At 46.6% G+C, this 210825-nt stretch overlaps 1 protein-coding gene and 1 non-coding gene across 2 annotated transcripts; one reads left to right on the forward strand and one right to left on the reverse strand.

The window, feature by feature from the left end:
- Positions 1 to 1735: 1735 nt before the first annotated feature.
- Positions 1736 to 176651, reverse strand: RET (ret proto-oncogene). The gene is made up of 22 exons (XM_056850532.1): positions 176632 to 176651; positions 156975 to 157397; positions 156581 to 156801; positions 80799 to 81047; positions 78384 to 78713; positions 77172 to 77413; positions 72024 to 72225; positions 68748 to 68947; positions 66020 to 66278; positions 64827 to 64952; positions 60859 to 60969; positions 56695 to 56808; positions 52891 to 53144; positions 46524 to 46671; positions 37382 to 37489; positions 28471 to 28685; positions 27561 to 27683; positions 25497 to 25567; positions 11491 to 11628; positions 8580 to 8679; positions 4233 to 4380; positions 1736 to 2018 (listed from the first exon to the last, which is right to left on the reverse strand). The coding sequence occupies exons 1-22, from the start codon at positions 176649 to 176651 to the stop codon at positions 1861 to 1863; spliced, it is 3960 nt and encodes a 1319-aa protein (XP_056706510.1). The 3' UTR covers positions 1736 to 1860.
- A 14804-nt stretch (positions 176652 to 191455) lies between these two features.
- Positions 191456 to 191527, forward strand: TRNAG-GCC (transfer RNA glycine (anticodon GCC)). The gene has a single exon. It is a non-coding gene; the product is annotated as a tRNA-Gly (tRNA).
- Positions 191528 to 210825: the final 19298 nt, after the last annotated feature.

The raw sequence follows: 210825 nt of genomic DNA on the forward strand, positions 1-210825 counted from the left end.
GCTTTCAAACCAGTTCTTTTAAAATCCTAATGAGGTGTTCGGACCTCTTTCGTGAAGAGAACAGTTACAACGTTTGGCAATCTGACTCATGGATTTCTGGAATAATGGAAACAGGTAATGGAGACACACAGAACCACACAACAGAAACCGAAGAGACAGAAGCGATACTCTGGTATAATATTCGACTACGCAAGATTACCCAAAAAGAACACTGAGAGACAGTTCCGGCATTCTTTAGAAAAACAAGCTTAAAAAAAAAACCCTCTCTCCTTAACATTATGAAATTACAAATGCGATGCCAGTCATATGATGCCCTGTCTGTGAAACCGTCTCATAAAAACTCCCCTAAGAAATCATCTTCCAGAACACCACATCAAAGTTGAACATAATATCCATTATTAGCTTTTAAAAACAACAACACTCAAGACACGTTTTCCATACTTGCAGAGAAATGTGAACATGTTTTTTTTTTTTAAAAGGAACAGAGATTTAACAATAGTGAATGAAAAGTTTGTCTGCAAATGATTCGCAAGAGAAAATTATTTGGAGTTGTGTCAATTGCATGTTCTCTGGAGGCTGCCGCAAATAAAACGCTGTTGCCTTTGAACCAATCAGGAACCAGCCTTGAGAACACATGCTTCCTACTGTGCACTTTCTCCCCTTCCATGTTCACCATGATTAAGTTAGGATAATGGTGGTTTCTGTTTATCCGGGATCTGAAACTGCAGTTATTAAACCAAGTTTCTGATCTCTGGCTACAGGAAAACCTATTTAACCTTAATTGTTGTTAAGACTATTGTCAATAAGCTACGATTAAGGAAAGGACTCACAGGGACATTCGCTGTAAGGAAACGTGCTTTCTCGAGGCCGACTCTCGGCTTGTTGATCACATTTTAACCGGCAGCCAGCTTTACACCAGCGTCAGCCCTTTGGCTGTGCGGTGGATGGTAGAAATGAAGAATCTGAGTGGAGAGGACTAAAACCCACGGGGCGCAACCCCACGCCAGGTTCCCTTCACTTTAGCTCATTTCAAAACATCCTGAGGAGATTTGGAGACATCTCTAAAACGAACGCGAGTGAAAATAAAAGCTATGTGGTCAAGTCTCTAATACATCAAATCTGGTATCAAAGTTTTCCATTGTGCTAAAGGTTAGAACAGTTTAACCCTGATTTAGAAACAAAAAACCCACTCTTTTTTGCATTAAGACAGAACAATATATTTTTCTACAGGTTTCTGAGATTTCTACTGTTGAATCTCAACACCGACCTGAATCGCTCAAAGCTCTTAAACTCAGAACTTGTTAACTTCCAACAACACAGTAACACTTAAGTCTAGAGCAATCCCAGGAATTTTTTTTTTTTTTGGAGCAAATTGTTCCCATCATATAATTTGTGCTTCATGCTTCGCTCAGTTTGCCTTTTCCTTCTCATCGAACACCGAAGTAGCAGTTTTGTGAAGCGACAACAGGGTTTCTTTCGCCACTCCCTTCCCGACAGTTCCAGTACTGGGCTGTTGCCCGAAACACCGTCAGCGTGAAGTCCGCCAGCCACCAAGTAACACACAGGTACCAAACCAGACTACCCGGAGACCGGCGTGAACCAAAACCACACTGGAACTGTCGCGTGACCCAGTTTGATATGCCTTTAACAGGGGAGAGAGTCAGTTACAGTATTCACCACAACAGAGAGGGGTGGGGGAAGCCACGGTAGGAAACTACCCAAAAGTAGGGGGAAGGTTTCCCGTTCGAGAAACTCCTGTTGCCATAACCAGTTATTATACAAAGAATGTGCCGAGGGGAGGGCCACTCTTTGGAGATCTACTTCCCCTCCTGAGTCCATTTACCTTTCACCAAGACACTGTTAACTATCAAACTTGTCCATAAATTTTGCCGCTGAGGGTGAAACCATCCAGTTAGCATATACACTATCATTTGCATATCTTGAAAACACAGACATAGGGCCATCGCATCTCGTGAGTGGGACGGGGCTCTCCTCAGGCCAGTTCGGGTATGACATGCCTAAAAATGAAAACAGATAATTTTTTCTGCACTGAAGAACCCAAAACTTCACGTGCAGACAGTAAGGCCCTTGGCAAAACTCCCTTCGACAACGGCGAGGCAAATTTGCAAAATGGGTGTGTGTGTGTGGTTGTTTTTCCCTCCTTCCCCCCCCACCAAAAAAAGAACAAATAAGAGAACTGTGTTTCAAAGGCACTAAAAAGAGCAAAGGTTGCCATGCAGGTCCAAAAAAAGAATGGAGAGAAAAATAAATAAATAAAGTGCTTTTTGGAGATATCCCAGGTCAAGATGAACACATCTGCACCTGATAAGTCTTTGGATAGTTTCATGGGAATACAATGGCAGGTTGGTTATTGCGGTGGAGTATTCCTGTGATAAATAAAGTGCTCAAAGTAGTAATAGGCCTATGTGATCCTGAAAACACTTACTCGTCCCATTGAAAACAACGGGACTGCGAGTACACAAGGGGTTGTTTTTCTGTTATCTTGGGGCTTGGGAACAGTTTCCCTTGGGCCTACTGACTTCTATGCAGCCCAGCTCAGCTCTAGTTTCCCCATCTTCCTAAGTGGCTTAGTTGTTTCTGCTTCGTTTGGGGGAAAACTTAGGACTTCTCATCGGCAAGGGTCCCATTAAGGCTCTCGGAATTAAAAAACCCAATTCAAAGGTCTCTTTCGGAACCTGACCCTAATAGTGATAGCTAGGGTTGCCACGTCCCTTCTGGCAACCATCAGGAGCTTTCTGGTACTGGGGTGATGCAACCCAGAAGTGATGCAGACGCTCTAGCAATCTTTTCCAAAAACTCTATGGTAAAGCAGGAAGCGATGAGGACAATATAGTAATCTCCTCTGAAAACTCTACAGAAACCACAGAGTTTTGGGGGAGAGTGCTAGAGCGTCCACGTCACTTCTGGGTTTTCCCAGAAGTGATGATTGCTCCCCCCCTTCAGCTGGCCCTCTTTTGCCCACGACCAGCTGAGGGTCGGCAAGCAGCCCGATCGATTGGTGGCCAATAACGGGCAATTGGCCAGTTTAGCGATAGCCCAAGACCATTCAAAGGGGCATTCAAAATAACTGCCTGACTTCTAGCCTAGCATTATTTTTTTAAGGACCTTTAATTTGGGAACCAACGTCTGAATCTGGGCTTCAGAATTAAGCCCTGAATCAGTACCTAGATTTTGACAAATTAAAAAAAAAGTGGGGCGAAGGTGGGGGGAACTATACAGCTTGAATTAAAATAATTCCCATGAGTTAAACGGGCGCATATTTGATTTTGCGACAACCAAAAAAAAAAAATTGTAGGAGTTTTGGCAAGAAGCGTGTTTACTGTCCATCTCACCACCACAATATTCAAGCACATTCTTTTAAAGACACGACAACATTTATAACATGGCTTATTAGATGCTGACATTGTCATGAGAAACCAAAAAAAAAAAAAAAGGAAAAGGAAAAGAAAAGCATGTGAAAACAGCAGAGGTTGTTCTGTTGTGGTCCTCGCCAGTTCGGCTTCCCAGAGAGCTCTACGGCTGCACCTGCTCTGCTCTGACTTCCCTGTATCATAAGCTTTCTCTCTCCGTTTCTCTAACCCCCCTCTGAAATTCCACTGCTTACTACAGTGGCCACGGCTGACGGAAAACTTAAAATATACAGAGGACGGTTGGGATTTGGGAATCCGTCTGAATAAAAACAAGAAGACTGTGCAATGGATTCTAACAGCGAAACATGGGAGAAAACCCCAAACGCCAAGCAGATATCGTTAATTAAAGGGAAACCTCTACCGCTTTAAAATTTGAGATGCAAATGTAAGCCTTCCCGCCCCATAGATAAACAAAAGTATAGTTTGAATTGAATATCTGCTAGCATCTTTTTCAAAACTCCCCCTGAGTGTACTTCCCTGATCTGGGATTTTTTTTTTTAATCATACAATATATATCTAGTAAATGTTGCGTGTTTTCACATCCTTTGAAATTTCGTTTTTTAAACACAGCTGCAAAAAACGGCTAAAGGAAGAACCCAATGCAGAGTTGGACAGTGACAAATGAAACGAACGAACAAACGGACAAAGAAAAGACCTTGCCAAGCAAATTTTGGTTGGTTTCATTCAGACAAACGACACTCTAAAAGGGTGTTACAGAGAGTGTGAGGACAGTGCAGAAGAAAATCACTTTGGGGGTGTGTGCGCGCTGCTAGAATCTAGTAAATGCATGTGAAATTCTACCATAGAGTTTGTTTTCAATCCATGTGGAAGGGAGGGTTCGAGGGAGGGGAGCATGATTACAATCCACGAGGGGTGTCTCCTCTTCGGAGAGTCCGTCATCGTAAAGCAAGGAGTCCGAAGGGGTAGAAGCTGCAAGATCTAAATAGTCCTAAGCAGATAAAGAGAAGGACACGGTTAGGGGCTGGTTAGGTCTTCAGTAGGGTTGCCAACCTCCAGGTGGGAGAAATATGCACTAGTACTAACAAGTCTGGCTGAGGAAACAATAGTACAAGGCTCAATCAATCATTTGCAAAAACATGTATTAGACAATTACAATAGTGAAAGTGCAGAAAGTGCTAAAAAGGAAACTTATCTAAAACTCTAACAACGATGATCTTAAGAGTTGATAAATATAATTCATTGAAAGGTCATTTAGACTCTACAAAAGTTCATAATAAAAATATTCTTTGCTTGTTTCGGAAAAACGGAAGTCGGGAGGAGACGGAACGCGGTCCGGATGCCTTGCGTTTTCGCCGCCCCCACGGGCGGCTTCTTCAGCTCTCCGTTCGAAATGGAAACAAATCTCCTGTAAAAATAAATATATACTATACTACAAGCTTTTCTAGTCTTCTGCTTTTTTAGATTTCTGCAATGTGTCTCAGGACTCTATTTTTTTAAAAAACTTTATTTTTAAACAGTATTTTTAAAAAAGTATTTTAAACAATATTTTTAAACAATATTAAACAGCAACATAGATACAACTTTCCTACCTTTAATATATATTCAGAAATTTCTTACAAGCATGCTTCTCAAGCAGACTCTCCTTGCTCCCAACAGGGTTGCTCAATGAAAGTGCATGTTAGCAATAGCACAGGTGTTACTAATTTAACAGCTCAACTGGTAAAGGTTCTTTTTGGTCGCAGCTGTGATGAATTATTTTATAAACCCAAATCTGCTGTTTAAAGGAAACACGAAAAATCTAATTCACTGTTTAGACCATAAGGGTGATAAGATTTAAATAAATAAATAAAGCGTAATTCTTGCCTAAGTACAATCTTTTGAACATTGTCAGCATCAAAGGGGTTCCCTTTGTAGACCCAAATGGCAAAAAACCTAAGGTCGTTCTCATCATGTTTCTGATTGACAAAATGGTGAGTAAGTGGGGCTTCAAAATTCCGTAGCCTGATTCTAGATTTATGCTCCCCTATTCTTATTTTTAGAGGGCGACAGGTGCTACCCACGTACAATTTGCCACACTTGCAAGTGATGCAATAAACGCATCTGCTCGTGGAGCAGTTAGAAAATTGGTTAAGCTTAAACCTGAAGTTAGAACTAGTGGAGCTGAACTCTTTGAGTGGTAGACTGAGTGGGCAGAAGGAGCAAGAGCCACAGGGGAAATGGCCGATGACAGAAGGGGTGGCTCGCTGTGGGAAAATATCCGAATGGATCAGCTTGTCCCTAAGAGAAATATTCCTCCTCAAGCCGAAAGTAGGGGGAATGGCACAGCCCGGTATACTGGAAAGTATGTGCCAATGATTTCTAATAATTCTGTTAAGAAAGCAGACTTAAGAACTCGAGAGTCTATGCTCATTACGTCTAAGTCCAACTCTAGAGGTGGTATTTTTTGTTCTCTCACACACAGTCGCCATTCTCAGTCTATCCAGCGAATTATCTTGAGACACATTGCAGAAATCTAAAAAAGCAGAAGACTAGAAAAGCTTGTAGTATAGTATATATTTATTTTTACAGGAGATTTGTTTCCATTTCGAACGGAGAGCTGAAGAAGCCGCCCGTGGGGGCGACGAAAACGCAAGGCATTCGGACCGCGTTCCGTCTCCTCCCGACTTCCGTTTTTCCGAAACAAGCAAAGAATATTTTTATTATGAACTTTTGTAGAGTCTAAATGACCTTTCAATGAATTATATTTATCAACTCTTAAGATCATCGTTGTTAGAGTTTTAGATAAGTTTCCTTTTTAGCACTTTCTGCACTTTCACTATTGTAATTGTCTAATACATGTTTTTGCAAATGATTGATTGAGGCTTGTACTATTGTTTCCTCAACCTCCAGGTGGGGTCTGGCGATCTCCCGGAATTACAACTGATCTCCAGACAGCGGAGATCAGTTCCCCCGGAGAGAACGGCTGCTTTGGAGGATCAACTCCTCCAGTATTATAACCAGTTTATTTTACTTAACACATATTTGCCACCTTTCTGCCTTACAGAGCTCAACACAGTTTACAAACATTAAGGTTGCCAACCTCCAGGTACTACCTGGAGATCTCCTGCTATTACAACTGATCTCCAGCCGACAGAGATCAGTTCACCTGGAGAAAATGGCTGCTTTGGCAATTGGACTCTATGGCACTGAAGTCCCTCCCCTCCCCAAACCCCACCCTCCTCAGGCTTCGCCCCAAAAACCTACTGCTGGTAGCGAAGAGGGACCTGGCAACCCTAACAAACCCTAACAACCATAGATATAACCCATAAAATACAATACATTAAAAACAAAAACATTAAAAACATACATTTAAAATCGCAACTCAAAGGCCCTCCCCCAACCCAGGCTCTGCTCCCAAATTTCCCAACTCAGAGTTGGCAACCCAACAAGTTGCTACGGTTGGCGTACCGCTTCCATGCTTCTTTCTCATCCCTGAAACTGAACAACCAAAAGGCTTGCAGAGATGAGATCACTTCTGCTTCCCGTGAGCGTGGTATCCTTGGCGACGCGTTTATTTGGAGTAACACTCGCCACGCTCCCTCGGACATATGCTCAATTACGGCTCCCTGCCAGCAGGGCTCCTTGCCAGAGAGTTAACACAGGCAGGTCTGGCAGGCGGACTTGGAAACTCTCAACCCCCCCCTGCCCCGCCTTCCCCCAATCTTGTGCCTCCTCCAGGGTAGCGGAAGGGTAATGAGTAAGATGATCAGCCAGGCACAGAAGCCCCCTTAAGTAATTTATGTCCCGAGATCTTTTTATTCTGCTTCAGGGAGTCTGGATTTCTGGGATGAATCTGGTACATTAGCAGATGGCCAGCTGGAGTCAGAAAGACCCCCACCAGGGCTGCAACCTCCAGGTGGTGGCTGGAGATCTCTCGCTATTACAACCCCAGGCGACAGGGATGGGTTCATCCGGAGGAAAGGACCGCTGTGGAAGGAGGACTCTATGGCATTAAACCGCACTGAAGTCCCTCCCCTCCCCAAATCCCTCCCTCCTCAGGTCTCCCAGGTCCCGGCCTGGCACTCTAACCACTACACCATGCTGGCTCTCACGTAAAGCCCCTGATCAGGCTTTTCGTCTCGCTGCTCACAGCCGTTTCCCTTGAGTCTGTAGCGATCCACAGCCTGCCTACATCACTTTCTGACTGGGACTGGTGTTCGTAGGAGGCTGGAGAAAAACTGGCGAGCCACTTAATTGTGATTTCAATAGAATCATAGAGTTGGAAGGGACCTCCAGGGTCATCTAGTCCAACCCCCTGCTCAATGCAAGATCAGCCTCGAGCATCCCTGACAAGTGCTTGTCCAGCCTCTGCTTAAAGACTGCCAGTGAGGGGGAGTTCACCCCAGGTAGCCGATTCCACTGTTGAACACTGCTCCACGATTTGATTCTCCTTTAAAGGTACAGAATGTCGGCATATAAAACCAACACCAGCATGGTGTAGTGGTTAACAGCGGTGGTTTGGACTCGTGGACTCTGATCTGGAGAACCAGGTTGGTTTCCCCACTCCTACACATGAAGCTAGCTGGGTGACCTTGGGCTAGTCACACTCTCTCAGCCCCACCTACCTCACAGGGTGTCTGTTGTGGTGAGGGGAAGGGAAAGAGACTGTAAGCCAATCTGATTCTCCTTAAGAGGTAGAGAAAGTCAGCATATAAAAACCAACTCTTCTTATTCTTCTTATACTGGATCAAACCACTGGTCTATCAAGGTGAGAACTGTCTATTCAGACTGGTAGCAGCTCTCCAGGGTCTCAGGCACAGGTCTTTCACATCACCTATTTCCCGATCCTTTTTAGCTGGAGATTCCAGAATCATAGAGTTGGAGATGCCAGGGATTGAACCCGGGACCTTCTGCGTGTCAAGTAGATCCTCTCCCACTGCGCCATTCCGTTCTCTACTCCCTCTAACCAAACACCAGAAAATGGCATTGTGTGATAAGCCCCTCTTTCAAGTGTGACTTCTGTTATTGATCTTTTAAGGCTCTTTGTCCTCATTCAAGTTCATTCTTTTCACATACAAATGGTGAGAAACAGGCAACGTCTCCAGAACAAAGTCTTACTGATGAATTGCCTATAAATCCTCAAATTGAGGGGAAAAAGTATTTCCAGCTACTTTTCATGAGGAGTGCGAAAGCACAGAAAACACTTACCCTACTTTTTACCATCATTTTCTCTAATTCTTTACTGATCTCTGCAAATGTCGGCCTTTTATCCGGTTCCTGTTTCCAGCAGCGGAGCATCAGATTGTACCTGCGGGGAGAAATCACAGAAGAAAAGCCTATGTGTTAAACAAAGGCGTCTGGTTTTACCTGTTTGGCCAAACGTCTTCTAACCAGGGGCACATTCTAGTCCTCTGACCATGCAGGAAAAACATCCAGGCCCGGATGTCGGCATGTGCACAAACGGAAAGGGAAACGCAGTGCCAACCGCACCTGAGTCCAGCCTCCACCGGCTACTCATGTGTGATGCCTTCCCACTGTGCCAGAGTCCAGAAGCCCCGCACCTTCATCCCTGCAAAGGCACGGCTCACCCAGAATGTGTGAAAATTGAGGGGATCCTGTCAATCAAGGGCCATTTTTACATTTTACATTTTTACATTTTTACAATTTTGATGCTCGCTCAAAGCTCTTTTTAAAAATGCAACTTTAAAAATGCCTTTTCACAGTCCCGACACAAAAGGAGAAGTTCCACTCCCCCCGCTCGCCTGCTCCTTTGTTCCTGTTTGTGTAGCTATTAGCATATGCCTAGCTAACGAGCCTCTGTTGTTTTGCATTGTTCCTTGAGGGTGATTCTTCCCAGCAAACACCAAAGGTCGCGTTAAATGGGCTCTTTACTTATGCGAAACAGGTATGCACCGGCTTCGCAGTCACTTCCGGATTGTCGCTTCAGTGTGCAAAATTCAAAAAAATATGTGGGGCAATTCAGCCTGGAACGCGCTGCTAATTACCATGCAAAAATGGCCAGAGAGTGCTGCACAAGACTCAGTTTCTGTCACTTGCTGAGCGCATAATGCAGCGTCCTCAGAGTATATCAGGGTCTTCTACTAATAGGGTTGCCAACCTCCAGGGGGTGGCTGGAGATCTCGGGATCTTACAACTGATCTCCAGGCGACAGAGATCAGTTCCCAGGGAGAAAATGGCTGCTTTGGCAATTGGACTCTAGGGCATTGAAGTCTCTCCCCTCCCCAAACCCCGCCCGCCTCAGGCTCCACCCCCAAACCCAGAGCTGGCAAACGTAGTGATAAGCTACGTGTGTATGGATGAGCTACACATAAGTTTCCCCAACTAATGGCTCCTTATACCCTCTTCAGGTCAACAAAACAACTAGGAACAGATCAGTCAACTGTCTTATAGTGGTCTTAACCTCGGCCTAGGGTTGTCAACCTCCAGGTACTAGTTGGAGATCTCCTGCTATTACAACTGATCTCCAGCAGATAGAGATCAGTTCACCTGGAGAAAACGGCTGCTCTGGCAATTGGACTCTATGGCAATGAAATCCCTCCCCAAACCCTGCCCTCTTCAGGCTCCACCCACAAAATCTCCAAGTATTTCCCAACCCAGAGCTGGCAACCCTATCTATTAACCGCGCCGTCTTCCTGCTCGTGCCCTCATTCCATTTCTATGTCAGTTATATGTCTGAGCTCATTGCTTCTACAATCTGGAGCTGATTAAGAGTGGCAAGGGAAGCCCTCTCCACTTTCAATTAAAAAAAATAAACTCATTCCAGCCTGATTCTATTAATTGCAATTCAATGCACTGCAGCGACGAGCAATTAAAATTAGACCGTAATCGGGGAAGAACAAAGACACCGGATAATTCCAGTAGACTCTGACTAATGATCCAATATGTGGAAATTGCCCGGCTGCTGAATCCGTCTATTTCCCACAGAAAGGTCTTTTTCTGGTGCTACCCTGACCTGGATGGCCCCGGGTAGCTGGATCTCCCCAGATCTTGAAATCTAAGCAGGGTTAGTACTGTTTAGTACTTGGATGGGAGACCAACAAGGAATTGCAAGGTTGCTATGCAAAGGCAGGCAATGGCATAAGAACATCAGAAAAGCCCTGCTGGATCAGACCAAGGCCCATCAAGTCCAGCAGTCTGTTCACACAGTGGCCAACCAGGTGCCTCTAGGAAGCCCACAAGCAAGACGACTGCAGCAGCACCATCCTGCCTGTGTTCCACAGCACCTAATATAACAGGCATGCTCCTCTGATCCTGGAGAGGATATGTATGTATCATGACTAGTATCAGTTTTGACTAGTAGCCATGGATAGCCCTCTCCTCCACAAATATGTCCACTGCCTTCCAAGTTGGCAGACATCACATCATGGGGCAGGGAGTTCCACAATGTAACTATGCACTGTGTGAAGCCAGCATGGTGTAGTGGTTAAAAGCGGTGGTTTGGAGCGATGGACTCTAATCTGGAGAACTGGGTTCGATTCCCCACTCCTACAGATGAAGCCAGCTGGGTGACCTTGAGCTAGCCACAGCTCTCTTAGAGCTCTCTCAGCCCCACCTACCTCACAAGGTGTCAGTTGTAGGGAGGGGAAGGGAAGGTGATTGTCAGCCGGTTTGATTCTTCCTTAAGTGGTGGAGAAAGTCGGCATATAAAAACAAACTCCTCCTCCTCATCTACCTCCTCCAGCGTAGATTGTTAGTGGCGCAGGCCTCGATTGGATGATGGCACGACATGTGACCCAAACCATCACAGATGGGTGGGATTAGCATGTTTGCAGAGACCTGTGAGGCAGAGCGTCACACGACCCCACAAACATTCTAATCCCACCCCCTTTTTTCTCGTTAGAAGTCATGAGCTAGCTCTTTGCACGGCTCTAATGATATCCCCCCCCCAATACTCACAAAGTTAGCCCAACCTCAGGTGAAGAAAAGAATGTCTCTCCAGATACTTAATACAGCGCTAGCCACTGTTGCCAGTGCAGGATAAGACCCCCTGCTTGGCAAACCCCTAAGACGGTGCTGCTGATCATAATGTTATCATCAACGAAGGGAATTTTGGCAGGGTCTCTGTATCAACAACACCTCACAGCTTGACGCGACTTACATTTCTTCACTGCAGTTCTCCGGCTTCTCCATTCTATAGCCTGTTTTCAAGAGGTTAAACAGTCTCTCCGGAGCAATACCCGGATAAGGGTTACCACCCAGGGTGACAATCTCCCAAAGAAGAACTCCAAAGGACCATCTGAGGAGAAGAGAAAAGTGCATTTACTAGAAGCATCAGGGTTTAATGGGTTTGCATGAAAGGTCACGGCTGTTCCCGTTAATGGCATATGAATAAGGAGGGGTGAAAGTAAGGTCACAAATGTAAAACTGGATGAAGCTGTGTGATTTCTATACATTGAAGCACACAGTGGCGAATGGAATGAACATCTCTTTTATCTCTTTTATCTCAAAAATGGAATGAACATCTCTTTTATCTCAAAACAGATAAAAGGAAGTATTTTTTCACACAACGCATAGTTAAATTGTGGAACTCCCTGCCCCAGGATGTGGTGATGGCTGCCAGCTTGGAGGGCTTTAAGAGGGGAGTGGACATATTCATGGAGGAGAGGGGTATTCATGGCTGTTAGTTAGAATGGATACTAGTCATGCTGCTTACCTATTCTCTCTAGTATCAGAGGAGCATGCCTATTATTTTGGGTGCTGTGGAACACAGGCAGGATGGTGCTGCTGCACTCGTCTTGTTAGTGGCTTCCTAGAGGCACCTGGTTGGCCACTGTGTGAACAGACTGCTGGACTTGATGGCCCTTGGTCTGATCCAGCAGGGCCGTTCCTATGTTCTTAACATATGAACATAAGAAAAGCCCTGCTGGATCAGACCAAAGGCCATCAAGTCCAGCAGTCTGTTCCCACAGCGGCCAACCAGGTGCCCCCAGGAAGCCCACAAACAAGACCACTGCAGCAGCACCATCCTGCCTGTGTTCCACAGCACCTCATATAACAGGCCTGCTCCTCTGATCCTGGAGAGAATAGGGCTGCATCATGACTAGTATTCATTTAGACTAGTAGCCTTCTCCTCCATGAACATGTCCACTCCCCTCTTTAAGCCTTCCAAATTGGCAGCCATCACCACATCCTGGGGCAGGGAGTTCCACAATTTCACTACACATTGTATGAAGAAATACTTCCTTTTGTCTGTTTTGAATCTCTCACCCTCCAGCTTCAGCAGATGACCCCATGTTCTGGTATTATGAGAGAGGGAGAAAAGCTTCTCCGTCTACTATCTCCAAACAATGCATACTTTTATAGACCTCTATCGTGTCTCCCCTTAACCGCCTTCTTTCCAAGCTAAACAGCCCTAAGAGTTGCACCTGCTTCCAATAGGGAAGTTGCTCTGCCCCCCTGATCATTTTGGTTGCTCTTTTCTGCATTGATTTTGAAGTTTAGGATGTGCAATTCGGTTTCAGGGCAAGATAAGAAATTTGACCACACTGCCAACAAAGCCTGTGATTTTTTTTTAAAATGCAGACTGAAACTTTTTTAAAAAAGAGATTTCTTTGCTCATAAATAAGCAAGGACTAATAATTGGTCACAAAACACACTCCATAGAAAGATGCTGCCCCGCGACAAACAGCAGCTCCAAAGTGCTTAGCTGTGCTTTTCCTGATTGATTTGCGGGAGGCTCCAAACCGAACAGTCCTGGCTGGCCGACGTGGCAGGGATCGAGTCATTAGGATTTGCATCTCCCACACTGGCCTTAGCTTCCCCGCAACCCTCAGAAAACCACACCGAAACTTTCTTGGCAGCCATCACTTTCCCCTCCTCCATAGCCGCATTCGCTCCGCTTCACAGGTTCTTCTGAGCAACTGACTTCAGTAAGAAACGGCTGCCCTGAAAACCCCTCGCCTCGCTTGGCCATGCAATGCTTTATCTCTAATAAACCATGATTAGCATAAACCAAAAACCCAAATCCCAAATCCCTGGCACAGCTTCCTTGGCGCCTGGAATCGTTGCGATAACCTTTCAAAATACTTTTTTAAAGTCCATCTGTTCTCCCTTCATGCCTCCTCCTCCGCGCCGTGTTCTAGTTCTCTCTTATGGTGATGCCAAACAGGTTTTACACTGATTTGGGATTTATTTCTAAGGACCACACTTGTTTAAGTAAAACACTGGTTTTGTTTTTGCTGTGAGCTTCCTTTAAGGCCCTGCCCCTAAATTTGTCCTCAAAACCAGGGTCTGCAGACACAACTGGAATTTTGGCTGGTGCCATCCCAATATGGCTGCCACAGGAGGTGGAGCCAAACCCAAAATGGCCGAATGGCAGAGCTGAAATGGAACACCTCCCTCCTCACGCCTCCCGAGAAAAAGGAACCCAGGAAGGGGAAACGGAACCACACACTGGCTAAGGGAAGCCTTGTTGCTTATTGTCCTCTTGATCCTCCAAGGGGGAAATCCTTTTCTTTGAATGAGAAGAAGAAGAAGAGCTGGTTTTTATATGCTGACTTTCTCTACCTCTTAAGGGAGACTCAAACCGGCTTACAATCTCCTTCCCTTCCCCTCCTCACAACAGACACCCTATGAGGTGAGTGGGGCTGAGAGAGTGCGACTTGCCCAAGGTCACCCAGCTGGCGTCGTGTGTAGGAGCAGGGAACCAAATCCAGTTCACCAGATTAGCCTCCGCCGCTCATGTGGAGTAGTGGGGGAATCAAACCCAGTTTTCCAGATCAGCATCCACCGCTCCAAACCACCGCTCTTAACCACTACACCACGCTGGCAGCCAATCACAAGTCCTGCCTTACAATGGCCCCGCCCACTTTCTGAAAAACTCAGTAGTCACCAAGGGAAGTGCTGGCAGGTGCCCTGGTGCCCAGAAATGCCATGTTGGGGAACCGTACCCCAAACAATCTTTTGAACCCGGAGACGAGAACTGGGTTAATATCACACAGTCAGCTTCATGGGTGAGCAGAGATGTGAATCCTGGTCTCCCCAGTCAGACCCAGTCTACCACACTTGCCCTCAGTTTTAATTTTCCTGTAAAAGGCAGGAGAGAGAGCTGGCGTGGTGTAGGGGTTAAGAGCGGTGGTTTGGAGTGGTGGACTCCGATCTGGAGGACTGGGTTTGATTCCCCCACTCCTCCACATGAGTGGCGGAGGCTAATCTGGTGAACCGGGTTGGTTTCCCCACTCCTCCACACGAAGCCAGCTGGGTGACCTTGGGCTAGTCACAGTTCTCTCTGAACTCTCTCAGCCACTCTAACCTCACAATGATGTGGGGAGAGGCAGGGAAGGTGATTGTAAGCCGGTTTGATTCTCCTTAAAGGTATAGAAAATTGGCATATATAAACCAACTCTCCTTCTTCTAGTCACATTTCTCTCCAAACTCTCTCAGCCCCACCTACCTCACAGAGTGTCTGTTGTGGGGAGGGGAAGGGAAGGTGATTGTAAGCCAGTTTGATTCTTCCTTAAGTGGCAGAGAAAGTCGACATATAAATACCAACTCTTCTTTTTTTTTCCCTGCTACATTCACACACTAGTATATTAACACCAACGGCTCTCTCTCAATGCATTTGTAGTTTGGTTAATCCCGAAACCAAACCGTGCCAGTGATAGAGGTGGTGGGAGAGCATCTAAGTATTTTAGGAGCATCACAGATGAATAAATTACCCCGAGAACAGAAGCATGTGGGCTGGCTCCGCAGTATTGTGTGCCTGAGTTACAGGAAAGTAAAGCTGGGGTGTTTTCTGAGCCAGATTGGAAAACACAGCAGCTTGCAATAAATCCAAGCCAGCTATGTAGAAGTGGCCTTAGAAGACTTGGGTGGGGGTGGGGGTGGGGAGATCAAACTTCTGGAGAAGGAGGAAAGAAAAGATGGGAAGTTATAGCTGTGTTCACAACAAGCGTAATATCTTGTGGAAGCCCCCATTAAATTTGGCAAAAAATAGTAAAATGCCTCTATTTTTTGGCCATCAAGTCACAACTGACTTATGGCGGCCCTGTAGGGTTTTTTCAAGATAAGAGAAGTTCAGAGGTGTTTTGCCATTGCCTGTCTCCGCATCCCGCTCCTGGTATTCCTTGGAGGTCTCCCATCCAAATGTTCACCAGGGTGACTGGCTCACCCAGCAAATTCCTGTGGCAGAGTGGGGATTCGAACCTGGGTTTTCCCAGATCCGAGTCCGACACCTTAACCACTAATCCACGCCAGCTCTCATGCTTGGAAAAATGCTTACCAAATGGAAAATATGTATGGAAAGGCAGATGTCCAATGCAGCCTTCAGCTGAATGGCTGGGTGGGTGCTGGTTGATTCTCACCTCCATATGCTACATTCTTTCTGGACCCTTGGCTCCCAAGACCGTGGGGCAGGGCAGTCTTTGCCAGTTGGTTGCTAACCATGCAAACAGGGCTGAGATGGAAGGGGATAGTGAGATGGCTGATGTGGGTATCACAAAAGCTCTGCTGGCTCCCTAAAGCAGTGATATTTCCCTGTAGGGAAAGGCCATCTTCGAAAAGGGTCACCTTACTCTAAGGCAGGGGCATGCTCTAACGGATGAAACATTGTAGGCCTCTAGTCTCTTACGTTACACTCCCTCTCAGCTTTCCCCAGTGTTTTTTTTCCTGCTCGGGCAGGAAAAAGACACCAGAATGGAAACTGGATGCCACCATACACTGTGTGTGCCTCAGTCCTATTCACCGTTATAATTTAAACCTCAGGTATCAAGTATAGACATGCGAGTATGCCCTTGCCGTTTTAGACGAAAGGTCCATCTAGCCTAGCCTTTGGTTTCGAAGAGTGGCCTGCCAAATGTCTCGGGCGGGGGGGGGGCTCACAAACAGAAAACAAGAAGGGAGAGAAACCTCTGATAGGAGATAGAGAGAGAAAATGTGCAAAGCACCAGAGGTTACAAGGAGTTTATCTAATCACTTGCAGCTACTCCCAAGTTTTACAAAACAGTAGTAACAATGAAGGTTCAATTAAATTGCAAAACGGGTATTGTATTATATAACAGTCATGCTAGGAAAAGATGAGGGCAGCAGGAAAAGAGGAAGACCCAACAAGAGATGGATTGACTCAATAAAGGAAGCCACAGCCTTCCATTTGCAGGAGCTGAGCAAGGTTGTCAAAGATAGGACATTTTGGAGGACTTTCATTCATAGGGTCGCCATGAGTCAGAAGCGACTTGACTGCACTTAACACACACACATACATTATATAACATGGAAAAATTACTGTTACAAAGGGAGGCCCATTGGATTTTCACTTTAAATTCATTGGCTCCATATGGCCTTAATGATCGCTGGGACCTATCTCCTTTGTTTTAAACTTTGCTCATGTTTGAGGTTTACACATGGAATGTCTCTCTCAGTTTGCTCCCAGTCCCTTTAAGGATGTATTTCCCCACATGCATATAAGCCTGGATGACACAATGTACTCCACTTCAGCCCACAGCCGTCTACACTGCATGCGTTAACTGAACTTATGGCTTCATTGTCTCATATTGTAAGTTTTCAAATTGGGTTTGGGAGACTTTCCATTTTATCTTTATGAGCCTTTGTTTACTAATTGTTATGTGTTTTATTTTACTCATTACAGACCTATGTGCCATAACCGGATAATTACCTCACTTCTGATGATAGCTACAGTAAGTCCCATGTAACCTGTTGTAAATAAGTTATACGTAATTATTGTGTGATATCTGTATTAGTTATACTTGTTTGTTGTTGAATTTCACAGTCCGAAGAAGGATATCGAAACGAGATACTAGCTGGCAAACCTGTCACTGCTGTGGTTTTATGTTATATTATCAACACTTTTGCTTTTTGCTTTTGCTCATTATTTGTATGCTGTAATACATGTTTTAAAAGGAGCCCTGTGGGGCAGAGTGGTAAGCTGCAGTACTGCAGTCCAAGCTCTGCTCACAACCTGAGTTTGATCCCAACCGAAGTCGGTTTCAAGTAGCCGGCTCAAGGTCGACTCAGCCTTCCAGCCTTCCAAGGTCGGTAAAATGAGTACCCAGCTTGCTGGGGGTAAAGGGAAGATGACTGGGGAAGGCACTGGCAAACCACCCCATATACAAAGTCTGCCTAGTAAGCGTCGGGATGTGACATCACCCCATGGGTCAGGAATGACCCGGTGCTTGCACAGGGGACCTTTACCTTTTAATACATGTTTTGCAATTTAATTGAGCCTTTGTTATTACTACTATTTTGTAAAACTTTAGAGTCACTACAAGTGATTAGGATAAACACCTTGTAACCTCTGGGCTCACAAACAGGTCAAGAAGGTGATACAGCGATCACTCCCATTTGCTCTCAGGAACAGGTACTCACAGGTACTAAAAGGACGATTTATGATCCAGCGGTAGAGCCTGTGTTTTGCTCATGGGAAGTCACGCTTCCATTAAAGGATCTTGGCTAACAGATACAGGCAAAGACCTTTCTCTCCTTGGGGGGCCACTGCCAGTTATGGGAGAGAAAAACAGAGTTTCACTTACCTGTAACTGTTGTTCATCTGGTGGATCCTCTATGCAGGCACACATTGGGGGACTACGCAGGCGCAGGCCAGCCACGGATAAGATTTGTCAGCTTCTAGCAAAATCTAAGAGAGTGCTCCCCCTCCCCTTGGGGCATGCAATCTTCCCACCCCTCGGTCACATGACCCAAGGGGGAGGGAGCACTCTTCCCTCCAGTTCTCCAACCTGCCGCCACGGAATCGACCACTGAATTAGTGGAGAGGTCCCACAGCGGGGAAGGAGGGAGGGATGTGTGCCTGCATATGAACAACCAGATGAACAACAGTTACAGGTAAGTGAAACTCTGTTTTTCATCTGCGTGGCTTCTATGCAGTCCCATATTGGGAGAGTAGCGAGCTCGCTTATCAGGACGGTGGGTGTGGGACAGTCACCGAAATAAAGACTGCAGTACGGCACATCCCACAGCTGCATCTCTCGCAGAGTCCACATCCACAGCTTAGTGTTTCATAAACGTGGAGGGTGTGGACTGGGTGGCAGTCTTACAGATGTCCCAGAGATCTATCTTTGAAGAAAAGGAGATAGAAGCCGCATACGCTCTGGTAGAGTGTGCTTTAATCATAGGAGGGCATTCTTGGTAAGCAAGGTCGTAGGCCAATTTGATGGTAGACGTGATCCACCTCGAGAAAGTCTGAGGAGAAGCACGACGACCTTTACGGTGTCCCCTGAAGCAAACAAAAAGGTTATCATCCTTACGAAAGCTCTGAGACCTCTTAATGTAAAAAAGGAGGGCTCTTTGGACATCGAGGGAGTGTAATGCCCTATCAGCATCTGAGGATGGGTGAGGGGGAAAAACCGGGAGGACAATGTCCTGGTAAAGGCTGATACTACCTTAGGTAAAAAAGAGATCTTTGGCTTCAGTACCACCCTATCCGAGTGGAACTTAGTATAAGGAGGGGAGTGTGAGAGTGCTGGTAAGTCACTCACCCTCCTTGCTGAGGTAACTGCGACCAAAAAGGCCGCCTTGAACGATAGCAGGGCCATTTCACAGTTGGCCAATGGCTCAAAGGGAGGTCTCATGAGTTGAGAAAGTACTAAGGAAAGACTCCACTGAGGAACGGGTGGAGTGACAGGAGGATACAAATTAGTGAGACCTCTCAAAAACCTTTTGGAAGGGGGATGAAAAAAGACTGAAAAGGAGTCGATATCTGGGTGAAAAGCCGAAATTGCAGCTAAATAAACTTTAATAGATGAATTAGATAAACCATCATCTTTGAGAGTTAACAGATAATCAAACACAACAGATAGTGGGCAAGTTATTGGCGAAACATCTTTGACTTTAGCCCAATCAGAAAAATGTCTCCATTTTGCGTCATAAGATTGTCTCGTGGAGGACTTTAAAGAGTGCAAAAGACCTTAGCTACCCTGTCAGACCACTGCCCTGGGGCCGCACCCTCCAGGCAGCGAGTTGTAGATCTGGGGGGAAGTGGAAGGGATCCTCCGGGAGAAGGATGTAGTTCCCTTGCGCAAGCGACATGAGCACTGCGAACCACGACCTCCTGGGCCAAAAGGGAGTGACAATGATGGCATCTGTCTAGTCATGGTTCAACTTGCCTAGGACCTTGTGAAGTTTAAGGTGAGTTCGTGTGTTTGATTGGGAAGGCGACTCAGAGCGTCCGCTAACGTGTTGCTCTTGCCTGTGGTGTGAATTGCTACGAGAGTAGCATGATGAGCTATGGCCCATTCCCAAATGTCGCTGGCCTCTTTGGAGAGCGAAACGGACCCTGTGCCGCCCTGCTTGTTTATATAATACTGGGCGGTGGAGCTGTCTGTAGCGATCTGAATGTGATGTCCATCCAGGTGCCCTCCAAATGAAGACAGAGTGAGACGGATGGCACAAAGCTCTAATAAATTTATGTGCAACCGGGATTCTAAATGTGACCATGTACCCCGTGATGTCAGGTTACCACAATGAGCACCCCATCCAGAAAGGGAAGCATCTGTGAACAGGTACCTCTCAGGGGAAGGACAATGAAAGGGGACGCCTGAGAGGATGTTGATGTCATACGCCCACCACTGCAGGGAAGCAATGACATATCTGGGGATGGATAGGCGTTTGTACTGGGAGTCGACATTGAGCCAGAACGCCCAGAGGAACCAATTTTTGAGCGGGCGCATACGAAGTCGTGCAAACTCCACCACAGCCGTGGTGGAAGCCATGAGGCCTAACAACTGCTGAATGTGGTAGGCTGTCTGAAAGCGTTTCTTAGTGAACTTGGACACCAATTTCTGGATGGTGCAACCTCTTTGAACAGGGAGGAAGGCCCTGGCTTGTTTGGCATCCAAGCGCGCTCCAATGAAGGTCTGTGTCTGTGCAGGGACAAGTTTGGACTTGGAAAAATTAACTAAAAGACACAGATTATGAAGGACTGCAAGGACTAAATCCACTTGCGTGGCCAACTGTGATTGAGAAGGACCCAAAATTAACCAATCGTCGAGCTAAGGAAATATTACACAACCCTTTAGGGCAAGGTGAGCTACCATGACCGCAAGGCACTTTGTGAAGGTCCTGGGGGCCGTAGATAACCCGAAGGGTAACACATTGTACTGGTAACATTTTCCGTTACATTCAAACCTCAGGTATTGGCGACACTCTGTGTGAATCGTGATGTGGAAGTAAGCATCACGGAGATCTAGCACCGCGAACCACATGTGCCTGTCCAGGAGGGGAAGCACTTCTGGGAGCGAGAACATTCGAAATTTTCTGGTCTTAATAAAGGCATTGTGGTCCTGCAGATCCAGGATAGGGCGCTTCCCCCCTTTTTATCCACAAGAAAAAAGCGGGAGTAAAACCCGCGGTTCTGGTCGGCAGATGGAACCTCTGAAATAGCCCCCTTAGAGAGGAGATTGTCAACCTCTTGTACAAGCAGGTCAGGGGCCAGTGACAGAGAGCGGGCCAAGGATCTATGTGGAGGTAACGTAAGAAACTCTATGAAGTAACCGACATTTATTATTTTCAGAACCCATACATCACTGGTAATTGCAAACCACGCATGGAAGAAATCAGACAGGCGATCATGAAAAACAACGGACACGTCTAGTCATGCCTGTTTGATTTGTTGAAACAGCTCGGAGACCCTCTGGGGCCTTTGTGGACTCTAGGTTTGTTTTGGAACTTCCTTTCGTTTTGAAGGTGAGGAAAGGAAGGGCGGAATGAAGGTTGTGTGAAAGACCCTTGAAAACGGTATGGGCGGGAAGGTTGGTTGGTTTGTCAGCCAAAATAACGCTCTTTGAAATCAGGCGCCTGAGGGGCAATCCCTAGAGACTTTGCATTTGTCTTATTCTTTTTCAAGCGATCCAGGAAGGTATCTGTTTGGTCGCTAAATAGGGCGTCCCTTCAAACGGAAGGTCTTCAATACGTGCCCTAATATTATAGGGGAGCGCAGATTGACGCAACCAAGTGTGCCTGCGGATGACTATGGTGGAAGCAATGGCTTTACTGGATGAGTCCACCACATGGCATGCTGCCGTGAGCTGCTGCCTTGCTAAAGACATACCCTCGAACTGAATGGCTATCGCTGAAGGGCGTTGGTCGTCAGGAAGGAGGGAAATTTGAGGGGATACACGATCCCAAAGGGAGTACTGATATCTGGTCATGACCGTAAGGAAGTTGGAAATGCGGAGGCCTACCACACTAGAGGTATAATTTTTTCTAGCAAGAAGATCCAACTTGTGACCCTTTCTATCCTGTGGAGAGGAATGTGCTCCTGACCTATATTTACCAGGCAAAGCCTCCACTATAACGGAATTAGGAGGGGGATGCTGGTAGAGGAATTCTCCACCTTCTCTGCGAATCTTATATAGATTCTCTACTCTTTTGGTGGAAGAGGGGACTGAGGCAGGCTTAGCCCAGTTAGTATGGACCACTTCGAGAATGCCTTTTATCATAGGGAGGGCCACAGGGCCTACATCAGGGTTATGGAGAATATCCATTATATCATCAATAGGACCGGAATCCTCCAGTTTAAAATCAATTTTAAGAGCTTTCGCCATGCGGATTAGTTGTTCCGTGTATAAGCGAACGTCCCCCGTAGGAGAAACTGGTTTAGAGTCCCCAACAGTATCCTAAGGGGAGGGAACTGAAGCGCGGGATTCCTCATCCTCATCAGGGGAGAAGGAGGTGTCATACTCGGATGGATTAGTGTCCCTTGACATAGAAGGAGACCTGGATAGAGGAAGCTTGCGAAGCGACGCTTGCCTTGGACAGACGAAATCCTTGGAATGATCATCAGGATGGTGAGACGGCGTGTGTCGACGCCGACAAGAGCCTCCAGAAGGCGAACATGAACGGGAGCGCTGGTGACGATGACGGTCAGTCGAAGAGCCTGAGTAGATGGAAGGAATAGGATATCGGCGTTGAGAAACATCTCAGTGCCGAAGAGAGGGAGACCGGCTCCTAGAGGAGTAATGGCGCCTCTGGATGGTCAGACTGCGTGAACGAAGTGAACGGCTATGTCCGGTGTTTGGCTGTTTGGATAAAGAACGGCGAGGTTGAACATCTGGACCATGTGAACGAAGTGAACGGCTATGTCCGGTGACTGACTGTTTAGATGATGAATGGTGTTGCTGAACGGCTGGAGTACGTGAGCAGGATGAACAGCTATGATCGGAAGAAGACTGTCTGGATGAAGACCAGTGAGATTGGGAGTGGCGAGAGGTAGATCTGTGCTGACGAATGGATCGGCTCCGACGAATGGATCGGCTCCGACGAGAGGAACGGCTCTGACGAGAGGATGACCGGCGTCTGCGGGAAGCGGATCGACTTCGACGATCGGCTCGACATTGAGAAGAGGATCGGCTCCAACAGGTAGAGCAGCGACGGCACGAGTTCGACCAACGCCGACTGGATCTGGACGAAGCCGGAGTTCGAGAGTGGCCGAGGTTTGAGATGGGATGAACCTTTCGGAGACTCCACTTGGTTCTTTTCGACAGACTGCTGGGAGTCTTGTTGAGCACTCACAGGAGGAGGTGGTTGATCAGCACCGACCTGGAGCTCTGTAGGTTCTGCCCGAGGTCCTTTATCATCAGGCCGTGGGGACTTTGTAAGCACCGGAGGCACATCTTTATAGAGGTGAAGGAGGTGCTGTTTGAACTCAGCCGAGTCTTCCTGTGCCCTGCTTGGACACGGAACTGAGGGGGTAGCCAGGGAATGAGGAGGCGAATCCTCGATGGTAATGGGCTGCTGCACAGCTACTTCGGAGGCGAGCGACGCCGATGGTTGAGACGGTTTGGTTTGAGATTGGCGTCGAAGAGACTTCGGCGAATGCGAAGGTGATCGGCGCAGAGGCGATCTGGAGTGGGACGTATGGTGCGAAGAGCCACGGCCATCTTGCGAACCCGGAGCAATAAACTTTGCCGGACGAACAACGACCGACGAGGGCTTCTTAGAAGGGCCACCCCGCTTGGATTTTTTTGTTGGGGGACCCGGTTCGGATTGCGGCTTACCGGTCGAAGGACCAGGCTCAGCAGTTTGACCTCGTGGGCGAAGAGACTCCTTATAAAGATGAGAGAGCAGGCGAGTCAACCGAACCCTCAAGGCCTTGTTGGTGAGTTTGGAGCAACTTTTACAAGTTGCAGGAATATGGCCTTCCCCCAAACAAAGGAGGCATTCAAGGTGAGGATCATTCTTCGCCATCTTGGTACCACAGGAGGTACATTTCTTGAAAAGTGGAGCTTTCTTGGACTCCATGGCTAGAGACAAAGCTAACACGTTCTCTCTCCGTGGCGGCAGAAAGAGAACCGGAGGGAAGAGTGCTCCCTCCCCCTTGGGTCATGTGACTGAGGGGCGGGAAGATGGCATGCCCCAAGGAGAGGGGGAGCACTTTCTTAGATTTTGCTAGAAGCTGACAAATCTTATCCGTGGCTGGCCTGTGCCTGCGCAGTCCCCCAATGTGGGACTGCATAGAAGCCACACCGATGAACTGTGAGTGAGATGGACCAATGGGTTCAACTCACATTGATTGGTTATGCATGGGAGTTTTACCTGGGGTTCGATGCTTGCTTGACCCACACCTTTCCATCATGAATCCAACATTTGCTATGCACCAGCAAAGTCACCGAGCTCAAATCCAGAAGCGTCTCCCCGCCCATTGAATACGCTGCTTTGTAACTGGCTGTAGTGTTTTCTGACAGAAAAAACATCCAGCTTCCCTCTCCCCCGGCAGAAACCCAAGTGCTGTTTTACAGAACAATTTAAAAAAACAGTGTGCTTTAAAAGGAACCGGGGGGGGGGGGGAGAGAGACCCAAGTGTCCTTTTATAACCTTTGCTTATGTGAATGTCTGCTTAGAAAGAACTCAGGGTGGAGAATAAAAAACCCCAATAAGCATTTGTCTCCCTGCACCCTGAAAAGCTGCACTGTAATTGACTGTAGTTCTCACTGTGAGAAAAACGTCACCATCACCCCCAACTTCCCTGTCGCGCACTTTGGTTTGTGCATGGAGATTTCACCCGGGCTGATCTCAGGGGAGATTGAAGAATCGGATTATTCCAGGGACGGGAAGACCTGAGCTTTGTAAGGCCTGGGCGCGAGGTCATCTCTAATGGACGGAAAACTCATGCATAACTCCAAGGAACAACTGAGTCAGACTGGGAACGAACTTGAATGAACGTACCCATTCATAAACGACCGTTGTGAAGTATACTATACTGCAAGGGTCCTCGAACATTTTGAGTCTCTAGGCACGTTTGAAATTCTGACATAGGGTGGTAGGCACAAACAGACAATGGACACCATGGGAGGTGGAGCCATACACATACACACACACAAGAATTTTTAGAAGGAATAAAACCAACACCGTAGTGGCAGGCTGCCACCAAAACAATGTGATTTTCATCTGCACGGCCAATGAGATCTTAAGTGGCCAATGAGAAGCCCTGCTGGCAGCAGCCCCACCTGGCCCCACCCACTTCCTAAAAACCCTTTGACAAGGTAAGGTGTTGGTGTGCACCACAGCGCCCATGGGCACCATGTTGGGGACCCTCTTCACACACGGAAGTTGGATAAAAGGCCACAACCAGATAGGTCTTTAACACATGGCTGTTTCACTTGCTGTCGCCCCTCCAACAACTTTAGGCCTTTGTTTGGATTATGCATGCCGTTTCCGACCATCAGAGGTCACCTTGCTCTCCCCCTGCATTTCCCTGCGTATTGCCCGCGTTTTCAAATTTGAGATAAAACAAGTCTCTGAAAACGCGGGCAAAACGCGGGGAAAGGCAGGGGGAGAGCGAGGCGACCTCCGACAGTCAGAAATGGCATGCAAAATCAACACAAAAGACTCGAAGTTATCAGAGGGGTGACGGCAAGGGCAACAGCCACGCATAAAAGACCATAAACTCAAGTTGATTGATGAGCCCAGGTCGTCTGCAGGGCTTTAAAGCAAATGCTCACCAACAGCAGTTCAAAACATTTGTTCAGTGCCCCATAACGTGTCACTGCCAATCAGCTGTGCAGCATTCCTCACCTTAGAGGCATGGAGCAGAACAACACTGGAGCTAAAGCAGGACAAAGTTGGCCAAAGCATTATCTCCTGGTGAGCACAAGGGTTTGGTACCTCTTTGTTTAAAAGCAAATGCACAGGACTTACACATCACTTTGCGTCGTATAGATATGATCGAAAAGAGATTCAATTGCCATCCACTTGACAGGTATCCGGCCCTGGAGGAACAAGCAAGAAAATTACTGCCTGTGAGGGAGCTTAACATGACTTCTCACGTCACATTCGACAGGGACACTTCACATTTATCTTGTACGTATTGGCAGCCTCTCTCATAGAATCATAGGGTTGGAAGGGACCACCACAGTCATCTAGTCCAACCCCCTGCACAATGCAGGGAATTCACAACTACCTCCCCCCTTCCCCCCCACCAGTGACCCCTACACACCCAGAAGATGGCCAAGATGCCCTCCCTCTCATAATCTACCTAAGGTCATCGAATCAGCATTGCTGACACATGGCCATCTAGCCTCTTCTTAAAAACCTCCAGGGAAGGAGAGCCCACCAACTCCCAAGGAAGCCTCTTCCGCTGAGGAACTGCTGTTAGAAAATTCTTCCTAATGTCTAGAAGGAAACTCTTTTGTTTTAAAACCATGATACTTCTCAGAAAATAAGTGCCTTTCCCCTCACATGAATATCAGAAATACCTATTTTGAAATAAAATTAAGCATGAATAGCCCTGACTAGCTCGATCTTGTCAGAGCTTGGTAGCTAAGTAGGGTCAGCCCTGGTTAGTTCTTAGATGGGAGACCACCAAGGAAGTCCAGGGTTGCCAAGCAGAGGAAAGCAGCGGCAAACCATCTCTGGTCATCCCTTGCCCTGAAAACTCCATGGTCCCGGGGTTGCCCAGCGCTGGTTGAAATAAATAGGGCTGCACTGTAGTTAATTCTAACACTGCAGGCAATAGATCATGATGGGTAGCTGTGGTAGTCTGTCAACAGCAGTAGAAAAGAGCAAGAGTCCAGTAGCATCTGAAAGACTAACAACATTTGTAGCCCTATGGGGGGGGAGTGGTGGGGGCCCTTGTTACTCCCCAGGGGAAAACCCATACCCTGGTGACTGGTCCGCATTGTTCTATCCAATAATGACTAGTACACCATAGCTGGAGTGAAAAAGGCCACAACTTTATTGATTACAGCGTTAGGCATTGGCAAGCATGAAGGGCGAGATCCAGGGATCAGCTGACCTGTCTGTCAGCTGATAGCACCCTGCGCCCAACCCGTCTGCTGGGCGCAGCCTGAGATGGCAGTATGCCGGGCCCCCACGCGGGCGGAAGCCAACTGTGTGGTCCACTGCCACTTGGGAGGAGGCCAAACCGCAGCCCCAGAGCCAGGCTTCACCAATCCTGGCCTCCCCCCAAAACCCCTTATTAGGGTCCCCAGAGTGGGAAGTGGGGCACACAGGGCATCTTTCCCCCAAACTGGATCCGGCCCCATGCCCAAACCGCCAACCCTCAGTTGCGACAGATGACCCACCCAAACCCCTAGAAACCAAGGGGAGGGCGGGCGGGACAAGCAGCGTGGTGGGGAAGAATGGCCGAGGCCAGGGGCGGGGCTGAGTTTTATCCCCCCCCCCCGACGTGCCGGCCGGCCCCGATCTCATTGGAGCCGGCCCGGCCCCATGACACCCTGAAAGGGCCCAACAGGTCCACCCGGGGGGGGGGGGGCGACAGCTGCGGGGGCGGCCGGGAGCAGGCTGCCGCCATTGCTCCCCCGGCCACCCCATGTAGAACACGGGCTCACCCCCCACCCCCAAAAAGGGGGGGCGCCATCGCCCCGCCGACTCCGAACAGCTGCGGCAGCCAGTAAGCCAGCCTCCTGCCCCCCCCCCCATTCCTGCCCCCGCGGGTCCGCAAACCCGGATCCCCCCAAAGGGATCCGATGCTTCTGGCAGGGTGTGAGCTTTCGTGAGCCACAGCTCACTTCTTCAGATACCTGATACTTCTTCAGATAGCTCAAACCCTGCTAGAAATTTTGTTAGTCTTTAAGGTGCTACTGGACTCCTGCTTTTTTTTGCTCCCTCAGGCAATGTTTTAAAAATCAGTCTGTCGGCTGAAAACAGATGTCGCCACATGCTGAGGCTGGCAGTTTTCTTGGACACCTGTCAAACATCCTGAGTGACAAAATCACAGACATCAGTGATTCTGTGTTCTACCTTGCTCCGCTTGACATAGGAATCCTCCTCGTAAACGTCCCGTGACAGCCCAAAATCAGAAATCTTCATCTTACGTCCCTCTGCCACCAACACATTTCTGGCTGCTAAATCTCGATGTACAAGCTTTGGAGGAAAGGGAAATTTAAAATTTAAATTTTTTTAAAATTTTGTAATAATAATAATAAGGACTCAAGCCATAATCTCCTTTACAAATAAAACAGTAAACATATGCCCAAGAAAAGGAAAAAAAGTATCTCAACAATAAGTATAAGGAATAGGTAATAAGATAATATGGAGCACTAATTAACGATTATCTCAATATTTTGTCTAAAACCTTAAAATTCTTTAATTAACCACAATATTTATATTCATCAGTTTATTAAAATGACTTCTAACATAACATGACTAAATAGACATGATGTTAACTGTTCGATTGTTTCTACTACAAATGCATTTTAAAATTCTACTAATTGTTCCCAATATTAAAAAATTGAGTCCCTCCCCACATCTTATTTGAACTATATTCAATATAGTATACAAATAAATGTTTTCAAGAATTTCTAATCACATCATTGTACTCTTTTCTGTTCCTTCTCCCCCCCCCCCTTTTTTAGGAACAATATATATAATATGCTTTCTATTTATCATGGAACTCTTTGCTTGATCTTTTGTTCATACAGCTAGTCGGTTTTGCTGTTACTGCATATTCTGCTAATTTGCTCTTCCATTCCTCTCCATCTGGGCAGTTCTACTTTCCATTTCATTGCAAATGCTACTCAAAGCTGCTATTGCAACCAAATGGATGGTAGGAGAGTTTCGTTGCAAACGTTGTTCTAGGACTGAAGAAATTAGATATCGTGCCAGCGTCTCTTTAAGGGCTACAAACGTTGCAGAGGGAAGGACATCGTACCTTCATTTCAGCCAGATACTGCATCCCACGAGATATCTGCCAGGCGAAAGAGATGAGGTCCCCCATGGTTAAGGCCCGCTCATCTGGATTATCCAGGTAGCTGGAATTCCTATTGGCATCACTGCCCACATAACTGGGCCCCACCTTCCGGCTTTCCCTCAGGAAACTGCGCAAGGAGCCATATTTGGCATATTCGACTATTAAATATAAAGGCCCTGCAGTAAAATGAAAGACAAAATCCATCAGCAGAGTTGGATCAACTTGCTTGCCAAAAATCAGATGACACAATCACATATTTACCACCAGGGATGTGTCTACTTAAAAAAAAAAATATTCCCCATTAGTTGTGTGATCTGCATACATTATTCAAATCAAGGAAATTTGAATATACTGTTTATTGTACGAAACAGAGGGGGTAATGATCCAACCTTAAAACAAAGTTGGGTACCCAAAAGATTGGGTGAAATAAAATAAAATTAAACAATGAAATCTACCTTAGGCAGATCATGAGAGGGAGGGCACGTTGGCCATCTTCTGGGCATGGAGTAGGGGTCACTGGGTGTGTGTGCGGGGGGAGGTAGTGTGAATTTCCTGCATTGTGCAAGGGGTTGGACTAGATGACCCTGGTGGTCCCTTCCGAGTCTATGATTCTATATTACCCATAAAATCTTCTTTTTGAATTATGATATTTTTAGATACAAAATTGTTCTATTTGTTAATTTCTGTTTATGTGTGCATAATACGTTTTACTAGACCACTGAAGAAGGTCTGGGGGCCGAAACGTATTAGGTGCGTGGTTTTAGAATATCAACCCTGTATTTGTTGCCACAAGGGCTTGTTTTTAATATATGCGTGAGTGCTTTGTAATAAGTATATTTCATTGTTTTCACCCAACCGTTTGGGTGCTATACTGGTTATTGTGCAACATTTTCTCCTGGAAAAGGGGTGGAGAAAGGAGCTTATACAGCCGTAAAGTTCCACCCCTTGACTTTCTCTGTTTTGTCTCATTCTGCCACTAGAGATTTCGTCAGCCGTAGGGTGGATCTTTTCAACTCTTTCTTCACAGTCTGAAGAGATATGCAGCATGCTGAATTCTGTGCCCAATACCTCATTCTAAAGATTTTGCAAGAGCACAGAATAAATACCACCCTGCTTACCTTGTCTGTCAAAGTTTAGGTTTTGACATAATACCAGAGACACCACATTTTTATTACATGGTTTTTCATTTTTATATCCCTACACCTCCTTTTGTTTCCTACACAGGAGGCGACCTAAAGGGGAATTGTTTTCAGGTTTTAAAAGAACAGAATTCAGAGATGTAGGGTGGGGATTTGCATGCTGACAAGTTACGTGGGCTGGACAGTGACCTCCCAGAAAGGCAAACACATGAAAAGAGAGGAAATGTGCTTATTTCTGGAAACATGCCTTGGGGTGAAACGCTAATTAACAGAGCAACGCAGCCTTTCTTCCAAAGACAAAATGAAAAACTTGCGGCATTTTTAGTTTTTTATAGGACACTTAATGCAGATCTTCATGCAAACTGGTTTGAACGGGGGGGGGGGGGACACCAACGTAAAGAGTTCAGTTTAAAATGAGCACATTACATTTGGCAGCCCGTGGTAATTCTCACAGTATCTTCATTCTTCCCGCACGATAATTAGGTACAGCTTTTTAAAGCTTTCAAGCGCAGGCTTTCACAAAAAGGGTCCTGACATTTCAGTCCATTAGCGGAGCTCTTCCTCCCAGCCACCCACATGAATCACCTCGGGCAGCTCGACAATGTGGAATTCGCAAAGCCCTCACTGCTCAAAAGAGATCGGGGAAGATCCGATGGAATCCCAGATGGAAGAAGATCATGGAATGGATCTCTTCCCCTGCCCCCTATGGCTTCCTGGAGCCCTTGAATGTGCTCTTGGGGGGAGGACCTGGGACTAGGGTTGCCACCCTCCAGGTACTATCTATAATAAATGGCAACATGTGGCTTCAAAGGTAATATAATATGAAATATATCAACTGGAAAAGAAAACAACATTATAGAATATAATAATTCTATTTTTTGGAAAATCCAAAACACAACATATATTCATAAACACTGTGTTGAAAGCCACACAGAAACCTCATTGGGTCTGAAATAACAAAAAATGTATATATATAGATTGCTTTTAACAACAATACATGAACAACATAAATTCAATAATTATTTCTGTGGCCGTAACAAAGGCTCATGTATACTCAAGAATTATAAAGTAAAGTAAAGGTCCCCTGTGCAAGCACCGGGTCATTCCTGACCCATGGGGTGACGTCACATCCCGACGTTCCCAAGGCAGACTTTGTTTGCGGGGTGGTTTGCCAGTGCCTTCCCCAGTCATCTTCCCTTTACCCCCAGCAAGCTGGGTACTCATTGAGCCGGCTACCTGAAACCGACTTCCGTCGGAATCGAACTCAGGTCGTGAGCAGAGCTTCTGACTGCAGTACTGCAGCTTAACACTCTGCGCCACGGGGCTCCTAAGAATTATAGTCCATGAAAAATCATGAAGAGACGAAGAAAGGTCCAAGGTGGGTCTATCACAAGTACGCATTTCGGAATCCAATCCTTCCTCAGCTTGGCGACCACAACGATGTTTAAAGAAACCAATAATAATGGCTTCTAAAAATAATGATAATCATAATAATAATAAGGCTTATCAAAATGGCTACAGTGACAACTTATGAGTCTTGAGAATACATTTGTAACAACATGAATGCAATTTCAAAAATAAGACTGCTTACCACTGCTTTTCAAAAAGTCCAAAGAACCTTCAAAAGGAAATTCATGGGAACATTTTTTTCCTATGGTACAATGAAGCTAATCAATAAGGCTAATGTTAAAAATGAGCCAAAGATTGAACAACTCTCCATAAAAAGCAATCTGTATATATACATTTTTTGTTATTTCAGACCCAGTGAGGTTTCTGTGTGGCTTTCAACACAGTGTTTATGAATATATGTTGTGTTTTGGATTTTCCAAAAAATAGAATTATTATATTCTATAATGTTGTTTTCTTTTCCAGTTGGTATATTTCACATTATATTATCTTTGAAGCCACGTGCTGCCATTTATTATGGTTTCTACTATTTCCAGCATAGGTATTTTCTTCTTCCACCCTCCAGGAACTAGCTGGAGATCTCCTGCTACTACAACTGATATCCAGCCGATAGAGATCAGTTTACCTGGAGAAAAGGGCCCCTTTGGCAGTTGGACTCTTTGGCATTGAAGTCCCTCCCCTCCCCAAACCCCGCCCTCCTCAGGCTCCACCGCAAAAACTCCAAAAACCTCCCGCCAGTGGCGAAGAGGGACCTGGCAAACAGACACCTTGTGAGGTAGGTGGGACTGAGAGTTCGGAGAGAACTGTAACTGGCCCAAGGTCACCCAGCAGGCTTCGTGTGGAGGAGTGGGGAAACCAACCCGGTTCTCCAGATTACAGTCCACCGCTCTTGACCACTATACCACACTGATACATATAGGAACAAATAGTTGACTATGGTGAAGTAGAAATCCCAGATAACAAAGAGATTATCTTGCGCTGGGCGTTCCACTGAAAGTATTGCTGCACGATCCACTATGGCAGAATTATAAATTATGGATCAACTCCTTCTGGCAAGATTTCCTTAAAATGTGAACAGTTGCTATGCAACAACCATTACTATCCAAGCCATTCCAATAAATAGTATGCTACTAGTATATGCCCATCTAACTGAATCTTGCCTTTCCCTGCACCTTTAACATGAAGTGTAACTACAAGTTACACCGGGGTCCACAGTGTGGTGCCTGTGGGTCACACAGCACAAGCCAACACCTTTCTTTGTGCCCACCAAGTGATTTCAGAAGGTCGGTGGGGCCAGGTGGGATTCTTGTGCAATAAGGCATCTGATTGGCCATTGAATACCCAGTTATTATAATGTTGTTTTGGTGGCAGCTGCCACCGTAGTGTTCATTTTATTGAATGCATGAACACATGAAATTGCCTTATACACATGAAGTTGCCTTATACTGGGGAAGGCACTGGCAAACCACCTGTATCCAAACCCTGCCTAGAAAATGTTGGGATGTGACATCAACCCATGGGTCAAGAATGACCCAGTGCTTGCACAGGGGACCTTTACCTTTTTACTTGCCTAGTGCCTTTAATTGGAGATGCTGGGGACTGAACCTGGGACCTTCTGCATGCCAAGCAGAATCTCTACCACTGAGCCACGGCCCCTTCTTCTCACTCCTCTTTCCCAGTGCATTTTTAAAATCACCCTCTTCTCCACTGCACTTGGGCTTCTGCTATGTGTTGTCTCCACCTCCCGTGGCAGCCATTTTGGGGTTGTACATAGGGTTCCCAGCTGCCTGCTGTTACTCAGTTGGTCAGCGGGCAGAAGCAAGCCAGCGAAAGGGGGGAGTGATCTGCGTCCCCGGTGCAACGATGTAACTTCCGGCTTGAGGCAGAAGCGCTGGCATCGCACCGGGGGTGGGGGCTCTCCTGTAGTACTCTCCCAAAAACCACATGCTAGAGTGTTTCCCTGGTGTGAGATAAAATTAGAGATAACATTAGAAATAAATAAAATTAGTAAGAAAAATAAGCTTCAGCTACTCAGTAAGATTACCATAAGAGTAGGTAAAGGTAAGTCCCTGTTCAAGCACCGGGTCATTCCTGACCCATGGGGTGACGTCACATCCTGACGTTTACTAGGCAGACTGTGTTTGCGGGGTGGCTTGCCAGTGCCTTCCCCAGTCGTCTTCCCTTTACCCCCCAGCAGGCTGGGTACTCATTTTACCGACCTCGGAAGGATGGAAGGCTGAGTCAACCTTGAGTCGTCTACCTGAAACCGACTTCCATCGGGATCGAACTCAGGTTGTGAGCAGAGCTTTTGACTGCAGTGCTGCAGCTGACCACTCTGCGCGACAGGGGTCCTACCATAAAATTACCATGGAGTTTTTAGTGATTGCGAGAACTACACTCATCGCTTCCGGGTAGCTCTAGGAATAGTCAGGAACTCTATGGTCAGAAATTCATATAAGTACCTGAGGCCTTATTTTTCTTTTCAGTTTTTCTCCCTGGGATGATTCTGGCCTCCCCTTTGGCTCCAGTTTCCACCCGTCGATCAGCGGAGTGTTGGCCAGCAAGGGCAGCAATCGGCCAGAGGTTTCTCACCATAACCGGACGAATGGGTGTCCTTTCTTGAGTGGCCCCTCACTCAGTCTTAACTTAACTCAAAGGGCCCTTGTGAAGATCAAACAGGAGGAAAGACACAACACAACCCTGATTTATAAAAGAGAGATGGCTAGACAATCAGATGAACTAGGGTTGCCAGCTCCGGGTTGGGAAATACCTGGAGATTTTGGGAGCGGAGCCTGAGGAGGGCAGAGTTTGGAGAGGAGAGGGACTTCAATCTCATAGAGTCCAATGGCCAAAGCAGCTATTTTCTGCAGAGGAACTGATCTCTGTCGCCTGGAGATCAGTTGTAATAATGGGAGATCTTCAGCCACCATCCGGAGGTTGCCAGCCCTAAGCTGAACAGACACCCATTCCTTTATACTGACTATTCTCATAGCCCAGGGGTGGGGAACCTTTCTCATGCCAAGGGCCAATTGCATATTTATAAAATCATCAGGGGCCATCCGGCCATAAATCTCCGGGGGGGCGGGGGGGCGCTAGGGTTGTCAGGTATTCTTTGTCAACACTGGGAGGTTTTGGGGGTGGAGCCTGAGGGAGGGACTTCAATGCCATAGAGCCCAATGGCCCAAGGGGCCATTTCCCCCAGGGGAACTAATCTCTATTGGCTGGAGATCACTTGTAAAGGCAGGAGATCTCCAGCCAGTACCTGGAGGTTGTCAACCTTAGGAGAGGGAGGGAAAGAGGGAAGGAAGGAAAAAAGGAAAGGGAGGGAGGGAGGGAGGGAGGAAGGGAAGGAAGGAAGGAAGGGAAGAGAGAAAGAAAAGTAGGGAAAGAAAAAAAGGACAGAGGGAAACAAAGAAAGACAGAGACAGAAAAAGATGGAGAAAGAGGGAGACAAAGAAAAGGAGAGAGTGACAGAAAAAGAAGAAGAGAGAAAACCCTTCCCCCACAGACACTCACCCGGCCTCACACCCGAATGGAATGAAGCCTTCCCGCTTCCCCTCCCCCCCACGGCCCCACCTCCGCCCTCGGCCCGCAATGGAGAAGTCGGGGGGTGCACAGAACAGCCCACAGCGAACAGGGCGCCGGGAGACCCCCCTCCCACGGAGGCTCGGCGTCCTGCCCCATTGACAGCTGCCCCCACCCAGCCGAGCCCAACGCCTGATGCATCCGGAACTTGAAGAGCAGCTCTTCTATTGGGGGGGGGGGGAGAAGGATGTCAGACCCTCTCAGAGAGAGGAATTAGAACTGTAACCCCCCTCCCCAGGGATTCCCAGCGGAGGCTGCAGAGCGGCAGGAAGGGGCCCTTTGCAAGGGCAGCTGAAGGGTGCACTGCATCAGCCACCGGTTCAGGCTGCCTGGAGGAGGGGACAGGAGCGGCGGGTTGCCCCAATGGCGCCGAGCCACACTCCCTGGCCAGCGGCGCCCCGCGGGGATGGCACTCCGGACAAGCTGGCTGTGCTCCAGCAACAGCAGTGCCCAGGGCCACATCCTGCCTGCCTGTCTGGAGGGACTCGACGGCGTGGCGAAGGCCACAGGCTCTGCCTGGCCAGGGGGAAGGGAGCGGCGTGGCGCAGCAGATCACAGGAGTGGGTGTGCTGGGGCGGAGTCGGACACTCCCATAGAGCTCCTGGCAGGGATCTCGGCGAACCTGCGAGCCGGGCTGGGCCCCGCTGCCTCCCACGTGCCCGGGGCAAGCAGGAAGAGGAGGAGGATCACCCGCCCGCCCGCCCGGGCCTCACCGCCACCTCCCCCACACACCCCCTTCAGACGGGCTATACAGGGGCCCACCGAGCTGGCGGGGCGGGCAGCGCGCAGGCCAGTGAGGCCCGGCGGCACGAGTCTCGGCCGCCCCAGCAGTATTAGTCCGCGGCACAGGGGTGCAGCCGGGGGATTGCCCCGTCACACAGGCAAGCTGGGAAGGGGAGGGGGAGGGGGGTTCAGGGCTGGCATGCACTCCTGCCTCCCAGCAAAGCCTGAGAGGAGGCCCTGGCTTGCGGCAGCTAGCTCCGTGGAGCTCCCGGCCTCGGCAGGCGGGCCAGGGGCCGTTTAAAATGAGCTTGCGGGCCAGAGGTTCCCCACCCCTGTCATAGCTGATTTCAGCTATTTTATTTATTGAATTTTTTTTCTTGTTTTTAAAATGAAGGCTGCTTTGCAGTTACCTACATAAAAGGGGGGGGTACAAAAAGAAAAGATGAGCACAAAATAAAACAATACCCGAGGACTTGGTTTTAAGCAGCATAAGGAAGCCTGTGAAATAATTAGCCACTGTAGCATTTGTCATTTTTTTTGACAGCTGCTGCATACTTTTTTCTAAGTCAAAACTGGGAGCATCCCAAAAGTGTTACTGTAAGAATAAAAGTGTTTGTAAGAATTAGAACTGCCTACTTCTCGTTTCTACGTGAGTCATGTTTCTGATTTCAATGGGGTAAGAAAACAAAAGGTTGTGGTGGGAGGGGGTGGTGGAAGTTTAATGTGCTGTTTGGGGACTTCCTGTGACATAAAAGATGACTTCGTTTTAAAAAAAGGGTGAGGACATTTGAAACTCATAACTGTCTAATAGAACGCCAAGCTGCATTTTATTCTGAAGGGCCAACTTGGGGAAATGTACAACTAACAAAATCAAACCGTGCCTGAGTTGAAGGCCTAAGTTTAACGGGTCAGAACTGAAATGCATTGGAGCTGTTAATGCTTCATGTGATGTCGATTTTTGTTGTTGTTGCGACTCTATTCCCTGCCTTAACCCTTTCATAATGTTTTTGCATTTCTCAGTTAACACAGGTAATAGCTCTTGCTTTCATATGTTTTTAACTGCTTAGGTCTTTCTGGATGTAAGAGTAAAAATTCATTTGGACAGACTTGCATATAATTAAAGGCCCACTGGCTAGAGAATGTGTGTTCAACAATCCTTATTCCGTGTAATAAACTGGTGACAATTTAACCGAGTCCCTCTTCTTGGCACACCTTCTCTGAGACCTGGTAACTTCCCTGGTCAAAGATGCGGCAGAATCACTACATCAGGGTCCCCGATGCGGTGCTCACCAAACGTTTTAGAAAGCGGGTGGGATCAGGTGGGGCTCTTGGCCAGAAAGGCTTCTAATTGGCCACTGGACATCTGATTGGCTGTACAGATTAAAATAACATTGTTTTACTGGCAGCTGCCACCACAGTGTTGGTTTTATTCTCCCTCATTCCTCTTTCCAAATGTATGTTTAAATTTACTTCTCTTCTCCTCTGAACATGAGCTTCCTTTCCGTACATGGCTCTGTCCCTGTGGCAGCCATTTTGTGGTTGGCTCCACCTCCGGCAGCAGCCTTTCTGTGGTTAGCACCACCTCCTGCGGCAGCCATTTTATGTTGGCTCCATCTCCAGTGGCAGCCATTTTGTGGTTAGCCCCACCTCCAGCGGCAGCCATTTTGTGGTTAGCTCCACCTCCTGTGGCAGCCATTTTATGTTGGCACCCACCACCCTGTCAGAATTCCAAAATTGCTCTCAGGGTCAGAGAGGTTAGGGACCCCTGTACTACATCCTACCTGTCGCAAAGATGTGGCTAAATTATTTGCCCCAATGACGGAGGGGATGACGACGCAAAAACAAAGCAATAAACCATGCAGAGACGCATGCCCTCCTCTGTTGGCGTATCCTTTGATGGCCTAGTTTCTTTCTTTATCAAGGCATGTTAGCATTATTCTTGCGGCACATAGGTTTCACTGAATTACTGACCCACCTTTTTGCTCCCAACACCAAGTGCATTAGTCCCTAGCACTTACCATCCTGGCTGCAAGCTCCATATAGCTTGATGACATGTGGATGGTTGACCTGCTTCAAAAGGTTGAACTCCGAAAGCAGGTCTCTCAGCTCGCTTTGAGAGGCATTTTCTGCAGAACAGGGCGAGAAAGGAGATGCAGTTAGTTAAGTCCCTCCCAGGATTGCCGGGTAACCCCTGGCAACTGGCAGGGGGTGGGGTGGGAGGGACTTACTGTAGGGTTGCCAAGTGCCAGGTGGTGGTGGATAAAATCCCGCCAATCTACCGGGCTGCCTGCCAGCCAGCTGATGGCCGGTGGGCACTGCAGGTAAACCCAAAAGTGACGTGGATGCTCTGGGAATCTTGGAGAAAACTCTTTGGAAACCATAGAGTTTTGCTGAGATCACTAGATTATCCACGTCGCTTCTGGGTAAATCCGGAAGTGATGTGGGTGCGTCGCACTACAGCCACGGCCCCAGAAAGCTCCCGCCAGTGGAGCTATGGGGCCTGGCAAGCTTAACTTACTGGCAGGAAAACTAGGCCTAGCCCTTCATCGCTGGTGACATCACTTCCTGCATGCATGGGCAGTGGCGTCATTGCATCGCCAGGGGTGCAGGGATTCTCTGGTATTTGGGCAAAAGCTGTACGGCAGAAGTCAATTTTACCATAGAGTTCTTTCTCCAATACCAGAGCACACCCCTATGTCGCCGGCAAAATGATGACATCACTTCTGGTGTGCGTCAGAAGTGAAGTTGCTACATTGTCAGCTATGCAGGCCTAGGCATGGTTTTCTAGCCGGGGGGCTATATTTGCACCGGGGGGAGGGGCCTACTGTATAGAGAGTAGGTTTTTTTCGTAACCTTATTATGTATTTTTTACGTTTTGCATTTTATATTTATTTTTGTATCTTTTTTCCGTTTTTTTGTCTCCATTATTATGTATTAAAAATAAAACAATTAAAAATGTGTGCTGGAATCCATTCTTCACATTTTTTGGAATCTGATCCTGATTGACTAACTTCCAATACTTGGCCTCACTAGATTCCTCAACTAGCCTGCCCCGTTGGCATATTAAAAAAAATTGGTTAGTCTTTCAGTGCTACCGGACTCTTGCTCTTTTCTACTGCTACAGACAGACTAACACGGCTTCCCATTGTGATCGATCTGCTAGCAGTTGGTTGCCAAAAAACCTTTGAAGTTTCAACCCCATCCTTCTTCTACAGAAAAAGCTGTACAGTCCAAGCGTCGCTACCTGTCCTCCAAACTAGGTGAAGTATTTGACAGTTTTGAACATTTCGTTTGGACGGTCTGATCTGGCAAAAGGAAATGGACGGAACGAGTGAACAGATCTGAGGAACTCAAATAGTAACTCCGAAGCAACCCAACTGAAAGCACTTTGATTATTATTGGCATTATTTCATTATTATTAGCATTATTTATTATTATTTATCTATTTTATTTATTTGATTCAACTTATACCCCGTTCTCTTTCCCTGCTAAGGCCGGGCTCAGAGTGGCTAACGGTCATTAACACAAACCAGAACATACAATTCAGCAGCACTATACACTAAAATAAATTAAAAATTATAACAATAAACCATTAAAACCTAATTATACTAACTGGTGCCCATTAACAGGAATTAATTAATAAGGAAATGGATGGAGCAAGTGAGCAGATTTAAGGTACTCAAATAGTAACTCTGAAGCGACCCAACTGAAAGCATATTGATTACTATTAGCATTATTTCATTATTATTAGCATTATTTTTTTTATTTAATTTATTTTATTCACCGTATACCCCACTCTCTTTCCCGGCTAAGGCCAGGCTCAGAGCGGCTAACGGTCGTTAAAACATAAAATTCAGTACATAAAATTCAGTAGCACTAAAATCAATAAAAATTATAACAATAAGCCATTAAAACCTAATTATACTAATTGGTGCCCATTAATAGGACATGGACCACAGAGAGTTGGGGGGGGCAATCAGGACCCCCACCATAATCAATAAGATGGAAAAAAGACAAGAAAGGGGGGAGGGAGGGAGGCCTCTCTTATTCCCCCCCCCCAAAAAAAAAGATTTATCACCCTAAGAGGGATATTAATTATTCAGATAACTGTTCACACAAGAAAACACACACACAAGCACATAAGAAAAACACGGCTATATATTCAAACAAAACCCACGGACAGACCTTGAGAAGTGGCTAGAAGTTATGACTTGCCCCACACGGATGATAACGGCACTATTGTTGAGTAGAAAACTGGCAACAGTACAATTTGGATTATTATACAAACTAATCCCTGAAGAGTACTTAGAGTTTAGAGGATTCTACTAGTGCAGAGAGCTTGGCTACGTGACCTTCAGCTTCTTTCGAGCCCTACAAGAATTATAACATGAAATTATTTCCCCAGCTCTGTGGAAAAACGATGTAGAAAAATGAAGTCTTCTGAAAAGCTCTTGAGATGCCGTTGATAAATGACAATTTAAATGAGTCGGATGGGCCAAACCAAGATGCTGCCTGTGAGGGCCATCTGGTTCTGGCTCCTATCTGTTTCTATCTCTCCCTCTTTGAACTCGTACAAGCAGTTCGCACCTCTGTGTATCTTCCTGAGTCCCCCGCCTCGTCCTTCTTGCCCAGGTGCCACCTCTCCTCCCCTGCTGTGCCTTCTGCCTTCACTCCCTCGGGCTGACTCCGGCCTTGAAATGCAGATAGCCCTCACTGTCTCTCTAGGACTGTTTGATGTTTTATGTTGCACCGGTTTGCCTTGTAACCTCCCATGTCTCCCATGCGTGTGAACCTTCATGCCCTGTAGTAGATAAATACTGTAACCCCGATAAGCGAGTCACTCGCAACTTTGAATCCATGAGCCTGTCTTCTCTATCTGAAGCCTTCAATAAATCTTTTGTTTCTGCATCCAAGTCTGAGCAATTGATTTGGCGAAGTTTGCCCAGCTAGGTTGGGGACTCTCACATTAAGTTGCGAGTCCTTGCCTCTTCGTTCTGCATCTGTACCCTACGGGACAGCTATGTCAGCCGACGAGGAAAAAACGACCCCTCCGGCCTCCCCGGATGGAAGCGGTGCCCCGGACAAGCCGGCCCCGAAAGACAAACCGGACCAGAAGGTGCCAGGTGCGCCCCGACCGGGCCCAGGACCGGGCACGCGTCCCAAGACCACCTTTAACACTTGGCTGGACTCGCCGAAAGGTTGGTCGCTTTCCCGGACTGAGGCAAAGCACCGCCGCTTGGCCTTAACGGGTACGGGGTTCGAGGACGACCCCGCTCGTCGGGACGCTCTGATGGATGAGGAGCGGAGACAGTGGCAGGAGGAGCGCCAGGCGATGGTGGAGCGCATAGATGCCATGCAGCTTGTGATGGAGGAGATGGCCGCTGCCATGGACGCGCTGAAGGTACAGCCCCCGCCGGGTAACCCTCCGGATGGGACACCGGCGGCTCCCCCCGCGCCTCCTCCCAGCACCCCGGCCCGCCGGGACTTGAAAATCACGTATGATGGGTCGGGGGACCAGTTGACCTTTTTCATGGTCCAAGTGGACATTTTCATGCGGGAGCAGGGCAGGACCTTTACCTCCGAGGAGTCCCAGGTCCAGTATGTGGCCTCCCTCCTACAAGGCGAAGCGGCCGCGTGGATGGTGTTACAGTACGAGCTCCGCTCCCCTGTGCTACGGAGTTTGGATGACTTTATGATCGCACTCCGTAACCGGTTCGAGGACCCGAACCTGGGGGAGCGGGCCAAAGCCGCTCTGATGCAACTACGCCAAGGGGCCAAGTCAGTGGCGCAGTATGCGAGCGAGTTCCAGTCCCTGTCGAGTCGGATTCTGGACTGGAGTGAGGCTACCCGGGTGCAGTTGTTCAGGGAGGGCCTAAACCCGGACCTGCAGCATTGGGCCTTTATGCAAGGTAACCCCCCTGACGTGGAAGGTTGGGTACGCCACGCTGCCGATATCGAAAATCGGAAGCAGCTCCTGAACCTGTCCAAGCAACGTTCCGGCCGCGACTTCAAACCAAGAGGAGACAAGGCAAGTGGGATCCGGGACCCTCGCACCCCAGGCGGGGGCGGCCCCACGCCGGCTGAGCGCCGCAAGCGCTTCGAGGCAGGGGTGTGCCTGGTCTGTGGAGGAAAGGGTCACTTCGCCTCCCAATGCCCATCCCGCTCCGGACGCCCGGCTTCCATTCGCCCCGTCCCGAGCGAACCAGAGAAAGCCCCCGCAGAGGGTCCACCGCGACGCCGAAGCAACGCTCCAGGACGTCGGAGCACCCCCTCGGCACTGCACGCCCACGCCCTGGATGAGTTCGCCAGTTCGACCGGTCCATCGGGACCCCGGATTGCCAGTGCAACCTCTGACTCTGCCGAGTCACGGATTACAAATACCACGTCCCCCTCGTCCAGCGAGGGGGAAGAGTGGGATGTGCCGGCAAAAAACGCCGTCGGTCTGCTGTAAGGGGGGCTCCTCAGCAGACCGCACCGACCCTCGCGCAAGGAGCTCCACCGATGGTAAGCGCCCAGGAAGATAATGTTTATATTCGGGTTCACCTCTCACTACCCACGGGGGGCCCAGTTTTAGAATTCCCCGCGCTCGTGGACTCGGGGTGCGCCCGCACATTGATTAGCGAGGAGGCGGCCCGGAAATTGCAGGTCCGCCGCAAGCGCCTCCCGGGTCCCCTTCGCTTCTCCCAGATGGACGGGAGTGACTTTAAAAAGGGGCCTGTCGCTCACCGGACTACCGCGATAGACATGACTGTAGGGGAGCATTGGGAACGGCTGTACTTTACCATTGCTCCCATAGTTGCCCCTGTAGTACTGGGAATGAATTGGCTACGGGGCCACAACCCTTCTATTGATTGGGTCAAGAGGATCCCTGAGGATCCCTGCGCCATGCATGACAGGGACCGCATGACCGGGACCCCGGCAGCCGCCCTAGTGGGTTCCCCAGGACCCGTTTCCAATACCCCCAACCTACCCTCGGAATACTCCCAATATTCGGATGTGATGTGCGGGAGTGTGACGAACTGCCACCACACCGGGAGACCGACTGTGCGATTGAAATAGTTGGGGACGGCAAGTTGTCCAAGGGAAAGGTGTACCCCATGAGCCCCAGTGAAAAGACTATTTGGACACTAACTTGGCGAGGGGCTTCATCCGCCCCTCCAAAGCTCCGTACTCCGCCCCCGCCTTTTTTGTCAAAAAGAAAACGGGAGACTTGAGACTGTGTATTGACTTTCGGAGGCTCAACGCTGTCACGCAGTCTAACGCTTACCCCCTCCCTCATTCCAGACCTGCTAGCACAATTGAAGGAGGGCCGGATTTTCACCAAACTGGACTTAGTAGAAGCCTACCACCGCATTCGCATAAAAGAGGGGGACGAACCAAAAACGGCTTTTTCGAGCTGTTTTGGCATGTTTGAGTATTTAGTCATGCCGTTCGGACTTTCTGGGGCTCCGAGTGTGTTCATGCAGTTAATCAATGAAGTGTTACATGATTTGTTGTTTCGGGGGGTGGTGGTATTTTTGGATGATATTCTCATTTATTCTGAAACCATGGAAGAGCATGTCCGACTAGTGCGGGAGGTCCTCCAGCGGTTACGGGACCACAAGTTATATGCCAAGGTGTCTAAGTGTGAATTCCACCAGCCTTCCATTACCTTTCTAGGCTATGTAATCTCCCACCAGGGGTTGGAAATGGACCCCGGAAAGGTTCAGGCTGTGCGAGATTGGGAACCCCCTACCACGCGCAAGCAACTGCAGCAGTTCTTGGGGTTCGCCAATTTCTACCGCAATTTCATTCCCAACTTTGCGCAAGTGGCTCTTCCTCTCACTTCCCTTCTGCGTACGAAGGGAAAGGGTGCCAGTGCCGCCTTGCCTTCGGCCCGACTGCAGTGGTCCCCTCCCTGCCAACAGGCTTTTGAGGACTTGAAGCTACTCTTCTCGTCCGAACCGGTCCTGGCCCACCCGGACTGCACCAAACCGTTTGTGGTCCAGGTGGACGCATCCGATGTAGCTATGGGAGGGGCCCTCCTGCAGCGGGACGAAAGTGGTGCTTTAAAGCCATGCGCCTATTTCTCCAAGAAGTTTACCCAGTCCGAAATCAACTGGGCCATCTGGGAGAAAGAAGCCGCGGCAGTTAAGCACGCCCTCACTGTGTGGAGGCATTTTCTAGAAGGGGCAGAATTCCCGTTTGAAGTGTGTACTGATCACAAGAATCTGGAGGCTCTCAAAGGGGCTAGAAAACTCAACGCCAAGCAAATACGTTGGGCCCAATTCTTTGCCAAATTTCGGTTCACCCTCAAACACGTACCCGGCAAGGAAAACGCCCTAGCAGATGCCCTATCCCGACTGCCCCAGTACCGCAACGATTTTGACCGTCCTGTGGACTCTCTTTTCACTCCTGAGCAAAGGGGAGAGATCCCGGGTTTGGCAGTCTCCACCCGGTCTCAAACCCGCCACCCCAGTGGTCCCTCGCTCAAGGGAATCCCGGAGGCTTTCCAGCAGCGCCTCCGGGACGCATCCCTACAGGAAGCAGAGCAGCAGACGCTCCCTTCCGGTATGGAGCAGCGAGAGTCCTGGTGGGTGCAGGAAGGGAAACTCTATGTCCCAGCCTCTCTTCGCAGGGAGGTTTTGGGACTGGTCCACGGGGCCAAACTGGCCGGTCACTTTGGGTTTGTCAAGACGTTGCATTTGGTACGGCGGCAATTCTGGTGGCCGGGCATGAGAGGGGATGTGGAATTGTACGTTCGCAGTTGTCCCACATGCGCCACCGCCAAAAACAGGGGGGGAAAAACCCCAGGGCTTCTGAAACCTCTGGAGATCCCCACCCGGCCATGGGAGGTGATCGCCATGGATTTCATCACCGATCTACCCCCCAGCAGGGGCAAAACCGTACTGTGGGTTGTTACAGACCTCTTCTCCAAGCAGGTCCACTTTGTCCCCTGCGCTGGGCTCCCGTCGGCGCAGGGGTTGGCCAAAATGTTTGTCACCCATGTCCTCAGGCTTCACTCGATTCCTAGGAAGGTCCTCTCCGACAGAGGGGCCCAGTTCGTTGCCAAATTCTGGCGGGCCTTCCTGAAGCTTATGGGGGTGGGGGAACAGGGGCTCTCGTCGGCCTACCACCCGCAAACTGATGGCCAAACCGAACGGGTGAATGCCGTGGTCGAGTGCTACCTCCGATGTTATGTAAATTACCATCAGGATGACTGGGTGGACCTGTTACCCTTCGCCGAATACGCATACAACAACGCCCCTCACTCCTCCACGGGATTTAGTCCGTTCCGTGTAGTATACGGAACCGATTTTGGCCCTTTCGGTGCCGCCCCCGTCTCCCCCGAACTCGAGGCAGTGCCCGAGATGCAGGAATGGGTGCAGGCGGTCAGTTCCACTTGGCCCTGGCTACAGAAGAACCTTGAACGGGCCAAGCGGAAATACAAAGAACAGGCTGACAAACACCGGTCACAGGGTTGGGAACTCCGGGTGGGGGAACAGGTTTATCTTTCCACGAAGAATCTGCGTTCCCTCCGACCCTGTAAAAAACTCAGCGACCGATATGTGGGCCCCTTCCCCATTACTCGGGTCATTAACGAGGTAACTGCGGAGCTGGATCTTCCCAAAACCCTTCGCGGGGTACACCCCGTTTTCCACATCAGTCTGCTCAAGCCGTTCGTCTCCGCTCCCCAGTTCCACCCCCCTTCTAAGCCAGAAGTGCCCACGGTTGTAGGAGGGGATACCCACATGGAAGTATCCAAAGTCTTGGATTCCAAGTGGAAAAAGGGAAAGCTATTTTACTTTGTTCGGTGGAAACATCTAGGCGCCGCGCACGATGAATGGGTTGCAGCCCCCCACATGGCCGCCCCCCGGCTCGTGCATGAATTCCATTGCGCTTATCCCGAGAAGCCTCGACCTCCCGAACTCGCGGGAGGGGGGCCTTAAGGGGGGCAGAATGTGAGGGCCATCTGGTTCTGGCTCCTATCTGTTTCTATCTCTCCCTCTTTGAACTCGTACAAGCAGTTCGCACCTCTGTGTATCTTCCTGAGTCCCCCGCCTCGTCCTTCTTGCCCAGGTGCCACCTCTCCTCCCCTGCTGTGCCTTCTGCCTTCACTCCCTCGGGCTGACTCCGGCCTTGAAATGCAGATAGCCCTCACTGTCTCTCTAGGACTGTTTGATGTTTTATGTTGCACCGGTTTGCCTTGTAACCTCCCATGTCTCCCATGCGTGTGAACCTTCATGCCCTGTAGTAGATAAATACTGTAACCCCGATAAGCGAGTCACTCGCAACTTTGAATCCATGAGCCTGTCTTCTCTATCTGAAGCCTTCAATAAATCTTTTGTTTCTGCATCCAAGTCTGAGCAATTGATTTGGCGAAGTTTGCCCAGCTAGGTTGGGGACTCTCACACTGCCCTCGTACAAATGGCTGAACTCATTGGCATAGTACAAGAAAATGGAAGCCGTATTATGAATATGCAAATATGTAACCCATACAATTGGCAGGCCTTGTTTTTCTTAATATTTCTGTGGATAAGTAGTAGCTATAGCAGTTAAGTTTGATTCTAGAAAAACCTTATTTAGTATGCTAAAGATAGATTAAACACCTATAACATATTAAATAATAAGGAATATAGGTTAAAATATAGGTGTAATATCTTGGAGAAACAATACTGACAGTTTCACATAGACATTTAAGAAAATAGGCATGCTATAATAAAAAAATTGTTTTCACTTTAATGCAGATTTAAATATTAGTTTAATGGTGAATCTTAAACGTTCATATAGAAGAATATAAGAAATAATAGTGAATAGATGGTAGAAAATAAAATTGTTTGAATAGATGGTCAATATAACATTTGGTGTTATGTTATGTGTTATGTAGTTAGGATGTATGTTTTGTCTCATTTTGTAGGTCTTGTATTTGTAATTGTAAGTTTAAAATAATAATAAAATGTTATTTAAAAAAAAAGAAAATGCCATATAGAAATATAAACAGAATACTTCTAGACACATGAATATAATGTGTGGGTGGGTGGGTGGGGGAATGGACTGCCCCTGGACAGCTTTTTGCTTACAAGCTAGACCCCTCCCCACACACACACACACCCCGAAATATGTCTGCAGAAGTTGTCCAATCATCTGCAGATCTTTCCGGGCAACCGAGAGAGACTGTACCTTTGAGCATTTTCACAGCCACCGTTGTATAGCCAGCTTTCCCTTTGAGGCGGAACGCGGTCGCCTTGACGACTTTCCCGAATTCCCCTTCTCCAAGCGTCTTGCCGAGTACCAGATTCTTCCGAGGAAATTCCCACTTCGGATCCTCCTGTGGACAAGATGGAGGAGAGCAACGGGATGAGTCACAAGTCCACCTACATTGGAATGTAGTGGTTGAAATGTCATAATAAGATCTGGGAGACCTGGGTTTGAAGGCCTGGAGGAGCTTGGGCCAGTCACTTTCTCTGCCTAAGCTACCTTGCAGGGTTATTGTGAGGATAAAAAGGAGGGGGGAGAAAGCTGTAACGATTTGCTTTGGGTGTCCGTTGGGAAAGAAAAGTGGGGTATAAGAAGAAGAGCTGGTTTTTATATGTTGACTTTCTCTACCTTTAAGGGATCTCAAAGCGGCTGACAGTTACCTTCCCTTCCTCTCCCCACAACAGACACCTTGTGAGGTAGGTGGGGCTGAGAGAGTTCGGAGAGAATTATGACTAGCCCAAGGTCACCCAGCTGGCTTCATGTGTAGGAGTGGGGAAACCAATCCAGTTCACCAGATTAGTGTCCTCTGCTCATGTGGAGGAGTGGGGAAACCAACCCGGTTCTCCAAATCAGAGTCCACCGCTCCTAACCAAGGGTGGTCACTCACCTTTCCGTCTAGACAATAGGAAGAATTTTCTAACAGTGGAACAGGCTTCCTTGGGAGGTGGTGAGCTCTCCTTCCCTGGAGGTTTTTAAGCAGAGGCTAGATGGCCATCTGTCAGCAATGCTGATTCTATGACCTTCGGCAGATCATGAGAGGGAGGGCATCTTGGGCATCTTCTGGGCATGGAGTAGGGGTCACAGGGGGAGGTAGTTGTGAGTTTACTGCAGGGGGTTGTACTAGGTGACCCTGGAGGTCCCTTCCAACTCTATGATTCACATGAACACTAGAAGCTGCCTTATACTGAATCAGATCCTTGGTCCATAAAGTCAGTATTGTCTACTCAGACTGGCAGCGGCTCTTCAGGGTCTCAGGCAGAAGTCCTTCACATCACCTACTTGCCTAGTCCCTTTAACTGGAGATGCCAGGGATTGAACCTGGGACCTTCTGCATGCCAAGCAGATGCTCTACCACTGAGCCACGGCCCCTTCCCTATGATTCTATGTGCCTAAAGACACCTTCCCCTACCTAAGCCAAGTTCAGCTGAACCTGTCTCCGTAGTGTTTTTGGTAATCTTTGTGATCTGCAAGATTTCTGAGCCAGTCTCAGCCGATCTGCATCTGTAGAGACCTCCTCTGTTTAAGGTGTCTGGAAACTGGAACTTGACAAATATTGGAATTTTCCATTAGGCAACCGCAGGAGGTGTGTGTGTGTGTGTGGGGGAACTAGGTGCAGGCTGCAACACAATCCTGTGCACAGCCCTGGAATTCATAAACACATGAGCTAAATGAGGACCAGTGGAATATATAACTCACTAGCTGGCCAACGAGCTGGCCAACACTGCAGACCTTGCCAAATATTGGAATTCTAGAAAAACCCAAATGCTGGAACGTGCAAAGGGGAGGGAGGAATCCTCCTGGGCTTTGCAAATTCATTCTCTGTACAGAACTCTGAATTTTGGGAGCGTGAGTATGATACAGAAACGCCTTCCCTGTGATAGACAAGATCAGAGCTCGCATATTTTATCTTCATTTTCAGGGTTAGGCTCCAGATGTGCGGGGCTAAGCCCAAATTCAGAACTGGAGGTAGGGTTGCCAACCTCCAGGGGGCCAAGCAAATATAGACACTTCTGTGTACAATGAAGTTACAATCCAAAAAAAACAGAGTCTGGTTTAAAAAATAAACCCTAATATATAAGGTAACAACTATATTGTTACAATCTCCACATATGTAGAAAAAACATGTAGAAAAACACCAACAATAATGAGACTACTATTTCCTATAACAGGTAAGTATAGTGTAACATACAATATTTCAACAAAGTAATGATCTTAAATATGTCCAAAGTATGTCTTTTGTTTTCTTTCAGATGTCAGGCGGAAGAGGATCGTTTCAGAAGAGGAAGAGGATCATTTCAGTTCTTCTTCAGTTCCTCCTCTGACACCTGTCATATACAATAACACCATCACCCATCTGCCCATTAGCCTAAAATTAAAGTATCCTGAAGGGGAACCCTAAACTCTCATGAAATCTGACTAGCCGGTGGAAGGCAGATAAGATGTGAGTGTTATTCCCAATTAATAAAATGTAATCAGGTAATATGAATAGGCAATAGAAATTGATTAATGAATAGTTGTGAATCTTTTATATTATAGGTAACTGTTACTACCCATAGGGAGTTCATGAAAATTATACTATTAAGAAATAATACCAACGGAACTTTGAAGGTACTTTTATTAAAAGACTTTTACTATAAAGACTTAATAAATATAAAAGCAGAACTGAAACGATCGTCTTCCTCTTCTGCCTGACATCTGAAAGAAAACAAAAGACATACTTTGGACATATTTAAGATCATTACTTTGTTGAAATATTGTATGGTACACTATACGTACCTGCTATAGGAAATAGTAGTCTCTCATTATTGTTGGTGTTTTTCTACACGTTTTTTCTTCATGTGTGGAGATTGTAACAATATAGTTGTTACCTTGTATATTGGGGTTTATATTTAAACCAGACTCTGTGTTTTTTTGGGTTGTAACCTCCAAGGGGTGGCTGGAGATCTCCCGCAATTACAACCCATCTCCCAGATGATAGAGATCAGTTCCCCTGGAGAAAATAGCTATTTGGAGGGTGGACTCTATGGCATTGTACCCTGCTGAGGTCCCTCCTCTCTCCAAACCCCACCCTCCTCAGGCTCCACTTCCAAAATATCCAGCTTCAGAGGATGGGCTCTGTGTAGAGTTGCCAGCTCCATGTTGGGAAATACCTGGAGATTTTGGGGATGGAGCCTGAGGAAGACAGGGTTTGGGGAGGGGAGGGCCTTCAGTGGGGTATAGTGCCACAAAGCCCACCTCCCAAAGCGGCCATTTTCTCCAGGTGAACGGATCTCTGTTGCACCTCTCTTATGGGGGGAAAAAAAGAAACAGCAGCAGCAACGGACCTCACGCTCCCAATCTGGCAGGGGAAGGGTGGCAAATGAGTGAGGAAAAGCCAAGATGGTGGCCAAATGGCTGCCAGTTGACCACCTTTTCCTAGTGGGTAGAGCGTATCTGTAGCGAAATTTGTGGTCGCGCGTGACAAAGAAAACATCAGGATAATAAGATTCAACAACACTGGAAACACAAATGCCCACCTCCATGGACTGAGGGAGGAGGAAAGGAGGAGGAGAAGGAGTTGGTTTTTATATGCTGAGGAGTGGGGAATGAAACCCGGTTTTTCAGATTAGAGTCCGCCGCTCCAAACCACCAATCTTAACCACTACACCACACACACTCTCTTATCAACCTTATCAACATTTGAATGTACTGCATAGAGATGTCAATTGCATGTGGATATATTTTTAGATATTTGGAAACCTTTTATATCTGTACACCTGCCCTCACTATTCTTGTATCTTTTTTCCTGTTTGGGGGTTTGATTTATAATATAAAAATTCAAAATTTATAAAAAAGGATAAAAGGATCAACAAAGAACTTTCATGCTAATGTTAAACATGTTTTTTAAGGAAGCAACTGTTTGTATACATTTTTAAAAGGGATACTTAAATGCAGATGAAAAGATGACAATTTCTCAAGCACACAAATGAACTTTATATTGTTTTGCTAGTACAGTTCATACAGCTGCAATGGGGAATACCCATGTAATGGGGTTGCTAGGAAACATTCAAATAATTAGTTGCAGGCTTTCCGGAGGACAGTTTACTGTAATCTAATTGTTCATTCCAGTAGAACAAGTGATCGTTTATGGTTCCATACTGAAGGACATATAACTTAACAAACAAGCTATTGTATTAGATGGAACAGCCACAGAATTGAACAGAACATTTTCTACTAATATGGGTCTAATCTTTAGGCAGATAACACACTGCAGGTTGTTTTCAAAATTCTCAAAACATATAAAAGGAAGGAAACTGAGCAAATACTAACAATACTTATCACACACACAAACAGAGTTCAAGATGTTTCCTATAATGTGTTTGCGGTACTACAGGTTGAGTATCCCTTATCCGAAATGCTTGGGACCAGAAGTGATTCAGATTTCGGATCATTTTGGATTTTGGAATATTTGCATATACATGATGAGATATCTTGGGGAACGGGCCCCAAGTCTAAACACAAAATTCATTTATGTTTTTTATACACATAGCCTGAAGGTAATTTTAAAATACTTTTGTGCATGTGGGGCATCGTGGGGAACCTGTTGTTGGCATGACCCGCCTGCACACATGCCATTTTATTATCATAAGATTGTAAGAATATAAGAACGGCCCTGCTGGATCAGACCAAGGCCCATCAAATCCAGCAGTCTGTTCACACAGCTGCCAACCAGGTGCCTCTAGGAAGCCCACAAACAAGACGACTGCAGCAGCATTCTCCTGCCTGTGTTCCATGACACCTAATATAATAGGCATGCTCATCTGATACTAGAGATAATACGTATGCATCATTAGTAGTATCCATTTTGACTAGTAGCCACGGATAGCCCTCTCCGCCATGAACATGTCCACTCCCCTCTTGAAGCCTTCCAAGTTGGCAGCCATCACCACTTCCTGGGGCAGGGAGTTCCACAATTTAACTGCGTTGTGTGAAGAAATACTTCCTTTTATCTGTTTTGAATCCATGATGACTTCCTTCCTCATTTACTATTACCCATATCAAAAAAACCTCTCTCAAAACTACTCAGGTATTTTACCAAACTCTCAGATTTACTTGACATTTGGCTTTGGGTGACGTTCTGGCCCTAACTCGACCGTTGTACCTCTACATTCATCCAGAAGGCATCCATTTAGCAAGGGTGTTGTCACATTTGAATGTCAGAGTTGTGTAAACAAGCCATCTCAGACCATATCATTCTCCTCAGAGGTTTGCCAGAGCAAGCCATCAGAATGTCAACAATTAAGTATTATTTATTTTAAAACGTACTGTTAATATTTTAGATATAAACTTGTCTGGGGATGGAGAGGATGAGGTTTTTCTCCCCTTGGATTTCTGTCCATGTACAGAAAAAAAATCTGCTTGTGACTTATTCATGTCTCAACAATTTAACCCATAAACAGAAATAACTTTAATGAACCAATCGAACAATTTCCTATGGAATTTGTAGGTGGTAAGAACCAGTAGAGTCGAACTGCAAAACTATCCATCCTTTCTTGGCCACATCCGACTGACTTCAATAGGATTTACTTCCAGGTAAAAATGTTGTGAGCGTTTATCAAAAATAGTTTTGGTGAAGTGAATATTTCTCAGTGTGAAGATGCCAAGTTACATGACCCTTGGGTACCTGCTATGGAACTAAGGTCACTGTCGTTTGAATATTTGTTAAATTCATCTGTGAACTTAATTCTGATATCAGCAGATTACATTAAGAGGTGTGCTGAGTATATAGTGTGACACAATTTTAGCAACTGAGAGATCAAAAAAAAAAACACACATGAAAAGTTTGATCTTTTCACATTTATTAACTATTTCATTCCCAATTGATGAGCTGGGTGCGATTTCTCGGAGACCAGTCAGAGACTGTAGAAAATTGAGTTCAAATTGATGTATGATACCTATTGGTGACTCATAAGGCCCTCACCAGCAAACTAGATTTCTTGCTTTTGAATGATCACAGCTTAGGGTTGCCAGCTCCCAGGTTGAGAAATATCTGGAGATTTTGGGGGTGGAGCCTGAGGAGGGTGGGATTTGAGGAGGGACTTCAATGGGGTATCATGCCATAGAGTCCACCCTCCCAAGCAGACATTTTCTCCAGGGGAACTGATCTCTGTCGCCTGGAGATCAGTTGTAATAGCGGGAGTTCTCCAGCTATAGGGTTGCCAGGTCTCTTTGCCACCGGTGGGAGGTTTTTGGGGCAGAGCCTGAGGTGGGGAGGGGAGGGACTTCAATACCATAGAGTCCAATTGCCAAAGCGGTCATTCTCTCCAGGGGAACTGATCTCTATCGGTTGGAGATCAGTTGTAATAGCAGGAGAGGTACCTACTATTATCTGGAGGTTGGCAACCCTATTCAGCTACCACCTGGAGGTTGGCAACCCTATCCCAGCTCCCAATCACGATTGATTATTAAGTTCCTCCTGCTCATGCTAAATGCTTCTTTTGCAACTCAACAATGGGCCAACTAAAGCACTGATTAGATTCCTTCCATATTAAGCAACTATAAACTATAATGATTTTTTTTTTTTACTTACAGGTATTTTGAAAGCATCTACCGACCCTTGGTTCTCAGAGTCCATTGATGGTCGTCGGACATTAGTTGATGAGTAGCTTATAGGGTAGGACTGGGCCGGGCGCCGGAAGGTCATCTCTGCTGAGGCGATAGGCGGCTTTGGAGAGTTTTTGTGATAGCGATGGATGAAGTAGGAGGAAAGGAGCACTGAAATGATGAAGGAGAGCAGGACGCCCCCGGCGATCACGGTTTTGCACATATCGTCGCACAATGGCTCTGTTGACAAAGGGATTTGTGAGGCCACAGAGTTCAGTTTCTCACCTCCCGTGCCACTTAATGTTGACTTTTACAACATATCCGTAAGAGTCCGAGACTAACAGCAAAACAACATATTGGGAGATTTACAGTACTATCCTAAGAAGCATTACACCCTCCTAAGTCCGCTTGAGTCAATGGGCTTAGAAGAATGTAACAGTGCATTCCTCTCAGGAATGCACTGTTACACTCTTCTAAGCCCATTGACTTGTATCAGGAAAAATTCCAGCCCGAAAGGATTGTGGAGGCGGCCTAACGGCGGCTCCTCCCCCAGCCTGGCACCGGAATACCCTGGGAACGCCTCCCGGGACGCCGGCACGGCCTTTGACGGCGTTGGGATGCTGACAGAATGTCCGTTGGCATCCCGGGGTGGCACTGCCATGGCAGCGACCGGCATCCGGGCCTTCCTGCTAGCGTTGGGGCCACTAACGCCAGTGTAAGTAGCCGGGACGCTGGCGCTGGGGCCCCAAATACCATCACAGCACCTTCCTGGCCTCCTAAGGGCTTTCATTCTTAGAGCTCAGGAACGCACTGTAACTCTACTTAAGATGACACTCTCAGTAGGGGAACATTTGCTTCAGTTACCTCAGGAAAACTATCCCTCAGATATCGAAGTTTTCCAAACTGCTCCCTCAGATCACGAGGCTGCCATTTTCTATGCCAGGTGTCCCCAACATTTTTGAGGTTGTGGGCACCTCTAGAATTCAGACATAGCATGGTGGGCACAGTCACACAATGGCTGCCACAAAATGGCTGCCCACTCTCACAATACCAGACCTGGCAAATTGGCAACCCTATGCAAGTTGCAACTGGTGAAGACTGGGGCCGAATAACTCATCATGCAATGACTCCCCCCCCCAACTCATGTGGTGGGTTGGCCCATGTGGTTGCTGATCACGTATATATTAGTTCTAATTCTTAGGTGCATGGAGACCCAGTGTAGTGTAGTGGTTAAGAGTGTCAGACAAGGATCCGGGAGACACAGGTTCAAATCCCTGCTCTGCCACGGACGTTTGCTGGGTGCCCCTGAGCCAGCCATAGACACTTAGCCTAACCTACCTCACAAGGTTGTTGTTAGGATAAAATGGAGCAGAGGAGAACGATGAAATGCTGTTTTGGGTCCCCACTGGGGTGGGGGGAAAGCAGTGTATAAATGAATAAATAAAAATGAATAATTCGGAACTCACAGCAAGCATGTGTTGACCTTAAAACAAATTGAAGAACATGGAGTTAATGGGGGAGGGAATGTTTAAAATGTCTCAGGATTTGTTATCCATGTAAACCAAATGTTATACTGTAAACATGGACCATCAGACTTGAGGCTTATTGAACTGAAATGGTGCAGATTTCTGCTTATCGGCCAGTTGCCACGGAGCTGGCATTATTGAGATGTGAGTCATTTTGGATATATGCATTGAAGATTATGACCCCTTGGGGACTTAACCATAAAATAGATTTGCACTGAAGAAGAAGAGTTTATTTTTATATGCTGACTTTCTCTACCGCTTAAGGAAAAATCTTCCCTTCCCACAACAGACGACACTCTGTGAGGTAGGTGGGGCTGAGAGAGGGTGACTAGCCCAAGGTCACCCAGCTGGCTTCGTGTGTAGTAGTGGGGAAACAAATCCAGTTCACCAGATTATCATCTGCCGCTCACGAGGAGGAGTGGGGAATCCAACCTGGTTCTCCAGATCAGAGTCCACCGCTCCAAAGCACTGCTCTTAACCACTACACCACGCTGGCTCTCTGGATTGACCAGGGAAATCCATTTGTCTTATATGTTAGGGTATTGCGTCGCAGACGATTTGCGAGGAATTGGCAAACTGTTTTTAATTCTGATCTTGCTATGTAAGATGTTCCAAGGGCCAAAGCCAACAACACCATGTCCCCAAGTCTGCCGTGGAAACATGCTGCCCTTTTAAAGCCATTTTTTAATTTTTAAAATGATGGCCAGGGACCGATCCTGTTGGGGATCACAGTGTGCGGGGATGAGCCCCCCCCCCCAATGAAGGGCTTCCCCCCCAATCTAGTTTGGCTTTCTGGGAACATTTAGAAGTGGACTCATGACATTCTTGGATTTGTTCTTTGTAAAGGAAGACTGCAGGATGGAGGTCTTACATTGAGAAACACTGAGACCAGTCTGATTACATGTCTGAAGTGGAAACGACTAGTACAAGGAAAAAGCATAGAAACAGTTGGAAGGGACCACCAGGGTCATCTTGTGAATTTCCTGCATTGTGCAGGGAGCTGGACAACTACCTCCCCCACACACCCCCAGTGACCCCTACTCCATGCCCAGAAGATGGCCAAGTTGCCCTCCCTCTCATGATCTGCCTAAGGTTATAGAATCAGCATTGCTGACAGATGGCCTTCTAGCCTCTGCTTAAAAACCTCCAGGGAAAGAGAGCTCACCACCTCCCAAGGAAGCCTGTTCCACTGAGGAACCGCTCTAACTGTTAGAAAATTCTTCCTAATCTCTAGACGGAAACTCTTTTGATTTAATTTCAACCCTCTGGTTCTGGTCCGACCTTCTGGGGCAATAGAAAACAACTCTGCACCATCCTCTTTATGACAGCCCTTCAAGTACTTGAAGATGGTTATCATATCACCTCTCAATCGTCTCCTCTCTAGGCTAAACATACCCAGCTCCTTCAACCTTTCCTCCTAGGACTTGGTCTCTAGACCTCTCACCATCTTTGTTGCCCTCCTCTGGACACGTTCCAGCTTGTCTGCATCATTGAGTGATGTTATCAGAAGACGTTACTCGTACGATATCAGAAGAAGTTACTCGTACGAAACAGGTCAACAGCCTGGGGAACTCATTGGTTATATTTACTGTTCAGCATATTTAGATACATTGTTCAGCATGACAGGTTAATTTGCTCTTCTACAATGTACTATTTGCACTGCTACGACTATGTTAATAATCACAGTCCAGGAGGACATGTTCTTTCGTTCTGTATGTTATTTGTTGTATTGTTGTAATTGTTGACATTGTTACATTGCTGTTTCTTTGCTTTTTCTTGGACCCCTTCATGGTGTAGTGGTTAAGCGCGGTGGTTTGGAGTGGTGGAATCTGATCTGGATAACTGGGTTTGATTCCCCACTCCTTCACTCTGGTGAACTGGATTTGTTTCCCCACTCCACATGAAGCCCAGCTGGGTGAGCTTGGGCTAGTCACACTCTCTCAGCCTCACCTACCTGTGTCTGCTGTGGGGAGGGGAAGGTGATTGTAAGCCAGTTTGATTCTTCCTTAAGTGGTAGAGAAAGTCAGCATGTAAAACCACCACATCCACCACCTCCTCCCTCCTCCGTCTGATCCAGCATGGGTTTTCTTATGTTCTTATCTCCTTTAGCTCATTACATAACATGTACTTCCAGCCACACTCTTTGCATTTGAAAAATACAAGAATATAAAAGGTTTCATCAGCCCAAGATGAGAATGTTATAAAAGCACAGGAGCCTTCAGTACTACTGTTGTAAAAACGAGTCAAATAATCTTCAGACTCACCTTTGATATCGTCCTTCTCGCAATAACAATTTTCGTCCGGGAAGCAGTAACAAATTCCATTTCCTGCCTTGATTCCGGTAGGACCTTTCTCATGGCCACCAACGATGTTGGTTCCTAAATGAAATACAGATGTAAGCAAGCTCCGTTCCACAGACAGGCCACAACAGTTCATGTCAATATGCTCTGCAGGCTTATTCTGACGAGGATTTGAAGCAAGGCAAATAACCACAGGTGAGAAAATTGGCAAAACATCTCTGGGGCTTAGTGTTTTAGGATGGTACGAGAGCTCATTTTGTGCGATCAGCAAGATGATTAACATTTGCTGCCAAAGAACAGCCTGCCTGAAATATGGTATCACAGAATGCTGTAAACATGTGTAGTAGAATTCACACTGGCTTATAAATTTGCTTTGTGTATGCAAAATGAGCTGTGCCGTTGCTAGCTTCATGCTTCCCAGAGCTATGGATGAGGGAGAAGAAGAAGAAGAGTTGGTTTTTATATGTCGACTTTCTCTACCACTTAAGGAAAAATCAAACTGGCTTACAATCACCTTCCCTTCCCACAACAGACACCTTGTGAGGTAGGTGGGGCTGAGAGAGCTCTAAGAGAACTATAACTAGAAGAAGGTTGGTTTTTATATGCCAATTTTCTCTACCTTTAACGAGAATCAAACTGGCTTAAAATCACCTTCCCTGCCTCTCCCCACAAAAGGCACCTTGTGAGGTAGGAGCGGCTGAGAGAGTTTGGCAAGAACTGTGACTAGCCCCAGGTCACCCAGCAGGCTTCATGTGGAGGAGTGGGAAACCAACCCGGTTCTCCAGATTAGAGTCCACCACTCCTAACCACTACACCATGCTGGCTTTTAACCACTACATCACACTGATTAGCCCGAGGTCACCCAGCTGGCTTCATGTGTAAATGCTGGCAACATTTATGGGACAGCCACATACAACTTGGCAGAATGGTGAGATGGAAAAAAGAACTCGTAAATAAAAACCAAAAATTTAGACTTATAACATAATGAACCAGACAGACCAAGGATACAATGTCTAATTGTGAGTGCGGCACATGGTGTGGGCTTGGGGGGGATGTTGACTGGGACACTTTCACACATTTACCCACAGTGCAGTTCTGATCTCTGGGACTAGGTCCCTTGCTTTTTCAGCCCTGAACATCAGCACTCTAGCGAAATAGCACCATTGTCCAACAACACACTGAGGTTCAAGGCCAGGTGAATGAGCAGAAGAGGGGTGGGGGCTCATCTGTGGTGGAGCATCTGCTTGGCATGCAGAAGGTCCTGGGTCCAATCCCCGACATCTTCAAGTTTAAAGGATGATGTCATGAGTCAGCCTGCAGAGACCTCCTCTGATGAAGAGGAAGTAGAGGCCAGAATAGAGGATCAGCCAAAGTCAGGAGATGACTCGCCATGCCTGCAGCCTGCCAGCTCAAGGATTCCAGTTGGACCTGACACCTTGCAACATGCAGTGTCTCCAGAGGCCTCACCAAGGCCACTGGAGCAGAAAAGAAAACAGGTTCGTCTGGCAATGCAGCAGAGATGGCAGAGTGCTAGACTGAAGGCTTTACACAGGAACCTCCCCAGTAGCAGTGATGAGGAAGAGCAGGGCTGAAGCACCACCTGTGAACTCAGCCTCATCAGCATCAGCTGGCTCTGCTACAGCAGCAGAGGAAGGGATTTAAGCCATCAGTTAGGCTTGGCTGTTGTGCAAGCAACTTGTCACCAACCTCCTGGTGTACTGGCCTTGTTTCCCTGCTATCCTTTGAATTCCTGGTATCCTGACTTCTTGGACTGGCTCTGACTAACACCTTGGACTTCCCTTGCCTGTATTGATATCTCGGACTCTGCCTTCACTGTGAATGACCTTGGACTGTTCCCAGACTACGCTTACAGCCCTCGCTCCTCGCCTGCACCACGACAGATGAGGTAGTAGATTATGTGAAAGGCCCCAACCGGAGAGCTGCTGCTGGTCTGAGTACACAATACTGACTTTGATGGACCAAAGGTCTGATTAAGTAGAAGGCAGCTTCTTGTGTTGATGTGGCTCACTTTAAATCTGAGTAGTATGGCACATGTATTTTTCCTTCCCCCACCATATCCTGAGTGGGAGCACTGAAGAGGGGAGGAAACTGAGGTCAGGTAAAAATGAAGAAGAGTTGGTTTTTATATGCCGATTTTCTCTAAGGAGTATCAAACTGACTTACCATCTCCTTCCCTTCCTCTTCCCACAATAGACACCTTGTGAGGTAGGCGAGGCTGAGAGAGAACTGTGACTAGCCCAAGGCCACCCAGCAGGCTTCATGTGGAGGAGTGGGGAAACCAACCCAGATCTCCAGATTAGAGTCTGCCGCTCATGTGGAGGAGTGGGGAATCAAACCTTGTTCTCCAGATTAGAGTCCACCACCCCTAATTACTACACCACACTGGCTCTCTCCCAAAAGATATTTGCAATTATCTGGATGGAAGAGGCAGGGAATCTCCAGTATCCTGCCCTGAGCAACTTGGCAGAATGGTGAGATGGAAAAAAGAACTCATAAATAAAAACCAAAAATTTAGACTTATAACACAATGAACCAGACAGACAAAGAATACAATGTCTAAGGGGGGAAATCTTAGACATTGTATCTTAGACATTGCATGAGGGGGGAAATCTCATGTCTTGGATGAATACGTTAGCCTTATTGCTATTGAATTTCCCTACCTTAAAATTGCAATAATATACCTAACAACTTTTGCCGAGCGCTTGGAGACACTCAGAAGCAAGGCACTCAGAGCAAGTGCCGAGCATAACTGCATTATATTATCCTTAAGCATTAAACTCATAAGGCAGGATATGGTATTATTTAATATAACCATGCTTTTTTCCAGAACTAAAACTCACAGACACAGGTTAGCTGTAACGTCAGCGCCTAATCTAATAATGGCTACTAAGAAAACCACTTCTCTCAAGATACAATCTTTATTATTGTATCCCTTTGCGTCTACATTAATCCCAACCCTGGAAAACTGAGAAATGGCCTCCACAGGAGAAGAGAGGTAGCTTGATAACTCCCATGGTGGGGGAAAGGGCCATCAAGTCACAGCCAACTAATGGCGGCCCCAGAGGGGTTTTCAAGGCAAGACAGCTACAGAGGTGGTTTGCCATTGCCCACCTCTGCGTTGCAACCCTGGACTTCCTTGGTGGTCACCCATCCAAGTAATAACCAGAGTCGATTTCGCTTCGCTTCTGACAAGATCAGGCTAGCCTGGGCTAACCAGGACAGGGCTGGATAATCCCTCTATCTCCCCAAAAAACAAGGAAATTCAAGGGATAAAATCTCTTTCGCCCACCTGAAGGAGTTTTATAAATATATAATACTAATAGCATATTATACCTCTCAATCAGTATATTTATGTATAACTCTGCAAACTTATTATAGTTAATTCTTATAACATATGCTTTTGCCGTTTGCCTGTTCGCATAATATCATATAGAAATAATATCTTGTAATGCGTAAAATATTTAATTATCCAAGCTGGGAGAGAAATCTATTCTCCTTAGTCTGTGCATGTTAATTTGCTTATCATCACTATTTACTATCTACAATAACACTTCCTTTTACAGGCTCTGTAAAGAACCCTGTACAATCACCGGGTCATTGCCTTCCCCAGTCATCTACACTTTACTCCCATCAAGCTGGGTATTCATTTACACATACATTATTTTCTTCCTGGGATGCTTACTGAATGCACAATTCCCCAAAAGTGGGCCACTGCTCCTATTCCCCCCTCCCCATCATATCTTAATCAGAGCAGTTAAATTTATAGATAGCCCTGGCCTCTCCCTGTGTTCTTAATTCCTGAACAGGAACATAAGGGAGAAGGTGGTCCCAAGCCATGTAGGCCTTTAAAGGACAAAATCAACAACCTGATTTGTGCTTGGGAGTGAATCAATAGCCAATGCAACTGCTGTATTATGTCACATGCTCCTGATAGCTGGCCCCAACCAACTATCTAGCTGCAATATACTGAATTATCTCCAAGTGCAACCCCAAGTAGAAAGTATTGCATTAATCCAGTCTAGATGTAACAAAGGTATGGCTCACTGTAGCTAGATCTAACTGAACTGGGAATGGACAAGCGAACGGGGGAACGGCTGTCTTACATACTTGTGCAATCCTGAGGGCATATCCTCGTATCCTTTATCTCAACTGCATCACATTTCCCATCTGGGCAAGTACCGATGCTTGGACTGCAAGTGGAATAGTTTGGAGTAATTCCTAGAACAGAAAACAAGCAAAGGAAAGATCATTCCACGTCACTTCTAGCCCCTCCAGAAGCTCTACAGAGCAAGGACGATCGATTTAAACACCACCCCAAGATCTTACAATAAGGCTACATACTACTACTAATAGAATAATAATAAATTTTGGTTCTCGTAGGTTATCCGGGCTGTGTAACCGTGGTCTTGGTATTTTCTTTCCTGACGTTTCGCCAGCAGCTGTGGCCAGCATCTTCAGAGGAGTAACACTGAAGGACAGTGTCTCTCAGTGTCTGAGAGTGTCTGAGAGACACTGTCCTTCAGTGTTACTCCTCTGAAGATGCCGGCCACAGCTGCTGGCGAAACGTCAGGAAAGAAATTACCAAGACCACGGTTACACAGCCCGGATAACCTACGAGAACCAATGAACTCTGACCGTGAAAGCCTTCGACAATATAATAAATTTTGTTTGTATCCCGCCCTCTCCCAATGAACCAGGCCCAGGGCGGCTAACATCATGTAAAAACACCATAATTACAATTTCATAAAACAAAATACAATCCAGTATGACTAATTTAAAAATCAATTCAATACAATAAATACAATCCCACTCCAACGGCAGCAAAAATCTCCACATTTAGGGAGGATGTTATCCAGGGTGCATGCCTCCATACCCCACTGTTGATGGCTTATAATCCTGGGGTGGGTGGGGGTGGGATAAAGATGAAAAAAGGTGTGCTGGCAAGCTGCCAATGCTCAGGTCTCCACTTGCAGTGTCTCTGAGATACTGCTCCAGGTGGTTGGCCACAGCAGGGAGAGGGTAAAGCAGAGCCCAAAGAACAAGTCCGTTTGTCAAAGTCAGAAATCAGAGTCCAGTACTTGCCAAATCAGAGTTACAGTTCATAGTCCAGGTAGCCGGTCCAAGGTCGAGGGGCACGGAGAGTCAGAGGTCCAAACAGCCCGTCCACAGTCTAAAGGCACTGAAAGTTGTTCAGGTATGCACTGCGTTGCTTCCTTGACCCTGGGCTGTTCAGCTGAGGCTTTTCTGGCATCTGGCTTCTCTGTTAGTCCTCCTCCTGCGAGGACTCACTGTTCTGCTGCTGTTTCAGCACACGCCGGTAGGCTTCCAGCTGGGCACTATGTCTTTTAGCCACCAGTGCCTTTCTCTGCTGCTGCCTCTACCTGTCAGCCTTTGCTGCCTTAGTAGCTTGAGGGGTCACAGCTGGGCCACTGGGTCCAGGCTCTGAGCAGGACAGGGTTGGTTCTGCCGTGACTTCTGACTGCAAGTCTTGTGCCTGCTCTGGAGAGTCACCAGCTTCAGGGCTGTCAGCCTCCTCGCCAGGCTGTGCTGAATCAGGCCCCACTTCAGGCTGCTAGGTCAGAGGCCGCTCCATTGGGGCTGAATTCTCCTGGTAGAGTTCCTCCTCTGAGGAGGACCCATTCTCCAGGGACTGCCCCATGGCAAAAGGTTTAAAGGAAGGAATATTAAGAAAAGTTTAAGAACAAGGCCCAGGGAAGGAAAGGGAGAAAGAAGGAATAAGAGGAAGAGAGGCTGTTTTTGCAGATTTTTCTGTCACTGCCCTCAACCACAGGCCTGGTGGAACATCTCTGTCTTATAGGCCCTGCAGAATTGAGTCCCACAGGGTCTGGGTATAATTGGAAAGAGTTCCATGCATGAGAACTGCCAAAGAACAAGACTGCAAATATTGAAGATTAATCAGCTTGCATAGTTTTTTCTGCCACTGAAAACTCTTTGTGTACTCTTCGGGAGAGTTCCAGATGGATAACTGCGTCAGTCTGTAACAGCAAAACACCATACTGGAGCAAACTATGTTAGTCTTTCAGATGCCCTTGGTCTCCTTTTTTCTTTTGGATATATCAATCTTGTACTACCACAGGAAGATATCTAGGAACTGTACAATAAAAGGATGGGATTAATGACTGACAGGCCGTGTTTGGTTGGTGGCCCTCGACTCCCTGACGCTTACCCCTCCAAAAAAAGACAAAAGGAAAATGTTGTCCTCCTTCTCTCCATCAGGAGGATGATCCTATCACTGGTAAGAAGGCCCAATAATTGTGCTCGTACGTCTTGAGATGCTGTGCCTTTTGCACTCTTTTTGTTATAGCTCCTCCTTGCCCTTTTTCTGTCTGAAACCCTGTGTGTGTTTGTGTATAAACACACAGCATAACACTTTGTCAGATGCATAAAAGGAACTTGAGCAATATATATTTATTTGGGGAAGAACAAAAAGGTAGAGCCTACAAGCTGGATACACAGAACAGAGAAAACTAAGCTGAAACATGGTAATATTCTACGCTATCTTAGCAAGGAAACAGAGTAGAAAACCGTGGACCATCTAGGGGTGATCTGCCACCTTCCAATAAGAGATCCCAAATGTATAAGAGTACAATAAATTGGTATGATGTCAAGATCCTGCTACATTAACATAATTTACTCCTTTAAAAATAAAAGGTGGACAGAACAATCCTAAAACGGGGGAGCTGAAAGCTTGTAGGAGCTGGCGTGACCTTCCACGCTGGCATTAGTGCCACTTGCACCAACTAAAGTGGCACTAACATCGGCGCAAGGTGTAGCTGCCTCGGCAGCCTTTCCCCGATGCCAGGGCTCGCGCTGGTGCCAAAGGGGGCATCTCCAGGGGCCGGGGCTGACTTCAGTTAGCTCTTTGAGCCCTTTTGCCCCGGAAACACCTCTTTTTGCCAGCATGGATTTGTGCTGGCAAAAGGAGGGGTGTGGCCCAGTGATACCCTAAGGAGGAGTTGCACGGTGTTTTTACAAAATTATATTTCAAGCTTGTATTTATGGGCCAGCAAGCCAATCAGGAGGCGGTGCGGCGGCACCATCCCCGTACGTCCCATAACAACTCCCCCCTTAGGATTGTGCTCAAAATCTAATATGAACAAAAGTTAGCAATACCAGTAATCCATTCCTGATTATATAATTCCAGCACTAAATCCAACCAATTCTAATAAAATCCGCGATGACTGATGAAACTGGTCATCAGTCATTTAAGTCATTATTGGCTGTCAGTGCGGTCACCCATCCTGGATGTTATATATTTAATTATATTTATCTTTATTATATCATAAATCATATCATAGATGATAATGCCATAAATTACATCATAAATAACACAGGTTGCCAAAAAGTCTTCCTGCACAAAATTTCATGCAAGTTTTTTGTTGGGAGAGGTATATAAAACAGGGCTGCTGAACTCATTTGTTATTAGGGCCAGATATGACATAAATGTCACTTGATCGGGCCGGGTGTACCATAAAATTGAATGCCAGGTACTGGACATACAAACTTTATACAAGACACAGGAAAAGCCCACGAAATATATTATTTTTACTTTATTCTTTACTTAAAATATAAGCATGCTTAAAACAATAACACTCTTACAGTATTTTCTTTTATTTAACAGTATTTGATCATTGACACCTTGGGTCGGGGGGGGCGTGGCTGCCTCGGCTGGCTTGCGGGATGAATAAGAGCTCTCAAGGGGACGGATCCAGCCCGTGGGCTGTATGTTTGACACCCCGATATGAAAGATCTGTGCAATGCAATGGAAGACATCTGCAATTTCTTGCCAGCTGCAACTAGGCAAATGCCACCTTTCGAAAAACACTGAAACTGTAGTTGGAAAACGAAGAGCGGCAACGGCTCTTCACAAGGAAGTGAGAAATTATTTCCTTTGACTGCTCAGGAATAACCGGGAAACGTGGGAGATCCCCCTCTTCCCCACTTTCCTGGCATCAGAGTGAGATCCCTGTCAATGGAGATGTCCCTGAGCTGGGATGCTCTGAGCATCACAAATGTGGCTCAGTGTAGGCCGGCGGATGACTGTCCGAACATACCTGTCCCACTTCCCTTTCTCCACTCACACCTTCCCTTCAGCACTCCAAGGCCGCCGCACTCTTCGCACTCAGATCTGGACTTGCTCCTAGCACATGAGTCCAAGCAGCCTTCGTCATTATGTATAACTGCGAAGAAGCAGAAGACTGTTATCACCCTCAGACAAATCTAAAAGAAATATCCACATTTACAGATGGTCCTTTCTCAACCCAAATTAAACCCAAAAAAAGAAAAGGGAAATTCTTTCCCTTTAGGTTCAAGCTGAGGAAACTTCCTTCAATAATAGTTCACAATTGGTAGCCGTGTTACTATGTCACTAGCAGTAGAAAAGAGTAGGAGCCGTGGCACCTTAAAGTCTAACAAAATTTCTGGCTCACAAAAGCTCACACCCTGCCAGAAATTTTGTTAGTCTTTAAGGTGCTACTGGACTCCTACTCTTTCCTTCAATAATAGAATACCTCTTGGGGTGGACCACACCTAAAAAAGGTTATTGTGGAGCTTAAGAAGGTGCAGAAAAGAGCAACCAAAATGATCAGGGGGCTAGAGCAACTGCCCTGTGAGGAGTGGTTAAAACGCTTAGGGCTGTTTAGCTTGGAAAGGCGGTGGTTAAAGGGAGACATGATAGAGGTCTATAAAATTATGTATGGTGTGGGGAGAGTGGAGAGGGAAAAGCTTTTCTCCCTCTCTCATAATACCAGAACGCAGGGTCATCTGCTGAAGCTGGAGGGTGAGAGATTCAAAACAGATCAAAGGAAGTATTTCTTCACACAACGCATAGTGAAATTGTGGAACTCCCTGCACCAGGATGTGGTGATGGTTGCCAACTTGGAAGGCTTTAACAGGAGAGTGGACAGTTCATGGAGGAGGGCTATCCATGGCTATTAGTAAAAATGGATGCTAGTCATGATGCATACATATTCTCTCCAGAATCAGAGGAGCATGCCTATCATATTAGGTGCTGTGGAACGCAGGCGGGAGAATGCTGCTGTAGTTGTCTTGTTTGTGGGCTTCCTCGAGGCACCTGGTTGGCCACTGTGTGAACAGACTGCTGGACTTGATGGACCTTGGTCTGATCCAGTTAGGCCTTTCTTATGTTCTTATGAGAATAGGGAGACCTTTTGCACATTGGCCAATGGAGGTTCTCAGTTATTCAGAACCCATCCCACTAGAAGACCCAAGCCGGGCACTGACTTACGTTTTCCATCCAAGACGATCGTGAGATAGGTGTGGGCTTCTTTCTTGCTCTGTTTTTCTACAGCTAGGACCGGGTACTGGACTTCTTTGCATTCGGGCCTCCGTAGCACAGTAGAATCGTTCACATAGAGGCGTCCATACTTGTCTTCATGACTTTGGGCGATCTTCACGGTGTAGCAGCTGATGTTTGGGGGTTGTAAGCTGTATATGATATTGATGCCCCAAAACTTCATGCAATTGTTGATGCAGATTTTTCCTATCTAGGCTCAAAAAAACAAAACAAAAACAACACAAAACAACACAAAAAACATTAACAAAGCAAAGGGGAATTGTGAGTCCCTGACAAAGAAGAAGAGGAGGAGGGGGAGGAGGAGGAGGAGAAGTCCACCTTCCGAAGTGGCCATTTTCTCCAGGTGAATTTATCTCTGACACCTGGAGATCAACTGTAATCTCTGGAGATCTCCAGCCACCACCTGGAGGCTGGCAGCCCTAGAGACCACCAAGGAAGTCCAGCGTTACACAGTCAGACAATAGCAAAAAAACCCTGAGCATCTTTAGGCATGAAAACCCTAAAGCAGCACTTCCCAAACTTTTTGAGTCATGGAGCACTTTTCAGGAGATGTCACAGAGCACTCACTAATTTTCACCCAGCACCTATCTACTAAACCGAAGGAGAGTCGTATTTTTCTTTCCAATCTGTTCACAGAGCACTAGGAGATGTTTCGCGGAGCACAAAGTGCTCCATGGAGCACAGTTTGGGAACCGCTGCCCTACAGGGTAAACAAAAGTTGGCTGTCACTTGACAACACTTTCCAACACCACAAAGAAATGTAGCGCATGAGGTTGCATGCCATGAAAGAAAGAAGTACAGTGGGACACTTGTATTTCGATGCAAAGTGAACAGTTATTGTTCCAGTCTTGTATACATCAGTGTATGCACAGAAATGTCACAAGCCCTCTAGCAGCTTTATTTCGTGGTCTTTGGGTCCCATTATTTGAAGACCTTTTCTCTGTACCCCCTTGCATAATATATATCTGCTCACTATCACCTCACACATCTGGCACAGCGAGCTCGACCTGCAAAAGTTTATGCCAAAACAGTATGATGAAGATTGGAGAACTGTAATCTGGGGAACCGGGTTCGATTCCCCACTCCTCCACGTGAGGCCTGCTGGGTGATCCTGGGCCAGTCACAGTTCTCTTCGAACTCGCTCAGCCCACGTGGAGGGAGGCAATGGCAAACCACCTCTCAATGTCTCGTGCCTTGAAAATCCCACAGGGTCGCCATAAGTCAGCTGTGACTTGATGGCACTTTCCACCACCACGGGCACTTTCACACATGCCGAATAATGCACTTTCAATACACTTTCATAGAATCATACAGTTGGAAGGGACCACCAGGGTCATCTAGTCCAACCTCCTGCCCAATGCAGGAAATTCACAACTACCTCCCCCATACACACCCAGTGACCCCAACCCTCCCCCCCCCCACCATGCAGGATCCCACAATCAAAGCACTCCCGACAGATGGCCATCTAGCCTCTGCTTAAAGACCTCCAAAGACGGGGACGCCACCACCCTCCGAGGCAGCACATTCCAATTTCAATGCACTTTGAAGCTGGATTTTACTGTGTGAACTGGCAACATCCACTTGCAGACGATCATTAAAGTGTACTGAAAGTGGATTGAAAGTGCGTTATTTGTCATGTGTGAAAGGTGATGATTATTTTGTTGAACAGACAAGAAAACATAATGATGTGACTATCTCAAGTGAGTCATATACATCCCTGTGTCTATTGCCACACGAAATTACCTATGTGGGGAAAAAATCCTGTCAACTGGGAAATTCACCTCAACTTTCCCTCATTAAAATAGCAGATAATAATAGCATCTGAGCAAACGTGGACCACACCGGGCTCTCCAGGGCTGTTAGAGAGATAAATCTTATTTTTGATCCACAGAAGGCTGTTGCCAAGCCCGTGTTCCTGCTGGCTCCTTCACTTTGGCTGTCAAAAGGGAGAGATGGCATCAAGCCAAAGGTTAATTGCTTCCTCATGCTCTCAATTTTTCCTCAGGCCGAAAGGCCATTCAAGCCTTCTCTCGGGTTCCATTTTGCACTTCCCACAGCGCTGGCTAATCAAACCGAATTATGCCTCAGGTTTCAGGGGATGTGGAGCCCAGCCCTTCTCTTTATGTTGCTTTGAGTAGAGTCTACATGTTTGTTGTGTAAACGTAGATTTATGATCGTATCCTTGTCTGATTTGATAGGCTTCAGATGGTATTATGTTAGCTGCAGGTATGGCACTTTAATGGGCTGATAATTCATAAGTCGCTTGAAGTGAATGGTGAGATGGGATATAAAATAAGGGAAATAAAGAGGGTCTTGAATGAAGGTGCCTGTTGTGACCCCCCCCCCCCACTGAGCTGGGTCTAGATTCTGACTCAGAACCCTCTGAGGAGGAGGAGGAGGAAGAGGAGGAGGAGGAGAGTTGGTTTTTTTACTCTCTTGACTTCCTCCCTCTGGGCCAGACTAACATCATTAGGAGATGTCCTCTCCACCCTTCTCCCAAGGACAGAAGATATAAGCTATCCACTCTTTGAAAGTTGGAAAAGACAACAAAGGATGTTAAGTTTTGGAGGATATTTATTCATATCGATTCTCCTGCAAGATGATTCAATTCTAAAAGCTTCGCTTTCGATAGCAGAACTAAAAAGTCAGCCATCCTTACTTGTGAAAAGTTGGCAGCATTTCTGTTCACCGTGAACTGGTATGTGGTATTTGGAAACTGGATACTGACTGGAAGAATGGAGACGTTGAAGTGGAGCATGAGGGATTTGTCTGGCCCCTGGTATTCTGTGTCATTAACGACAACATCCAGCTGAAAGGAGCGGTTTTCGGTAATCGAAACAACTTTATTTAACACCAGTTCTGCAAAAGAGAAAACAGAATTCATCTGTAGTAAGCACAACTGGGAAACGGGGCTCTTTGGGGAAAGTAAAGAAGGGTCGGAGAGAGACACCTCATGGACACAGAAAGCAGGACAAATGAAGAATGGGAAATGCACATCAGCAGAGGAAGCAGCAAACAAGGAAACTCGAGCATGAGCAGTGGGATTCACAGCTGAGTATGTGTGTCAAGGAGAGACAAAATCTCTTTGCTGGCTGGTAATGGTCTGGTTCAGTCTTGGAAATATAAGGTAGTGATGCTAGGACTGAAAAATGAAGAGAGGTGTATGGTGTAGTGGTTAAGAGCGGTGGATTCTAATCTGGAGAACCAGGTTCAATTCCCCACTCCTCCACATGAGCAGCGGACTCTAATGAACACACATGAACATATGAAGCTGCCTTCTATGGAATCAGACCCTTGGTCAGTCAAAGTCAGTATTGTCTACTCAGACCGGCAGCAGCTCTCCAGGGTCTCAGGCAGAGAAAGGTCTTTCACATCACCTCCTTGCCTAGTCCCTTTAACTGGAGATGCCGGGGATTGAACCTGGGACCTTCTGCATGCCAAGCAGATGCTCTACCACCGAGCCACAGCCCCTCCAAATCTGGAGAACCAGGTTTGATTCCCCACTCCTACACATGAAGCCAGCTGGGTGACCTTGAGCTAGTCACAGTTCTTTTAGAGCTCTCTCACAAGGTGTCTCACAAGGTGTCTGTTGTGGGGACAGGAAGGGAAGGAGATTGTAAACTGGTCTTCTTCTGCTGCTGCTGCTTCTTCTCCATGTTACCTCTGCATTCCCTCCTTTGCAGCCTTCACACATTCTCCACTTTCCCTGCTTCCTTCTTCCCCCCTCCACTCCCTCCCTCCCTTGTTTCTGCTCTGTTTTTCTTTCTACTCAGCACTCTTGACTTTTCCCCCCACTCCCTATCTTACTTCTTGTCTTTCCTGCCTGCCAATTTCTCACTTCAGGTTTCAAAATGAAACTGCACCAGCCATTTTCGATTACCTAGGCAACCAACAGACTGTTACCTGTGGTTGCCTAAGCAACCCAAAATAGACGCCAAGATCTCGTGAGGTAATTGAACAAGATCTCGCCGTTTTAAAACTTTAATTTTATTCCATCATCTCTTTTATTTTTTTAAAAATAAGAATTTTCAACAAACCTGGGGTTTCCATCAGATTTGTAGAAACTTACAGAAAGAGAAGGGGGGGGGGAAGGGCTGTGGCTCAGTGGAAGAGCCGCCTGCTTTGGATGCAGAAGGTCCCAAGTTCAATCTCCAGCTAAAAAGGCCTGGTCAGTAGGGGATGTGAAAGACCTACATCCAAGGCCCTGGAGAGTCACTGCAAGTTTAAAAGTGCATTCCTGAGGGGTGGCAGCTCTTAGGAGCTGCTGTGACTCCTACGCCAGCGTCCATGCCACTCGCATGGGTGCCGGTGTTGGGGCACTTACGCCGGCCCCCCTGGACCACCAGCATTCTCCCAGTGCAAGTCCCCACACCGGCGTCCCAGGAAACATTCCCAGAGCATTCTGGGGGGTGGGGGGAGCTGCCTAATCCCTTTCATGCTGGGAAAGCCCCCTAACGCTATGGCATTGCTGTGCCACCATTTCTGGTGATGCAGCATCACTCTTTACAATGGGGCCTTCCCCCCATTTTCAGGTTTTTCTAAATTAACCCCCTGGCAGCCACAAAACCTCTGTGGAGGCGCCGCAGCAGCAGCACGGTCACACCGTCCCCGGCTGCTGCAGGTTCCAGCAGTGGGCTGCTTGTAGACAACACTGACCTTGATGGACTGTTAGTCTGATTCAGTACAAGGCAGCTTCACACGTGTACGTGGCCCTGTTGCATAGATTTTTTGATCAGCAGTTCAGGGCCAGGATCCAAATGAGATGTACATCAGGTCAGAAATATACACTAGAGCCACAATGCACCCCAAAAATGGACTCCACATTACATATCTATACTATTATTCATTAACTTCATATTTATAACATGCCTTTGATACCAGACAAGTGTGAGTTATTAAAACTTATGTCCCGAAGTGGTTTTTGGACTGAAGATATAAACCCACGATTCGGTAAAGTGTGAGCACAATGGCAGCCCATTGCTGGATGCAGAAGACAAGGAATTCAAAGCATGTTTAGTGCTTCTCATGGATGACTATTGCCTTGTGTTTGTGCACTCTTTCTTGCCTTTCACAGCAAGCCAAAAAGACTCGGATGCATGTCCTCAGCCAGACACTTTCTTTTGAAATCTATTTAGGGAATCATGTGCCACTACAGAACTGCGGATGAATACTCTTGACTCAATCCAGTGATGGACATCCGCATGAAACTCTGATGATTGGCATCTCAATATGGATAAAAATCCACACTATAAATCTTATAGGGGCCCCGTTGAACTTAATGGGTATGTTGGTGCATGCAGAAGAAGAAGAGTTGGTTTTTATAAGCCGACTTTTTCTACCACTTGAAGAATCAAACTGGCTGACCTTCCCTTCCCCTCCCCAACCTTCCCTTCCCCTCCCCACAACAGACACCTTGTGAGGTAGGTGGAGCTGAGAGAGTGTGACTAGCCCAAAGTCACCCAGCTTCATGTGTAAGAGTGGGGAAACAAATCCAGTTCTCCAGATTAGCCTCCGCTGATCATGTGAAGGAGTGGGGAATCAAACCTGGTTCTCCAGATCAGAGTCCACCGCTTCAAACCACCGCTCTAAACCACTACACCACAGTGGCTCCTCATGTCCATGTTCATCCAGGGCTACCACCAGCTGGATATGACACCTTTGATTTTTCTATACTGCCTATTATCGCCTGAAAGAAAGGGTTAGTACAACCTATAACTACTGGCAGCTCATTATTTCTCTAGTGCTGGGCACTAGATCCTTGATTATTGTCTCCGTAGACATTTCTCCCCTCATTTATCATGTCTGAAACCATAATTAATTCTCTCACTCCTCCTGCTAATGAATCAGAAGATTAATGAGGCAACTAAACACAGCAGTGATTGCTTTTAAGCGCACAACTATCCCTCTTGTAAATAAAGACGCCCACAAAACTCACTGTATTCATGTTGGGTTCCTCTCACTTGGCTGCCGTTTGGGCTGAAATAGATCTCATTGAATTTATGCTCCACACGAAACGTTTCTTTTATCCATGGATCAGATGTACTGATAGTGCCAGTGTACTTCTTCCTGCTACTCTCAAGTGGGAAAATAGGGGTGGTATCTGCATCATAGACCATCAATGTTGCTAGGATAGTGCCCTTGAAAAGAATTGGAGAACAGGCAGGTGAGAATCGCTTGTCGGTAAACTAGACATTGTTGGACTGGCACATAACATTACTATACAATCAGAAATTCTGATCAAAGGTGCTTCTGTGTAGGATGGATTTACATGACAGTGTTTCCAACAAGACGATGGAAAGATACATTAGACCCAGTTCACTTGAAGCTTCCATCATATGTTGGTTCTCCATATAAGCCTTTTCATCTCTGAGGACATAAGCAATGACTGGGAGAAAAGTTTACCATGATGAACTTGTCACTACAGGAATAAGGTACCCACTAGCCTTCTCAATCCTCTCATAGTCTGTTCTCAAGATAATCTAATTAGGGCTTTGATGAGCATCCTAAGCTCTCAAGAACATTCACCCTCTACACAGAGATCTTTGATATTAAGTAAATCAGTATAGGTAAGCCCAAGGTATTTTGGCGTCTGGAGGCAGAACACATTTTTAGACTGGAGTACTTATGTATGGACTCCTGTGGCACAGAGCAGTAAGATGCACTACTGCAGTCCAAGCTCTGCGCATGACCTGTTTTATCCCGATGCATGTTGGTTTCAGGTAGCCAGCTCAAGGTTGACTCAGCCATCCATCCTTCCGAGGTGGGTAAAATGAGTACCCAGCTTGATGGGGGTAAGGTATAGACGACTGGGGAAGGCAATGGCAAAACACCCTGTAAACACAATCTGCCTAGTAAACATTGTGATATGACATCACCCCATGGGCCAGTAATGACTCGGTGCTTGAAGCTGCCCCTGCCCTGGATGGCCCAGGCTAAACCCAACACATCAGATCTCAGAAGCTAAGTATGATCATTCTCGGTTGGTACATGGATGGGAGGCCAGTAGTTAGGTGACGGTTGGGGGTGGCACAGCTGCACCACCTCCTGAGAGCCAGCATGGTGTAGCGGTTAACAGTGGTGGTTTGGAGTGGTGTACTCTGATCTGAAGATCCGGGTTTGATTCTCCACTGCTCCATGTGAGCAGCAGACACTAATCTGGGGAACTGAATTTGTTTTCCAACTCCTATGTGAAACCTGCTGGATGACCTTGGGCTAGTAGCAGCTCTCTTAGAGCTCTCTCAGCCCCACCTACCTCACAGGGTTTCTGTTGTGGGGAGGGGAAGGGAAGGTGATTGTAAGCCGGTTTGATTCTTCCTTAAGTGGTAGAGAAAGTCGACATATAAAAACCAACTCTTCTTCTTCTTCTGAGGCTTCCCGACCCGAAAATAAAAGATAAAAAAGTTCTTTTTACAACCCCCCCCCCTCGTCAAACTCTTCCATTGGGTTTCATGGGGCTCCAGCAGGTATTTTGCAGGCATAACTTGAAGCCTGCAAAACAGCTTTCCCGGGGCGAAAGGGATTTGGAAATTGACTAACATCATGTCTGTCCCTGAGAACGCCCCCCCCCCCGATGCCGCCATGGGCACTTGCACCGGAAAAACACTGCCGAGGAGGCAGCTCTGGTGCCTGAGCCTCACGCTGTCATGCTGCTCCTTGGAGCCGGCGTGTTGGCACCTGTGGATGGAGCAAGTGGGATGGATGCCGGCACAGGGGTCACAGCTCTGCCACCCCCCTTCAGGATTTCAGGGTAAATCTGGATTAGCCAATACGACAGTCACAATTAACCTGTGATGCATGGATTATTATTTTGCTGCTTGAGTATTCAGCGGTCCTTTCCATTTCTGTCCTGGATAGCCACAAGTAAGCGACAGATAAAGTTTGGCCTGTAGGTGGCAGCAAACATCCATAAATGGCATGCTCCTTCTAATGGAAAATCTTTGGGCTTGGAAAATCCTGCAGAAGAAATGCCCCTCGCCGCCTCGAGCATAAGAGATGGTGGGATCGAAAATGTAAATAAGTACATAAATGCAACCTAAAGCTCTGCTAAAAGAAGCTGAGAGTGTCATGACAGCAGCTGAAAATTTTTAACATGATTTTTGCATAAAAGAGAGCACAGAAATAGCTGCTACTTGTTTTCGACAGGGAAATCTTTACTAAGCTGTTTTTACGGCGACATCTCCCAAGGAACCTATGTGCACCTGCCACAAAATCCTGATGGCTGGAACTCACACGTCTTAGAGATCTCACTCTGTTTATGAACTGGCAGGCATCTCCCGTGGATTTGGATGGTAGCAAAACATCAATAATAGTGAATATTGGTTCATTCAGATTTTTTTATTATTATAATATGATATTAATAAAAACAACATATGATATTAATAAAAACATAACATAAAACAAATTACAAAAAGAACTGAGATTACTATAAATGATATAGAAGGACTCTCCTTTAGAGATAACATAATAAGCATATAATAGGAAACATATCATTACTTGGAAAAAGATATTAAAAAATCAATAGTAAGTTCAAGGGTAGGCAATATATGATAAGTAATTAAATGATACAAAGTGCCACACTATTCATATTCGTACCTATATGTAGAAGAAGAAGAGTTGGTTTTTATATGCCAGCTTTCTCTACCTTTTAAGAAGAATAAAACCAGCTTACAATCTCCTTCCCTTCCTCTCCCACAACAGACACATGTGAGAGAGCTCTAAGAGAGCTGTGACTAGCCCAAGGTCACCCAGCTGGCTTCGTGTGTAGGAGCAGGGAAATCAACATGGTTCATCACATTAGAATCCGCCGCTCATGTGGAGGAGTGGGGAATCGAACCCGGTTCTCCAGATTAGAGTCCACCACTCTTAACCACTACACCATGTAGATGGTTTCTCAGATGGTTTGAGTAAATAATTATAGTATTGATTATTAATTACTGAATTATATTTCTCCTATGAGTTCAAAAATCTATTATTACTTTGCAGTGATTCAACTTGAGTTAACTCCATCATGTTTGAGATAACAGAACAATAAACAGTATTATCAATAATTATTAAGTAATTATATAATTACTTAATAATTATAATTATAATAATTATAAGTATTATAATAATTATAAGTATTATAAATAATCCATGATTTACATATCAGAACAATACGCTGCTAACTGTTCCTGCTTCCCCCCCCCCCCCCCCCGCATGTAATGGGGAATATTGGTGAAGCTTTCTTTCCAAGAAGTTCGCCTACAATTACTGATCTTCTCACTGAGAAACCCCTGATAACTTTACAAGAACCCTTGGGATTCCTGGCACAAAGTTGGAAAACCAGGGAAGTTACACACACACCACATAAGAACACGAGAAAGGCCCTGCTGGATCAGACCCAGGCCCACCAAGTCCAGCAGTCTGTTCACACAGTGGCCCACCAGGGGCCTCTAGGAAGCCCCCAAGCAAGGCGACTGCAGCAGCATTATCCTGCCTGTGTTCCACAGACCATAATATAATAGGCATGCTCCTCTCGTCCCTTCCAACTCTATGAATCTATGATTCTTTGTAAATAATAACCTGTGAAAGTCATCTCCCAGCAAAACATTGTACATTGCTGGCCCAACACTGAAATAGTTCCTTCCTACACAAGGAACCCTTTCCCTTCGATCCTTGAGTGCAACTGTGGATTTGTATCAAGTCCTCCGCCTGTATGTGGACCATTAATTAAGATCACAGGGAGAGGCCCTCCTGACTGTCCCATCAATCAAAGAGACTTGTTTGGAGGGTACATGAGAAAGGGCCTTTTCAGTGGCAGCCCCATGATTACAGAACAATCTCCCAAGGGAGGTGTGGCTGGCCCCCTCCCTCTTGATCTTAAGGAGGCAGTTGAAGACGGTTTCATTTAGGACTGCATTGGGTGAAGTTTACTAGCTGTCCTGAATTGTGATTTTAAAATTAGGTTCTCATGTATTTTATTTTAAGCATTTTATCTGTGTTGTAAGCCACATTGAGCGCCATGAGGAAGAAAGGAGGCAGTGCATATTTTAAATAAATACATGAATCCCAGAATCACATTTCCACATGATTGCACAAAAGCATTTCCAAACATAAAAAGGAGAATGCAAAACATTGTGGGAAGAGGCCACCAAAGCCTACAAGACATCTATGCTCGACAGGATTTCAAATCACCACCCAGGGGGCATTGTGTGCATGTAAAGCCCTGACCTGGATGGCCCAGGCTAGCCTGATCTCGTCAGATCTCAGAAGCTAAGCAGGGTCGGCCCTGGTTAGAATTTGGATGGGAGACCACCAAGGAAGACCAGGGTTGCTGTGCAGAGGAAGGCACTGGCAAACCACCTCTGTTGGTCTCTTGCCATGAAAACCCCAAAAGTGGTCACCATAAGTCGGCTGCGACTTGACGGCACTTTACACACACACACAAAGTGCTGTCAAGTTGCAGCTGACTTAACGGCAACCCAGTAGGGTTTTCAAGGCAAGAGACTAACAGAGGTAGTTTGGCATTGCCTGCCTCTGCATAGCAACCCTGGATTTCCTTGGTGGTCTCCCATCCAAGTGCTAACCAGGGCCGATCCTGCTTAGCTTCTGAGATCTGACGAGATCAGGCTAGCCTGGGCCATCCAGGTCAGGGCAAAAGACATTCAGAGTTGGTTTGCTATTGGCTGCCTCTGCATAGTGACCCTGGAATTCCTTGGAAGGGAAGGTGATTGTAAGCCCTCTTGACTCTTTCTTAAGTGGTAGAGAAAGTCAGCATATAAAAACCAACTCTTCTTCTTTTTCTTGGTGGTCTCCCATCCAAGTATTAACCATGGCCAACCCTGATTTGCTTCTGAAATCTGAAGAGATCAGGCTAGTCTGGACGATCCAGGTCAGGGCAAAAGACATTCAGAGTTGGTTTGCTGTTGCCTGCCTCTGCATAGAGGCCCTGAACTTCCTTGGAGGTCTCCCATCCAAATACTTGCCAGGGCTCAACCCTGCTTAGCTCCAAAGATCTGACAAGATCAGGCTAGCCTGGGCCACCCAGGTCAGGGGCCAGGCGCGTGGCACTTTCTTTCACTGTGCGGGAAAGAAAAGCAAATACCTCTTTCCTGCTGAACTCCACAACTGCCTCAGCTGTGTTAGTGCCATTGATAAGGAAAGGGGGCATGTCGTCTTCGTCCAGCACAGTTACAAGCAAGGGCACCTCTTGGAAAGTCTCTGTGGAACCCACTCTCACTGTGCACTTGGCTAGCAGCTCATACTTCTCCCGCTTCTCCCGGTCCAGGGACTGCGTCACCCTGATGCTCATGGTGTTTTCATCATAATGAAATGGCAGAGATTCGTCTGAAAGAGAAGAGCATAAAACACATCTGTTTCTCATGGATCACTAACAGGAGCTGCTTATATTTTCATTGGGAGGGGGAGGGGAGACCGGCAATTGTGCATTTTTTTTGTTTCGCCGCCAAGTAGAAGAAGAGTTGGTTTTTATACCCCGATTTTCTCTACCTTTAAGGAGTCTCAAGCTGGCTTACAATCTCCTTCCCTTCCCCTCCCCACAACAGACACCTTCCCCATACCTACGCATGAAGCCTGCTGGGTAACCTTGGGCTAGTTACACTCTCTCAGTCTCACCTACCTCACAGGGAGTCTGTTATGGGGAGGAGAAGGAAAGGTGATTGTAAGCCAGTTTGATTCTTCCTTAAGTGGTAGAGAAAGTTGGCATATAAAAACCAACTCTTCTTCCTCTTCCTCCTCCTTGGTTTTGCAGTTCTCAGACAGAAATGTGCTTCCCATTGAGATCAGTGGAAACAAAAATGAAATTTGATGAGAAAACTCAACTGGTATATGTGAGACCTTTTATTAGAACATATTCCTGATGCTCATATCTGTATGGTATCCCGAGCATTATCATCTTTATTAATATTTATTAATATTGTCGTAGACCAGTACAAATCAAAGCAAAATTGTCGTAGACCAGTACAAATCACAGCAAAACTCAAAATTCAAAACAGGGAAAAGGAATAAGTAGAATAAGGTTGTCAAAAAAGAAAGAAAACAGAAGAAGAAGACAGAAAATAGAAAACAAGAAGACGACAGAAGAAGAAAACAGATGAAGAAGAAAACCAAAGAAGAAAACAGAAGATGATGACAGAAAACAGAAGAAAACAAGAAGAAAAAAAGTAGTAGTAGTAGTAATAGTAGTAGCAGTAGCAGTAGAAGAAGTGAATATTCACAAATTGAAACAAAAATGAACCAATTTTGTTACCCACCCCTCTTTGTCTGCATTTGGGGAGTGCCAACATTTTTGCTTTACCTGCTATCACCTTGTATGAAATGCTGACGTTCTGACACGGCTGCTGTTGAGAAGGCAGCTGGAGCTGGTGGAAGGTCCCTGCCGGTTTGTTCTCCTTGATTTGGAAAGAGAGGTCCGCATCCACAAAACACAGCTGGCTCAGGGCTGTGGAACGGCAAGCGGGCATGGTGGCATTGAGGACGGAGAGTGTCACCCTGGCATAGGCCAGGTGTGGCAATCTGGCATAGAAATTATATTGAGGTGCACTCTGACATTCTTTCCCTTGGAAAGGCTGAGATGACAGGAAAACCAAGAATACCAGCTTCGATGCTGCTGCCCAGCTTCCTCCGACTACTGAACAGGGGGAAAAAAAAGACAAAAGAAGGTAGGATGACTTCTAATTTTAGCATTTCCCCCGTTATTGACTGGTATGAACCCATTACTGAAACTCGCATTTTCTCAAGATCCATGATCCTGACACTATTGCCTTCCTACCTGCAGTTCTAAATAGGTGCAGGGGTTGTTATTTTCTTGCGGTCTTGTTTAAACTTTTTCTTGTGTTCACAGAAAACAATAGAAATATTTTTAAATGCATTTTTAAAAATTCTAATCTATTTATACATCTCTGTGTGTGTGTGTGTGTGTGTTAAGTGCCATCAAGTCGCTTCCGATTCATGGCGACCCTATGAATCAAAGTCCTCCAAAATGTCCTATCTTTGACAGCCTTGCTCAGGTCTTGCAAAGTGAGGGCCGTGGCTTCCTTGATAGAGTCAATCCATCTCTTTCTGGGTGCCCTCAACTTTTCCTAGCATGACTGTCTTTTTCAGTGACTCTTGTCTTCTCATAATGTGCCCAAAATACGATCAGTTTAGTAATTTTAGCTTCTAGGGTCAGTTCAGGCTTCATTTGTTCTATAACCCACTGTTTGTTTTTCTGGCAGTCCACAGTCTTCGTAACACTTTCCTCCAACACCATATTTCAAAGGAATCTACTTTCTTCCTGTCAGCTTTCTTCAACGTCCAGCTTTCACACACATACATAGTAAGAGGGAATACGATGGCATGAATTAACTTGATCTTGGTGGCCAATGTCACATCCTTACACTTACCTATGCATCTACCCCCCAAATAAAACATCAGCCCCACAAGTAATTAACTTCCATGGCACCATGAGGATGAGTAGCTTTAAAACATTAGTGCCACAGCTATTCCAGAAGTTAAGGTTGCCATGTTATATGGTTTCTTAGCAAATCTCTTTTGCTTTTAACAATGCCCGGCATGCCAAGATTCCACAGGCAAAAGCGTATCTCGTCACTATTTCCTTTGCTCACTGTTCTACCTCAATAAGCAGCACCCCAATTTTGCTCCACCACACAACGAAGCATCTCCACAAGTTAAGCCACAAGTCAGTGGCTGACGTCATGTCTCTGCTGTATCCCCAGGTGAGGCTCCCATACAAAATCACCTCATTAAAAAGACGGTTCTCACCAAACGTTTTTAACGCATTTAAAGTGGCCTCAGCTTTTGCGGGCAAGAGTCTAGCTTGTCAGAAAATTCATCGTCCAATGTTTTTAAGTTGCAGCCAAACCCTGAGGGTGGCTATGGTTGCTGGTGATGGGAAGACAGGTGGGGGGGCATCCAGGAGGAAGGGAGCAGGGGGCTGATTGCGGGCACACGGAAGAGGGGCCCTTGGCACTCTTTGCCTGCCCCCGCCAGAATGTGAAACTGGCCCTTGTGGCGACTCTTCGTTCTTTGGCTGCGACAGACAAACCTGCCTGGTGTTCTTGAATGTTGTCTCATTGTTAATTATAAATTGTCCTAAACCCGTTTTCAGTGTAACGAAGATGCTTGTGATTACCCTGCAGCCACTGAAAAAACACTGCATCAGTCTGATATCTAACTACAGCTGGGCAAACCCCACCAGCTGAGCGGTAAGGTAAACATAGAATCACAGAGTTGGAAGGTGCCTTAGAGGCCATCTAGTCCAACCCCCTGCTTAATGCAGGATCAGCCTAGAGTATCCCTGAAAATTGTTTGTCTAGCCTCTTCTTAAAGACTGCCAGTCAGGGGGAGTTCACCACCTCCCTAGGTAGCTGATTCCACTGTTGAACAACTCTTACTGTAAAAATCTTTTCCTTCATATCCAGCTAGTACCTTTACCCCCACAATTTACACCCATTATTATGAGTCCTGTCCTCTGCTGTCAACAGGAACAGTTCCCTGCCCTCCTCTAAGCGGCAGCCCTTCAAATACTTAAAGAGAGCAACCATACCCCCCACAACTTCCTCTTCTCCAGACTGAACATTCCCAACTTCCTCAGCCTTTCCTCACTGGGCTAGGTCTCCAGGCTCCTGAACATCCTCGTTGCTCTCCTCTGCACCCACATATCATAAGCCGTTTCCACCACCATAGCAAGGACTTCAAGGGTGTGACTTACATATTTTATCCAAGTCTTTCTCCAGACTCCTGTTGAGGAAGAGAAGTCCAGTATTCTCTTGGATTTGAAACCAGAGGTTTTTATGAACTCCATCTCTTTGGATGACAAGATCGGGGCAGACTCCAAAGTGGACTTCCTCCTCCTCAGAGTCTTTCAGGGAATGGAGGCGCAGTAAGGGCGTCCCCACCGGCTGATCGATGTAGATGTTCTCATGATACTCTTTCCTGGGAAAGTAGAGTCCGAAGGCAACTGGAAAGGGAGCAGACGTTGATTAAAGTTATTTCAAGATGCATGACATCTGGGCAGACCTATCTGGAAATGCATTTGGGAAAGGACACGCGGAGTGTTTCAACAGAGGATATTTTTGTTCGGCTCACTGTTTAGATGATGCCAACTGGAACAAGTCACAATCTCTCAGCCCCACCCACCTCACAGAGTGTCTGTTGTGGGGAGGGGAAGGTGATTGTAAGCCAGTTTAAGTCTCCATTAAGTGGTAGAGAAAGTCGGCATATAAAAACCAACTCTTCTTCTTAAAGGTAAAGAAAATTGGGGTATAAAACCCAACTCTTCTTCTTCTTCTGTACAGCTCTTTTCTTACCAATGGAAATAAGTTAATGTCAAAGCTAAAGTGGAAAGCCAAAAGCACACCTGGCATGGACCAAAACAAGACTTAAGCAGGGGGTATAATCTCTCTCAAATAATTTAAAAATGGTGCAGGCACCAAACTGTCAAAACTACCAACAAAAAAAGCAGTGGATTAATAAAATATTGGTGGTGGTGGACAATATGCACATGCTAAGCTGGTATTTCAAATAAACAAAACAATGAAATATATTTATTATAAAGTGCTTATGCACATCTTAGAAATAAGCCCATATGGCAACAGATACAGAGGTCGATAATATAAAACCCCATGCCATATGCATTTCAGCCCTCAGGCCTTCTTCAGTGATCTAATACAGCATATTTTGCACACATAAAATTTCATAAATATAATCATTTTGTGTCAGCCCAGGTATGAATTACCACGGTGTGATCCAAGTGAGTGCTGTTAACTAGATTTATAAATGTATAAGCACACATGCAAGGAATGTAGTTAAAATATCTCTTTCTGGACCAGGCTGGCATTCATTCAGAGCGCGCACCTCATTATCAACCAAAAGAGACCATAAGCGCTTAATAATAAATATATTTCATTGTTTTATTTAGGTCTTGTTTCTCCCAACCTTTTGGGCACCCAACGTCACCAAGAGCAAGATCAGCTTCCGAACTTCTGGGACTGGATTCAGAAAAACAACAACAAAGGGACTTCCGGGAGGGAATGGTGGATTGCTGGACGCAATTAATTTTGCACCCATTTTGCCTTTTCCCATTTGGGGCTCTGATCATCTAAATAACAGCTGGAGGGAAGAAATGGGACTTTCTTCACCTCCCCCCCCCTCCCCAGATTTGAGGGCTGAGTCAGCTGGCAAACAGTCCAGTGGGGATCCACTGGGTTCCGATTGGATCAAACAGGAAAGTAATGGGTGAGTTAACAAGTCAGATCCTTGCCGTCCTCCACTTTATTTTCTGTCCCCCCCCCCCTATTTATTCTATGTGTGCTCTTTCTTTTTTATGTATCGCCTCGTAAATTCATCTGCTGGGTAAACGACAACAACAAGCTTAAACCTAAGGACCTTGCCTCACTAGAAGTTTCAATCATGATCCAGACTTTTGAAAAATCAAATATTTTGACACAAAAGAAAACCCCCTGCATGAGAGATCTGCGGAGATCTGATTGGGAGGCTCTTGAATCACTGCAGGTACTGCGGACAGATCTTTGCTTTGTTTTAAGTCTAAGCAAGGAACGTGAAGGAATGGAATGGAACAGAAACAAAAACCACAAGCATTTCTCCAGTTGTTTTGACAAGTGAGCCAAGGAGAGTCTGCCCAGTGCTCAAGAAGGTCCGGGGGAATCCTGTGGACAGCAGATACATGTTTCCATTTGGAAACATGACACAATCCTCTTAAAGCATGAATCATGACCTCACCAGATACCACGATGGATTCTGATGTCACGATTTACAGCTATTTGTTCAACACATATTGTTCATTAAACTAACAATCGGGGATGAAGTAATGAAGCAGGTGAATGTTTACGAATAATTTCTCATTGGACAGAGAGGAGCCAGAAAGCTTCCTTAAGAGAGGAAATGAAAAGGACGAGCTCCGGAGAGTAATGGCTTGTTCCTTCTCGCCCTTGAGAGATAATGAATCCATTATCAGCATTTTCTTTTTCTTTCCCTTTACCAAATGTGTTGTGCATGACACATATTAGACGTCAATCCTCTCTGAATGTGTCATTCTAAAAAAAAAAAAACCCACACTTAAGCAAGAACATAAATAAATGTTCATATCATAAGCACAACTCTGCCAATTCTCCCTTGCCGCCCCTGCGCATGCATCTTCCTCACAGAACACCTAAGCAGGGATCCCTCATTCTTTCCCTTCCAAACTCTCCTCGTTCTTTTCATCAGAGCGCTTGGTTGAACCCCTTAAATCATCCCCCCCAACCGTAATCAATCTTAAATTCACAGAATGACATCTGCTTAACACCATCGTTTCATAAATGGGGTATTTTTTTAAAAAAAAGTCATTGCCTCTCCCTTCCTGTCCCAGCAAAGCCCTTTTCAATAATGACCCAAGCATTTCTGTAGTGCCCTCAGTATTCAAAGTGCTTCAAACATATTGTCCAATTAATAGGCCAATATTATCACACCATATTTTGGGTTGCCCACCTCCAGATGGAGCCTGGAGATTTCCCTGAATTAAAACTGATGTCCAAATGAGAGAGATCAGTTCCCCTGGAGAAAACGGCTGCCTTGGAGGGTGGGGGGGGCTCTATGGCAATTATACCCCATGGAGGTCCCTCCCATTCCCAATATGGTAACCCCTAACGGGTTAAATGCAGCGTATGATTTTTTTGGATTTCTGTAAGTTATGACTGTATATTGAATTAAAGTCGCATTACTATTGTGTTTTCCTATTTTGTATAAGTTTCTGTTCATACGTATGTTTTTTTGTATACAATCAAAGAAAGAAATATAATCAAAGAAAGAAATACAAAATTCAAATGAATATTTAAAAAGCTGTGTTTGACTATATATTGTTGTTAAATATTAGCCATAGGAGCTGTATTTATTTTTTGCCATAGACTATCACAGCTCAAATTTTTTGCTCTATTTATATTGACACCTCCAGATGGAGCCTGGAGATTTCCCTGAATTAAAACTGATGTCCAGATGAGAGAGATCAGTAGCCCAGCAGAAAATGGCTGCTTTGGAGGGTGAACTCTATGGCATTATACTCCATTGAGGTCCCTCCCATTCCCAAACCCCATCCTGCTCGGTCTCCAGGAATCTCCCAACCCAGAGTTGGCAATAGGGTTGCCGGCTCCAGGTTGGGAAATGCCTGGAGAATTTGGGGGTGGAGCCTGAGGAGGGTGGGGTTTGGGGAGGGGAGGGACTTCAATGGGGTATAATGCCATAGAGTCCAAACTCCAAAGCAGCCTTTCCCCCAGATGACCTGAGCTCTGTGACCTGGAGATCAGTTGTAATAGCGGGAGATCTCCAGCCACCATCTGGAGGTTACCAGTGCTAATCAGTATACAGTTATTGCTGTGTTACATATGGAAAAATACCGAAATAATGAACAAAATTTACAACTAAACCTTGTTTGCTTTTACTGGATGTTGTATATACTTCATACAAACTTACAGTCATATGGCTCATCTCATACACATACATACAGATTTACACATCTGAATACATAGGCATAGTATGCCCTTGCAATTTTTCCAGATCTGGTGTAATTGCCAATTTTTCTATGAGCATTACTTGCCATGCCAACTTTATTTCCCGGGATTGGGTAAAGTTTCAATAATTTTTATCAAGGCATCAATCTAAAAAATAATAATGAAAACATTTATAATCAAATACAAACATCATAGATTAATTCCTTTTACCTTTACCATACTTACTGAATTTGAGGTAACAGCCTTTCCCTGCCGGTCACAACTGAAAAGTGCCGGACCTAACATGAGGTCCCTATACTTTTTATTCATCTTAATGCATTTAACTTTTTAACTTTTTCAAAAAGGGGGACAGATCCTTTCAATACTTAAAGCAAAGCTGACAAGCCCAGTGCACTGTTTAATCCCACTGGCTCAAGAGTGTTATATTTAAAAATATATTTTGATTCCATTCTGGATAATGCCTTTTTAGCAGAAACTTGTGTAGAACACCTATCTACTGAATCCAAAATACAAAACCTAATTTATTGTCCAAAATGTTTTGTTAAAGGAGCCGACAGTTCCTTCCTTCTAACGCGAGACAGGTGTTCCATGATCCTTAATTTAACCGGGCGTGTCATTTGCCCAGTATATCCCTTTGAACATTCACATAATACATAATAAATTACATAAGCAGAGTTACAATTGTAAAATTAGTAATATAATGTTTGCCATATCCAGGTATCTCAATTTCATGCCCCTCAAGCGTATTTGTGCATATTTTAAATTTTCTACATTTCAAGAAACCTTGTGGTAAAGACCTATTTGTCATTTTCACATCTGATCCCTTGGTTATAATTGAGTTAACCAAGCTATCTCCAAGTGATCTTGTTTTCCTTAGTGCTACCAAGGGTTTCTGCATACACCCTGAAACCTCTGATATAACTGCCCAAAATTTAGTTATAAGAGACCTAATTTTGAAGGGCAAGGGTGTGTAATCAATTCCCCAACATAATCTTTCAACAGGCTGTTCCTTATTCTGTTTAGCTGTTAACATTAATTTCCTAGGTTTGCCATCACATTTCTTTCTGGCTTGTTTGATTATCCCAGCTGGGTAGCCTCTCCAGGTGAGCCAAGTTTCGATCTGTGCTGCTGCTGTTAGATAATTCTTCTTAAGGGTGCAGTTCCTTTTAGCCCTTGCACTGTTTTGATTATTTTCAAAAATTTATGTGAGGGATCTTGTGGACAGAACCTATAAAAATTAGCATTGTTCAATTGTTTATGAACTTCTTGTACATAAGTGTCCCTATCCAGAATAACAGTTGCTCCGCCCTTATCAGCTGGTTTGATTATAATTGTGGGGTCCTTTTGTAAATTTTTACCCGCCTTTTGCAAATTCCTAGGAAAATTGAAATATTTTTGTTTTACTGAAACTGCCTCAACTTTACTTATTTCACGCAAAACTGTTTTCTCAAAAGTAGATATGGCTGGATGCTCTGTGTCAGGGGCAAAAGTAGATTTGGGTTTGAACATTTCTTTAACCACTTGTATTTGTCCAAAATAAGCTCTAAGTTTCAATTGACATATGAGCTTTAAAATGTCCACCCGTGTTTGAAAGGCATTATATTTGGGTCTTGGAACAAAATTTAGACCCAACTCCCAACACTTTCTGTTCATCCTGCGTTAAAGCTCTGGATGATAGGTTCATAACTAAATTTTTGTCCTTCCCCGACTGGGGGGTCCCAAAAATCCTCAGGCTGATAACGCCGAGGTTTCTGCCGATTACGCCTCTGAGCCAAGGGGCACTGCCCAGTTTCCTCCCCAGAGGTAACGGATCTATCATCCGAAGATTCCCAAACAGTTGATAACGGGGAGCGCCTATTTTGCCAAGTAACTCTCTTGCGGTTACCTCTCATTCCCTTACCAGGTAGCATCCAACCATACACATACCCTTGAGTATAATCATTTGTATCTCTGCTAAATTTTCTGTTTGAATTCATTTATGCCCTTCACAAATTGCTGCAATTCCTCTTCTAGATCCTGCATGCGTTTGTTTAATGTTTCCTCCTCTACTGCTTGTTGTAATTCCTTCTCCGAATCCTCTGCCTGATTATTAATTCTTGCATACTCAGTCATAGACTTTTCAATTATTAACAATATCAGGTTCAAGCTACATTTGTTTAATATGGTGGCCCATCTTTTCTTAAAGATCTCCAGCCACCATCTGGAGGTTGGCAAGCTTACCCCATATTATAGAATGGATAGTTCGCTTCCCTCAGTCCACCTCAGCGGCTGAGGTGACATTAAGATCAACAGTCACTCCAGATCACAGTAGCTTTAAACGATGTATATCTCACCAATCCAGAATCAATTCTCAATAATGTTAAGTTCTACAGATTCGGTTATATAAACGGACTTTTCTGGCTCTTCGTTGGCCTTGAACTTCGACGTCATTTGGCTCTTTAACTGTAAAAGGTGGCAGACTTAGTCAAAGGTTTCTCTTCACTAAGTACTATAGACTTCAAATAGCATAACCTCAAAATTCCTTATTCTACCTTTGCGGTACTTTCAGATGGTAGCATTTTATTTATACGTGGCAAACTGGGCCCCGCTGTGAGGGGGGAAATTCCATTTCTCGTCCCCAGCAAGTTACCGCATCTGACTGAAAACAGGCCATGTTATTAATATAATTATATACCTATCTATTTCAATTGTCAAGCCGAGCCCTTGTTAAGATAGAGAGATAATGATGTAACCAGACAAACATGGATGCTTGCTATTAATAATGCGCTATTTGCGGCGAAGCATCAGATTTCAGCAATCAATTAGGCCAGGAGAAGGGAACAGGGACAGGTCTTAAAATGGATACTTTTATTAATGATGATTGACAGTTTGGTCCGACTGCAAATATTTAACTAACTGCTGTTTTACCATCCTCGTATAAAATCATAAAGCAGACAGGCATAAGTTGTTGACAGCCTCAGAAGGAAATCTGCACAAAGTCAATTGCACTTGCGCTTTTGACAGGTTGTGCAGAAAAGGAACGGCAAAATCTGTGGGCCTACAAACAATAGATGTGAAATGTATTAATACTTTATTCCTTAGTATGTTGCCAGTATCGAAGTAATTCAACTTGTATAATTAAGGAAAGTGTTCATATGTCATGTTTGTGGCTGGTGCACGAACGTTTCCTCCCAAAGGCTCTGGCCTTTGATGCACGTTTTTTCCATGTCAATCAACCCCTCCCCGACTACTCTGGGGCTTCGTTTTCATTATGCATGTCTATCCTTCATCTTCTTTCCATTCTTTAACCTATCTCATTCACGCGATAATTGTTAGAAAAGGTACATGGCTAGTTAGGGTATCCCAACTCTAGGTTGGGAAATTCCTGCAGATTTGAGAGTGGAGCCTGGGGTGTATGATGTGTGGGGAGAGGAGGGACTTCAGCACAGAATAATGCCGTAGAGTCCATCCTCCAAAGCAGCCATTTTCTCCACGGGAACTCTTCCCTGTAGTCTGGAGACCAGTTGTAATTCTGGGAGAGCCCCAGGCCCCACCTGGAGATTGGCAACCCTACGGCTCATCTATTTCAACTTAACTTCTCAGGGACAAATACTAAGCATCACTTGAAAAAGAGAAGCAATTCTATCAACAGGGGCCCTAAGTAATAAAGCACGTAGGGTTTTGCACATACATTATCACACCAGTATCAGAGGAGCATGCCTGTTATATGAGGTGCTGTGAAATACAAGCAGGATGGTGCTGCTGCAGTCATCTTGTTTGTGGGTTTCCCAGAGGCACCTGGTTGGCCACTGTGTGAACAGACTGCTGGACTTGATGGGCCTGGGTCTGATCCAGCAGGGCTTTTCTCATGTTCTTATGGAGGACAGGGCTATCAATGGCTACTAGTCAAAATGGATACTAGTCATGATGCACACCTATTCTCTCCGGTCTCAGAGGAGCATGCCTATTATTTTAGGTGTTGTGGAACACAGGTAGGATAATGCTGCTGCAGTCGTCTTGTTTGAGGGCTTCTTGTTTGAGAGGCACCTGTTTGGCCACTGTGTGAACAGACTGCTGGACTGGATGGGGCTTTGTCTGATCCAGCAGGGCTTTTCTGATGTTCTTATGATCACACAAGAACCTTCCTTCAACAGTTCCAAAGTAAGTGATAGGTGCATTTCCTCAGAGGAAAACTGCTGGAAAATAAAAGTAATATACCATCTCTAGCTCTATGTCCTCCCTTCCCCATCCCCAATATCATTATTCCTCCTAGTAATCTCTTCTGGAAGCTCCTTTGAAGGAAGTGGCCTGTCACACTGGTCCATTCTACAGTGATTTTCTGTTTTTGCTGTAATACTCTGGAAACGGCTTCTACTGGCAGTCCAGGTAGTCCCTCCCATTCTGTTATTGGGAGTGGCTGCAAAACAGGAGTTTTAAAAGAGCCCTCGAGGGACCTGTTTTTTTATCCTGTTGCCATTCTTTGTGATTTCATACGCTGTAGGTATTGTATTGCTTTTGAGCTGTATTGCACACTCTCTATCAATGCAATCCCAAAAAGAGGGGCTGAAGAGCCATAGGAGCCGGCGTGACCCTGTGCGGGCATCCGGGCCACCCTGCGGCGTCATAAAGCGGCACGGACACCGGGGGAGGGGGAGGAGTTGGTTTTTATATGCTGACTTTCTCTACCACTTAAGGAAGATTCAACCTTCCCCTCCCCACAACAGACACCCTGTGAGGTAGGTGGGGCTGAGAGAGCTCTGAGAGAACTGTGACTAGCCCAAGGCCACCCAGCTGGCTTCATGTGTAGGAGTGGGGAAACAAATCCAGTTCATCAGATCAGTGTCCGCCACTCAAGTGGAGGAATGGGGAATCAAACCCAGTTCTCCAGATCAGAGTCCACCGCTCCAAACCACCACTCTTGACCACTATACCACACTGGCTCATAACAGGCTGGTATGCCTATGGGTATGTGGAGGCAGCCCTGATCTGTATGGCCCGATCATTGCCAGATTGTGGAAGCTAAGCAGGGTCAGCCCTGGTTAATGCCTGGATGGGAGACCACAGAGGCAGGCAATGGCAAACCACCTGTTTGTCTCTGCCCTGACCTGGATGGCGCAGACTACCCCGGCCTTGTCACATCTTGGAATGAAGCAGGGTCAGCCCTGGGTAGTTTTTGGATGGGAGAAAGTCCAGGGGTGCTACACAGGTGGCAAACCAGCTCTGTTCGTCTCTTGCCTTGAAAGCCCAATAAAGGGTTACCGAAAGTCACCTGCGACTTGACAGTACTTTACATACACACATGTGGAGGTTGTATCCTAAATACCTAACCTGAACCTAAATACCTAATCTGAAGAAGTGAGCTGTGGCTCACGAAAGCTCATACCCTACCAGAAAATATTTTTGTTAGTCTTTAAGGTGCTACTGGACTCTTGCCCTTTTCTACTACTGCAGACAGACTAACACGGCTACCCACTGTGAACCCTTTTAAGAAGAGAAGGATGCAGCGTCTACTATAGTGGTACCATCAATACGTGATCAAGTAAAGTTCAACAGGTCAGGAATAAGTGGATGAGATTTAACGGTTGAATACAAGAGTCATATTGAAGGGAAGAAGAACTTGCAATGGGGGAGACACAGATCAAAATCATCAGGTTTTATTGGGCATTTTATGGCATCACTTCACATCTGGGTCAAATTTACACTGCTTTTTACAAGCCATTTAGGAAAAAAGACTGAAGTTGGTCTGAAGTTGTAAAGGGCTTTATAGGTAAGAACCAGCATGTTGAACTGAGCCTGGAAACATAGGTAACCACTGAGGCAGTTTTAAATTAGGGATGGTATGATTAAATCTAGGGGGTCCAATCAGAAGAAGTGCATCTTTATTCCATACCAATTGGTATTTCCATACTGTCTTCAAGGACAGACCCACATAGGGCCCTTTGCAACAGTCCAGCCTGGAAACTGTAGAAGCATGGATCCGTGTGGCATGACTGGCTGAATCTGTTGATCACACCCAAGCACACGACTATGGACTATCTCACTTAAAGGTCTACTGGCGGTGGCAAGTGCCTACAAGTTAGAGCTGACTCATGGCGACCCCTCCAAGGCAAGAGACAAACAGAGGCGGTTTGCCACTGGCTTCCTCTGCACAGCACCTCCGGTCTTCCTTGGTGGTCTCCCATCCATGTATTTGCCAGGGCTGACCCAGCCTAGCTTCCCAGATCCAAAGAGAGCGGGCTAGTCTGGGCCATCCAAGTCAGGGCAAATCCACAATTAAGTAGGTGGGGCTGAGAGCTTTTGGCGAGAACTGTGACTAGCCCAAGGTCACCCAGCAGGCTTCATGTGTAGGTATGAGTGAGGAAACAAACCTGGTCCACTAGATTAGAGTCTGCCATTCATGTGGAGGAGCAGGGAATCAAACCTGGTTCTCCACATTAGAGTCTACCACTCATGTGGAGGAGCGGGAATCAAACCCAGTTCTCCAGGTTAGAGTCCCACATCTCTTAAGCACTACACCACACTGGCTCTGATTAGCTTCTGAGATCAAGCTCGCCTGGGCTCTTACAGCTGCTACACGTGTACGTATGCTGGATCTATAATCCAGCACACATTTGTACACACGAAAGTTCTCAATGGAAGGTTAGTTTCTTCTGGATTGTGTCCAGTGTACTGATTTTTGTAACAAACCAACATGCCACAGAGCTTTCAATGGACGGCTGCCCACCTTGAACAAATTCTTCTAGGCTGGGTTCAAGCCCTTCCTGAATGTCCTCCACTGCAGAGGTGGTGCTCCGTTGCTGAGCATGTTCCTCTGGAACTAGGTGCTTTGTGCCGATTGCAAGCTGCTGAGCAGAATGCAAGGAACTGATTGCCAGAGGGATTCACTGTGTGATGAAGCACAGCCTCCAGAAGGTAAGAACATCAGAACATCAGAAAAGCCCTGTGGGATCAGACCAAGGTCCATCAAGTCCAGAAGCCTGTTCACTCAGTGGCCAACCAGGTGCCTCTAGGAAGCCCAAAAGCAAGACAACTGCAGCAGCAATATCCTGCCTGTGTTCCACAGCACCTAATATCATAGGTATGCTTCTCTGAGACTGGAGAGAATAGGTATGCATCATGACTAGTTGCAGATGACACCAAGTTAGGAGGGGTAGTTAATACCATGGAGGATGGGGTTATAATTAAATTGTATTCAAATGCAGTTCTGTGTTGAAAGGTCTTGAACGTTCTACAACTGAGGAAATAGAGAAGGGGGATTATCATTATAAAGGGTTTTGATAATTCTGGTTATTATTATAATATAATAATAACATAATCATTCTGATTATTATTATAAAGGGTTTTGATAATATTATTATAAAGGGTGTTTCTTAATCCAATATGGGAAAAACACATGGAAAGGCGTGTTATGAAGGCATCTCCCTAGACCAAAGGAGAACGACTACCAGTAAAGATACAAGTCAACGCCTGCACAGTGAAGAAATCTGTCTCTACTAATGGCTCCCCCTGAACGGGAAAAAAAGGCTACGTCGAATATTCATAAACTAGGCACCACCTTTCTTTTTAGCTCAAGTTTGAAGCCTTCCTCCAATTTGAGGAGCCGTCCTGCAAAAAGGTGTCTTCCATCGAAACAAGACCCACAAGTTAGAGAAAGAGCCACTGATAAGATTGGTTGGATCCATCCCAATATATTTACATGTTGTGGTATGCTGGCAGCCCTAGGCTACCCTGGTACACTCTACAAAGTGTGCAGGACTGAAACCAGTGTGTAAGGATGGAATCCTGCTGTATAGCCAGAGACAAAAAGGGGTCTCCTGGCATCCATCTTGTTTGTACCATGCTACAGAAGCCGACTGGGCAAAGTTCAGGCTTGTTTACCACGTTTCCCCATGAAAGAGCATCCGGTGTTCAATGCTGATTATGTGAACATGGAGTAGGGGTCACTGGGGGCGTGGGGGGAGGCAGTTGTGAATTTCCTGCAATGGGCAGGGGTTTGGACTAGATGACCCTGGTGGTCCTTTCCCACTCTATGATTCTAAGTGGTTTTACTCCAGATTTTCAAAAAAACCCAAGCCTTTTCTTTCAAAACATCACTTCAGTCTCGAATTACAAAGGTTTCTAGATTAATGAAATCTACATACATATTAAGAACATTGTTAAGAAGCAGCACATTAACTCTAAATAAATAAAACAACATAATGTACGTAAATAATATTCCTTCTGAATAGGATATCTCTGCTCTCCCTCTCTCTGATTATTTGCAGATGCTTACCAGGCTGTTTTCCACCATATTGTAACTGTAATTGCTCAGTTAATGACATTTTTCTACTGCAAAGTGCTCTAACGTATTGGAAGCAAATCAAGAACTATCAGAATGTCAAGATTCTGTATTAATATTTATAAATATGTGACAGATGGCAAAGATAATCCAGGCAGCCAGATTCCAGTTCAAATGAATAAATAAAGTGCACAGCAAAAGGTTCAGAACATTCTGGCTGCATCCAGTTTGCTGTAGTTAAATGAGGATTGGTTGAACTAACCGCAGTTAGTGCGGTGGAAGGGGCCGTGGCTCAGGCTTCCTGGAGGATTGGAACTAACTGCTTGGAAATCCCAGGCTATCTGCTGCCAGTAAGAGACAACTGCCACAGGAATAGCAAGCCACAATGCCATGTCATGGTGTCTGTACTACTAAACAAGCCAGTACTAAGCCAGAATTCCAGTATTCAGATGTAACAAGCAGCCAGAGTTACCTTGTGAGGTAGGTGGGGCTGAGAGTGTTCAGAGAGAACTGACTAGCCCAAGGTCACCCAGCAGGCTTCATGTGGAAGAGTGGGGAATCGAACCTGGTTCTCCAGACTGGAGTCCATCGCCTTTGACCACTACACCATGCTCTTAACCACTACACCCAACATGCTGCCCACATAAAGATCAATATAATCGTAGCAACATAAATTGGTTAAGAAGGTTTGGAAGGGGTCATTAGAATGGTGAAACTAACAGCTCTGAAGCATAATAAGCAGGTCAAACTCTGGAAAACTACTTTGCAACTGCTGCTGGGATATATATATATATATATATATATATATATATATATATATATATATATATATATATATATATATATATATATATATATATATATTAAAAAGCCGCCACATTTTAGGTCTTGAAAATGGCATGCAGAGGGGAAGACGAGAACCCCTCTTCCCCCATGCAGCAGTCCCCAGCAGGATCAGGCCCCCCGCATAGATTTTAAAAGTTAAAAAGTCCCAGGCACTAAAATGGGACCACAATCCTGCAGCCGACTTAGAGATGCGGTATCATCTAGTTTGGCTAGGGTTGCCAGTTCCCTACTTACCTTCAGCAGGAGGTTCTGTTGGGCTGGGCTGGAGGGAGGGAGTCCTGCGCGCTCCCAACTCCATTTCTGGTTTCCTAGCCTTGCTGTGCGCGTGCACAGCAGGGATAGGGAGGAACGCTGCAGGCTTCCTTTCCCTGTCACAAGCCCAATCGGGCTTGTAGCAGGGACCCGGAGCCTGCAGCCTTCAGCCCCGCTGTGTGCACACTTGGAGTGCGCGAACACAGCAGAGCTGGGAAGGAACACTGCAGGCTTCTTTCCCCACTACAAGCCCGAATGGGCTTCTAGCAGGGACCGGGAGCCTGGAGCCTTCAAAACCCCGCTATGCCCACAAACCAGAAGTGCCGCGCGAGCGCATCCATGCGAGCGCGGGCATGTTTGCCCACCGACCCTCAGGTGGTCGGCAGGCAGAGGGGCAAATTACTGGGGGTTTGCCCGCCACCAGCGTGCACCTGGCAACCCTAAGTTTGCCCCTCTGCCATGGCAGCTTGCCGGGCGACCTTAAGTCATACTCTTGGCATAACCCACATTACAGGACTGCTGTGAGGAAAAAATGGAGGAGAGGAGAGCAACATGAGCTGCTTTACGAAAAATGGTGGGGTATAAATGAATGAAAAGAAACAAATGAATAAATACAAAAAAACAGAGAACGTCTCTTTGTTGCTGACTGAAAAACTGCCAGAGAAAACAGAAACAAAAATGGCTAGCCTTCCCCACAGGTTAAAAGTGCTTTCACTGGGAAGAGCTGCTATTCTGTTTTCAGACATTCAAGGGAGCTGTGAGATCGCGGTTCAGTCAGTGCAGGAAATGAAACCGTATCGACTACGCCGCAGTTTGTAAAAATGGGCAAGAATGCATCCTTCTTGATACTCACAGACTGCCAACACATCACAGGGGGGAAAGAAGTACTTTCGTGGAGACAGCTTATTCCCTTTTGTTCTTCTTTCAAACATTATTTCTTAAACTTATGCATTTTGAGCCCCCACAGCTTTGGCATCATGGAGAAGTGTTGCTATTGCACTGAAAATATGTAAGTAAATCTTTTCATTCAACTTGTCACCAGAGATGGGTGCTTAAATATAACAGAAAATCTGTAAATATTTTCTTGTAAATGTATTCATATTTGTGAATATTATTATTATTATTATTATTATTATTATTATTATTGTGCTTATATTCATGTTCACATTCATATTTATTATCCGTATTTGTGAATATTAATCTTTTTCTTTCTAGGAACCCTTTCATACACTTCAACAGCAGACTGATATTATGAGGATCAAACCCCCACTCTACAAAGGAAGCCTGCTGGGTGACCTTGAGCCAGTCGCACACTCTCAGCCCAGCCTACCTCACAGGGTTGTAGTGAGGATAAAATGGAGAAGAGGAGAACAGTGTAAGCTGCTGTAGGAGCCCACAGGGGGGAAAGGCAAAGGTATAAATGAAGTAAACAAATAAAATGGTAAAAAATAAAACATTTTCATACAAATGAATGTCTGAAAAGAAACTGCATATCCCATTTTTCTCCATAAAGGGAGGTTCAAGGTAGCTGGCTACAATTCTATCAAGTCAAACGTTGGGCCCCTTACCAGTATTGTAATTGGAAAAAATGATGCATATATAAATGGACAAACATATGTGGCACGTAAAAGAAAGGCGGGCACACAATTTGAAGGGGGGGTTGTTGATAGGGTGCCTTCCCTTTTAAAAAACGTACACATGTATCATTTTTTATTCCAAGAGATAACATGTAAGAAAGTTAGTTAGTTAAATTATTTACAGTCATTTGACCAGCAAATGACATGTAAGAAAAATCTCAGAACTCCTCCCGGGTTGGGAAGGCACAGGCACCTTGGTGACACTAGCCGATCAGCACCGGAGACATTAGAGCATGCGCCACTTTGGTTTGCACACTGTTCGCTGGTTGTGAACATAGAGACCTTGTTTTTTGATAAGCAGTTTGAGAATTTGTCATTTGGTTCGTTGGAGTATGATGGGTTGCTTCACCGTAATCCTTCCTAACCATGAGGGGACAGAGCAACCAGCGTTTGACATATCGCGCCTTCTCCCCCAGCCGAATCGAGTTCCGCTACCCCCATCCTCGCTGCATAGCTACTCTGTTCAACAGACAGATGTTTCAACAGATAATTAGATCACTTAAAATTCTTATAAACGCTGTGTTTCAATGAAATCCTACCCTCTCATGTTCATGCAAGTTGCCCTGAGTGACGCTAATGGACGCCGATCAGTTCGAATCGGCAATGTCTTTGCACATGCGCAGTTTTGCAAAAAACTAGTATAAATCTGTTTGGCAGGTGTTCATGTCAGTTTGGCACAAACTGGAACACGCTGGGTGGTCGGCTTGCATCTGATCAATACCTTCGAACCCAGGAGGTTCAACTGTCAAATGCACCTTGTCAAAATATGAAGCATCCCTCATCAGGAAACCCACAGCTCACATTTGCTACATTGTAAAATCTCCAACCACCACCAGCTTGTGAGCCCAACAATGAGGAGAAACAGATGTGTCTACATTACACATGAACGAACGCACTCCCAAACTGGTTAGAGAACCTTTCCTATAAGGAAAAGGCAGAAGAGACTGTGACTTTTTCAGTTTTGTAGAGAGAAAACTAAGGGAGGACATGATAGAGGTTTATAAAAATTAAGCATGGGGTAGAGAGAGACCAGGCTAGCCTGATCTCGTCAGATCTCAGAAGCTAAGCAGGGTCAGCCCAGGTTAGTATTGGGATGGGAGACCACCTAGGAATACCAGGGTTGCTGTGCAGGAAGGCATTGGCAAACCACCTCTGTTCGTCTCTTGCCATGAAAACCCCAAAAGGGGTCGCCATAAGTCGGCTGCGACTTGGCGGCACTTTACACAGAGAGAGAGAGAGAGAGAGAGTGGAAAGAGAAAATTTTTGCCCTCTCACCAAATACTAGAACTTGAGGCCATCTCATGCACAGTAGATTCAAGATGGACAAAAGGAAATACTCAATGAGTGATTAAAATGGGGAATTCATTGCCAGAGGATGCAGTGACGGCCACAGGAATAGATGGCTTTAAAAGATTCATGTAGGATAGTTCTATCGGTGGCTACTTGCCATGGTGACTAGGGAACCTCCACGTTCCGAGGCAGTTGTCCTCTGAATCCCAGCACCACAAGGCAACATCGGGGGAAGGCCTCAGCCTCTACCCCCAGTCGTTGACCCTCCAGATGTCCACTGTGTGAGACAAGAGGCTAGACGACATGGACCGCTGGCTCTGGTCCAGCAGGACTCCTATTATGTTCTTCTCATTGCTACACCAGTCTTTCCCACAGGTAGCAGTTGATTAAAAAAAGGGCTTTAGGAGGAGGAGGAGGTTGGCTTTTATATGTTGATTTTCTCGACCTTTTTAAAGGAGAATCAAGCCGGCTTACAATCTCCTTCCGTTCCTCTCCCCATAACAGACATCTTGTGAGGTAGGTGAGGCTGAGAGTTTGGAGAGACTCGTGACTGGCCCAAGGTCACCCAGCTGGTTTCATGTGTAGAGGTGGGGAAACCAACCAGTTTTCCAGATTAAGAGTCCGCCACTCAGATTAGAGTCTGTTGCTCTTAACCACTACACCACGCTGGTAAAAGCCAGCCTGCATTTAAAACCCAGCTAGCAAACCTAAGGAAGTTTTGCAGACCTGGAGACTTCATAAAGATTCCCTGCCCTGGACTACTTTAAGCACAGCTGTTCAAGCCCGCTGTGAAACTGACCCCCAAGCAGAGACTGAACCACTCGACCAGACCCCCATTCCCTCCTTCTCGGCAGCCAAAAACCCTTTTAAGAGCTCCGAGAAGACATTACGATTCTGTAGTATATCCCATAAAGCTGCTGAGTATAAAAGCAAACTGGGAGGCCAGCAATAAAACCCGATGGCGACGGGGGAGACAGATGAGCCATATGATCGGGAACCGGCTGCCCAAAGGAGCCGTAGATTGCTCGTACGGAGGCTAACGGCACGTCTACATGTTAAACTCATTAAATAGAGCTGCCTTGAAGCATCACTGCATCCCCAAGTACTATGCTCACATCCAGCGCAGCTCATCAAATGGGCTGTTTTTTGCCTGGAACACATTTCTGGCAGTGGCTGAACCAGCTGTGAAAAGTCTTCATGTGATCTGGATGAACCACGTAACAAGGCTCATGCCCACTTAACACAATGAATGAATGGAGCCCTAATGGCAGAGACCAGCAATCTCCCCCACCCCAGCCCGAGAACTAAAGGGGGTCAACTATTCATGGTCTTGGTACTCATTTTATGTAAACAGGCTCACCAGGTTTTCTGTTCTCAAAACCTGCCGAACTTGGTTGGGACAGAGGCAACAGTCCGCACAGAAGAAATGTGCACACACATCACAGAAAAGCAAAGCCTCTCTCAAACCGCCATCAACAAGCCATTAAAACTAGAGTTCTTTTTTTCACGGGGCTCATTCTATAGATCATAAAGGAAATCACAGGAACAGATTCCCAAATGGCTGCCAGGGATCTGGTCTCATATATTAGTACCTTGGGATACTGTGTACAGTTCTGGTCACCACACCTAAAAAAATGATATTGCAGAATTTGAGAAGGTGCAAACAAGAGCAACCAAAAAGGATCAGGCGGCTAGAGCAACTGCCCTATGAGGAGTGGTTAAAATGCTTATGGCTGTTTAGCTTGGAAAGAAGGCAGTTTAGGGGAGACAAGATAGAGGTCTATAAAACAATGCATGGTATTTCTTCACACAACACAGTTAAATTGTGGAATTCCCTGCCCCAGGATGTGGTGACGGCTGCCAACTTGGAAGGCTTTAAGAGGGGAATGGACATGTTCATGAGGAGAGGGGTTTCCATGGCTACTAGTCAAAATGGCTACTAGTCACGATGCATACCTGTTCTCTCTAGGATCAGAGGAGCAGGCCTGTTATATATGAGGTGCTGTGGAACAAAGGAAGGATAAATGCTGCTGCAGTCGTCTTGCTTGTGGGCTTCCTAGAGGCACCTGGTTGGCCCCTGTGTGAACAGACTGCTGATGGGCTTTGGCCTGATCCAGCAGGGCCTTTTCTGATTTTCTTATGAAGAGTCCAATCCACAGTGTGCTGCCCACAGCAGGGACTCCAGCTCTTTGGCCATTGCTGGAGCCCAAACAGATCCACCCCTCCAAATGCTGCAGCAAATGACGTTTACAGTACTATTTAATATGACCATGGGCTCTGGATTTCGTCATTAATTTGATTTTATGTGCCTCGCTTACTGATTAATCACCCTGTTTTCCCGAAGCTCCTTCCGGCTTATTTGTAAGGAAACAGTCCGTTAAGGATCTAACCCATTATCTCCGGCAACAAAATTAATTTGGGAGGCTGTGGAAGGAGGCATCCAGGTTGGTTAACACTTCTTGGATTTTCTTGAAAACATCATCCTCCGCTATACCATCCCAGACGATTGGCTTCAGCCCTCTGAGCGCAACTCTGACCTATGTGAATGTAGTAGAAAAGGGCAAGAGTCCAGTAGCACCTTAAAGACTAACAAAAATATTTTCTGGTAGGGTATGAGCTTTCGTGAGCCACAGCTCACTTCTTCAGAAGGAGATGCCTTAATCTACAGTTATTTAGTCGCCCATATGAAATTCGCACCATGGTACAACATTATACATATACATATATATGATCACCTTAGAACTCCTTATCTGGCTGATATAACAGCTCACAGTCTTAGGGCAGCATTTACTTCACTGTAATTTCAAACCATGCCAACCCAGCTTCCTGCTGGTTGCTTCTCAAAAAATCCCCGCTGGTTCAACGTATTTGTATACGTGGCAACTCAGTAGAAGATCTATCTCATTATGTCCTGGCTTGTCTTTTATATATTGAGCCTAAGAATAAGTTCCTGGCCAATATACTAACTACTCTACACTCTTTATCTGATGCTGATAAGAACATAAGAAAGGCCCTGCTGGATCAGACCCAGGCCCATCAAGTCCAGCAGTCTGTTCACACAGTGGCCAACCAGGTGCTTCTGGGAAGCCCTCAAACAAGACAGCTGCAGCAGCATTTATCCTGCCTGTCTTCCACAGCACCTAATATAATAGGCATGCTCCTGTGATCCTGGAGAGAATAGGTATGCATCATGACTAGCATCCATTTTTACTAATAGCCTTAGATAGCCCTCTCCTCCATGAACACGTCCACTCCCCTATTAAAGCCTTCCAAATTGGCACCCATCACCACATCACCCCTTTTCTAGGCTTTGGCAGCCAGGAAAATTAGGGCAAAGAAAGCCTGCTTTAATGAGAAATGGAATGTTGGGTGCAATTTGAGAATCTTATCATTTCCTGGTTTAGAGTGGTAAGCTGCAGTACTGCAGTCAAAAGCTCTGCTCATGACCTGAGTTCGATCCCAACGGAAGTCGGTTTCAGGTAGCCGGGTCAAGGTCGACTCAGCCTTCCATCCTTCCGAGGTCGGTAAAATGAGTACCCAGCTTGCTGGGTGGTAATGGGAGGATGACTGGGGAAGGCAATGGCAAACAACCCCGTAAACATAGTCTGCCTAGTAAACGCCGGGATGTGACGTCACCCCAGTAATGACTCGGTGCTTGCACAGGGGACCACCTTTACCTTCAATAATGTTTTAGAGTGTAATGGCCTATGGCTGTGTACAATAAACGAGCCTACTTTAAAGTTAGTTAACGTAGCTGCCCTCCCCAACATGATGTTCCATATATGAAGGGTATGTGATGTGCTGTAGCGACCCATTTAACAAGGAACAGAATGAACCCTACTACGGGGCTGGCAAAAAACAAACTCCCTCTCCATTGGAAACAAACTGTAATGTTAAGAGCAGACGGAGGTACTAATATAGAAGAGACCGCAAAAAGGTTTAGTCCCCCAAGAGGGAAGCACTGCAATTTTCCACCTTTGATTTCAGACACATGGCAAGATCATTACTAGACCTCCGACAAGTCAAACACAGCTCAGAGCCAAATGAATCCTGAAATATCAGTCATTCATCTATGAAACGAGTTGGGAATGTCTTTACCTGTAGCATCTTCATCATGAAATAGTCGCCATTGCTTAAAGTTGATAATGTGGAGGGTTGATTATTTGGCAGAGTTTGGGCCTCTGAGAAATGCCACTTAAAATGAGGCTGCTGTCCACTGGATGCCCGATCGCTACAGCTCGATGAAGAAGAGTTGGTTTTTATATGCCGATTGTATCTACCTTTTAAGGAGAATCAAACTGGCTTACAATCGCCTTCCCTTCCTCTCCCCACAACAGACACCTTGTGAGATAGGTGAGGCTGAGAGAGCTCAAGGAGAGCTGAGACTAGCCCAAGGTCACCCAGCTGGCTTCATGTGGAGGAGTGGGGAAACCAGCCCAGTTCACCAGATTAGCCTCTGCTGCTCATGTGGAGGAGTGGGGAATCAAACCTGGTTCTCCAGATTAGAGTCCACTGCTCTTAACCATTACACCACGCTGGCTCCTTATGAGGCCTGGCTTGTTGGCTATAGTCCCTGGCATGCTCACTTATGTTCTGCATAGGTATGCATCATGACTAGCATCCATTTTTACTAATAGCCTTAGATAGCCCTCTCCTCCATGAACACGTCCACTCCCCTATTAAAGCCTTCCAAATTGGCACCCATCACCACATCACCCCTTTTCTAGGCTTTGGCAGCCAGGAAAATTAGGGCAAAGAAAGCCTGCTTTAATGAGAAATGGAATGTTGGGTGCAATTTGAGAATCTTATCATTTCCTGGTTTAGAGTGGTAAGCTGCAGTACTGCAGTCAAAAGCTCTGCTCATGACCTGAGTTCGATCCCAACGGAAGTCGGTTTCAGGTAGCCGGGTCAAGGTCGACTCAGCCTTCCATCCTTCCGAGGTCGGTAAAATGAGTACCCAGCTTGCTGGGTGGTAATGGGAGGATGACTGGGGAAGGCAATGGCAAACAACCCCGTAAACATAGTCTGCCTAGTAAACGCCGGGATGTGACGTCACCCCAGTAATGACTCGGTGCTTGCACAGGGGACCACCTTTACCTTCAATAATGTTTTAGAGTGTAATGGCCTATGGCTGTGTACAATAAACGAGCCTACTTTAAAGTTAGTTAACGTAGCTGCCCTCCCCAACATGATGTTCCATATATGAAGGGTATGTGATGTGCTGTAGCGACCCATTTAACAAGGAACAGAATGAACCCTACTACGGGGCTGGCAAAAAACAAACTCCCTCTCCATTGGAAACAAACTGTAATGTTAAGAGCAGACGGAGGTACTAATATAGAAGAGACCGCAAAAAGGTTTAGTCCCCCAAGAGGGAAGCACTGCAATTTTCCACCTTTGATTTCAGACACATGGCAAGATCATTACTAGACCTCCGACAAGTCAAACACAGCTCAGAGCCAAATGAATCCTGAAATATCAGTCATTCATCTATGAAACGAGTTGGGAATGTCTTTACCTGTAGCATCTTCATCATGAAATAGTCGCCATTGCTTAAAGTTGATAATGTGGAGGGTTGATTATTTGGCAGAGTTTGGGCCTCTGAGAAATGCCACTTAAAATGAGGCTGCTGTCCACTGGATGCCCGATCGCTACAGCTCGATGAAGAAGAGTTGGTTTTTATATGCCGATTGTATCTACCTTTTAAGGAGAATCAAACTGGCTTACAATCGCCTTCCCTTCCTCTCCCCACAACAGACACCTTGTGAGATAGGTGAGGCTGAGAGAGCTCAAGGAGAGCTGAGACTAGCCCAAGGTCACCCAGCTGGCTTCATGTGGAGGAGTGGGGAAACCAGCCCAGTTCACCAGATTAGCCTCTGCTGCTCATGTGGAGGAGTGGGGAATCAAACCTGGTTCTCCAGATTAGAGTCCACTGCTCTTAACCATTACACCACGCTGGCTCCTTATGAGGCCTGGCTTGTTGGCTATAGTCCCTGGCATGCTCACTTATGTTCTGAGTCCATACCAAGGCCTCTGAGACATCTGTGGTCTGCCAAACACAAACCAGGCCTCTCCGATCCCCTTGGATGGTTTCAGGTTGGGGTGCTGGTGGTGGAAAGGCCCATTCCACTATGTGCAAGCCTCAGCAGGGACTGAGGCCCTTCAACCACCAGAAGGTGCCTCTGGGTACCTTTAAGACGCAGTCTTGAAACAAGTCCTGGAGAAAACCCATTAAGGCTGCAAGGTTGCTCAAGGTCTTGGGGTTGTAGCCTTCTTCCCAGGAGAAAACATGAGGGACCACAACTCTTGGACAGGTCAATGTCTGTCTAGTTTGATTAGTGCATTTGCTTTGAGCCATGATGTTCTTAAAGCTCCACCTAAGCTACTAGTTATATCCGAGTCCTGTGCTCTGAAATCATTAGGTATGCTCCACTTACCTCTAAGGGGTGCTGCTAAACACTACTCCTACATGACAGGGATGTATCCCCTGATCTCCTAGGGACCAGACCTTTTGCTCAAGGTTCCTCCGTCAAAGTCTCAGAAGAACTGTAACACACCACAGAATTTATAGGAGACCCCGCCCAAAATTCTTCCATGGGATTTACCCCAATGGATCCAAAATCCCACTGACCAAATCTAGACAACCTTAGCATACTTGGACAGGGATAATCAAAATGTTAATATTGTTTATTAATTATTAATTTAGAGAGTAGAAAAATATTACTAAAGACTTCTGCGGATCGCAATCCCCTAGAAGCAATTTGGCAACAAGATAAAAGAAGAGGGGAAGATGGAGACTAAACGGCAATCTTCTTCTATGAGAAAAATGTAAAAAAAGATATAGAAGAATTTTTTAGACTAAACTGTACATTTGATGTCTCCATTGCAACAGTTCGGGAAACCAGTTAGGCATATATGAGAGGGTACTTGGCTATACAAGGAAGGAAGGAAGGAAGGAAGGAAGGAAGGAAGGAAGGAAGGAAGGAAGGAAGGAAGGAAGGAAGACAGACAGACAGACAGACAGACAGACAGACAGACAGACAGACAGACAGACAGACAGAAAGAAAGAAAGAAAGAAAGAAAGAAAGAAAGAAAGAACCTAATATTACGTTGATCTTAATGAAGGGGGAAAAAACACTCTGGTGAGAAGACAGAACAGTGACAGTAACTGCTGACACAACATCCAGCAATTTCTATACATTCTGACAAGATAATTATGATCTGAGTTAACGGCTAGATGAGCTATTCCAGTCGGTAGGCACAGGACTCTGAAAGCTAAACAGGTATGGCCATATTTTCAATTGAGCCAGGATCAGAGGGCCAAACGCATTGGCTCCATTCTCTGACTCACTCCATGTGGTGGGAAGCAAGCCGGGGACTTTTTAACCATTCCCTCTTCGATTGTGAACAAGAGGAGACTCCTTGGTCCTTCTTCCTATCGGCCCTTCTTCTGCTCACTCGCATTTCCCTGAGCCTTGTACTGCTTGCAGTTATGGTGTGTAATAAAGGGAGGACCTAGCTACTTAAGCTCATGCAAAGGTGAACACATGAAGCTGCCTTCTACTGAATCAGACCCTCGGTCCATCAAGGTCAGTATTGTCTACTCTGACTGACAGAGGCTCTCCAGGGTCTAAGGCTGAGGTCTTTCACATTACCTATTGCCTGGTCCTTTCAACTGGAGATGCCAGGGATAGAACCTGGGACCTTCTGCATGACAAGCAGATGCTCTACCTCTGAGCCATGGCCCCTCAGAGTGATGGAAAGTGCCATCAAGTCACAGCTAACATCTTGCAACCTAGTAGGGTTTTCAAGGCAAGAAACAAATGAAGATGGTTTGCCATTGCCTGCCCTGGACTTCCTTGGTGATCTCCCATCCAAGTACTAACCAGGCCCGACCCTGCTTAGCTTCTGAGATCTGTATCCTGGGCCATCCAAGTCAGGGCTTAGTATATATAGGAAGATATATATTTGGATAAGCAGAGGTTGGTTTGTCATTGCCTGCTTCCCATCCTGCTTAGCCTCTGAGATCTGATGAGATCAGGCTAGTCTAGGCTATCCAGGTCAAGGCAAGAGTAACAGAGGTGGTTTGCCATTGCCTGACTCTATTAGCAACCCTGGACTTCTTTGGTGGTCTCTCATTCAAATACCAACCAGGGATGACCCTGCTTAGCTTCCGAGATCTGACGAGATCAGGCTAGCCTGGGTCGCTTGCAAAGGTAGACAAGGTTAAAGAGCCCTTGGTCTGCCTCTCAGAGGTGCATGAAAGTTTGTCCTTGGGATCAGAAGCACACCGGTGGACTAGACAGAAAGCTGGGGGGGGGGCAGGTTGCCCTCAGGTCTTCAGTTGCTTATCTATAACTAGGGTTGCAGATACCAGCAGGAGGTTTTTGGAGCAGAGCCTGAGGAGGGTGGGGTTTGGGGTGGGGACTTCAGTGCCATGGAGTCCAATTCCCAAAACGGCCATTTTCTCCTGGGGAACTGACCTCTATCAGCTGGAGATCAGTTGTAACAGCAGGAAATCTCCAACTAATACCTAGAGGTTGGCAACCCTATCTGTAGCACAGGAGCATTATTAACGGGGAGAGAGCCAACTTGCTTCTGAGCAACAGCATGTTTCATGATACCAAATTAACGCATCAACTGGATTTTGAAGAAGAAGAAGAGTTGGTTTTTATATGCCGACTTTCTCTGCCACTTAAGGGAGACTCAAACCAGTTTACAATCGCCTTCCCTCCCCCTCCCCACAACAGACACCCAGTGAGGTAGGTGGGACTGAGAGAGTGTGACTAGCCCAAGGTCACCCAGCTGGCTTCATATGCAGGAGTGGGGAATCAAACCCAGTTCTCCAGATTAGAGTCTGCCATTCATGTCTAGGAGTGGGGAAACCAACCCGGTTCACCAGATTAGCCTCTGGTGGAGGAGTAGAGAATCAAACCTGGTTCTCCAGATTAAATTCCACCGCTCCAAACCACCGCTCTGAACCACTACACCACGCTGGCTCTCATGTAGTCCCTACATAACTACAGGAAAAACAGAACATGTATTCCACCACATGCTGTATCTGTTTTCTATTAATTTTTCCCCAATTCGCTGTCATTCAACGTTACAAACCAATATATACTCAATAACCACAGCCTTAGTATTTATGTGTTTTAAAAGTTACAAACTGATCCCCCAGATCAACCATTTTTTTCCTAAAAGAACCAACAAACTGCATTTATTGTCTGATAACTTTAGCAGACTTCGTTCTCGTTATTTTCCCCCCTGGAAAACGTATTTGGAAAATAGAAATGGAGACTTTCTTCCATCTGCTAAATTTTCTAAAGGGAAACTCTTACTAAACCACTGTGCTGTGGTCACATGAAGCATCCTACCCACCCCACAAATTGGAAGCGCCGGTTCCCTTATGCCTGTTTAATTACCGTTTCCTGTGTTTATTGTAAAGACCCATGACAACACAATTTGTTCTGGCACCACACTAGCATTATGGTGTGTAGTATTTTATTTTTCCTTTGGAAAGTTAAGATCCTAATATCTGAGGGGAGGCCTACCTTACTTGGACTTGGACAGACAGATGCACACATCAGCCAATGGGATCATTTATTGGAAAAGAAAATGAAAAGTCTAGGAATTACAAACGACATGGTAAAGGCTACAGAGACCATAGAAATAACTAGGCTAATCAAAACACGAGTAAAAGAATTGTTACATTTGTTAGGGCTCATAGGGTATGCTTGGCATTTTTTGGGGTGGGGGTTATTGCCCTTCCAAAGCAACTGCCGAAGTATTTCTATTGCCTGACAATACTACAGCTCAAAAAGAGCTTTTACTTTGGCAAGAATTAATGCCCTTCCTTCGGCGGTTCTGGAGGACATGCATGGCTCTGATCCACTGTTCTACCAGTTAAAATCAGATCAAAGCATCAAAATTTCCAACTAAGCCATAAATCTAGCTGTGGACAACATCAGCACCAGGGCAGAATATATTTCCCAAAAGGGAAATCCAGATTTCAATCCCCTAAGAATTCCCAGAGGGCATCCCAAATAAGAATTTTTCACTTGATGATAGTACCGTAATTCACTGGATAATGGTTGCAGATTTTATGCCATTTTTTTTCTCAAAAAACTGGGGTGCGACTATTATGTGAAACTTTTTAAAAATAATTTATTACTAAACTGTCCCAGCTCACGATTATGTGGTGAATTACGGTATCCATCATACCAAACCGCCCTTTCGTCAACCAGTCGGAAAGTGTCAAGGAAAGGTGGGGAAATATCACCAGGGAGGGACCCCCAGGTCGATTCCAGTATCGCAGAAGGACATGTTATAAAATTCATAGAAATGCCAACAGATTATCTTCCTTCTGAAATACCAAGACAACATCTTCCTTCTGTCAAATACTCAATCCCCAACAGTTATTGGAGGAAGCAGAAGCGCTATTGCGAAAAGCACTGTACACAAAAAGTCCCGCAAAAGATGTTCTAAAGGGAGTTTATTGCACATATCTTTTCATAGGGCATTTATTTATTTATTTCCTCGCATTTATAGCCCACCCTCATTCCCGTCAAGCCGGGCTTATTTATGCATGGCTGTTTCCTCGTGGGCAAAACATGTGGAAAGGTGCAGGGAGAGCGAGCCGACCTCTGACGGTCAGAAAATGCACATATAATCAAAGCAAAGCCCCGAAGAAGTCGGGGGGGGGGGGTGACCACAAAGAAACAGCCATGCATAAATGGCCATATACCCCCCCAAAAAAAGAGTTGGGGGAAAGTCAATTGAAATGTAACGTCAATCAAATGGGTACACCCCTCAATTTCAGTGCTTCAATTGTTACATTGCAATGTATGGTTTGGGGCAACAGACCTACAAGATGCTGATTCCCATTCAGCCCAAAGAGCAGAAAATTCCTTTTGGTTCCAGTGCACAGTTCCACCATTTGGACTGCCATCCCCTTAAGGCCGGGAAGGTAAGAGCCCCATGGAGCAGAATGGTAAGCTGCAGTACTGCAGTAAAAAGCTGAGTTCGATCCCGATGGAAGGCGGTTTCAGGAAGCCTGCCTAAGATTGACTCAGCCTTCCATCCTTCTGAGCATTAGTAAAATGAGTACCCAGCTTGCTGGGGGTAAAGTGTAGACAACTTAGGAATAGGGCTGTTGAAAAAAAATCGGTAAAATTCAGATTCGACAAAATTCGGCCCGTTTTGATTCAGGAAATGCCAAAGTCCGAACTCCCCTGATTCGGATCCGTGGAATTTGGCGCCAAGTTCCGAGTTCGGGGAAAAATTCAGCCGAATAAAGCCATTAAAAACACATTTGCGCCTTTCCGCGGCTCCGGGGGGGCATGTTTGGAGGTAGAGGTCCCAAAATTTCAGCGTAGCTTGAGGGGACCCTTCTTGCAAGAACCCCCCAGTTTTGTAAAGATTGGGTCAGGGGTCCCGAGATATGGGGCCCGGAAGGGGTCACCCTCCAAAATCGTCCACAGGAATAAAGGCATTAAAAACACATTCATGCCTTTCCACAGCTCTGGGGTGGGGGCATGTTTGGAGGTAGAGGTCCCAAAATCTCAGCGTACTTTGAGGGGACCCTTCTTGCAAGAACCCCCATGTTTTGTGAAAATTGGGTCAGACCCCCCCGAGTTATGGGGCCCGGAAGGGGTACCCCAATCTGCCCATTGGAATAAAGCCATTAAAAGGGATGCACTAAAACGAATGACAAGTCAGCCCATTGGAAGCAAAGGGATAGGCTGCCCAGCCTATTGAAGATAATGGGAGAGGGGAATGTCGGTTGACTTGCATTGACTACACTGAAATACTTTACAGGGGATGTACTAAAACGAATGGCAGGCTAGCCCATTCAAACAACAGGAGCGGCTGCACAGCCCATTGGAAACAATAGGAACCAGCCAGAGAGGAACCCAGCCACCTCCTGGGGTGAGGCAAAATTCCTCCCCAGTCTAAGAAAGTTGACTTCTAGACACCTTTCCCCAATAGCTTTTAAGTGCTTATTTCAGAATTAAAGTTTCAGTGAACATAAATGCAATATTTGGCAATCTTCCACACCGGGGAGGGGGAAAAAAGAAATTCACTTTTCATTGCATAAGGATTTCGCCCTCAAAGCTCTAAACTGAAATGTTCCCATTTGTTTCTTCTTTCCTTCCTTCCTTCCTTCCTTGCAAATATTTGGATGGTTTATTGTGCAGCATAGGGGCATTTCAATCAGTCGCAAGGATTCTGTGAAGACGTTGCCAAGTTGATGGAAATAATTTACTGGCAATCTAAAAACTTTGAAAGGGAAAGGGGGGGAATTAAAAAGATCAAGCCGGCTTAGGACACGGTTGACACGCTCATGGAAGTTGGATGCCTACCAACAGGCTCTGGATTTTATCGGCACTCGGAACAATTAAGAAAGTCTTGCTCCTGTCAGGAAGGCATTCAAATGAAGTGGTGCTCACATTGATCACTGTTCCAAGTCAGCGATCTAACCCACAGCACGTCTATAGGGGGAGAAGGACAACTGCACTTATATACAAAGGATGCTGATAGGCCTTCGAAGGCAGTGAGAGACCGTGCGAGACAGTGGATAGAGCAGGGATCCCCAACCTCATTGAGCCTGTGGGCACCTCTGGAACATGGCTGCCACAGGAGGCAAAGCCAACCACAACATGGCTGCCACAGGAGGCGAAGCCAGCCACAAAATGGCTGCCACAGGAGGCGAAGCCAACCACAAAATGGCTGCCACAGGAGGCAAAGCCAACTACAGAAAGTCAGGGAGCAAGGTTATGCATAACAGTAACTCTTCCAACTTTTCAGGCAGAAAAGAGGTGGACTCTAATCTGGAGAACCATGTTCGATTCCCCACTCCTCCACATGAAGCTAGCTGGGTGACCTTGGGCTAGTCACAGCTCTCTCAGCTCCACCTACCTCATAAGGTGTCTGTTGTGGGGAGGGGAAGGGAAGCAGATTGTAAGCTGGTTTGATTCTCCTTAAAAGGTACAGAAAATCAGGATATAAAAACCAACTCTTATTCTTCTCATCCTGAACAGGCTGCACATGGAGGGGTCTGAATTTACCCACCACCTAATTGCAGTGCATGTTATATCTCCTGTATCTGTCTAAGAGGGGGCCGTCTGATGAGGTTGTTGGCTTCTGGTGGACCGAGGGCCTCGTTGCTAGGGTGACGCTATCAACAGCAGTGATGGAACATCAGGGAGAAGCGACAGCTGGCCGAAGAAAGCCAGAGGTCGCGACTAGCCTGGCAGTTCTCTCTGGGCACGGGCAGCAGGAGACAGGTCGAATCTCAGAGATCACCCTGTGATACTGGCAGAACACACACATGAAGCTGCCTTATGCTGAATCAGACCATTGTTCCATCACAGTCCTTATTGTCTACTCTGACTGGCAGCAGCTCTCCAGGGTCTCAGGCTGAGGTCTTTCACGTCACCAACTAAAAGCTCCTTTTTAGACTTGCACATGCATAATCCAACATATATAGCCCCCGTGGCATGGTCAACTCCTGGATTATCGTTATCAAATGATTCAGGCATAGCTGAACTGGATTGTACGCACATCAGTCCAATGCAAAAGTTAATGCGCACATGTGGTCATTTCTCAGGCACTGCAGCCACAGCAAGAAGACCCAATTCCACTACCCCACTGTGGGTGATCAGTACCCTGCAAAGTTCTGTTCACAAGTTACAGTGAGCGCACGTACCCTCTGCACACAGCATACAAAAGGTTTTTCTTGATGCATGCAATTAATTCTAACGTTACATCCAATGCATGTTCAGCTGGACATGTGATTTTAAACCATGTATTGATCCAAGTTCTGGTCCCTAGTTTCATTTGTAAAGTGAGCGCAGGTTGGCTCTTCCTTGTGTGTGTAAAGTGCTGTCAAGTCACAGCCGACTTATGGCGACCCCAGCAAGGGGCTTTCAAGGCAAGTAAGAAGCAGAAGTGGTTTTGCCATTGTGTTCCTCTGTAGAGTCTTCCTTGGTGGTCTCCCATCTGAGTACTAACTCTGATTAGCTTCTGAGATCTGATGAGACTGGCTATACTATACCACGCTAAACCCCCTGGCTCTTTCTGACAAACAGATGTATGTACATACAAGCAAAATGTGTGTGTGTTCCCTATAACATGGGGACACTATTACAGGTAGAGTATCCCTTATCTGGACTGATCTGAAAACTGGACTCTTTGAGATGTGGCACGCAAGCAAATCTGTGCTGCCTGCTCTCAATGTTTCCTCTCACCTAAAAAAATAAAATACAGTGCACACTGCATCGTAGGTGGAGACTGAAAGCCTGCCATTGTTTGTTTGTTTTTGTTTTTCAAAATTATTATTATTTTATTTATTATAGCTATTCAGTGTATACAGATTAGAAACACCAAAATGGGCTCTTACAGTCATCACACACATAATAAAATGTATAGTAAATGAAAAGGCGGCGGGTTTTGAACATATTTTCAGAGCAAATCTACATTTCACTGTCCTTCCTAAGTACAGCAAAACCTTGCCGTCTCCATTAAAATCAAACTAAAAAAGCTCAAAGGCTCAGACCACATAAGGCCGTTGTTAGTTTGTTGTTGCTCTTTTTAACAGCTAATACAGGTATTCTGGTGAGATAGTTACACCTTTGCTTTCTGATGGTTCAATGTACACAAAATTATTAAAAATATTGTTTAAAATTACATTCAGGCTATGTGTATAAAGTGTCTATAAAAATAAATGAATTTGGGTCCCATCCCCAAGATATCTCATTTTGTATATGCAAAAATTCCCAAATATTCCAATATATGGAAGGATCCGAAGTACAGACTCCTTCTGGTCCTGAGCAATCCAGATATGGGATACTCAACCTGTATCACACAGGCAGCGCTTGAGGAATTCATCCCACCCAGCCCAGAGGGAATGAGCTTGCATAAAGAGTATGCAACACAGCCACAAATCTTCCTGCATAATGGACTTGAGTTTCTTACGAAACTGGAAACAGTACTGAGAATACAAATCCTGTGAATGGAAGAACAAGGCATCACAACGGAATAAGCTTCTCTCTCTTTAGCTCTGAAATAACCGACCACACCGGCAACTCGGTTAAAGGATGCGCTACGGTATGCTTTTTCCTGATAAATATCAATGAACCGTCTAAAAATAACTACTCAGATATAGTCTAAGTTGATTAGCAGTAATTGCCCTGACTCAGTGCAGCTACTGACGGGTGATGTCATGAGTAATATTCTCTTAAAATGATTTTAGGAGACGTGGTCGTTTGAAGAGCTCTTATAACCATCGACGTCTTCCCGGCTTTAGAGGGGATGCCAACAATCAAGCGTATGCCTAAACATGACATAATATGAGATTACATCTTGGCGGTTTTATGCCTCTCCCTTTTTATGTGGCTGGAGAAAACTGAAGGGAGGGTAGACCCAGAAGATATCTCCAAAAACAAAAACTCATAGACTGTAAAACATTCATTTCCTATATGATGTTAGCACTTGGAAAGGGAAGCAGTGAAGAACATAAGAACATAACAGCATAAGAAGTCCCATGCTGGATCAGACCAAGGCCCATCAAGTCCAGCAGTCTGTTCACACAGTGGCCAACCAGGTGCCTCCAGGAAGGCCACAAACAAGATGACTGCAGCAGCACCATCCTGCCTGTGCTTTGCACCTAACAGGCCTACTCCTCTGATCCTGGAGATAATAGGTATGCATCATGACTAGTATCCATTTTAACTAGTAGCCATGGATAGCCCTCTCCTCCTTGAACATGCCCATTCCCCCTTAAAGCCTTCCAAGTTGGCAGACATCACCACATCCTGGGGCAGGGAGTTCCACAATTTTAACTATGAACTATGCGACCATGCCACGGGGGCTGTACATGTTGGATTTTGCATGTGCAGGTCTATGGGGAGGAGCTGTGGCTCATTGGTAGAGCATCTGCTTTGCATGCAGAAAGTCCCAGGTTCAATCCCTGCCACCTCCAAGAGCCAGTGTGGTTAAGAGTGTCAAGCCAGCAACTGGGAGACCCAGGTTCGAATCCTCACTTGTTGAAGCTTGCTTAGTGACCTTGGGCCAGTCACACACTTTCGGCCTGCCCTACCTTACAGGGTTGTTGTGAGGATAAATTGAAGGCCAGGAGAATGAAGTAAGCAGCTTTGGGTCCCCATTGGGGGAAAGGCAGGGTATAAGTGAATTTATTATTCAAATAAATAAACGGTTGCTGAAAACAGTCAAGTTTCCCTGGTCACACAAGGTTGGTCTGTTCATTGTAATTGTATTTGGGGGCTCGACCTGGCAGGTTGGGAATACCAGGGGCGTCACATGGAGGCAAGCAACAGCAAACCACCTCTGAACGTCTCTTGCCTTCAAAACCCTGTGGGCTCACCATAATTCAGCTGTGACTTGATGGAAAAAAAGAAAAAGAACGAAAAAGGATTGGTTTTAGGGATGCCAACTCCAGATTGGGAAATTAATGGGGTGGAGCCTGGGGAGAGTGGGGTTTGGAGCGGGGAGAGAGTTCAATGGAGTAGAATGCCATACAGGACACCCTCCAAAGCATCAATTTTTTTCCCCAGGGGAACTGTAGTCTGGAGATGAGCTGTCTTTCCAGGAGACCCCCAGGTCCCACCTGGAGGCTGGCATCCCTATGCTAAAACCCATCAGCCAACCAGCACTGGATCAAGGCAAGACCAGCCAGGACAAGCTACAGTTACCGTGAGGATGCAGCCTTCTAATAAGATTGTTATCTATGGTTTTCCTCTTCCGTTGGTTCCTCCCAGCTCCATTGTTTTTTTCTGTACAGGCAGATCTTACAAAAGGGCAGCGCTGTTAGGGTGTGGTAGTTGGGTTGCCAGGTCCTTCCTAGCCACTGATGGGGAATGGGAGGGTAGGGTTGCCAGGTCCAGGTTGGGGAACTCCTGGAGATTTGAGGATGGAGCCTGGGGAGAGCAGAGACCTCAGTGGAGTACGATGCCAGAGTCCACCATCCAAAGCATCCATTTTCTGCAGGGGAACTACAGTCTGGAGATGAGCTGTAATTCCGAGGGATCTCCAGGTCCCACCTGGAGGCTGGCATCCTAATTGGTTGTGTATATATTATGATGTGGGCAGTATGAAACAAACATCTTATAAGTATTTGCCTGTTTCAAAAAAGTAATGAAAAACCTCACATATCTGCCTTTTTAAAGTACAAATACCGAATTATTACAATCTTTGATAAGCATGAAAAAAGTTAATTGGGAAGGAGATTCCTTAAAATAGTGCAGTCTCTCAAACAGTGTGACAGGGGAGGGGTGAGTCGCAATAGCTGATAGTGTAAGCAGTTGGACCCCTCCTCCCGTTAAAGGGTGCCATGAAGGCACAGGGGCCAAAGACTGGCATAAAGCAAGACACTGCTCCCCACAAAATGGATGCCTCTCAGAGGGTTTTTGGATCCACCTTGTGTGTCTCGCCTAGGCAGGAAGGCAGTTGGCTGCTGTATTTTCTCCCTGGCCCTAAAGTGTACCTGGCTGGACAATGGGGCTAGCTAATCTCCATTGTGTCACCCTAAGGTGATTTAATCAGTACTCCAAGAAGACCATTACTCACCCTATCTGCACACACCCCAGGAATCAATCAGTATTCATGAGAATGGTTCAGGCATTTTCTTGGGTCCTCACGACTCCCCAAGGTTGTTTATGCGCATATGTTCATTGCTTATAACGTATTTCTTGTTTTACTATTTTTATTCTTTAATAAAACCCATTTCAATTATACAACTGCCTGCTCATTTGAGAGTTTTCACCCAGGACTATCCTGGTATACATAAGTTATTGATCCCAGTTACCCCCTCTCGCCTTCTGTCTCCAGCTAATTCCCCCAACAAAAGTGGAGAACGACTACTTAGGATAACAATAGGGCTGCCAACTCTATGTTGGGGAATTCCTGGAGGTTTGGGAGTAGAGCCTCATGAGGGTGGTGTTTGGGGAGGGAGCTCAATGGGTTATAATGCCATAGATTCCACCCTCTAAATCAGCCATTTCCTCCAGGGGAGCTGATCCCTGTAGTCTGGAGATCAGGTGTAATTCTGGGAGATCTCTAAGCCCCACTTGAAGATGACAACCCTAGCTGATGATCCTCTAGTCAGAAGGTGGTCCCTGGCTGTCTTTGTATCTGGAACCATAAAGCAATAGGAAAACAAGGCATCTGTCCACCTCTAGTTCCATTTGGGCTTAGCAACACCAAAATAATTATTTTCTGAAGCAACCCGGATATTAACTTGAAAGGTGCATTGGTAGTCAGTTTGTTCAAATGCTCTATCTATGTAGTAGTACGCTGGTTTGGAATTGTTCTCTTGAAACAACAGGACAGAAACTGAAAATAAGTTATTGCTTAAGAATGATTATTTATATGAGCGAAGCAGAATATGCAAACAATCTAGCCAGTCTCCATTGCCAAAGCACTTCTGTTTCTTCGAAGTGAATTTTCCAGCGCGTTGTTCAATGCTTTTCCTCAGCTTTAGAGAACAAATATCTGTCTCCCCCACTTCTGGTCCTTTAAAAAAAAAACTTTGAATTTATCAATTTCCAGCAAAAGGGCGTAGCTAAAAGTTCTCAGCTTTAAGTACAAGCCCCATTCTGTTCTGAGCTGTGAACTTTATAGGCTTTCCTTGCAGATCGGAAAATTATAGTGAGGCCAATATCTTACAATAGTTGCCCATATTAAGCTAAAAATATCAATTGTGCATTTACCATCTCTACTTCCAGCTTTCTACGTGTTTCCAAGCCTTGTGTCGTCGGTTTTAGCACCAGTTCTGAGCAATGATGTTTGCCTTTGCAAGATTATTTTGAACCCAAACTGGCACATGATTCGTGAAGACAACATTTGCCAAGTCATTCACTGGGAGAACTGGGGAGAGGCAAGCCAAGATCTTCTATGGCTTCTGCCAGAAGAAAGGCTATTTCTTCACTGAGGCCCAGTTCTTTCTCCTGTCGGGCTCAGCAAGCATTCCCTCTCTAGTCCATGTGTCTCGCCTTCCTCTGTGTTTTATCTGTAGTTTCAAGGCACATGCACTATCAGCCTCCTTCACCTGGCTCACGAACACACGAAGCGGCTTCCTACCTAGTTAAGACCATGGATCTATCAAGTTCAGTGCTATCTGCTCTGACTGGCAGCCGCTCTCCGGAGTCTCAGACAGAGGTTTCACATCACCTATTACCTCATCCTCTTAATTGGAGGCACCAAGGATTGAACCTGGGACCTTCAGCATGCCAAGCATGGGTCATCTGCTGAAGCTGGAGGGCAAGAGATTCAAAACAGATAAAAGGAAGTATTTTTTCACACAACACATAGTTATATTGTGGAACTTCCTGCCCCAGAATGTGGTGACGGCTGCCAACTTGGAAGGCTTGAAGAGGGGAGTGGACATGTTCATGGAGGCTATCCATGGCTACTAGAAAAAATGGATACTAGTCATGATGCATAACTATTCTCTCTGGTATCAGAGGAGCAGGCCTATCATCTTAGGTGCCATGGAACACAGGCAGGAGAATGCTGCTGAAGTCGTCTTGTATGTCGGCTTCCTAGAGGCACCAGGTTGGCCGCTGTGTGAACAGACTGCTGGACTTGAGGGGCCTTGGACTGATCCAGCAGGGCCTTTCTTATGTTCAAGCAGATGCACTACCACTCAGCCATGGCCCCTCCTCTCACATGTAGGCCATTTTGTCCCCTAGAATCATTAATAGCTACTTGGTTCACTAGCAGTGGATGCTCAATCATTTCCAGATTTCTATCAGCTCCCTCTATCTACTATCTATTTTATTAATGGTGCCATAATTCCTAAATAAACTTATTTTCCACACTTTTTCCCATGCAGTCAAGGCACAGCTGACTTATGGTGACCACGTTTTCCGGTTTTCAAGGCAAGAGACCTTCATAGGTTGTTTGCCATTGCCTGCCTCCACGTCAAATGGGCAGGGAGACCTTCAGAGGTGGTTTGCCAGTGCCTGCCTCTGCGTCAAGACCCTGGCATTCCTTGGAGGCCTCCCATCCAAATACTTGCCAGGGTCGGGGCTGAGTGTGTGTGAATGGCCCAAGGTCACCCAGCAAGTTTCCATGGCAAAGTGGGGATTCGAACCTGGGTTTCCCAGATCGTAATCCTACACCTTAGCCACTACATCATGCTGTCTGTCTAACGTTTTTTCCCACAGCACTTAAACAAACCTTGTTGCATAGTTTTCTGTTGTTTTGTTCACTCCAAAGTAAACGCTAATGAGTTCAGTATTACACACTTCAGTAAGTATGTATAGATTTGCAACCTCGGATATGCATTTGGTCACCCAAAACCTTTTTCCATAGAGTTGCCGTATTATTGTTGTTAAGCAATCTCAGTATCTCCCATCCTTCTCTGACGTCTTGTAGGCAGCCTCTAAGTTGGACATGGTTGACAGCTGTGGTTTTGTAACAGACCTGTTTGTTATATGAAAGGTCTTTTGGGATGTCTTGAAGATGTGAAACACAGGGTTTGGATAAAGATAGCTGTGTCAAAGCCTGAACAGAAAACGTGACAGGAAATTAATTTGTGGGTAGGGGCAGCAGCGTGTGTGTGGAGGTGGGAAGAGAAGCTTTCTCCTTATGAGCTATTTGTAAAAATGTGCATACCGTATATACTCGTGTATAAGCTGAGTTTTTCAGCCCAAAAAAAGGGCTGAAAAAACCAAACTCGGCTTATACGCGGGTCAATACGGTGAGGGGGTAGGGGGGAGGGAGGGAAGGAGGGAAGAGGAGCTTATCGCCGCCACCGCCACCGCTGGCCCGCATGCCTTCTGTGTGGTTTGGAAGCAGCCAGCGGGGCCTGCCTGCGCTCAGGCAGAGCCCCGCTGCCGGCTCGCGCGCCCTCTGGGCGGCCTGGAAGCGGGCAGCGGGGCCTGCCTGCACACAGGCAGGGCCCCGCCGCCACCGGCTCCAGCGCTGGGAGGGCTCCGCTGCCGCCTCCAGCTGATCAGCGGGCCTCCTTCTCCCACCTCTCCCGGTAAGTTGGGGGTTCAGGGGCTCTTCCCCCTCCCCCCCAGGGTGGCGCTGGGGTTGGGGTGGGTCTGGAGGGCCCGGGAGGGGGTGGCACTGGGGTCGGTCTGGAGGGCCCGGGAGGCCAGGCGGGAGGGCGACCCGTTGTATAAGCCGACCCTCGGCTTATACGCGGGTGCCTAATTTTTCCCCATTTTTGGGGTGAAATTAGGCACCTCGGCTTATATGCGGGTCGGCTTATACACGAGTATATACGGTAGCTTTTTTTAAGACAGAAGAATACTCATAGCCTGGCTCAAAGGGTTGCCAGATGCCCACTGAGGTAGGGGAACCTCTGCCCCTCTCCTCCATTGCGCCAGTGAGAGGAAAATGGGCAGGGACAATGTTGCTGATGTTTCGACATCACTTCTGGATAGGGTTGCCAGGTCTGCTCCACTATAGTGGGAGCTTTGCGGGGGCATGGCTGGGGGTGCACAACACACCGATGTCGCTTCCAGGTCTACCCGGAAGTGAGGTGGATGCTCTAGCAATCTCTGCCGAAATTCTATGGTTTCCATAGAGCTTTGGGGGAGATTGCTAGACATCCGCGTCGCTTCTGGGTAAACCCAGCAGTGAAGTTGGAGCCTCCCACGCCTCCCCCTCCATCTGGCCCTCTTTTGCCTGACAACCAGGTGAGGGTCGGGTGGCAGCCTGGTGGATTGGCGGGCTTTTGCCTGCACCCGTTGGCAATTGGCAAGCCTACTTCCGGGCAAAGACCGGGAATGACACCCCACTACCACCAGCATTTTAGGAATTAACTAAAAATCTCTATGGTATTGTCGAAGGCTTTCACGGTCAGAGTTCATTGGTTCTTGTAGGTTATCCGGGTTGTGTAACCGTGGTCTTGGAATTTTCTTTCCTGACGTTTCGCCAGCAACTGTGGCAGGCATCTTCAGAGTAGTAACACTGAAGGACAGTGTCTCTCAGTGTCAAGGGTGTAGGAAGAGTAATATATAGTCAGAAAGGGTTGGGTTTGAGCTGAGTTTTGTCCTGCAAAAGTATTGTCCTGTAAGTATCAAGATAATGTGCTAATGAGGGTATGGTATGTTAATATGGAACCATTGTATCCTGAAGTGATCTGTTAATGTGTGTAATCCAAAGCTAATCTGTATGGCTATTGTTGAATGTTGTCTTTGTCTGGAGGTTTTTCAGGGCAGGAAGCCAAGCCTTATTCATTCTTAAACTCTCCTCTTTTCTGTTAAAGTTGTGCTGATGTTTATGAATTTCAATGGCTTCTCTGTGCAATCTGACAAAATAGTTGGTAGAATTGTCCAGTCTTTCAGTGTCTTGGAATAAGACCCTGTGTCCTGTTTGTGTCAGTCCATGTTCAGCCACTGCTGATTTCTCAGGCTGGCCAAGTCTGCAGTATCTTTCATGTTCTTTTATCCTTGTTTGTATGCTGCGTTTTGTGGTCCCGATGTAAACTTCTCCACAGCTGCAAGGTATACGATATACTCCTGCAGAGGTGAGGGGGTCTCTTTTGTCTTTTGCTGATCGTAGCATTTGTTGTATTTTCTTGGTGGGTTTAAACACTGTTTGTAGGTTATGTTTTTTCAAAAGTTTCTCCATCCTATCAGTGACTCCTTTAATAAATGGCAAGAATACCTTTCCTATGGGAGACTGTTTTTCTTGAGTTTTCTGATTTTTGTTTGGTTTAATGGCCCTTCTGATTTCATTCTTGGAGTAGCCGTTTGCTAGCAGTGCGTGATTTAGATGATTAGTTTCTTCCTTGAGAAACTGTGGTTCACAGATCCGTCTTGCACGGTCCATTAATGTTTTGATTATTCCTCTTTTCTGTCGGGGGTGGTGGTTGGAGTTTTTGTGTAAGTAGCGATCTGTGTGAGTTGGTTTCCGGTAGACCTTGTGACCTAACTGAAGGTTTGTTTTACGGATGACAAGGGTATCAAGAAATGGGAGTTTACCCTCAATTTCCTTTTCCATGGTAAACTGAATGTTTGGATGGATATTATTAAGATGGTTTAGAAAGTCCATTAATTTTTCTTCACCATGGCTCCAAATGGTAAATGTATCATCTACGAACCTGAACCAAACTGTAGGTTTGTAAGGTGCTGATTCTAATGCTGTCTTTTCAAAATATTCCATGTAAAAGTTTGCTATTACTGGACTGAGTGGAGTTCCCATAGCTACTCCATCAATCTGTTCATAAAATTCTTGATCCCATAGGAAATAACTTGTTGTCAAACAATGGTGAAATAAGGCTGTTATATCTTCTGGAAAAATCTGGTTAATCAATGAGATTGTGTCTTTTACTGGAACCTTGGTAAAGAGGGATACAACATCAAAACTGATTAATATATCCTTTGGATTGAGTCTTAACGGACTGATTTTGTTGATGAAGTGAGTTGAATCTTTGATGTAAGAAGTGGTTTTTCCAATGTGGTCCTGTAGGAGGGTGGTCAAATATTTAGCTAATTCATATGTTGGGGAACCAATGGCACTCACGATGGGTCGGAGTGGAACGGAATCCTTATGAATTTTAGGTAGTCCATATAATCGTGGTGGTTGTGCTTCAGTCTTGCATAGTTTTCTGTGTGTGTCGGGATGAAGAGTGGAATTCTTGATCAGAATGCTAGTTTTCCTGGTAATTTTGCAAGTTGGATCTCGTTTTAGTTTTTTGTATGTGGCAGGGTCCAGAAGTTCCTCAATCTTCTTTTTGTCCAAAACTTGACAACAAACGGATTATCTTCAATCTGACAGACCGACAACTCTCACCTGAAGAAACTTCCATTTTAGCTAAGGGAGGAAACTTTGCAGTCACTCCCACCCAAATTCCAGTGGAAGACATCATTGCAAATGTAGAATCTGCCATTCGTAATCTACCTGAAGAAGATGCTGAGGAAATAAGAGGAGAGACAGCAAGAATTCTACGAAAAGCAAAGCCCCCTGCTAGCAATATAACACGCAAGGAGAGAAACGCCATCAAGACCCTCAATGCAGATCCAGAAATCATTATTCTACCAGCTGACAAAGGCAATGCCACAGTGATCATGAAAACAGAAGAATACAAAAAGAAGATTGAGGAACTTCTGGACCCTGCCACATACAAAAAACTAAAACGAGATCCAACTTGCAAAATTACCAGGAAAACTAGCATTCTGATCAAGAATTCCACTCTTCATCCCGACACACACAGAAAACTATGCAAGACTGAAGCACAACCACCACGATTATATGGACTACCTAAAATTCATAAGGATTCCGTTCCACTCCGACCCATCGTGAGTGCCATTGGTTCCCCAACATATGAATTAGCTAAATATTTGACCACCCTCCTACAGGACCACATTGGAAAAACCACTTCTTACATCAAAGATTCAACTCACTTCATCAACAAAATCAGTCCGTTAAGACTCAATCCAAAGGATATATTAATCAGTTTTGATGTTGTATCCCTCTTTACCAAGGTTCCAGTAAAAGACACAATCTCATTGATTAACCAGATTTTTCCAGAAGATATAACAGCCTTATTTCACCATTGTTTGACAACAAGTTATTTCCTATGGGATCAAGAATTTTATGAACAGATTGATGGAGTAGCTATGGGAACTCCACTCAGTCCAGTAATAGCAAACTTTTACATGGAATATTTTGAAAAGACAGCATTAGAATCAGCACCTTACAAACCTACAGTTTGGTTCAGGTTCGTAGATGATACATTTACCATTTGGAGCCATGGTGAAGAAAAATTAATGGACTTTCTAAACCATCTTAATAATATCCATCCAAACATTCAGTTTACCATGGAAAAGGAAATTGAGGGTAAACTCCCATTTCTTGATACCCTTGTCATCCGTAAAACAAACCTTCAGTTAGGTCACAAGGTCTACCGGAAACCAACTCACACAGATCGCTACTTACACAAAAACTCCAACCACCACCCCCGACAGAAAAGAGGAATAATCAAAACATTAATGGACCGTGCAAGACGGATCTGTGAACCACAGTTTCTCAAGGAAGAAACTAATCATCTAAATCACGCACTGCTAGCAAACGGCTACTCCAAGAATGAAATCAGAAGGGCCATTAAACCAAACAAAAATCAGAAAACTCAAGAAAAACAGTCTCCCATAGGAAAGGTATTCTTGCCATTTATTAAAGGAGTCACTGATAGGATGGAGAAACTTTTGAAAAAACATAACCTACAAACAGTGTTTAAACCCACCAAGAAAATACAACAAATGCTACGATCAGCAAAAGACAAAAGAGACCCCCTCACCTCTGCAGGAGTATATCGTATACCTTGCAGCTGTGGAGAAGTTTACATCGGGACCACAAAACGCAGCATACAAACAAGGATAAAAGAACATGAAAGATACTGCAGACTTGGCCAGCCTGAGAAATCAGCAGTGGCTGAACATGGACTGACACAAACAGGACACAGGGTCTTATTCCAAGACACTGAAAGACTGGACAATTCTACCAACTATTTTGTCAGATTGCACAGAGAAGCCATTGAAATTCATAAACATCAGCACAACTTTAACAGAAAAGAGGAGAGTTTAAGAATGAATAAGGCTTGGCTTCCTGCCCTGAAAAACCTCCAGACAAAGACAACATTCAACAATAGCCATACAGATTAGCTTTGGATTACACACATTAACAGATCACTTCAGGATACAATGGTTCCATATTAACATACCATACCCTCATTAGCACATTATCTTGATACTTACAGGACAATACTTTTGCAGGACAAAACTCAGCTCAAACCCAACCCTTTCTGACTATATATTACTCTTCCTACACCCTTGACACTGAGAGACACTGTCCTTCAGTGTTACTACTCTGAAGATGCCTGCCACAGTTGCTGGCGAAACGTCAGGAAAGAAAATTCCAAGACCACGGTTACACAACCCGGATAACCTACAAGAACCAATCTCTATGGTATTTACCATCAAGTTTCGGGGATTCCTAGAGCTGGGGAGAGAATGGAGGGCAGTGACATCATTTCTAGTTCTTTGCCAACAAGGGACGTTGAAACATTAGCAACCATTTTCCCTCACAGGTCCTGCTCCCAAACAGCACCAGGGGAGTATGGGCCCCCTAGGTACAATCCCTCCCACTTCACCTTTCTACCACATCGTTCCCTGGCATGTGTCAACCAGGTCTTCAGCCCAGTGACCACTGAGGTGGTAACCCTGTGATAGGGCTGTACCACATCAGGCTGTAGGAGGGAGCTACGTGATTTGATATTACAAATTCTGTGGTGTTTGTGTCTTCGTACGTATCTCCCCTGCTACCATTTTAGCATCAAGAGATCATAAAGAATTTAGTATTTAATTTCCGTACTACAGCAACAGTGAAAATAACCAAAAAAAATGGGAAGATGTATAAGGTTCAAGTTTGGATGAAAAGCATTTGGAACAATCTCTTAATGATAATACTCATTTGGTGAGGTTCTGAGATGGAACAGAGTAATTAGGAATTTTTATGGAAGATGGAATCAATTCATAAATTAGTGGAATAAATGATTTCGTCAGAACTTTTCTCTGGAGCGTTTTAATCTTTCTGAAGAGGGGTTTCCAGGTGGCTGATTTTGTTTTCAATCTTTTCGTTTGTCCTCAGCATTTATGAACAGTCTGTATTAAGGTTTAGGAAAAGATTTTTTTAAAATCCCTGCCATTTTTGATATCATGTTTGATCCCAACTCACCAGTCACCATTTGAAGACAAGTGAAAATATGAGATTACCAGAACACATATGGCAAAAAAAACCCCACAGTGTTGAACCTATGATCAGTCCACAAGTATGAACATACTAAACCCGGGGTCCCCAGTTTCGGTGCCTACAGTCATTCTGTGCACTTCACTGCAGAGCAGGGACTTGAACCCACGTCTCTTAGCTCAATGGTCTGAACCAGTGACGTGGGTTAGAAAATTTTCCAATGCTATGTTTTTCCACTGGAAATTTCCCATCCCCACCCTGCAGAATCATAGAGTTGGAAGGGGCCATACAGGCCATCTAGTCCAACCCCCTGCTTAATGCAGGATCAGCATAGAGCATCCCTGACAAGTGTTTGTCCAGCCTCTGCTTAAAGACTGCCAGTGAGGGGGAGCTCACCACCTCCCTAGGTAGCCGATTCCAGTGTTGAACAACTCATACTGTAAAAAAATTTTTCCTAATATCCAGCGGGTACCTTTCCTCCTGCAATTTAAACCCATTCCTGAGTCCTGTCCTCTGCTGCCAACAGGAACAGCTCCCTGCCCTCCTCTGAGTGACAGCCCTTCAAATACTTAGAGAGCAATTCCCAAGTCCCTCAGCCTTTCCTTGTAGGGCTTGGTCTCCAGGCCCCGGATCATCCTCATCGCTCTCCTCTGCACCCGCTCTGTTCTGTCCACATAATTTTTGAAGTGAGGCCTCCAGAACTGCACACAGTACTCCAGGTGCGGCCTGACCAATGCAGTGTACAGAGGAACAATGACATCTTGCAGTTTGGGTTTTATGCCTCTGTTGATGCACCCCAAGATCGCATTATCTTTTCTTTGTCCCTGCATCACACTGGCTGCTCATATTTAACTTACGGTCCACCCATACCCCAAGATCTTGTTCACACACACTGCTGCCCAGAAGTGTATCCACCATCCAGTATGCACGTCCCTCATTTCTGTTACCCAGATGTAGAAAAATGTCTGCTTATTTATAGCTGTCTGGGCTGTTGTGCTGCAAATCAATCATGATATGAAGCACAGACAAACCTCAGTGCTTCCACATGATATTTGCTTTCCTTTGCTAACATCATTTAAAATTGTTTGTTTAAACCTGGATCGGAACAATTTCCCCAAAAAACTCACGCCACTGCTCTGGTTCTCAAAGAGCATTATTTTAAAAGGTAGCAAAGGGAGATCAAACTGAACTCCTTCAACAGAGGTCTCTTTCAAAGCAAAGAAATAGGAGGGACTGGCTGATCTGAGAATGGTGGTGGTAGCGGAAAGGGCCATCAAGTCACAGCCAACTTATGGTGACCCCTCACGTGGTTTTCATGGGAAGACGGAGCGGCTGACAGGATGTTCGGCTCACAGCTGATTGCGGCTGTCAAACATTGTACATTCACCTATCAAATATGTCCACCACCACGTTCTCTACCCACAACCAGCTTACCACAGGCTGAGCGATGCATAGTATTCCTGTGGCTACCCCATGGCGCAGAGTGGTAAGCTGCAGTTCGGTAGTCCAAGCTCTGCTCACGACCTGAGTTCGATCCCGATGGAAGTCGGTTTCAGGTAGCCGGCTCAAGGTTGACTTTGTAAGCACATGTCCCAACGACAACCAAAAGCCACAACAGGAGACTGAGTAGTCCAAAAGAGTTGGTTTAATGGTATCACAGGCAAGCAGAGCTTAGAAGTCCAAAGACAGCAATGGGGGCAAATGGCATGCACTTGATAATATAAGAACGTTGAAAAAAGCGTTCAGCAATACAGTCTCATGAGATTACTTCAAACAGTCTAGAGGCATCCCAGCTCCCACGGGCACTAGCTAGCTTCAAAGGGAGCAGGAATGCAGTTTAGGGAAAACAGTCCTTGAACAATCTATGAAGGAAAGTCTGTGAGAAAACGAAACTATTTGAGACTCAGCGAGTAGGCCTGACAGACTCGTCCTTCCATCCTTCTGAGGTCGGTAAAATTAGTAACCAACTTGCCGGGGTTAAAGTGTAGATGACTGGAGAAGGCAATAGCAAACCACCCCGTAAACACAGTTTGCCTAGTAAATATTGTGATGCGACATAAACCCATGGGTCAGTAATGACCCGGTGCTTGCACAGGGGACTACCTTTACCATTTTTACTCCTCACTCAATGTTCATGAGAACAGACCCACAGGTCAACGTGAACCTTTGTCGTTTGTCCAGCTTTTGTTCACTCAGCCCAGAATACTTTTGTGTTACCGTAGGACTGCAAGGCAAGTACAATTCCCTTTCTACCTGCCCCTACGCTTCTTTTGACCATCCTCCCTCCCGCCTTCCAGATTTCCTCTGCCTCCTTATTAGGGATTCAGAAGGATCTGCTAAGAAGTAAAGGAAACGTGAACATGCAGCGTAATGGCCAATATGCTTAAAGGGTTGAGGTGTCAAAGTCATTCCACACGGTTATAGCTTTGTGTCGTTCTACTGCAGAACTCTAAAGAGGCAATACTGAAACCCTTCATCTGTAACTCAGAATAAAGAAAGGTTTCAGGAAGTTTCTGGAAAGATGCCTTTCTTTTGCTTCTCTGTAAAACGTGTTTAATTTGGAGCATTCTCCTCTCCCCCACCCCAAAAACAATTAAGAGGCAACGGATGCCAGAAGGTGGGCTACAGACCCATCACAATTAAGTGCTTCCTTCTGGAATATCCTGGAATTAAATGAGGAAGCTTTTTAACAATGAAGTGTATTAGACTGTGAAATAGTCCCCACCCCGAGTAGGGCCTACTTAAGAGTGTTCAAGCTAGCAAGAAAAATGTGCTTTCGAGAGCAATGCTGAAAGGTACAAAATGTTAGTTCCAACTTCCAGAGAAGCGTTTTTTTTTAAAAAAAAAAATCAGCCAGATTTAAATTATCTTTCACATTTAGGTGTTTTGTTTGCACGTGCATTATATTATACATCCCACTCCCCCAAGGGATAGTAAATTTAAAGGCAGCATTGCGAGCACAGAGTGCTGGGGACTTACTATAGCTGCTGGTTCATAAATATATAGGCTGGGCAGGTAGGAAAAAAGGAAGCAAATCTGCTCCTGTTCTCAAAATCCTTCATGTGAACTCCTCCAGACAGCTTCTGACCAACTAGCTCTGAACTAGTGGTTTCTCTCACTGACAGACCTCTTTTTTTAAAAAAAACAAAGACTACCCCAATGGCTGTGAAGGAAGTACGTAATGTTAGCCATCAACTAGCAAACTATCCAAGGTCCAAGAGAGGGCTCATTTCATCTGGCACAGCAGAATAGCTCAGCACATAACAATATGCATATACATATTATATACGTCCCATCTTCCCAACTTTCCAAACAGTTTACAACTAATCGAAGAACAAAAAAAGAAGAAGAAAGGGGGGGGGAATATAATAAATCATCAGCAGTAGAGAAATCAGCAAGCCTGGGTAGGTCTACTCAGTAGGGTTTATTCCCAGGAAAATGTTCTTCGGATTGCAGCCTTAGCCCACTACTGTACACCGTGACTGCAAATTGACTCCAAGGGAAAGCATATCAGTCAAATGAAGACAAGCGGCTCTCTAAGAACGTAGTCACTGCTAATGAAAACATGGCCAACAAATGGGTCTTCAAGTACTTTGTAGATGGGTATCTATCCCCGATCTGGATAGACTAAGCTTGCCCGATCTCGCCCGATCTCGGAAGCTTAAGCAGGGTCGGCCCTGGCTGGTAATTGGAAGTGAGACCACCAAGGAATTGCCAGGGTCACACTCTTAGGCAATGGCAAACCACATTTGTTTGGGTCCTGCACTGAAGACCCTACGGGGTCACCATAAGTCAGCCGTGACTTGATGGCACTTAATTATTGGCCTTGACTTGGATGGCCCAGGCTAGCCTGATCTCGTCAGATCTCGGACGCTAAGCAAGGTCAGCTCTAGCTAGTACTTGGATGGGAGACCACCAAGGAAGACCAGGGTCACTATGCAGAGGCAGGGAGGCAATGGCAAACCACCTCTGAAAATCTCTTGCCTCAAAAACCCTACAGGGTCCCTGTTAAATCAGCTGCGATGGCACAGTTTCTACGACCAGTGTCTCCATTTTCTTTGCCCGTTTAACCTCTTTGCCCGTTTAACTCCCTATCACGAGGTCTCCTCCTCTAGGAGTTTTTGTGCAACCCGCAGCAGGCCCCAGAAATCACTGGTGAGGCAAGGCAACAGTTGCCATGACAACGAAGTAGCCAATCTTGTATATGAATTTTGGCACAATATATGAAAATGTTCGCACTTGTGTGTGAAACTTACTGAGACACAAAATTATCCTCTTCACAAACAGCAAAAAATAACAACAATTAGGTGAGATAGCAGAATATTAAGCAGTGGGACCAGAAAACAAAACAGGAAAACTACCCATAAATCAGATTCTAGCCCTTTCAGGGAATAAGCTTTTAATAGTCAAAATTCCCTTCATCTGACACTTTTCATCTGATGAAGAGACTGTTGACTCTCAAAAGCTCCTGTCCCAAAATTGTTGGTCTCTACTGATGCTACTGAATTCGAATCTAGCTCTTTTGCCGCAGACAAACACAGCTACCCTCTGAAACCATAAATTCACTAACATTCCTCCATCAACGTATGTTACTGAGCCAAACGACCCATTTCCAATTGGATCCTTGCTAAGACTATCCACATTTTTTAATGCCCCCATCAGAACCTCACAAACATTTTAGTAGCTGCTAAATATGTTTAATTAAGTTGGGTTTTTTTTTTAATGTGCATGCCATTAGGTAACCATTAGGAATAATATACCCATCCCCCCCCCCCCGGCAGGACCAGAGAAAATACTGATGTAGTTAGCCAAATTCTTAAAGGTTGAATAAGAGTATTTGAATCATGATTAACTCAGCAAAGTCTTTAATTTCATTTCTCCTCTCAACAAAGCTCAGTTTCTTCTTGAAGACGCATTCTCCAGTCTGTTGATGCTTTTCAAGTCATTTCAGGCAATTTTGTTTCTCTCTTTTGACTGGATCTGTACATTTTTGACATTGTGGTGTTGTAACAATTTTCTCCTCTCCACAGGAAAACGCAGGAGGTGACTGACTATGATTCTCTCATGCGCCAACTGTGTTCCTCAGGCAGCCTTCCTCTTACGGTGCCCTCCCTCAGGCCTGCCAAACTAGACGTGAGAGCATCCCCGGGTTTGACTCATAAGACGCCACCGCCATTTTAAAGGGCTTTAAAAAGGCCACGAAGGGTGGTGGCCATTTTGGCAACTGAAAAGCGGTGTGTGTGTGTGTGTGTGTGTGTGTGTGTGTGTGACTAGCCCAGGGTCACCCAGCTGGCTTCATGTGGAGGAGCGGGGAATCAACCCCAGTACTCCAGATTAGAATTCACCGCTCTTAACCACTACACCATCCTCATGTGGAGGAATGGGGAATCGAACCTGGTTCTCCAGATTAGAGTCCGCCGCTCTGAACCACTACACCATGCTGGCTCTCCTGATATATTTTCATTCAAGTTCACTTTAAACAAGGCACTGCATGCAGAAACCTCTTTGGGCCTGTACAGACCTCTTCTTTCAACAGCCAAGACAGGTACTGGTCATAGGACATTCCTCTTTATGGCCCACACCTCCCTCCCTCCCTCTCTCTTTGGCAGCTGTTTCTTGCAGTTTGGAGGGGAAAGATCTCGGAAAAGCACAGCTGCTTCCAGAGAGAAAGAGGAGAGGAAGTGTGCCCATATGGTAATTTCCTTGTTCTCTTTGATGAGTAAACCTAGAGCCACTTCAAGACGGAGGGACCAGCAGCACCGATGGAGAAGATAAGGCTGGAAAAAGGGCTCTCCAGCCGCAGGTTCCTGTAGTGGCTGCTGGAATGAGAGTCAAGTCCAGAAGCAGAATAGCTGCTGTCCATATGGTGCTGTCTTAAGACATTGACACATAAACCAGCTCACGCATTACTTCTTTTCCTTATGACACTGCTACCAAACTATCTTTTTGTGTGATAACAACATTTGCCTCTAAATAGCTCGCAAAATTGATCATATTGTATATTCAAGCAAAATAACAAAAACAAACCAAAAATTAATCATTTGTAATGGTATGAGGTTTGGGCATACGCTTTGCAAACAACATTTAACCACCTATGAGTAGATTAAACCAAATGTAAGTGCACATTTAAAATTACACCCAGACTGAGTAGTAGGCAAACAGCTCAGCAGTAATTCAAGATGCTTTATCAATGAATACATAGATTTGAGTCCAGTAGCATCTTATAAACCAACAAGATTTTTGGGGTATAAGCTTTCGGGCTTGCCCAATCTCGTAAGTTCAGCAAGGTTGACTTGGCTAGTATTTGGATGGGAGACCTCCAAGGGAAAGCCCTGCTGGATCAGACCCAGGCCCATTAAGTCCAGCAGTCTGTTCACACAGTGCCCAACCAGCTGCCTCTAGGAAGCCCACAAACAAGACAACGGCAGCAGCACCATCCTGCCTGTGCTCCAATGCACCTAAGATAATAGGCATGCTCCTCTTATCCTGGAGAGAACAGGTATGCATCATGACTAGTATCCATTTTTACTAGTAGCCATGAAAACTCCTCTCTTCCATGAACATTTCCACTCCCCTCTTAAAGCCTTCCAGCTCCTGGGCCAGGGAGTTCCACAATTTAACTATGTGTTTTGAGAGTCAAAGGTCCCTTTGTCAGACAAACGGAGCTTTGACTCACAAAAGCTTATAACTAAATTTTTTTGTTGGTCTCTGAGATACTACTGGTCTCAAATCTAGCTGTTCTACTGCAGACCAATACAGCTACCCTCTGGGATACTGAATATATGCAACACCATATTTATTTAGATTTATATAAATACAAGACATATTTGTATCAGAATCCACATATCTTTTCTCCATACTACCATATATGGATTGACATTTTCATAGCTGATTATTTTTGTTTTTATTTATGAACAGCTGCATGCTGAGAAGTAAATGTGCACACATTCAATTTGCATAATAGCTGCCATTTGCATAACTTATTCTGTTTATGGTAGGCCTTGCAGAGTTTAGATTCCAGCAGTGCAGGGTGTCAGGTTTTCAGGTGCAGACAAGTAAGCCAACTTCCTAGTCCAAAGGACAGCTACTGGTCAGCGTCCTTACAAACATTCGAGGTTCTCTGGATGAAAACTGACTGCCACTTAGCATACCCGAATCTGGTATGCAAATACAAGATTAATGTCAAAAATCACTCCACACGAGAAACCTAATCTAATAAAGTGGTCTGCCCTATCGATCAATGTTCAACCGAATTCAATGTTTCACATAAAAATGTTAGCTTTTTAAGCTCTGTATTAATTTCCTTCCAAGGAATCTTTGACCATAATAAAACTTATCAAGGGAAAAGCCAAAGAATGATGAAGTGAAAAAAAAAGTGAGATCAAAACTGAACTGAAAGCAGAACAAAATATCTGAGTTTCTTCCCACTATACTAGAATGGACCTTGAAAAATTATTTAAAATGTCTGAACTCAACTGGATCCTCAAAACACACCAGGTTACTAGTTCATAATAAGGCAATGGCACATATATATACCTGTCTCCTCCCCTGCGCACACACACATACTACACCTAACCGTAGCTCCTTAAGAAGAGAGGAAAGTTTAATAAAAAGTGCAAACTAGGAGGAAAAAGTTAACTCCCCCCTCCAAGACCACAGCACCATCCAGTTGATACACTCCACTTGAAAAAAAAAAGGCAGGAGATCCACTGAGATCTTCTACCTAATGTGCATTTGATCTTAAGAGGGGCTGTTTAGCTTGGAAAGAAGGAGGTTAAGGGGAGACACAATAGAGGTCTATAAAATGATGCATGGTATGGAGAGAGTGGACAGGGAGAAGCTTTTCTCCCTCTCTCATAATACTAGAACGCTGGGTCATCTGCTGAAGCTGGAGGGGGAGAGATTCTAAACAGATAAATGGAAGTATTTCTTCACACAACATATATTTAAATGGTGGAACTCCCTGCCCCAGGATGTGGTGATGGCTGCCACCTTGGAAGGCTTGAAGAGAGGAGTGGACATCTTAATGGAGGAGAGGGCTATTAATGGCTACTAGTCAAAATGGATACTAGTCATGAGGCATACCTATTCTCTCCAGGAGCAGAGGAGCATGCCTACTATATTGGGTGCTGTGGAAAGCAGGCAGGAGAATGCTGCTGCAGTCATTTTGCTTGTGATCTTCCTAGAGGCACCTGGTGGGCCATGATGTGAACAGACTGCTGGATCTGATGGGCCTTGGTGTGATCCAGCAGGACTTTCGTTAAGTTCTTAAGACTGTAACAGGCAACTGGTGAGATCTTGTCCAGCCTCCTGCAGATCCCCAATTCCAAAAGCTCTTTTCAGACACTAGGCCCATGCATACTGGGACCCTGGCAAATGTGTACGAATCCTCCCATAGACCATAATGGGCCCGATTTTTTTCCGGTAAACCTGGAAATAAGCCAAATACCCATGGTATTCGGCTTATTTCAGGCTTACCGAAAAAATCAGCACCTTAAAGTCTGGGTGCTCCATTCGTATCTGGGTCACTTTGCATGATGTCCATGCAAATTAGCTTCCAAACTGAGAACAGCTTAAATGCAAGAAAACTAAGGCACGGAAAACATTTCTTTTGGTGGCAAATGACACCCTGTGAACAATCCTTTTTTTTTAAATGCTTTTATTATATTTATGTAGGATACAGAAGGGAAAAAGAGGGAAAAGGGAAAGTTTCCCTTTGAACAATCCTTTATGGTCATGAAAAATCAGATTTCAAGAGATGGTCAGGATGCGGGGAAACAAAGCCTCTACTTGGGGTGACCTTCAGTTTGAGAGCAGGTTTTTGGGAGAGGGAGTGATATCGGAGGTAGCGAAAGTCATGACCAAGGCAGCTCTTGTGAAGGAGATTGCTCGTCTGCATTCGTGAGGAGTCTTCTTCAGAAGCCTGTTCAGCAGCTGTAGAAGCTAGTGCTTTTTAGTTGAAGAAGAAGAAGAGTTGGTTTTTATATGCCGACTTCCTCTACCACTTAAGGGAGACTCAAACCACCTTACAATCTCCTTCCCTTCCCCTCCTCACAACAGACACCCTGTGGGGTAGGTGGGACTGAGAGAGCTCTAACGAAGTTGTGACTTGCCCAAGGTCACCCAGCTGGCTTCGTGTGTAGGAGTGGGAAAACAACTCCAGTTCGCCAGATTAGCCTCCCCCGCTCATGTGGAGGAGTGGGAAATCAAACCCGGTCTCCAGATCTGACGGGCGTTTCTGGTTTTGTAGGGCTGCTGCAAGAGAACACATTGTTCTACTGGCCACTGTTTACAAGAGTGTTGTTTATACACTTGTCCTTTCAAATTCCGTTGTATTATTATCAGTATTGGCTTCCTCTTTATTTTTCTTGGAAGCCACCTCAAGGCTTGGAGGGGTAGCGCTTTAGACAAACCAACTTCACAAAGGTCACCTCCCTTTCAGAATGGAGAGAATCCTTTGAAGAGATCAACGGAGGGTCCAACTCCTGTTTTCGCTGCCTTTATAGTTCAGATCCTAATCTAAACCGAGAGTATGCAAAGTGTATGCCACAAGGGAAGAGGCTAATGTGAAGCTCCTGCTAGCTCCGTCCTCCCTCTGGATGGGGGAAGGGGGCTTCCTACTGCATCTCTGCAAAAATCCCTGGCCTTGCATAGACATCCTCTGAACAGTGACTGAAGCAAAAAGACAGAGGTAGGGGCATCTAAGGAAGATCACTGGCGGTGGAAGTGGCCTCAAGTCACAGCCGACTTTCTAGGGTTTTCAAGGCAAAAGATGAACAGAGGTTGCTTGCCATCACCTGCCTCTACATAGCAACCCTGGGCTTCCTCGGTGGTCTCCCATCCCAGTACTAACCAGGGCCGACACTGCTTAGCTTCCGAGATCTGACGAGATTGGGCAAGCCGGAGCCATCCAGGTCCAGGTGATTATTACGCATGCTAAAAGTAAACCTTGGGGGGAGGGGTAGAAGAATTAAGTATGCCTCCAACTTTAAATCAGCAAGGGGAAGAAATGTGTCGCAGGATGTATTGGCTTTAGACATATGGGAGAGAAGTGCTCTAAGGATGCGAGAGCCAGTAGTTCAGTAGAAGAAGAAGAGTTAGTTTTTGTCAGGCATGGCCTGACAATGGCATTGTCAGGCATGGCCTGAGAGTGGAATGTTGTGGTTAAGCCCAGGTGCCGTGGCCAAGGCCGAGTGCTATCCTGTTTTCGAGATGTTGAGACTATCCCGATGGGTGCTCCAAGGAGGGGAGTTGCCATGGTGACTGGGGTTACCCTGACATTGTTTCTCTACTTAAACTGTGTACTGTTAGTTTGGTTTTCACTAGTATCCTTGACTGAGTAAGCCTCTTTCACCTGTTGATTTTTCTCAATAAATCTGCTTTCGTTGGACTGCTGTCAGCTGAATTCAGTTTATGGGATCGTCCCAGTGGCGAGGGCTCACAGTTTTTATATGCCGACTTTCTCTGCCACTTAAGGAAGAATCAAACCGGCTTACAATCTCCTTCCCTCCCCAAAGCAGACACCCTGTGAGGTAGGTGGGGCTGAGAGATCTCTAAGAGATGTGACTAGCCCAAGGTCACCCAGCTGGCTTCATGTGTAGGAGTAGGGACGCCAACCCAGTTCACCAGATTAGCCTCCACCGCTCATGTGGAGAAGCGGGGAATCGAACCCGGTTCTCCAGATCAGAGTCCACTGCTCTTAACCACTACACCATGCTGGCTCTCTTCTGCTTCCCATGCCATGGTCACGTGGTCATCACATCAAGTTCGCTCCTTGGCTCCTAAGAGCTTGATGAAGACTCACTTAAACCAGAATGGAAATTACACAGTCCCATGAACATCGCATTGCCCAAACAGAATGACACATAGCAAAATTTATACACGTTTTTATCCTGGTCCTTGACTTTCTCAGTGACCTGGCTTCACTGTTTAATCTCATTAGCATTTCCCAGAAGTGGAGACTTTAATAGATATTCTGCTCATTTAAAGGAAGGTCTTTCCAAAAAAAGAAAGACAAGGAAGTACATTGTAATTCTTACCATCAATCTCAATTTTAGAAAATGGTAAAGACAACTCCAAAATCTATTGTAGGCAGAACTCAATATAGGCCCAGGCCTAGCAAATGAAGTATAAGCCTGTGGCTGGACAGTTACACTTCAGACTGCATGACTAAGCATTCTCCACCCCAAACTGATCCCTGCTCATAGAAAACCAGCATGTCAGGGAGGGAATAAAATAAGATCACCACCCCACACACAATATAGCACTTCCTATGTGTAGGGCTAGGGCTGTCGATTCGGTTCATCTGAACCGAATAAACTGCGAATTTCCCCAGATTCGGCGGTTTTCAGTTCGGATGGTACCGAACTCAAAAAAGGCGGGAAAACGACACGCTGAATTTGGGGCGATCACTGAATAAATTTGGCAAATTCGGGGTCTTCAAATCAGCAGCATAACCATCAGTTAGTAAGCAACTAGCAGCATTCTCCCACGGCCAATCGGTGGCCAAGCTGGGTCTTCTTCTGGCCAATCAGTCGCGGTTGAGTGTATGAGCCCAGCTGCTGCGCGGCCCGGGGAGAGAAAGAGAGAGCGTCTGTTTATGTGTGAGAGAGATCCCCGTGTGTGGGGGGGTGCGTGTGCACATTGGCGGCATTCCACGGCTCCGGGGGGGCATTTTTGGGGGTAGAGGTCCCAAAATTTCAGGGTAGCTTGAGGGTTCTTGCAAGAACCCCCAATTTTGTAAAGATTGGATCAGGGGGTCCCAAGATATGGGGCCCAGAAGTGGTCGTCCCCCCAAAAAAAATCATCCACAGGAATAAAGCCACTTAAAGCACATTGGCGGCATTCCGCGGCTCCGGGGGGCATTTTTGGGGTAGAGGTCCCAAACGTTCAGGGTAGCTTGAGGGGACCCTTCTTGCAAGAATCCTCAAGTTTTGTGAATATTGGATCAGAGGGTCCCGAGATATGGGGTCCCCCCCAACTGCCCATTGGTATGAATGGGATCAGGCGATCCTGAATGTGCATCTCTACAGAGCGTCAAATCCAAGGCAAAACCTCCCGTGCATAAATGGCCAGAGAGTCGTGAGAGATCCTGAGCAGCTGCTGCTGCCCTGCTTCTGCTGGAACAGAAGACATCCATGGTTTGACCCATTTTGGGGCTTTTATCTATAACTTTTTTCCTGTGTGTGTGTGTGTGGGGGGGGGAAAGCAGATTCTCTCTGTGTGTGTGAGGGGGGAAAGCCAAAGTGGGGGGGGGTGATTGCCTCTGTGTGGGACTGTGCTTTCTCCTGTTTTCATCGGTTGCCAACTTTGTCTTGAGTTAACTGTGGGTCAGTGAGTCTCTCTCGGCTGGCTGCTATTGTTTCCAATGGGCTGTGCAGCCGCTTCTGTTGTTTCTAATGGGCTAGCCTGACATTCATTTTAGTGCATCCCAGGCTAGTTACGCTGTTTACTTAAGCTTTGAGCGTTGTTGGATGCACTTTTGGGGTAGTTACATCGGTGTGAGCTCTTGACCCAAAGAACCAGAAATCACCACAGACATTTAGAATCCAAGCAGATGGCTTTTACTGGTCAAATAGGCAATACAGTGCATTGAGGATAAGATGACAGCTATGAGTGTCTTGCTAGCTAGTTGGCAATATAAAGCTTGAAAACGGCGGGAGATTACAAAGCATAAACAGAGCACACTTTCCCAGGAGTAGCGTTCCCAGGCTTTGGTATGTGGAGCCGTCCTTGAAGTCTGGACGGTTCAGCAAAGGAACAGAGGCAACATCGAAACCGAGATAACAGCCTGACATCCTGCTCCCCTTAAGGCCTCCTGCAAGGGGGCTGGTCTGTCTGGGTAGGCAATGTGAAAGGCGTTGACGAGTTTGGGGGCGGAGACATCTTGTGCGCGAACCCATTCGTCATAGGCAGGGGGGAAGTGTTTCCAGCGGACCAAATATTGCAAGACCCCATGGTGAATGCGGGAGTCTAGGATTTTGGAGACCTCGAAATGTTCTCCCCCCCACCATTAGGGGCTGTTCAGGAGGCGGTTCTGGATGCCATTGCGGAGAAGCAATATGGGGCTTCAGGAGGCTGATGTGGAAAACGGGGTGCACACGCCTTAGGGTTTTGGGGAGAGATAGTTCCACCGTGACAGGATTTATGATGTGAATGATGGGGAATGGGCCAATGTAGTTAGCGTTGAGCTTATGGCACGGACAAGGTTGCTAACTAGCCAGGGCCATGTGGTGCGGAGGGTGTGTGCCCAAGAGGCAATGTCTGCATCCCCCTCCCCCTCCAAATCTTCCATTGGGGTGATAGGACCGAAGTCCTGTCCATATATTGCATAAAACGGGCTGAAACCAGTGGACTGATGTACAGCATTATTGTAAGCATATTCTGCAAAAGGCAACAATTCTACCCAGTTATCTTGGTGGTAATTGACATAACAGCGCAAATAACATTCCAGTACAGCATTAACACGTTCGGTTTGGCCATCCGTTTGGGGATAGTATGCACTAGACAATCCCTGCTCCACCCCCACCAATTTGAGAAAAGCTTTCCAAAACTTTGCAACAAAACTACTGCCACGGTCGCAGATTATCTTGCGCGGAAACGAATGTAGTCTAAAGATATGTGACACGAAGAGGCGGGCCAATTTCTGAGCGGAGGGGATCCCCGCACATGGAACCAAATGTATTTGCTTAGAAAATAAGTCAGTGATAACCCATAATACAGTTTTCCCCCCGCTGAGAGGGAGATCCGTCATAAAATCCATAGCAATCACTTCCCAGGGTTTGGAGGGTATTTCAAGTGGTTGCAGTAGTCCTGGGGGCTTGCCCTGAGATCGTTTGACTGTGGCGCAAATAGGACAACTGCGAATAAAAGAGTCAATATCAGAACGCATTCCCCCCCACCAAAATTGTCTGCGCAACAGATGAAGGGTCTTTAGGAACCCAAAGTGTCCAGCGGTCTTTACTCCATGGGCCAAGTGTAAAACGTCTTTTCGGAGCGTTTTGGGCACATACAATTTCGAGTCTTTGTACCAAGAACCTCCTTGTTCGATTACACCAGGAGGCAGGGTTTGATTGGAGTGTTCCATAAGGCATTGTTCCCGAAGGGACTTTAAGAAAGAATCGGAGACGGGACCCCCCCCCCTTGATTAAAGTGGCAGTAGGAGCAGTTAGGGGGGCTGACGAGGGGGAAGTGCTTACGTGCTGCAGTGCGCAGACTGCAGGCGGTTGGGCGGCCAGTTGGGTTGGAGGAGCTGGAACGTCGGTCATCGTGGTTTTCCGTTGCGGGGGCAGCTGGGCAGCCAGTAGGGTTGGAGGAGTTTGCACGCCGGTGACTGTGTGCTGTCGCTGGGGTAGCGTTTGGGATCGAGTTTGCACAGCCAATACGGGTAGGGCTTCTCTTTGTGCGGGCGTAAATAAAGAGTCTGTTGGCCGATCGAGTTTCGCCGGGTATTGAGGCAATCGGGAGAGAGCATCCGCGAGAACGTTTTGTTTTCCTGGGACATGCTTCAGGACAAAACGAAACTGCGCAAAGAATTCCGCCCAACGCTGTTGTTTCGCGGATAACTTATGGGTTCCTGTGAGGGCGGCTAGATTCTTGTGATCGGTCCAAACTTCGAAGGGGACTTTAGACCCTTCCAGGAATTGTCGCCATAGAGTAAGTGCATGGTGAACAGCGGAGGCTTCTTTCTCCCAAATAGGCCAGTTCAATTGGGAGTGCGCAAATTTTTTAGAGAAGTAAGCGCAGGGGTGAAGGAGACCATCTGGTCCTCTTTGCAGTAGGGCCCCCCCCCCCATAGCTACGTCGGAGGCATCGACTTGTACAATGAACATTTGGTTCGGGTCTGGGTGCCGTAGCACAGGTTCCGATGTGAAAAGGCGTTTGAGGGCTACAAAAGCGGTCTGGCATTGATCAGTCCACAGTATCTTAGCGGAGGGCAATGTGGCAGAGTTTTCTTTACCTTTGGTTTTCAGAAGGTCGGTGATGGGCAGTGCTATTTGGGCAAAGTTAGGAATAAATCCGCGGTAGAAATTAGCAAAGCCCAGAAACTGTTGTACGTGCTTGCGGTTGGTGGGAGGTGTCCAATCGAGGACGGAACGGACCTTGGCCGAGTCCATGCTAAGGCCATGGTGGGAGATTATATATCCCAAGAAAGTTATTTTGCTCTGGTGAAATTCGCATTTAGCCAGTTTTGCAAAGAGTTGGTGGTTGCGTAGGCGGTGTAGAACTTCTCGGACCAATGCGACGTGCTCGTCCATGGTTTTTGAATAAATAAGAATGTCGTCTAAATAAACCACCACCCCGCGGTATAGTAAATCATGAAGGATTTCGTTGATGAGTTGCATGAAGACTCCCGGGGCCCCTTTTAACCCGAAGGGCATCACAAGGAATTCAAACATTCCAAAGCAGCTAGAGAAGGCAGTGAGGGGTTCGTCCCCCTCGCGGATACGGACGCGGTAGTAGGCTTCTACTAGGTCCAATTTAGAGAAAATACGTCCCTCTTGTAGTTGTCCCAAAATATCTGATATTAGTGGTATAGGATAGGCGTTGGCTTGAGTAACTGCATTGAGTTTTCTGAAGTCAATGCAGAGGCGTAGGTCGCCCTCCTTTTTTCGGACGAAAAATGCGGGGGCTGAGTTGGGAGCATTCGATGGGTGAATGAACCCTCTGGCAAGGTTTTTGTCTAAAAAGTCCCATAGTACAGTGCGCTCGGAAGTGCTCATAGGGTAGATTTTACTCTTGGTTAGTGTGCAGTCCTTCACCACTTCAATTGTACAGTCAGTGGTCCGGTGGGGGGGTAAGGCATCACATTCTTTAATATTGAAGACATCCCCAAAGTCTTGGTATACAGGAGGGAGGGATGGCGGTGATGGGACATCGGAGATTAATGCTGGAGCGGGTGGAGATAGCAGCGCAACTTGCTGCCGATGCTGGTCGCATTTGGGGTTGGCAAAGGAGATCGTGTTCGTCTCCCAGTCTATACTGGGACAATGACCTTTAATCCAGTTAATTCCCAGAACTACTTCAAATCGGATAGGGGCTATGGTAAAGTCTATTTGCTCCCAGTGGGAGCCAATTCCCATCGCCACCCCTATGGTGCGATGATCAACTGGGCCCCCCTGGAAATGGCTCCCATCCATTTGGGCAAATTGGACGGGGGCTGGTAAAGCCTCGGACTCGACTTTGAGTGCTGCAAATGTGGCTTCGTTTATGAGAGTGCGACTGCAACCGGAGTCAATGAGTGCCTTAACGGGTAGTTGGGGACCACCTTCATGGTGTTGTAAAATTGCGTCCACATAAACGGTGGTTTCTACTTCCTTTACTTTAGTGGGAGCATTCGGTTTAGCAGGAGAATCTGCAGAGGTCTGTGGAGACGCTCCACTCACCACAGACCGGAGCCGTTTTTTGACAAATCAAGGGGGGATTCCAGGTTTAAAGCCGGAGAATTCCATGGGTTCTCTTCATCAGAAGAGGGAAAGTTGTCCCCCAATGGGGCACTTGTAATCCGAGATCCGGCGGGGTCATTCGATGTAGGCAGGATGGCTGAGTCTCCAGCGTGAAGTGCAGAGGGTGTGGGTCTTCCCGGCGCTGCGCTGCGGGTGGCCGCGGTGCCTCTGCGTTGTGGTCGTCCTCTGGCTCGGGTTGTCATGCTGGGACGAAAGGGTTCAGGACGGTATGGGCAGACTGCTGCAAAGTGGCCCATTTCCCCACAAATGAGGCAGGCACCTCTTTGAAATCGGGTTTCGCGATCCTGGGGTGGACGTGTAGGTTTCCGTGGATTGGGAGGTGGTGCCTTGGGCTGGGGCTTTTGGACGCTTTTCTCCTTGTGCTTTTGGCGGACAAGGGAAATAAAGCGCCGGCGGCTTTCCACCTCTTCGGCTAATAGAATCCAATCCTCAAGAGTTTCGGGATCACCCCGCATGTACGACCAGTTCAGAACGTCAGCGTGTAAGGCTTCCCTGAAATGGTGAATTAGGGTGGCTTCGGGCCAGCCCACAATTTTACTTGCCAGTCTTTGAAATTCATCGGCAAATTCTCGAACTGGAGTAGAGCCTTGTCTTAGTTGTAACAGTTCCGCTTTGGCTCGTTCCCCCAGAAAGGGGTCCTCAAACCTCCTACGTAAGGCAGTCATGAAATTATTGAGGGAACGGATAGAGCGGGATCGGGTGTCGAATTGGAGGACCATCCAGTCGGCTGCTTTACCTGTCAAAAGGGAAGCCACATAGCGAACCCGGCTGTCCTCTGTAGGAAAGAACTGTCCTTGTTCTCGCATATAGCTGTCCACCTGATGCAAGAAACAGGGTAGGGTTTCGAGAGATCCATCGTACGTAGTTTTCAATTTGAGTTGTTTCCAAGGACCGGGCATAGGCTGACCCAGTTGCACGGGTGCCCTGGGTGCAGGTAAAACGGGGCCTCCGGGAGGCGGAGGTGGCACAGGCACATTAGCGGGTGGCTGGACTGGCGCCCCCTGACCCGGTATTGGGACGGGCTGTGCCTGGGCTGCCAGGGCTTGCTGTAACTGCCTGTTGTCCTGAAGCATACGTTCCATTAGCTCTTGGAGTTGATCAACCCGGTCAGATAGCTCTCGATTTTGGGCTCGTAACAGGTGAACGTCCTCTCCTGGGCCACCAGTACGATGAGGTTTACTTGTCCGAAAACTCGTGGCCCATTGAGAACTGTCCTCATATAGGTCCTCTTCCTCAGACTCTCCGGAGTCTTGGCGTCGGTCTGCAAGGCGGCGTGCGCGTTAGGTCGTGCGCGACGGGGCAAATACCGGGGAAAAAGACAGACCTAACGGAGGGCCGCTCCTTACAGTGTCCTTGGGGCGACCGCCTGTCCGCGCCCGATCCGCAGCCAACTGTAACTCCTTATCCCTTGCGGCTTGAGCCTCAGCTGCCGCTTTAGCCACTTCAGCAGCTTCTTTATCCGCGAGAACTTTTTCGTTTTCAAGTCTCAGGGCTGCAGCTGCAGTAATGTGCGGTAAAAGTTCCGTTTCCAGGAGTGTGAGTATGGGGTCGGGTTCCCCGCCCAGCAATGGTTGTATTCGAACCGCAATCGCGGGTGCATCAGCCCCAAACGTCGAGGCCAAACGTTGAGCCAAGATGGCTACCGTGGTATCCTTTGTACAATCCGCAAAGAGGAGAGCAGTCTGGATAGCGACCCGCTTGGCTTCAGCTTGACAGCTAGCTGCATCGGGTATCAGGGAAAAACCTGCCGACGCGGCTCCTGCCATGGTACCTTTTCCCAGGGCAACAGGACGCGTTAGAGCCGTGGATGGGAGAGTCTCCCGGGCAATAAGCTTGTCCAATAATCCGGTTAGTACTTGTAAGTCCTCAGTTGCCAGCCGGGCATCATCCAGCAACTGATCAAAATCCTGGAGGTCTAGATGAGTATTAGTATCCTCCGACGTTAACATCCAGAGAACTCTCACTAGAGATTGCCACTGTGTCTGTACTAGTCCCCTCAAGCGGCAAACCTCTAAATTAGTCCTAAAGAGTTCAGTGACTATGTCCGGTAGAAGGGTAGGATCCTCAAATAAGGACTCCAGGGTTCCAAGGAGTAGTAGTCACGGTTCACTCGGAGAGCGACCTCCTAGCTCCCATCCGAGTGGCAGGCGAACCCTCCAGGGCTCCAGCCTGACTGGGGGATCGTTGGGGAAGAGTTGTAGAGATAGCTGTCATAATGTGAGCTCTTGACCCAAAGAACCAGAAATCACCACAGAGACATTTAGAATCCAAGCAGATGGCTTTTACTGGTCAAATAGGCAATACAGTGCATTGAGGATAAGATGACAGCTATGAGTGTCTTGCTAGCTAGTTGGCAATATAAAGCTTGAAAACGGCGGGAGATTACAAAGCATAAACAGAGCACACTTTCCCAGGAGTAGCGTTCCCAGGCTTTGGTATGTGGAGCCGTCCTTGAAGTCTGGACGGTTCAGCAAAGGAACAGAGGCAACATCGAAACCGAGATAACAGCCTGACAATCGGCTCTTAGAAGCCACGGACTGGCTTCTACTGTGTGTGGGGGGGGGGGAGCCAAAGTGGGGTGGGTTTGATTGCCCCTGTGTGGGCCTGTGCTTTCTCCTGTTTTCATCGGTTGCCAACTTCGTCTGGATTTAACTGTGGGCCAGTGAGTATCTTTCTGGCTGGCTGCTATTGTTTCCAATGGGCTGTGCAGCTGCTTCTGTTGTTTCTAATGGGCTAGCCTGGCATTCGTTTTAGTGCATCCCCTGTAATGTATTTTCAATGGAGTCAATGCAAGTCAACCGACATTCCCCTCTCCCATTATCTTCAATGGGCTGGGCAGCCTCTCCCATTGTTTCCAATGGGCTGACTTGTCATTCCTTTTAGTACATCCCTTTTAATGGCTTTATTCCCCCAGGCCGGGGTAATGGTACAGCCCAACTGCCGAGACAGCCAGACCCCGGGCTGAGCAGATGGGTGGGGGAACCCCTTCCGGGCCCCATATCTCGGGACCCCGACCCGATCTTTACAAAACTTGGGGGTTCTTGCAAGAAGGGTCCCCTCAAGCTACCCTTAAAGTTTGGGACCTCTACCCCCAAAAATGCCCCACGGAGCTGCAGAATGCCGCCAATGTGCTTTAAGTGGCTTTATTCCTGTGGGCGATTTGGGGGGAGCGACCCCTTCCGGGCCTCATATCTCGGGACCCCCTGACCCAATCTTCACAAACCTTGAGGGTTCTTGCAAGAAGGGTCCCCTCAAGCTACCCTGAAAGTTTGGGACCTCTACCCTCAAAAATGCCCCCCCCCCGGAGCCGTGGACAGGCGCGAATGCGTTTTTAATGGCTTTATTCGGCCAATTTTCTCCGAACTTGGAACTTGGCGCCAAATTCCACGGATCCGAATCGGGGGAGTTCGGACTTCAGCATTTCCCAAATTAAAACGGGCTGAATTTTGCGGAATCTGAATTTTACTATTTTTTTTTCAACAGCCCTATGTAGGGCATGTTTTTGTATAGGGGAGCACACATCTGGAGAAGTACAATCCAGTGGTACGTGTTTGATCTCATCTGGTGTTTCCCAGACCTTAAAAGGTAAGGTAAGGTAAGCTAGAAAGAAAGACAAAATCACTGAATCATAGAGTTGGAAGGGAACACCAGAGTCATCTAGTCCAACCCCCTGCACAATGCAGGAATTTCACAACTACCTCCCTCACACACACCCGGTGACCCCTACTCCATGCCCAGAAGATAGCCAAGATGCTCTCCTTTTCATGAACCGCCTAAGGTCATAGAATCAGCATTGCTGACAGATGGCCATCTAGCCTCTGCTTAAAAACCTCCAAAGAAGGAGAGCTTACCATCTCCCGAGGAAGCCGGTTCCACTGAGGAACCGCTCTGTCAGGAAGTTCTTCCTAATGTTTAGCTGGAAACTCTTTTGATTTAATTTCAACCTGTTGGTTCTGGTCCGACCTTCGGGGGCAACAGAAAACAACTCGGCACCATCCTCTATATGACAGCCCTTCAAGTACTTGAACATGATTATCATATCCCCTCTTAGTCTTCTCCTCTTCAGGCTAAACATACCCAGCTCCCTCAACCTTTCCTCATAGGACTTGGTCTCCAGACCCCTCACCATCTTTGTTGCCCTCCTCTGGACACGTTCTAGCTTGTCTACATCATTCTTAAATTGTGATGCCCAAAACTGAACACAATACTCTAGGTGAAGTCTAACCAGAGCAGAGTAAAGCAATACCATCACTTCACGTTATCAGGACACCACACTTGTTGATGCAGCCCAAGATCGCATTTGTCTTTTTAGCTACATTACACTGCTGACTAATGTTCAGTGTTTGGTCTACTAAGACCCCAAGATCCTTTTCACACACACTACTGCAAAGACAAGTCTCCCCCATCCAATAATTATGCATTTGATTTTTCCTACCTAAATGCAGAACTTTACATTTATCTCAGTTGAAATGCATTTTATTAGTTTTAGCCTAATTCTCCAGCCTGTCAAGATCATCCTGTATCCTGGCTCAGTCTTCTACTATATTTGCTATCCCTCCCAATTTAGTATCATCTGCAAATTTAATAAGCATCCCCTCTATTCCTTCATCCAAATCGTTTATAAAGATATTGGACAACACAGGGCCCAGGACAGATCCCTGAGGCACTCCACTAGTCACTCCTCTCCAAGTGGATGAGGAACCATTAACAAGCACTCTTTGGGTGCATTCTGTCAATCAATTAGAGATCCACCTAACAGTAACAGTAACAGTAACAGTAACAGTAACAGTAACAGTAACAGGATAAGAAAGAAAGAAAGAAAGAAAGAAAGAAAGAAAGAAAGAAAGAAAGAAAGAAAGAAAGAAAGAAAGAAAGAAAGAAAGAAAGAAAGAAAGAAAGAAAGAAAGAAAGAAAGAAAGAAAGAAAGAAAGAAAGAAAGAAAATTTTTGAGGGTTTTTTTCTTTAGAAAACAGCAAATAATATTTTCACACGTGACACTATAGCGATTTTGTGTGTTTTGCCCTCTGAAATGCAACTGGAAAATATGCACTGGTTACAATATAGAATTAATTGAAAATTGAGTGTCCTGTATTAACATTCATTGCCCAAATAAGCAGGAGAGGATAAATGGCACTTTTTAGCATCATATGTGAAAACGCTCTTATTTTTTCAAACATTCTCTGAATTGAGCACCCAGTACTGTACAGGATTGCATAGACCTGTTCAGTGTTTGGACGGGAATCCCATGTGGACTGCTTTGGCTTTCTAAGAATAAGCAGGATCCAACCCTAACCCTAATTTATGGCAACCAGGTAGGGTTTTCAAGGCAATAGAAAAAACAGGCGGTGTGCCATTTGCCTGCCTCTGCACTTCCTTGGTGGTCTCCCATCCAAGTACTAACCAGGACTGATCCTGCTTCTGAGACCTGAGGATACAAACAAATTGTTCTTAGACCAGAATTTGTTGTAAGATCCAGCTTTTGGAAGAGGGGGACAACAACAACATTGTGTTGTAAGAACAACAGGGCCCCCCCCCAAAAAAATTCAACCATGTACTATCTAATCAATACAAAGCAATGCTAAATCATATTCTATTTTCCTGCAGGAATAACTTCAGACAAAAACTATTTCTTTCTCTGACTCCTACATTTTATGAAAGAAGTCATGAATGAGATTTGCCGACAATTTCCGTTTTGGACTACTGCTAACTGGTACCCCTAACATCTACTATAGGAAAGAACTCTTTGTATGAAAAACCATATAACAAAAGTGTTTGTGATATTTATTCTGGCTGCTCTAGGTTGTGGATTTTGATTTGTTTTTTTTTAACTATTTAACAAAACTTCCAAATAGCTTATTTTTCTTGCCATCTAGTTTTCTTTCTTTTTTCTTTTGCTACCATGTCGCAGCTGTCTTATGGCAACCCTGCAGGGTTTTCAAGGCAAGAGATGTTCAGAGGCGATTCTCCATTGCCGGCCTCTGCGTAGCGACTCTGGACTTCCTCGGTGGCCTCCCATCCAGGTACTAACCAGGGCTGACCCTGGTTAGCTTCCAAGATTGGGCTAGCCTGGCCCATCCAGATCAGGGCAGATAAACAGTGAAGGTTTGACATTGCCTGCCTCTGTGTAACAACCCTGGACTTCCTTGGTGGTCTCCCATCCAAGAACTAACCAGGGCCAACCCTGCTTAGCTTCTGAGATCTGACAAGATCAGGCTAGCCTGGACCATCAAGATCAGATCCATTGCAAAACTAAAATGCAGGTCCCACTTCCATGATTCTCTTGTAAACGATTCTTTGCGTGTGTGTGTGTGTGTGTGTGTGTGTGTGTGTGGCAGCCACCCCGCATGGGGTTTCCAAGGCAAGAGATGTTAAGAGGCGATTCTCCATTGCCTGCCTCTGCATAGCGACCCTTGACTTCCTCGGTGGCTTCCCATCAAAGTACTAACTAGGACTGACCCTGCTTAACTTCCAAGACCTGACGAGATCAGGATAGCCTGAACCATCAAGATCAGGTGAGATCCACTGCAAAGCTAAAATGCACTTCCATGATTCTCTTATAAACGAGTGTGTGTGTGTGGTGGGGGGTCCCTACACAAATGAGATCCAGTGGCAGCATTAGGGGATGCATATAATCCTTTCCCTGATTTTGTTCCACAGTCCCATCCTGAGCCATTTGTACTGGTTTCCCCCATGGCACGTCCAAGCAAAAAAGAAGTAGCACAAATAAATGTGCCCCTAAACTGAGCCCAGGATAGGAGGGCCTCAAATAGGGTTGGAAGGATGAAGCAGCAAATGAGAAGGTTTAAGCACATTCGGGTTACCAACCTCCAGGTGGTGGCTGGAGATCTCCCGCTAAGACAACTGTTCTCCAGCTGACAGAGATCAGTTCCCCTGGAGAAAACGGCCGACTTGGCAATTGGACTCGATGGCAATTAAGCCCCTCCCCTCCCCAAACCCCGCCCTCCTCAGGCTCTGCCCCCAAAATCTCCAGGTATTTTTTAACCCGGTGCTGATAACCCTAAAGCACATATAAACATTCACCGGCCAGTTCTCCCCAACGTATGTTGGAGGACAAAGGAGAGGTCTACCTGTGAGGCTGGGAAATTGCTTCCAGCAGAGCCGTCGTCGGACCTTCCGGAAGTCTCCTCAAGGGACAGGAGCCTCCTTCAAAGCCTGATTCTCATGGACAAAACTCATGCCAGAAGACAAAGCACCACGGAGACCATGCCCTATGTGACAGCTGCTGTTAGAACTGGGAAAAGGAGACAGAAGGCCTTTAAAGCCTTACATGGCTCGGGACTGGGGTATCTGAATGTAACTCCTCCCGTAGGTCCTTGCCCAGCAATTAAGATCGCAGGGAGAGGCCCTCAATCAAAGAAGCTCGTCTGCTGGGTGCATGAGAGAGGGCCTTTTCGGTGGCAGCCCCATGATTATGGAACAGCCTCTCCAGGGAGGTACACCTGGCCCCCTCACTTTCAATCTTCAGGAGGCAGTCGAAGACGGTTTTTATTTAGGACCACATTTGATCCAGGTTTACTAGCAGTCCTAAATTGTGATTTTAAATTTTGGTTTTATGTATTTTATGCACTCTGTTTTACGTATATTATTTATATCCTAAGCTGCCTTGAGCTCCGTAGGAAAGAAAGGTGGCTAATAAATGTTTTAACTAAATAAATAAAATAATAAAGGGCTAGAGAAGGAAGAGCAAGGAGCCCGTACAAAGGGGATGGAAGGAGAGCTGGGGGCTGGACTTGAGATTTACCAGACTGCCTGCTGGAAGAAAGTGAACCAACAGTGTTAACAAGGGCTAAATTCCACCCAAGAGATGAGCAGGGTCTTTTCTAGGAGGGCCCAACCTTTTGGAGCCTGCAGGCACCTTTGGAATTCTGACACAGGATGGTGGGCGTGGCCACAAAATGGCTGCTTCAGGAGGCGGAGCCAGCCCAAAAATGGCTGCCACGGGTTACCTTCAGCCACACAGTGAAGGTCCTTGTGCTGTGGTAGGGGCTGCTGCCAAAGCAACCTTTTTTTAAAAAAATCTGCACAGCCAATCAGAAGCCTTGCTGGGCAAAAGCCCCACCTGGCCCCGCCCACTTCTTAAAAACACTTGGTGTTTTTAGCTAGAGGCATTCTTTAGCTGATTTAGCTAGAGGCATCCTCAGTTTAAACTGAGAGGGCTGGACACCGTCGCACAATCATGCACTTGTCTGTGTCTATTTTGTACTACTATGTAACAGTTCGATACTTGCACATACAGGCTTTTATCCCACCACTCGGCTCAGCAAAGGCTGTTCCTTCAAAAGAAGAGCCGCGCCTGTGGCGGGAAATGCCAGCGTGGTGTAGTGGTTAAGAGCGGTGGTTTGGAGCGGTGGACTCTAATCTGGTGAACCAGGTTGGTTTCCCCACTCCTCCACATGAAGCCAGCTGGGTGACCTTGGGCCAGTCACACTCTCTCAGCTCCAACTACCTTACAGGGTGTCTGTTGTGGGGAGGGGAAGGGAAGGTGATTGTAAGCCGGTTTGATTCTTCCTTAAGTGGTAGAGAAAGTCGACATATAAAAACCAACTCTTCTTAAAACAGAATAAAGCTTCAAAGTGTGATGAGCAGAAAACGTGGGATACTGGCCACCGTGCTCCGCATTGTTCAATATGAGTCAATATGTGCTTTTAACTGGTCCAATAATCAGCGCTATGAACATAAACAGCATTCCTCATTTTCTCTTTTTTTTGTCTTTCTCTTTATTTAAGAAACCACTTGTCCAAAAACTTTCCATGGTGCACAATTTCTTTTTCTGATGCCGTGTAGACAAAAGCGTCCAGCTGCATCTTACCAGAAGTATGGCTTATTCTATCACAGCTGTGAAACTTTGGAGAAACATCATATCGCAACCCTTTCACACTCCAGGCATCTAACAGGGGGCTGATGAAAGATACAGGTCAGAAGTCAAGACAAACGGAAGCACCACCCCCTTATAAGAAGCAAGACATAATTTCTCTGCCTGGAAAAAGAAGAGTTGATTTTTATATGCCAATTTTCTGTACCTTTTAAGGAGAATCAAACTGGCTTAAAATCTCCTTCCCTTCCTCTCCCCACAACAGAAACCTTACAAGGTAGGTGGGGCTGAGAGAGTTCGGAGAGAACTGTGACTAGCCCAAGGTCACCCAGCAGGCTTCATGTGGAGGTGTGGGGAAACCAACCCATTTCACCAGATCAGAGTCCGCCACTCATTTGGAGGAGCAGGAAATCAAACCCAGTTCTCCAGATTAGAGTCCTCTGCTCCTAACCACTACACCACACTGGAAGATACTATCCCACTGCTTACTGTTTACCCCAGAACAATTCAAACCCCCCTTTTTTGTACTTCCATGCCAGCTTGGAAAAACATCCAACTGTGAATTTCATTTCTAACCCGTCCTTCTGCTAACCAGACCTTCAACCGGCCTGAAAAATCTATCGACTTAAGTAAAAATGCATTCCTATTCAAACTAGCACAACCTCCGTAACAGCAACCTAACCCCTTGACTCGGGTCCTCTGAACATCTGCAGAATGTAAATTACATTTTGAGGTGGGAAACCTGGAAATACATATAGACTGGCATCTCGAGCTGTGGCCACGACAGCTCATACCCTGCCAGAAATTTATTTAGTCTTTAAGGTGCTACTGCTCTTGACAGACTAACACAGCTACCCATCATGATCTATCTATATAGACTTGCAGCTGAGGTCCTGACCATTTCTTTTTTCCTCCATATCAAAAGAAACCTCTGCATTGAGGTGCCTTTGATTACACGCCAAAGACATACCTCCGGCATGGCTGTCCTTACTGCAGGGTTCCCATCAAAAAAAAAAACCCTTTGTACAACAGTTGGTGGTTGCCAACTCATGGCGCACCTTCGCACAAAAGTGGGGAAAGCAACTGCTTCCTTCCTTGGGACTGTGGCTAAATAGAGTCTGGTTTGTGTGGACAATGAACGAGATAAATGTTTATTGATACGGCACCAGCCAGAGAATAAATATATACACTTATAAAATAATGAACGAGATATCAACGCAGAGATACACGTGGACACAGAAACTATGGTTAGCTGCAGAGTTTGTGGATACTTGGGGCTCCATTTATCGTATGCTGGAATAGCCACAAGGATTCCCGTGATGTCAACAAAAGACAGCTAAATTGTGGAACTCCCTGCCCCAGAATATGGTGATGGCTGCCAACTTGGAAGGCTTTAAGAGGGGAGTGGACATGTTCATGGAGGAGAGGGCTATCCACGGCTACTAGTCAAAATGAATGCTACTCATGATGATGCATACCTATTTTCTCCAGGATCAGAGGAGTATGCCTACTATATTAGGTGCTATGGAACACAGGCAGGACAATGCTGCTGCAGTTGTCTTGTTTGTGGGCTTCCTACAGGCACCTGGTTGGCCACTGTGTGAACAGACTGCTGGACTCGATGGGCCTTGGTCTGATCCAGCAGGGCCTTTCTTATGTTCTTATATTGGAACTTGCTTTTTTTTAGGGGGGGGGGGTTACAGCATTTGTGAAGGAGAAGGAGGAGAAGAAGAGTTAGTTTATATACCCGCTTTTATCTACCTTTAAGGAGTCTCAAAGCGGCTTACAATCGCCTTCCCTTCCCCTCCCTATAAAAGACACCTTGTGAGGTAGGTGGGGCTGAGACAGTTCGTAGAGAACTGTGACTAGCCCAAGGGCACCCAGCTGGCCTCATTCAGAGGAGTGGGAAAACCAACCCGGTTTTCAAGATTGGAGTCCACCACTCTTAACCACGCTGGCTACACCACACTGCTGACTATCGATTTCCATTCTGAGTATTGGAAAAATTGGGTGGCCCTGTTGGTTAAACAAGTATATAAAGATCTAAGAGATATCCATGTTCAAGTTTGGTTATAGCTTTGTCCTGTGATGAGTGGTTTCTGAGCTTTTATTGTAAATTTCAAAAAGATAAAATTATACATATTTTTAGACATCCCTTCATTTAGAAAGCTAGGTGTACGTGCAAAGACTAGCATAGGACTCCTCCCTAACATGCTCTTTTTCTATGCGTTAGGAATTTTTTGAATGGAGGAGTACGGATTCCCGCAAGCCTCCGTTGCAGTTCAAAGTGGTACAGCCAGAAAGCCTAAAACCCCATCAGCCCTTAGAGCAAAAGAATAATTGGCACAACATTAGCACAACATGAAGGACTTCAGCCTGTTACTTTGCTATAAGCTTGAATATGGACTGGGGATGAATAATTTTATTTTAAACTCTGGTGACAGCAGCTTAGGTTACTCAATGCTTGTGTAAAGTAAACTTCTAACATACACTCAAAGACTAGGAAAAGTGTGATGGCAAAGAGTGCCATCAGGTTACAGCTGACTTATGACAGGTTTTCAAGGCAAGAGATGTTCAGAGGTGAACGTAGCGGCTCTGGACTTCCTCGTGGTCTCCCGTCCGAGTACTAACCAGGGCTGGCCCTGCTAAGCTTCTGAGATGTATGTACTAGAAAGGATCTTACCTTCTAGTATAAATCTATTTGCCCATTACAATGCAGTCCATATGGGCACAATCCAGACAAAGTTGAGCACCCTTACACCCTGCTTGCTTCAGTGGTGGTAGAAAGCGCCGTCATGACACAAGTGACTTATAGCAACCCCGTAGGGTTTTCAAGGCTGGAGACATTCAGAGGTGGTTTGCCATCGCCTGCCTCCATGTCATAACTCTGGACTTCCTTGGAGGTCTCCCATCCAAATGCTAGCCAGGGCTGACCCTGCTTAGCTTCCAAGATCTGATGAGGTTGGAATAGCCAGGGCCATCTAGGTCAGGGTGCTTGCTTCAGTAGGACAGGCCAAATAACATGCTCAACTTGTGCATTGAAATCAATAGAATTTAAGAATACAGAAACTGAAAGTGAATGAAAGGACAACAAAAATGTTCAAACTGTTGTTGGCTAAACATGAAAATGTACCCTTTGAAGTTAAAAATTTCAACATCTGGGGGGGAATGCACACAAGAAGTCCCCACAGATATGTCTAGTCACATGGCTTGCTCATTTTCACATTGTTCACCTGATTAAAATAAAATATGGGTAACCATTTTTACTCTGCCCTGGCCTAGATAGCCCAGGCTAGCCTGATCTCATCAGATCTCCAAAGCTAAGCAGGGTCAGCCCTGGTTAGTACTTGGGAGACCACCAAAGAAGTCCAGGGTTGCTAAGTAGAGGAAGGCTACGGCACACCACCTCTGAACATCTCCTGCCTTGAAAACCCTAAAGGGTTGCCATAGGTTGGTTGTCCCAGGTTCCAGTCCTACACTCTAACCACTACACCACTCTAGCCCTCAGTTCCAGTTGTAGGTAAGGCCCAGGCTGTGTGGAGGGCCATCTTTACACATATAAAAGGGAAGAGTATCTTCAGATTAGAATGTTAGTTCCTTAAGGATAGATCTGATTTGTTAAGGACACACCTAAATATGTCAAGCGTGAGACAAATAGGTGTTAAAAGAGATCACGATGGGTAGCCATGTTAGCCTGTCCGTAGTAGAAAAGAGCAAGAGTCCAGTAGCACCATGAAAACTAACAAAATTTCTGGCAGGGTAGTAGCTTTTGTGAGCCACAGCTCACTTCTTCAGAAAAGAGCAAGAGTCCAGTAGCACCTTGAAGACTAACAACATTTCTGGCAGGGTATGAGCTTTCTTGAGTGACAGCTCACTTCTTTTGGCGTTAGAATACTCATGGTACATTCATCAGAAATCTCCCAGTTCTAAGTACGCTGGGTACAAAACACAGGTTGGTTGTCCTGTGAGGTATGAAATAACTAGGGTTGCCAACTTCAGCTTGGGAAATTCTTGGAGATTTGGTGGTGGAAACTTCAGGAGGTTGGGGTTGGAGGAAGGACAACAGCTGGGTATAATGTAATCGAGTCCATCCTCCAAAACAGCATTTTTCCCCCAGGGGAACTGAACCCTGTCATCAGGAGATCAGCTGTAATTCTGGGAGCGTGTTGAGCCTAGGGTTGCCAACCTGCAAGTTCTAGCCGGAAATCTCATAAGGACATAAGGCCATGATGGATCAGACCAAGGTCCATCACGTCCAGCAGTCTGTTCACACAGTGGCCAAGCAGGTGCTTCTAGGAAGCCCACAAATCTCCTGCTATTACAACTGATCTCCAGATCAGTTCCCCTGATGAAAATGGCCACTTTGGCAAATTGACTCTATGGCACTGAAGTCCCTCCCCTCCCCAAACCCTGCCCAGGCTCTGCCCCCAAAATCTCCAGGTATTTCCCAACCCAAGAAACAACCCATTATAAAGCACGGCTGGGGCCACATTGGAAATTCATCCCAAATGACCCTCCTATTTGCTATAGTAACATGTGGACCTTTTAGTGACAGAAATATGGTGTCACGCGTCTTCTGAAGTGAGACAATGGTTCCATTTCGCAATAGGCCCCTCCTGTGCTAGATGTCATTCATTCCCATCAAACTATGCTCCCCAAAGCATTTGTAATGCCCAGGATTCAAAACTAACCTTTGTTATTCATTAATCATCCACTCAGGTCCAAAGTTCCAACACCCAGACATTGTTGAAGGAGACCCACCTCCACTGGCATGGGTTTAAAAAACAACAACATAAGAATTTATGAAGCCCTCTTATACTGAATCAGACCCTTGGTCCATCAAGGTCTACTCTGACTGGCGGCAGCAGCTCTCCATGGCCTCAGGTTGAATCTTTCACATCACCTAACGCCTGACTGATTTTAAGACTGGAGATGCCGGGGATTGAACCTGGGACCTTCTGCATGCCAAGCAGAGGCTCTACCACTAAGTCACAGCCCCTCCATTGCTGTACCCAAAAACGAAGAGAGGAGCCCCGTAAAAGAGATGGGGTGGACAGTGGGCCGAAGAAGTCAAAGGGGTTCTCTCTTCAGGATACAATCAAATCACATTTATCGGTGTGTAACAAACGACCCACAGACAGATGGGGACTAACCCACTCCCCACCCAAAACTTTGTTCTGGGCAATCAGCAGCCCCCCCCCCACCCAAACAGCATAAAGGCCAAGCTGGATTCTGCAACGGGAGGCAGGAATTGGTGGGAAACATGGCTCCCTCTTCTGAAGCTCCGTGCCCTTAAATCTTCTGAGTGGCATGGTTGGAGGCAGGCCACAGATTTCGAATCTCAACTCTAATTTACGTCACCACGGGACAAACATCAATATTTGATACCCTAATGCACAGGACCGTAGCCCCTAAATTGTGAGATTTAAAAGGGGGGATCTGTGTTAGAAATATATTCCTCAACCCTGAATAAGTATGTTTACAAATTCTGGATTAATCTGTCCACAGTTCCTTTCAAATTAATGTGAGCAATCCCACTCCGAATTTTAAAACATGAAATCTTTTCAAACTATGGATGTTTGTAATTCTAGAAACACAGCAGCACAAGAGGGGAAAATATGTTTTAAATCACATTATGAAATGTCATTCTTGCATCTCCTCTCTCTTCTCGCTGGATGCTTTTCCCTACTGATAAAACGTATATTGTAAGCACCTGGGGGCAGGGACTTTCCCTTGGACTCCAGTAAAGAGTTGTGCACAACTGACTACATGATCAGTGTAGTGAGAAATTAAAGGCAGAATGAGACACGTGCAAAGCACATTACTAAATTCATCCAATAAATCTGTAAACATGGGGAAAGCGGGATTTCTAATGTTCATATTCTTTCCGTTTTATATTTGTTATGTCTCCGTAGAGCTTTAGAAAGTACTAAAGAAAAGGTGCAGACCTTTACCAAGAGAGATGAACAAAGAGGAAGATGAAATCACACCGCCCAAAGACTTAAAATATAGCCAGGGCCGATTCTTAAGAACTTTGTAGACGAAAAGGTTCTGGGAAACCAGAAAAGGAACCGGTTTTATCATCACCCTAACTGATGCTTATTTAAGCTGCAGTTGATGGTTTTCAAACGTTTAATCTGGGCACAGCATTAAGGGAAAACAAGCGCTGAAAATCACACAACAGCCAATGGCTTCCAACTCCAAAGCAGCCAGCGGGCTCCATCTGAAAAAGGTGTTCTTTGTCTAAGCAGGGGGCGGGCGGTGGGGAACACAACTGTTTTTAATTATTTAAATGGGTACCCCACTCCCAAAGAGGCTCTGGATGAGTTTCTTTCCCAAAACACCAACTTTGATTTATTCACCAAAAACATCACAACCGGTTTGGCAAACACGGGCAGATGGAGGAGAGGAAGATAATGGACTTTTTCCCCCGCTTTCTGTTTGCCTTAGAAACTAAACAGCTGCGAGAAGCATCAGCTGCCGGGCCCAGCCAATAACTTTTCATCTTGAGGCTTCTCCCCCCACCCCACCCCAATTTATCAACCTGAAGCCAATTTAATTTGATGATGGGAGGGAGAGAAAAAGGTATCTTGGAAAACCTGGGGTGGGGGCAACACCTTCCACCTGCATTGAACTCATCCCAAGTGCCAATTTCCTACCCCCAAGTTTGCTCTGAGATAGTAAATAATGTCACTCCAATTGCAAAAAGTTCCTGGGATTTTCAGGGCTGGGAGGGGCCTTCAGCCCTGAACCCCCTCCCCCCAGGCCCAATCCAAGCACCGAACGCACAGCTTACTGCAGGCTGGTTCAGAGGCAAACCATGGGGGGAGGGGGAGTGCAGCCAAAGTTGGAAGGTACCACCAGGATCATCTAGTCCAACCCCCTGCACAATGCAGGGAATTCACAACTCACTCCCCCCTACACCCCCAGGGACCCCTACTCCATGCCCAGACGATGGCAACAAAAACCCTCCAGGATCCCTGGCCAATCTGGCCTGGAGGAAAATTCCTTCTTGACCCCAAAGTGCCAATCGGCATTACCCTGGGCATGTAAGAAAGGGCCAGGAGAGCCAAACACCGGCACAACCCTTCGTGCCCTCCCTCTCATGATCTGCCGAAATTCACAGAATCAGCATTGCTGTTGACACAGGGGGTAGCTGGAGATCTCACAGAATCCCAGAGTTGGAAGGGATCCCCCAGGGTCATCTAGTCCAACCTCCGGCACAATGCAGGGAATTCACAACTACCCCCGAAGACATTTACTCCAAAGCGCCACCCAGTTCAACGCGACTTTTCCTCCTCACGGTGAAAGTTCTGCTGGTAACTTTGCAATCCCTTCGCGGGCCCATCCTCCACACGTGCAATCCTTACACGCGCAAACTGACAAGTCCCACTACAGGCAACGACAGGAGCCAGGGATAAGACCCCGCACTCCTTGGGGGGGAAGAAACCGGCGCGGGGCCGCAGCGGCCTATTGGCTGAGCCCGAGCAGGTGCGGGCGAGCCCACCCGAGCCGGCCCGCGTGGCCTCGGCAGGAGTCCCCTCTGGGGCGGGGGCGGGTCCCCCAACTTGCTTCCGCGCCGGCTGAATCGCACCCTCTAACCCCCCACCCCACCCTAGAGATCCCCCGACCTAACCCCCACATCCCACCCTAGAGATTCTCCCCCCCCATCAGGTCTACTCACCTTGGCCCAAGAAAAAGAGCCCCACCGTCCACCTGGCCAAAGGCCGCCCTGCCTTCCTCTCGCCCGGTAATCCCATCCTCCTTTCCTCCCCGCGCGAGTTGGGCCAAGGGGGCGGGCTGGACTTTCCACACGTGCGCCGGAGATCCCGTGGACTCGGGGCGCGGCGGGGGTCCCGCCGTCGTTTCAGGCGGGGCGCCCCATGGCCGGCGGGTCCCGGGCCGCTGCGGGGCGAGGCAGCCCGCGCCGCTCAGCCCCGGCAGCCCGAGGCCCGTCGGGGAGCCCCGCGCCAAGGGAGCCCCGCCGCCCGCCTCGCCTCCCCGACCCGCCGCCGCCGCTCTCCTCCTCCTCCTCCTCCTCGTCCTCCTCCGGCCGCTGGGCTCTGGGCGCGGGAGACCAGCGGGCGGCGGCGGCTGCTGCTGCCGTCCGGGCTGGGCTGGGCTGCTTGCTGCGCTCCGCTCGGCACCAGCCGGGGACTGGAGGGGCGCTCAGCCCGTGCGCTCCGCTCCGCTCCGTGCGCTCCTCGCGGCGCAGCTGCCCGCACGCCCGGCCGCCCGGCGTCGAATGGGCTGGGCTGGGCTGGGCGGACTGGGCTGGGCTGGCTTCCCCCTGGCGGCCGCCCAGCCGCGCCTTCCATCGGGCGGCGAGTGGACGAGCCGTCGCGCCGCCCCCCTCGTGAATGAAGGCATGGGGCGGGGCGGGGGGCTGGGCCAGGGGCCCCTCGGGAAGAGCGGAGACCGCCAGGGTCGCCGGCCTCCAGGTGGCGGCGGGAGATCTCCCGCCGTCACTACGGATCTCCAGCCCGTCGAGGCCAGTCCCCCTGGAGGAAATGGCCGCTTTGGCCATTGGACTCGATGGCATCGGAGCCCCTCCCCTCTACAAACCCCACCTTCCTCAGGCTCAGCCCCCAGAATCTCCAGGTCATGCCCAACCTGGAGAAAGGGGCCACTTTGGCAATTGGACTCGATGCCGTTGAAGTCCCTCCCTGAACCCCCAGAATGGTCAAAGGTCTGGAATCCATGCCCTAGGAGGAGAGACTTAAGGGGCTGGGTTTGTTCAGTCTGGAGAAGAGAAGGTTAAGGGGAGACATGATGGCCATGTTTAAATATTTGAAGGGATGTCATGTTGATGAGGGAACTAGCTTCTTCTCTGTCGGTAGCCGTGTTAGTCTGTCTGCAGTAGTAGAAAAGGGCCAGAGTCCAGTAGCACCTTAAAGACTAACAAAAATATTTTCTGGTAGGGTATGAGCTTTCGTGAGCCACAGCTCACTTCTTCAGATGAAATATTTTTGTTAGTCTTTAGCTGCTACTCGACTCTTGCCCTTTTCTACTAGCTTGTTCTCGGTTGCTCCAGAGACTAGGACACGGAGTAATGGATTTAAAGTAAGAGAAAAGCAAGTCCACCGAAACATTAGGAAGAACTTTCTGATGGTGAGGGCTGCCTAGGAGGGTGGTGGAGTCCCCATCTTCGGAGGTCTTTAAGCAGAGGCTGGATGGCCATCTGTCGGGAGCGCTTTGGTTGTGGGATCCTGCATGGCAGGGGGTTGGACTGGATGGCCCTTGTGTCTCTTCCAACCTTGTGAACCCCGCTCTCCTCAGGCTCCACCTCAAAATCTCCAGATATTTCCTAACCCAGAGCTGGCGACCCTACCCTGACCCCCACCTTCTTCAGACTCCTGCCCCCAAACCTCCAAATAGTTAGCAAGCTGGAGGCCTGGCTTGAAATCAGAGTTGCAGAAAAAGGGGGAAGAAAGAAACACAGCCTAAAAGTGAGAGCAAACCAAAGGGGTTGAGCTAAACACTATCTACTATAACAAACAAACAAAAAACGTCTTTTTTATTATATATTGTGCACAATTGTATTTAAAAACACAGGGCCTAAAATACAAGCTTTCTAAAAAGCACAGAAATATTTATAAATATTACCAACACGTACATATCCAGAAGAAAACCTAAAGGAGGTCACTGAGGGTGTGGGGGGAGGTAGTTGTGCATTTCCTGCATTGTCCAAGGGGGGGGGTTGGACTAGATGACCCTGGTGACCCCTTCCAACTCTACGATTCAATGATTATACCTGGGCGCTCCAAAACTTGGCAGAGGGTTTTATAGGAAAGCCGCAGAGATACTGCTGCGTTGAAGAGTGACCCAAAGATCTGGGTCAGAGTGAAGGAGAGAACCAGCAGCGGCAGCAGCAACCCACACCCTGTAACAAACCGCGACACGACCGTGCCAGTTCCGGAATAGTAACTTGCCCCACCCTGCCTACATTAAAGGTGTTGAATAATTCATCCCGGGGAAAAGCAGAGATTTCTTCCTGACCGGGGGGGGGGGAGCTGCTCCAGAGGACGCCATCTTTCCTGGCAAGCGCCCAAGCTAGCCCCGAATGTATGCATCGCACTTATTAGTATAATGCCACTTTTGAACCGCAAATGAGAAAGTGTGTGTGGGGGGAGAAACTTTTAACAACCTATTAGCCTTCCCAGCAAGCCATCAATACTCAGCTAAAAGCCCCGGCCAAAGAAAATAGAGCAAGGAACGGATGCTTTTTAGTGCCTCTCCTGTACAGTACAACAGTTGGTTTATCACTGCTTCTACACACGTCTGCAGTCCCCCACATGTCTGATTTTTTTTTTTTTAAGAAAGGTCGATGGAGGCCATTTTGAGCTAGAGGATGTTGCAACTCAGGACTGCTCCACAAGTTGTGCAGCAGTAGGGTTACCAACTCCAGGTTGGGCAATTCCTGGAGATTACAGGGTAGAGTAAGGTTGCCAGGTCCCTCTTCGCCACCGGCAGGAGGATTTGGGGGTGAAGCCTGAGGACGGAGGAGTTTGGGGAGGGGAGGGACTTCAATGCCGTAGAGTCCAGTTGCCAAAGTGGCCATTTTCTCCAGGTGAACTGATCTCTGTCAGCTGGAGATCAGTTGAAACAGCAGGAGATCTCCAGCTACTACCTAAGAACATAAGAAAAGCCCTGCTGGATCAGACCAAGGCCCATCAAGTCCAGCAGTCTGTTCACACAGTGGCCAACCAGGTGCCTCTAGAAAGCCCTCAAACAAGACAACCTGGAGGTTGGCAACCCTAGAAACCAAGAAGTGACCATTCAGAGGCGACAACAGAGATGGCCACAGAGCAGGCAAAAGGCTGCCTGGTTGTTCGCTTTTCCAGGAACAGGAGCATGCCGTCTGCCTGGCTTTGTGGACGTCCAGTTCTATGCTTTGCAATAACGGTGTCATCAGAGGCAGATCTACTGTGAAACTAATGAAGCTTAAGCTTCAGGGGCCCCAATCCTGGAGGGGCCCCCGAAGCAACTTTTTTTTAATGAGTGAATTTCTCTACAAAATCAATGGAAGTTTTTAGTGATAGAATCATAAGCCAATGGGTTGAAGTACTTAATATTGACTTTAGAATATGCTCTAATAATACCCATTTCACATGGCCTCAAAATGTCCCTGTAATTGGCCAAATTTCAAAATTTTCTTGGGGGCTTGCAGTGCTTGAACCCCCAGCTGTAAGGGCTCTCTGACATCACCAGAATCTATTCATAGCCTACATTTTGACAGCTGGATCCTCAAATCCTTCGTTGGTACACGGCTTAATAATTCTATAGCTCAGCCCTTAGGCTAGAGCCAATCAGAACCATAAAAAGACATCTGAATTCTCAATTCAGGCTGCATTCGTCTCGCTTGTGCATTTTAATGCCAAAAGATCAGATTTTTCACCTCTTTATTCCTCTGATGACCCCCTCCCTATTATTATTATTTATTAGTTAAATTTGTAGCCCAACCTCATTCCCGGTCAAAGCCGGGCCCAGGGTGGGTGTCATGATCCTAGGCCTCAAGTGCAGCCTACAGGCCCTAGGGAGGCCTATACTAAAGTAGTTACCAGACCTACATCTCCCAGGTACCCTCTGGGCCTTGTGATTGGTGGAAGAGGATTTGGCGGGAAGGCTAGGGCCAATCAGGGGTAAGGGAGTGGTGCCTGGGGAGAAGGAATAAAATGCCTTGCTTGAAAAGGGAGGGGGTTCACTCCTAGGGAGCAGGGCAGGGGAGAGGCTGCTGCAGATGGACGAATCCCTCGTCCAGGAAGGGGTGAGTTAGCCTGAGGCCTCATGCCAGGAGAGGGCTAGGGACAGTAAAGATAGACGTGTTAGGGTTTTTATTTGTTTGATTGCCTGCCTTTACTGGTTTTGTCATCCTATTATGGCTTGAGTTATCATTATTATTAGACCTTTTTAATAAACTGTTTGTTACTCTGCCCTGGGTCCTCATGCCTCATTTGGTCACCTAGAAAGTATACCCTGTTGGGAGAAGAAGCAGCAGGCAGGGTGCTCTGGGCCTTCTTGAGTTAGGCTCACACCAGAGTGGTGGCAGCTACTGAAGATCCCCATTCCTCTCTCTTACCTGACAGCAGGTAACAACAATCATTAAAATCATATATATCTAAAATTCATGAGTAATCAATAAAATTCATAAAACCATTCAATACAGTTAACAAGATGGTACTCATATCATTACAGGGCCATTGGAGGCTCAGCCAAGCAGCCAAATCCTCATATCAGAAGCCCCGAGGGAGAGGAGAGGGAGGCTAGTAACGATGAAAACCTGTGGTTGCCCTCAATTGTAGGCCTGGTGGGAAAGCTCTGTTTTACAGGCCCCGCAGAACTTCTGAAGGTCCCATAGGGCCCTGATGTTACTTGGAAGAACAGTCCATCAGGCTGGGGCCAGGGCGTTGTTGGACGTTGCCCTATTGTTGCTGGTTGCGAAGGGGCCCCCATAACCATTCAAGCTTCAGGGCCCCAAAAATGTAGATCCGCCACTGGGTGTCATCATCTGCAACAGCATCTGATTTGGCTCCTTTTGGCCAGTAGTGCAGAGAACGCAGGAGAAGCCTGCTGGGAAGAGGTTTCCAAGAAAAGGAAGAGGGTGGGGAAATCTTACAGGTCTGTGAGTCAAGTGAGGAGTCATAGAGTAACTGTAATGTCGATGACATCGCCACGTTGGTTTTGCACAAGGAGCCCGGTCGAAGAGGCAGGCTGGAGCAGTGTTTCCTGGGCTTTGGTTAACATAGGGTTGCCAACATCCAGGGACTAGCTGGAGATCTCCTGCTGATAGAGATCTGTTGCCCTGGAGAAAATGGCTGCTTTCGCCATTGGAGTGTATGGCATTGAAGTCCCACCCTTCCCAAACCCCGCCCTCCTCAGGCTGTGCCCCCAAAATCTCCAGGTATCTCCCAACTCAGAGCTGGCAACCCGAAGGTTAACACAGCAGACACGTTTCTGTCCTGGATTAAAAGTGGGGAGACATTCCATTGCTAGACCCTAAAGGTTTGCTTTTAGGATACGAAAGAGTAAATCGTACCCACCCACCTAAGGTTTAGGGTTGCCAGGTCCCTCTTCGCCACCGGCGGGAGGTTTTGGAGACAGAGTCTGAGGAGGGCAGGGTTTGGGGAGGGGAGGGACTTCAATGCCATAGAGTCCAATGGCCAAAGCAGCCATTTTCTCCAGGTGATCTGATCTGTATTGGGTGGAGATCAGTTGTAGTTGCAGGAGATGTCCAGCTAGTACCTGGAGGTTGGCAACCCTAATAAAAGTCCCTTTTCTAAAAGCCTGGGGAGGGTGGGGTTTGGGAAGAGGAGGGACCTCAGCATGTTACAATGCTATGGAGTTAGGGTTGCCAACCTCCAGGTACTAGCTGGAGATCTCCTGCTATTACAACTGATCTCCAGCGATAGAGTTCATCTGGAGAAAATGGCAGCTTTGGTAATTGGACTCTATGGCATTGAAGTCCTTCCCCTCCCCAAACCACGTCCTCCTCAGGCTCCACCCCCCAAAAAACCTCCCACCAGTGGTGAAGAGGGACCTGGCAAGCCTAGTGATCTCTCCTGTGTTGTCTTTTTCACTTGCTGTGGTCCTCTAGGATATTGACACGGATGGATGAGAGATTGCTGGGAAAATCATTCCTTTGGGAATAGGAGGGGTGGGCTTTGTGCATTTCTTGGGTCACAAGCACAGGTCTGGAACCCTGCAAGGAGCGAAAGCAGCTGGGGTGATTTGGAGCAGAAAAGCAAAAATAAATTTACCACCCCAGCACACTCCACAGAGAGCCAGCGAGGTGTGGTGGTTAAGAGCGGCGGACTCTAATCTGGAGAACCGGGTTCTATTCTCCACTCCACATAAAGCCTGCTGGGTGACCTTGGGCTAGTCACAGTTCTCTCCGAACTCTCTCAGCCCCACCTGCCTCACAAGATGTCTGTTGTGGGGAGGGGAAGGGAAGGAGATTGTAAGCCGGTTTGAGACTCCTTAAAAAGGTAGAGAAATTGGGGTATAAAAAACACTGTAAGCCTCTGCCAGTGTGTTTGTTATGTATTATCCATTTTTGTATGAATTATCCTGCTCTTGTTGGATTGTTTTCACCTTTTGTAATTCCATTTTCTTGATTGTTCAATGTATCAAGTAAAATTGATGAAGGAGTCTAGTAACATGCTTAATTTCAGGATGTCCAAACGATTTCCATCTGCCCCCAAAAACAGAAAGCCACCCCACAAATAGGTTTCAGGAGATGCTAAGGGTTCTAGTTTTCCCCCTTCATGTATCATGCCTAATAATTTTTTTTCAGTGTTTCTAATTTTTGTAATCCTGGTCCTATTGTATTGCTTATTAGATAATCTCAGGCTATTTGATTGCATTGACTTCCATCCTATAATTCATCTGAAGTCTCAGTGACAAACATAGACCATAAATAGAGTTGAAGAGATGAAATTTCCAAATGTCTTTTGCCACCACAAATATTTTTCTCTCTCCTTTGTGGGACATTTTCTACTCCAAGATGCATTAGTATCTTTGAGATATGTGAAAGTCTTTAATTTTGGGGGGCCTATGGTAAATAAGGTTTAAAAAAGGTCATTGTGTCTTCCTTGAATTCATGAAGCAAGTATAGTTGAGTTAGATGGAACCCTCCAACTTGAAGAGTTAAGGACTTGTGTCTCCTGGATTTGACTAAAGCCTGGTTTAATTGTGTTGCTGGTGGGCAAGAAGAAACCCCCCACGGAATGCTCTTTATGCCCAGAATCACATTTAAACTGGATGGAGAGCACATGACTGTCCCAAAGTCACCCAGTGAATTTTGCAGCAGAATGGGGATTTGAACCCACATCTCTCTGGTCTTAGAGCCAGCATGGTGTAGTCGTTAAGAGCGGTGGTTTGGAGTGGTGGACTCTGATATGGAGAACCAGGTTTGATTCCCCTCTCCTCCACATGAGCGGCAGAGGCTAATCTGGTGAACTGGATTTGTTTCCCCACTCCTACACATGAAGCCAGCTGGGTGACCTTGGGCTAGTCACACTCTCTCAGCCCCACCTACCTCACAGGGTGTCTGTTGTGGGGAGGGAAAGGGAAGGTGATTGTAAGCCAGTTTGATTCTTCCTTAAGCAGGAGAGAAAGTCGGCTTATAAAAAACAATTCTTCTTCTTGGTCTGGTGTGCTAACCACTATCCTATACTGCCTCTCTATGGCTTTGTTTAGCATGCTGCCACCGTGAATTTTCCTTGTCATATGCGACCTTGTTGACAGGGTGCCCCCAAATACTTCTCCTGAGCAACCCGTGGAAACCAAGCATCCTCTTAGATTTTACTTCAAAAAGTAATCGGCGATCGTTTCCATTAATAGAAAATGAGTCCTTGCTGCGGCATTAAACTTTGGGAGCATAAAATATAAATGATCTATATTGAGCAATGAGGTCACTGCTGAATCATAGCCGTAGTCAAACCTAGGTCATGGGATGAAATAATCTAATTATAAAGCTGGGATGGTACCTGGAGATAATGATCTAATCCTGGGCTGAGGCAGGTTCTCCATGCATAAGTACTCCCTAAAGGGACCATTCTCACTTGGTCTCTTGATGACAGCAGCAGAAAAAGAAGGCGAAGAAGGTGATGGTGAGTTGCAATCAACTAATGGTGATCCCATCCATGGGGCATCCCAGGAAAGAGGCGACCAGAACTGGTTTGCCATTGCCTTCCTCTGCATAGCAACCCCCATCTTCCTTGGTGGTCTCCCCTCTAAGAACCAACCATGGTCAACCCTTCTTAATTCCCCACCTCTGATGTGCCCCGGTGAAGCTGGGCCATTCATAGGGTGGCCAACCTACAGGTAAAAGCTGCAGATCTCCTGCTATTACAACTGATCTCCAGCCGATAGAGATCAGTTCCCCTGGAGAAAATTGTTGTGTTGGCAATTGGACTCTATGGCATTGAAGTCCCTCCCCTCCTCAAACCCTGCCTGCCTCAAGCTCCATCCCAAAAACCTTCCACCGGTGGTGAAGAGGGACCTGGCAACCCTAGCCATTCAGGCAGCTAGGGGATGGTGGCAGGAACCTAAACTGGATGGAGGTGCATTGGAAGGAAAACAATACGCCTGCAGCATTCAGAATTGGGCAGAAAGTTCATGAATGGGAAATATGGGAAGGTTGAGATGTTTTCAACAGAATGGGAAGGTTGAGATGTTTGGTTCAAGCATGGCTGTATCTGCACATGATTGGACATGGCTCTTCTGTAATCATAGAGTTGGAAGGGACCACCAGGGTCATATAGATCAACCCTCTGCACAATGCAGAAAATTCACAACTACCTACCGCCACACTCCCAGTGACCCCTACTCCACACCCAGAAGATGGCAAACAACAACAACAACCCCAAAACCTTCCAGGATCCCTGGTCAATCTGGCCTGGAGGAAAATTGCTTCCTGACCCCAAAGTGGCGGTCGGCATTTCCCTTGGCATTCAAGAAAGGGCCACGAGAGCCAAACACTGATGCAAACCTTCCTGTCCTCCCTCTTATGATCTGCCTAAGGTCACAGAATCAGCATTGCTAACAGATGGCCATCTTGCCTCTGCATAAAAACCTCCAGGGAAAGAGATCTCACCACCTCCCGAGGAAGCCTGTTCCACTAAGGAACAGCTCTAACTGTCAGAATGTTCTTTCTAATGTTTAGCCGGAAACTCTTTTAATTTAATTTCAACCTGTTGGTTCTGGTCTGACCTTCTGGGGCAACAGAAAACAACTCTGCACAGTCCCTTATATGACAGCATGTATTTTCCTTGTTACTATAGCACATTATCCAATGATGTGTAGATCCTACCCAGCCCTAATCAGAGAATGATTGAACAGCTGAGTGTCGAATCTTTGGGAACTTCATCCATACGCCTTCCTGTGAGGAATGGAACCCAGAAGCAGCAAGCAGAGCATAAAGGAGTGATACTTAGCCGCCTGGCAGGCATATGTGGATCACCACAGCAGAAGGACCTGCACTTTGTTACTAAAGTTAAGCAGTGGCAATCATTTTGTGGCTGGCTCCGCCTCCTGTGCCGGCCATCTTGTGGCAGCCATTTTGTTGCTGCACCCACCATGCTGTGTCAGAATTCCAAATGTGCCCATGGGCTCAAAAAGGTTGGGGACCCAACCATGCTGGACAGGGTTTGAATGTAATAACACCCAGAAGGCTCTTTAGCTGGATTGTGACCTTGTAGGGTTGCCAACCTCCAGGTGGTGGCTGGAGAACCCCTCTATTACAACTGATCTCCAGCCGATAGAGATCAGTTCACTTGGAGAAAATGGCTGCTTTGGCAATTGGACTCTATGGCATTGAAGTCCCACCCCTCTATGAACCCCGCCCTCCTCAGGCGGAACCCCCCAATACCGCCAGGTATTTCCCAAACTGGAGCTGGCAACCCTATGCCCTTGGCAGGCTAAACCAAGGTCCTTAAAAATGGTGAGATGAATCTTGCAAAATATATTCTTTTTCTTTTGCATCGGGTATTTGTTTGCTTACTTGCTGTTTGTGTGACGGGAACCGGCAGAGACAGATGGAGAGCTGGAAATTAACTGAGCAGGAAAGGTAGAAATTAATGAATCTCTATAAGGAGAAAGTTAAAAAGACAGTGCTTGGGCAAAATTAGCCTCCAATCAATGTTCTGAGTAGAAATGATTTACCTCCAATTGATCTTGATCTTAAATAATATTTTTTAAAAATTAAGCCAAAAACTAATCAATACAGCCATCATCTTTAAAAAAAAGAAAAGAAAGAAAGAACAAAACAATGCACAAAGTGTTTTCATAATGACAAAAATAAGGTGCCCTATAAGTGTCAGCTCTGGTCAGGACATGGAATACTTTCCGGGAATGATTTTAGCAAGGTCTCGTTGCTCTTGGCGTCTCATCAACAGGAGCCAAAGTGATTTACCTGGGTTTGTTACAGACCACGTCTCAGGGCTTTATGGAATGCCACTGCTGCAGCAAACGAAAGGCCTTAAAAGCCCAGATTTGACAGAAGCCACCAAGGTTTCTATTCAGCACAGGTGTAGAGAAGGCGGGTAGCTGTGTCGGCCTGGAGTAGAAGAGCAAAATTTCAGTCCCGTAGCACATGAAAGGCCATTGGCAGGGTATGAGGTTTCGAGAGTCAATGCTTCCTTCGTCAGATACTAGGCATGGCTTTCTAAAGGAAGAAGAAGAGTTGGTTTTTATATGCCCCCTTTCTCTTTCCCTTTGAAGGAGAATCAAACCTGCTAACTATCTCTTTCCCTTCCCCTCCCCACAACAGACACCTTGTGAGGTAGGTGGGGCTGAGAGAGTTCAGAGTGAACTGAGTAGCCCAAGGTCACCCAGCTGGCTTCACATGGAGGAGTGGGGAAACCAACCTGGTCCTCTAGATTAGAGTCTGCTGTTCCAAACCACCGCTCTTTACCACTACACCACGCTGGCTCTTTTATATTGCTTTCCATGCAATATTGTAGACATCAAAAGTAGTAGAAGAAGAAGAGTTGGTTTTTATATGCCGACATAAGGGAGAATCAAACTGGCATACAATCACCTTCCTTTCCTCTCCCCACAACAGACACCTTGTGAGGTAGGTGAGGCTGAGAGATCTCTAAGAGAACTGTGACTAGCCCAAGGTCACCCACAGGCTTCATGCGTAGGAGTAGGGAAACCAACCCGGTCCACCGCTCATGTGGAGAAGTGGAGAATCAAACCCAGTTCTCCAGATTAGAGTCCACTGCTCCTAACCATTATCCCATGCTGCCTCTTCCTCTGGTCCAGCCACTGACCACTGTGCCCACAGTATGGGCATCATTGAATTTTAGAGTTGATTTTAGTGTTACAACCCATCCCTGAAAAATTGGGCTGAAACTTATTAGGAGGCGGCGGGACCTTGCCACCAGCGTAAGTGCTTGTAATCGTGTGTTTAAACACACTTACGCTGGCGGCAAGGCCAGTAATGCCAGCGGCAGAGCGCCACGGGACCGCGCCTCAGGCCGCACCGGCGCAGGGGGGCGTTCTGGGGGAGGAGCCACAGGGTAGGTGGCTTCCTATCCCATTTCGGCCCTTGCTGCCAGCGCCAGGAACGGCGGTACTGTGCCTGCTTTTTAGCAGGCGCAGCCTCGCTGTTCCCTATGGGGTGAAAGGCCCCAGTGATGCGAGAGCTGCTCTAAGAATATAAGCTGTTATCTCTACCAGATAAGAAGCTCTAAAATGATATTTTTAAAATCATTTTATACCATGGGGCTGATTTTGTTTGGGTGGCCAGATGGCTATCAGTTAGAGCATCTTCCTTGTAAATCCATTCCCGAAGGTCTGAGTTATTCCCTGTGGGTCAAAGCATGTCGTCTGGGGGGAGGTGTAAGATGGAGAAAGCAGTTGAGAATCAGTTTAAAGGGGGAAACAACCCATAGGGAGATGGAGAAACTGGGCTGCCCCCGCCCCTGTGAGAACTTAGTGTCCCGGAGGGAGAGATTTAGATTCCCCTGCTGCATATCTTCCCAGCCTCACGATCCCTCAAAGCTCCCACACTGTGCTAAACGGCACTTAAAGAAACACCCAAATATATACCGATACCTTAAAATGAATCCATTAATATATTTCGAATACTATTTAGCAATGCAGTGTGACAGACTCTCCCGTCATGAATTATTTGCTGCAAAACACATGAAATGTTGGCAGTTTCTCAAAAGAATTCATGCCCTCACCTTGGGAAACGCCAACCAACCGGAGCTTTACACTTCAGAGAAGAGAGAGGGGCACAGATAGAACCTGGTCTGGATTCTTTACAAAGAGTTCTGTTCCCGGATAGCAAAGAGTTTTTTGGCCACCCAGCAGAATTTTAGAATCGAATACTCCCCTGTCTGCCACAGAGAGCCAGCATGGTGCAGCTGACTCTAATCTGGAGAACAGGGTTCAATTCCCCACTCCTCCACATGAGCGGCGGACTCTAATCTGGTGAACTGGATTTGTTTCCCCACTCCTCCACATGAAGCCAGCTGGGTGACCTTGGGCTAGTCACACTCTCTCCGCCCCACCTACCTCACAGGGTGTCTGTTGTGGAAAGTGATTGTAAGCTGGTTTGATTCTTCTTTAAGTGGTAGAAAAAGTCAGCAGATAAAAACCAACTCTTCTTCTTTTTCTCCTCCCCCTTCTCCTGATAACAAGGTGGATTTGCCAGTACTGAGCAAAACAACGAAACTAAAAACAGGCCCGTGGGCCAGCCAGAGATACTGTAGTGAGGGGGCATAAAGAATTTGCGTTTCCATCCCAGGCGCTGTCCGCAGGGCATAGTGATGCAGCGAGGCGAGACACCCGGGTAGGGAGCTCAGCTCAGGACCATGGTTAGCTCACTGTGAGGGCAGCATGGGAGATCCTCACACACACAGCGGAAAGAGGAGGCGATAACACTACCGTAGCCAGGCTGGTAGAAGGGGCCAGCTCCCTCTTCCCATTGCAGAGCAGAGGACGCCTTTCCCCCAAATTCCTCCCAGATTAATCATTCCCGAGGGAAACAGGCAAAGGGCCTTTGCCGGGACTACTTATTTTGCTGTTAGTGGCAGTTTTTTTTTATTTACATCGAAAACATCTCTCAGCATGGTGTAGTGGTTAAGAGCGGTGGTTTAGAGCAAGGACTCTGATCTGGAGAACCAGGTTTGATTCCCCACTCCTCCACATGAGCAGCAGAGGCTAATCTGGTGAACTGGATTTGTTTCCCCACTCCTCCACACGAAGCCAGCTGGGTGACCTTGGGCTAGTCACAGCTCTCTCAGCCCCACCTACCTCACAGGGTGTCTGTTGTGGAGGTGGGGGGAGGGTGATTGTAAGCCGGTTTGATTCTTAAGTGGCAGAGAAAGTCAGCATATAAAAACCAACTCCTCCTCCTCCTCTCCTCCTCCACAACAATACTCCAGGGTTACCAACCAGCCTGGATAACTATGTCCTGTCCCTTCAACAGAGGTCTAATGGGTGGAAATGGGCAGGGGAAACTTTTCTTGGCATGCAGGTAAAAGAAAAACAGCACCACCTGGTACATAGAATCCTTTTTAGCCTCTGTTAAAAGGACAACACGTTTTTCTCCAGGCAAACTGGCAACCCCAGGTACTTTCCCATAGCCTATTATTCTGACCCTCTAACCACTATGCAACTCTATAGCTTATCCTCATGGCTTTGCATAGGAAGACAGCAGCAGGATTACTTTTTAAAGAAGCAACCAGTTGAAAAGGCACATGCCTTTTTTATCTTTAGAAAAATGTGAAGTGAACACATGAAGCTGCCTTTTACCGAATCAGGCCCTTGGTCCATCAAGGTCAGGATTGTCTACTCTGACTGGCAGCAGCTTTCCAGGGTCTCAGGCTGAGGTCTATCACATCAACTGCTACCTGGTCCTTTCAACTGGAGATGCTGGGGATTGAACCTGGGACCTTCTGCATGCCGAGCAGATGCTCTTCCTCCGAGACACGGCCCCTCCCCAGATGAACATTCCAGGAAGGGATCTGGAATATCTTTTGGGGAATAAGCCTCCACCTCCATAGCCATAGTTCCAGCTTGGAATATACCTAGGACAAATGGGCCACATTTCAATCATATTGAGTTTGAAATGGAAATGTCGTTCAACGTTCAAAGGTATACTGACATCTCAATTGAAAAATCGAGATTTGCAAATGGCAAACAGCCCCTTTTGACTATGGATGGATCAGGGAATTATATTTTTATGATTTTTCATTTTGCAATTTTTTTGCATCATTTCCATTGCTTACAGTGGCACCATTCCCTTCCAACACCCCACCCCCAATATGAACACACATGAAGCTGCTTATACTGAATCAGACCATTGGTCCATCCAGGTCAGTATTGTCAACTCAGACTGTCAACTTGGCTCTCTAAGGTCTCAGGTGGAGATCTTTCACATCACCTCCTACCTGATCCTTTTAACTGGAGATGCCAGGGATTGAACCTGGGACCTTCTGTAACAAGGCAGATGTTCTACCACTGATCTATGCTCCCTCCCACCATGCTGCTTTTCATCAGCAGGAGCCAATTTGGGTTTCTCATCAGGTGTGACAACTGAAACAAATGGGAAGATCCCCCATCTGAAGATGTCTAGGGTGAGGGACTATAATTTGTACCCAAAATGTCAATACTAATTGAATCCACTATCAACCCATCAATTTTCCTTCTGCTCAGTAACATAAGAACATAAGAAAGGCCCTTCTGGATCAGACCCAGGCCCATCAAGTCCAGCAGCCTGTTCACACAGTGGCCAACCAGGTACCTCTAGGAATTCCACAAACAAGACGACTGCAGCAGCATTTATCCTGCCTGTGTTCCACAGCACCTCATATAATAGGCATGTTCATCTGATCCTGGAGATAATAGGTATGCATCATGACTAGTATCCGTTTTGACTAGTAGCCATGGATAGCCCACAAACAAGACGACTGCAGCAGCATTATCCTGCCTGTGTTCCAAAGCGTCTAATATATCTGAGTTAGAAAGTTACAGCTTGGTCATATTCCCTTTCCTAGGGCTAAACTACAAGTGGGGGGTGAAGTTCAGTGTTTTACACGTGGATCTTCCCCAATCACAAAGAAATTGGAGGTTGGGGAACTGCTTTGGACAGCACAAGGAATGGGTGAGAAAAGGAGTGAAGAAACCTCTTGCCGTCCCTCCTTTTGAGGTTCAAATCAGACCACCTCCCTTTTCTCTTTGAGCAGAACAGTTCTGTGTTTAAAACTCATGAAAACCACCATTACATCATGTGTGTCCATTAGCTATTAACAGTTCTCCATTCCACTGAATCCCACTCAGCTAATTTCAAGTGAATAAGAAGCCAGCCTGCAAAAGTAGCCATGGTAGGACTGACCATAAAGAAGTGTGATTGGGATGCCTAGAGTGTCCACTCTACCTACTTCTTGCCTGAAAGAAGTATTGGATGTCCTACTGGAGGAATTAAGAAGAACAACATACTGATGGCAGCCACGACTTGGGGTCAGGCATTTTGGGGGAACTTACAGAGACTAACACTGCAATCTTACTGAGAATTACTCCAGCCTAAGGCCATTGATTTCAATGGGATTAGACTGGAGTAAGTCTCAATAGGATTGCAGTGTAAGACACTCGCAGGTCTTAGAATCATAGAATTATAGAGTTGGAAGGGTAGTAGTAGTTTTATTGTTACGGTCATAGACCAGCACATATATAAAACACAATCTTAAGCCGACACTTATATGAAATTCAATCAACAATGCACATTAAAAAAGTTACATAAACCATCATAAAAGTAAAAATTGTGTACATCCATAACCAAACATGTACCTAGTTGAATATAAAAAACCTGTGCAGCAAACCTGGGACTGCTTTAAATAAATTATGTAAACCATCACTTCAGCACATGGTTTTACTATGTATTAAAAGTTATTAGCAGTCCTTTTTTCTTACTATGTCATTTCTTTTCTTGATGGCTAGGTGACAGAATTTTGCCACAGCGTAAGACACATGAGCCACCTTATCTTCCAGTAGGTATCTAATTTAATCTAGCTCTGTTAACCTCGAGTAATAACTTGATTGCTCAAGATGGGCTAACAGTGGGGAAATGATGTTAGTTCTAACATCAGTGTAAAATTCACACTGCAAAATTGTATGTGATATTTTGACCATGTTGGCTGAGCATGGGCAACGCTGTTGCTCCAAAGGTATATGTTGGAACCTTCCTTCCAATACGGCAGACGGCATAGCATCAAAACATGCTCTTGAAAAAGCCCATCTATATTTAAAATAGGTGATGGTTGAGAGATATGGGGCTGCTGTGGATCTAACACGGGGTTTCAATACACTGTAAGATTTTGGCAATCGTGGAAAATCGGATTGACTTTCGATATCCACAAGGCATTGATGGGCCAATGATTTTGCTTGCCTTGAGCCTATCTCCAGGAGATGTTCAGGATCTAACCCAATCATGTGTAGTTTATTGATTATTCCGGATGACCATCTTGGATATGGAATCGCTGCTAGAAGGAGAGGAAGTAATCCATTGTGATTTAAATGGACTCTCAGCCAGTAATTGATGGAGATTTGCCAAATCTTTGTTTCAACCTTAAGCTAACCAGCCTCCTGTCTTAGTACCACATTAGACATACATTTGGGTACTTTAAATAGTGCTCTGAGGAAGTCTGATTGGACCCTTTCCAGAGCCACATAGTTGGTAGCGAATCCTAGTTGAAACCCATAACTGAGCTGAGCTAAGGATTTGGCTGAGTAAAGTTTTAAAGCTGAAGGAATGTGCCCTGCCCCTTTGGTCCTAAAGAATCTGAGGATAGCGAAAGTTGGAAGGGTCCATAGAGGCCATCTAGTCCAACCCCCTGCTCAATGCAGGATCAGCCTACAGCATCCCTGAAGTGTTCGTCCAGCCTCTCCTTAAAGACTGCCAATGAGGGGGAGCTCAGCACCTCCCTGGGTAGCTGATTCACTGTTGAACAATTCTTACTGTAAATTCCCTCCCCCCTAATATCCAGATGGTACCTTTCATCCCATAATTTATACCCATTATTGCGAGTCCTATCCTCTGCTGTCAATAGGAACAGCTCCCTGCCCTCCTCTAAGTGACATCCCTTCAAATACTTATGTTTCACACTTGTACTCCACATGTTTGGGATGTCCCCAAAGTCCTTTGGGTGACATTACTACCTATAATACAGAATATGAAGTGAAGTATTGTGATCCAGCAGCTCAATGGAATGACTTTGGGAATCTAAACAGGGACAGAGTATTTTTAATGCTTCCCATTGAAACATTTCCTTGTTTGTCACCATCCTCCCCAAAAATTATTTTCTAGTTCAAGATACAAATGCTATGGCATCGATTAGGATACATGATTGCATTTCGACAAACCCATTGTCATGGCAATTCATCTTATTTTATTTATTTTGTGATTTATACCCTGCCCTCCCCCGGCCAAAGCTGGATTATGATAAATATTATCTTGCTAGGGAAAAGGTTAGAGAAAAATAATCAAACCAATGGCTTTTTTTTTTTTTTTTTTTACAGAGGAATAACAATAATAATGACAGGAAATAGGTTGCTGCAGAACGAAAATAACTAAAGAGAGAAGAATGAATTAGCTATCTCTTAAAATGTCCTTACAAGCTAGGGCTAACTCAGCATCTACAAGTCATTCTCATAATCAAGAAACAGGTAATGGTTAATTTTAAGTAGGGTCACCGGATCCAGGTTTGGAAACTCCTAGAGATTTGGGGGAGGGACCTGGGGAGGACAGGGACCTCGGTGGGGTACGATGCCATACAGCCCACCCTCCAAAGCATCCATTGTCTCCAGGGGAACTGATCTCTGTAGTCTGGAGATGAGCAGTAATTCTGGGGGATCCCCAGGTCCCACCTAGATGCTGGCATTCCTAAATTCAAGACTGTAGAGCTTAAAATTATTCCCTAAATGCAAATATTCCCTATAGATCAAATCAAGCCTGAACTGACCCTAGAAGCTAAAATGACTAAACTGAGGCTATCATATTTTGGTCATGTCATGAGACAACAAGAGTCACTGGAAAAGACAGTCATGCTAGGAAAAGTTGAGGGCAGCAGGAAAAGAGGAAGACCCAACAAGAGATGGATGAACTCAATAAAGGAAGCCACAGCTTTCAATTTGCAAGATCTGAGCAAGGCTGTCAAAGATAGGACATTTTGGAGGACTTTCATTCATAGGGTCGCCATGAGTCGGAAACGACTTGACGGCACTTAACACACACACATATGCAGATTAATGATGTCCATTCTGGTAAAAATGTCAAGTTCACTGACAAGGGGGTGGGAGTTCAGTTCACCTGATTTGCCTTTACCTGCTCCACAACAAGTAAGTGAGCATGTTTCCCCACCGGCACCATAACCCAAACAACTCATTGCCAGGAAGATTCCACATTTTTTAAAAAAGTTCTTTAAATCTAGCTCACTTTTCACCACTGCCTTTGCAAAATTCCACCTTATTACAAAGTCTGGAATTCCTTGAAAATTCAGCATAACTTTATGAAATGGTGGATGCTTCTCATTCTGGGTTTGTGAATGCCGTCAAAATGCAACAGTTCTTCTCTCAGGGTTGGGAAGGGGAACCAAGAATCCCTGGAAGATTTAACTTTGGTGACTGATACCGTGGGCCATTCACAGTACGGTGTTGATCAACGGAAAGTGGGGAATCAAACCCGGTTCTCCATATTAGAGTCTGCCACTCATGTGGAGGAGTGGGGAAACCAACCCAGATCACCAGATTAGAGTCCACCACTCTTAACTACTTCACGACACTGGCTCACATCCCTCTCACTTATTTAAAATAAACAATTAAATAAGTAGATGTAGTTATTTGTAGTTGACCAGCAATGTTGCTGCATCATATGCCCTCCAACCATTTTTTTTGCCACCAAAGCACAGCTAACGTATGGCAACCCCATAGGATTTTCAAGGCAAGAGACCTTCAGAGATGGTTTGCCATTGCCTGCCTCCGCATCACGACCCTGGACTTCCTTGGTGGTCTCCCATCCAAATACTAACCATGGCCAACCTTGCTTAGCCGCTGAGAGCTGATGAGATCAGGCTAGCCGGGGGCCCCAAGGTCAAGGCTCTCCAATCATACCCCAGCCTAAAAGAGAGGTGGATCAAAATCCCCAAGTCTTGTCAGGAAGTGTTCTCTCTCTCAGCTCATCATCTTTAACATCTGATTCATTCTGTGTATGTAAAAATAAACTGGAAGTTGAAAACAGTTCAAGAAAAAAGGACATACTAAGAACACCCGTGAAGTAAGCACTGAACCCTATTTAACCATGCGTGCATATTGCCTTGCAAAATTAGAGCCATTCTACCAGAAGATGCCCTCTGTAGCGCTCAATGGTTCATTCAATACACTTAAAATAATATGCTTAAGGAATGTGAAGATCATTTTTAAACAAACAAACAAACAGTAGTAGCAACAGGGTACTATATCCTTCACAGTGCAATCCTAAGGACACTTTCTTGGGAGTAAGCCTCACTGAATAGGAATGCATAGACGTCTGAGGTAGACCTGCTTAGGATTGCTGTCTTAGGGGTTTGGGGAGGGGAGGCACCTCAGCAGAGTATAATGCTGTAAAGTCCACCCTCCAAAGCAGCCAGTTCCTCCAAGGTAACTGATCTTGGTCGCCTGGAGATCAATTGTAATTGCAGGAGATCTCCAGGAACCTCCTGGAGGTTGACAATACTATTCAGAGGGCAGAGTCTAAGGCATCACATCTTGGCTAAGCTCCCCCAATCAATGCCCTTGCCAAACACTACCCCCAAATCTAGAGGAATTCACCAATTCACATGGTTAGCAAACCATGAATTGTTCCCAATGTAGAAGCCCATTTTGCAGGGAAAGCACAAACCCTGGTTTGCCACCGGCGGGAGGTTTTTGGGGCAGAGCCTGAGGAGGGCAAAGCTTGGGGAAGGGAGGGACTTTAATGCCATAGAGTCCAATGGCCAAAGCGTCCATAGTAGGTACGACAGGAACCATTAGTGGTCAGCTGTAACGTACCTACTATGGGAATTACGTACATGATGACTATCATTTAGGATTTGGCTGAAGAAGCTATTTTTTGCGAAACTTGTTAAAAACAATCTAGATCATACATCCTTCTCTGCCTTTTGCTTGTGTGCCTTTCGTGCTCCGGGTCCTGGTACGTCGATTTCTTCGCGCTCCGGGTCCTGCTACCTGAGGAGAAACATCACTCACCTGTTTGCCGTTGAGCTCATATTGACATTCACCAGTCTCCGCGTCTTGGCGCCCTGGCTTCTTGGCGCTCCAGCGCTTTCAAGTATTTGATTATATTATTGTATGTCCATGTGGACTACTTCATTGGACATTTATTGAACTGTTGTATTCATTGCCAGGGTCCGCAGCAGGGGATTTGCGGCTTCTCCGCTGACCCTGTTTTTTCAGGTGTCTGTCTTTTGTATTAATGTTGTTTCTACATTGTCATTGGTCTTTGTGTCACTAGTAATATATTTTTGTACACTGAGCTTGGGTACTGTTGCTTTTTTGAGTACCTGTTGGCAACCCTATTTGTCAGTAAAAGCAGCTCACAGCTTTTGAGTGGAAGAGAACAGAGAAGCAGGGATCTTATGAGCCCGCTGCGCCTTCTAAGCTTCCCAGCTTAGAAGGAGCACAAAATCAGAGTTTTCTATTTGTCTGTACCAAGTCACCCAGTGAGCTTCGTGGGTGAATAAGGAGCTGAAAGTCCACACTGGCTCATTTATGTTTGTACTGCTCTTTGTTGGTAAAGTTCAGCTATCAAAGACTAAATAATTAAATCACCGTATCCTTTTTGTTAAGAATACACAAAGATGACCGGAAGGTAACCCTGAAACCATTAATAGGTGTCTGCCGATGACGTTTTCCAGAGTTTGGGCTACATTAAGCGAGCTGCAGCACACATTGAAGAATTTGCTTTAAATGGGGTTGTGTTTTTTCTTAAAACCCATCACCAAAAGAAATTTCCATACGAACCTCTCAGACTCATCTGACTCTAATAACTTAGATTTATGCACTTTTCGCTGGGGCGAACCTTAAATATTAGTCACACTTGTTATTGGAGTTTCTCTGGAGTTTTTTCTTACCACTAATACATAGTGCAGCATCCATGAATAAAGCAATGCATATTCCCAAAAAAATGAGCACAACACTCTTAGGAATGCCTTTGTACCTCTAGATGAGGGCAATTGCGGATTAGTCCCTTCATCACCTCAGATGCGCCTCTTCATCACCAGTTTTCTTATCACTTTATCCAACTCTTGGTGAGTCACAACTGAATATAGAATCATAGAGTTGGAAGCGACCACCAGGGTCATCTAGTCCAACCCCTGCACAATGTAGGAAGTTCACAACTACCTCCCCTACCTACACACACCCCACTGACCCCTTTTCCATGCCCAGAAGATGGCAACCCCCCAAAAACCCCTCCAGGATCCCTGGCCAATCTGGCCTGGAGGAAAATTGCTTCCTGACCCCAAAGTGGCGATAGGCAATACCCTGGGCATGCAAGAAAGGGCCAGGAGAGCCAAACACTGATGCAAACCTTCCTGCCCTCCCTCTCATATGTGAAAAGTGTTTTATTTGCAGGGAGATACAAGGTATGGTTGGCACCTGATATTTGACAGCTTGTTCACATGAAGAAATACCTATTTAATGTCATCAGGTGATGAACCACACATGCTAATCAATCTTGATTCAGACAAGTTTTTAAATCCAGGTGTTCATAGAAAAATGTGGCTATATCTAGAACAAGATCCGAGTCCAGCAGCGCTTTATGGACAGGCAAAATTTTCCAGGATATAAGCGTCCATGAGTCCCTGCTCACTTTGTCAGATCTGACGAAACGAACTTTGACTCACAAAAGATTATACCCTGGATAATTTTGTTGGCCTTTAAGGTGCTACTGGACTCCCATTTTGTTGCACTACTAAAGACTAACATGACTACCAACATGAAACTACCTTCACGATTATATTTAGGCTACCACACTTTATGGTCATTGACAAAGAGAGAAGAGACAGCATCCTAACAATTTTATCAAAAGCCTCTGGCTTCTCTCAGAAAGCAACACCATTACCTGTAACAACCACATCACAAAACCTGCAATCACAGCACCAAAGTTCCATTGCAGCTTCTCATACCGTTTCCACACCAAGGAGAAAGCAAATTTGTCACACAGCTCATGATTAAATTGTGGAACTCCCTGCTCCAGGATGTGGTGATGGTTGCCAAATTGGACGGCTTGAAGAGGGGAGTGGACATGTTTATGGAGGAAAGGGGTATTCATAGCTACTAGTTAAAATGGATACTGGTCATGATGCATACCTATTCTCTCCATGATCAGAGGAGCAGGCCTGTTATACTGGGTGCTGTGGAACACAGGCAGGACAATGCTGCTGCAGTCATGTTGTTTGTGGGCTTCCTAGAGGCAACTGGTTGGCCACTGTGTGAACAGACTGCTGGACTCGATGGGCCTCAGTCTGATCCAGCAGGGCCTTTTCTTACTTTCTTTAATTAAACCAAGAATAATTTTGGCCCAGCTTGATATCAAACATAGTTAATTAATTAAGGAAACGGATGGTATGCTCTTCTTAAACAGTAAACCTAGGTCCCAGTTTATATTGGATTTTTAAAGACTGTTTTAACTGATGTTTTAGATGAGGGTTTTTAAAAATTGTTTTAAAAACCTTGCCCCAGCCCGGATGGCCCAGGCTACCACGTTCTTATCCGATCTCAGAAGATAAACAGGGTCAACCCTGCATAGCTCTTTCCACTTGACGGCACTTTTCTACCACCACCAAGAATCTTAGGAACAAACTCCAAATAGCATATGGGAAACCATGACAGTATAAAGGACAGGAGGCTGAAATAAAAAAGGCAACGTAAAAGCTGGCTTAGGAGTGCTGCGAAGTAGAAAACTGAGGTAAAACCTGGCTTAGCTCAGTGAAGCAGAAAACAGTGGTAAAGCTGAATTGAGTGCTGTGAAGCAGAGAGTGGGAATAAAAGCTGGCTTAGGTGCACCGTGAAGCAGAAAGCTGAGGGGAAATTGATTTAGGAGTTCTGTGAAGCAGAAAAATGTGGTAAAGCTGGCTTAGGAGTGCTGTGAAACAGAAAATGGAGGTAAAAACTGGTAAAGCTTGGACAAAAGCTGGATTAGGTACACTGTGAAGCAGAAGGCTGAGGTAAAAGCTGGCTTAGGAGTGCTGTAAAGCAGAAAGCTGAGGTAAAATGGACTTAGGAGCTCTGTGGAACAGAAAACTGTGGCAAAGCTGGTTCAGAAGTGCTGTGAAACATGAAGCCAAGATAAAAGCTGGCTTAGATGTTCCACGAAGCAGAAAGCTGGGGTAAAAGCTGAGGTAACAACTGTCTACGAGAGTCCCAACACTTCTTGCTGAGGTTAGATAACAAGAACTGCCAAAAGAAGATGATGCCTTCCAGCAGCATTCACAGGAATCTGTGCCTTGCACCGACCTCTTGTACCTCCAGAAAGAAAGCATCAAGACTGCTTCCCTCATGAGAAAGGGAACTCTGGCCTCAGTCATCTCCTACCACAAACGCATGCAACAATTGAGACGCGACGCTTGGAATCACAGCTTTAGGGCAACTGCCGTTTTTGAAATATTTGTTCCATTTCCCGTTCCCTCGCAGTTTTTAATTTTTTTTGTTTAAAGTCAGTATTGCGTAAGCTACGCAGAGCGTTTGAAATGGAAAGGGTGATCGGTTGGACGAATGGAGCAAGTATGTGAAAAAGATCCGTCTGTGTCAGCGAGGAAAGACAGTGGGAAAGGGGTCAGCCAGAGAACCATCAGGAGGAGTTTCCCTCTGCAATCTGCACTTTTGAGAGGGAAGCAATATCGGCGGCTGGTGGCCATGGAGAGAGATGATAAGCAAAACAGCCATACAACAAGTCTCCTCGTGAGTAATTCTTTTTTTTTTTTTTTTAAATAAAGCATGCTTCCCTGCCTATCATGGCTGTATCTTAGAGATTGCCGAGCGGCTATTCCTAAAGTACCCTGGATCGGTCCAGGCTAGCCCAAGCTGGTCGGAAACTAAGCGGGGTTGGCCCAAGTCAATACTTGGATGGGAGACCACCGAGAAAGTCCAGGGTCACTATGCAGAGGCAAACCACCTTGCCTTGAAAACCCTACTGCAGGGGTGTTGAAGTCATTTGTTACGCTGGCCGGATATGCGTAAATGTCGCTTGGTCGGGCTGGGCCATTCCTTGCCAGCCCAGATTGGGACCGGGGTGGTGGTGGCTGCCTCAGCTGGCTCACAGGCCGGATAAGAGTTCTCAAGGAGCCAGATACGGGTGGACCGTCAGTTAAATATGAGCAGCCAGTGTGATGCAGTGACAAAAAAAGCTAATGCAGTCTTAAGGTGCATCAACAGAGGCATAACATCCCAGTCGCAGGATGTCATACTCCCGCTGTACAGTGCATTGGTCAATCCACACCTGGGGTACTGTGTGCAGTTCCGGAGGCCTCCCTTCAAAGCAGATGTGGACAGAACGGAGCAGGGGCAGAAGAGAGCGAGGAGGATGATCCAGGGCCTGGAGACCGAGCCCTATGAGGAAAGGCTGAGGGAGTCGGGAATGTTTAGTCTGGAGAAGAGGTGGCTGAGGGGGGACACAATTGCTCTCTTGAAGTATTTGAAAGGCTGCCACTTAGAGGAGGGCAGGGAGCTGTTCCTGTGGGCAGCAGTGGAAAGGACTCACTATAATGGGGATAAATTGCAGGTGGAGAGGTACCGGCTGGATAATAGGATTATTATTTTTTACAGTAAGAGTTGTTCGACAGTGGAATCAGCAACCGAGGGAGGTGGTGAGCTCCCCCTCAACTGGCAGTCTTTAAGCAGAGGGTGGACAAGGACTTGTCCAGGATGCTCTAGGCTGATCCTGTATTAAGCAGGGAGTTGGACTAGATGGCCTTTATGGCTCCTTCCAACTCTATGATTCTATGATCTGGCCTGCTGGCCATATGTTTGCCACCCCTGCCCTAATGGGTTGCCATAAGTTGGCTGTGACTCGGTATTCCGTGTATACTATGTGTACTCTTCATGTTCTGAGATGTACATGAAAAGATATCTCACCTCACCCTTCTTACCTCGTAGATTCCAGATGAGGAGAGTTCTTGACACCTAACAGTTCTCCGTTGCTTAAAATAAACCAGCTTCCTTGTGGGAGGTTGAAGCCGACCTCCTTGTGGGAATTTGAGTAACCTGGTGCTGATTATTATTTTTTCCAGTAGTCCTTGTACAGCTGCTTGAAGAAATATATTGTTGTCAGCAGATGATAAATTAAAAGCAGCTAACAAAATATAATGTTGCGTTGGGGGATTCTTTCTGTCAGGCTTCACTAGATAAGATTCCATCCAAATCATAGTTGCGGTATGTCTTTTTTCTCTGCATTCCCCCCCCCCCCATTCTTGGGGAGAATTTCTTATGCTAGAAGGCGCCACTGCTGGTGTCTGAGGTTTTCTAGTCACCAAACAGATAAAACACACTCATCATGCTAACTTACACTTCCCCAATGATTTTCTAGCCACATGATAAAATAAAAAAAACAAGTCTTCATAGCAACTGATCCCAGACTGTACTATTTGCAAATAGGTGAGAATTGCGCCCTTCAGACTGAACATTCCCCAATTGTTGTTGGGGTACGTGTAGGGTTGCCATCTCTGGCTTGAGAAATTCTTGATTTGGGGGTAGACCCTGGGGAAGATGGAGTTTGGGGAGGGAGCTCTATCTGGTATATGATCCCATAGAGTCTGCCTGCTGAAGCTGTCATTTCCTCCAGGAAACTGAACTCAATAGTTTGGAGATCAGTTGCACTCCCACGACATCTCCAGTCCCCACCTGACAACCCTAGGTATATATGCAGTATGTGGCGGAGATGTCTGAGGACCCTACACACCTCCAACAGACAGGTAGCCCAAGAGTTGAACAAACTCCGGAACCATGTACATTATCTCTACGGTTGCCAGCTCCACTCTTGCCACTGGCAGGAGCTTCATTGTGAGATGTGAGAGAGTATGCCAGTGTGGTTCTGGCTGAATAGACCTTCTTCAGCATTCCTTGTTTAGTGTGACCTGCTCAACGAAGCAAGAGACAGATGGATAAAGCCTTTTATCTGGGAATCTGCTTGTGAACTGGAAATTTTGAGGATTCCTTTAGCTGGGGTGGATTTTAATACTACATTGGCAGCTGCCGAGCTTTTATCTCAAGAAGATAAAAATACTAATTATCTTATTGTTTATCTAGATATCTGTTTATATGTATACATAGTTCCTTTTAAAATTTTGATCTTAGTGACATTGTTCAGGGCCGAATTGCCCACAGGAACAGTATCATTAAAGTAAAGTAGACAGGGTTGCTAGCTCTGGGATGGGAAATTCCTGGAGATGGGAAGATGGAGCGGAAGGACCTCATCAACGTATAATGCCATAGAGTCCACCCTCCAAAGCAGCCATTTTTTCTAGGTACACAGCTCCCTTCATCAGATACGGAAGGTTTGACTTTCGAAAGCCTATACCCCGAAAATATTTTTGGTCTCTAAGGTGCTACTGGACTCATATCTAACATGGCTACCCTCTGAAACTATTTTCTCCAGGGGAACTGATCTCTGTAGTCTGGAGATCAATTGTAATTCTAGGAGAACTCCATGCCCCACACGGAGGTTGGCAACCCCAGTCACTTACTGCAGGAATCCAGCAGCAAGCTTGTACGTCCAGCATTCTCTCAAGCCAGCATGGTGTAGTGGTTAGGAGCAGTGGACTCTAATCTGGAGAACCAGATTTCATTCCCCACTCCTCCACGAGTGGCGGACTCTAATCTGGTGAACCAGGTTGGTTTCCCCACTCCTCCACATGAAGCCAGCTGGGTGACCTTGGGCTAGTCCCAGCTCTCTTAGAGCTCTCTCAGCCCTACCTACCTCACAGGGTGTCTGTTGTAGGGAGGGGAAGGGAAGGTGATTGTCAGCCAGTTTGATTCTTCCTTAAATGGTAGAGAAAGTCGGTCCTCCACCACCTCCTCCTCCTCAAACAGAATGGAAGTAGAATGCCTTTACTAGGTGCAAAGCAACAGCTAGCAACCATGTTGTCATTAACAGTCCTGAAGTCCATGAATATAAAGTTCATAAAGGAAAGATAACATCCATGGATTAAAAATTAATTTGGATGCTATAGGAATTAGTATAAAAATATCAGCGGGAGGACGTGCAGCGAACTCACCCGCAAGTTAACCCACATGGGGTTAAATCATCTCACAGCTGATTTACATTCCACACCACACATTTCAAAGCCTTAATCAATAAAAGATTAGGAAATATGAGCCTGGCCTACCTTAAAAGATCTACAGTCATGCTAAAAGGCACCTTTTAAATGAATGCCATGCGGATCATTAAAAACAAAGAGATAGGAAACCCTTGTCGGCCACAACGACATGCCTCATTCTTAGAACATTTCTTGGGTTTGTAGAAGAGGCTGCTGCACATATTGTTGTGAATATTATGTGTTTCGTAATAGAAGAAACATGTTGGAGGAGGGAGCTGTGGCTCAGTGGTAGAGCATCTGCTTGGCATGCAGAAGGTCCCAGGTTCAATCCCTGGCATCTCCAGTTGAAAAGACCAGGGAAGAGCTGACGTGCCTTGGAGGGAAGGTGACTTGGTATAGTCCAATCTTGTCAGATCTTGGAAGCTAAACAGGGTCGGTACATGGATGGGAGACCACCCAGGAAGGCTCTGCCGAGGAAGACAATAGCAAACCACCTCTGCTTCTTACTTACCTTGAAAGCCCCTTGCCGGGGTCGCCACAAGTTGGTTGCTGCTTGATGGCACTTACATACACAGTAGGTGATATGAAACGCCTCTGCCTGAGACCCTGGAAAGCTTCAGCCAGTCTGAGCAGACAACATTGATCCTGATGGACTGAAGAGTTCGTGTTCAAGAAGAACCCTTCCCCTGCAACAAACTACTACTACTACTACTACTACTTCTCCTTCTCCTTCTCCTCCTTCTCCTCCTCCTCCTGGCTTACCTTATAATGCTGATGTAAGGCTCATTGAGAATGTATGTGACACACTAGATAAATGCTCAGAGATCACAGGTAGCCACACACTTGCATGTGGAAGCATGTGGTACAGCGAGGCATGCGCTGTCTTGGATGGCCAGGGTAGCCCGATCATGTCAGACCTCAGAAACTAAGGAGGGTTGACTCTGGTTAGAATTAGGATGGGAGACCACCAGAGAAGTCGAGGATCACTATGCAGAGGCAGGCAATGGCGAACCACCCCATTTTGTCTCTTGGAGACCCAGCTTGGTGTAGTGGTTAAGAGCAGTGGACTCTAATCTGGTGAACCGGATAGGTTTCCCCACTCCTCCACATGAAGCCTGCTGGGTGACCTTGGGCCAGTCACAGTTCTCTTAGAGCTCTCTCAGACCCACCTACCTCCCAAGGTGTCTGTTGTGGGGAGGGGAAGGGAAGGAGTTTGTAAACCGCTTCGAGACTCCTTAAAGGTAGAGGGAAAAGTGGAGTATAAAAACCAACTCTTCGTCGTCGTCTTCTTGTTCTGAAACCCCTACAGAGTCGCCATCAGTCAGCTGTGACTTGATGGCAGTTTCCACCACCAAATGGAGGCACAGGAGAACACCTTGCCCAGGTCCCCCCTCCCATACCTGGAGCCAACCCTATGCTTTAAATGCCCCCCATTGCCTTCTTCCCTCCCTCCAGTGTGACACCAGCTTTTATATTTCGATAACACGCTGTTTTGGACCGAATTTGGGGGGGGGAGCCCTCTCATAAAGCAAGCATTAGCCTGACCAAGAAATCAATTCGGCAGTGAGGATTTTTATTATTCAATCATGTAAGTAATTAAAACCATTGATCGATGGCAGGGCACCACAGCTAGAACGCCCTTACTCATGGCCCAGCATGAATGTTCGGTCTGCCTCCCCACCCCTGTCTGTGAAATGCCATGGATTATTGGGGAGGGTCCAGTAATACTTATTTTTCTAGCACAGATGTGATTGGGAGCCATGGCGCTTGGGGAAACCGGGGACTAAATATCATAGAATCATTGAGTTGGAAGGGACGCCCAGGGTCATCTAGTACAACGCCCCACACAATGCAGGGAATTAACAACTGCCTCCCCCCCCCGCCCCGCACACCCCCAGGAACCCCTACTCCATGCCCAGGAGATGGCAAAAAAAAAAAAATCCTCCAGGTTTCCTGGCCAATCAGGCCTGGAGGAAAATTGCATCCTGACCCCAAAGTGGTGATCGGCATTACCCTGGGTAAACACTGACACAACCCTCCCTGCCCTCCCTGCCTTCTTAATGGTTATACAAAAGCCTCTAAATATTTTCATCACTGCTTTGGATCTGGCCCCAAGTCCCTGGATACAGCACTTGAAGTTGAACAGCCAACCAAGTCTTGTTCATCAGATTTTTCACAGATAAAAAGAGGGAAATTCTTTTCACAGTCTTAACATCGTAATGAAAATCATGGCTTTAGAGCCAGTATGGTGTAGTGGTTAAGAGTGGTGGCCTCTAATCTGAAGGACTGGGTTCGATTCCCCATTCCTCCACATAAGTGCCTGACACTAATTTGGTGAACAGGGCTGGTTTCCCCACTCCTACACATGAAGCCAGCAGGATGACCTTGGACTAGTCACAGCTCTCTCAGAGCTCTCTCAGCCTCACCTACCTCACAGGGTGTCTGTTGTGGGGAGGGGAAGGGAAGGTGATTGTAAGCCAGTTTGAGTCTTCCTTAAGGGTAGAGAAATTCGGCATATAAAAACCAACTCCTCCTCCTCCTTTTCTTCTTCTTCTCCTTCTCCTCCTCCTCCTCCTCCCTATTCAACCCTAACCTTTATATTTTGCTGAAGGGTCTTCCCTGGGGGTCCAGCAGGCCCTGAAGAATAGCATGGGGGTCTGAACTGAGAAAGGGAAAATGCTGCCTCCGTTCTGAAGTCTTCAGGACTGTGTGGTTGATATGAGCCAGTGACTTCTCAGGCAAAAAAAAAAAAAATTAATGGGCGTATGGAGACAGTTGGGACAATATGCCGGCCTGCATTACAGCATTTCTTGGAGCCAAACTTCAAACTATATCAGGGTTCTACACTGCAAAATGAATGAATGAATGAATGACGCAGACTTGCATTCTGGTGTTTTTGAATACCAGTTATCCAAACTGATGTATCAAATGGTGCCTCTAGGGGATAATTCTGTCGTCTTCATTGCTACTCACTGGTCCCTGTTACGTTTAGCGCAGTGGTTCCCAACCTTTTTTTGACCAGGGACCACTAGGACTTTTTTGTTCGGTGCAGGGACCCCAAGGTTCAAAATAAAAATTCTGAGAATTTGAAAATAAACTTTAATCATAACTGTTAGTTAAACATTAAACTTAGAATAATATTTGAATATATATTTTTATAATAGAGAACTTTTAATTGAAAATATTAATTTATTATGGGTTTATAACTTTGTTTCGCGGACCTTAATTTAGTTCTCGCGGACCCCTGGGGGACTACGGACCCCTGGTTGGGAACCAGTGGTTTAGCGGTACAATCATATCAACTTGTGCATGGACTTCCCCCCCCTTAACAAAATAGAATGCATACTCTAGGCTGAGCATTGCTGAGCAGTGCTCTAGGCTGAGCAGTGCTCTAGGCTGAGCAGTGCTGAGTCTTGCTTTCCATTTATACCATTGCACCAGTTTGCTACAGTATTACAACCGATCAGGCTAGGTGAGAAAATGCCAAGAGACAGATGCTGCATCACAAGGACCTGAAAGAAAGAGCAATTTGCAAGACAGTGGTTTTTTTCTTTTTCGTCCCTGTGTTTAAGCCAAACCATATAAATCACCAATGCACTTTTCTTGTTCGGCTGCTACTACTTCTTCCTGGCAGTGCACTTAAGACCCGCTGAGTCTTAAAATGACGACATCTTCCTCTCGTGTGCTTTGACTTTAAGTAATCCAAGCTATAATCGTCTTCTTTATGTGCATTTAGCTTTTCAGAGAAGATTTCCTCAAAACCAAAGGTAGGGTGAGTGCGTTTGAACCAAGGGGAGGGTGTGAGGTTTCAGCGGCCTTAGGTACATCGTCACTGTTTCAGTGAGAATTTATTATGAAAATGCAAGGCCTGTTCCCATGCCCAGGAAATAACATTTCTTCTATTTTTAAAAATATCTATATTTTCTCAGAGGGCAACACAGAGATAGCACAGACAATGTTTCGTTCGAATCTTTCTCTCTGTTTGAAGGCTCTTCAATTTGCTTCACCCTCCAGCCTCAATATTTGGAAAAAAACAGGCATCCAAAAAAGAGCCAGAGTGGTGTAGTGGTCAGCGGGTTGGAAAGGAACTGGGAGTCCCAGGCTCAAATCCCCATTCTGCCATGGATGGTCAGTGGAGAAGGGCTGTGGCTCGGTGGCAGAGCCTCTGCTTGGCATGCAGAAGGTCCCAGGTTCAGTCCCCAGCGTCTCCAGTTTAAAGGACAAGGCAGGTAGGTGATGTGAAAAACCCTTGCCTGAGACCCTGGAGAGCCGCTGCCAATCTGAGTAGGCAGTACTGACCTTGATGGACAGATGGTCTGATTCAGTATAGGGCAGCTTCCATGTGCACACACTGATGATCTTGGGTCAGTGTAGGGTTGCCAACCTCCAGGTACTAGCTGGAGATCTCCTGCAATTACAACTGATCTCCAGCCGATGGAGATCAGTTCCTCTGGAGAAAAAGGCAGCTTTGGCAATTGGACTCTATGGCATTGAAGTCCCTCCCCTTCCCAAACCCCGCCCTCCTCAGGCTCTGCCCAAAAAACCTTCCACCGGTAGTGAAGAGGGACCTGGCAACCCTAGGCCAGTCAACTCTCAACCTAACCTACTTCACAGGGTTATTGTTGAAAGGAAACCGTGCAGGAGAGGAGAATGATGTTGTTGAGGAAAGAATGAATTTGCCTTAGGGACCCACTGGTGATAAAAGTGGGGTTGCCAGTAGGCTTACCAGGACCCACTGATCAATCGGCGGGAGGTTTTCTGGGGCGTGTGGTGCAGGCACGAGCCTGGCTCAATGCGCCCGTGCACCCGCACGCCGACGCGCCTACATCACTTCCGGTTTACTCGGAAGTGATGGGGACGCTCTCTCAATCTCGGCCGAAACTCTATGGAAACCATAGAGTTTTGGCTGAATTTGCTAGAGTGTCCACGTCGCTTCAGGGTAAACCCTGAATTGACCTAGATGCTTCACACATGTGCGCCTGCATGGGGTGCCCACCGGCCCTCAGCTGGTCAATGGGCAGCCCAGTGGATTGGCGGTAGTTTACCTGCCGCCACCAGGCACTTGGCAACCCTAGTTGCCAGTTCTGGGTTGGGAAATACCTGGAGATTTGGAGGGGGGTGGAGCCTGAGGAGGGCGGGGTTTGGGGAAGGGAGGGTCCTCAGTGGGGTATAATGCTATAGAGCCCAACCTCCAAAGCAGCCAGTTTCTCCAAGGGAACTGGTCTTGGTCATCTGGAGATCAACTGTTACAGCCAGAAATTTACAGGTGCCACGTGGAGGTTGGCAACCTTAGTGTGCCAATCTCCAAAAATTAGCACTGGCCTGGCTGCAAATACATCCATGCCCCCTGAAGTTAGGGTTGCCAACCTCCAGGTGGTGGCTGGAGATCTCCTGCTATTACAACTGAGGTCCAGGCGCTTGAAATCAGTTCCCCTGGAGAAAATGGCCGCTTTGGCAATTGGACTCTATGGCATTGAAGTCCCTCCCCTCTCCAAACCTTCCCCTCCTGAGGCTCCACTCCCAAATTCTCCAGGTAATTCCTAGAGCTCGCCTGGCTCTGCCCCTGCATTTCCCTGCATTTTGCCTCCGTTTTGAAATTTGAGATATAACAGGTCACTGAAAACGTAGGGAAAAGCAGGGGGAGGCTGAGGCGACCTCTGACGGTCAGAAACGGCATGCATAATCAACACAAAGACCCAAAATCATTGGGTGTGTGTGTGTGTGTGAAGACAAGGGAAACAGCCATGCATAAAAGACCTGTGTTAGTGCTGTCAAGGCACAATCCAGTTGTGGACATCCCAGCAAGGGGCTTCCAAGGCAAGTGAAAAACACAGATAGTTTGCCATGGCCTTCCTCTGCAGAGCCTTTCTTGGTGGTCTCCCCTCCAAGTACTGATCCTGCTTAGCTTCCAAGTTCTGATGAAACTGAGCTATGCCATGCCACCTTCCCTACCTTAAGAACATAAGAAAGGCCCTACTGGATCAGACCCAGGCCCATCAAGTCCAGCAGTCTGTTCACACAGCGGCCAACCAGGTGCCTCTAGGAAGCCACTAACAAGACGAGTGCAGCAGCACCATCCTGCCTGTGTTCCACCACACCCAAAATAATAGGCATGCTCCTCTGATACTAGAGAGAATAGGTATGCAGCAGGCCTAGTATCCATTTTAACTAATAGCCACGAATACCCCTTTCCTCCATGAATATGTCCACTCCCCTCTTAAAGCCTTCCAAGTTGGCAGCTTGGAACCTTAAAGGGAGTTTCATGCTACAAACAGCTTGATCTGCCCATTTCCACACATTAAGCCTCTGTTAAAGGGGTAACTACCAGGCCTATTGGCAACCCTAAATGTGGTTCCTGCCCACCCAACACCCAGAATATTATGTGCTATTATGTTCAACCTCTGAACAATCTTCAAGAGTAGCTGCAAATAAAGACAATCACAGAAATTTAAAAAATATATATTATAATAGACATTCCTTCATTATTTTAACGATACTTTAATGATAGTGCTCATACAGCCAATTCGTCTATGAACAGTGTCACGCTAAGATTAAAATATATTTATTTATCCAGATATTTATATGGATAAACAATAGATAATTAAGAATTTTTAATCTTAATTGATGGGGGGGGGAACTTGGCAACTGCCAATGTAATATTAAAATCCACCCTTGCTAAAAGAAACCTCAGATTATCCAATTCATACGTAGGGTCCCTGATGAAAGGTTACCTTCTTTACATTTGTAGTACTTGAGAATTGACCAGATTGATCTTCTTTATTAGGAACATGTTCAAACTCACTTTATATTTTGTAAAAGTTTGCAGTCGGGACTTTGTATTGCAATATAATTATATCTGTCAAATGGGACTGTGCCATTTGCATGAATGCACAGAAGTAAATATGGGCAGTGGTTTTTTGTTGCAGTTAAAGTTTGCGACCACTGTATTGGAAGGATATTAGAAATCCAGAAGGGCCGCTTCTTTTCTTTAACGTTTAGTTTGTTTTCTCGGATTCACTGACATTTATGTGGGGTGCTTTTTTAAAAAACGAAGATTAACCTGCAGAAAGAGCATTATGTTTGCACAGAAGATTATGTGCTCCGTAACCTATTCCACGCCCACGCAGTAACCTCATTTAAGGAAACATTAGTAATGTCAGTATACCATATCACAGGATGCTACCTTCAGGGGATTCGAGCCAGGGGATCACAAGTTCACAAGGTTGGAAGAGACCACAAGGGCCATCCAGTCCAACCCCCTGCCATGCAACATGACGTTACCTATAAAAGTCAAGAAAACTTTGTGGCATGACCTTATTACAGCATCCTCAACCGGCCCACTAGCATTACCGAAAGGTCGTTTAAAAATGATTGCTATGTGCCGTCACGTCACAATGAACTCATAGTGACCCCAGGACCATGGGGCTTTCAAGGCAAGTGATTAAGCAGAGGTGGTTTGCCACTGCCTTCCTCTGCAAAGTCTTCCTTGGTGGTCTCCCATCCAAATACTAACTGTGGCCGACCCTGCTTAGCTTCTGAGATCTGGTAAGGGCTGGGCTAGGCTGGTTTATGAGATTACCCAAACATTTACCCACATAATGAATCCTACAAGCTGCGTCTTCTGCAATTAAAGCAGTAAAGTGAGGGGGAGTTGCAAATTTTAAGTCTGCATTTGGACTGAACGATTGGAGTCAAAATTTTGACATGCAAACCTTTGGTTTCCATATTGGAATTTTAAAAAATGTTTCAAGCAGCAAGGAATTGTGGCTCAGTGGTAGAGCATCTGCTTGCCATGCAGAAGGTCCTGGGTTCAATCCCCGACATCTCCAGTTAAAGGGAGTAGGCAAGTAAGTGATGTGAAAGACCTCTGCCTGAGACCCTGGAGAGCTGCTGCCAGCCTGAGTAGACAATGCTGACTTTGATAGACAAATGGTCTGATTCACTACAAGGCAGCTTCATGTCATGTGAACACACAAATCTCCCTCTTTGATCATCTCCCTTCTGAATGCAGATAGTAAACTCCTCAGCACAGAGATATGCTTTTTGTTGTATGTGCATCAAGCATCATGTACATTAAGGGTGCTGTAAAAACAAACCAACAGAAAATGTCAGGTACTGTTTCCCCATACAACTTAGTTGATCAATCAGCTGATTAAACAGATCAAAGTTAGGGTTGTAAACTCTATGAGCTGCCTTTTCTCGGCGGTCTCGTCTCACAGAGCCTCCTGGCAGTTTTGTCTGGCTCTGCATCAGAAAGAAGCAAACCTGGAATAAAGCCATCTATTACACAAAGAGACAGCAGTTCAGAGAGGACAAGATATATACTGACAATACAAAAAATGTTCCAAGCGTGAAAATGTTGCATCAGGGAAAAGTGCGGGGGGATGCGGAACCATGGCAGAAAGATTAGTTTTTTCTTCAAGGGCCATCAGTTTAGAATCCTCTATTATTCATCTACCGTGTATGGACTGGTGAGCACAGATGGATTTGGATTTTAACATGATACAATATGATAAATGTTAAAAGGATGGAATAATATCCTCATTATGCTATGCCCCATTCATATACTATGCTTTTGCATAGCAATCATAAGAACATAAGAAAAGCCATGCTGGATCAGACCAAGGCCCATCAAGTCCAGCAGTCTGTTCACACAGTGGCCAACCAGGTGCCTCTAGGAAGCCCACAAACAAGACGACTGCAGCAGCATTGTCCTGCCTGCTTTCCATGACACCTAATCTAATAGGCATGCTCCTCTCATCCTAGAGAGAATAAGTACGCATCATGACTAGTATCCATTTTGACTAGTAGCTATGGATAGCCCTTTCCTCCGTGAACATGTCCACTCCCCTCTTAAAGCCTTCCAAGTTGGCAGTGCCCCACATCCTGGGGCAGGGAGTTCTATCAACACAAGGCCAGAGATCTCACATGTCTACTGTTGGTACTACTGGCATGCACTAGAATTTCACATTTCCCGGAAGTAAGTGGAGATGGCCCACACGTGATCCATGCTAGTTCATTATTCAGGTAGCCAGGAAGGAACAAGATTGAAGGATCAGGCTGATGGACTTTCTTCCATTAGCGGGTGGGCCAGCCAGCTGAGGCTTCCTCAGACATGGAGGAAATAGCGGCAGAAGACCATGTGCTCCCAGAAGAGCAGCAGCAGCAGCAGCAGCAGCAGGCAGAAGTCAGTGACAGCAAGAAGAAGCAGTCACAAGTAGAAGAGGACTCACTGGGCCTGCAGCCTTCCAGCCCGAGTCTCAGCCACGGACAGTGTCACGGAAACCTCACCCAGGCCGCTGGAACAGAGATGCCGAAAACTCAGAGCAGAGACTGTCAACAAAGTGCTTGCCTGCAAGCCCAGCATTTGTGCATTTGGCCAAAGCCGAACAGGAAAACCCCCCGAAAAATTCCTTTTTGGTATTCTCCGGGTTTTTTTTTTTTTTTTAACCGGTTAAAAAATGGCGGTGATTAAAGAAAGTCGAAAAAGTGGATCCTGAATAATGCTGAATTTTTTGGCATTATTTGGGACACCTTTGGCCCCACCACCATTTCCCCTCTCCCACTGTCCTCCCTTACTTACCTGCTGGCTGAGTCTTCACTGCTGCCTTCTGCCTCTGAAGTCCACGTGGACTTCGGAGGCAGCAGACCATTCAGAACTGAATGCTGGGCTCCGCAGAGCGTTCAGCTCTGCGCCACGTAATTTTTGGATTCAGGTTTTAAAAAACCCCAAATTTTGATTTTTTTTTCCAGAAAAGCCAAATCCCTTATATTCGGCTGTTCTTTGAAAATTTCCGAGTTCATTAAACCCTAGTAAGTACAACTTCACAACCAACCCAGCCAGACTTAAGCTACTCAGCAAGATAGACTGTAAGCTACACCCGATTTACACTGATCGACCAAACGGAATGACCTTTTTAAAATTCATGGTTAACATTTGGACTTCCGTATAAAAGCACAAGAGAAGCGGGCTTCCCTTTCAAGAAGCACTTTGGGACTATTTGAATTAGAAAGAAGTATACTGAAAAGAATATATGATGTGTATAGGGCTGAAGGAACCTGCATATTAACATACCCTCCCCCCCATGCACCGGGTTTCCGGCAAAATGCAAACGTAAGGGCATGGCGACACGCTCCCTGCTTTGCTGAGCTGTGAGACACTAAACTGGGTTGCGTTCCCTTTGGAAGAGAGAGAACTGATCATGCTGGCTTTATCATTTTTATCCCACCAGCTTTATCTGATTGAGACTGGTACACACACCCTTTTTTTTTTAGGTTTTGTCAAATGTTTTATTGAGTGTAAACATCTGGAGTACGACTGGTACACACACATTGTATGGAAGGCTAACACAGCCCAGAAAAGAACAAGCAGAAAGTATTCCTCGGCAGAGGGCTCTTTAATTTTATAAATTTTACAGAATATATTGGGCACAAAGTCAAATTGGAATACATCCCTACATACATACCTGGGTTGTTATTATTTTGCCATAATACTGTTATATGTGTTGTATTATGTATATGCGTGCATTATAAGTGATTGTAGTAGACCACTGATGAAGCCCAACGCATTTGGAATGTGGTTTTAGTTTATCAATCTGTATTAGTTGCCATATAATATAATTAGTTGCTATACAATACAATATGATATGATATATAATATAAAAATATTATATAAAATTACATATATATATATAAAGTCAGCTGTTTAAAGTTGGGTCATGGCAACTAGAATATTTTTTAAATTTTTCTTTTAATATTTAGTGAGTTTTAGTTTCTTAAATATTAGTCAAGGATTTTAGCCAGGTATTGTCTTTTTAAAATCTATGTAATCTTTTATCTCATGTATAGATGATATAAATGTTTTACTGGCCTGTGGCGTACTAATAAATCTGATTCTGAATAGAATAGAATATTTAATGTTTCAATAAAGATATCAGCACCTTAAAATAAATATATTTCTATACATAATCAAGTCTTTTCCCACTCAACCTTGGGTACCCAGGGTACGTAGTTTCCACTCCTCCATGTTATTCCCATAACACCCCTGTGAGGTAGATTAGACTGAGAGTGTGTGACTGGCCCTGGGTCACGCTGCAAGCTTCCATGACAGAGAAGGGATTCGAACCTGGGTCTCCTAGATTCTAGCCTGACATTTGGAGCGCACTGGCTCTCCTGTCCAGTACACATAGAGGCAAAGAGGCACTACAAAAGAGTTCTGTTATTTCTCGCGAATTCCCAAGGACTTTAAACTCCTAAAAGGCCATTCCACTATCCCACAATTTGGGCCAAGTCCATACACTAGCTCATTCGTAACAACCAGGCTCCACACCTACCTCTCCCCTCGCACCCCCAGTGACCCCTACTCCACACCCAGAAGATGGCCAACATGCTCTCCCTCTTATGATCTCATGCTGATTCTAGGACCTTAGGCAGATCATGAGAGGGAGGGCATCTTGGCCATCTTCTGGGCATGGAGTAGGGGTGACTGGGTGTGTGTGTGGGGGAGGTAGTTGTGAATTTCTTGCACCGTGCAGGGGGTTGGACTAGATAGACCCTAGTGATCCCTTCAAACTCTACAATTCTATGAAAACCCATGTTACTATGACTTGCCAAACCAGCAAGAGTATGAGCCGACTTATGGCGACCCTGTAGGGTTTTCAAGGCAAAAGACTAACAGAGGTGGTTTGCTGTTGCCTGCCTCTGCATAGCAACCCTGGACTTCCTTGGTAATCCCCATCCAAGTACTAACCAGGGCTGACTGCTGCTCCCATGCTACCCTTGGACAAATCTATGGTGAGACCACACTTGGAATACTGTGTATGGTCCTGGTTACCACATCTAAAAAGGGATATTGCAGAGCTTGAGAAGGTGCAGAAAAGAGCAACCAAATCAGGGGACTAGAGCAACTGCCCTATGAGGAGCAGTTAAAAGAGAAGGCTGTTAAGGGGAGACATGATAGAGGTCTATAAAATTATGAATGATATGGAGAAAGTGGACAGGGAGAAGCTTTTCTCCCTCTCATAACACTAGAATGCGGGGTGATCTGCTGAAGCATTAGGGTGAGAGATTCAAAACCGATAAAAGGAAGTATTTCTTCACACAACACATAGTTGTGGAACTCCCTGCCCCAGGATGTGGTGATGGCTGCCAACTTGGAAGGCTTTAAGAGGGAGGGGAGTGGACATGTCCATGGAGGATAGGCCTATCCATAGCTACTAGTAAAAGTGGATACTAGTCATGATGCATATCGATTCTCTCCAGGATCAGAGGAGTATGCCTATTAGATTAGGTATTGTGGAGCACAGGCAGGAGAATGCTGCTGCAGTCGTCTTGTTTGTGGGCTTCCTGGAGGCACCTGGTTGGCCACTGTGTGAACAGACAGCTGGACTTGATGGACCTTGGACTGATCCAGCATGGCCTTTTTAATGTTCTTATGACTCTGCTTAGCTTCTGAGGTCTGACGAGATCGGGCTAGCCTGGGCAAAGCATCCCTAATTAGAACTAAATTTTGACACATTTTCTGTTTGGTTTCCTTCCTCCATGGCTACTAGTCAAAACGGATACTAGTCATGATGCATACCTATTCTCTCCAGGATAAGATGAGCATGCCTATTATATTAGGTACTGTGGAACACAGGCAGGATAATGCTGCTGCAATCATCTTGTTGGGGGCTTCCTAGAGGCACCTGGTTGGCCCCTGTGTGGACGGACTGCTGGACTTGGTCTGATCCAGTAGGGCTTTTCTGATGTTCTTAGGTGTAGCATATTATGTCTGTATTTGCATATTAATACAACTCCTGCGGGTATGTCTCATGGAGCAGGATATAATGGTATATCCAATGTTCACAGAAAGTTGTTTGAGGCGATGGCAAATTTCAGCTTTCCGTAGGCCTCAGCCAGAAGCAGACTTCAGAAGACATTTTTATCCAACACAGTAGTTGTCTGATTTATGGCGCTAGTAGAGATGTGATGAGATCTCCCTCTGCTCTTTTTAAGTCTAGCAAACACACTGTTTATACATACAAGTTTACATTGGATTCCCTTCAAGATGGTATACAGTTTTAAGTCATGTTGCCAAAAAAATCTTATCTGTTCCAACGCTACGCCAAATCTAATTAATTGCTTTTCATTGGTTTAGTGTAGTTTATTGTTGTTATGGTCATAGACCAGCACGATTGCTTTTCATTTATTTCAAACTTTGTTTCAACACAAAACGTGTAGGAGAATAATAGAACTATCAATTTCCTGTCATTTGGACTGGCTCAGTATTAGACAAAGACAATGATACTGAGAAATAATAAATCACATAAAAGAAATGTTTATGTTAATTGGCAATGAGTTCATATCTACCCCGACTGCTGACACAGTAAGCTATAATAATAATAATAAAAAAAAATCTGCAGGAAGTGGAAATGCAGTTTGAATTTTAATAACTGTCTTCATTCTTTGTCCTCTGATTGATTGGTCTGACTCAAATTCAAAGCCGCAACGTCCCTTTATATCAATTACTTGTCTGACCAGCAAAGTGCAGGAATCAAACAACTCAACGGCCATTCAGAGAACAAGTCCCCGTAGAAATCTAATGGTGAACCAAGCAAAATATACTGTCTTGACTAGGGATGTGTCAGGCCTGTATCTCAGTTACTTTGTTTTGCTTTCGTTTCTATCGCTGACCTGACTACTGACTAAGCTCAAGGAAAAGCCTGCATACCGAAGCCTGTTTGAAGTCCTGGGAACAGCAGCTATGTTTGTGTTCTGTAATCACTTGCAAATATCATAGCCTTTATACTGCTGTTAGACAGCGAGCTCATTGCTGTCAGCTTTTCTTCATGCTCTGTACTCCTATTTAGACCAAGTAAAAACCAGCTTCTTTTGGACCTGGCTGTCTCGATGTGGTTTGTTTTGGTTCTGATTTAGACCAAGGGCTCACATTCTGACAGCAATCTTTCATCACCCTTTTTATCAGTCAGGCTGGAGCCCAGGAGGGTTCGCCTGCCACTCAGATGGGAGCTAAGACAGAGCTCTCCGAGTGAGTTTACCGTGGCTGGAGCCCCGTGTGGTTCACCCCCGGTCCCGGTGGATCTGTTCCCCGGGTAGCGGGTTCCTCGCCGGAGCCCTGGAAGGGTCTCATCCCTGATACCTTCCTTTTAGGACGCCCTAGACAACGTTCAACGGGCAGAAGTGGAACGTAGCCGCCTGAATGGACTTGTATGGGCGCAGCACGGAGGCCAGCGCCCGCCACGACCTCCTGGCGTCAAATTGTCCAGTGGAGGATGCTCGACTGGCCCGGGTGTGCGGAACCGGGCCAAAAACACTGTCGTAACGGATGGTTGCACTCTTCCACGGAATGACCTCGACCACCACTTCAATGGCCGGGATTGATAAGCTGTCAACCCCCGCCTCTGGTGTCAGCGCAGCAACCTTAGCGGTTCGGATCCAGCCGCGACTGGATCTTCCAGATCAAACCGGACATATTCCGGCATGGGAGCAGGAGGCTCTGCCACTAGTTACCATGGCCCTGACCACCAAACTCGAAGCAGACCAAGTTTTGGCGGATCGTAAGGGGGTCAAAGAGGACTTGCACTATGAGGACACTCTCTGGGCTGCAAACCTCCGAATCAGCCAGCCCCGTCGCTTAGGTGATGTGGGCGAGGATATGTTTTTGCTCCAAAAGCACAAGCGGGTACACGTAGACCGAGTGGCCCGCTTGCAGGATCAGATGAACTTTTGGCTTCACGACAACGACTGCTTGCAGCAGATACAAGCCGAACCGGATGACTCGGCCCCAGCTCCACAACCAGGGTCTCCTGATCAGGCTCAACCGCAGCAACCTGCGGCACCTTTGGGCGGAGCGCCCATGTTGCCAGTAACTCCAGCAGTGCCTGTGGCGCCAGGAGACTCCAGAGCTCCCGTCCTGCCACCGCCAGGAAGGCCAGGGGCCCCGTTCCTTGGATCTACACCAGCACCTGTAATACTTCAACGCAGAGGCACCGCGGCCACCCGCAGTACAGCACCGGGACTGCCCACACCCTCTGCACTTCCTACTTCTGCAGACCCCTCTGGGTCCTGGATTACAAGTGCCCCAGTGAGGGACAATTCCCAGTGGGGGAACGCATCGCCCCGAGTTCGGGGACGACTTCAACGCAGAGGCACCGCGGCCACCCGCAGTACAGCACCGGGACGGCCCACACCCTCTGCACTTCCTACTTCTGCAGACCCCTCCGGGTCCTGGATTACAAGTGCCCCAGTGGGGGACAATTCTTCACCTTCGAACAGGGATCTTCCCAGGGATACCCCAGCGTTAACCCTGGACTCACCTCTTGACCTGTCACAAAACCGAGGAATGCCTCAACGCGAAGGCACCGCGGCCGCCCGCAGTACAACGCCGGGTCGGTTCACACCCCCTGCATTTTATTTCAGAGACTCTCCCGGTCTTCCTACTTCTACAGACCCCTCCGGGTCTCGGGTTACAAGTGCCCCAGTCGGGGACAATTCTCCATCTTCGGACGGAGATCACCTCCGGGATACCCCAGCGCTAAACCTGGACTCGCCTCTTGACCTGTCAAATAACCGGTCACAGCCTGCGGTGAATGGAACGTCCCCGCAGACCCCCGCAGTTTCTCCTGTAAAACCTACGAAACCGACGAAGGTGAAAGAAGTAGAAAATACGATGTATGTGGACGCAGTGTTACAACGCTATAAAGGGGGTCCCCAACTGCCTGTCAGGGCACTTATTGACTCCGGCTGCGGTCGCACTTTAATTAGTGAAACCACATTCGCAGCTCTCAAAGTCAAGTCCGAGGCGCTACCAGCTCCCGTCCAATTTGCCCAGATGGATGGAAGCCATTTCAAGGGGGGCCCAGTTGATCATCGCACTAAAGGGGTGGCGATGGGTATTGGCTCTCATTGGGAGCAAATAGACTTAACCATAGTGTCAGGCTGCTATCTCGGTTTCAGTATTGTTTCTGTGTCGGTACTGTACTGTCTAGCCTCAAGGCCGACCACACATACCAAGGCCTGGGAATACTGCTCCTGGGAAAGTTGACTCTGTCTGTGTATGCTGATGTTGTATAATCTCCCGCCATTTACTGCCTTATATTATCGTTCGGCTAGTGAGACTCTCATAGCTGCCATAGTTCCCTGTATGCACTGTATTGCCTTTTTGACCAGTAAAAGCCATCTGCTTGGATTCTATATGACTCTGTGGTGATTTCTGGTTCGAAGGGTCAGGAGCTTACATTATGGCAGCTATCCCATCTTCTTTATTGTACTACTAGTCAGGCTGGAGCCCAGGGGGGTTCGCCTGCCACTTGGATGGGAGCTGAGAAGCTCTCCAAGTGACCTACTATCCTGGATTCCTCTCGGAAGGATCCCACCCTGTTACAGGACATAGTCGCTGAACTCTTCAGAACTACCCTAGAGGTTTGCCGCTTGAGGGGACTGGTACAGGAGCAGTGGCAATCTCTTAAAGGGACTCTCTGGATGTTGACGTCGGAGGATACTGATACTCGTTTAGATCTTCAAGACTTGGATCAATTACTGGACGATGCCCGGTTGGCAACTGAGGATTTACAAGTACTAACTGGACTTTTGGATAATCTTATTTCTCGAGAGACTCTTTCCTCTAGTTCTACCATGGCAGGAGCCCCTCCGGAGGGTTTTTCCCTGATCCCGGATGCGGCCAGCTGTCAGGCTGAAGCCAAGCGAGTCGCTATTCGCACCGCTCTTCTCCTTGTGGAATGTACAAAGGACACCCCGGTCGCCACCTTGGCTCAAGCTTTGACCTCGACTTTTGGAGCCGATGCACCTGCACTGGCTGTTCGAATACAACCCTTGCTGGGCGGGGAATCCGACCCCATACTCTCACTCCTGGAAACAGAACTTTTACCGCGCATTACGGCGGAGGCTGCCCTAAGACTTGAGAACGCCAAAGTTCTTGCGGATAAGGATGCCGCCGAAGCGGCTAAGGTCGCAAGAGAGAGAGAGGCTGCTGACGCAGCCAAGGCGGCAGCAGCAAGGGTTAGGGATCGGGCGAGAATGGATACGCGCCCCAAGGACACTGTACAAGGGCTATCAGGTCTGTCTTTTTCCCCGGCGTTTGTCCCGTCGCGCGCGACCCAACGCGCACGCCGTTTGGCTGACCGACGTCGAGACTCAGGAGAGTCTGAAGACGAGGATCTTTATGGAGATAGCTCTCAATGGGCCACGAGCTTCCGGACCAGTAAACCTCATCTCACTGGTGGCCCAAGTGAGGAGGTTCACCTCTTACGAGCCCAGAATCGGGAGCTCTCCGACCGTGTTGATCAACTCCAAGAACTAATGGAACGTATGCTTCAGGATAACAGGCAATTGCAACAAACCCTGATAGCCCAAGCACAGCCTGTTCCGATACCGGGTCAGGGGGTGCCCATCCAGCCACCCCAACCACCCGCTAATGTGCCTGCTCCACCCTTGCCTCCCGGAGCTCCCGTTGTTCCTCCGCCCGGACCACCCGTGCAACCGGGCCAACCTGCGCCCGGCCCTTGGAAGCAACTTAAATTGAGGACTACGTACGACGGATCTCTCGAGACTTTGCCTTGTTTCTTGCATCAAGTGGACAGTTATATGCGAGAACAAGGACAACTTTTCCCCACGGAAGATAGCCGGGTGCGTTATGTAGCTTCCCTTCTGACAGGTAAAGCAGCTGACTGGATGGTCCTCCAGTTTGACACCCGCTCTCGGGCTATTCGTTCCCTCAACAACTTCATGACTGCTCTGAGAAGGAGGTTTGAAGACCCCTTCCTGGGGGAAAGAGCCAAAACGGAACTCTTACAACTAAAACAAGGCTCTGCTACAGTTCGAGAATTTGCCGATGAATTTCAACGACTGGCAAGCAAAATTGTAGGCTGGCCCGAGACCACCCTAATTCATCATTTCAGGGAAGCCTTGCACCCTGACGTTCTGAACTGGTCATACATGCGGGGCGATCCCGATACCCTTGAAGACTGGATTCTATTGGCCGAGGAAGTGGAAAGCCGCCGACGCTTTATTTCCCTAGTCCGTCAAAAGCACAAGGAAAAAGGCACCCAAAAGCCTCAATCCAAGGCACCACCGCCCGTCCCACGAAATCCTCCACGTCCGCCCCAGGAACGTGAAGTCCGATTTCAGAGAGGTGCCTGTCTTACTTGCGGAGAAATGGGCCACTTTGCAGCTGTTTGCCCGCACCGCCATGAATTATTTCGTCCCAGCACGACGACCCGCGCCAGAGGTCGTCCACCACGCAGAGGCACCGCGGCCACCCGCAGCGCAGCTCCGGGAAGACCCACACCCTCTGCACTCCATGCCGGAGACCCAGCCTCCCTGCCTACTACCAACGACCCCGCCGGGTCTCGGATTACAAGTGCCCCATTGGGGGACAACTTTCCCTCTTCGGATGAGGAAAATCCTTGGAATTCTCTAGCCTTAAACCTGGAATCTCCCCTCGACTTGTCAAAAAACGGCTCCGGTCTGTGGTGAATGGAGCGTCTCCACAGACCTCTCAGGATCCTCCTGTTAAACCGAATGCTCCTACCAAAATCAAAGAAGTGGACTCCACCGTCTACGTGGATGCAGTTTTACAACACATTAACGGTGGCCCACAACTACCCGTCAAAGCACTAATCGACTCCGGTTGCTGTCGCACTCTCATAAGCGAAGCCACTTTTGCTGCACTCAGAGCCGAATCTGAGGCTTTACCCGCCCCTGTCCAATTTGCCCAAATGGACGGGAGCCATTTCCAGGGGGGTCCAGTTGATCACCGCACCATAGGGGTGGCAATGGGAATTGGCTCCCACTGGGAGCAAATAGACTTCACTATAGCCCCTATCCGTTTTGAAGTGGTCTTGGGTATTAACTGGATTAAAGGACATAGTCCCAGTATTAACTGGGAAACAAACACTATCTCCTTCGCCAGCCCCATGTGCAAGCAGCACCAGCAGAACTTTGCACTGTTATATCCGCCCGTACCAGCATTGGCCTCCGATGTCCCAGCACTTCCAGTCCTACCTAATGTATATCGAGACTTTGCGGATGTCTTCGACCTTAAAGAATGTGATACCTTACCCCCCCACCGGGCCTCGGACTGTACAATTGAGGTGGTCAAGGACTGCACATTAACCAAAAGTAAAATTTACCCTATGAGCGCTTCCGAGCGCACTGTTCTCCGAGACTTCCTTGACAAAAATCTCGCCAGAGGGTTCATTCGCCCATCGAATGCCCCGAACTCGGCCCCCGCGTTTTTTGTCCGAAAAAAAGAGGGCCACCTTCGTTTATGCATTGACTTCAGGAAACTCAATGCGGTTACCCAAACCAACGCCTATCCTATCCCATTAATATCTGATATTTTGGGACAGTTACAGGAGGGCCGGGTATTCTCCAAGTTAGACTTGGTGGAAGCCTACTACCGAGTCCGCATCCGCGAAGGAGATGAGCACCTCACTGCCTTCTCTAGCTGTTTCGGTATGTATGAATTCCTCGTGATGCCGTTCGGATTAAAAGGGGCCCCGGGGGTCTTTATGCAACTCATCAACGAAATCCTTCATGACTTGCTGTATCGCGGAGTGGTGGTTTACTTAGACGACATTCTTATTTATTCAAAAACCATGGAAGAGCATGTAACTCTAGTCCGAGAAGTTCTGCAGTGCCTGCGCGACCACCAACTCTTTGCAAAACTAGCTAAATGCGAGTTTCATCAAAGCCAGCTCACATTTTTAGGATACATAATCTCCCACCAAGGTCTTCGCATGGACCCTGTCAAAGTCCAAGCCGTTCTCGATTGGACTCCTCCCACCAACCGCAAGCAAGTGCAACAGTTTTTGGGATTTGCGAACTTTTATCGAGGATTCATTCCTAACTTCGCCCAAGTGGCCCTACCCATTACTGATCTACTCAAAACCAAAGGGAAAGCAAACACAGCTACCTTACCCTCCGCAAAAATCCTGTGGACTGATCAATGCCAAGCCGCGTTTGTGGCTCTCAAACGCCTCTTCACATCCGAACCCGTACTACAGCACCCGGACCCAAACCAAATGTTTATTGTGCAAGTCGATGCCTCCGATGTAGCTATGGGAGGGGCCCTCCTCCAGAAAGGTCCAGATGGCCTCCTTCACCCGTGCGCTTACTTTTCGAGAAAATTTGCGCACGCACAATTGAACTGGCCCATTTGGGAAAAAGAGGCAGCGGCCGTTCACCATGCCCTGACTCTATGGAGACAATTCTTAGAGGGGTCCCATATCCCCTTCGAAGTTTGGACCGATCACAAGAATCTAGCTGCCCTCACGGGGTCCCATAAACTATCAGCAAAACAACAACGTTGGGCTGAATTCTTCGCTCAGTTTCGTTTCGTCCTAAAGCATGTTCCTGGGAAGCAAAACGTTCTCGCAGATGCCCTCTCCCGGTTGCCACAATACCCGGTAAAACTCGAGAGACCAACTGACTCTCTGTTCACCCCTACGCAAAGGGGAGCCCTTCCTGTACTGGCCGTGCAAACTCGATCTCAGCAACAGCATCCCAGATCCAGTTCTCCAGCACCTCCAACCCAAGCGGCTACCCAACCGCCCTCGCAACAACAACGAACCGACGATTCCACTCCTCCAACCCCACCGGCTGCCCTACCGCCTACAATCTGCGCACCACCGCACGTAAGCACTACCCCCATAGCTGGTCCTAAGACTACTATAGCCGGGGGGGGGGTTCCCGCCAAGGTTCCCATCTCCGAATCCTTTTTAAATACCCTTCGGAACCACTGCCTTTCTGAACGCTCCACTCACACCCTACCCCCTGGGGTAATAGAACAGGGAGGCTCATGGTACAAAGATTCTAAATTGTATGTACCCAAGGCACTTCGAAAAGACGTCTTACACTTAGCTCATGGAGTAAAAACAGCTGGACACTTTGGATTCCTAAAAACTCTCCACTTATTGCGCAGACAATTTTGGTGGGGGGGAATGCGTTCCGACGTTGACTCTTTTATTCGCAGCTGCCCTGTTTGCGCCACAGTGAAGCGATCACAAGGCAAACCCCCGGGGCTACTGCAACCTCTAGAAACACCCACCAGACCATGGGAAGTGATTGCTATGGACTTTATGACTGATCTCCCTCTCAGCGGGGGAAAAACTGTATTATGGGTTGTTACTGATTTGTTTTCCAAGCAAATCCATTTAGTTCCATGCGCAGGGATCCCCTCTGCTCAAAAAATGGCCCGCCTCTTCGTGACACAGATCTTCAAATTACATTCGTTTCCGCGCAAAATAATATGTGACCGCGGCAGTGGCTTTGTTTCCAAGTTTTGGAAAGCATTCCTCAAGTTGGTGGGGGTTGAACAAGGATTGTCTACTGCATACCATCCTCAAACCGATGGTCAAACTGAACGTGTAAATGCTGTCCTTGAATGTTATTTACGCTGTTATGTAAACTACCACCAAGATAACTGGGTAGAACTGTTACCTTTTGCAGAATATGCCTACAATAATGCTGTACATCAATCTACAGGTTTTAGCCCATTCTATGCAGTGTATGGACAGGATTTTGGTCCTGTTACGCCCAGAAGTAATGTGGAGGGGGAGGGAGATCCTGACGTTGCTTCCTGGGCACACACCCTCCGTACCACTTGGCCTTGGCTCGTTAGCAATCTCGACCGGGCCAAGCGCAAATACAAAGCACAAGCTGATAAACATCGTTCCCCCGGGGGCGAACTGTGAGTGGGTAAATTGGTCTATCTTTCCACCAAAAACCTACGTTCCACCCGTCCGTGCCTTAAACTCAATGCTAAATTCATTGGCCCTTTCCCGATCACACGGGTCATAAATCCTGTCACGGTGGAATTAGCTCTCCCGAAAACCCTGAGGCGTGTTTTCCACATTAGCCTCCTGAAGCCCCATACGGCCTCTCCACAATGGCATCCCGATCCGCCCCCCGAACAGCCCATTATGGTGGGGGGGGAAGAGCACTTCGAAGTCTCCAAAATCCTTGACTCTCGTGTTCACCATGGAAACCTACAGTATTTGGTCCGTTGGAAACACTTCCCCCCTGCCTACGACGAATGGATTCGCGCACGGGATGTCTCCGCCCCCAAACTAATCGATGCCTTTCACACTGCCTACCCGGACAGACCATCCCCCTTACAGACTGGGAGGGGGCCTTAAGGGGAGCAGGATGTCAGCCCGCTATCTCGGTTTCAGTATTGTTTCTGTGTCGGTACTGTACTGTCTAGCCTCAAGGCCGACCACACATACCAAGGCCTGGGAATACTGCTCCTGGGAAAGTTGACTCTGTGTATGCTGATGTTGTATAATCTCCCGCCATTTACTGCCTTATATTATCGTTCGGCTAGTGAGACTCTCATAGCTGCCATAGTTCCCTGTATGCACTGTATTGCCTTTTTGACCAGTAAAAGCCATCTGCTTGGATTCTATATGACTCTGTGGTGATTTCTGGTTCGAAGGGTCAGGAGCTTACACATAGCCCCTATCCGATTCGAGGTGGTCCTAGGAATTAATTGGATTAAGGGTCATAATCCCTATATAGATTGGGAGACGGACACTATCTCCTTTACCAGTTCCAAATGCGAACAGCACCGGCAGCACGTCGCGCTGCTGGCTCCACCCGCTCCGGCATTGACCTCTGATATCCCATCGCCACCGTCCCTGCCCGATGTATACCAAGACCTTGCCGATGTCTTTGACATTAAAGAATGCGATGCCTTACCACCCCACCGTGCCACAGACTGTGCATTTGAAGTAGTAAAGGACTGCACACTGACCAAAAGCAAGATTTACCCTATGAGCGCTTCCGAGCGCACTGTGCTTCGGGACTTTTTGGATAAAAATCTTGCTCGAGGGTTCATCTGACCATCGAACACTCCTAACTCTGCTCCTGCGTTCTTTGTCCGAAAAAAGGAGGGCGACCTGCGTCTATGCATTGACTTTCAAAAGCTCAACGCAGTCACCCAAGCCAACGCCTACCCCATACCATTGATTTCGGATATTTTGGGACAGTTACAAGAGGGATGTATATTCTCCAAATTGGACCTAGTAGAAGCTTACTACCGCGTCCGTATCCATGAGGGGGACGAACCCCTCACTGCCTTCTCCAGCTGTTTTGGAATGTTTGAATTCCTCGTGATGCCCTTCGGGCTAAAAGGGGCCCCGGGGGTCTTCATGCAGCTCATCAACGAAATACTACATGATTTGCTGTACCGCGGGGTGGTGGTTTATTTGGATGACATCCTTATTTATTCGAAAACCATGGAGGAACATGTTGCTCTGGTCAGAGAAGTTTTACAACGACTCCGTAACCACCAGCTCTATGCAAAACTGTCCAAGTGCGAATTTCACCGAAAGCAGATAACTTTCTTGGGATACATAATCTCTCATCGTGGCCTTAGCATGGACCCCGCTAAAGTCCAATCGGTACTTGACTGGACTCCGCCCTCCACCCGCAAGCAAGTGCAGCAAATTCTGGGCTTTGCTAATTTCTACCGCGGTTTCATTCCCAACTTCGCTCAAGTGGCGTTGCCAATCACTGACCTCCTGAAAACAAAGGGTAAAGGGGTTTCTGCAACGTTGCCCTCTGCCAAAATACTATGGACTGATCAATGCCAATCCGCCTTTGTAGCCCTCAGACGGCTTTTCACTTCTGAACCGGTCCTACAGCACCCAAATCCGAACCAAATGTTTATTGTACAGGTCGATGCGTCTGACGTAGCCATGGGGGGGGCCCTACTCCAGAGAGGACCGGACGGTCTCCTTCACCCCTGTGCCTACTTCTCGAAGAAGTTTACACCTTCCCAATTAAACTGGCCCATTTGGGAAAAGGAAGCTTCAGCCGTCCACCATGCCCTTATGCTGTGGAGGCAATTCCTGGAGGGGTCCGGGATCCCCTTTGAAGTTTGGACCGATCACAAAAATCTAGCTGCCCTCACGGGGACCCATAAGTTGTCCGCAAAACAACAGCGTTGGGCGGACTTCTTTGCTCAATTCCGTTTTGTTCTCAAACATGTACCTGGGAAACAGAACGTGCTTGCAGATGCCCTATCCCGGTTGCCTCAATACCCAGTAAAACGGGATCGGCCGACAGACTCGTTGTTTACTCCGGAGCAAAGGAAAGCCCTACCCCTACTGGTCGTGCAAACCCGGGCCCAAACCCGGCTCCAGCAGGGGAATCATACCGTAGCTGAAAAGGTATCCAGCCCTAACCAGCAGGCTCCCTCGCCTGTCCCCCTTGCGCCAACTGTATCCAGTGCTCCACAGCAACCAGCCTCTCCTCCCCCTCCACCACCATCAACTCCTGCTTCTCCCTCTCCCACAAACGGAGAGGGGGTGATCATCTCCAATACCTTCCTGGACTCCCTTCGGGCTCAGTGCCTAGCCGAACGCACTGCCCAAACCTTGCCCCAAGGTGTACTCGAGCAAGGTGGTTGTTGGTACTAAGACTCAAAATTATACGTGCCTAAAATACTTCGAAGAGAAGTTCTACAGTTAGCCCATGGAGCTAAGACAGCGAGACACTTTGGGTTCCTGAAAACTCTTCACCTATTGAGCAGACAGTTTTGGTGGGGGGGATGCGTTCTGATGTGGACTCCTTCGTTCGCAGCTGCCCTATCTGTGCCACAGTCAAATGTTCTCAAGGCAAACCCCCAGGACTACTGCAGCAGCTGGAAATCCCCAGTAAACCCTGGGAAGTGATTGCCATGGATTTCATGACGGATCTCCCCCTTAGCGGGGGCAAAAGGGGGTACTATGGGTTGTTACTGACTTATTTTCCAAACAGGTACATTTGGTTCCCTTAGCGGGTATTCCCTCCGCCCCCAAGTTGGCCCATCTCTTCCTGTCACATGTCTTCCGGCTACATTCGTTTCCGTGCAAGATAATCTGCGACCGCAGAAGTAGTTTTATTGCTAAATTTTGGAAAGCTTTCCTCAAATTAGTGGGGGTGGAGCAAGGGTTGTCTAGTGCTTACCATCCTCAAACGGATGGGCAAACTGAACGTGTCAATGCTGTACTGGAATGCTATTTGCGTTGTTATGTCAATTATCACCAAGATGACTGGGTAGAACTGTTGCCTTTTGCAGAATATGCTTACAATAATGCTGTGCATCAATCTACTGGCTTCAGCCCTTTCCATGCTGTGTATGGTCAGGACTTCGGTCCTATTGCCCCTGTAGAAGGGTCTGAGGGGGAGGGGGATCCTGATGTCGCCTCATGGGCGCATGCCCTCCGTACTACTTGGCCCTGGCTGATTAGCAACCTGGACCGAGCCAAACGCAAGTACAAAGCGCAAGCTGATAAGCATCGCTCCCCCAGTAAGGACTTTCAAGTCGGGGACTTAGTATATCTTTCCACCAGAAATCTGCGCTCCACCCGTCCTTGTCACAAACTCAGTGCCAAGTACATTGGCCCATTTCCTATCGCCCGAATCATTAACCCTGTCGCCGTGGAATTGACTCTCCCCAAAACCTTAAGGCGTATCCACCCCGTCTTCCATGTCAGTCTCCTGAAACCCCATGTCGCCTCCTCGGACTGGCATCCAGAGCCGCCTCCCGAACAACCAGTGATGGTGGGAGGGGAGGAACATTTCGAGGTGTCCAAGATCCTGGATTCACGTATACACCATGGATCTCTGCAATACCTAATTCGCTGGAAACACTTCCCCCCTGCCTATGACGAATGGGTGCGTGCACAAAATGTCTTTGCCCCCCGCTTAGTAAACGCCTTTCACACCACCTACCCGGACAAGCCATCCCCCTTGCCAGGAGGAAGGGGGCCTTAAGGGGGGCAGGATGTCAGGCCTGTATCTCAGTTACTTTGTTTTGCTTTCGTTTCTATCGCTGACCTGACTACTGACTAAGCTCAAGGACAAGCCTGCATACCGAAGCCTGTTTGAAGTCCTGGGAACAGCAGCTATGTTTGTGTTCTGTAATCACTTGCAAATATCATAGCCTTTATACTGCTGAGTGTTAGACAGCGAGCTCATTGCTGTCAGCTTTTCTTCATGCTCTGTACTCCTATTTAGACCAAGTAAAAACCAGCTTCTTTTGGACCTGGCTGTCTCGATGTGGTTTGTTTTGGTTCTGATTTAGGCCAAGGGCTCACAGGATGCCAGCCTCCAGATGGGGCCTGGAGATTTCCTGGAATTACAACTATCTCCAGACGACAGAGATCAGTTCCCCTGAAGAAAATGGATGCTTTAGAAGGTGGGCTCTGTGACATTATACCCCACCAAAGTCCCTCCCCTCCCCAAACCCCGCCTCCTCATGCTCCACCACCCATATTTCCTTCTTTCAAATTTCACCTATGGGAGAGAAAAAAGACATAATAAATAAACCATTCATTCCTCCCCACTAAATATTTTTTATTTTGCATCTTTGAATTTGCCTCACATTTCATTAAAAGCAAACACAAATGAAGCTTGTGACACAACTCAGACTTCAGTACAATATATTTTATTTGTGAAGGAAGTTGATAAATCTTCTGATGCCCAAAGGGAAATTCCAGACAAGTTTCGAGGAGACATTTTATATCTATGGATTGGCTTCTGGGCCACTTCCAACAGGTGGCATCATTTCAATCTGTTTGGGCAGAATGGTGGTGGGTAGGGTTGCCAGGTCCCCATTCTCCATTGGCAGGAGGTTTTGGGAGGCAGGGCTGGGGGGATCACGCACGCGGCTGCACGCGATGCGATCATGTCACATCCGGGTTTACCCCTGGAAGCGCTGCATCACTGTGGCCAGGCAGCACTTCCGGGGGTAAACCCGGAAATGATGTGATCACACTGTGCGATGCTCCACATGTGTCTCCACTATTGAGCAGCTGGGTGGATTGGTGGGCAATTGCCCGCCGAAACCACCCACCTGGCAACCCTAGTGGTGGGCAGTCCCATCAAGTAGCAGCTGACTTATGGAGACCCTGTAGGGTTTTCAAGACAAGAGAAAAACAGAAGCATGCTGCCACCACCTGCCTTGGAGCTATTTGGCAGAAAACCACCTTCAAAACCATGCCCCAAGTATGGTACCTGGATCCTTTGGAGGTTCAGAATTACTCTAGATTTTGTAAGACGCATGGAGCTGACCCTCTCTTCCTCATCCCTTCTACACAAACAATCTGTGATGTGA

Source organism: Euleptes europaea, chromosome 5, assembly GCF_029931775.1.
Source record: "Euleptes europaea isolate rEulEur1 chromosome 5, rEulEur1.hap1, whole genome shotgun sequence".
In the NCBI taxonomy this organism is placed as follows: Eukaryota; Metazoa; Chordata; class Lepidosauria; order Squamata; family Sphaerodactylidae; genus Euleptes; species Euleptes europaea.

What these genes read in the sequence shown, in the direction of transcription:
- RET (XM_056850532.1), bottom strand. Translation starts at nt 176,651, where the DNA reads ATGAGCTCAACGGCAAACAG. An exon ending in TAGATGCTTTCAAAATACCT is followed by an intron (nt 46,672 to 52,890) that starts GTAAGTAAAAAA and finishes TCTTGTCCACAG; the next exon opens with GAGGATCCGAAGTGGGAATT. An exon ending in AGTATCTGGCTGAAATGAAG is followed by an intron (nt 27,684 to 28,470) that starts GTACGATGTCCT and finishes TTTCCTCCAAAG; the next exon opens with CTTGTACATCGAGATTTAGC.